This window comes from Atractosteus spatula, chromosome 3 (genome assembly GCF_055471065.1).
Source record: "Atractosteus spatula isolate fAtrSpa1 chromosome 3, fAtrSpa1.hap1, whole genome shotgun sequence".
NCBI classification, from domain to species: domain Eukaryota; kingdom Metazoa; phylum Chordata; class Actinopteri; order Semionotiformes; family Lepisosteidae; genus Atractosteus; species Atractosteus spatula.
In genome coordinates, this window is record NC_142708.1 from 34,057,917 (window position 1) to 34,346,274 (window position 288,358).

Sequence of the window (288,358 nt, forward strand, 5' to 3'; positions counted from 1 at the left end):
AAGACATATGTGATGTTTTTTTTAATACTAAGCACCTCAAGGATCTGACATTGGACCTTTAAATTATAAAATTGTTCTATTCTCAATTTCCTGCTCTATTGATTTTGATTTATTGATTTGCTCCAGTAGCTCACCATACCATGATATAAAAGCAAAAAAAAACCCCAAAAGGTCCATAACACAGTACAGTGGTTCATTGGGCTAGAGCTCATCCTAGTTTCGATAGCATTAAGCAGACTTAGATCATGTGATCTAATATCTATGATCTCTCCTTGTGGATGGGACACTTGTTTATCACAGGGTTGTCACTAGCAATAGTGGTGACCCCACTTAAATAGTTGGGTGGCCTAAAGCAACTGTGGTAAAGTAACTCTCTCTAGGTATGACAGCAGTGTCTGTATCAGGGACTTCAAAACATATTTTTTTAGTTATGAGTCCAGAAACTCTATGCTATCCCTTATAAAGAATTAAAAAATAAACCAATTCAAAACTGTAACGGGAGCCGGTCCAGTGAAGTGTAGTTTAGGACCCTATGCAGATGGTATAATAAATACATTGGGAACACCATAAGATCTGCTGAGTTTAAAGCCATCAAATTCTGTTGAGTATTTGTCACAGTCAGACAAACCTACTCGAATCCAGAAGTCATAGTGGTTGAATTAAGCACAAGAGTGTTACAATTAAAATAATATACAATTAAAAATTTACAAAAAAAATTACAAAAAGGGACAGATTTATAAAATGGCAATGTGTTATACCATGGTAAAAGTATAGTAGAACATACTGAAGCATTGGTAAAAGCATGGCAAAACATAACACCATAACTGTACAGAAAGAAGCGGCTGTATTTGGTAGTCATTATAATACCACAGGAAAAGCTAAATCAAACTGGTGCTATCTGCGTGTAGAATGTATTTTCTCCCCATGTTCACATGGATTTCCTCAAGGTGCTGCAGTTTCCTCTCACAGTTCAAAAATATACTGGTAGATTAACTGGCTTCTGGGAAAATTCCCCTTGATGTGAGTCTGTGTGGGCCTGTGTTTGTCTCTTTGTGTCTGCACTTCGATGGACAGGGTGTATCCTGCAGTGCGCCCGTTGCTTGCTGGGATAGGCTCTGGCTCCCCAACAACCCTGAATTGGAAGAAGTTAGTGAGGCTGAAAATGGTGTGGATTGTACAATTTAAAGGTACAGACAAAGAAGGGTAGGCCCCAGTGATAAAGCAAGGTCCTATTGGACTGATTTGACTTGCACATTTCAGCTAAGGTCAGTGATGTGGCATTTCTCTAGTGTTTCATTCAGAGTTGCTCTGCTTAAACCTGACTGTTTATCTCAGGAACCACCACAAACACTATCACAAGGCTGGAATGTATGAGCACACCTTCAGCCTGAGATCTTTTGGTGTTTTGATAAGCTAAATTTGTCATGTTACAGGTCTATGATAGATGAAACTTGGTTGTGCCAGTGTTTCAATCTGTGACCCAGGTGCCTGCCCTGGGTCCAGCACTGGGCACTTATACCCATTAATTAATAAGCCAGGAGCAAGCCGGCCTGTCCGTGCTCAAGTCAGGCCTTGGAGCACACACACACACCTGAGACCTCTCACTTTATTAACCTTGCCAGGGTCTTATTGGCAGTGGTGGACAGAGGTGAGACCCCAATTACAGCGGAAATCAATCTCCTGCTACTTTTCTCATAAACCAGGGAGTGTGAGCTGTACAGTGGACAGTGCAGCTTGTTAGCCTGCTTAGTTCAAGTTCCCTTGGGATTTTTTTTCAATATCTGTCTCCTGGTTCATCACTAATCCTTCTTTCCTGGAATGGAAAACAGCGCTCTTCGTATGTGTCAGGGACGTCAGGCTAAAAAAAAAATCATTCAATTAATTAGATTTATATTGACAATAAAATCGACATGTTAACTAATTAGACATAAGAACACCAAATAAACTTAATCTATCCATCTCATATACAGTATGTGTACATTATTTAATAATTATATTTGGTACTTTTATTGGTTTCATCAACACAAAAATCTGCATTTAGGACTTAAAAACCTTGAAACATCTAAACAAAACATGTACTACTTGAAAATTAGCTTTTTTGCTACTTCTGTTTAATCCAGTTTTTAAAGTTTCAAAAGAGTCAATAGTTTGCAAAATTATGGTGGTCCGTGAGCAATGGTTTATTTTTTCAACTTAGGTAACAGAAAAGCCTTTTTTCAAAACATTTCACCCAGTCCTTCACTGGACAGGTAAAATGTGAAACAAAATTAAGGTTCTAAGTAAAGAGTCTTTTGTCAGACACACATATATGAAGATTGTTGCAAAGAAGAAAAAAAAAGTCCCTAAGGAGAAAACGGAGCCCATTTGATACATGGCACAAGGGCAGTAATAAGGTAAATAGTTTACATTCATATTTTAATGCTTTATATTAGCACTTCAGATCAGCTGTTTCTTACTGTAAACACAATGTGAAGCTAACCTTGCTGTAATGTCTGCTGTAAGTACAGTTTGAATGATGTATAGGACTCAACAGCAAATCCAACTCCATCAACATTGAAAACTTTGAAATCATTGGTTTAATAACACATTTGCACTGCTTATTCCTTTTAATACTGCTATAATGACAATTAAAGGTTATAACTGGATTCATCTATACATCAATTAATACATACAGTACATTACATTGCTTCCATTCAAGCTATTTATTAATGTTGCTGCTTGAGGTGGTGTAATGACATTAAACATTATCATACAGACAGGCCTTTCTGAGAGAGGTAGCTAAATTACACATCTCTGAATGAGCCAGTGTGACTGCACATATAATGTAATGCATGTACTGCACAAGCCTGTCATGCCTGAAGGATTTGTGTCGTCAGAGCTCTGCAAAGTCACAGGGATGAGAGGTCAAAGCTTTAGCAAGATTGTATTGATCTCTGTCTGGGCAGTTTGCCTTCGACTTTTTGTAATGTTTAGGTTGAGAACATTGGCTTGGTAAAAATAATTATGCCCCATTATTAAAAGTGCCAAACATACAAGCACTTATACAGAAGTACTGTAGATAAAGATGTTAAAATGAACAAAAATGCCATTCCCTGGCCTACTCTAGCTGTCAAATCATGAATAAGCAAATAGGCACATTATTATAAATAATAATTAAAACATTTCTAAGTTCAGACTTTTGTAGTCCAATAATACCACTTTTCTCCAGATGAGCACTTCTTAAAATAAAGACTTGACGAGACAAAGTAATCTCTTACCAGTACAAACCATTTCAGGACAATTTGGTTTATATAGTAAGTTGTATAATGCAATGCGGTTGGGCATGTAAACAGCCAATACTTCACAGTGTTTACTTTTTATCACTGCAGGAAGTAAAAACATCAGTTTTGGTAAGCTTCATAATTATGAGAAATAGCATTAAGAGGGTGAAGTTAATGCTACACTGAAATTAAATAAAGAAGAAATTACTCATTGTTTTTTCAAAGCTTAAAATGCTTTCTTTAAGCTCCACAGCAAAAAATGTTGTTTTGTCTTCTTTATGTTTAATTTACATTGTGGAATTAACCCTTTACTTGTTCCTCTGTAGCTCTTGTGCTGATTCCTCAGATTTCCCCTAGAGTATTAACAGGGTGCATAGCTCCTGTATGTCCAATGTTTCCTAACATGGATATCCTGCTTAAGTAGCCCCTGTGCATTCTGGGTAGACCTATCTGACTTGTTGTTGGCCTTCGTCTTAAGCACTACCTTAATGAACAGCTTTGTAATGGCTCATCTACTAAAACCCTCCAACGCAAGTACAGATTTGGTCCTACGAGCCCTATTTACTGTGCTCACAGATAGTAAGTAGAAATAATGCAAAATTATTGAATAAGAACTGTGGACTGTGGTGTTAGATTATGTGCTCATAATCATATAATGATCTTTATTACAAACTAGACACCTTTAAGATCTGGTTATGTTATGCAGTAATTTGAAGCTGTGGTGAATTTGTTAGACCCTAATAGCACCAGAAAAAGTTGCAGAATCTGTTGACTTCCAATACTGTTCATGAGTTTGATTAATCATTTCCAGTTCAGTGTTTCATTGATTTGACTTGTACTGTATGTTCCAGTCAGCAGAAACAGCTCAGCCTTACAACCCATTGTACACTGTTGTCATAAAATTAACCCAGCATCTGCTCTTTGTAAGACAGTCATTGATGAGGAAGGGCTGGCATGATGGTACAGTGGTTATCATTGGTGTCTCGCAACACTGGGCTCTGAATGTGATTCCTGGGGTGCTTTCTATGTGGAGTTTTTATGTTCTCTCCATGTTCACGTGGGTTTCCTCTGAGTGCTTTTGTCACGATTGTAGTTCCTCCCCCTTAAGGGCTTGTTCACTTTTTAGTTGATTTTGTGCACCTGCTCCCTGTTCCTGCCTCCCTACAAAAGCCAGACGCTCACTCTGTTCTGGGCTCTGCATTGGTTTCCTGAACCAGCCGAGTCCGGGACCTGGAGTTCCCCTTTTTCCCCCCGACCCTGCTCCAGTTTTTAATTTTGTCTCATCTGTCTGCGACCCCTCGCAGGATCCTGCTCCGGCTTTTAACTTTGTCTTGTTCGTCTTGGATTGATCACCTGGCTCTGGACATTTGCCTCACCACGGATTTCCCTTTGGACTCCCTTTTGAACTGTTTGCCCTGGACTACGCCCCCCCGTTTGTACCAGCCCTGTTCCTCGTCTCTTCCCTGTGTGTGTTCACTCCCTTCCGGATTGTGTCGTCTGCATAGGGTCCTGAAAGACGCTTCGTAACAGCTTTAGTTTCCTCCCACTGCCCAGAGGCATGCTGGTACATTAATTGACTTCTGAGACAACTGGCCCTGGTTTGAGTGTGTGTGTCTACATCTGTGTGTGCCCTGTGATGGACTGGTGTCCCATACAGGATGTATCCAGCCTTGTGCCTGGGATAGCCTCCAGCACCCCCACCACCGTAAATTAGATGAGGAAGTTAGAAAACGGATAGATCGACAGAATGAAGAGAAGGCTGACGTCCAGATGAAACACATCTTGGAGGGCTATGTTTCTTGCTCTCACTTATGTCAGACTGGTACAGGGAATTTCTGCTGTTAGACTGTTAGACTGAATAATTAATTTTATTTATTTATTTTAAATGAGTTAATACTGCATTAAAATACAATGAGGAACACAAACAGATTTTTCCATTTAAAATTATATGTATTTCATTTGTGCCACATAAAAATTCTTCTAAAACAGGTGAAATTATGCACGTCAGTAATTTATTTCTATTTTTTTTATGAGGTCGTTTAGCACAAGGCCATTTTCAATAGCTAAGTGTGCAATGTCACATCAAAGGGACAAAGTATGCACATTTAGGCTGAAGTTCTATTTAATAGCTAAGATGAGTCACTTAATTAACTGCATTACCTACATATCCCTAGAATGATGGAATGTGTATTGTCTATAAGAAAGGGGTGGGTAGACCTCAGCTATATTAGCAAGTGCACATCAGCCAGCTTCTTGTGGTCTGCGAATAGTTTTAAGTATTGATTCAAAGACATCATGATCTCCTTTTGTCTACTGTGTAGCAAAAAGAAAATAAGACATGTTGTCAATTTATGTGACGGCAAACGAAGCATATTAGGGCACAGGCATAAAACTAGCATAAATGATAAAAGACTTGTTTATCTGCTGGGGTGCAGAAGGTTTGAAAGACCTGTTTATATTTAAATTTAAAATTACATTTTAAAACTAAATGTTTCCATAAGTTTTTTCAGCTGGCCTGAACAATTTTCAAATGAAGCTTTTTCACAGAATAAATTGAATTTATATGTACAGAATTTGGAATAAGATAATGTTTCAGGTGTAATGTTTTGTATTACTGTATAGATAACATAGCCTGCCTGTCTTTATCTCCCTCCAGGTGTGAGGAACAGCTTAAATTTCACCTTATTCCTCTTGAACTTCACGTATCTGACCTCTTCTGAGCACAGCAGGTGTTCAGAAATGTTACTTTCAGGAAAAGATTTCAGAAAAGATTAAGTTGGGGTTTGATTCAGTTATTCAAAACTCTAAAAGCTTTTGACTAAGTCAATTCAGGGATTGTCTTCAAGACCAACAGGAGACATGTTTTGGGGGGTTATTGACTTGTTGATCAAACTCTTCATCCATAATGTTCACTTTTATTTTGGCATCTCTTAAGGAGGGTTGAATGACCTCCTCTCATTTATAAATGACATATGTTCTATAAGATTTCAGTACAAACTTTCACTGCTGGAGATGCAGCAGTGCCTGAAATTGGACATGAACACATAAGCATTGCTAAATATTTTTCAAATCTTCAAATAAAACCTCAAATCTAAGACAGAGGTTCATAATTAATGTTGCCCCTGGTACTCAGACTAGGAGACTTATCACATAATTTAAGAAATTCTGTATTATTCTGTATTTAAATGCATTGATCTTCACTTAAATATTAAGTCAGAAACAGTATATAGAGATCCAGTGTCCTGTGAAATATTTCCCTTTTGACACTAAGACATCTTCCTGTTTTCCCCTAGTATAAACTTTCTCACATTCATTTCAAGGACTTTGGAGAATAAAACTATTAAACAAATCCTTATCGGCTGACAGCTGTGCTTGGTAGCCCTTAAGGTCATTCATGAAATTTGGAGAACAGCTACAAAGTAAAACAGTAAATCTTTTCTCTCTAACCATACAGGGAAAATATAACATGTATGAAAGATAGGAAAACCACTAATGCACTACATGACATTCCTGGATAAGATGGAAAAAGTATTTCAGGCATGAAGTATTTAAATAAAAAAGAATCACCGCCTTCAGTATAGGCTTGAAAGAATAGGCTTGATTATAAACAACACACTTAAACATGCAGTATACTTTAACATTTGTAAAAAAATTACATTTAGGATGTAAAATAATCTTTGAAAAAAATCAAGCTAAACTAGTATTCACTGTTAAATATAAAAAAGAAACAATTTGAAAAAAATGCTCTTCTTAAAGATGGAAAATATCCAACACATATTAAATATAGATAGTTTTAATATCTGAAACTTATCTTCTCTAGAAAGAGACATGGAAAGAGAACATCCATTGCACTGAAAACGTAATTTTCTTCACATGAAAAGTTTATATTTTCTTAAACCCTGAGGCAGGAATCTTAATGGTTTCTGCCTCAGAGTACCCTAGAAACACAAATAGATCACTGTTAATCTTTGCTTGCAAACCCTCAATGTCCTGATAAGGAGATCCACCTTGATGCAACAGCACCCTGCCACTCCTCTTCATTTCTAAACCCTATTTTCCTTGCAGTAGTAAAGACTATGTCTTTCAGTCTCATAGACCCATTCACTTTTAGACAATATCGGACCCTTGCACGTACTTTAAATCAGTGGGTCACATATTAACCACTAAAACAAAAAGGCTGCATCACTAATCTAAATAAATTAGTGTAAACAAATTAGTAAACTAATGTATAACATCATAAGGTGTGTGGGACAATCTTTCTTTTTTCAGATGGGTGTACTGTATGTGTATGTATACAGTACATTTAAACTCCTGATTTGTTATGCAAAGTAATTGGGAAGCAACAGAATAAAGTTCACATGGTTGTATTTGGTAGGATGGTATCATTCACCCATCCATATTCTAACTATTTCTTCCAATATGGGGTTGTCAGAGCTTATCCTGGCAGGCAACTGGTACAAGTCAGGGTACAGACATACATCCATTACAAGTTAGACACGCACGCACTTGTAACGGGAGTTGGTCCAGGCTCCCATGAAGCGTAGCTCTGGACCCTATGCAGACAGTATAATCCGGAAGTAAGTGGAGAAGGACATCAGGAAAAGGTACAGCAGGATTAGGATAAGGTTGACAGACAGGGGGCAATGATGGCGGTGATCCAGTACTCGGGGGGCGTGGTGAAGGCAAGCAATCGAGACAGTCCAAAGGGGGAAACCGGGGCACAGTCCAGAGTCCAGGAACCGGGGGATCCGTCTGAGACAGACAAAGTTAAAATCTGGAATGGAATCCGGAACAGGAACAAGGAGTTAAAACGGAGTAACAAGGCCAGGTGCTCCAAGCCTCAGACTCAGACGGTCAGGACGCCGGGGAATAAGGCTTGCCCTCGGGCCACCTGCGAGCCTGGGGAATAGGCAAGCCTTATGGCGTCCATTTTCCAATGCTGAGCCAGGAATAGCGAGAGCACCAGGCTTAAATAATGAGAAACAAAACAGGGGGCAGGTGCACATAATCAAATAAAATACGAAAAGGTCGACGATCGTGACAGCACTTACATTAGGGCCAATTTTCCCAGGAGCCAATTAACCCACCAGTCTTTGGACTATTGGAGGAAACCAGAACAACTGGTGAAAAACCCATGTGAACACAGGGAGAATATAGAAACTCCACACAGATAGTACCCCAGGTCTGGAATTGAAAACAGGACTGCAGTGCTGAGAGGTAGCAGGATGTTAATGTGTCAGTTATATTTCATTTAACAAAAGAGGTCTTTCATTTTGTGAGCTTGTAACTTTACATGATATCTGATGTGGGTCATATTGTATAACGACAGATGCATTAGAACGTTTAGAAACAGAACCTTTTTGAGCTCTATGAACTCAATTGGAACCCACAGCCTCTTTGACTCATGAACAGCACAACATTTCTGTGGGGGCATGCCTGCAAGTAGGACAGCAAATAGATTTTTTTAACTTTCAGTGAGATTCAATTTTGACCGACAAAAACAATGATCATCTTTGTTTATCATAATTTAATAACCCTGCAATGTTGGCTGTATGAAGGACCGTATTTAATTGCACTTAGCCTTTGGGAGTGGTCGGAGAATGCCGATTGGGGTAATTTAAAAAGCAAGCAAACATGTGCTTGAATTACTACTGATTGCATCAGGTAACTTCTGTCAGTAGCTCAGGGAAATATGTAATTATCTTATTCAAAAGCAATGTTTCAGAATTAAATTAATCCTTAACGTCTTCTGGCAAACAATGATCAATATGGTTTCAAATAGGTGTTCTTTAGTTGGAATGATGAATCACCCCAGATCAACATAATTTAACCACTTCCACAAATCTCAATCCACATAAATGATTAATCAGCTAAAGCAGCTCAAAGAGCAGGAAAACATGACTACCAACAGACTAAAAATTGATTTGAAAAATTCTGGTAATCTCAGGCACCAATAATGAACCATTCCTGTACATGTAACTTCAATTCCTGGCAGTCAAATGCATATTTTTAACATTTTAATCATTAAAATAGTCTGGACTTTCTAAATTCCTACCTTGTTTAATTAGGAATTACTGAAACTTGCTTAGAAAGGTGACAACAGACATCCTGTTGTTTCTGATGCTTAATCACAAACATTTCTCCCTCAATTACAATACATTAGATTACATTGATTAAGAAAAAAGAATATGTTTAGTTTGGAACATTGAAGGTGTAGAGAGGCAGATGTAAAGCCTTAACACCTTGACTTTTATAAACTAATATGTGTGTTGTTTTTTGGAATTATCTTGATTGTCTGTTATTTTGGTTTGGGCATAACAGTCTTGAATAAGCAAAATCAGTTTTCAAAAAGTGGTAGACAACATTGAAGACAAAATTATTTGGAATAAAGTTTTGCCTGATACAAGATTTTTTTTAGTTTAGTAACACATGGAGGTTTTGTCTTTGACAATTTGAAAAAATCTTCACATGAAAAAGTAGATGTTCATCTAAAAAATCATGGTCAGTTACAGCAGTCTAAAGCATAATAAACAAATAATCTGCTGAAACGAAAATATTGAGTACAGTAGTTTGCATTACTAATGTAGATTTTGTGTTTTTGCCTGTAAATTGTACAGTTTAAACATAAACCATATCTTTTCAATGTTATCTCTAACAGGGCAATCATGAATAATAAAGATAATCAAAACACAAGGTAAAGAATGTGTTAGCAGACTCCATGGAAACCTATTTCTCCATACAAAAATATAAAAATAAAGGCTAAAGGAATGCCAGACTATGATGTATGACAACATGAAGTACTCTATCTATTAATTCCCATTGTAACATTGTTGTATGTTGTTGACCCACACTCTCTTCTTTTATCATAATACATAGAAGGCTCTTGCTGATCCTTGGACTACCTAGTAACCTTTATAATGTAAGAGTAATAACCACTGTTCAATGTTTTATTAGAAAACTTGAATCAGTGTTCACAATAACAAAAAGCCACCTTAGTAGCATGTCATCCTGCTGTTAAGGGCAAAGGATGCTTTACACCACCTATTTTCAAGTCTTTGTTCCTGAAGGCTTAAATTAAAGCTAAACGATCTAAGGTCAAGTGCAATTTTGGAAAATTGTCCTTTATGTTTTCATGTTAATTTTCTCATCCGTGTGCAACGATGTATGAGTTATACAGGAGCACAGTGCTGAAAAACAGCTGGTATTAAATACATTCTTGTGGCAATAGAAGGTCACATACAATTGAATGCTCAGAGATGCCATACGTGTTCTTCAATATGAGCAAAAACATAGCTAACAATAGGCAGGGACACATCCTTCATGACATTCAAAATAATAGATCTCTCAAGGGATGGTAATTTTCTTGTAGTGTTCATTTTTTAATTCTTATTGCTTACAAATTTCAAATGAAAACGTTTTTTTGTAAATTAAGCTTTTTCAAGAAATATGTATTTTGATGTACAGAGATGAGCTATTACGTGTTACTGCATAATATAACAGAGATATGCCACTGTTATCCTTGAATTCCACATAACTACTGTATGTTATATATTATTTGTTTGGAAATTGTTTGTTTATTTGTTATATATTGTTTGGAAATTTGAGATACACTTTACATCAGACACACTCAATTTGCAACACTATCTATCCAATTGTGCAAATATGTTATAACCAACACCTTAATTACTTAATGTGCAATTTGGAGAACCCACTTGTGTCTTACAACAATATATTATATATTCCATGTCTTTAACTTTAATTGAATTTTGCTTTCAGACAAAACCTGAATTGAAACTAATTTCTTCACAACTAATCTTGTTCCTTGAGACCAACACCACCCTGAGGATCTCCTTTGGTACTTTATGTAAAAATTTAAAAGCTTATTTAAGGGCTAGATAATTTTTAACAGGTACAATCCACAAAACCCTACTTGAACAGACAGTCTGACGTCACATTTAATATTTTTTAAATTAAAATGTATATAATAAATAGACAAAGAGACAATGTTTCTTACTTTTAATACAACGAGAGGCTGACCCTTCAGATAGACTTGTATTTATTATTTGCTTAGCAAAATCAGCAGCTTCTTCTTAAATGGTATCATACTGTTTATAAACATGGAAAGAATGCTCTCAGGAGTTTAGCTCACCATTTTTTTGTTTTAGGGATGATTCCAGCTTGAATGCTGAAATAAATACCTCATGGAGTAGGTATAACAAAAAATGACAAATCTAAATTAAATATATATAAACACTCTAATTAAAGCAAATGAGATCTCCCAGGGAAGTTGGTGGAGGATGATGAATTTCTTACTGTATGTTCAGTTTTGTTTCATAAATTAAAATGAGTAAATACATTGTATGCAGAGTGGGTAATCTCTGTGCCCCAATGGGCACAAAAAAGTATCACAATGTTGTCTGTTGCTTTTTGTCAGGATTCAGAAAAGGTTAAGGGTTCCTCTTGACTGTGGATGTTATAGACCTATGTTTCTTCTCAATGTGGAGGTGAAGGTGCTTGAAAATCCTTTACTCACGACCTTGAAAACATCCTATCCTCAATGATTTTACTAGATTAGACAGGTTTTGCAAAGCACCTCCTTTAAGCATTCAACTATTCAATATATTCTATATTTGGCTGCCTAAACTTCAGAAATTCTTCAGTTTCCTCAGCTTGTTTATTCATGAGGGGAAAAAAAGCATTCTGCTAAGTTGAGTGGGACTACCTGCTTAGCACACTTCACAAATGTAAATTCTAAATTCTTAATTCTAATCTTGGATTAAATTGCTAAATTCATATCCAAAAGATTTAATCTGCACAAATGACTTTCCAGACCAATGTATTATAGGTACTTCCAGTGTGCATCCTGACACTAGCTCTTATACATTGTTCCCCTAATGGATAAGACTACATGGTTGTCTTCCATCTAGGATGTGCTTGCTTCTAATCACCAGGCCTATAATGTTCAACAGAATTAACTGTGCAACAGTCCTTTACTAGCAACCACTAACATTTCCAAGCACTAACGTTCCTGGCTCATTCTGTTTGAACAAGGACACATCTCTACAAGCAACACTTGTATCCCAGGCACAGGAGCAGATGTTTTGTTGCCATCTGTCTGCTTTCACAGCTGTGGAGACAAGGTACAATTTAAAGCCTGGCAAATTAACTACAACACAGCCTACCTGTCCCGCAACTATGATGCCCCTCAGGGCAGCCTAAGGTGTATTATCTCTTTCCTCCTTTTCTCACCAAGTCCCACAGTCCTGTAAATTACCCAAACCATCACTAACAAGAGCTCTCAGTCTTTTTCCTTTCAGGCTGGAGTCTAAACACTGACTGAAACCCTTTCCCTCCCAACTGGTATTACAAACCTCTTAATTTGCTAGTTCTAAGCAGAGTCTATCCCAACAGCGTCTTTCCCACACATGGAATTTCACTCTGTGAGTGCTAACTACTCATTCAGACCAGATTTGCCCCATTGGGCAGGTTCTCCTAATTAACAAGTGGTCATCTTGAAGGCAATCCACTTAACCTACCAGTATGTCTTTGGACTATGGGAGGAAACTGGAGTTGTTGGAGGAAACCCAGGTGAACACGGGGGAGAACATACAAACTCCATGGCAAAAGCATCACATCCAGAATTGAACTTAGAGCCCCAGTGCTGCAAGGCAGCAGTACTAACCACTGTGCTACCATGCCGCCCAGACATTGCTTTATATAATACAAAACTTTAGGTTGCATTCATTTTTTAAATTGAGATTATCGCAATTATATCCTGAAGTGTACAGCATATCACGTGTGACACGTGCAAACAATCTGCAATCTTAAGTTCAGCTGATCTTTTTCCAGACCTCTCTGAAACTTTTTATATTTACTTTACCCATGTCCATTCACTCCTTTGTTTGGTGAGATTCCTAGTGATATTCAGTCAATGATGTATGAAGTGAGTCATGTATACAGTGATACATGAAATGTATATTGTATTGGTTTTACAGATATATTTAACAAGGTTTGGCAATCCCTTTAAATCTATATTTATGATGTTTCCTATGACATATTGATTAGTGTACATATACAGTAGATATGGCTTTCTCACTCATATTGTTTTTCTTCTTCACTTTTGTGTCTTCTTAACTTTTTTCTTTTAATATTTTGCGTTCCACTTTACATCAGAATTGTTTGCATTCATGTAACATGTTGTACAAAAACTTAATAAGAAAGTTGGGAATAAAAGAGATAGCCGACAAAGATCTATTGCAATAAATTAGCTAGACATGAGCAATAAAATCTTTTATGCTTTTAGTGTGACTTGACTAGCAATGTGTGTGGTTAAGGAGTTAATAAATATTAAGGAGTTATAAATGACGGCAAGTACAGATATCATTTATGTACAGTTAGAATAAGACAAAGCATTCAGAATATTGTGTTACATTTACAGTAGGTCACCATGTTACAAAAAATATTCTGCTACTTGGGAATTATTCAAAGGAAGACCAGGCAGATACACTCCTAGGCTTAATAAATGTTCTACACTGACGAGTTAATGGAACTCAGCCCATTTTAGACTTTAGCAGAGAAGGCTATGAGGGGACATGATAGCTGTATTAAAAAAAAACTTAAAAGGAATGTACAGTATACTCTAGTATACTGCTTTAGCAAACAGCTTAGCAGTAGAGGACTAGAGCACTTAGAGGACACACATAAAAACAACATGGAATTTGATTTAAAACTGAGAACTGAGGTTACTTTAGATTAAAACGTTTTGGGAGCCTGGAACAATTTATTGAACTATGCTGAATCTGCTATCCTAGTTTCTTTGAAGAAATGGCTGGATGAGATTCTTGGATCAACTATCTACAGTATGAGCAATTAAATGTGTTTATAATCTTTCTTATGTTCTTATCAGCTGAAGTGTACTCAATATTTGTATTCTTAATTCTTATTATTAAGGTAATACATTAGTATCCTATCAATGCATATATTACATATTTTAAAATTTCCTGTAGTATGAGTTATAATTTGTTCTGAGCTAAAATTATTCCAGGGAGAATCTTACAGGATTTAAGTGACTCAAAGGTGGACAGTAGTAGTTAGACCTTATAAATGAAGATAATAGAACTCCCAGACACAGAATTCCTGTCATACCCTTGAACAATGTGATTTATTCATATTGCTTCATTAAAATGTTAATTCAAATGTTAATCTGTACATATATACGTCACTTTAAATAAAAGTCATTCAAATATAATAACAACAACTTCATTATAGCTATTCTAAATCTTTTTAATTTATTTAATTACTTATATAAAATTAGATTGCATCAGCATGCAACCAATTTAATTAATTGGATTGCAGACATTATACAGGAAACCTACTTAAATGACATAATCATAATTTGTAATGAAATTAGAAACAGACTTGCTACACTTTTTTTTAAATATTCCAGGCAATTGATCTTACTTGAAACTATTCATCCTGCAGGAAACACAACACATCTACTGTAAATTCAAATATTTATGACACAGCATTTGAATTATACAAAGCACTGCTTTTCAGAATTTAGGCCTGTCAGCATTCCACTGCCCCTGGCTGCCTATTATTACCTGCCTATTATTTACGTTTTATTAAACTTTAAAAGGAGTAAAAGGAGCTATTAGACTGTAGATGAGGGAATGTTATAGTTTAGGAGAGAGCATATATAGTGTGACCTCAGTAACAGAGTACACTAAAAAATCCCATCAGTATGCATTAAATCCTGTCTAATCCCTTGTTAATAAATGTAATGTATCTCCTATCTAAAAAGAAATTCTCACCTCTATCAACATTATTAACAGAATGGAACCCAGTTGGAGAAATTAGCTCTTTAGTGTTGGTATGATAGGTTGCTTACTCCCCCCTTTTACATTTTGTGGTTAAAAATGAAGAAAAAGAGACAACTGAAGAAATTGAAGTAGTATTTTATTACCATCTATTAAGTCTGTTTAGACAACACCTGTGGTCTCTCAGCTCTCAGTTGTGGTCTTTGTGTGTGTTTGACTGTCAGGTTGGCGGTGTGGTTTGCTTCTTACTCATGTTCACCGTGGATGTGGAATGAATGAACCTGGCTGTTTTCATTGCTGCGTGGTGTCCACACTGTGTGTATAATGGTTTGTATCTTATTATATATGTATCTTAATATATATATTGTTTTGCCGGGTGTAGCAATTAAAATTGCTCTTCCAGTTTGTGCTGTCCTTATTTGAATTTTATTAGCTTGTTTTATAAATAGGATGGTTGCTGTACATTTCTGTTACACAGTATATGTTTGATACAAAAACATGTGAGTGGCACAGTGGTGCAGTGGTTAGCATTGCTGGCTCACAGCGCTGGGGTCCTGGGTTCCATTTCTGGTGTGCTATCTGTGTACAGCTTGCATGTTCACTGTTCGCTGTTCACATGGGTCTCCTCTGGGTGCTCCAGTTTTTTCCCACAGTCCAAAGACATATTGGTTAGCTAATTGCCTTCTGGAAAAAACTGGCATCCTGTCCAGGGTGTGCCCTGCCTTACGCTCATTGCTTGCCTGGATAGGCTCTGGCTCCCCTGTGACCATAAACTGGAACAATTGGTTAGAAAATGGATGGAAAGACAAAAACAAGTACATTTCATTTATATATATTAGGTTGCCCCCAGTAAAGGTGTCTGTTAAGAAAAAATAATAGTCTGCACGGTTTTAAAGGTGGAAGGATACAAATTACAAATATAAAATGGAATTCTAAAAATACATATTCCAGTCCTTTACCTTTACCCGGTACTTCAGTGTAATTTAAGGAATCTAATACGTTGTTTTCTTTATGAGAAAAAGAAACAGATTTTTCAAACCTTAAAGTGTCATTGTTTTTTCCCCCCCTAAATGTACAGTATGTATGCCTGTACATACTTTGGTTTTCTTTTTGATGTTGCAGCCTTATAAAAAAAGTTTTTACCAGTTTAACTGGATGACAAACAAAATAAACAATAAATAAAATAAATGTGCCCAATGGTCTCATTTCACCTCAGTAACCCTTCTCATGTTGCTACGGTGTTATGATATGGCAATAATATTGAAATAAGTAATTAATGTTCATATAGGGGATTGATTTTCAATTAATTTAATTTTCAGTTTCCTTCTTGTTGAAGATGTAGGAAATCATCAAAAGTTACTCTTTAGTTTCAGCTTAACTGGACACCAGATCCATAACAAAAGATAAGGGGAATATGAGGGGTACATGTATGTATATCTTGTTTCCAAGTCATGTGGAAGCAGTTTCTCTGGGATCCTCCAAGTGAATGAATTTTCAGGTCAAATTCTGGTGTCAAATATCTATAAAGAACCAACTGTTTGTGGTCTGAAACCATTGAAAAAAGCTATTTTCTCCAATTTTGCTTGATCCTGCATTTTTGTATTCATCTGTGAAGTAAGAAGCATGGTAATTTGGAATTTTAATTTGAGTTTAATCCAAATTAACATTTGCTATGAGTAAAAACAGATTTTTAGAACTTGTAAATAAAGGTGTATTTTTACCAATGTTTAACATGACTGTGGGACAGTTAATACTGTATACTGTTTAGGGCTTCTGTCATAAAATGTAAATTTCTTTTTAATGAAAAAAACATTATCTCTGTCACATTATAGTCTCTTGGTTTTAATAAAGTCAGGGCTATTTAAAAAAACATGTACATGTTAAAGCTTCCAATAGATGAAAGTTAGGAATTTGACACATTGAAACATGACGGATGGCCCTTTCGGATTCCCTTTGAAGTGTCCTTTTCCAAGCCTTTGGGCAGGGCTAGTAAATTTCACTGCTGTGCTTTGGCAATCAGATACTCACACATCAATGAGTTAAAAGTATGTGAACAACTAGGTTACAGAAAAAGTCCTTTAATCTTGCTTTATCATTACAAATAATTAAAACAAGCAGTACCAGCACAACATCCAATTGACTGTCCTTAGTTCTCAGTAATTCTTAGTTTATCACAATCTGACCGACCATCTGGCTCCTGTGTTCACCGACATTTATAATACTTTACTTTTTCTTCAGAAACTCTCACAGTTCCAAAGTATTCACAATAACTCCTATTCCTAAATCTTCAAAGATAACTTGCCTTAATGACTACAGACAAAATGCTCTAACCTTGGTGGCTATGAAAGACTTTGAGCATCTCAGTGATGCTTAAGCACCTTAAACTGCACATCTTCCTTGTTGGATCCTCATCAGTTTGTGTAGAGGTCTGTTGAGCATGCTTTAACCTGGTTCTCCACTGTACACTCCAGCATTTGGAGAAGCCCAATTCCTATGCTCATATTCTTTTTTTTTTTATTTTAGTTCGCCCTTCAAAAAACAAGTATTTAAGAAATTTCTTTTTCAGGCAACTTAAAAACAGAGTGGACCAGCAACTTCTTGGTTAATTTTACACTGCCAATAATTTAAAGTATTTTGACAGCCTCCATCACAGTTTGGTTTAGGTATTTGGACAGCTATACAAAAGGAGAACTGGAGAGGGTTGTGTCCAAAGGCTCAAAAATAAAAGGAATTGAACCGTGAACTGCCTTCCATTTCATCTTGTTACACAAGACATACGCCAGTTGTACCTACAACATTATGTCAGACTCCTCTCATCCAGCTCATAATATTTTTCAGCTCCTTCCTATGGGAAAGCGCTTTAAATCAATCCTTTCAAGAACTGCCCACTTTAACCTTAGCTTCTTTCCCACTGCCATTTGAACTTTGAACTCTTCCCCCTTCAGATATTTACAGTACCTCCTCTCTTTACAATTCTGTTTTGCCAAATATAAGGTTAATGTTTACATACGCATGTGATTGTGTTCTGCTTGTCTTTTCATCTCAATTTATATTCTTTAAAAAAAAATTCCCATGTGTTGTAGGTCTGCTCCATCAGTGTTCTCTAGCTGTACTGAAAGCACCACCAGCTGTTATCGTGTGGCAATAAAGAAGTCTAAGAATAGAAAAAGACACACTTTTCGAGTAAAAATAAATGATGAATACCATGATGGAATTTACAATATACTGTACATTGCTTTGCAATGTGTGTACAATTTGTTGCCCTCTGAGACTGCAGTTATAACACTTTCAAATAAGACTTTATAGTTTGAATCTTCTCAATCTATCTCCAAATTTCTAGTTTCTAGTGTACATACTGTCCCATTTTTGGACTGGAAGAACAACGTTTTTTCTGTTTTGTAGAGAATAGTGCATGCATTTTTCAAAACTACATTAACATGCAGACATCTCGTTTTATGAAGATCAGGCAAAATAATATGTATAGCATAATAATTTATGAAAACAAAAACATTAGGCTGTGAATAAAAAAGATAAATTATATATTTCTTAAAAGACTAATATGAGCAAAGAAATTGTAGCTTTTCAGATTAAGTTCTCCCTATCTGTAGATATGAAGTTTGCCTAAACTGTATAAAGCTGTTTAGATGTTTTAATTTAAGTTGCATAGCCATATAGTAGTTAGATCTTACAACCTCTACATACTACATAAATAGGTGTACATAAAAAACACTGCTCATTAATCTTCTTTTAATCCTCCATACCTGCAGTTCTAGTACTGGAAGTAAATCCTTCAAAGTTATCATGAAAGGTAGACTCATATTTTCAAGAATGTATTGTCAGATGAAAGAGTTTAAAACATTGAACTTGTTATAAGTTAAAATTATATGTTGAAAGCTATGGATGTCTTGAAACTTAAAGTAAAAAAAAACAGATCTCTTATATTGTCAATATTGTTTACAGAGCTATATATACAATAATGTCATTTTGAATATCTGTGTACTGCATTAAAAGTTTGTGTTCAACACTTCTCTTAACATGTAGGTAGCTGTGTCAGCACGCGTAAGCTGAAAAAGAACCGGCAAAGGTTTATTCCATGCTGAAAGAAAAAGAAAACAGACACAACATTTCACTTGTGGAGCCTTTTTCAGGTGTGGTTCAGGTTCCTCACACCAGAAGAAGGCTCCACAACCGAAACGTAGTGTTTCTTTTCTTTCCCTTTCAGCATGGAATAAACCTTTGCCTGTTCCTTGTCTTACCCATACCAACAACTTATCTTAGAAATACAGAAATTTATTAATGCTTCTGTGTTTCAGATATTTGGTAAGACCAAAGTACCTATGGGTTAGCCAATAATTCTACATTATCTGTTCTCTTGCATGGTTTTCTGATGTCACAGAATGTTTGGGGGCACTTATCCTGCATTAAAGCATATTAAAAACCACCTGCTTACTGGACTGAGCTCAACAGGAAAGAATCAAGAGGTCAAAGGCCAAGGAACCCTGAACAAAAGGAGTTTGACCTCTTAATACTGAACATATTTTAAGCCGTAGCATGTTAGGATCCCTTTATACTATAGGCCAAAATCAATGCTGTCTAATATGTTAAAGAACATAAAATAATCACACATATTTCAAAATTTGGTGATGTGCAGTATACACTTTTCAAACTACATTTTTTTAACAACAATAACAGCAGAGTATTTTTGTCTTGAGCCATAATTTCTCTCTCAAACTATATACAGACTCTGTTTAGATATTTGTAATGAACATGTTTTGTTCATGTTTTCTCTGATATTACAAGCATTTCTACAAGTATTTTGGGTGTCTAGTTATGAATGATATTCAATTAATCTTTTGTCTAGCCAGCCATGTGGAGACATTGTTAGGACTTTGGACCAGATGGTCCCTGCAATTGTATCCTTCAATGAGGGATTTCATACATGTTTTCCAGTACAAGTCTTGCTGTATAAATACTCTGCAGTTTTCTGCAGGTACACATTGTAAATGAGAATATGTCTCATTTGATTTAAAGGAATGTGCATTTTATGAAAAATAATTTTAACTTGCTTTTTCAAAGGTATGGCAGTATTAGAACAATTACAAAGGCTTGCATTATGCTAGATAAATATACAGTAAGTCTTTCAAAATCAAATTTTATTTTTCTTGTGTTAAGTTTCATTTAAATATTTTCCAGCCACTTTATCCAATTTAGGGTCATGGGGAAGCCGGAATCTTTCCCAGCCAGCAATGGGAGCAGGATAAATGGGCAATGATTTGTCCCTAAATCCCAAAGATTGAGGGTGTAAACTAGGCAGGATACTGTACATGACACACATACTTACACCAGGGCCAATTACCCCAGATGCCACTTACCCTACCAGTATGTTTTTGAACTGTGGGAGGAAACCAGAGCACCTTGAAGAAACACATGTGAACATGGGAAAACATACAAATTCTACAAAGATCTTTACGCAAGAATTGAACCCACAGCCCCACCCCTATGAGGCTGTAATGTTAACCTCCTTGCCACTGTGATGCCCTATTTAAATATGTGAATCACAAAATGTATTCTAAGTGATACCCTGTTTTTTTCCCCTACATAAATTGTAGTGTCACCTTCAAACAACACCTTGCAATCTATTCGAAGAATCCTTTAAAAATGTTTTTTTTTCTTGTTAGTACTAGAAAATGGAAAATGTAATACGAGCAAAAGCTACAATTCATTACTAGCCATTTTTACTTCTCTTCTTGCACAAAACGATAAATAAAATATTGGAAAATGGATATTTAAACTACTCCATTAATAAGAAGCATGATTGTTTTTATTCAAAACCTTGCCACAGTCTTACTGAATACATGACTGAGAAAAAGTGACACATACTACATCATTGAAAGATTCTTAAGACACTGATTCTGAAAACAAATAAGTGAATAAACACCCCCACATACCTTCTATTCTGTTTTTACTCTTTTGTTTAAGATGTACTGCTATATACACAGTAATTGTCTGATATTGTGTTCATAAATGGTCTCCTTAGTAGGTTTTATTGAATTTCCCCTCTCCTGCAGTTATCCATCAGCATATTAGTTCAATAGTATAGCATGCATGAAAAACTTGGAAAGGCTTTATTTGTTGTCTTATATTTTATTATGTGGTTAAAAAAACAACCGTATACCCTTGGTATAATAAAAAGAGATCCCAAGATTATATTTACATGGCTTTGTCAAGACCAATTAAAACTCCAATTAAACATGTCAGAGACATCCACACAGAAGAAATTTAATCATCTGGAGTAATGCATTAAAATGCAGATATCATTTCCCAATTTAGCAGTAAGCCACAAATAAACAAATCAGATTTTCACTGGTGATACAAGGTTTATCTCGTTTGTTTTTTTCTCCACATGACTGGTTTTGTTCATGAATACAAGAATAAATATTGTGACATATTCCATACACTGAGGGGTCCACTCAGAAGAGCAAAATGATGAGGTAAATTAATACTGCTGGAAGTTTGCTGTTAAGCACTGAAGCTGTTAATGAGTATTGACAGAACAGAAGCCAGTCTTTCAGATCAGGCACACAAATCCCCCTTGACAACTATGAGGTGATTGGGGTGTGGAATTCTGGGATGCGGGTGAAAGGTCAACATGAAATCAATGGCCACTAAATAAGCAGACTGGAAAGAGAGCAGCACTGTTTGTATTACTCTCATTAATGGTTCGTTAATCAAAAATAAAAAGGTATCAAAAAACAGATAATAGCTAGCTACTCTAAAAAAAAAAACATTTGTTACTCTCAAAAATATCCAAAGCTCACTAAAGATGATTAAATTAATATGTGAGAGCATCTCTGGCCAGCTATAACAACAGCTGTTTAATTGTTTATTTAATGCAAGTAAAAGGAAATTAAATTATGCTTAATTGTATTTAATTGCATTTATTTATGTTAGAAACTCTCTATATGGTGAATAAACATGATTTCTACCAAATACAATGATATTTCATTGTATCCAGGGATATTTAAAAAAAAATCTGTACATAATCTCAACAAGCTGGTAGAGTTTAATTGAATATCCTTCACTTTGAATTAAAATTTCTCAGAAGACAAGAGGCAGATCAGCACCATTTCTTCTTATGTGTCCAAGGTACTGGAGCATCTTGTAGGTGCAATGATGGTGCGTATTTATCTGTTTATTAAAGTAAGAGCTGTGTAATTTGCTTAATGGAAGTAAGCACTGTTTTGACTAGTCTCATCAGGCTAAGTAAAAATTTAGACAAGTGGAAAAAGCAACTTGTTTGGAAATTGAAATTGGCAACTGGCATTTTTTGGCAAGATTCACAATTTTGCTTATTTTTCTTTCAACGCAACACTCAATTACTAGGGGTTTCTCATGATTGTATAGGGAGCGAAAGAGTGAACTATACATTTATGTGCAGTTTTCTTGTTTTCTATTTTTTGTGAAGAGAAACTGGTACAGTATATAGTAATGTTATATAGTAACTGGAACACATTTAATAAATATGGTATAAATAAAAGTATAAACATGATTACTAAATCAGATCCCAGTTCTACACATTGTGGAGAAGTTACATGTGGACAGTTGTTGGAATGTTTGTTCTGATAGTGTACAGTAGATCCTGATTTTCCTTGAATGCTCCCAAAATGCTATTTATACTGTATATAGTACAAAACGTGTTTTAGATACAACTGAGCTCTCTGTGCAATGTGCAGTAAGTGTAATACTCTTCCTTTATTTGTGTTATCTGTAATTTTTTTCGTGACTTTTTATAGTCAAGAAAATAAAGTATACTGTATATAGTATATATATAGTACGTACAGTAGGTATTGTACAGTAAGTGTCTATGTGGCTTAAATAGTTTCTAGCTTGTGTAGCTCTTCCATGTCTTTGACCATGTCTCAAAGGAACTACTGTAGGCAGTATCCACACTAAGCAAGAAACAAAATATTTGATATATTTGTACATTAAAAGTATGATTTAACTTTCACAAAACCAATGTCCAATGGGCTTTTCTCCAAAATGTATTGATTAAATGTTGATGACACACATTTTGGAAAATTATTAAGTAATACAATGTTACCACAACAATGCCAATAGACGATGAAATGACAATATTTTCAGTTGTAATTCCCTGATTTCTGTGTAAGAGTAAGTAGAAAATACATAGAATAAACTTCTACAATGATTTCTTGGCACAAACGTTCCTATATAGTTCCTGGCCTTTTTAGTTGTAGTGCATTTTTTCTGATAATATAATTGATTTAATTCACATGGGATAACTAGAATCAATATAAATTGGCATAGATTAGAAAGAAGGTAATAAACAAAGAATGCTGTTTACTTTGAATTTAAGAAGTTTTATTTTAAGACGTGTCAGTTTTATGTCAATAAAACCCTTCATACATGAAGTATATGTTCAGAACTTAAAAGAAATACTTTTTTGAAATACAAATCCACACAGAAAAGATTGCAGATATTTATTTATATACACAAGTACGGTGTATGGAGGTCTGTATTACAAGGGAGTTGCGATTAGAGTTTTGAACTCCTCACCAGTAGTTTGTGGGTTCAAATCCTACAGTAGGTGGATTTTAGCCCTGAGCAAGAAACCTCACTCAAATTACTCCAGTAAATGCCCTGCTGTGTAAATGGGTACTCTCCAGCTCATCACTGGGAATGAGATTTTGTTGTTAATTCACTTATCTGGAATTAAAAGAAGTACAAGTACAAGATACAATTAATGAATTTGGTAAAATTATTTATGCTTCTCACATTATTTTCCTGTTCCCCCTTATACGAAAAAAGTTAAGTTTAACTGCTTAGAAATTTAAAAACGCACATTTTTGTTTAGGTTGATCATTATTGATTTAATTTCCAACATTATTTTAACAAATTACAATACATTTTGTAGTTATCTAGTCATTTTATACACTGCTGAAAATATAATAACACATTTAAATAATCTAATTGTGAAGGCCAACTTTAGTTAAACTGGTGTTAATAAGGTGCAGAGGTTAGCATTCCTGCCTTGCAGAGCATGGGCCTGGGTTCAATCAGTGTGGAGCTTGTATGTTCTTGTATGTGGGTTTCCTCCAGGTGCTCCGGTTTCCTCCCACAATCCAGAAACAGACTGGTAGGCTTATTAACATCTGGAAAAACTGGCCTTAGTGTGAGTGTGTGTCTGTGTCTGTGTCTGGCTCCCCTGCAACCCTATTTTGGATAGAGCAGGAAGCAAAAGGATGGATGGATTTTTTTAGCATAATTTGTAAGATACTGTGGAAGACCGAGGGAGATGAACTCTTGAGAAGGGTCAAGACAGTGACTATGCGTGGTAGAGATTTTCTGTTTGCACCTAAGACATCTGTCTTTCTGCAACACCTGTGTGTTTAATCAAAGCAGGATTGCGGGATGCCAAATGGCATGTTCCTGTCCTGTTTTGTTTGTTTTTGAAAGTCTTCTGAAAGTGTCCTGTGCCTTGTGTGTTCCTTTGATATGTTAAAATCTTGCATACGTTGAATGTATAAAAGGGAAAGTGTAACTTCAGTCAAGCAAGCATATGTACTGAGTGCAAGGCGAAACCCGTGCTATGCTCCCCTTCAGCTGAATGAATAAAAGATCTCTGTTTGACAATCTCCTAACCTGTATGAAGATGGAGTTTTCTTCCACAATACCATGTGTTTTTTCACAGGCCCAGCATTTATTGAGAATGTTCTACAAATTAGACAAAAAAATGTGCAAAACCCTAGAAGTAGTAATGCAGACACTGATCACAAAAAAAACCCAGCACTTGTTTGGTTAAGATAAAATTTGGAAATATTTCAGTCCAGGTGGTGCAAATTCATATATAATTCAGATACTACCTGTAAGGTATCAAGCAAACTTTAATAGAATGTCAATGTCAATGTTTAATAGAATGTCAACAGTGTCAATAACTTGGTAACTCTTACTCATTATTTATTCTGTTGTTACTAAAGGGTCAGATATCGGTCATTTAGAAATGCTTTATTTACAACGACTTCAATTTCAACCTCTACAGTAAGGTTCTACCCAAAAAACTCTATTTCAGGATAATGCAAGTTAAAAATGAGAAAGTGCACATCACCTGGGGTGACAAGCTGTGCAGTTTCTTTTGAGCAAATTAAACTGTGGAAAGAAATACACAAAAAATATGTTGCAAAACCCCTGATATTACACATAGCTTTGGGTGTGCAGCAGGAGCAAAAGAATTTAAAGGTTTTTGTTGTTATATTTCAGGATTTTCTTCAGGCAATGTCAGGATTTTCAAAAACCCGATATTACTCATAGACCCCTTTTTAAAGTATAATATGGCTTTTCTTTTTCAAATTTCTTAGCAAGGTAATTATTAGCATAAGTCGATAATTGTCCTATTAACAGTAATAGAAACAGTGATAAACTATCTCAAACTTTATTTTTGTGGGATGACATTACAGTATGTGAAACACATTACTTTTATATAACTACAGCACTAAACAGTATCATACTAGGATTTCCCTTTCTTTTTTGTGTATAATTTTAAAATATAGGCCTTATACCCAGAAAACTGCTCACATACAAGCTAAAGATTCAGTGCCAACAATCAAATAGGCCTTTGGGTTTTTATTCAAGTTGTAAAAGTTTTGAACTGATGTATTTCTGTGCATAAATACCTCTGAACCAAATGACATATCACCCATAAAAGTACAGCAAAGCATTTTTGCTGGGACCTGCTGTGGTTAATGTCAGACAGCTTTCCAAATGGCAAGCTGTTACATCAGCGTCACAGGACACAGAGCAGCACAGACTTGTCCTTGAGTTCATTAATTGCTTTTGGGCCTTTGTCCTATGTAAATAGTTAGGGCATTAAAAAAGTTGTTCTCGCATGTTGGAGTCGTTTTTCATAAATTTTGTATTATTTACGGGCAGTATTGAACACAGACCTGTTTTATTTTGAATATCACTGAAGGTTTAAACCACATGGTTCCAAAGTGTTGCAGTGGTTAGCATTGCTGCCTCACAGCACTGGGGCCCTGGATTCATTTCTGGACCTGAGGGGCTATCTGTGTGGATTTTGCATGTTATCTCTGTATTTGCATGGGTTACCTCTGGGTGCTCCTATTTCCTTCCACACTCCAAAGACACCCTGGTAGGTTAATTGGCCCTGGTGTGAGTGTGAGTGTCTGTGGGACAGTCTATATGCCCTGTGATGGACTTGAGTCCTGTCTGGACCTTGACTTGCGTACCGTTCTTTTCAGGATAGGCTCTGGCTTCTTCATGACCCTGTATTGGATAAAGCGGTTACAAAATGGATGGATGGATATTTAATCCACCAAATCTAAGAAAAACGTAACATTGCTCATGAAGCAAATTTGGTCAGGTGGAAAACTTTTGGTACTCATATAGGTTACTAAGCAACTGATAACGGAATTTAAAATGTCCCAAGGATACACTTGAGATATTGATAATTTGATGATTACTGTACATATGAAATCTGTTATACTGGGTCTCTGCGGGTCTAGGGATTTGTTAGATGCTGTGTTTCTTACTTCCAGGCCTGAAGATCTCTGGTTGTGTTGTTTATTACCCGCTTGGAGTAATTCATTTGATTCACTTTCACCCTCTATAACTGACAGAAACAAAATAGTACTCACTGAACTGGCACCCTCCAGGATGGGAATAGAACACTACTTACCTAGGAAATATAGGCAAACACGTTACTAGAGCAGTGGACCTGGAGGACCACTGCATCTGCTAGTTTTCTTTCCACCTGAGGTTAATCAGTGGTGCTGATTGATGCCTTTGATTGATCCACTTGCATGTTTATACATTTGTTCACTTGTTTCCATTTCTTGTTTCATTCCTTTGTTTCATACATACCTATTTCAATTTTTTTGTACTGTTTCAACAACTTCAGCAGAAAGATTCCAAGCTCTCATCAACTTGCTTACTAAGAGTTTACTTCATTGTTTCCAACTCAACAGCCCTTGAAAGCACTTCATTATTGGTGAACAGACACAGGTGGAATGACAATGTACAGAAAAGGCACACAATCAGTGCTGGTTTTATTTCTTTGGATGAGGTCTAATTGGTTAATTTCAGATTACACAGTTGAACCAGGGATTTTCTGAAATGTGAAAATTGGCACAGGGCTGATACCAATTGTAGCTTTTTAAGAGTCAAAAGCTAATATACCTCAAATAGAAAACTGAAATCAATTTTCAACAATATATAGAAAATTAGAGAAAATATGTCAAAAAACAGTATAGGTGCTGTAACTGAGGGTTTGGTAGGAATCAAAATCAAAAGACTGAAGGAGTCTCACAGGACTAGGGATGGAACCACTTTACTAGAGTGACTCTTAAAAGCACTGCAGTCACTTTTGACACTATAACTGAGTTAAGGAAGGAAAACTAGGCACTCCATCTCCCTCAGCAAGAGAACAGGAACTGAAAATGACTTCTGTTCTATTTTTAAAACATTTTTTAAAAGTCCTTTAAGTATCTAAAAAGTATACAAAACAAATGTCTGATCCAAAGGTGCTGCTGTTTTATCTGTGGAAATTCCAGAGCATATTATTGTTTTAGAATTATCAGTTCCAGTAAAACAAGCTGTTAGTGAAAACAGGCTCAGGCTGTAAGTGAGCAAGGCGGCCTCCCAAAGGCCAAATTGTTTGTTAGGTTAAAACGATTAAAAAATGCAGAAACTGTAGATTTTCCCCCCTACTAAACCAAAAACCTAATTGATGGTTTTCCTCACTTTATAGTACTGTTATTGATTTGAACTGTGGGTGTCAGTGATGCATAAAATTAACACTGTGTTATAGACCATGGATTTCTGTCAGTTGCTGACAAGATAACCCATTATTGGACGACTTCTTCTAATTTGTTTTTGTTTATTCAGAAGTGTAATGTAACACTCCTTGAGCCCAATAATAACTCTATTACCTGCAAATCCCCACTAGAACATCGACGTAGGCTAATCTCAGCTGGTCCTAATTACAGGAAGCTCTCAGCCTTTAATTAAGCAATCTTTTCTCCATTTTAGCCACTTAATGCAGCACACTCTGGCATCATTAGTTTAATTGCCTGCTTTGCCGAATGGGACTTTGACCTTTGTCCTGCAAAGTCGTCAACTTTTTGCAAACACTAATTGGCTGTTTTCCTTAATTCTGTGCACCTGTATGGTTAATGGTTTAATGTTTAATGGGGTAAATTTTAATGTGTAAGTCAAGTCTAATTTTAATGCCAAAACTATGTAAAAATTTTTTTTCAAGAGATTTTTTTTTACAAATGAACACAGATGAACCTGTTAAAAGTAACATTATAATACGCCATGATGATTCATGGTATAAATGATTCAAATCCGCAAGACAGCTTAGAAACTGTTATTTAAGTGTTTATGTAGAAAACAGTGTTAAGACTAAAACCTTACATACAGGATCTTAAACATCTCAGCTCTACAGGGAACCACTTCCAAAATGACAGTACAACTGATCTGCAGATTTGTCTGTCTGCTTGGAATGGGATGTTTCGAGGTGTTTTATCCATCCCTCCTGCTTTATCCAATACATGGCTGTGGGGGAGCCGGAGCCTATCCTCTCAACGAATGGGATACAACCTGGATGGAATGCCATTTCGTCACAGGGCATAAACACAGACACACATACTGTACTCACACCAAGGCCCTTGTCCCAGAAACCGATTAACCTTCCTTTATATCTTTGAACTGTGGAAATCAAATAGGAGCACCCGGAGGAAACCCACACGAACAAGGCGAACAATACGTACAAACAGTACACATACAGTACCCAAAGGTCCAGAACTGAACCCAGAGCCCCAGCGCTGTGAGGCAGTAATGCTAACAACTGCCCCACCATGCCACCCGGGTACCATTATATTGTATGGGAAAACATGCCTTCCTTATTTTCTAGGCTTTTCAGTGAGGTGTCAAATGAAGCTGTAATGTTTTATGTTTAAATTATTTTTCAGTGAGTGACAGTTAAAGTCTTGATAAGGGCTTGTAAATCAGGGTTTGTTTAATTAGCTTAATTCAGTTATTGTTGATTGTTGTTGATACACCCTACTAAACAACAATCCAGATTGTGGAACGTGTAATGTTTTGTAATGACTTGTAATCCTAAGTACACATATTTTTTTGTTTACATTTGCTGAAATGGGATTCGCATTTCATGTACAACATCATGCCCCTTGCTTTTCCTCTAATAAAAGCTATAATACAGCAGACAGTGTGTGGAACATATTTATTTTATATGAAAAGTTCTTGTTTCTTGCATTTCCTCATTTCTAATCACATTTTGGATATAGTATTCGGCAATGCTTACTGTATAAACATCTTGTAATTTTGGGACATAGTAATATGTATTGTAGCAGTTCTATGTAACAAAAATGATGGAGCATTTTCTCATCAATACACCCTAAATTACTGTGACAATGAGGTTGTCACAAAGGTGTAGGCTGAGAAAAAAAACAGTATCACTTTGCAGTAGGAAGTCAGCTATTTCTTATGTCTTTATACATATTAGTTCACGACATATTACATTTTAACAAATGATGGGCCAATCACTGAATGAAGCCGAAATAGATACTTATTATTTTTTTGTCACTAATAAATAATATGTCCCGTTTAGGTTCTGAAATTTATTGAGAATTCTAGATCTGTGCCTAGTTAGAAGATATTGCCACTTCACAGTCTAGTAAATACATTTGTCAGGCTAATGAGTTATTTTTTTGTTGGGACATCACAAAGGGTTTTACGTTTTGAATTTAAACACCAGATTTTAATTTTCAGGCAACTCCTTGAGAACTTAAGACAACGTTCATAATTTCACGAGGAATGACAGCAGCCGAAAGCTTGGGAGAAATTAGAATCGTTTATTGGGATGTGGAGATTTGGCGGAACCCGCTTGGCTGAGGGTCAACCTGAGGGTGACCCCCAGTCACCAGTGCAGAAAAACAAAAACAAAAGATTATTGGACCAATTCGGCCAAGGAGAGAAAGTGCCTGCTTGAGGATACCGGGGTTAGTTTTAATGTATGCATGGTAAGCCTCGGAGGATCAATGGCCGAGTTGCTTGATGAGATACCTGGGTATGCCTTGGCGAGCGGCAGAGGATGCGGCCCCTGATCTAGAGGAGTGCCCGGAGAATTGTTCAGGAGGGTGTCACGATATGGCCCTTCTCGTTTACGAACAGAGGGGCAGTAGGCAAAGCTCCGGCAGAGGTGCGAAGATGTGAGTAATGGGATAGAGGCTCGTAAGGGCTTATGTAGGAACAGAGTTTGAAATAATAGATGAGAGTGGCGGATCTGAGTTGGTCGGTTTTGCTTTTCTTGAGATAGAAGGTCAGTGTCTCGGAAGATAAGATGGAGATGTCAGATAAGCAGGGTTGGGAAGAAGGATCGAAGGATGTGGAAGCAGCGGTAATTTCGGAGCACCTTAGGAAGATGAAGAAGGCTAACAAGAATAAAGATTCAAGAGTTCGGTCGACCCAGGGTGAGTGGTAACCCGACCTGAGAACGTAGATGCAGGTTTCAAGGATGTCTGAGGTAAGTGGTGCGCGTAGGTTCTGAAGTGGTTTTTCAAGCAGCTGAAAGCCTTTAAGAAGGAGAGTAATTTGAGGGTTGATAAGGGATGGACAGATCGTGCCGAAAAGGAGTTTATGGAAAACGTGTATGCCGCACAGGTATACTTTGGTGGTGGATGCTCGTACCTTGAGTGAGTTTCTATGATAGCAAACGAAGGATGATACGGTGAGAATGTCGAAAGAAGGGAATTTTATGTTCGCAGAGAGGTGGAAGGATTGGGAGCCCTTCCAGGCAGTGCAGTAAGAATTCAGAGTTCGAGGGGCGATCCCTAAGAGGATAGTTTGCTGGGCCAGCTGGAGATAGCGATGGAAAGGATGATTCAGAGGAACGTGAGTTCCGAATAGGGAGGTACTGTGAAAGGGTTCCGTCTTGCATCTGGTGCCAAGTTCCTGAATTTCTGACATTGAAAGCGAGAGAGAGAGTCAGCTACCTCATTAAGGTGGCTTGGAATGTGAGCAGCTACAAGGAGGAATTGATGTGTGAGAGAAATCCATTTAAGGCGGAAGAGGAATTTCATGATAGATTGGGATGAAGACCTTCCTTTGTTGATTATATGAACTACTGCATAGATGGCCGAATGGATGAGGACGGATTTTTGTTTCCAATTGTGGCCCCAAAGAGAAGCGGCAACGACAATTGGAAATATTTCTAACAAGGCCGATGACTGGTTGGCGAGAGGGATTGGAGAGAATTCAGGAAGCCAAGGGGCCGCAAACCATCGGCCTTTGTAATAGCCTCCGAAACCGACTGAGGGGGCTGCGTCTGTGAAAAGCTGGATATCCTCGGTGTCAGAGAGGAGGTCATCGTAGAAGAGAGATATGCCATTCCAGTTGGCCAAGAGAAGCTGCCAAAGCCTGAGCTCGGATTTGCAGTTGGCTGAAAGGCTTATGTGGTGGTAAAGGGAGGGCACAGAAGAGGCGAGGTCGAGAAGGTAGACCGTCCTTGAGGAATGATACACATGGCGTTATTTAGGTGGCCGAGCGGAGAGGGAAGTTCCCTCTTTGTGCAAAATTCGGCGGAAGAATAGATAGAGATATACATCTGGATCCTGTCGATTTTGTCACGAGGCAGGGAGGCGGAGAAATTGATGGAATTGATGGTGATCCCAAGGAATTGGATTATATGAGAGGGGCCAGTTGTTTTGTCCGTGGCAAGAGGTACCCCTAGTTTCCTAAAAACGGAAATAAGTGTGGAGGAGGCTTTTGCAGGTGGGGTGTGAGGAAAGTCTATGGTAAGGAAATCATCGAGAAGGTGGACAAGAAAAGGAAGCTTATAGTTATTCAAGGGGATCCGGCAGAGAGCTTCGGCTAAGGTACCGAAAATTTTTGGGCTACTCCTACGTCCGAAGGTAAGGCGGACTGCGAAGAACTTGTTTCGCCAATGAACTCCGAAGAGGTGCCAGAAGTCTGGGTCAGGAGGCATAACTTTAACGGCACTGGAGATGTCGGCCTTAGTGAGCCAGGCACCCGGACGGACCGCTATACCAATGGGATTGATGTGGTATGTAGGGAATGGGGGAGAGTCAAGTGGGCCGATCATGAAACCATTCTCGACTTCGGATGCTAGCAAGGAATCAACGGACTGGGGATCAGCGGTGGCAGATTGCAAATTTTTGCAAAAGATAGAGGAAGAAGGAAGTGTGCACGGGCCTGGTGAGAATCCGAAGGAAAGGCCGTCGAGTAAGATGTGGGTGGAAGAGGTGTCGGGGTGACGGAGCAGGTCGGAAGCAAGAGCGGGGATGTCGATTGGGATAGACGGAAAAGCCAGTAGTCTTTTGGGAACGCTGAAGGTGGAGCGAGCATGGAAGGGCCGGCGGGGACAGGCAGAGCGAGCATGAGCTTCGCCGCAGAAGCTGCAAATATGAAGGAAGCGACGAAGGGGAGAGGTACGTGTTGAGGAATTGAAGATGTTGGAAATTTGTTGGCCTCTGATCATCACGATGGGGAGACCACGAACGTCTTTGGCCGAGAAGGTTTGAAGAAAACCTGGTGGGAGAATAGATGCTGTGGGGGAGATGCTCGAGGGCTCCCCAGTAGGTGGGCTGGTTCCGTTGGAGTAGGCGGGCAGCGGCCTCGGCCAAGAACTGCTTATGGTAATCGTAGAACAGGGAGCCCTCGAAAAGGGCAGATAGATCGGGGATGCTGTGCATGTAATCGTCGAGTTCCTGACGACGTTCGGGAAATGTGGAGCACGTGATGTCGCGGAAAATGCTGAAAGCCAAGCAGAAGTCGGAAATTCGAAGGACTGAAGCAGAGTGAGGGTCAGAAGATTTGAGAGTAACGGAAATCGAGCCGCAGTCGACTGTTCTAGAATCGGAGTTGTAAGTGGAGGAAGAGAGAAGGTGAGCTAGATTGATGTCCGCACCTCATAGAATTTGCTGCCAGAGTGAAAAGGGAATGGGAGGAGGACTAAACTTTAGTGTGTTAGGAGGAGCTGGGAGAGGAACGGCTGTTCGGAGAGGAAAGTCCTTAGTAAAGGGGAGATTGGAATCAGGGCCAAAGGCATGGGATGACGGATGCCGTGTTGGACACAGGGGAAGGGAGAAGATCAGGAGGGAAGAAGAGCGGAAAGCAGATTGTGGTAGGAGGGGTTAGACGGATCTGGGGCCTGAAGCTTGGTGGCTTGGGATATGGAAGCCGAAGACTGTTGAGGAGGAATTGAAGCAGGGGCGAAGGCTGCGTGAAGGACTGAGGAGGCTGCCGGGGGTGGGGGAGGGTAAGGGCTGCCTGCTGACTGAGCTGGGGGTCGTTTACTAGCTGGCCTTTGGGCTGTGGAGACAGCAGCAGGGGCTGAAAAAAAAAGAAACCGGGGCCGAAGGCACCAAGCTGGCGGAGCTTGAGCCGTGTTGGACGCCGGAGGTAGAGACAGAAGAGAGTGCAGAAATTAGATTAAGCAGAGAAGGGGGTGGGGGAGGGGTGTGAGCCTGGGGCCTTAGACTCGGCAGCAAGGAGTTTAGGGAAGGAAGCTGGGTGGAAGAGGCTAGGTGCAGTTGTTCAGCAGAGGTATGGATTGCTTGGGGAAGGGACACAGACACGGATATATCAGGACAAGACAAGACAGAAGATGCGACAGGCAGAGGCGCGGGCGGCCTCGGGGTCCTCACGTTGGGATGAGTGGCGGCGGCGCGGGTGATGTCATCAGAGGGTGCCGGGGGAAGCTGTGGAGCTGATGTTTCCCTGTGTAGACTGCGGTTAAGTACGGTTAAGTCGGGAAAACTGAGCTTTTTTGGAAGCGTTTCTTTTAAAATGGACGCCATGTTTTCGAAGTATCCTCTGGAGGCTTGCTACGGTCCAGTTGGAAATCGCGAGAGATGATCCAGGAGAAGGGGGAGCCGATGTGCGTGAAGCGCGGCGGCAGGGACATCCTCGAGAGAAGCGGGGGTTATTTGGAGACTTTGCCGTGGAGGAACGGGAAGGCTGGGTTTGTAATGAGAGAGGGACGACGACGGCGGAACGCAGTCTTCGGCGAGGAGTTGGATCTTGTGAGGACTGGCTGGGAGATGAGCGGCACTGATGTGGCATGACGGATGAAGGAGGCGATGAGACGGAGGTGAGGGGAGCAGTGGGGGGAGGACTGGACGAGAGGAGTAAGAGAGTAAGGAGTAAGGACGAGAGGAGTAAGCTATTCTGTGAGGATGCATTCGTAAATTTGTGCTAGTAATTTGAAAGTGTGACTGACAAGGAACTGAAATAAAACAAATATTTTCATGCAGCAAACCAACTTTTTTTAAAAACTGCGGTGGAACCCTCCTGTTAAAAATACAAATAGTATTTGAAATTCTTCAACTTATTTTTGTATTGACACTTCTTATGTCATAGAGATAATGGAGAACCACCACAGGGAAAAGTTATTTATTTAGATTGATTGTTGATTTCAATGTAGAACTTGTTTAACATCACAAGACAGCTTACGGATAGATAATACTTTATTAATCCCGTAGGGAAATTGATGAATGATTGAATGATCAATTGATGAATTGATGGTCACATAGGTGGAATACCACCTTACCATGCCCCATATTCTGAGCATTTGAATATACAAAACAACACCAATTTGAACCAATTTAAATATTTAATTTAAATAACCAGTATTTGTCTCATGCAACTGAATGTACAAATTAAAGTGGCCTTGAGTCTGCCCCTATGTTAATCTTTGAGGACACACTCCTCATGCTGGTGAAGGAGGCTCCCAGTAGAGAACCACCCCTGGTCCTACTGTCCCCTGTTTTTCCACTTATTATGCCATTAGGAGCAGTTGTGGTAGAAAAGAAGAGAAAAGCCTAAGTTGTCAAGGTTCTTGGAGATTGAGAATTTGACTGGCAACCTGTCCCATTAGTGAACAAATGAATGGATCTGAAATCATGTTTGGAAAATAAGAATGAAAAAAAGTACAGTTTCAAAAGTTTCACTTTTGATAATTTTTAATTACACCATTAATTTAGGTTTAATACAGGTTTAATCACCTTAAATATACTAACATGAAGCCGCATGGCACATTAATCCATATTATTTCCTGCAGCATATACTGTACATTTTAAAAAAAGTTTTTCTTCAAGGAAGAGTATCACTTGGAACTATCAAATAGTGATCCTATGTATAATAAAACAGACACAAGTCTCTTTGAGTTTAAAGCAGCATTTTATTTCTAAATGTGCTACAAGTCAAATGGCAAAAACAAAAAAAAATCTCTTTCACCTGTTTTTTGTATGTTTTTAAACCCCTGAGCACCACAATCCAGCTTTCATATAATGCACTGGATTAATCCAAAATGAACAAGAAAAAGAACTATTTAAAGCCTCATACACAGCGAGTAAAGCTATTATAGGATCTACAATCTACCAGCATAGCATTGCAAAAAATTTTTAAACAAAGTAAACAACATACTTTATAGACAGAAGTTAATCTTTTTTTTTAAACAATGTGCTATTTTTTCTTTTTCTTTTTGTGATTCATATATATATTTTTACAAAGTAAAGAGAAATGGGTTGCTTTTGATCTTTGGTACAAGAATTATGTTTCATGTTCTTGTTTCACAGTCAGCAACAAAGTTTTCCAGTTATTGGAAATATATTCCCTTCCTATCATTCCTTGGAATCTAATGATGTGGCAGGGAACTGACAATTATATGTATATGTATAGGCTGTGCCAATGCGCTCCAAAAAAAAATACATTTCTCAAATGGAAATCCCCCCCACACAAAAGTGAGTATGAAATAAGCTGTGTGCTACTCTGTGTGTAATTAAAACATATGAAAGCATTGTTTCCCAAAGCTGGCCTATTTTTACACTCTTCTTAGAGATGGTCCCAGAATATACATTTAATTTTAACAAATAAAAAAAATCCTTGAATTCTGTTGAACTGAATTTTGTGTTACACAATTCATTGCAAACAATACATTTTAATTGTTTTTTTTTCTTTCTCAGAATGAACAATTCCTTGTAGAGCTTATCATGTCACTAAGAACTTCGAGGAAGTCTTGGCTAACAAGATTCACCAGCTTTCATAAAGTATTAATACTTGTAAGTTGTTCAACACATTCATCCAAATTAACAATGCTCGATATCCACATTTTAACAATCTGATCCTTGGAAACAAATGGTTATAAAGTAAACACCTTGTAAATTAAAGAAGATTATTTGAACGCAACAACCTAGATATTTTAATCCAACAGAATATTCAGTTTCCTAAAGTGGAAGATATTGTTTTTTTTGTGGTAATAATATGAAATACCTTAATGTGTTCATTTTACTGATGTAAGATACTGTATTTGTAACATGTATGAATGGCATTGAGCCTGTTACAAATTACAATAATTTACTGTGTCTCACATAATTCCTAGTAATAGGGACCACATGCATAAAAAGCCTTCCGGTATTTTCCATCCCAGTAATACATGTTACAAAATAGAAATGTGAACAGTTGAAGTTGGATATGTTGGATATGTAAAAGGTCCTTAAATATATATATGCTTTTGTTTAAATAAATCTTGTGATTAAACAATAGAATATCTGGACCTACAGACTATAGTTCAAAACTGACAGCTAAGTTTGTATCTGTTGGCACAGTCTATAAAACATGAGGTAGATGCGCTAGCATAGAATATTCCCTTCTTTGGCATAACAATACAAAATAAGAAAAAAAATCCAGTGAGCCGTGGAAACAAAAACATTGTTTTTCAAGTGGCTTTACAATAATAATAATAATAATAATAATAATAATAATAATAAGAGAAATGAAATCTATGAGGTATATTTTGTATTTATAATCTATGTATATACAGGTATATTTGTGAGGTATCTGGCTGCATCTGCAAAGACATAGAAAAGGTTTAAAACAAAGCAGTGGTGTTGATTTCTGACTCAATGTGTATAGCCTCTCAAAGAGCATATGAACAGAAATAAACTATAGACTTAATGAACTTAATAAAAAAGCAAATACAAACACACCTTCAAACCTCCACCTATCTTCCCTAAGAAAAAAATTCAACCTTCCTGGTCTTAGAGACAAGTGCATGAGTTAATATGAAAAAATGATTTGATTCACAATAAAGCCACTAAATATGGTTGACACTTCCACTCCTTGGTTTGTAATTCACCCTGGGTATTTGGTTTGATTTTAACAGTTCGACTGCTTGGTAAATCACCCAGGAATCAAATGCCCCACTGGCACTTGTGTCCATCAGTGTACAGAGCTCTGGTGACACTGATATGTAATGTCTGTCCAGGGCCAATGGAGCATAGACACACTGTGGATATCACTGAGGTGGTCTGTCAGAGTGGCAGCCCCCTGTTGATCCCTGGCTAGACTCCTGTCTCAGACATATTGGTTCTTGTTTGTGACTTAAATTCATCTAAATTGCTATATTTTAAACTCTTATGTACAAATCGAAATCCCATCTTTTAATCCTACGCCTTTTGTCACTGATCACATGGGTTCACAGCAGAGAACCGTAAGTCTTCTAAAAGATGACTGCTGCTCTTTTTATTCTACACTTAGCATGCGATGTTCTAACACCAGCGATGCACTGAAAGCTCATGTCCACACCCAACAGTGGAGCATTGTGGTTACTTCAGACATGTCGCTCGGTCAAGGGGCAGGCTTTGTATTTAAGCTTTCGGTATCAGGCATAATGTGTTATCAGACAAGTTTTGTGAAAGGATTTTTACCACTGCCATTGCTTTTTATTATTATAAATTCACTCGGCTGACGATTTTATCCAAAGCAACTTACCCATTTATACAGCGTTTTATTGAAGCAATATGAGAAAAGTACCTCACTCAAGGGCACGGCAGCAGTGTTCCACATGGGATTTGAACCAACCACTGTCCTTTTATGCAGTGAGAGCTCCAACCACTACTCCACACTGCTGCCTATAAGGCAGTGCCTTGCATGCTGCCATAATGATTTGTTCCATACAAAAACACGGAGAGAAGACCCCGTATAGCTTTTAGCATCCTATGCTATTATATTCAGTGAAATCTGATTTATCAGGAAACAACACAGTGTGGTTCTCATCTTTATGTTTATTACTGGCACTACAGTACTGCATAAACGTTTATGATGAAGAATCTGTTGTTATAGTGCCATTGTGCCCTTAATATTTGATAAAATCTGTTTTCCTCTACTGAGCAATGTGAATGACTTTGAATCAATGCTTTGATATTCTTTGGTATAAGCTGAGAAGAGCACCCTCCCTCTGCCTGCAGCAACACAGTGTAATTAAAGAAGTCCAAGTTGCTGAACTGCGTATCGTCTGACAAATTTACTCTAATGCTGACAATGTAAATGCAGCTTTTGAATTATGCCTTGTCAGCCACGGCTTTATCAGGACTGAACAAAACAAACCTCACCTCCTTTTCAAGAAGGGCATGGGGTCAGATTAGTTGCCCCTGCCTATCCATCTGTTCTTTCCCACAATACCTTCTGGTTGTCTCCTTCAAAACAACGCCTGTTTTCAGGTAGTTCCATCCATTACTGTTCAATTTAATACAAACTAGAAAATGATGTTCACAATATGAAAATTTCTATGTATGCATTTTTTGTTTTTACTGACAAAGCTGCAGTTCATACACTTTTAAGAGCAAGTATATTGGTTTTTTTTGTTTGTTTCTGCTGAAGCAAGGTCCTTACAAGTAACCATTTTATATTCCGTTTTGCATTTGGAAACTCTTTAACGAATGAAAACAAAAACGAACAAAACGCCACATCCAAAAACACAGAAGTCTTTTCTTTTTTCATTTTTTGGACTGCTTGACTTGTTAAGGATGTCCGTGAGTGTCTGTGGGATGAGCAGAGTGTTCACGGCGAGGAACTCCTGCTGGAGGTTTGCCCATGGGCTGAGGAGGAGGAGGATGGCTGGTTTTGTGCAGGCTGTCCTGGACTGGACTTTCCCTGAGAGCTGTTCATGCTGTTTCCGTTGCTTCCGGGTATCACTGGAATGACCGGCTTTCGAGCGAACAGGACACCTAGGTTTAAGAGGACAAAAGATCTTTGAAGGCACTGTAAATCAATCTTCTGGAGAAATCCAGACTAGGCCTGACCAAAAATACCATTATCTTACAAATAACATGTCATTGTTGTGCAAACAGAATCAAGGACCTTTTCACAGCAGGGCCCAATGAGATTCATGGACCAATACATTCCTGTCATGTGGTATCCCTTTGAGGGAGACTCCCTGTCCTTTTAACCCCCCCTGTGTACTTTCTGACGTTCTAAGAAACACACCACTCTGTTGAAACAGAGATTTGAATTTAACACAAAGTGCACTTTTCAAAGACCCATACATATGCAAAGCTTTCTGCTTCCAAATTCAAACATGGGTAGCCAAGGGTAGAGCACTCATTTTCAAATGTGTCACGTCCAGTCTCACAATTACAACCGGACCATAAAGGCAGTGGGGAAGTATGGTGGAGAGATGTACTGTTCTATGCACCCTCTGATTTGTGAGTCATATTCCAGGTATATCTGTTGAGGAAATCCTTTATATTTATCCCTTTATAAATATATAGACATAAAAATATAAAAATAAAGATATACAGTAGATAGATCCTCTATCTACCTTCAAGTGCTTTACTCATTTTTTGTTTTGAGGGTGAGCCAGAGCATATCCCAGCAAGCAATGGGCGGAGGGCAAGATACACCCTGGATTGGATGCCAGTGAATCCCAGGTCACACACAGACACAAACACACACTCGCACCAGGGCCAATTTTCCCTGACGCCAATTAACCTGCCAGTCTTTGGACTGTAGGAGGAAACCGGAGCACATAGAGGAAAGTTTCTTCCCATGAACATGGGGAGAAAACACAAACTCAATGCAGATAGTACCCCAGAAATTGAACTTAGGGCCCTGGCACTGCGAGGCAGTAATGCTAACAGTAAATGATTGTATAGCACCTTTCAAAACACTAAAATGGATACTTTACTTATCCTATACATATACTTTGTAGAAAACGGAGTTCTACTGTAAGTAATGATTTTTCTTTTTCAGTGGACTTTCTAGGATATGGTTATACTGTAGGATTTGCTCTAGGATATCTAGGATATACAGTACAAACACCTACAGTACCACTAAACACGCCTTTTTTGCTTATTACTTACTGAACTTCACTGCTTGGTGCTCAGATTCTACTTTTGTGCTGATGGGACTGCTAAGCAAAATGGCATTTATTTTCTCTTGTGCACCTGCAGCAGCACCAGTGTTTTTTTTTTACGTAATATGAATTACGTGTAGGCTGTTAATACTTAGATAAGACCATTAAAAATCTAAAACACAGTTCTTTATATTGGACTGGAATATAGTTGCGAGTGGAGCATGTGCTGTTTCTGCACTGCTAATCTGATAACGAACATGAGCCTGGGATAATGAGAAAACCATTATACGTTTGATAGTAAAAACACAGGCACTACATGGACTTTGGTAGACGTTGTATAACTGGGAAAAATGGAGTCATACTTACATTATTCTTTTAAACAACTGATATGGAATTGGAAAAGGCATGGGGAATGAAATCAAACAACACTCCCAGCAGATAAGTAGAAGTGCTGTTACTTGAAAAAGGTGGCAGCAATCCGACAGGACGTTTAATTGATTTGTTGGCGTGTGGTTGGTTATGAATCAAGAAGCCAATCCAATTAGAATTCACCATGACAACTGAAGAAGCAGCATTCTTTTGACCGTTGAGAGTCTTCTAGTTTTAAAGGGTCACTTATTGCAACTCATGCCTGATTTCAAGCAGCAACAAATAAAGAGCCATTTTCCATCATGCGTGGCATTTTATTGTTCCACCCTATATCCTGTCGTTTAAAATGTGTTAAGTCATATAATGCAAAGCCCCATTAAGTCTCTGCCTTTCTGAAAATAAAGATGAAAAGACTTTGCCCCTTGCACCTCATGTGACTGTCCACTGTTTAATAATGAATGAAAGTATGAGATCCACATTCTGACCAAAACATACATGGTTCAATAGGGTTCATGCTCCTGCACATTTACTGACAACTTAAACCATAAACCAAATTAACCACAGAAATGCCACATTTGAATATACTACAGTAGAGATTAAATGAGCCTCCTGGCAGGGAAATGGGACTCAAAATAACAGGAGAAGACTTATGTGGGGACAAAGGCCCATCACAAGGAAAACACTGGATCTGCTAAGACAAATCAAGTGGCGTGATCTGTTTACTTTCAGAAGAAAGTGTGCATTTAAATGTGCATATGTTGATTTCCTCTTTGATTCAAAAACAGTCAAACAGTTGATGTCAGCACAACACCAAGTCTTGTGTCTATTATGAATAAAAGAGACTTAAAAAAGAATAAGGCCTATATAAACAGCAGTAATAGCAATGACCCCTTACTTGCATTAGTCTCAAAACCTGCCTGACAACACTGTTTTCTTTTGTCTTAATGTAAAAAATAAAACTGCTTTAAATATATATAAATAAAATGAAAAATAATCTGATGTTAAACTAATATAGTAGAAGATCAGCTTTCTTATAATATAGGACAAAGTGCTTAAAGCAGAAAGCCACCATCACACGAAAACTCGATGGGTCTCATAATAAGATATAGAGCTGTTAAAGGCAAAATACTCAAAATATGTGCACTGTAAGTTTAAGATAGGGCTTTGAGGCAACATGAACTACTTATCTAAATGTAATTATAGCCCAAAGCTCAGACACATGCACTTTCTGTAGCTAAATCAAGTGGTCTTTTTCTTAGCACATAAGACAATAAGCCCAATCGACCCCAAATCAACAGGCCCAATTCTGAGATATTTAACTTTTTTAACACTATTGGACTGCCACTTCATTACGATGGATTTTATAGTGAAGACATCAAATTGCGCTGAGGACTAAGCGCAGGGGTGCTGCTATAACTTATTGAATTTCCTGCCTGCAATTACATCAGCAAACGGCCCTCTATTTACCTGTGTAGACAACTCCATTTATTTCTATTGACATGTTGATGCTGCTAATGCCGTTGGTAGACAGGTTCAATGCAGTCTCTTGTCTATCATCTGTCAGAAAGAAACCAGAGAGAGAGAGAGAGAGAGAGCAAAAAACTCAATATGAGCATTTTTTTGTAAAATGAACACAAGAAGCAAGAAGAGAACACTACAGACTAAGGCAGATAACTCATGAATGACAAGACTTGAGTTCAGTGTATTATGGCCTTCAGAACAGATATAACAGTTTTGAAGGAAGACATATACGTCTGCATCTGCATGTTCATCCAACCAGCAATTATTTGAAGAAAAATGCTTAAATACATAGAATTAGCTATATACATTTCCACTTGAATAAAAATATTTATTTCCAGAGAAAAATATGTTATTCTCTTTAGGAACACTGTCATGGAAACTTTATGATACCAATCTAGAATATAGAAGAGTACACAGGTATGATAAAAATAGTTTTTACTTCAAAAGAGTTTTGGAAAAAATCCTGGCAACAATCTCTGTTTAGAAAAAGGCTGAGCCAATTTTGCATTGGAGCAAATGTTTTTGAATGCGAGTCAGATGACATTTTTTATTTTCAGCACCATTAAGTTTTCTACTAAAGAATGTAAATCAGATGAAAAATACAATATATACAGTATATTGCATTTTGAGTATTATATTTAAAGTTACCCATTTTTTTACATGAAGGATTGTAAAAATATACTTTTTGCATCAAAGTATTAATTAATGTAGATGTCATTTTTAATATGGGGTACATACATCTAAACTAAGCCAAGACAGGCACAGCACACTCAAAATCTAAAAAACATATACTTCATTTTCTCATCAAATATAAACCATAGAGCTAGAGATTAAGAGTAATCTGAGAGGAGCAGTCTTGCAGAAAAATGATATCACACATGAACAGATAAGCCCTTCATTCTTCATCAAGAAACTATTATTAAATAATGTATGACTTATTGCTTGTCTTAAACCAGGAAAGCTGGGACCATTAACAGCATTTTAGCCAACATTATATTAACTTATATACCAGAGAACAGTATTGTATTGTTCTGTCTTGGTACAGAATTTCTACATGCCAGTTTTGAAACAAACTAAATTCATAAATTTATATTTCTTATAAATGAATAATTTAATTCCTGAAAAGACAAGGATCACACCACTGAGTGCTCCCTCAAATAAAATTCTACCACAAACAAATCAACATAGGTTTCTTTCCTCCCTGGGATATAAAAGGATGTAACACATATAAGACATAGAAGACTTTCAGTAGTAGCACCTTGGACAAGGTCACAGAGATCTTAAAGTTTGGTGATGGCGTTAAAAGTATCCTTAGAAAACTGAAGATACTTTTCACTGTAGTGTTCATTATTAAGAAATTCAAGGCTACTAGTATACTAGCCATCTGGCCAGGAAGTAGACACAAATGTATCCTGCCACCACTATTTGTGAGAGAAGTTGTCCTGCAGGCAAAGTGTTCAATATCTGCACGAGTGTTGAAGAAATGCCTAAGTTGCAACAGGAAGCCTATTCTTAGGGCAAACCACAAAAAGAGGCAGCTCGTATTTGCCATACTACTATATGTCAGAATGACAACTGGAACCATGACATTGGATATTTCTCAAGAAGACAGATCACAAAAAGACATCAAGGGGTCTGAAGGACCTAGAGCAAGTCTGCTTGGAGGAAGGGTCAAACATCCCCCACTGTAGTGCCAGAACTTTCATAGCACACTACCGGAAGCATCTCGTTAGCGTAATCCCTGCCAGAGCCGGATTTACCAAATACCAACTCATAAGTGATGTGAAAAAAATGTTACGTCACGTTTTCTGGATTTTGATTATTAAGGACAAATGTGGCTTTCCTTTGTGCAGTTCTGATATTACATTTTGTCACTTTTTTTCAATTAGGACATATCCAAACCATATATATTTCTGCTATATGTTGTTTTTTCCCCTATTTCATTGGTGGTTTGAATGTGTAGGAAACTGTAAACTGTTATTTGTAAGGGATTACTTTTAAAAAACATTGCTTTGCCCAACACAGTTTACTGCACACTCTGTTCCTTACCTCTGTTGTTAATTTTGATGTTCACTGGGAGCTGTGTTGCCATGGCAAAGAGGTTCTGCTGGAGCGCGTGCTGCATTATCCGCTGCTGTTCCTCGGCCATCAGCATCATCTTCTTCTCGGGAGGCTCCCCCGACTCCAGCTTCTCCCGCAACTGTTCCAGGGCCGCCGCCTGAGCTGCCGCCGCCGCCTGGGCCGCCACTGCCTGGGCGGCGGCCACGTGGTGTCCCGCGAGCGACACGGGAATGGCGATCCTGCTGGGCACACTGCTCGACATCATCGTCTCTTCTGCGGGAGACAGAGACAGAACCCGATGGGAACGCGAATGTCTCCTCCCCTCTGATGTGTGTCCAAGGAAACGCAGGAAGAACACGCTTCACTTGTCAAGAAGTTCATAAAACGTCTTATTTTTTAAAAGAAGAGGAATCTTGAATCAAGAAGAATCTTGAAAAGCTTATGCTCTGTCTTTCAAGCTTCTATAGTAACATATATAACTTATATATAGAAGCCACACCTTTTGATTTGCTCGTATGTCAGTCATGTTTGCCTGTGTTTGTATAAAAACTGTACGTTTAAAAAATACCAGGATAAAAAACTCATTTTGGAAATCCCAGCTTTTGTGAACGTAGCAGTATCTTAAATTATTGCCCCATTAACATGTTCTCTGGAAGATCAGATGCAAATAATACTATCGATATCTAGAGTTTTCATCAATGGGAAGTACTTTATGAACAGCAGCTCCTTTGCTCATTTTCTACTAACTTACAAGATCCTTAATATCAAGCTATCAACCTGGGACAAATACAGCTACACTTCAGTTTTCTTTTGGTAAAACATAAATGAAATGTTACTGTAGATTTTTCACAATGGTGCCATCACCAGAATTAATTCAAATATTAAGTCAATGACCTAATATTATTTATAATTATTTAAATCTTAATGATAAGAACAGGAGATAGAATTGGTTATTGATAAACTTCAAACAAGGATCACAGGTTAACGTGCTTTGAATTCAGCATGCCAATAAGGGTTACTTTGATATTGAAAATACTCTGAGGAATGTCACTTTGAAGTAGCTTTAGAAATATATACCAAAGAACATATTAAACTGATGGCCCCAAATATCTGTATATAGCAAACTAATTGCTATACATGATGATGATATTTCATTGACCCTATTTTATCTTAAATTATGATCCTACCATTCCTTTGGATCTCTTGAACTAGCAGAAAGGGCAGTAAGGAACAATTTAGAATATTTACGATGCTCATACTAGCTGTTCTTCCATACAGGGGTCAGAATTTTTTGAACAACCCTGTGCAGCGAATACAGCATTTTGTGAGGTCATCTTTCATTTTGGCAATGTTTTTCTGGCACTCTCTGTCCATTGGAGGACAGGTACAGTTCTTCATGATAAGCTTAGTTCTCTTTGTGCTATCTATCGATAGAAGTTAGTGAAGTGAGTGTGGTAAATTGAGCACATTCCGACTCAATCCCAGTCAACTGTAATAAAGTGCAATTTATCAGGTACTCCTATTCCACAGTGGATAAACTCTGATTCCAACCAGGGACTGTTTGTCATGCTACACCCTGGCAGGAGGGTGATACTAAACCCTACTAAACAGGTGAGAATTGTTACAAATGAGAGGAGGCCATTCAGCACAGTTTTGTGTATATTTAAAATATACCAAATGCTTTCATTTTACAGACTTATAGTATTTATGAAAATAACTGTAAAATAATAATACAGTTATCTGTACATAATACAGAGTAAATACAGTGAAATACAGTTTGAAGTCTAACCATGAGGCCTGTGAGGTAACCACCCTTGCTGAAATCAGACCATTCATTCATTTTCAGTACAACCTGCTTTTTTAAAGGAATCTAGAGGTATTCCTGGCTATTTCTGCTTCGTTCCTCCCAGTGTGACACGGAAGTACCCAATGAGTGTATGAGGAAGTCCTGCAAGATGTTTCCTTTCAGAGGTGATGACCATAATGTAGTATACACTCTACTATAGGACTCAGTCTTTAATCTCCCATTGTAACACAAGATGTAAAGATGTTGAAACAATAAAAAATGAGCTCAGTGACCTTAGAGGAACTTCTACATTTTGAGACTATTTTTTAAAATTTGTCAACAGATATTTACAGACAAATCACTAGAATAAAACTCTAGCAAGCATCAGTTATTACCAGAACAAAAATGTAAAATAAAATGTTTTTACACAAATGTAACTTTCAGAGGTAAATTTTTATCAACAGTTTAAACTTCTTACAAAACATATTTTGATTTTGATCACCTCTAGGTGTTTTTTGGTATTTTACATTTACATTTCTTTGGTACTGTAGTATTCATAGTAAGCATATTACACACAATGGGAAATTTATCATAAACAACAATAGTATCTTAACAATAAAAAATAAATCTGACATGATAGGGTTCACAAAAATATTTTTGTGAAACTTAGGGATAAGTGATTAGTTTAAAAAGAAATTCAGGAGACAACGGACATATATTGATGCTTTGCCTGGGTTGAAATGTGGATTCCTGTTCAGGTTCAAAATACATGTATCAGGACTAAAGAGACCTGTGAGCTCTTACATCCAAGTGGCAGCACACACCTCAGAAATGAGAGAAATGACTAATAGGATAATGATTTGTTGAATACCCCCCAAAATTATTTTTGACTCAATTGTCTGGAGAAGCCAAACATCACCAATACAAAACACCCTTGGTGGCGTTTTGACATTGTCTTTCTATGAGTGAAGAGAAAAAAGCATTAACCACTAGTTTATGTACTACTGTACATCATCAAACTCTAGATACAAAAAAATATACACAAAACTGAACCAAATGGCGTACTCTTGTTTGTAACCTTTTATTGGTTTAGTAGAGGTTCTAGTGTTTTTAGGCAGATGCAGAACTGGAGGCAGTCCATACCTTTCTTTATGGCAGTAGTGATGTGGCCACCGTTGGGAGTAGGCATTGCGATTGGAGGCATCTGGATCTTTGGTGAGGAGAGGACATTAGGCGTCCCCACAGGAGAGTAGCTGAACAAAGCTGACCCGTAGCTCTGTCGGCGACCTTCTCTTCGGTTACTGTCAATAGCTGCCTGAAGCTCACCTGGGGAGCTGAGACCCCGCTTTTCACATTCATAGGGATAAAGGTACTTCATATACCTGTAAATAATAACAACTAAGTTTAGATGCACTTCTCTTGTATATAGTGCCCTACCACATTATCCTGATTTAGTAATCGGCAAATGTTTTTCAACCAGGTGAATATGGTTAAAACAGAAACATGTTTATGCATTTCTGAGTGGTGTATAAAGGCATCAGCCTCTTTCAGGATGAAGTAATATCTTTAAATAACAGACCTTGGTGAAACTTGTGCAAACAAGTCTGTTTCTTCTTTTTTACTGCGGTTACAACTTTGCACGCCAACTTCTGCCACCATAATTACATAATTTATACAGTACGTGATATTGGGAAGCTAAGTCATTTAGTCCAGATCACCATGAATGGTGCTTTACCAGAATGGTAGCAAGAGTGAAAATTAATATTTTATTTACAGTAGTTTCCAAGATATTTGGCTTTTGTTAATTTCATTTTCAATATTTATATCATTTCAGGACTCAAGAAAATGTAAGAAAAAAAGACAATTTTAATTTCTCACTTTTGTTACATAAAGCAAAAATGTATCATTTTGGATCCACTTTAAGGTGAAAATGAAACTAAATATACCATTATAAATGTTGGAATGATTTCTTAGTGTATTGCTTATGGTGTAATACTGAATTTATTTAGGAAATGATGAGATTGAAGGACAGAACATATACCATATACTAACTTATACTGTATATACGAATATACTAAAATATATAAAAAAAGTATATATACTATACTTTATTTGAAATGCTTATTCTAGCAGCCAATTTCTCAGAAAATGTATACACATCAAAGAAACTAGGAATTTAATTTAACTGGAAAGAACCAAAATACATTTCTGTATGGTTTTGCTTCATATATATATACAAATATATATCATATATATATATATTAGAATATAGTGGAAAACACTATAAAGTCCTCCAATAGGTATATTCAGCAAAAACACCCATGGCCTCAAACTGTGCAATAATTTGGAATTCATGATACTCCTTGTTCACTCTTTGTTCAAAGTTTCTGATTGCATTGCATACTTACTGTGTTCTGAGAGTAAAAGCTGCACTAGTGATAGAGGTAGGAAGGTTTAGACCTTTGGTGATCTCACGCCATATCTTCTTATTGATGACCTCCACTAAGCCTCCTTTTTCTGTGACAAGCTTGTAGAGAGTGTAGAGATCTAACACCTGCTTGGCCATGATAGGAATCCGATTCACTGGAGTCCCTGCAGAAACAAACACAATATCCACAATCAATTCCATTAACTTCAGCACATCGACAGGCCTCTCGGCTGGTTATAAGGCCAATTAATCTGGACTAAGTAAAATGTCTAATAGCGCTGCTCTTTCGTTAACAGAAAATGTCACTTTTAAACCTATCTAATTTCTCTATTAACCATTATTTGACAGCCAAGGAGTAGAGGCATGCCTTTTTATTCCACTGACTGGATTGCAGTGCTTCATCAGAATACACTTTGGAGTACAAAAAAATCAGAGTGTAATTTTTAGAATTTTTTCCTATGAATATTCTACATACAAATTTGGAGATGTTTACAAAATTAAATATGTTCACATTATTCAAATGATATAATTCTAAGACCTACTGTATATAACACATATTATATTTGTATAAATTTGTATAATTCTAATATGTTCTAATTCTTATTTATAACTAAAAGTATGTGTGAGTCTTTCAGTTTAGCATGCTTCAAACAATATCATTGACCTGAAGGTTTAAGTTTTAGCTGCTATGGAAAAATACTTCATTGAAAAAAATTCAGAAAATATTTCTGTAAGGGAAAGCTGGTGTCAGAACGTTGTGTAAAATTATCAGTTTTAATTTACCCCATATTTTTTTTCCCATGTATACTACCTATAAATTATCCCTTATGGCAGAAAAAACAATTAACTATTTTAATATTAATTAATATCCACACTGAAACTGGATTTTGTGAAAGACTTTTCTCTCATGTTTTCTCTCAATATGAAAAAGTTCTAAGTACCCTAAAGACAATTTAGATTATTTTTAAATGTCAAATTCAATATTTTAATTTTCTCTAGTAATTCCTATTATCTAAAAAACAATCTTAAAAATTCACATTAAAATGTATTCTTTTTGCCAAAAATAATTTAGAGATGAGTTCATCACAACAAACATCTATTTTTAAAGCACCAAAGCACATATTTGGAAATTGCAAATAATACTTTAGATGATGGACTTTAAGGTGATTTCAAAAAGTTATATCACATCTAAGTCTCACATCTCAGTTTACGTGGTAATATGTGGCATGTATTTTCTTTTGTTAAAACAGATAAGAACACACCCCAAAACAAAAAAAAAACTGGGAAGTCCTTTATTTCCTGGTGATACTGTATCGAGTTTGTTTTTTCTCTTGAAAATGTGCTACATTACTGTTAGATCTTGATTCATTCACAATGAGGCTGTTAAAAATCATACCTGGGTGGATATCACCCTGCAACTCACAACTGGCAACCCACTGAAGCTATGCAGGTGTGAGTGTGGTCAGTACCTGGATGGGAGACCTCCTGGGAAAAACTAAGGTTGCTGCTGGAAGAGGTGTTAGTGGGGCCAGCAGGGGGCATTCACCCTGTGGTCCATGTGGGTCCAAATGCCCCACGACAGGGACATTATACAGTAAGCAGGCGCCATCCTTCAGATGAGATGTAAAACTGGGGTCCTGACTCTCTGTGGTCATTAAAAATCCCAGGGTGTTTCTCGAAAAGAGTAATAACCCTGGTGTCCTGGCCAAATTTCCCATTGGCCCTTACCCATCATGGCCTCCTAATAATCCCCATCTATGAATTGGCTTCATTACTCTGCTCTCCTCCCCACTTATAGTTGATCTGTGGTGAGCGTTCTGGTGCACTATGGCTGCCGTCGCATCATCCAGGTGGATGCTGCACATTGGTGGTGGTGGAGGGGAGTCCCCATTACCTGTAAAGCGCTTTGAGTGGAGTGTCCAGAAAAGTGCTATATAATTGTAAGAAATTATTATTATTATATTATTTACTGAAAGGAATGGTGCTACAGGAGTTGAGCTTTGAGACCCTTGGTATACAAGTCAGTTTTTGTATTGTGAAGACCTCCATGAACACTCACAAGCAGTCAGTCATAACAGAAAGACACTACATCCAAGGACACCCTTAAAACCCCTTTACCCTAAGCAACAACCAGACGGCTTACTTTAAGAAGCCCCAAATGTGTATCTCTGGACAGTGATACAATATGTGCTTCTAACGGAGTTCTAGAAAAGCTGTCTGCTTAAGTGATGTACATTGACCAAAAAGGTTCTCCTGGGTACGTCCCATTGGAAATCATTGCTATGGCCAATAACAAATTTAGGCTGAGGGTAATATTTCTGTGCAATATTTCTGTTTTTCTCAAGTAGAAAATTAAACATGAAGGATCTCACGGTTCACAGGCTAAGGAAAATAGTAGGAAAATCTCTGCAATAATAGAAACAACCTTGTGGAAATACAGCATTTGAGAACTGTCAATCCTAAGAGTGGTTTTGATTATTGTTGAACTTTAAATTTGCATAAAAACTGTTACCATTGGTTTAGTAGTTTTAAAGTTTCCACATGAGAATACTAGAAAGTAAATTGAAAAACCTGTATTTCTTATTGCTTCTACTGTCTGCTTCACTTGATATCTTAAGGCAGCTTAGCTTACTGTAAATTCAACACTTTTTTTATTTATACAGAAGAACCCTCATTTCCAATATTAGTTAAATAATAGACAAGACAATTCATATCAGATAAATAACAGGTTTAATTTCTCAGACATGTTAATAGTGTTTACTTTGGGCATTTAGTAAAATTGCATGATATAGCCATATACACGTAGTTAAGCCTGTTATTTGACTTTTCTCAAGACTGAAGCAATAGCTTTAATTTTTTAAAACCCTGTAATTTCCACACAAAGTACTTGAAATAACATGTGCTAAAGTATACTAGCAATGACTAATAATCAATATTCAAAACCCACAACATTGAAGAAATGCTTCAATTTTCTATTAGAAAAAACAAACGTGCAAGGTTATTTAAAGCTTTACAGGTTTTGTAATTAGCTTGAAAGTGTCCAGTAACAGAGTATTGACTTTTCTCTAAAAGTATGTCATAGACTTCTTTTTTCCATTCAATTTGTTTGTTTTTTTGCAAATCTCCTAAACCTGAGATAGGCAGTGATAAAGGTGGCATTATTTGCATGTTTTATTTAAGAAGAAGAGAAGATATGTTTGAATGCCAACACATATATCTTTTAAAGAAGATGATGAGATTTTGGTCAGGACAGTCAAGACATTAGAGTGTTCTCAAAGTCTATTTAAAGTCTTCTCAGTGTCCATTTCTATTTAAGTTCATACAGTAGGTATTATACCCTATAAGAGGGGCTCCTTATCCTGGTCCTGGAGACCAACACACCTGCTGGTTCTCATTCCATCTGAGCTTAATTATCTAATTTAAGTCTCAATGAACTAACTGATTGAATGGAATACGTGCACATGTGTATTTTTTGCTTCTCAGAAAATAGGGATTTTATCTTCTTCTGAATTATGAACCTCCATTCCCATTCCCAACCTACAAAACCTAATGAGAAGCCCCAGTTTTACTTTAAAACACAGAAATAAGAGATTTATTGTGAACTGAACCTGTACTGGGCAGTTTGGTGGCACAGTGCTTAGCGTTGCTGCCTCACAGCGCTGGGGTGCTGGGTCCAGTTCTGGACATGGGGTGCCATCTGTATGGAGTTTATAAATTCTCTTTGTGTTTGTGTGGGTTTCTCTGGGTGCTCCAGTTCCTTTTCACAGTCCAAAGACACAGTGGTACAGTAGGTTAACTGAAAATTGGCCCTGGAGTGCGTGTTTGTGTGTGCCCTGCGATGGACTGGTGTCCTGCCCAGGGTGTATCTTGCCTAGTGCTCATTGCTTGCTGGGACAGGCTCCAGCTCCTTTACAACTCTGTACTGGACAAAGCAGTTAGAAAGAAAATGGATGGATGAACTTGAACTTTGCATTGTTTTAAAGCACATTCATTTGAAGCAATACATGAAAAAATTCAAATCCCTTTCAACAACAGAATGCACTTAAACAGGACACACAGAACAGATCAATGAAATACAATCATTTTGAAAACAACAAAAACAATATTTTTTTAAAAAAGAATTTTACCACAAAACATTTTAGATGTTTTTGAAGACATTAATTAGCACAAAATAATACAGAAATGATTTCTTTTCCTGATTTAAGGTTAGCTATTAAGTCCTATATAATGCATGAGGGTTGAGATCTTTGGTTTGGATACAAGAATGACTGACCCTGAGATAATTAACCTGCATTTTGCTGATAGAGTTCTATTGTGCCCATTGAATTAACAATAATAGCAATCAATAGCCCTGGAAATATACTGCAAACAACAGCCATGTGTACTATCCAGTGAAAAAATAGGAACAGACGTATAGTCTGGACTGTAAAAACACAGCAATTAAGCCTTGTAATTACCAGTTCATTTTGCCACTTTGGCATCTAAAAAAAATATTCTATTAAAAACGGAGACTGATATGCACTGGCTTTGAGAACAAAACTGGCTTTATTTAACATGATCAGACAGCTAAAACATCGCAATGCCTTTTCATTTAAAGTTCTTCTTATAAACTGTCTATGTACCTGTGGCACTGATGTAAAGAAGCTTCTCTTTTGAATGCTGAACGGACCTGCAAGGTTAGATTTATTGAAATAGTTGGAAAAAATTACAATTACCAATGTGATTCCTTAATTGGCTGCGATGAATAGAACAGTGTGAGAAATAATTTATTGATTTTTGTAAGCTAAAATAATTGGTTAGCTTAACAGAAAAAGTTGATTTCTATATTGCAATGTACTTATTTTAAACTACTTGAATCATGTTATTTAAAGAAAAAAACAGAAAAAAAGAAAAAGAAAAACATGATGGAATCATGACATCAAAATGATGTCTCTATATAGTGTAAATTATGAATAGATAACAAGAGTTAATAAGATACCATATGCAGTTAAACTAATATTTCATTTCAATTGTTATTTTTTAACTAGGACCTACAGTATGTGTTGCCATGTGAGGACTTGTTTAACTGTAAAGGTTTCAATAAGCTTCTTGTTGACTGTGGCACTGAACCATCCCTAAGAGCAACGTATCATTGTACAGTTTACTCCAAAGCGTGGCTTTCTCTGACATCTTTGTATACACTTCATACCTATTCCTGAATTCTTCTATATACTGTAAATTTCTGGTGCTATATTCTTCAGCATGGCTGTAAAGTTCAAATCCTAAAACATGTTACATTTTCCATCCATAGGAATGTGTTTGTGATATTGTCAACTTATAGAGCAGTATCTCGAAACGCTCAAATATTTTAATATTCAACTGATATATCTGTCAATCTAATCTATTGCAGTGCTATATCTATATCTATAGACAAAGAAAATAGTTTAAGATTTTAAAAGGACACTATATCCTTAAAATCCTCTCAAACCAATCTTTATCAATAAATCATGCATTTATAAAAGACTAAACATGCTCTGTTGCAATGGATCATGCTCCAGGACACTACATGTAACACAAGCTGTCCTCAATTTATTAAACACAATCTGATCTGACTACGGAAGTGTTTGTTTTAAATGTCTTCTTCTCCTTAGCTAGTGGTATTGTATCTCCCTACACTTGAATACACTGGCCTGAGAGGCATCACTAAACAAGCAAAGGTACTATTAAAACAGAGAAGCCAGAGATAAGTGTCTGGAGAAGGTCCATGTTTTATTCTGTCACAATGTAAGGCAAATAATGGTGAATAAAGGGAAACTCAATTTAAAGTATCACGAAGACAATTTCAAGACAATATCAAGAAGTAATTTGGAAGACACTGTACTTTGTATTAGAAGTATTAAAAAATATATGCAATACCAGTTTTTATAAACACACTTTATCTGAATTAATAGGATGTGATGGCTTTTAAGATATGTTTATAACAGGTAAAAAAGCTGTGATCAACAATACTCTGCACCAACAAAATCACACCTTACTGATATAAAAACACTGAGCCATCAGTTGGACAGACATGCTGTATTAAGCCAGTAAAGGTCTCTAATGTAAATGTACAAACATCAACAGATAAGAATGAAGTAAAAACAAGGTATTCAAATGGGTTCTGTTCACACAATACTTTTAAAAGGAGATTTTTTCAAGGGTTAGTAATCTTGCTAATACTTTTGTTTTTGTTTTTTGGAAAACGAAACAAAATTTTCTAATTTTATCGACGAAGGCTCTATTGATGACTCAATAACATACAGATTTTAGTATCCATTATGGAAGCAAATAATTACTGAGGTTGGTCATTTATCTTCATACATTATTTAGTCCATAGTAACAACATATGCTAGGCTTTTTTTCTAGAAAGTTCATTCTGACTTTCTACCTAAAAATTAGATTTACATCATTTTTCTTCCTTGGATGGCAGCTCTTATTTTGGTTATAAGAAGCTAACAGCATTCTGATTGTTTAACAATTTAAGATAAATGAGTGCTGAGCTGACTTTAATTATATTAACAAGATGGATAGAGGCCTTATAGAACAAAGACATCTGTAACAGTAAGAACTGAATGAAAATATTTTTCCTAAATGGATTTAAATTGTCTAGAACAGAGGTCAAGATTTAGGGTGGACACCTAGAAATTTCTCCATAGTCAATACTGGGGGCAGTAAAATAAGGGTGTACTGCATGTATGGAATTGAAAATGTTTTTTGTTTTTAAAATAATAGCCAAAAGGACAGGACCTTTTTACTTTCCTTGAAATATAAAAAGCAATGCAAGCTAGATATATACAGGATATGGAAAGTAAACAGCAGATGAAAATAATAAGATAAAAGAGAGTGATGGCAGAAATCACTTTTTATGCGAAACCATTAGAACACACCATTGTCACATACATTAGTTGAATATTTATAAAAAACACCATGAAACTGAAAGATTGTGCTCATCTTAAGCAGAAAGAAAAGAAAATTCATGGATGCACAGTATAATGGTTCATCATCCTTTATATTTTGTTTCTTCTTCCCAACAAACTAAGAGCATTATGTGTATCTTACTGTTGTTCAAGAAACTTTAACACTTGCACTAGCATGCAAAAAACTTACTCTGAGGAACTTAACGTAATCAGTATGTCATGTAATTAATATAATGTACTGTTTCAGTTTTCTTCCTTTACCACTTCTATTGTAAGTGGTACCAGCTTCATGAACCTCCCTCAGGATCTTAAAGCAATGGCTGAAACGTAAGGATGCCTTGCAGCTGTCAATAGGACTAGTGTTCATTAAGGAAAACTAATCTCTGCACTCATGTGAGACTTTCTTCCCTACATTTTTACAACCTTTACAATAGTATCTCTACCTGTGCTTATACAGACCGTGAAGTAGGGCAGTGCTTTCAGATGTCTTGCATGACAAGCAATGACTGTTTAGCATATTAATATAATAATGGAACAAGTAAAGGTTTATTCCATGCTGGCAAGAGAAGAAAGGAGACACAACATTTTGGCTGTGGAGCCTTCTTTGGGTTCTTCACACCTGAAGAAGGCTCCACAGCCAAAACATTGTGTCTCTTTTCTTCTCTTTTCAGCATGGGATAAACCTTTACTTGTTCCTTTGCAACCTACACATGCTGACGTAGCTACCTACTTGAACTAATATAATAATGTACTAGCAATGTGTGGCAATGTGGATCAGTGGTTAGCATTGCTGCCTTGCAGTACTGGGGCCCTGGTTCAACAGGGAGCTACCTGCATAGCGTTAGTATGTTCTACCCATGTTTGTGTGGGTTTCCTCTGGGTTCTACAATTTCTTTACACAATTCTAAGATATACGAGTAGGTTAAGTAGTGTCTGGGAAAACTGGCCCTTGTGTGAGTGTGTCTGTGTGTGCCCTGTGATGGACTGGTGTCCTGTCTAGGGTGTATCTTGTCTTGTGCCCATTGCTTATAGTGATAGGCAGCGAATAAAATGTCTTTGTAGTCTAAGCTGTAGTTACTGGACTTATCTAGAAGTTTGCTTGAGATATGCTTAGGATACTTACTGTATTATGATCAGTGAAGTGGACCACACATACTGTTTTAAGACTATGGTTTAATTGCAGAAGACATTCAGAAAAGACATTAATTCTTTCAATTGCGTAAAGCTACCAAATATTGTAGTCTGTATACATTGTAACAAGAACGCAGAAGTGCATGCTATGCATTCTGTTGCTGTCTGATATTGTTGGTAATGTCCATAAAACACAATATGCTAATCTTCAGTGTCTTAAGTGTTTTTTTTACAAAGTAAAAGAACAGCAAAAATAATAATACCTCAAAATGAATTTAAAACTACCTTGTATACTGAAAAAGGATTGTGGAAATAGTGTAAAACTTTGCATCTTAATGCATTAAAGTATTTTAATTTAGTTTAAAAAATCTTTAACAATAAACATTTTATGAGACTGCTATGCAATTACATTTTTCCAGCAATTTTTTTCAGCAACACTGCTAGAGGTTAGAATTTCACAAAGGATGAAAATTTTAATTAACACAGGCTGGGCTGTCAAGATGTAAATAAATGTGAAGACACACATTATGTTGTCAGAAGGCGTAAACTATACTGTAGTTTGGGAATTTATTGTAGCAATTTGCAAAGCAAACAGTTTAATTGGATTCTTTGTAATTTTATGTGCGTTCAGTGAAGATAAAGATGCTTGGAAAAAAATAGCAGAAACAGCTTCAGTAATGATTCTCATAATGATGAAAACTCTGTGTGGATAATCTTTAAAACAGTTATTTATCAGCCTGCACAAAAGGCTAACCAAACAGGTATCGGGCACATAAATAAAAGACAGACCCTGAAAGCCTTTGTTTGGTTGAATCTAAACCAGGCTGAGTCCCTTAAAAAAGAGATTTATGTGTTTTCAATAGCCTGTGTGATGCATTTGTCTCTCAGATCCCCTGAAAGAGATATACAGAATAAAAGACGGTACAACTTTTTGTCAGCAGAAACATTCTAATGGGCCATGTATCATTATGACAATGAGCAATTGCCGATGCAAAACTCTAGTAAAATTCCAACAGTTGTCTAAATCATGTATCTTCTGTCTTGGAAATGGTTTAATTCTGGGTAAAACCCACAATTGTAAAATCCAATATGAAACCATCTTTTCCATGATATGTATTCCTACTGATGTGTTAATGTTACCTTCTTTCTGCTTTTCGCAGACAAATCAACAATTCATGAACATACTAAAAAGCAACACTAATGCTCATCTCAAAAAATCATTTTCAAACCAAATTTATACCAGAATGTATATTCCATAATATATAGTAAAGTAAATTCTATAGTATAAATCTGTATTTGTAATGTGTTGCTGAAGAATTATTCCTAATGAGTGGATGCCTTTCATTAGGATTTTAGTATCTTATTGTTTTATGGATCTCACCCAGCCTTTTCTAGAAATAATGCCTAAGTATCACTTTCAGAATTGCAGCTTACATTTTCCTCAATTTTTATGAATTTTACTCCCAATTTTACTTGGGGCACCGATCAAAGACACACCCTACACACAAGACTTGAAGCCAAACTGCTGTTTATTTAAAAGGAACTACGTACAATACCACTTGAATCTGACTTGACTTGAATCTTCAGCCATAACTTAAAGTTGTATCAGCCTACATATATGCGTTAGCTGAGTCTGATATGATGATCTTGTGTCACTACACATACAGTGTAACATACAGTTAAAACAACAGTTGTGACATACAGTTAAGTGCCAAAATAAAGGAAAACACCAACTACAAGTCTCTGAAACTCTACTGGAGGGATGCAACACCTTTCTTCCATGAGAAATTCTATCATTCAGTGTTAATGGTGGTGGAAAATACTGTCTTAGGCACCACTCCAGAATCTGCCATATTTGTTCTATTGGGTTGAGATCAGGTGACTAGGTCGGCCATGGCATATAATTTACATCGTTTTCATTAAGCCATTCGGTGACCATGCATGCTCTAGATGGGGGTATTGTCATCCTTTAAGATTCTACTCCTATCAGGATAGAAATGCTTTACCATAGGATGAATCTGATCACTCAGAATGGCTTTGTATTTATAGACGTATACAGTACCTTGCCCTCTAAGGGGTTGAGTTGACCTTAACCATGCCAAGAAAATGCACGCCACCCCACAACAGAGCCACTAGAACGCTTCACCGTGGGAAACAGACACTCAAGCCTTAAGGTTTCTTTTGGTGTGCGCCACTTATATACTTGTCTTCTTATTTAGAACAAGGTGAAAAATGAATCATCTGACCATATGCACTGTAGACCATCGCTTGTGTTCTCTGCACCATGTTACTCACAGAAGAACATTTTTAGGTGTAATAAGAGGTTGATGTACTGCTCCCCGAATATAGTACCCCTCTCTGTGAAGTTCTCGACAGAACTGGTGAAGGCCTGCTTATGCCATAGATTGGCATTTGCAATAAATTGATGTAGAGATGCCTGCCTGCTTTGCCTTGCATTTCGAACCAATGCACAGGCATCACAGTCGAGGATTATGCATTTTTGTCCCCAGGAGATTATGTCTTCCAACTTCACCATAACCACTATCCTTTGTGAAACTTGAGCAGTCGTCATCACTGAAACTCCTGCCAAATCCGCCTCAACAATCACCCTTCTCTTAAAGGCACTGAAATCTCCTCCTCTAGCCAAAATAATGGGCAACTGGCCTGCCCAGCATATTTTTACATGACCCTAATCATGATGAGATGTTAACTGGTTAATTAACTCAGGAACTACACCTGCTTTAAGGAAAGCACCTGCTTTCAATATAATTTGTATCCCTCACTTAACTCATGTGTTTCCTTTATTTTGGCAGTTACCTGTATATAAATCATAATCCCTGTCGAATGTTGCTAATTACCGGGAAGACTGTTAGGACTGTCAACGGACATTTTGAACAAATAACATTCACTTCTCCCACCAAGGATGAGAAAGATGCTTTGGAAGCTAAATCACATTAAAAAGATGATATAAGCATTCAAGGCCACATATTGGCCAGTTCAGAGCACTTATACTGTATGTGGATGTATTTAGCATTTTTAAAGAACATAATAAAATAGACATGACAATCTCTAACAGCTATTCAGGTAAATAATGAAAGATGCTTCACAGTAATTGAAAGAAAATAGATTAAGCAATTCATTGCTATTCAACCTGAAACTGCCACTGCAGTTGCCTATAGACCAACACACCAAGCTACAAGTTGGTTAGATAAGTCAGCAGACAGGATTCCTTGAGATGATGTACTATACCATAAAAGGCGCTTTATAAAATAAAGTTTATTAATATTAATCAGATAATGGGCATGCCCAACTGAAGAACCATTTGTCACTTTACACATTGAAGGCTTCACAGTGCCTGACAGGACAATCAGTGCCAACTGGAATAGCAGCTTATCTCTCATTAACATCCTGCAGGAGCCTGGCAAGTCAAGGGAATTGCTATCTGTTGAAAACCTTGGCTGACTAATCTGTACCCCACCCTGGTGGAGCTCAACCAATTTTGTACCTCCTCTTTGGATATTTGAAATATAATGAAATAAAAAAAATAGGTTCCCACAACATCTTAATGATTGTCAGAAATGACAGTTAGAGGATTACACATCATTTGCATTTCCCTATATACCCTATATCAGAGATTCAAAAGTTAAAACAGTGTAACAGGCACGTACTTTAGGTCCCAAAATCTCCTCATGAATTTATCCCACACTGTCCTGGTAGCACTTGACCACAAATGATCCAGTGTGGGCTTAAACTGGTGATCTTGAGCTGAAGAACTCTCCTACTACCATTCATACGTGGTTCATACAGTACTTGGCAAACCTTAGACTAGACTTGTACTAATGTTCTGCATAAACTATGTGTTTAATAGTTAAGATGACAGCATTATTTAGTTTCCAGAAAGAATAAAAATATAAAATGTCACAGACACAAACAAGATATGCTCATTAAATATTATTGGAGGCCAATACTCATAATTTTTAATGTAACAATGACTACTTTGTTCCTGATAATATCACACATCAGGAGCATCTGTTTGCTTTACCCCTGACACTCATCAAGAGTAGATTCTACAGACTAAAACATTTTAGTTTGATGTTACAACATAATTTCTTTCCTTCTCTAAAGTTTTACTTTTGGTATTACAAATTCTACCAAAAGTAATGGGATTTTCTTACTTAATAAGATGTAGCCAGGTTATGTCATTGGAAAACGTGATCCTGAACACAACAGTAAAGTTATTAGATTATTATTCTGTGTTACATTATACAGAAATGTCTTCAAAAATGTAATTGGAAAACCTGTCTAAACCCAGCGAGATTAAATGTATTAAGTATTTAGAAAGAATTTATTTTAAAAAAATGCAAAAAATAAGCAAATCTATTCACAGTAAAATAAAAAATGCAATTAAATAACCAACAAACTGAAGCTTGAAGAACTTTGTAGAAAAGTAAATCTTTCTATAAAGACATCCTTGCAGACATATTTCTGTGAATTTAGTGTTTTGCCCGTTAAGTCAGTTTAAAACTTTAAAGCTGTTCTCAAATAGCCTTTTTGTGTGCAAGTAACCCAGGTAATTATAAAGAAACAAAAGTTGACTTATTCAGAGGAAAGTGCTGATGCAGACTGGGGCTGTAATCAATTTATACTAACAGCCCCAAGGAAACAATTAATCAAATGGGATATTTAAGAATACACAATGGACACTAGCAGTTTTATTGTCCTATTTGATATATAAGATCAGAAAACTAAGGGTGGCTATTATTCCCTTAACAAATCCCATACACTATCTCTGCCTTACATTTAATTCAGTTAACTTTCTGTCTAATCCATCATTTCTTTACAGGAAACAGACAGAACTCACTAATTGATTTTTGTTTCTTTGACGTTACTGATATGTCACAGGCATTGCCTTCCATAAAAGTAATTTTTTAAATGAAATACATGCAGGGAACAACTTAGAGGGCAAACAAATAAGTGTAAGATAAACAATGTTACGTGAGTATTATGTACTGTATTACTGTATCTCTTTTAAATATTCCACCTTTTAAGAACTGAAAAAAATCACCATAATTGCAAAAAGATATTTCAAATCACTTTGCTATAGCAGCAAGACACCTAAGTAATGAAAAAAGACTTATATTTTTTCCCAGTGCTATAATTAGTTTCAATGTGTTTGTGATCATCTATTCTTACTCTTTATAGTGCAAATTCTTTGTTAACAAGACCAGTGACATTTCTACAAACACTTACCCCATTTAACATGTCAGACTAGCAAATGAAAGGATCCTGCTATGCTTTAATAAGGTGCAGAATATAAGTAAAGGTTTTTTTCTATTAAAAATATTCATTCAGCAGCAGTGTTTGAACTATAAGCAGAGCTCCTACTGCTTTTTGCTCTCTGCCACTCAAATAATAAATACACTACTAATACTATACTACTAATATACACTACTCAAATAATAAAAACTGACATTACAGAGTAGGTCAGACATTTAAAGCTGACTTACACATATAATTTATAATCAAAAACATATAAACATAAAACAGAATTATTATATGTAAATAGCTGTTTTGCAGATATCATTTTGTTTTTTGTATTTTTACATGGTATTGACTTGCAAATATTCCAACAGAACTACATAAGAAAGTAGCTATTGGATAAAATCATGTGTATTGCTCGGCATAAATATTTCTGTTCTTAGTAATGTGGTTTTAAGAAATAAGGCTCTTTCTTAATTTGCTACTTTAAAATTATATTTACTGTGTAACAAACAAGACAAGTGATCTGATGATAAAGTAAAACATGTACCACAATATTACTTATATCTCAGTTTTTTTTTTGAATTTATACATCAAGTCCACTTTTATCTCATGTGGGCTCAATATGCTATACAACAGCATAAAAGATAGAGAAACATATACTCTCCACTGCTTTAGAAGATGGCCTGGAAAATGTCTGAACAGACTCAGTAGAATATTTTAAACAAGTACTGAGAAAGGAAGGTGTAATTCACTTTATTTAAAACGTACATGGTGATAAGTTTTGGAAAAAGTCTATGAAGTATAATAATATATTATTATAATATATAATCTTATAATATATAAGATTTATAATAGACAATGAAAATTAATTTATTATAATGCTAGAGTTAATGCAGTGATACATAAAATCTTATCATAATGACTTCATTAAATGTACAGGATGATTGAAACTGAAATTGGATTGGAAGACATCTGTTGATATTTTGTCCATCAGTTCCCTCGGCAAAGTCTTACTGGTTCTTTAAAAAGACATTCTTAACAAAACCTATATTCTACATGAAAATTAATTGTCAACTGAAAACAAAAATGTTATCTAATGCACACACCTAAAAAGTCAGATGTATTTAAAGCCAAAAAATCATGAAAAAGGTGATGAGTCAATTTTGCCATTTCATTTCATTTCTATGTTCAGCAAGGAAAAGGTTAAGCCTACATTCAGGGCCTCCTCTTTCAGCCACCCAGCAATAAAACCAATGTAAATACATGAGGCCTTTCTAGTTTTAGCTGTTGAAGCTTGTGAAACTGACAGGCTCTTTTATTTGAAAAGAGATACTACCAACTCAATACTCAAAGGTCCCTGTGACAAATGATTGCCATTTGGCAGCTTATGATTAATGATCTAGGGGGCCAAAGGACACAGTAAAGGTCACTGACCTCTTGACAGGGGCTCAGCCTGCTGGGACTTCAGAGTTGGAAGGCACAAATTCACTTTCAAGCTGCCCTCAGCTGGAGACCTCCACAAGGAATTGATTTTGATATATGCTTGACACAAGATAAATTTTGAGAAATTTTAATAAACCCAACTTTCATATTCATGGGAAACACACGTGTAAAACAATCCGTCCTCTGGGGGGAAGAGTAGAAAAAATGGCACTGAGCTATTTAAAACCAACTAAGGGTGGTCAAGCAGCCATTTGACTGTCAGTTTTGGTTGAAAGTTTTAGCTTTACCTTAAGTGAAGGTATTAAAAATCAATATGCAAGCCCTGAAACTTTCTTTTTTCCTTTTACTGCTGAAAGAAAGTGGATGAGATCACAATTAGCTGTAACCCAATTCTTAACTGTAACCTAATTCATAAAAGGCTCTTGTTTAAATACAGTCTTCAATAAAAGCAAAAGTAAAAGTGACATTCTAATTAAAAGCCATCACAGAAGTCTTCACTTTACATTATACTTGACTGAAATATTTAGAAATCTATGTAGATGGTTATTTCAACAAGACTGAAGAACTGATCTAAAGGTCACTCCATATACCGTATGTGGTACAGGTAACATTTTCTGTGACCTACAGGAAAACCACATGAGATTTTTTCCAGAGTGAGAGGATGTTTTAATTAAAACACTTACTCTGAATGGGTTCCCTGCAGTGATATCGGTTAATATATTGCTTCTTGGTGCAGATATTGTTCAAGAATAGCAAACTGTTTGTTAGGTACAGTGGTAGCTGCTGTGAAAAGGCCATTTGTTTACTAATTCATTTCCTCAGCCATTTAGAGAAGCAAAATGTATATGATTTATCTCACCAAAGAATATCTTGGATGTCACGTTTTATGAATGTGATATGTGGGCAAAACTAAACTAAAAACTAAAAAGGAAAAAAAGAATTCAGCAGTGAATATACATTTATGTTATATAATCAGTTATGTTTTACACTTGAAATCATAAACTGTTGTAAATTTCATTAATATTTTTAAATTTTAATGTTCTTCATAGACACATTTTCAAACAGCAGAATGTGAAGGGGATTTGAAGAGAACGTACTGTGCATATGATATTCCAAATAATGAGAACCTGCTTCACACAGTGGAAATATCTTGTTCACACAAGGTATGATTTGCAAACACACACAAATATAAAACAACAGTTTTAAGCCTTTTCACCACCAAGACCATCCTTCGTTCTGATTACTGCTTTACTTTGAAGTACCCATAATCAGGCTTCTGTGCAGCTTGTTATGTATAACACAAACCACAAGGGACTGAGGTTTACCATTGACACCATCTGAAACTTGCACTACAATGGTCTGTCACCTCCAGTTGGCTTTACAGATTTTTATCTGATTAATGTTTAGTGGACACTGGGCCTGTCTTGTGATCATTGGACATATTATCTTTAACCATTTCATATGCTTTTAAAAATTGTAATGAACAGAGAAGTGTGAACTGCAGGCCTACAGTATGGACAGCATTTTGTTGATTAATTTAATTTCTTTTGAAATACTCAGTCAGGACTACATTTTACGTTTAGCTACAGTTTAGCTAAATTTGTGTAGGACCTACAATCTCAGACAACACTGCCTTAAAAAAATCACCCCCCCCCCCCCCAATTTTCAATATTGGTGCCGTAATAGCCCTACAACAACTTTGGAACTTTTAAATTTAATCTTGGCAAATGGCAATATACCTATAATTCTATGGATATTTCTCATGAAGTCCTCTTTTAGTGATGCATTAACATACCAGATATCAATTAAAACACAAATCATTAATATTGTGTTAACAGCACAGCTATCTGCCTTTTCCTTCACTTTCTATGTTGTTTCCAGTTCCAGTCGGTAATATTGTGAAAACACCCTTCATACAATCTGAACTACAGAGTTTGATAGTGCATTTGCACAAATGAATGAGCTGATTATTTACATGAGATTATACAGTATCTACTATGAATGAACTATTATACAGCATTCAGTTAATTCATGCTGAAATACTACACATGTGCTGTTATTGTCTATTTTGAATAAGCAATGTCGGCCTTCGGTGACATTCATACTGTAGTGAATCAGACTATAGTGAATCAGTCAGAAAATGCAAGCAGGTAGGTCATCAAAATGAGACGGGGAATCTTCTAGAAGTCTTCTGTGGGTCCTTCTCTGTTCTCAGTAATACTGAACAGGTTAAAACATGTTTAAGAGGAAGGGGGTGGTATGAAAAATGCTTTAAAGTAGCCTATGCCTTTCCTAGCAAGCCACCTCTTATCTGGACTGAAATGCGAAGTATGTCTGTAGTCACGCATATCCAAAGTTCCTAGCGGTCTAAACTGCTGAGACGGCGAAGCATTGTGCACCAGTAAAGGGTGCCACAAGAGACACTGTCGAACAGCTCTTTCAGAAAGGTGTCATTCCATCCTGTGGGAACATCAGCTGTTTCTTCTGGAGACAATAAAACAAGCAGTGCATTCCTCTCGAAGGCTCTTGAAAGCTGGGGTTTTGCTAGGAGCTCCTAGTCTTTCGTTATCTTTTGCCTTCTGGATTACATTATCAGGTTAATGATTCAGGTCACACAGGCTAGCTTTGGCTACTGTCATTAACTTGGATTTAGAAGCATTGGTTGTCACTAACAAGAAAGTTCTTTTCTACTTTCTGATTTGGAATCTTGATTAAAATTTCACTCAGGAATTATCAGCTAAACAACGCTTGGGAAATAGTCCCCTAATAAACCAAAAAAAGACTAATCCCCTTTATCTCCCCTGTTAGTTTACCTACAGTATGTCAATTTTTCTGTGATCTTGGAGGAACAAATTTCAATCAGCTTTAAAGGAAACAACATACTGTAGATACTTTAGCAAAAGAAAGATAAAAAATAAGACAAAACCCAAATGCACAATTTGCATTAAATTTGTTAGTTTTAAAAAGACCATTTTCTAGAAGAAGGCTCCACAGCCAAAACACTGTGTTTCTTTTCTTATCTTTTCAGCATATTATTAACCTTTAGTTGTTCATTTTCTAGTATGTCTGGCCTTTCACAGTCTATACTATGCAAGTGTTTAGGCAAATCAAAATTATTGAATAGTGAGCAATTATTTTTTACAATTTAATTTTTGTTTTTTCCCAATTCAAGATCATTAGGTGGAGACACTTATCAAACACCTATTAACTCTTATTTTTATTTTGGTTTTATTAAGAATAGTAAAATATAAAATATGTGAACAAGAACCATGCCTGACAATTTCTTTCACTTGATACACAAATATGATACTGGATATGATATATGTATAAATAAATTATACATATGAGAAATAAATTCAAAATTGTTCTTAAAAGAACCCAGAATTCTTACAGTTTTAAAATTAGATAAGAAAGTGAAAATTGTATATTCTAAAGAATGTATTACATATTACATATGATATATATACACAAAATTCTATCAGGTCAGTAAAAAAGGGGAATAGGATCTGCAATAAAGCTAAGAAGGTGTGCTAAGTCAGATAGTAGTAAGAGTTACAGGCCCAGTTTGGTATCTTTACTATTAGGAAGATGGATTGCATTTAAAGATTGGCATGCTTAAATTTCAAATGCAGGGCATACAGGGATGAACTATGGAATGAAAAAATGCAGATAGTACTTTTTTGCCTTCAATTGAAAATCACAATTATTTTCAATTTAACACCCCCCCCCCCACACACACACACACAATTTGGAATGTACAATGACTTTACAGCTACAACCCCTGAACACTACACTGCTTTCGAGAGAATAAGACATGCTCTTTGAACATGAGCAACTATCTAATACTGCACAAATGGTAGGGTCCACAGTGCATGACACAAAATTGGAGGAGTGGTGCATTTCTCACTGTTGTCTCTGCAGATCTGCAGGTCCTTGGCTACAGGAGAGACAAGTAACATGAGTTGTTGTTTGCTGCAGAATGGAGAAAGCCCTGGCTGAATAATTTCAGCCCTACTCCAGCAAGGTCAGCCAATTGTGCGCCACCGATCGGAGGACTACTGGTCATGCTCAGCCAGAAATGACGCACACCATTTATGTTTGGACATATGGCATAAGTTAGTGACAAATATTATTTGTTGATATTATTTATCATCATGTCACAATGGTAAACTGCAGCAGTAATGTTCAGTGGGAAAATGCTGCGTGGAACAAAAATGCTCTGAAGAGTCCAGTGTAAAAACCTGACAACAATAAGATCAGAGACAAACGGGGCAGTTTAATTCAAAGCAATTTGTATTGTGTTTTAATCACAGTAGGCAAGGAAAATCTGCTATCCATAGCTGCTGACATCTTTCCCCTCAGGCTTTATTTTGTCGATGTTATTAAAAATAGACAAACACTGAAAGTCTAGCTTTCAGCTCAATGTTAGGAGGACTGATCACTCAAAAATGTGGTGTTGAATCAGTACAATTTAAGTGATATGTGTGTCTGCGTTTTAAAAATATAATTTCCTTCACGGCAGCTATATGCACAAAGTCTTCAGATTTCTGCCTTCAATCAATTATCACTTCTTTCTCCATTATGGCAATGCACTCTATTTGAACAAACTGTTTCTTAGAGCTGTTAACTCACAATTAAACTGGACACGAAAGAACAGAAGTGTTAACATTTTGCACTTCCACGTTAAATAGGACAAGGTTAGAGTTTTTCAGTTAATTAGCAAAATATTAACCTCTGGCCAAGGTTTATGTTGTATTGAATAGTGTGTTCATAAATCCAGACACCAGAAAAGGCCTCTAATTAATGTGCTTCACATAATGGTCTCTCTGCAGTAGATAAGTATTTGTGGAATGTTTTAATGGCTTCGAACTGAATTGGGACGTGAGGCACAACTGAAAAAAGAAACTCTTGGATGTACCAAAATTGGCAGTATCTTGGAATTTATTCTCTTAAACAGCTGAATGAGGTCCATGGATCAATTAGATAATAAAAACCAAATCCGCTGGATGAACTGAATGGCCTTCTCTTGCTTGCTTATGTTCACCTTGTGATATAAGCCCTTGAACCTTCAAAATGCATTTCTTATACAGTATATATATATTTAATAGTTCAATGATACCAACACTTTTGCACATTTGTATTAAAGTCTCACATTTTTAAACCTGGACATCTGTGTACTTGAAGAGTTTTCTATAAAGAATAAAATTAAAAACCCACTTGATTAGTCAATTTAAGTGAATTAGACCTAATTAAACATCAGATTTCAACGATAACATGCCATCTGGAAGCCAAGAAAATACGGATTTATAATACAGCAATTATTCACGTTGTACCAACTGATAGCCTTATTAAAACCTCTCACACTTTTAACTTAAATATCTTTAAGAAGACTTTTCCTTTTCTTATAATTTAATTTCTGAAAGAGCTGATTCCAGTCAACAGTTACCAGTTACCAGTCAACATGAAGGAAAAAGACAAAGAAAAACTGTTTCAACAATCTACAAATAACTAGTATTTGTAGAAGGAAAGTGTGGAATGCTACACTTTTGAGACATATAAACCTTTCTGAAAATCTAAAATAGAAATATAAAATAAGTGTGTAGTTACAGACAAATTTTGGTAGTGAATTTGACTGTACCTTGTATCGTTCTTAGATATAAATAAAATCTTGGGTGGTATTCTTGATAAATGAACTTGTCTTTAGAGAACTGACCTTTCATCTGTCAGCTTATAGCAGAATTTAGCCTACCTAAATGTGACCCACTGTGAAAAGGTCAGGCACTCTTACAGCAGTAACTAAATGGCATATGGACATTTCACAGTCTTTCTGCAATCTTTACAATTTCCATGGGAATGTAAAACAAATGAAAAAAATAACTTCTATTCTGCAAATATATTTTACACTTTTTATTTATACTTGCTTGTTTCTATTTACTGCATATAGTGCATAAGATTTAGTGGTTTATTAGCTAATTGGAAATGTCTGAATCATACTGACATACAGTACCATAGAGAAAATATACTGTAATTTAAGAGTCCAAACAAAACTGAAAATAAATAAGTATTGTTATTTTTCTTTCAAATGACTCACGGTTATGCATTAGTGTGACCATATCTAATATAGGGTTACCAGTTCTGGAACTTTCATTAAGAAAGCAGATTTCTTAAGGAATTCATTTTGGGGTTTTACTAAAATTAAATTATGCAATTTTATTTGCTAAAATTGAGCTTTCATTTATATACATCAAAGACTACAGTAGGCACACAAGAAGTGAACAAATATGTAATAAATCTATTAATAGTTTTACTAACAGGCACTTTTAAATGACTGCACATAGTAAATTTATCCCTAGTTCTTTAAGGAATGTAATTGGAATTCTAACAGAATAGAGGCTTGTGCACTTTTGTGACACTGCAGATAGCAGGGGTACCACTACCCACCCATTTCTTTTGTTCAAAACATGCTGAATTGCAAATAATTAAAGAAAACAATATCTGGAGTAAAGCTCAACAGTTATATCTGCAATAGAAATACACAATCACACCCACACTTCATAGAGGTTTTGATGAGAAAGCAACACTTTCGCAATGAATCATTAATCTTTCCAGAAACCATTTTGTTTTTTTTAAAAAAATGTTCAGAGCTAGCAACAATCATGGCACAAAGAGGACCTTATCTTTGCCAGGAGCAAAAAAAGAGCAAAAAGTGCTAACTTGTTTTCACACCAACTTGTCACTCTTTCACACCCACATGTCCTCAAACAAGCGGAAAAACAGAACCGTGATGCTACTAAAACAGTTGGATGACTTCATTGGCCACTTCTCAATACATGGCAGCCTCAATGCGGTATGGAACAGCTCCATAAATGATGACTAAAGTAAGTATTAAACGAATACACTGATACTTTCTGAATAATTTAATATATTATTGTTTCTTCGAATAAAACTGGATTGTTTTAGGGGACTGTACAGCTGAGAGTTTTAGGTTAAAACTATCATGTTTTCTTTACCTGAAAATATCTGAACTCATTCCGTATGTTAAATTTAATATACCGCTAAGGTATACAGTATTATTATACCACAGGCTGTGTCTTTATGTCATTTTTTAAGTCTCTTTTTATACTTCATATCCTAATTACTTAGCTGGAATCTAATTTGTTTGTGAGCCTTTGCATCTAATGCATCAAACACTACATTCGAACTCTCTGTACTGTTCTAATGTCACACTGGTCAGTTCTGGGATGGAGATGGGGATGGGCTTCTATCTCTGGTCTAATGCAATGACCATGTATATGAACCAGGAACACTACTGCAGGAGATGCCAACTTTTTGATGTGATGTTAAACTAAGGTCCTGGCTGCTTACTCATTGAAGATCCTGTAGCACTTTTTAAAAGAGTAGGGGAGTTAACCCCGGTGTCCTTGTTATGAAATTGTACTTTGGACTGGCTGCTACATATCACCCAATATGACTGAATGTCCTATTCTGTTTTTATCCTTCTGTTATTTTTCTCATCTGTCTTGTAGTTTCCTACTATATTATTATTTTCCTCTATTTTCATTATCAGCAAGATGAACTTTTCTCTCGCTGGTTGGGGATTGTTGAAGGGCAGCAAAGTCTTGCAACAGATTTTCTATTGGGTTTCAAGGCCACTCAAGGACATTCAACAGCTTGTTAAGCCAAGTGCTCTGAGACACCGTCCTGCTCAAATCTGAATTTCCAGCCCAGTTTTAGGCCTTTAGCAGACTGAAGCAGATTTGTCTGTTCTATGCTCCATACCCTTTCCCCCCAGTCTTGACAAGCTTTCCAATCGCTGCTGATCGGAAGAAGCCTCATTACAAAATGCTGCCACAATCATGTTTAATAATAGGGATGGTGTTGACTGTGTGATGTGCTGTGTTGGGTTGGTACCAGACACGATGTTTTGCTTGAAGCTTTACTCTTATAGAGACAGGAATATTTCTGAATTTCACAATTATGGCACACAGAGTCCATTCAACTAATTGTATTACTTATAAAAGCAGTTTTATGCATCTAACCTAATTTAGGTGTGTCATAGAAAGGGAATAAACACTTAAGCAATCAATAAATTTTAGTTTTTATTTTTTCTTTATGGTGTTTGCTGTCCTTCAGCCTATAAAAGAGTTCAGGTATTCTAGATAATTAATTTCTATTCTCACAAATATTCAATAAAGTGTATACTGTAGATCACTTGCAATTAAACAAAATGGGACATCATTGAAAGGGGGGATCGCTGAGAGAAACTGATATTATGAAGAGTGACATAATTTAATTTGAGGTCATTTTTGATATTTTTAAAATGAGTATTGCTTTGTGTTTGTTTAGAAGCAGGCCTGTGGTGGTATCACAGACAGGGATCACAGTGGAGGGAACAAACTTCGTCTTAGTGATCAAATATTTAAAAATAAAACTTTGCAATTGCCTTCAGTGACTGTGGGAGTACTTAACATAAAACTATTGCTTTAAATGAAATGCTTGCATATATCGTTGTGATGACACACCCAACAGTTTCAATGTTAGTTCCAGTTTCCTCATTGAACTGCATGAACATTGTGACTTTTTGCTTAGGAAAATGCTATCAGCTACCAGATTTCAAAAGCAATAGCAAACATTTGCTTCCATGCCAGAAATGTTAATTTCTAGCCTTGATTAATACCTGAATACATCCATAATCAGGTTAACTTAAGACAAAAAGTCAGTTCTTTATGTACAGGAGGATAAATACAGCTGTTAAAAGGTTAAATTCTTCCATTTAGTTGCATTATGATTGTATGACCTGGACTCCAATTGATAAAAGGCATAGCAAACCTCAGACACTTTAAGAAATGAGTTTTCAATTGATAACAATCCACAAATAAGTATCACTGTGGGTGGTCAAGTGGGAAGCCATAGTTCTGTTTATATACCCTTAAAGACCTGCTCTACAATGTCAGAAATGCATCCAGGATTAGGAGTGGTTATAGGCCAAAGTTGCGTGTGTGTACAAGTTTGGGCCAAAAGGTTTTCAAATGACATGCTATACTTTGTATAGTTTCAATAATCTTGTTTTTGCTCACTTGTGCAGCTTTGACATTCTTACATGGCAAGTATCACATAAGCTTTTCTAAAAAAAATAATTGAAACAAAGATAATGTCCGATCAAAGGCATGCAATAACAACATGTTCAAATTTATACAGCTCAGAAATAATCAAATATCATCAAACAGTACAACAAACAATACCCTGTTGCTTTTCAAAAATCATATTACAAATCTAGTAACTTATTTTGACACGGTCTTTGCCTTTCTTTAGTGTCTTTCAGTACACAAATTTCAGGACACAAATTCAATTCTTCAATTGAATGCTATAATTACCCTAAAGTTATAAGAGACTTTGCTTTAAATTTGAAAAATGTAATGTTGTTCAGCATATCAATCATACAACCAATAGGATAGACGGATAGTGTTATGGAAAGTGTATGCAAATTGTTACATATTTTTTATTGTAACACATCCAAACAGCACATAGCAGTGACTCACCACACATTAACAGTTTTAGGCACAACATCATTGTAGACCATAAAACACTGCCAAATTCCTGTCATCAATAATTTTACAAGATGTACTTGCCAGATAACTTTTGAGTGAGAGGACCAAATGTTTCTCTTTATACAGTCCTGACTTTAGCTGTCTATAAATCAGAATTATTAAAGCCTTATGATAGCAGGAATTCAAAAGAATTTAAGTGACTATTTCAACCACGAACCATGATGACTAAAATACCTGGATAGGCATTTTTATTGGCACAATCAGGAATAGCATTTCAGGAAGGAACACATTTTTGTGTTCAGACTTAATTTCACCTTCTTCATATCAGCACAGCATATATTTTTGATACAGCTGTGCTTACCATTGAAGACTACAACAGCATCAACCAAGGCTGGTAAAAATGCCATGTGATTAAAATCTATCTACCACATACAGTAGCTCTCCATTTAAAAAAAAATATTGCATATATGTACTTAGTAACTAATTGTCATAGTAATATAGAAAAAGCAATCTATATTTTTTATTAAAGTTTTTTTAAATTATTTTAAAAGTTCATAGACTTGATGTTTGTTATTTGAAAACTATTTCAAAAACAACATTGTGAATTTAAGTAAAACAAAAAACTTAATTTATGTATGTACTTTAAAGGCAAAAGCACTTGGGGAATTTCAAAAACACAAGGCAGTGTTTTAGTGACATTATACTGTATATACAAAAGATAATTTGTTACGGTAACAAGAAAATGCATATTGTTTAAACTGCCAAACATCAACTATCACCAAGTCAGAGATAATAAGGTATATTATTCTCTCACAGACACAATTATTTGAGCTTTTACAATTTTTGAGGTAAAACAATCTGTGCACATTGAAATATGTGGTTTTCTAATAAAGCAATCACTTGGGCTTATCAACACATGTACATTTGAAATTATGCCCTCCCACTATTTTCAAAAACTACACAAATGCTATGGAGATAAAATGGTCAAAGACCTTGAGCAATGTAAACAATTACAAGCGCAATTACTGCACTACAAAAAGCAAACTTGGATAAGATTTTGTGCACAGAGAGATGTGGATGGATATGAGCAATGTCAGATGACCAAAATCCCTCAGCATTAACAGGTTCCAATACTTTGAAAGTATCCATTGGGCAACAAACATAAAACATGTTCAGAATTAGATAGACCAAGGAATAGAATGACAGGAGATGGTAGAGAAATGTTAAGGAAGTAAGTACCCTTGATTGACAACAATTCCTTGTTTCCACTAGCTGCTTAGATCTACTACCACTAGCTGCACACATCTCCTACACAGGCTATGCTAAGGAACACATAAGGACTGCCTATGTTGCCAATACATAGTCTCCCTAAATCTAAGGTCAGACAGGGTACTGAAACTGTAATAATGATAATCATGATAATGATGATGATGATGATAATAATAATAATAATAATAATAATAATAATAATCTCATTAAGACAAATACAGTTGTACATTCTGATTGTAATCAGACAACTTCAGGATTAAAACTTTTTGCTGGCTTTCATTTGTCACTTATTATAATGCTGCATTCTAGTTTACATACAGTTACTAAACATTTTATGGCTTCAAAAAGCAAGAAAAAGCTGTATAATTCTTTATTTTATGAATGTATGTACATTCAAATTTTAAAAAAGCACATCATATGCTGTATAAGCTCTGAATGGACATTCATATATCAAGCAATGCTCATTATTTTTACTCTGTGAGAGTAAGCTCTCCATATCTCCATTGCAATAATGGTTGTAATAGAAGTTTATTTCTATTTTTATTTCTTTATTAATTATCCGTCCATCCATTTTCTAACCTTTCATCCAATTCAAGGTTGTGGAGGAGCAGGAGCCTATCCCGGCAAGCAATGGGTGGGACACTGGTCTATTGCAGGGCAGAGACAGACACAAACACGCACATGCTCACACCTGCACCAGGGCCAATTTTCTAGGAAGCAAATTAACCTGCTAGTATGTCTTTGGACTGTGGGTGGAAACTGGAGTGCCCAGAAGAAACCCATGCAAAATGTGTTTTATATATTGCAGTACCCTTCTTGACCATCTATTAAGACATGGCAAGCTGAGGGAGAAAGCCACGTGTTGCTGACATACTGAAGAATCCAAGAGCGGTAACCCAGTGTTGGCTCTCACCTTTTAGATTTTCTTTAACATACTGTATAATGCTACTTTTCCCACCGTCAGTCTTGTTTTTCCTGAACTGTTTATATTTAAACATGTCAAATTCATCTCTTTCTTATCATCCTTGTTTAGCCACATTTTTGAAATGCCAGCAAAATCATAACTATCATTTTTCATACAAATCTATCTTGTCTACCTCCAACTGCTCCTATCATTCAAACACAATCACATCTGGGCTTTTAGTAGCTTTGCAGTGAAATTTAAAAAGAAGAAATAAATACCACAACATGTCTGGAGTCTTCTTTTTAGAAGTGTGACAGCTGCAATGTGTCAGTTTTAAAATGATATTAAATGTAATAAGTTATAATGGTATGACTTTAGCAGTACAGCACTGCTCAAGTGACAAACCTTCTTTGATTGATGAATGAAATATAGTTTGTATCAAAGTGTCATATTGCGAGGTAGGTGTCCACACACGTTACCGAGGCTCTAAGACTGTATACAGGCGAATCGCATGTGGTGCAAGTGATATTTTTTAAGTTTAACAACCATAAAAAAGAGACATAATGGCACAGTGGCTAGCATTGCCACCATGCATCTCTGGGGCCCTAGGTTCAATCCCGAAAATTCTCCCCATGTTTGTGTGGGTTTCCTCCCAGTGCTCTGGATTCCTCCCACAGTACAAAGACACACCAGTAAAGTCACTGGCTTCTGGGAACACTGGACCTTTTGTGAGTGTGTGTGTCTGTGTGTGCCCTGTGACGGACTGGTGTCCCATCCAGGGCGTATCCTGCCTTGCCCATGTTGCTTGGAAAGATAGGCTCCAGCTCCCCTGAGATCCTGAACTGGATTAAGCAGTTAGAAAATGGATGGATGGGCATAAAAAATTAAAAATGGAAAACAGATGAAAAACACTTGTTCACTATCAACAATGCCTGCCTGGGTAGGCTGACTATACACTTTGAGACAAACTCAATTGGGTTTATAGTATCAATAATAATATGCTGAGGCCTGTGATGTGTATGTTTGGGGGAAGGGGTAGTGTATGGTAAAAGTTTTATATTTATGTACTGTAAGTGCGCCAACGGATGAAAAAATGTTGAGAAGCACTGTCTTGATAGTTAAGTTTATTGCTGCATTTCAGCGGGGCATTCTTGTTTTCTTAGAATTATAGTATTCTTTCATAAATATCAGGAAAAAAATCCCAAAGTCAAAATGTCAACAGAAGATCATCTTAAGCTTGTTGAATGTATCCAGTTCAATGGCCTAGATCAAGGGACCCATTGCTGCTCTGGCTGAGACTCAACTCAATGTTTTACATTTACTGCAGTGCGTAGAGCTTACTTTAAACATACTTAATTTGGTTCAATGGCAAAGTGAGGAAGTGTGATGGATCTCTGTTAATAAATATGTACTATGTGTACATCACAATATAACTTAAAAGATCTACCTTTTTTGTCACACATAAAATACATGTATACTGTATACAGCCACAACTGAAAACGTCTGCCACTGATAGAGAAAGCTAATGAGTTATGAGCTTTTGTGGTTATTGTAATTTATGGTTATTTTAATTTATGGTTACTCTCAGGACTCAGTGGTTATACTTGCATTGGGAAGGTAACGGCCTTTGAATCAACACTTGACATGTGGACTAAGTGAATGTGAAGATACAATTCGCTGCCATGCAGCTGTGAGTTTTTACTCTCATATTATGCCAATTGAGAAAACAGGACTAAAAACCATGACAAGAACTTTGTTGGGTTTAATCCACGTAAGTCCTGTTCTCTCAAAATAGCCTCATCATTGTGTCTTGTGTTTTACTGGCATGCAACACATTTCCTTATTATGCAAGGAGTCCAATCCACTCCATTTCCCTAATAAAGTAACCATACCTCACACAAAAGGCATCTTTCTGTGGGAAATGTATAGATTATCCTGCCCAATGCTCAATAAAGCTGGAAATTGATTACATTTTGCCAGGGAAACATAATTCCAGGATGTTGCTTTCCTCTCTAATCTGAGGACTGCCTTCCAGAGCTGTTTTCACAGAACTTTCAAGCAATTATAAAACAAACACCAGATCTGCTTTCAGATAATATCAGGAGAAGCTTTGCCACCATGGTACAAGACCCCCTCTCCTTAAACAACAAGCAAACGCTTTCTGCAGGAAACAGAACAAGAGATATCACAGCAGCCATCCAGGGGCTTGAACCTTTCAAAAACATAAAGCCTCACTCACCCATTGTTAAGCGCCTGAAATGTATCTATTAAAAGTTGCAGCTATGCTTGCAATACCAATGTGTTTCAAAGGCTCTATGTCTGTCTATCTGATGTTCCAGCTGTACTAACCAAATTTAGGGCTGAAACACTTTGCTCAAAACACACCACTGTTTTCTCAAACACTACACTCTTTTAAATAAATATTTTAACTTATTTAAAAATTAAATACATATATACAGAAAACATTGGAAAGAACCAACAAGTGTTATAAATGAGCATGTGCAATTGTTTTGTATTAAAACCTAAATAAAAGAACAATCTGAATGATGGAATGTCAGACAAAAGACATGGATATTAAAGTACTGTGAACACACTGCAAGGTTGAATCTTACATCTCAAGATGACTTGCTTAACATGCTTCTAGAGGGATGTGTGGACAGACTGTTATTTTCCAGGGATTTTAAAATCATCTGGCCTGTTCAAGCAACTGCATCATAGATCATATGCACTGTGCTATACAATGTAACTGCAGGAAATACATTTTCATGGAGACTGACACTGGACCCTGAATATGTTAAATTGCATATTCTTCCATGCATGTGAGTTACTACACACAAATGACAGTCGCACTGAGACAATGTAGCAGCCTCTTGGGTGTTCAGCCAAAAGGGACATGCTCTCCTATTTTCACAATGTGGGTGTTTGAACATGTCAGCTAACTTTATAAAGCACTTTGTTCTCACGTGACAAGAGCCAAAGAGAAGCCTCTGCCAGAGAAACACTCACCTCTCTTCTGCATAAAACTGAAGAGATCATCCAAAAACTCTTTCCTCTTTTCATCATCATCCAGCTCATACAACTGAAAGAAAAAAAGAGAAATCTGAGTTAGTTGCGGTCTTATCCTATCCCATTATAAGAGTTTTAAAAAAGGAGAATTCCTCTCTTGACCTAGGGACAAAAAATGACTTAACAGAACATGTACTGTATGCACAGCACCTGAAAAGCATGTGGTTTAACAATCAAAAAGTTTTTTTTGGTTTTTATTGTTCTTATTTCTGTAATTGTATTGTGAATGTATGGTGAATCCCATTCCTTTATTATTGGGACTTTTAAGCCTGGAACAAGTACTGTGCTTTTAAAGGAAATCTAAGGTAGTTTGATCGATATTGTAAATATCTGTGTTTTTTGTAATTAATTAAATGTGTTTGTGTTTCTAAATCTAAATTACTTTAGGTCACTGTTAAATTATCAAAAGATATAACATTTCAAAATAAGAACTACCACTTTTTCTTTTATAGCATTTGTGAAATTAATAAATCCTTTATTATTTAAAAAAAACATCATACTAAAAGCACTTAAATAATTTAAGGTATTCATTTGATGCTCTATAAATGATTTAACAATAACATTAAGGTTGATTACCAGTGTCATACAATAATCTATTGTAGAAAAACAAATACTGAAGAAAGATTCTCAGTTGAAAATATAAGTATCAGGTATAGCTAACCGAACATTTGCACATTTGAATTTTTGGTTTTGATAAGAATGACCCAGAATGCCATCAACTGGCATATTTTGATTCCCTTTCCAAACTGTATTGTGAAACCTAAATTAAATGAAAACCATTTTTTAAAACGTTTTCACACTAAGAAGCTATTTAAAGATAAAAGAAAGAACCATTACAATAAAAGGGTAAATAAAAGTTAAAATCTTCATATTTGCGTGGCTCTTAAAAAGATGTCCATTGTGCTAGTCTTGATAAACGATTGCAGTTAATTTAAATTTCATAACTTTGCAGTGCGATTGGACCCATGTAAATTTAATGCTGAAACACTGCAATTATTCATTGTGCTATAGTATTTATAAATAATTTTAAATTCTTTTGACTAAATTAACCAATTTAGGGTCTTTTGGGATTTATGTTTAAAAACATATAACACATACTTTTTCATCTTTTCATGAATTGCCTCATAGGATGTACTGTTTAAAAGGATACAGAGTATAGTATGTGCCTTAAAAAGATTTTTATTGTTCAATTCATTCCTATTTTTTATGTACTACACAAAGAACTTTTCCTTATTCACTTTTGTTAACCCACAATTTGTTTTCTTATTAAATCAATAAAGTAATTTCCACTCAGTCCTGACTTCACAATGAAATAAAAAAGAAAGGCTTTATGGTATTACTTGTAATGACGACTGCAAGTAAATGTTGTTTAGATAGTACAATCTCTACAATAGTACTTGGTAGAGAACTCTATCACACTTAAATAATGTCTTATTAAATAACTTCAATTCTCTGCACACGTGATGGACGTAATATTTTTATTGCAGCAAACATACCACAAAGATTGATGTAAAAGTCATGTCACAACTATAATACAAGGCTGTATTGCCCTCTCTTATGTTGGTGGGGTTTGTGTGTTTTTTCTGGTAGATTTGTTCAAAGTGTGTTTAACAATTTACTCCCTGGAAGAGAAGGCTAACCTGCCCTCTGTCTTTGTACAAGAAAATAATTGTAGTAAAATATGACACTTGAGCATGAAATATTCCCATTTCCTGCAATTTCATTATTAGCTCTTTAATTAAGAATCCACCACAGTTGCTAAATGTAACAAAGTTTTTTTTTTTAAGTTGAATGAGGACCTGTGTCAGTATGTATTGGCTGCACAGGAAAAAGTAGAGGTTAATCCCTCACTGAAAAGCAGAAAAAAGAAACAATATGAAGGCTACTGAAATGTGCAAAAAGCTCAACAGCTGAAAAGCTGTGTTTCTTCTTTCTACTTTTTAGTAGAAAGAAGTTTAGTTGTTTTTTATGTATTTAGTTCCAAATTCAAATAATTTGAAATATAAGTGTAACATTAAAACTACATGTCCTGAACATTTTAAAAATTTTCCCCAGATCATTTTAATTTGATGCATGTTATATGTACAGGTACTGTATCTACACATTTCTGAAAATGTAAAAAATGTGAAAGAAATCCCTGACACCTAAGACACATTTATTCACATATTTAAACCCATTCATTACCTAAAGTCAGAAAAGAAATTGATACAGTCACATTTATTTAGGTGATGGAACCATCTCATTCACACACAATTCTTTTAATAGAACTGAAAATGTCAATACTAAAGGCCATCTAATCATATGAGTAAATATAACTGCATCATTACTCATCACTACTTTGTTGTTTTGGAAGGAGAACAAGAAGAAAAAACATGCTTTCTTCTGCAAGTGTTCTACTGCTTTGAACCGATGCATTTTTCAGAGCTAAAGTAGAAAAACTAGTCAAATTGGTTTAAATTACAAAACATTCAGCACAAGTGGTAACTTCAGATGCTTTTGTAACCTACTGTAAGCCACCATAACCTTCCAATAAATGGAGCTTAAAAGAACATCCTCTACCAAGCGTACTGTAGTGAAACCACATTTCTTAAAAACATCAGGATATATTTATATATTATTAGCACAATGCACTGCTTGCATTTCTGCTTTGTAGAAAGAAGATTTTTTTTTATAATTTTTGTTTAGATTTGTCTTTAGATTTCAATTTTGATTAAAAAAAAATAGATTATTTCATAGCACAGCACCATTCTAGCACACTTACTAACCAGGAGAGTGAAGTTGCTCTGTTTTTCTAAAAGGTTAAGCTAATAGATAAACAATTCAGTAGATGAGCTCTTTTCAAGTGCAATAGGTACAGTACCCAGCAGCAATGGATAGAAATCAGGGCTGTCTTATCCGAACACCACAGTGCTCTCTCAAGACAGTACAGAGTGATGCCAGAACTGCAGGAAAAGAAAATACCAGCTGGATTAGCAAATACCAGCTGGATTAGCAAATGTGTCACTAATGAAACACATGACAGGAAAATTAGAAAGGCCTGATGATTCAGGTTTCAGGCATAGAGACAGGTACTGTATGAACGAAAATTTGAATAAAATAATTTAGGAAACATTTTATTGTTTTCTTTCTTACAAATATAAGAATCACAGCTGAAGACCCACTTTCACGATAATATGTGCATGTTGTTTAATTCCTGGGGGGGAGGAACTTGTTTCATTTCATGCTAAAGTAGATTTTTTTAAATTTTAGAGATTACTCTGATTTCCATCATCTTTCGTGCAAGATGAATCAGTTTCATGAGAACAATACAGGAAACATTTATGGCACAACCTTATGCAGAAGCCACAGTTTCCTACTTTAGAAATAGGTTTTGTCATGCAAACATCCCACTCTGACATTTACATTACAAACATCAGTTATTTTGGGTAGTTATACAGCTAAATGTTGACACATGAAAAAAAAAAATTGAAATTTGGATTAGATGTTACAGAACTAAACATCCAACAAGTGAACTAAACTTATTGTTTCTGATCCTCCAATACAAAACGTTTTTTAAAGCACCAAATACAGCTACTGTGCCATTAGAAACTCTTTTTAATTGAAGTGTTTTAGTTCAGTTTTCTTTGCTGAAATTGTCTCTTGTTAGATGTGCAAAAAGAATAAAAAGCTTTAATCCAATTGAAAAAAGGATGGTATGTGCTCTACCAAACATATTGTTTAAATATTAAAATTCAGTCCTGGTATGTACAGTAAATCATTGTTCTCTGAAAATACAGTTGTTTTAAATGTGTAACAATCTTCTAATGATAATAAAGCGTTGACATGACAACAGATAAAGAAAATTTTGTGGTAATAAGCAGTTTTGAGCAATCATTTGTTATTTTACAAATAAGTAAAATATTACATTTAACTATGTTAATATATCCATTCATATGAAACAAACTAAACTAATTAGAAATATTACAATAAATACTGTTTAAATGTCACTGGAAACATTCAGAATAAGAATAAAATAACATATTATCATTGGTACAACTATGAAATTAATAAAATTTAATTATTATTACTGTACTGAATGCCGTCTAAACAATTTTTGAATATAGGGATTTGTCTTCCCTGAAATTGGTGTTTAAGACCTTAATGTATTTTTAGAAAATTAAATATGAATGTATTTTTAGACATTTAAATTTGAGAAAATTAAAATACACCAGTTTTTCCTAATATGTGACACAATTCTTATTGGAATAACCATTATGGGTTTTTCCACCTTTCCACATGGCAGGTTCTCAAACAGACAAAAATGCACTCTGACATGGAGTCGCTGTGCCTTTTACGATGAGCTGCTGTCTGAGAACTTCACTCTTTGACGGAAATATGTTACTCTCAGCTCAGTTCCAATAAGTCACCAGCCATGTAAACAGGCCTTCTGATCAATACAGGAAAAAAGGGGATGACCTTTGGAAACTGCAGGGCACGAGAAATGAGGCCCCAGAGATAATAACTGAACATTTAGGAGTATATTAGCTGCCATCAATCTCTAAGAACCGAAGCAGTTCGATACCAAAGTAGCTTTAGAACGAGAAGACGTGGAAAAGTTGGTAGGCGAATGCATTTACTATAGTTGTAACCAGCAGGACTCTCAAAAATCATGACCTGGAAATAAACTGCTCTAGAACAGCACAAACAGGTCACTCACTGGAAGCAAAAATAATATTTTATAACACCTGAGTTGTATTTCATAATTTTACATTTAATAAGAAACCGTAATTTTAAGAGGAACACTTAAAGAAAGCAGCTCAGTTTGTGTAGCACTTTACTTGGCAGATGACAGTTCTACTGAAAACTCTAATAGATTACTGAAGGTCTCCACAGAATATATCACTAAAATAACACTTGATTCAGTATATTTTCACAATGTAAATGTAAGCACAATTCATATAAAAGGGGAACAAAATCACTTCTGTACTGTTTCAGCTTAAAAGCAGAAATTATGCTATGATGACACCCATATACCATATGTGATTATAATCATAATGAAATCATGAATAAAAACCAATTGCTACACTGTTTAACCATTTAATACAAGCTTGTGACTCTTGGAAACCTTCCATGTTGAACTGCTGAAATCCAATTTTCAGTTTGTGAAAATAATACTAAAATAATTAGTATTAAATAATACTAAAGGTTAGAAAATTGGTTATGTGGAAGTTAAAACAAAATGTACATACTGCAATAAAATATCAATCCCCAAATACGTTCACTCCTACTAAACTATCACAGTTATGCTGCACTTAATATTTTCACCATGCAATATTGTACCACATTTCTAAAAACGACAAATATTCACACTCCAGCCTACATACTGCTGGTTTGCTCTGCTCAAAGAATCATAAATACTCTGTATCAGGAGGACAATACTGTTTCAAATCAAAGTATTGTTGTTATGTTTGCAATTGCCCCTCATTACAGCAATGTGCATTTTGATTAATTGAATCCTCAACCCTCACTCTTAGAGATGCAGGTCATGGCAGAGTACTGGTCAGAGGTCTCATTTAACCCAAACTTTAGCTGCTTCTAGGCCTTTATGGTTTGAGCTAATTCCCTGTAGTTTACTGTTTTACATGTCAGACATGCATCACAGCAATGTAAAGCGCATAAATCATTTTTACAAAATAATAAATTGTATATTTTTATTTCTGACTTGTCTACACCAAAAGAGGAAATGTACAAGTTATCACTGAGATCTTTGAAGGCAAGCCTATTTTGTCCAAAGCTCGCAATTCATCTTGACAATAAGTATTGTGAACAACCCCTCTGTTCCCTTGTGTTTTGTAGGCTTTAACCTGATTTTCAAGCAGAGCCTGATTTTCAGCAAAGGGGAAAAAGACATTCTGAGAAAAACTAATTGAAGGCAACATATTTCATACTCCTTCTCTGTGATGTACTGTAAATGTAGATTTCGTGAATGCATGATAAATTATTTTTTGAATACTTGTAATGCACAACATTGGCATGTTCTAAAAAGGACGCATGACACCTTTGCAACATACTTTCTATCATGACCTCTCAGGTGGCCTGAATTGTGAAGAAAATGTAATTAGGAGTCTCAGTCCACGTCAGTCATAATATCTTACGCCCCATCAACCACTAATGTCATTAAATATTTACAGAGATACTGTATTCATCACGTGTTTGTTTTATGCTTCAGCACTGGCAAAAAACACAATACAAGAGAAATATGAAAGCTGCAGAAAATGAAACTGATGTATTGAATTAACTATTGATTAATTCATTAGCAATATGAATTAACTGTTTAATTAACAATATGAGTTAATTGATTGGCTGTTAACTACAGGTAAATGTCCACTAAAACAACAATAGAAATTTATGTCCCGCAACTAATGAAGAAAAAAATGATCAGTTATAGTTAGAATATCATATTGTTGATCTGAAAGTGTGTATGGTATCACTTTTCTGTTAATGAGAAAATATAGCCTAATGCTACGCCAGCGGAGATAAAATCAAGTAAGAAGAAAAGCAAAAACTTATTTAAGGTCGATTCCTGGCTCATATTAAGAGAATTGAGCTTAACAGCAGTTTTTAACTTTGTGTTTTAGGACATGAAGCAGGTAGTGAAATGGGCTAAGGGAGGTGGTGAAGCTTGGGACAGGTGTTTACTACAGGACTTCAGTGGTGTTAAATGTGCAGAGGCACTGACTTCATGAGACAGTAACTCTTGGCAGTCTGGGGTCAGTGCACTCAAGCAACTTCAACCATTTCCTTTTCTTCCTGCTATGGTATCTCTCTCTCTGCCACTCAGACTATTTTCATGTTTACTCGACCTGACGTCACACCACAACATAACTCTGGAAGGTAAAATAACTAGTAATTACAGTAAGTACATGCATATGTTACATGTCTGGGTCCTAAACAATGAAATCAGCAAAAAAAATAAATAATCACAGAGGAAGGACTCTCTTTCATTAATATACCTGAATACAACTAATGTTTGGAGGCAAAATTCCAGGAATCCAGAAAACTAAACATTTGGTAACTAGTAAAACTCTTGAGTCAGCCTCTGCCTCACCCGTAGTGACCACTGTTTTTTTTTACTGTTTCAATAGCCAACTTTACTTTATTTTGATGAAAATAGCCTGTGAAAGGGCAACATATAAAAGGCTGCATGAAATTAAAGTAAACTGAATGAATGAAATTGTCACAGCCAATACTCAGTAGAGGGAGCTCTTCACAGTCTCAGCATTTTTCATATAAGTGGGTAAGGGATACTAATCGCTACCTGTGGCCATGGTGACCTTCTGCTATTAACCAATTTTATTCTAGAAAGAGTCGTGCACTATGAAGAAACACAAGTGCCAGTGAGAAATAACTTACTATTCACTTTTGTCTGATGGGAGAATAGAAGAGAATTGTTGTGTATTACATAAACAACACAACCACACCAGCTACATTATGAATGATCATGACTATACTGTAAAACACTTACGTTTTCACAAGTCTTTTCCCTTTTGTAGCAACATTTGTTATCCCTGCAATCACATTTTATGAAAAAAGAAAAGAGATTTGATTGGGAAAACTGGTCAAAATACCCATATCTTCATAACATTATGCTAATATTATTCTATCCATATAAAACATAGGCTGAAGCCATTTGTATTAAAATGTTGCTTACACCGACTGTTGCTGGCATAAAACAATAAACTAGGTAGTCCAGAACATTTTTGTTAGTAAATATGCTTTGTGTACTGTATGTTCTGTGTACATAACCACATTAAGCTCACAATTATTTAGGGGCTAGGTTCTAAAATGAATCCTGGTCCCATATTAAGTAATTGCAAATCTGACACAGACCAACCATGACTTGAAATACAAAGTTACATAACTGAAACTCAAGAAGAAACCTGTACAGAAACATATAATTGCACCTTCTGTCAGAATAATTGGGTGTCACGAAAATTCTTAAAACATTATTCATCTCTTTGTTAAAAACTATGTGGAGGGAAAAGAGCGGAGTAGTTGTTGCTATGTTTCCTTTTTACAAAATACCAGAATACATTCCTTTTAAAAGACAAAAGGTAAAACAAACAAAATATGAAGGTTATCGCCAACATTCATATTTCACGAAGAAGTTTGAGAAGGGTCAGAACGTCAGTTTGTCTGTGATATTACTCTGAACTGTGTTTTTACCTTAGGGAGTGCCTGGGTCACTGCACATTTTGGGCAGAGTGGCCACAATGTGAAGAACTGTAGACATTGAACTTAGAAATTCTGTCTTTTCAATCAATCTCTGACTGTGTGACCTTAGTTTTTGTATTTTTTTCCTGTCCTTTTTACATTACAACAGTGTATTTTTCTGTACTTTTAGATTTCCCTTCAAACACATTACAGTCCCAAAAAGTTTCTTTTGAATAGAAACATACCATTACGCACTATTACGTAATCTCTCACCTTCCTGATTTTCTTGTGGCTGAAAAAATAGCTAATGTTGTCATTAAATCCTTGAAATTATTTTATAGACCAACAATGCCATACAAGAAAAACAAGATTTTATTCACTAAATGTCCGAGATGGAACAATTTATAATACAACATACTAACTGCAGGTACTATGTTGTAGCATGTATTTTTACACATTTCCAGTATGTCCTGTTGTGTTTTTAGGAGCCCCAAAAATATCCTAGATCTGATTCCATATGCCTTTATCAGTTTTTTTCTCTGTCTTCTGTGGCCTGATGCAAACATCCATATGTCTGTAGTCCTAATTATTTTTTGCATACCTATATAACTGACCATTTATTCTGACACCTGCTTTCAGCAGGAGTGGTTCCTTTGGTAGTACTTTGCAAGTTCTAGTATGTTAATAAAGTGAAACAGCAGTTTTAAATTCCACTTTAAAACTGTCCTTGCCTTCCACTGTTCTTGCCTCTTGAAGTTATTTCTTTTGTTGCTGTTTTTTAATTAACATACTCCACAATGTACAACGGTCACATATTGTTCCACTCACATTTTTCCATTCAGGTTCTTCTGTCAGAGAGCAGACTGAAAGTGTGTTTTTTTTCCTTGTTGTTCAGAAGAACTTTTAATTCAGAGCCCCTTCATGAAATATAATAAAAGGGTTACATTTTTGTTTGCTTTAAACCGAAAAACACCTCAGTGTCAGAATTATCCCAAGGGCAGAATGCCTTACTTGCGACCACCAGTGGTCCAAAAAAATTGACAGGAGGATTAATCAAGCCCAATTTCAGTGGCTGATGGCTCAACGTGTGTGGTATTATCAGAACAAGCTCACTGCAAGGTCCAGGGAGGCTGTCATAGCAGATGTGAGTGCACTTGTGCAGCAGAGTGAGAGAGAGAGGGAGGAGGAGTTAATTAGAGAACACCCACGCCTGCTTTAGCTGGCACGAATCCAAGTGGCAGAGTGCCAACACTCAATTCCCCTGCACGCAGCTTCTACAAGGGAGCTGACATAATGAGATGTGTAAGTTAATACGAAGCAGCGATCTTTGTCTCTCCTGATGAAGCGCTTGTAGTAATGGGATTTGCTGGGTACTTGAGCTGATAGACTGGATTAAGTGGCAGTGAGCTGACCGCATATTGGCAGAGCTAAGTGTTATTTTAGTGCTACGGCCCTAGAGGAGCACCAGTTCAGTTGTTAAGTCAAGCATCACCGATTTCCTTGGCGAATGTTGTGAGCTGCTGGTATACAGGCACGCAAGCTGTTACTTTGTTTCCTCTGCTGTTTCGAGTTTATAAATTGCATAACACCAAAAGAAAAGAAAAAATGTATTTCTCTGTCGAGAGCCTACCCAAAAAGAATTTCTCTGAAAGCATCAGTCACACCTTTTTATGTTATAGACTTAACAGAATACATGGAGTCCAAAGCACAATGAAACTTCAATACTTTACTAAAGCAAATAGGCAGAAACAAATTTATGTACATAAATTTGTATAAGCCTTATATACAGAAAGGCTTGGTACACTTTATTGTTTATTGTTTATGGCATGCATTACTACATATGGTACAAAATGTTGTAACAAAACCCACTTTAACATTAACTGACTAAAGATAAGTGATCTCCTCCATTTAAAGTGATCATTGCCAATTTTTCTTTTGACATGTCAAAAAATGTCAAGCTGTGTATTACTTTGTGTCTTTTTAATAGTCAAATTTAAGCTGCCTCAAATCACATAATTTAATTACTTTTTTAGCTGGGCTTGGTAAATTAATTAATATACATCTCCCAAGAATGAAAGCCAGAAATGGATGCATTATAAACATTTTTTTATTCAGTCAAGTGATAATGATTCAAGGAGAGAACTTGCTTCTAAACTGAAACTAAATTTTCAACATTCAGAAATAAACTGAATGAATGTGAACACAGAGAGAAACAAACTCCACACAGATAGCACCCCAGATCTGGACCCCAGCACTGTGAGACAGCAATGCTGAGCACTGTATACTAATACTGCAATACCAGTTCTTACTGGTACCAGTAAGATAGACTCAATACCAGTAGACTCACGGGTTCCTCATCCTTTTCACAAAGCACAGACCTTACTGACATCAAACTCGAATTATATAGCTAGAACTGTCTAGAATTAGACTTTCTTTAACCATAAAGAAACTGTACTATAACAGGTGTTCTAAATTTTACATTTAGCCTATAATTGTTTTTGTAGACTTTTTTCCACAACTGCACAACTAAAGGTACTATCAAAGGGAAGCGAGGGTGGCAGGTGCTTTCCCTGATATACAGGACAGGACAGGGCCTTACACAAGTATTCAGACCCTTGCGTAGTTTTCACATTTTGCTGCGTATAAGCTTGCATTCATTACACATTGATGTATCAATTCATATTTGCTATCTAATTAAAATGATAGTCACAGATCTGGTGAAGGGTGTAAAAACACTCCAAACACCCTTAATATCCCATTGATCATGGGTGAAGTCGGTCATTAAAAAATGAAAGACACACAGACACTGCCTCCTGTAGATCGGGCTGCTCCACCAAACTGATGGTTGGGCAAGGAGAAAACTGGTCACGGATACCAATGTGAGGCCAATTGCAATTTTAAAATATCTGCAGAGTTCAGTGGCTGAGATGGGAGAAAATGCCCTTGGGTCACACAATAACCTCGTCACTCCACAAAGGGGGCTTATATGGAACGCACAAAAAAGTCACGCAACAAAGCACCTAAGTGATACTGCAAACATGTTGACAAGCGGTCAGACAAGACTAAATTGGAACTTTTTGGTCTAACTGTTATATCTGACACAAATCCAGCACAGTTGAGGGGTGGATAACGACAAGTCAGTGCAACTGAAAGGTTAAAAACTCACCGTGCTGTGTATCTGCCAACTCTCACTCACAAATGGAAGAGCACCGACAATTCCTGCACCTTCACCAACAATTCCACAAACAATTCTCTTGTTTAATGAGATATTCTTTTATTTACTGTGAAATAAAAAAATGTTACCCACCATATCTGATACACGGATGAACAATACAATTTTCATTCTTTACTACACAGCCTTTTTCCAAAAGTTATTTTGAAATGACTTTTGTCCTTGAGAGTGAATATTTTGCATTAGATATAAATTGAAATAACTCTAAGAAACATGGTACTTTTGACTTAACAAATGATTCTAAGCATATACATATACACTTAGTGTGTTTCTCTTAAGATGTGTAGTGTGCTTTTAGTCGCCTCTTCCATGTCTGTACAAGTTTGTGTCAAACTGAATTAGAGACAATTAGGTGCTGCGGCTGAAATGTTATGACAAATGAGAAAAACATGGACTGATTTGTTGTAGAAAAAAATCTTACATTTGTGAAAGCTTTAGCATATAATTCTGGGTATCAGTTGCATTGCTTCAGAAATGTAACATGGGATTGAAAACGGTTACCTTTTCTTTCATCTCTCAAAACACTGGATTCATTTGGGAGAAAAATACCAACATTCACACTGTATTTATTAGTTCATGAGTTTTGGCTGCCAGTAATAGTATTATTCATAGTTTTTTCATAGTTTGTTGGGATGCTGTGCCCCTGAAATTATAAGATATAATCTAGAGCAGTGGTTCTCAAACTGTGGTACGCGTACCAGGAGTGGTACGCGGAGCACCGCCAGCTGATACGCCATGTGACCCTGGAACTTTGTTGTGTGCGCTGAAAAATCGGGACGGGTTTTTATATTTACTATTTTAAGACGTGCCGAATACGCAGCCTACGTTCTATGATACAGCGCGCGTTAATACTTGAATGGACACAGAGCTACAATGTAATTCTATTCCACTCTATAGGAATGCGTGCTATGAACGTAAGTGACCAATTGTATTTAAAAAAACTTATCTCCGGCAAATAGAGAGGTAGGAGAATGTGCATGATTTTGGAACAATGCCAATGTTGTAAACACAGGAATGCATAGAAATGCGTGCTGGAACGCTGGTAATCTTGTGAGCACAGGAAAGCGTGATAGATAACAGAAAAATATTTAAGTTAACTGTTCTAGGTTAATTTGAGAAAAATACACCGAGCGTCTCTGTGTTTCGCTCCCATGCGCATGAAATAAAAACTTCTTTTAACTTCTGAGACAGACTCCTGAAAGGGGGAAAAATGCAAGCTTGCGGATTGCTAAAGCAGGTAAGCCCCACACTATTTTTGAAGAACCTTATTTACCGTTGGCAAAAGAGCTGACACGTATTGTGTGTGGATAAAAAGCTGCTAAACAGCTCGACCTACTGTCCCCTCTGAAAGATACAGTCACTCATAGAATTATTGAAATGGCGGATGATATCAAAAGTACGCTTGTAGAGCGCATTAAGATGAGCAGATGTTTTTCACTGCAATTAGATGAGTCTGTAGTTGTTTTGGCCAATTCGCTCGTTTACGTTAGATATGAGTTTGAGGGTACGTCCCATGAGGACTTTCTGTTCTGTAAACCGCTACCAACAGGAACTACAGGAGAGCACATATTTCAGCTTCTGAATGAATTTATCGAAGAGAATGGCATCGACCGGATAAAATGCGTCGGAGTTTGTACAGACGGTGCTAGAGTGATGACAAAGCCAACACAGTGGTGTAACTGCACGAATTAGAGAGGTTGCTGCAGAAATGAATGGACACATTGCAACATTCACCGTGAGACCTTTGCCGTCAAGAAAATGCCTGATGATTTAAAATCTGTTAGACTCTGTTGTGAATTGTATCAAGGCTCAAAAAATGAATTCACATCTGCTTTGCTCGACTAAACAGGCTCACCCCTCTCACTGAAATGGTGCTTTTTTATTGTTGATTTTTAATTGTTGTTGTTGCTGTTTTTTTCTGTAAAGGGCTTTGAGAAGCCACCTTTAAAGGCGCTATATCAAATAAAGTTTATTATTATAATATGTATTATATGTGTGTATGAGTGTGTGCGCACAAGATGACTTGTAGGTGGTACTTGGATGTTTTGGTTTGATCAGGGGTGGTACTTGGTCCAAAAAGTTTGAGAACCACTGTTCTAGAGAATAATGTATCAAAGTTTGTGTTTTATGTAAATAGAAGGAACTACAATATTTAGAACTATCATATCACTTTCAGAAAAAAAACACTTTGCTTAAAAAGGAAGTGGCTTTATTTTTATTAATTCCTCAGTGATTAAAAAATGTAATGCTTGCATTTTAGCAGGTTACTGCATTAGGACTGATTTATTCAGAATTTAAACAGTTCTGCTAAGAAGTGCAAAACTGCTAAACTGTAACATAAGCAGTAAAAGAAGTATAAAGTACTTGAAGGCTAATACCAAATAACATAACATGAATAATTTTCATCTGTAAATTAAATGAAGTTTAAATAAATGGTATTCACTACTTACAGATATTGCATGTAGTTACAGTCCTGTACTTAAGAGTGTGTGGACTGTGTATTCATGTGGCATGACTGTGAAAGAAACTCATTTGCCAATGGAATGGGCACCATCCATCTTACATCAACATGCAAATAGTGAAATGTGGTGCACCATATTCTGAAGGTTAACAATAGTCCTGTAGACTGTCTCCAAACAAGAAACACATGGCAGGTGAAATTCAAAGTGAAATTCAAATAAAATCACAAACTGAATTCAAATGTAATGTCACCCCTGACAAACAGAGGCTTTGTTCTGGAAAAGGTTTCTAATTTATCTAAATAGACACATATAGTGTATCTAAAGGAATAGATACTTATAAGATTGACCTAATCTAGTCTTTCATTTACAGAAAAGATATACGCTATATGTATATTCCATTTCCATTTATTTATAATTCTGCAAAGTTACATGACATTTTCCACTCATAAAATGCATGCATTATAAAAAATTAAAAGAGCCTAAACATTTACACAAAAATGTACCCTGAAGGCCACTGGATACGTTAAACTACTAAAATCATGGGAGGTGATTCTAACACAAGAGGTTAAGGGTAGGTTTCAAGCTTAATTAAGTTCCAGATTAAATGTCCCTGTGTAATACAGTATGAAGTCTAGAAAGTGAAAAATGCAATACTAGCTCCTTGTGGGATACCCATTTGAAAGTTACCAAATAAGGAGTAAGCACTGAACGCTATAAACACTATTCTTATCACTCCTTTTGTTTGTGTGGCATATGAAAAACCATCACTGATCCCAGACTTGTAAATGTTGTGGACTTACAGTACATCTTCTCCACAATGTGCCTATAGTGGGCCTTGTATACTTTACATGAGCTACTGGTTAACCCCGTTTAGAGGCTGAGATCTACCAATTTTACTTCACCTGTGACCCCAAATGGATTTAAGCTTTGCCCTCATGATTATTAAACTGTCAGCTGACATCGTTCATCCACACATCGTTTTCAGTCTTAAGGCAGGTATTCGAATCCTTGTTCAACCACCCTTGACTGCCTTTTTTAAAGCTTTTTTAAAGCTTTGAGATATTCTCACTTCTGCTTTTTAGATTCACTTCTTGCTTATCAGTTAATATCCTATTAACATAGTAACCTAATAATGTTTTTGCACAACAGAACCACCTAATAATGTTTTTGAAAGCTTTTCTAGTGTGATAATACTGACTGCGTATAAAGTGGTGCTTATTTGATTGAGAATGAAAATGCATAATACTCACTTGCTTCAATTTTAGGTAAATTAAAGTTTAATGAATTACATCCTTTGCTGGATTTTTCATTACTAAAAACAAGATTTTTTAATTGTTTCTCAAAACTTGAGATATTGCCTTTTGAAGAAAGTTAAATTTATTTTTTCCTGTTTTTTCTCTCAATATTAATTTCTAGTACGTGTACTGCGTAAGACATAAAAAATCTGAAGGTTCAGTCAGGATGTCCAAGCTGTTCTCTTTAAGATATGTGATGTTAATTACTTACATGTAAGTTTTGTTGATCATGTTTTTGTCATGTCAAGTGTAAAAGAGACAGAAAAGGTGACAAATATTTTGATATATTACAAAATTTAATTTAGTCATTTAAATATGAATTTCTTCTCGTAGATTATGGAGTAATGTTTTCAACCTCATGCAGTGCTGATTATTTACTAAAACTTCAGATTTCTGATCTATTTCTGACAGATTTTTTTAAAACATAAATATGCATCTTGCTGCTCCCAGAGAAAGGAGTTCTTTCTTCATTCTTTCAAAAACAAAATAAACTCAGATTAATAATGGGATCTATCCTTTTGCTTAAATATGCAGCAGTGGCGAAAATAAACCCACAAGAGGGGTCAATTACTGATGTCCATCAGAAGAATCTTATTTTATACTTATTGACAAACCACTTCCACTGAGGATTTCTGCACCATATGGCCGATGATGAAAAGGCTCTATTTTGTTGCCAGAGGCTTATTTCTGGATTTCTTTGTTCAGGTGGTGTTTGTCATTAATGGGTCAGCAGTCCCACACAGACAGAAATACATCAAATGACATGTAAAGGCGTCCAAATCGTTCTAATGTTTTGGGAATTTCATATTTTTTCCTGTGCACTAAGTGCTTACCAAAAAGACTCCTGTTGTAAATCTGGAAGATCTTTAATGTCATACTAGTATGCCCATAAATTAACCTCCTTGGGGGTTTTGTGTAAATGTAGCTTTACTGTTCACAGAGGTACATTTTGTATGTTATTCTAATTTGTGTATTACACTGTTGTTAACAAAAAAAACTTGCGTTTACCACTGACACAGACTGAACATTTACAGCACGATGTGTACTCAGATTACCATTTTTTTCACCCCGCTGGTATGCTCTTCTGAGTTTTCTACCAAAAGGGCCCCTACAATGAAGTCAAACAGTTATGACAGAAGTATATGGGGCTTTCACCACATCAGCTGCCACATTCCAAGCAGTAGAGATCTCCGTGTAAGTGTTGTTAAGGAAGAGCAGGAGTTCTCTTTTTGAATTAAAAAAAATCAACTGTAGAAGCATATTTTTTTCTAATTAAGGATATGTAATCTGGTAAAAAGTATTCATTTGTTCAAGTGCCTACCTGTTTAAACATGCTAATAAAGTTGCTGTGATTGCCTGTAATGAAACGTAAATCTAAATACCAAGGTAAATGAAACATTTCATCAGAGGTACAATCAGTGGTAGTCCAGTATTTGCAATTTCCAAATGTAACGGTCAAAATGCACACCTATTTATTTCATACGCTGATACAGCACTCCAATCATCAAAAACAGACTGATTGATAGGCAATGTTAAGTATCATTAATAGGAACAGGAAACAGTATTATCTGAAGAGAAAATCAGATAATTTCACCTGGTATAATCTATGAAGGTTAGAATCTGCAAACAGCCTTCAACTTTAAGAACTTTTGTCAGTTAATACAAATCTGAGCATTCACCTTTCTGTTTTAGAAAGGAAATTCTGTCCACGGACCTGAAAAGGTAAACAGTCATACCTGTATGACGCTTGATTTGTGTCTTGGTAGCAGTTTTTTCATTATCCTTAGTTATTACAACATTGCCACATTTCCACATGCTGTTTAATCTGTCCACTCTTTAAGTGTATGTGCGTGCCTACACTGTTCTGAGACTGATCTAAACCAATGACTGACATTATCAATGCAGGTTCAGTGTTACACTAAGCTGTGTGGCTGAAGGTGAAGATTTAGTCAAGCCCTTGGAACTGCCAATAAGATGGAATAAACAAGACATCTGTGCTCTGTTCCTTGTTTAAAGGATTATTTTCACTTGTCAGCTACTGACGTCCAAATGTCACAGGCAATGTATCCACCAGCTAATGCATAACCAAAATCCTGAATAGAAGATGAATGGTTCTTTTTATACATACATGATCTTTCTAAGCAGACACATCTGCTACTCATAAACTGAATTGCTTTGATTTTTTTAGATACACGCTGGCTATTATGATTCAGATACCCTTAACAGCATGACGCGGTCATCTTATTTCTGCTTTGCTATGATTATATTAAACCTCCAGCATCCAAATTTACAATAACTTTTGGCTTCCCAAAACTGGTATCCTTGCATTCTGAAAAAAGCCGAAAAAAATAGACATTTTTCAGTAAACGCTTAAGAAAATCTCATGAATTATATATCATGATCAGATGCAGTTTCTTTATGTCCGAGTTCCATCAATAATTCAGAATTACAGCTTGTTTCCTGTTTTTATTGATGTCTCAAATAGCTGTCTGTCTTTTGTAAGACGATGGGTGCTACCACTCCCTCAGACATTATAAATGATTATTTAAAGGAAGGTGGGGGAGAGAAAAAACTGAGGACAATTCTGGTAGTTTTTTCATCCTTATATTGTATTTACAGTATATATATTTTGCTGATATATGCTAAATCAAAATGTGCAATAATAATTACTATTATTACTTAAGGACATTGAACACAGAAGATTAAATTAGAGGTTTGCTAACAGCAGTAATTCAGGGAGGAAACATAAAAGGCAGTTGTGAAAAATGTTTAAAAAATCAAGGTACGAGTAATCCAATAATATGATCACACTCTTTAAAATAGCTAGCTTCAGTTTCTGCAGTTATCTGTATGTATAAGTCTACTTCTAGTCACCAGCTACCATATTTATAAGGGTAAATGTTCCAGTTCATGAGCCATTTATAGAAGTCTTATTTTGTTGTGGCAAATAACATACAGTATGTGATGTATGGTTGTCAAGAAATGACAAAAACATTTTACAAAAAATGCTTAAGGCATTTTTTACACATGCTTGCCAGGCAAACATCCAACAACATAACATTAACCAAAACAACTCTACGTGTCTGTATCATTATTGTAAGGAGTAATTGAAAATCCATCAAAGCTTCTCGACTGACTGGGCAGTTCACTCAAAATAGAACCCATAATTATACTTCCTGATTTAAAAGACAGGTGCTTGTGTTTTATTTTTAAAAATAATGAAGATGTAAGGACCTACACAGAAAAAGAATCCAAGAAAATAAGCGGAAAGAGTATTTAAGTAAATCAAAAGAAGAAACATTCACCTAAGAAGTCTAGAAAATCCTGTTTGCAGCTGGCTAAATCTCAATGCATATCCAACAGCAATCATTGCTTTTGGATGGCTATTTTTATGAGCTAAAGAGGAAATTAATGTCCACATCCTTATTCCAATGGCACAGAAAAAAGCATAAAGGTATGATAAAGAAACAGTGTGTTAGACTACATAATAAATATTTTGCAACATTGTTTGGGAATATTGTTCTATTAAAAAAACTCATCTGATTAATTAATCTAATTAATCACTAAATGGAGATACAGTGTAGCACCAGTCATTTTACAATGGGGTTCTTTCCTATAGCATTTCAACTAGTTTCAACAGGAAAGACATTTTACTGTCCTGTGTAACATTCTCACTTTTTTTGTACAGAAAACATGTTTCGTTCATAAGCTTTAAAATAAAAAATATTCAAGAATAAAAAATAATGCAATGCAGCGTAACTACCATGTAGCAGTAAGAATATTGTATGCAAGGAATCAGAGATAAAGGAAATAAGGAATGACACCGAGCAGAGTGTAGGATCAGTGGTGGTTTAATGCTGGCTTTAGGGATTATTTGCTCCCCCGTGGAAGTTGCCTTTGAAGACATATTTACAAACAAGGTGGAAAAGCTGAGAATGGACTATGTTGCTTTCTAGGATACTGGGAGTTTCTTACTACTTTCAGTGGGAGGGTTAAAGGTTAAAATGCCATACACACTAAAGGAACAAGTACAAGACCCTAAGAAGGGTCCATGTTTGTCAAAATATTGTGTTTGTTTCTGTTCAGTGTGGAATTAACTTCTACAGTAGTTGTTTCTTTACAGCCTGCATGTTAACACACATCCTGCTCTGTCCTCTTTTTGTTTTCACAGAACGTTTCACTAAGTAAATCCATGGAAATCATTAAAAAAAACGTTTTATGCACTTCCATGTTTGCTATATCATGATTTTTCTATGTATAAACATTTAATACATGAAACATAAATAACTTATTATTTTGTTTACGTGTGGATGTTGGATTTTGAGTAATGTTTTGGTCCCATTTTTACTTAATAGATCATTCATCCCTGATCCAGACTCTACATACCGTAGAGTGACTTTGACTGTGGCATAAGCACTAAATTAATTCAGAAGTCAAAGACTTCATGTTGCAGGTGAGCAGGTGACTTATTCTGCTGAATATAACAAAGCACAGAAAGGAACCAATATGCTGTGCCTACCCAGATAACAATGTATTGCCCCGGTATGTTGGAACACAGACTAAGTCAAAGCAATGTTGTTCACTGTCTGGTGTGTTCAAGGCAATCACTTTACAACCCTGCAAGAAGTTATAGTCAAACACAATATACCAATGACATGACACAATCTGGAAGACCGCAAGTCTCACCGAGATCAACACATCATCATGCTGTTTCGTACTGTTTGTTTTTACACTGCCAGTTCCACTACTTCAGAAATGACAGGCCGCAAAATCCCCCACATCAGCAATTCACCAAAGAGGAGACAGCTAAACAGTCATCGTTCACAGGCCAAACAGCCACACGGGTGCCCTGTGCTCGCCACTGTTCACCAACACAAGATAATTATACCAGAATATACCAGAGTACTCACCTGTAGTGGAGACAAGTTCCCTTTAGTGATGAATCAATGTTTAGTGGAAACAAACCTGATAGATACCAGTGAGTCCAACAGTCCATTTAAAAAGAAGAACAAAGTGTGTTGGTCTGGACAGGAATTTCACGACACTACATAGATCCAGGTGTTATGGGTTTTGTCACGATCGCAAACCCCTCCTCTTAAGGGCGCTCCAGCCCTTCCTCATTAGCCTCATTCCCCGCACCTGTTCCTTGTTTCTACCCTGTTTCAGTTCGCCTTTAAAAGCCAGGCGCTCACTTCACTCGAGGCTCTGCATCTGATCTCCACATCGTGCGAGCCTGGGATCTGGTTGTGCCTGGCTCCGTTATGGTTTTAGCTTCCTGCGCCTGCGCCTGTTCCTGTTCCCTCCGCCGGTCCCGACCCGGCACCTGTTTTTAATCCGTGGTTTTTGGATGGATTACACGGCCATGGACCTTTGCTCTTGTTTTGGATTCTCCCTTTGGATTTCTTCTGGATTGTTTGCCTCGGCCACACCTCCCCCGTGCACCAGCGCACTTTGGACACGCCCCCCTGTTTTCATTCCCATATTCCTGAATGACTTTTTCCCTAGTGTTAATTCACAATTCTGGATTGTGTCGTCCGCATATGGTCCGGAAAGAACTGTTCGTTACAGGTTTCTCCTGATGTATAAACATTCCTGCAGGACAATACAAGTCCTAGCTTCTGTGTATGAGAGCATGTGGGCTGTGCCCCATATGGTGATGCACAACAGTGTGAAATACTGTACTTCTCTGAGCTAGGCAACCTCTAAACAATTACGGTACATCTATTATTATTATTAAAAAGCCACTATGTATAATATATTTTTAGAATTAAAATCTAAAATAAAATTATGTTTTCTAATTACTATTTATAGGCAATTAGTAATAATACTGCATATCGTATGTAATTAAAAAAGCTATACTGTCTTAGTATATCTCATTCAGAGTTGTGGGAGGAATATGGTAGCAACATCCTGTTTCAACAATGTAATCATTGTTTTTTATTATATTGTTTGTTGCTAGTATGCATACAGTATGATTAGTGCAGGAAACACTGCACAGATAAAGATTTAATACTACCAATCTTTCTGAAAACCACATGCAACTGTAGTACTTTAAGGATTCAATGAGCAACCTGGGAGTTTAACAAAGTAGTGCAGTTCTGCATCAGAAAGTTTCAGAAAGCTTACCAAACTAAAGGGCATTTATGTCAAGTTTACTTTGCACTATTACAGATTTAATGGTTTGCTTTTATTATCAATAAGCAATATTAAAAAAGAATAACATGGCCATTAGATATATCATGTTCCTCACCTCACAAAATTTCAAACAAGCAGTAGAAAAATCCTTAGTCAGTGTACTGTATATTACAGAAGGCAGACAGCTAAATAGAAAGCTGTTGATTAATATCCTTAATTTTCTGCATACAATCAAAACTAATAAAAATCACCTTCATTTTTTGTGAAAGTACTGCACATGTAATTGACAAAGACCAGCCATACAATCCAAGAAGAATACTTATTTTCTATTGATTAGATTGATGATAGAGCATAATTACTTTGTGAAGTCATGTTTCCCTAATTAGATATATCTTCGAGAAAAGGAAAACTATAGCAAATGGAAATACAGAAAACGCAGCTTCGTGTGTGGAACATGTGGTTGTGACATTATTAAAACTATGATGTAAAAAGTTAGGGTAGTACTGCTGTAAATAACAATTGGGAAATTTTAATCCAGCATTTACTCTAATCAAATGTTGCTATTTAAATAGCACTTGCTTCACATCTTTCAATCTTACACAATACCACCCTGCACTTGTGGTATCTATATATATATTATTTATTGTTAGACATTAGATTACAAACATGTTTCTTCTTGCTATTTGTTTTTTCTCTAAGGTCACATTTATGTTCTTAACCCTCAATTAACTTTATAAAATCGAATTATCTCCTCCCTACTCAATATAACACAAGCATATGTAAAAAAAAACGTTCTTACTACTTTACAGCAAAAGTACACAAGATAGTATTTTTGAAATAATAAGGAAATTGAACTTTAATAGAGACAAGCCAACAAATAAAATCAAACAGAAATGAATAGAAGTATGAATAGAAGCCTTGAAAGTTTTAAATTTTTAAACATGACACACAACATTCTTTTTATTAAAGCCCCAAAGGCTAAGTGTTAACTGGTCCTGTGAAATCTGACAGTTGGAAAGATAAGATTTCACAAAGGATGCACTGTATGGGTGGCAAGTCACAGAGGAAATACTGAATGTGGTTTTTCTAAGATTAAAACCCAGTTTGATGAATACGTCTTTTTAAAGTATTTGTTCTTATGTCTTTCCACATTATTTATAAGATCTGGGGTAAACACAGTAGTGCAGTGGTTAGCATTTTCCTCACTGCACTGGGGCTCTGGGCTCAACTGTGGACGTGGTACTACCTGAGTTAATATGTTCTCCCCTAGGTAACCTAAGTTAGTATGTTTGCATGGGTTTCCTCAGGGTGCTCCAGTTTCCTCCCACAGTCCAAAAACATACTGGTAGGTTAACTGGCTTTTGGGAAAAATTGGCAGTAGTGTGAGTGTGCATGTTTGTTTCTTCGTGTGGCGTGTACCCCGCCCTGGGCCTGTTGCTTGCAGAGATAGGCTATAGCTCCCCCGCAACTAGAACTGGATGGCAGTTAGAAAATGGATGGATATGAAATTACAGAAAGCAGAGGTACCTAGAGTTCTGGGGTCAGGTGTCACAGCCAACTCAATGCAGATAATTATCTCCAGGATGATCTGGATTTAAATCTGGGGTTACATTCAGCAACAAACTTTGAAAATAAACTCACAACCCTCACCCTCTTACACAGACCTTGACATCTCAGGTGTTTTATCTGATTACAATCAGTGATTCAGCTACTGGACAGCTGAAAGTGCAGAGTGGTGTTTATAATGGCAGACACTGTGAACAAAGCAAAAGTAGGAAAGAACAGGTACTATATTCAGCCAGGCCAAAAAACCCACTAGTATTTAAGACTTAATAAATAACTAAAAAGACAAAATACGTGCTTTCTACAGTATGTTACTTCATTAGCAGGGCTTTACAATACTGTTGTCATGCCCTTGTTTTTTGTCCTTATACTGTATGAATATATTTTGCAGATGTGACCCATTCCAAAGCCTTACTCTCAGTGACTACTAACATTGCCAGTCACCACTGGAAAAGACACAAAAATCTTTGCCAAATTGGAAAATGAACCACATACAATCATATATCCTTTCTTATTCATTTTGTACAAAAACAGTCAGAATGATTTAATTGAAAGAAGTAACATTAGATTCTGTTGTCACAGGTACATTCAAGACATTTTGTACTAAAAAGTATGTTGTGTGGGGGTATAAAAAAAACAAGCGGTCACTTCTAACAGTAGTATATAACATATCGGTATTCATGTAACTAATAAGCAGGGCTTTGTGTATGTTCACAAAGGTCATGAGATACTGAGCACTCAAAGCTGAAATCCAATGACCACCACCTTTATTACGAATCTTCAAATGTCTGAAAGTAATGACTACCCCTTCATCTTGGCCACTTCAAAGAAAAATAGCCTCAAGCTTATAAGATAGGTATTGAGTATAATAAATCATAATGGAGGCCGAATCACCTTTTGCATTCACTGTAAAAAAAAAAATATCGCTGGAGATATCCTGTCTTAATGTTTCAAAGTAATTAAAACAAAATAAGGCAGTTCCTGTATCTTCTTTCATCACACCCCAAAATTAATTATGACTCACCATTGAATACCACATAGACTTGAGTAACCAGGTTTAGAATTTATAACACATTCCATTGTCCATTCAAATTTATAATAAGGATATCTAATTTTGATAGATAAATAGTACAAATGTTTAATCCAGCTTTGAGAACAATGGCCTTGGCCTTTATTTGATATAGAGAAATCTGCTGAGTCAAGATTTATAATTTAATAATTTAAAGAACCAGGTAGATGTAGACAACACACAAATTGTCTACCTCAAACAATTAAACTGACATCTCTTTGGGGGCTTGCATTGATAGATTATATTAACTCCAAAAGATTTATTTCAAAATACTTAAAAAGTATTTGCACTTCATGATTCAATGACCAATAGCCGGTCCATAATCTCCCATGTAAAAAAAACAGCTTTGAACAGTCAGCCAAAAGGACAACTGGTGCATGGGAAATGCTATCAATCTCAATCTAATGGGCCTTCCCTAAACAAAAAAAAACTATACAGTCTCACACATCTCCAACAGTATATTGTAATACTTTTTTACAGGCTAATGTTTCTATGTGGCAATGGGATTTGGGATTTTCCATTAAGGGAACAGAAGCCAGATCTCTGTGGTCATTAAAAATCCCAGGGTGTTTCTCGAAAAGAGAAGTAGGAGTTTTACCCCAGTGTCCTGGCAAAATTTCATATTGGCCCTTACCAGTTATGGCCTCCTACTAATCCTAATAATGATAATAATGAATTGGCTTCATCACTCTGTTCTCCTCCCCACTGATAGCTGATGTGTGGTGAGCGTACTGGAGCACTATGGTTGCTGTTTCATCATCCACGCAGGAGCTGCACATTGGTGGTGGTGGAGGGGAGTCCCCACTACCTGTGAAGCGCTTTGAGTGGAGTGTCCAGAAAACTGCTATATACAGTAAGGAATTATTCATGAATTATTATAGATCTGGTCCAGACAAAATATACCAAATTAGCTTATTTAAGCATTTTTTCTGTATTTCTAGCCATCATCTTTATTTTTGTATTTTCAGAGCATTTCTGACAGTTCATGGAGTTTTGATAAACTTGACATCCTAGAGTTGCCATTTTGTTCATTTAACCTTGATTCTGAGTGTCCAGTAAAAATTATGGGGTTATAGAGCTGAGAAAGTTAACACTTTAAGTTTTAAGACTAAAACAATATTGTTTTGTTATGAAATTAAAATAATAACCAAGAATTTAAAATATGAAGCAAGTGACCTTAATTTGTATAATTTTCTATGATATTTGGTAATATTTTAGACCAAAGTATGAAATGACTGTAAAGAAACAAATAATGGTAAATTATATTAACTTTCTTGAATAAAAAATATTCAAGCATTCAATATTCATTCAAATAATAATTGATACGATAGTGAAACAGGATGAAGACAAGAGGTCCTTTCCTGGGGACATGTCACAGCAGTGAAGATCAAAGGTCCAAGGTCCAGCCATGATTATACACACCTGTCTGCTTCCTTGCTAGAGATTCAAAGTCTCCAGTGTCAGAAGACAAAAAATGTCCTTAAAATGGGTTCACACCTTCATCAAATCCTAAAAGATCGACTAATTTATTTCTAAAACTGTCTATCCACTTAAGAGATTTGTGCCTTCTATGTTTCTCCTAGAATTTATTTCAATTTTTCTCCAGCGAAATGCCCTCATTTCACCTCTCACTACCTACTCTTATGTTCTCTTACTAATTTACTAATTCTTTCCTTCATTCTCCCACAATCCTCAAAATGTCTTTTTCATAGTCTGTCAACAGAATTGATTGCTAATATTCAATATTCATGGGTATCGGTTTTTGCCTCTGCTTCTGCAAGCCACATCAGCAACCAGACATGCTGATAGAACCATCACATACAGTACACACACAAAAAAAACCCATTTATCTCATTTAGTAAAATCAGGACATGAAAAAAATGCTATGAAAAACATACAAACTGCATATCTTTGGTGAGTTTGGGGATTCTATTGTACTTCATATTTTTACCATGTGAAATATATTAAAATAACATTTTTTTTACTAGAAAAAGATGTTTACCTACCAATATTTGTACAGCTGTATGGGATTCTATGAAACTAATAACATGAATTGCTTTTGATTTTTCTCACTCCATTGACACACCATTGCTACTAACATAATTTTGTAACCTTGTGAAATAAAAAAACCTAAAATAATCTAACAATATTTATTGCACTAACATATTTTTGACATTACTGTGAATGCATTTTAAACAAAATGGTGACTGCTTTATACACCGCAAAGTGTTGTGTGTATTACACTTATCAATTTCGAATACATGTTACGTAAACAAACCCGAGCAACTCTGAACTGCTCTAACATCATGATAACTGAACTGATTTATTGAAGCTGATTTATTATATCAGGTTAATTATGCCTTCTGGTTGTTCTTGCTATTTTTTAGGATCATTTTAAAAATACAGTGGCTCCCTAGCTCATTCCTTGCAAAAGTGGGGGGAGGTTTGGTCAGTCTCATCCTTATGGTAAGGCAGCCTTCTCCTCAGCTACATGTAGTTATGGCAAACAAAAATGTAATACATTACGTTCTCCATGTGTGTGTGGTTTTAGGATCTTACCAAACTACTAAAATTGCATTTTTCTAGGGGATCACAGAGCACACAGGATACAGCAGATCAGGTGGAGAGGTGAGAAATTTCTTTACCTGAACTGAAATAAAGAGAAGCTAGACTAAATAAGCTCAAAGCAGAACAACAGCGACAACACCTACAGTATACTCTTATACACAGTGGGGTCTTAAATGAATAAATAGTTAGCACCTGTCACAAGATAATGGGAATTCATCCGAAATGATTTTGACATGAACAGTTAAGACATACAAGTGAAGTCACACCCCTGTTATCATTTAAACATATTCCTTTATAAAACAGTTCTTCAATGGTTTTCACAACATCATCACACTCACTTCAAAATATATCTTTTATGGTCAAACTGTTCCCAGTTTCATTTCTAATTAAATGTGTGATGTCCCGCAAAACCTAATCTGAAGCTTCAAAGGGAACAACAACTGGGCAAAAGAAATGCTCAATGCAAAGGGTACAGGAGGTGAGACAGTCAGTAGTTTTGATAATAATAAACTTTATTTTATATAGCGCCTTTAAAGGTGGCTTTTCAAAGCACTTTACAGATAACATAAGATAAAACACTTCAGGGCAAAATCTTTTAATGCTTTTAATTGCAGAAATAACCATTTAATACTTTTAATGTGTCTGATTTTCTTACAACTAGCAGTAAGTGCTGTTACTGGCGTAGTTTTTAATCTTGTTTCTCTAACTCAGAAGGATTACAATATGAATTAAAAATACACTTCCAACAACTCAAAAAAGAAAAGCAGAGGTCAGTTTATCTCTTACTATTAGATTAATAAAATACACACAGAAGTACATATAAAGATTGTTTTAAATACCTTCAATTAAATATACTACTGTATATTTAATATGTTAAAATGTTATCTTTTGATAACAGTATCTTTTTTTTTCTTTAATTGATTTATTATTAAAACAAGTGGTGACTGGAAATAACCTCACGCTCTTGCATTGTCTCCTCTAAAGAGCATTTGAAAGAAATGCTTGTCCCAGCTGTCCTCTCAGGCAATAAAAAGATTCTTTCCATACTTTTCACATTCTTGGAAATAAAAACATTACAATTCTTCTGTAAATACAGTTGCAGATACAATCATCTTGCTGCTTAAGAAATAACTCTCCACAACATTTCAGATTGGTTTTCAAATTGCTCTCTTTGTTGCCATTGTGATATAGCAGGCTGACATAACTTAATGAATGTGCTGATATTTCACAGCTGACCACCATTTTGAGTGACACTGCTGCTTGGATGATGCAGAATAGAAGAGGGAAAATTGATAGTCAGCCCTGACTGGCGCACAATGGTCTGAGCTATGTGGACGGTGCGAAAAGTAACCAGTTTGGAGCCAGCCCCAAGCTTTGGGTGAGATATGTGCTGTTGAACATTTCGGAATAACCTCAAAACTTCTTTTGCATGGGCATTCTATATTCCTGCAAAATGATAAAAGCATGATGTGGAACATCATACATATATGACATCTGACATAAGTGCCACGTTTCTGATTTGAATAAAGTGTCTTGATTTAGGCCGATACAACATTGTTTCTAAGGAACAAGTAAAGGTTTATTCCATGCTAAAAAGAGAAGAAAAGAAACACAATGTTTTGGCTGTGGATCCTACTTCAGGTGTGACTTCTTCATTGTTTTTATTCATGACATTTTTGCAACATTTTAGTTGATTATGTTTTACAAGGCAATCAAGTAAAATACTACCTTGAAGGCCACAATATTATCATATATAAAACAGTATTAAAATACATTTGTGCTAGTACTGTACACATAGGCAGACAGTAGCTATTTAGAGATGTTTCATCACAATTAGCTTATGATACTCACCTGAGCTTAAGCCACAAGACAACATCATTGCTTATGCCTACCTAATGTACACATACAGTATGACACATTCATTTCAAGTCAGGGCATACTTTTATGTTCAGATTTCTTAGAGAATTTTGAAGAGGAATAAAAAAGTATAAATATATCTCTGCAAACTCAGCCTTTTTCATACCACTAACAGCAACAGTATTTTTGCTTTGATAAAAATATGTAATCAGGGTCTTGCCTTAATGCTCAGCTCACGCAATTCTTTGAAGCAAGATACTATATTTATATAATTAATAGTTAGGATGAGGTGATCGTTTAATAATCACTTAGGGGTAAATTATATACTTTATTGTCCATATATATTCATCCAGGTATCAACAGAAAGCAAATTATTTCTGGTTAAGGACATGGAGTCCATGCCATAAACATGGGGCAATTAACCTTAATTACTTTATTTAATCAGTTGCTGTCAATAAACCTTGACAATATACCTGTGGATGATAGGAGGAAACTCAGGGGAAACCTATGTGAACACAGGGAGGACATGTAAACTCCACACAGAAGGAGCCAACTGTCTTGAATCTAGGATTCAAGAGATTTCAAGAGCTGTAAGGCAGCAGTGATGTAAACAGTGATATGTGCTGTATATACACACACACTAAGCCTCACCTGATGACTATTCTTTAAATAACTGTAATTGCATGTTTATATGGAAAAAAGAAAAAATAATTTGTTTTAAATTTGCTTTTTAAAATTGTATTCGGGGAGAAAATAAAGATCTTCCCCTGAAATATTGCAACATAAAGCTTTATCAGAAGGTTTTAAAGTGCATTTACATTCCGTAAATCTAATCAATAAATTGTAATCAGGGATATTACTCCCTTTGTTAATTAAATATATTTCTGGATTGCACTTTCAAGATAAATGCAACTTTATTTGATTTCTTGAAGAATGCCTCAGGTTTGTTTCTTGAAGAATTCAGGTGTCATTCTTATCATCTTTCACGTTTGTGTCCTTTCTATGACACACTTATTCAAGCCCAACAAGCAATTACAACAGTTTAAAGACACCAGGAAAGACATTACTGCACTGGATGGAATTTGATGGATAATGGAATACCACAAATGGGCACATAATGAGCGCTACATTGATGTAAAAATCCCAGTCTTAGGTGGTCAAGTCCTATTATCCTCAAAGTGTCCTTGACATTTTAAATTTAAACAAACAAAAGCTATTAATAAAAGCTTAGTCATTTGCTCGCAAAAAGGAATTCTGTCAATTCATGCTTCTAAGAAACTAATTATGCTTTGATTGGAAATGTTGCAATCATTATGAGAAAAAGGGAAAAAATCATTCTGTGCTGGTAGTCATTGGTGCTGTTATTTTTTTTGTACTACCAGTGTTGTAAGCCTAAAAGCACTGGGTCTCCAAAAATATTTATACACACAAGAAACTACCATAACAACACATTGCAAAAATAAAGAAAAGTGAATTGGCAACATGTGCCATTGAAAAAATGCAGTTTACAAAACAGTACTTCAAATTGTCAGAATAACTGACGAAATATACGATCAATGGCATAAAACCAAAGCCTTATGTGAAAAGGCACTCAAATTGTGATTTATTAAGGGTATGGTATCATCACTGATCTTAAATGCCCATCAAGTAAGCATTAAAATAACTGAATTCACCCAACAATTCACCGTCCTCGATAGATACAGTACAGATATTCGGAATACAGCTAAACAAAGAAAAACAACATTTTATCATATACCATGATTTTTTTTATTCCTATTTACTATCATAAATTTATTTAAAAAGTAAAATACCCTTAAAAATATATTGCCTTATAGCTCAGAGAAGGGTACAGTGCACAGTGCTCCAATAGATTCTCACATTTCATCCCTGAACTAGTAAAGAGAGGCTGCATGATGTTAATACCTCAACTGACATGGCAATCCAGGCAAGGGCTGCTTTTAAAAGCAGGGATGGATTCTTGTAACAAATGGGGTGTTGATTACCAATGTAGGTCCTTTGAAAAGAAACATGACCAGCAACCTTCACCTTCAGCTCTGAGGAAATGCAAGGTTATTGTACTTTATATGCCGCATTTTAAAAGTGATCTCTTAGATATTACTAATCAAGTACTATAAAACCATTTTCATTGGCCAAGCCTGGATTATTTAAATCTGCTCTGGAAGTTGCTTTAGGCATTTTTTAAAATGTTTTATGAGCCATTTACTTAATAAAAACAAATAAAACAAGCTCCTATAGAAGATATTGTTCTAAATAATAAACCAGAATATATAAATTATAATTATATACTAATATGTCATAATATATAAATGATTTAAGTCTCAGGCAGTACAGAGTAAAATGAACAAAATGGTCAAAACACAATCTTCTGATGTGATCTATTCATCTGATACTTATAATATGGAAAATTTCATGTTTCAAGTAAATCATCTACAGCAGCGCAGTGTACATAAGCAAAACTAAAAAAATCTTTCAATTTGTCAATAATATGTAGCTGTTATTCATAATAGAACACAAATAACAAATACTGTATAGGGATACAAAAACTCTGAATGGCAGGTAATGTACAGATAAAATATGCAACCCTGCTTTAAGGTTTCTGAAAATCTACACATTTATAAAACCATACAGTATTAACAAGAAAACTTTCAAAATATTTTGTTAAAGTCGAAAATTCACTCCTTTAGTTTTGATTTTTCAATATCGCATTTGAGTGCCTTTAGGGTAGAGTTTGCATATTCTCCCCATGTTTATGTGGGTTACTCCAGTGCCGCTCTTTGACGGCCACATTCAAAAGACAAAGTCTCCTAAAAGGTTTCTCATTTCAAGCACTGTACATAGTCAGGCTGTACAAAAGACTGGTTGTAAAAAAGGCTGGTAATATATGTAACAAATAAAGCATTTTATGAATACTTGTTTCAACTTCTTGTCTTATTATTTGGTATTCAAAGTCTCTGGCTGAGACTAACTGAATTTTATTAAGCAAAATCCAATAAATTTGAATGCTCTCATGTTCTGAAACACATTACTCAACTAATTCCTCTGGGTGGTATTGTCATGGTGTTAAAACATATTTCCTTATTTAAAGTTGTGGACTATAGATTAGACCAGTGGTTCTCAAACTGTGGTACGCGTAGCTGCAGTGGTACGCGGAGTGCCGCCAGGTGGTACGACAAATGACCCTGGAACTGTGTTGTGTGCGCTGAAAAATCGGGATGGGTTTTCATATTTTGTATTTTAATACCTGTCGAATACGCAGCCTACGTACTACGATACAGTGCACGCTAATACTTCAGTGGACACAAGAGATACTCTGTAATTCTATACCACTCTACAGGAATGCGTGCTACGGACGCAAGTGACCAATTGTATTTAAAAAAAGCTACTGTATCTCCAGCAAATAGGGAGGTAGGAGAATGTGCGTGATTTTGGAACAGTGCCAATGTTGTAAACACAGGAATCCATAGAAATACGTGCTACGAACGCTGGTAATCTTGTGAACACAGGAAAGCGTGATAGATAGCAGAAAAAATATTTAAGAACTGTTCTAAGTTAATTTTAGAAAAATACACAGAGTGTCTCTGTGTTTCGCTCCCATGTGCATGAAATAAAAACTTAAAATAAATACGGAAATAAAAACGGAAACACGGAAAAATGCAAGCTTGCGGATTGCTAAAGCAGGTAAGTCCCACACTATTGTGTGGAGAAAAAGCTGCTGAACAGCTCGACCTGCTTCCCCCCCTGAAAGACACAGTCATTCATAGAATTATTGAAATGAAGGATTATATCAAAAGTACGCTGATAGAGCGCGTTAAGATGAGCAGATGTTTTTCATTGCAATTAGATGAGTCTGTAGTCGATTTGGCCAATTTGCACGTTAGATACGAGTTTGAGGGTACTTCCCATGAGGACTTTCTGTTCTATAAGCCGCTACCAACAGGAACTACAGGAGAGCACATATTTCAGCTTCTGAATGAATTTATCGAAGAGAATGGCACCGACTGGATAAAATGTGTCGGAGTTTGTACAGACGGTGCTAGAGCAATGACAAGCCGACACAACGGTGTAGTTGCACGAATTAGAGAGGTTGCTCCAGAAATTAATGGATGCATTGCAACATCCACCGCGAGACCTTTGCCGTCAAGAAGATGCCTGATGATTTAAAATCTGTTAGACTCTGTTGTGAATTGTATCAAGGCTCGAAAAATTAATTCACATCGACTAAACAGGCTCACCCCTCTCACTGAAATGGTGCTTTTTAAATTATTTTTATTTGTTGTTGTTACTGTTTTTTTTCTGTAAAACACTGAGAAGCCACCTTTAAAGGCGCTATATCAAATAAAGTTTATTATTATAATATTTATTATATGTATGTGTGAGTGTGTGTGCACGCGCGCTCATGTATGTCATTGAGAATTACTGGAGTTCCTATGAGATGATGACTTGTACTGTAGGTGGTACTTGGATGCTTTGGTTGGATTAGGGGTGGTACTTGGTCCAAAAAGTTTGAGAACCACTGGATTAGACTAATGTTAGTAGTTTGTTGGCTATGTTTGTAAGAAAACTAAAACAGCTGACCACAAATGAGAAGCCACCAATTCCCTTGTGTTGCAATGACAACCACATATGGAATGAAATGGGACTGAGCTTTCTCCTCTGTTAACAGTTAACAGTTGGATAAAGTAATAAAACACTCCGAACAACCACAAATCATCCACCCAATAATGACAATGACTAAGAACAGAACTACAAATACCTAACCACAGTGTGATGATAATCCCACTGCCCACATGGATTATGGATTATGTTTCACTCAAAAGGAAAAAAAACATCCACCTCACTCTGGAGAAAAGCTTCAGAAAGCATTTGAAAATTAAAGAACATGCACAGTGCTACGGAAGATAGATAGTATATCGAATAAATCTGCCCTGTCTGTTCTAATATGTAAACTGAATAATGATAAGTCAGATGACAAATGATAATTTGACAGTATCACATTCAATATGTTTGAATGACTGTTTATAATGCATTGCATGTGGACTGCAGATATCTGTATGAATAATGAAGCGGACCCTCTTCCACTTGCTCATATCTACTTTACTGGAGTGCTCTGTATTTCATAAGCCGCTACAAGATGCAGAATAATTTGCAGCCAGGTAGGTATCTAAGAGTTAGACCTCAGTCTGCCATTTATGAGCTACCTCACAGCTCTTTGGTATGATTCCAATTTGGGACACATTCTACAGTATGTAGAGTTTGCATGTTCTTCATGTTTTTGCATGGGTTTTCTTTGAGAGCTCAGTTTTCTTTCCATTTGTCTAGAATAATTGTTGTCTCTAAATGATCCCTGTGTGTGTTGTATCATTCAAATATGTTTTCAACAGTGTCATCAGAACTGGTGAGATGTTAAGAATCATAATGAGGCATCTAGTCTCTACATGTTTTGCAGTATTTTCGTGAAATGTTGTCTCATCTATGATTGACAAGAGCCCCTCCCAGAGTGTATCCAGCCTTGTGCCCATTGCTTAATGGGCTCCCCCACATCCCTGAATTCGAAGAAGTGGTTAGAAAACGGATGGATGGGTTTTGGTTATAAGGTAACCTGTGTGTCTCTTTTGACTTGACAGCAGGATTTCCTGAACTGAAACCACACAGATATCAGCATTTCAGCAGCACTTCAAAGACCATATTAAAGGCATATTATGCAGTTATCAAAAATAAAACTCAGACATTGTGACAGCAGGCAGTTGGGTGCCGCTTGTCCATTTTGTGTCTGTGAGAAGCAGAGTTATACTTCAGCAAGGGACAAAACAAGGTGAGAATGACTTACAGACAAGTTGCACACGACAGGGATATGTATAAAACAAAAAAAGCTGTTTACTTTGTGTGGTTGCCAAAGCTTTATTTACAGTTCCAAAATGTTTACTGATATGGTACCTTCCTAATTATAAAAGTGGTAGCATCATCAAAAGTAACCCTTTTTTTCTTACTTGCAAAAACTTTACCTGACTTGTAAACAATATGAAGACAGTAAATGACTTGCATTTTTTCACAAAATGGCTTTCACAGCATTAGAAATATCACATAATCATTTGCTGAGGTATTACTCATATTTGTATTAATGCAGGCTTCTCACAGAATACAAAAAAATGCTTTTCTGTGTTTTCATTGGTGTGATTTACTTAATTTGTGGTATCATAATGTCTGTGATGTTGCATAGCAGGAAATGAGTAAGTGGTTCAAGACCAGATAGGTCTGGTCAGAGTTGAGCTCTACGAAGGGAAAGTTATAAAAACTAATATGCAGTTTACCCAACTCAAAAAATCACTTTATAGACCAAATTCATTTGACATATTTTCACAAAGAATGCTTTTTACAAAGTATCAAATCTACCCATATGTATTCTAATTATTTCAGGCTCACAGGAGAGCAACAACAGGATATACCCTTGATGAGACACCAGTCCATCACAGGGCACACACACACACACACCAGGGCCACCTTTCCTAGGGGTCAATTAAACTCTCTTTGAACTGTGGGAGGAAAGGAGAGCACCCAGGAGAAACCCACACAAACATGGGGAGAACATACAAACGCCATGCAGATAGTACCCCAGCTCTGGAATCAAACCCAGGGCCCCCGAGCTGCGAGCCAGCAATGTTAACCACTAAACCACCATGCCACTGACAAAGTGCCAAATTCTCAATCAATTTATAAATCCTAATATTATTACAGTTTGTTGTTATTGCCCAATACAATAAAGATTATCCAGATGCATTTCAAACAAAAATAGAAATATTTGTATTTCAAGTTCAATTTTTGTCTTTAGCCTATGTAAGTTTTAATTACCACATACATTTTTTTTTCCAGAATGGCAGGCACTGTTGCTATTAAACCAGGAAGAAGAAGACTTAACAGAAGAAATAATACTTTGGGTGTTTCTGTATGTGAGACAAAAAAAAACATGCAGTGATTTTAAGGAAACAGCCATTCTAGAGGTCTCCTTGGATGTGTCATAATGTCACAAGGTTTGGCAGATATGTCATGTCCTCAATATCCAATAACTGTCTCAAGCGGAAATGGATGATATACAGCCTCCTCTGTTGGCTTTAAAACACTTCCACTGCCAAGAGCTTGTCTGAAGAGATATGTAGCTTTGTAAACCTCCCATTTTTTTTCCTGCTGGCTAGCAATCGTTTGCAAATGAAACAGTAATGATGAGGGCTTTTATGTCTACATATCTCCATGTTATATTAAACTGAATAACCATTTTAACCATTTTCTAACCTGCTCATCCAATTCAGGGTAGCAGTGGAGCCAGAGCCTATCCTGACAAGAAATGGGCACAAGGCAGGATACAACCTGGACGGGACACCAGTCCATCACAGGGCACATAAACACATACACACTCACCCTCACACAGGGCACATTTTCTCAGAAGCCAATTATCCTACCAGTATGTCTATGGACTGTGGGAGGAAACCAGAGCACCTGGAGAATATCCACATATTAGAAAATACAAACTCCACACAGATACAGTAGCACCCCAGGTCCAGAATTGAACCCAGGGCCCCAGCACCACCAGACATTCCAACCATTTTGTTCTAATTAAAATTTAATTTGTTTCTACAAACAAACAAAAATCATTTCCAAACAAAAATCATTAGTAGGTAGAACATGATTTTGATTGTGTTCCTGTCAGAACTGTTTGACATCCATTGAAGATAAGGGTTTACAATCAGGTTGATATTAAGGTATTCCTAGGGGAATAAGAATGAGCCAAGTAAATTTTCTCAGAGCCCATCCACAATCAAAAACATGTCAGTAGAACAGCATTTCTGCTTCTTTTCTTGTAAAATGTATAAATCAGAGAAAGAAAAAAAGGTCATAGGATATAAACGGGACATTCTGGGAATACCACCAATCACCACCTTGTGCGTAATCAACCTGCACCTTTAAAAAAACCAAGAGCGTAAAACTATGCTCCTTCTGAATACCTCTGTATTTTCAGATAAGCCACTTTCTAACAACATACTCTGATGTCAGTGTAGTAGGGAATGACAAATTCAATAAGAGGCTTCCCCAAGCAGGAAAAAATAAACCTAAAGAATGTAGTCCACACCCAGAAAAATCTTTAGGTATGACAGCATAACACTGTTACAGTATGTGAACAATTTTATTTTTTATCTTATTTTCTACCATGTTATTCATATTCTCACTTTAAGCACACCGGAAAAGTAGACACACAGCAGAAATCCCCTCTCTACCTACTGTACAGTAGATAAATAAAATCTAGGATCATTATTCATTTACTTATTATTTTTTACTGTTGTATTTACATACTACAAATAAATGCATAACAATGTAAAAATTCTTGTTATTCTGAACGACCTCGGTTGTTAACTCCATTTGTCCAGTAACTGAAACAACCAAATAACAGATGTTGGTCTGTGTTTGCTACAGAATTAATAAGGTGTATATGCCACACAAGCTTTTTCATGAGTGATGTGTTAATCCAGTATAAATAAAAGATGCAGTGTAATTGGATGAAATTACACATAGTTCCAAATGACTTCATCTGAGCTCTTATTGGAATTATTCACTTTGCGATTCTTCTAATGCTTATCAGTAATTTTTCTTATCAATAATTTAATAGGCTCTTTTTTCCCATCTGATTTTAATTGTAGGTTCACAAAGCACAACACATTTCATTTGGAGATTGTGTGTAGATCATTATATGGCCAATTTAAAAATCTCCAGGGTGGGTGGGTTAATACCACACTTCTGTTGCTTGTTCAGCTGTCCATCAAAATAAATTTACCCTAAACAGGATTTAAGTGGACATTATTCTGGTAAGTACTATTATGAGATACTGCTTCCCAATAGTGTCCCATTTTTACTTTTTTTCTTCTCTAACTCCTGCCCCTCCCCCAGTCAGCTGTAATTGTGTGATGTTTATCCTTCAACCCCAAGGCTGTGCCTCTAATTATCCCCACATGAAAACGGGAATGTCCAGCACTGTCATTAAAAATTTAGTTAATGCTTGCGGCCTAGAAAGCTAAAAACAGGTGTGACCATTAAAGCCTTAGTGTCCATTTTCCATCTCTTAGCAGCTTACAATAAAGCCTAAAGTGAAAAAGAATGTTGCCTTCATTTCTCTGGTTTCTTCTCAATTAGAAAAAAAGTTCATATCTCCACCTCATTCACAATTAAAAAAAAAACATATACTCAGAGAAAGTATCACTTTCAGGCCACCATTTCCTTAATTTAAGTCTCTTTACATAAAAAAAGTAAATTCTGTAAAATGAGACAACTATCATAACATGGACAAGTACCAGCAGTACATATTTCTGTGGAATGTGTTTTTGCAGTATCAGCTTTCTTACGTAAATAATTTAAATAAGAAGTGGCTGAAAGTAAAGTAATCATAAGCCCAGCAATAATAAGCTAAGCAATAATAAGCTAAACAATTACTTTAAATATAAACTGTTCTGAAGGCTATACGGCCACAAAATCACAAAGGTTCTTCTTTCTTTTCTGAATAAAACAGAACTACTGTATATTCTACCTTGTTTAATCACTTCAATATGAAACCATTCTAAAGCCCAAACTGTACAGACAAGCCCAATTAAATTTGAACAGTTTTGTGCAGGTAGCCCCCATACTGTCTCTTTTAAAAACGAGAGAAGAAACAAAACTTTAAACCTGGACTTCAGTAAGACTAAACTAAACTGGTAGTCCCAGTCTCTTCAGTATGGAGTCACAGAGTGCAATGCAGTTGCAGGATCTGCTTTGAATGTTACACGCAATGCAGCAATTAGCAAGGTTTAGCAAATTATGGCTTATGCACAGAAACTACAACACATTTCTGCCTCACTGACATACTGAGGTCACATTTAATTCATAGTTACTCCAACCTCAAACACTGGATCTTTCATTCACGGTGTGCTGCTTGCGCCACCCCCCAGTGAGTACTCTGACCAGCTGAACGATTCCCCAGTGCTACATGAGATTCCCCAAACTGATCTCTTTCGCAGATGTTTACTGCTCTCTGGATCACTTCATAGACACTTACTTTCAAGTGTCATACCATTACATTAAATCTACTGTACAACAAATGACAACTTCACTGCAAGGTCTGGAAGAAATAAAAGAAAACTGTCGCAGTTTAGCTAATTGCTTGTTTTTTTTAATTTTTGGACTGATCTACATTACAGCTTAAAGCGTTCTTTAGAAACTGACGCTGTTTCTAAATAAATCTACAGTATTTGTCATGACATATTCACAGATGTCTGATGCCACTACAAGTGTAGTGTGTGAACAGTAATTTATCCAGTCCTGCGATACTGGTGTGATCCAACAGATTATTTTAAGTCATAAGAACATCTATTTTTGCACCACTTCTGTTTCCCTTGTCTGGTGCAAAAATTAGCTTTCTATGAAGAACAGTAAATGTGGTTATCAAGCAAAATAAAACACTAGGCTCTGTTTTCCCAGGTTTCAGAGGGTGGATTTCCCACCCATTGTGTTGGTTTTGGAGTTAATATCCTTCTCTACCCAAGGATATCAGAGAGTCACATTCTTTAAACTCCTTCAAATCCAGACTCAAAACCTTCTTCTTTAAAAGAGCCTTTACTTAACTGGTTCCATTCTTCATCCCTCTGCTTTTCCTAGTACCACCATCCACAGTCTCCTCTCTATATTGTACTTGTGTTTTATCTTGTGTTTTTCTTTTTACTGTTGTTCTCATTCTGTAAAGCGCTTTGAGAAGCCACCTTTAAAGGCACTATATAAAATAAAGTTCATTATTTATTATTATTATTAAACAAAAGAAAGGATTATTGCATTGAGTTTACATGTATACACAGCTGTATTCGTCTAAATTGTACTAACACATTGCAGAAGGGATTTCTTTCATTCTTTGAATTCTCATGTTTGCATCAGCAGTCTAAAAATAACATTTAAAGTTGTTTGTAATGTCCTATAAGAAAACCCTCTCCTCAACATGTTACTTGTACAGTAACAGTAACATGTTATGTAGCTAAACAATGAATTAAAATATTAACTGCAAAACTAGTCATGCAAATTTCTTCAATAAATTAAAAAAAACTCTTATTAGTGGTCTACAAAATAATGAGCCTCTAAAATCTGTCTTATTTCAGTTATTATAAATAGTTGTACTTAAAAAAAACATCAACACAGGGGAAGAGAAACTGCATGTTTTACATTTTAATAACGTCAAAGTAATAAAATAAAGATGAAACCTGAGACAAGTTGAAATTATAAATAGAAATCATCTCCTTAATACATCACCTGTCCTTGAATTAAAAACACCAATAACATGTACTCCTTAATCTGGAAACTACTTACCTATTACAGTAAACATCGATCATCGGGTTGTGTACAATATTGTTATTAAACTTACATTACGTAAAAGTTACGTCACAGTCTTAACATAATAACATAACTTTAACCCAGCCTTAATAATAACATAATATTTATTTTAGTGAGACTGCATATACATATTCAAAAGTATCTCCCAGCTATGTAAAAAAAAAGTAGCACACTTTTTTTGGCCACTGGATTCACACTGTAACTTCCAATAATAAAAATCACACAAATCCACACTATTTTCGCAACCTTGTGACCACACACAGGGGAGCATGATGAAGTGTGATCAGAAACCCCTCCAACCCATCTTTTAACATGTCACAAGCAACACAGCCCTGTACTGGAGGTTCAACGCTGACTGGAGAACAGCTGCTGCCCTCACTAGCAGAGAGCACACAGAAAGACAGAGGTCGCTCTGTTACTGAGAGAACAGACAGCCCTGGCAGACTAGTCCTACCCCACCCCCAGAAGGAGTACCCCCAGTGGTGCTCAGCCAATTGTGTGCCGCCGATTGGGGAATCCCATTTGCCCAGTGACATGACCCAGGCTGGAACCCGTGATCATAGTGCCTTTACCAGTTGATCCACTCAGAAGGCCCCAGGGTATTTTTTTTCTTTGAAAAAAACAAACAATGGCACTTAGGAATCCCTGTGAAAAGGGGTTTGGAATTTTAGTCCCCTACTTGAGTTTAGATTGTGTTCTTAAACAAAAAAGACTTTTTCACCACCAAATGGTGAGGGCCCTCCAAAACTGTACCAGTTATCCACACCTGGCACCTTTGTACTTCCCTAATGAGAAAGCGTCAGGGTTGCTTGCATGATAGAGCTTGTATCTTATTACGTTATCTCAGTCAGCCATATTTATAACAAAAGACTGAAATTTGACACTTCTGGCTTTACTCATCATCCAGAGCACTCTACGATCAGCTCAGGCAATCTGTGAGAGTCAAATTCCTTTTGGCTATCAGGCAACCACAGGAAGAGCAAAAAAACATGAACAAAGAAAATAAATAAAAAATGACTATTGTCAGGGAATCAAACAAGACTCCCTTTTTTCCTTCAATTCAAACAGTGGACGCAGAAAATCAGCCAACCCTTACATAAGAAACCAGTACTTCCTCTCTTCGGGAAATTGTTAATCAGTTTCAAGGAATTAGCCATTAAGCTTGCAATATTAAACCAGTAAACATCACTGCACAGCCCTTACGTCCTTTAAAGATCTCAATGATTCTTTAGTGTTCTCCACTTGCTTTGCTTTCATCTGAAATAGCATTCTATTTGGAGTAATTTATTCCCCCAAATGTTCCGGTCTTAAAAAAAGTTCATTTTAAATACAAAGCATGTGATGACCAGTGAGGCAGGGAATAATGTTAATAAAACTTAATGGTTTTCCATAAACAAGAAACTCGCAAAAAGCTGGGCCCTGCAGACGACAAGATGCACTTGTACTGTATCTCCATAGCAACCACATTTTTAATTCACCGACCAGGAGTTGTACTGTAACTAGGCTCTCGCCTGAGGGCAGAAAGTCAATACAAACATTGTTCTTGGATATTTGCAAGGTCATAGCTCAGAAATCAAGCCATGCACATCAAAAGATATTGTGTAAGAAGAAGACACATTGCAACAAAGTGTTTCAATTTTATAAGAATCAAAAACTTCCCCTTTTAACACAATGAAAGAGGTCACATGAACAAGTGGATCAAACAATAGCATGCGAAGGGTTCCAGGGAACTCACTGGGTTCAATAACATAAGAAATTCTGCATATTACAGGAAGCCCTTTGGCTCGTCAAGTTTTGTTTGGTTTTTAGCAGCTAATTGATCTAAGGACCACATGTAACCATTTCATGAAACAAATGATGGTATCAGCTTCAACAACATGACTAGGTAGTCTGTTCCAGACCCCGCAACCCTGTTGATGCCGCTGAGGATTTTGGATAATCGGATCAAGTCCCCTCATACTCTTTTGAAGACAAAAAAGATTAAGTGCTTATAATCTGTCAAAATAGGAAGTTGAGCCCAGGAATGTACCTGGTCGATTATTTCAGAACAGCAGTATTGTTTTTAATGATCATGGTGACGACAATTGCATACAGTCCTCTGAAGGACATTTTAACTACAGCATTGTGCAATTTTAGATTGAAATTCTACACTTTCAACTACAGTACTTAACATACTGTTGTCCATGTTTCATGCTTTCCCTTCACTGTCTGGAGGATATAAATCATGTGTCAACAATAAACATGTTTTTTTGGTAAATATTTATTCATACTGCATTTTATGTGTTTGCTACTTGCATGTAACTCTCTGCTATTGTCTATGGTAAATGTCATCTGCCAGGTGTTTGTCCAATCCTGAATTTTATGAAAATCTTTTTGAATTTCCTTTACAGCTTCTATAGTGTTTGTTAACCCCCCAGTGTCTTGTTTAACATATTTCTTATCTTTCTCAGACAGACATGCTGCTATATTTATTTTAGTGAGACTGTTACTTACCAGTTTTAATTTGGAAATAACAGTTACACAAAATGAAGAAGTGGATTTCAATGTGATATCACAGCATTTTTTTTTTCCAACACACTATAGCAATTGATAAGGTGTTGTCTCTAATAAATTCAATTCACATCCTCCTTCCGTGCAGCTCATGTTTTTACTTGAAGGCTGACATTTTATTATGTTGTACTAAGCTGGTCTCCATGCACAGTCACAAATCTTGTAAAACTCCAGCTAGTATCAACAGGAAAAGTTTAATGGCTTGAGCACAAGTTCCTGTAACAGAGATTATTAACCTCTGAACTCAGATGGAAAACAAAAAAAGCAATCCAGTCACAAGCGCTACAGACTTAATCAAAATGTTCTTTTTCTCCTGCCATTTTCAAGTAGCACTTACATAATATTTATAAAAAGAACTTTACCAAAAAGTGGGTAATTAAGACAGTATATTTGTATTTAAGTTTAAGTTAAATATTGAGCATACATGTGTTAAGTACTTGGATTTTTAATACATTTTAAAAGTATAAATGTATTTAAAAAAGTATTTTTTTGTATAAGGCTTTAGATAAAGTATATGCCAGTAAAGAACAAATTTAAGGCAACTTTGCCATTTTATTTAGCATAAAACAGTCTTCTCCCCTCACTAGCAACTAAAAAACACAGTAGCTGCTGTTACCATTACAAAATTTGGTAGAAATAATTAAGACAAATCATAAATTGCAGAAGGGACTTAGTGATTTCTTTAATTCCTTTAATTCTCACGTTTTCAAATGTAATGTTGTTTTCAGAAAACAACATTATTATTTGAAATAGAATATATACAAAAAACAAGTTCAAATAGCTATTTCTGAGCAAATAAACTTAAGCATTGAAAGAAAGATAACATGCTGTCTATATTATTTTATTGTGAGAGTACATACTGTATATACTCACTGTATGTGCACAAGTAAATGTACCTTTTTTTCAAAAATAATGAAAATAATATAAAATAATAAAAAAGTAAGTGAATCTCTTTCGTGTTAAATGTATTAAAGCATAGCATTCTGTAAATATTTAGAAGATAAGGTATTAGTCATCAAAACAGCCTACTGTTTCAAGGTACTATAACCCTCTGGCCTTAAGCACAAGGAGTAAATGACTAATCACCCCATCCCATGTTATTACAATAACAGTTGTAACTGTCAAGACTACTGTACCTTTGAGGATTAACAAAATTACATTATTTTCAAAATTACACTGTTACCCACTGGACACGAAGAACATTTCAAAACTGTGCTGTACAAGCCTTCTCATTAAAAAAAAATCCTGTTTAAAGCTTATGATGTGTCCCACACAGCTTCAGGCATACGAAATCAAAAAAGCCTTATATCACCAAGCTGGGCCTTTAATGCTCCCACTAATTACCCAGGGGATTTAATTACAAATCCTTCACTCTGCAATACTGCTGTTCCACATTGTGTTGAAACACAATCTTGTTTATTTAATGTTTAGTAGCAACATGAAACTTGATTTGCAGTTAATAAGTTAATGTTTACACTGCTGACTCTTCAGAATTAGATCAAATTAATCAGAGGCAGTCACGCAACAATACATGGCGTAGAGGGACTACACAAACAGCACCCGTTTGGATACAGGCATATTAGCCAGTAATATACACAATGCTGACATTAACCTATTCATTGAGCTCTGCTCCACTCAGATACTACAAGAAAACGGCTGTGAATACCCAATATAATTAGATGACTCACAAGTCATTATCACTACACCCTTGTTTAACTGGAACCAGTCCTTTCTTAACCAAAAGTGCTTATATTTACCAATCCAGTTATTTTTTTAGAGAAATGGTGTATGAAACAGAAATAAATGAATAATTACCAAACAGTATCCATCTTCTAACAGCTTTGCCCAATACAGGGTTACGGTGGAGCCAGATCCTGGCCCAGCACGCAAGAGGCACAAGGCAAAATACACCCTAGATGGATTTGAACCTAGGGCCCCAGCATTGAAAGGCAGCAAGGCTAACTACTGTATCACCATGCTACCCAACAATTATTACATATGATGTAATAAGTAAACACCTACTTTACTTAGCACAATAAAAGTGTCAAAATCAAGCGGTTAAATAATTGGGTAACAAATAAACTGAGACTGAGTTCTTTAAAATGGTCAGAAACTTTGAGATTTTGGTCTTCACCTTAAAGCTTAGAAATCAGGACCTCAGAAAAAGAGCAGCTGACGCTCTTTAGTCTGAGAGTGTTACAAAAAATGTCTAAAAATACATCCACTGTCAGTACAAAAACTGTTAGTACACTACAAATGGAAAATATTCCAAGATTGTGGTGACTCTACCCAGTACTGGTCATCTTGCCAAGATTTCCCCCAAAGCAACCAAGAAAATCATCCAGGAAGTGACAAAGACCCCCTGAGTAACACCTAACGATCAGAATTCCTCCTTCGTACTGTGACTAATCTCAAGGTTCATGCTTCAGAAAAAGACTCAAAAGGAATGGTTTTCCTGGAAGGACTGCCAGGAAGAAACCATTGCTCTATAAAAAGAACATCCCACCTGTCTCAAGTTTACCAAAGAGCACCTGGACAAACCATAAGAGTAAAATCAAAGTTTTTGAACCGAGGAACCTCATCCTAACCATCAAACAGGAAATACAGTATCATGGTTTGGGATTGCTTTGCTGGTTCAGGACCTGAAAGGCTTGCAATTACTGGCAAAACCATGAATTTGGCGTTGTATCAAACTCTAGAGGAGAATGCCAGGCCATCCATCCACCGAAGATTAAGCTGAACTGAAACTGGGTCATGCAGCAAGATCCTAAACATACAAGTAGATGTACAACACACTGGCTGGAGAAGAAGAAATTTTCTATTTTGGACTTGTAGTGAGCTGTTCATACTGTACAAAGAAACCCTTATACAGTATATCACCAACTTGAAGCAGTTCTGTAAGGAGGAACGAGCCAAAGTTCATGAAAGCTGATGCAAAAGACTGATAAACAGTTACGGGAAACCTCTAGTTGAAGTCACTGCTGCTAAAGGAGGTGCCACCAGTTACTGAATCTAAGGGTTTGCATACTTATTCACACTAGGATATTTACTGCTGAATCATCATTTTATTAATCAAATAATCCTAATATTGCTTATGTATCCATATTATGAATTCATTCAGGTTACCTTAATCTTTTATGAAGACTTTCATGAAGATCAAATTATAGTTTAGAAATAGAGACCATTTTAGAGGGTTCATAAACTGTTTGCAAAAAAATGTGCCGTAATCTCTTATGTTATTAGTTTTATTTCCAAAATCTATTAGGAATTTTGAAGGCACAACTGGAACATTTTTTATTACAATCAGAATTATTTACAGCTTACACATACTTTTAAGTGGAAAAATAGTCTGATTCGTTTTAGAAATATTAAACATCTACAGGACGTGATAACGCAGGGTACAAGTATTTTCAGTTACACTGTTTCCATGACATTTTTGATTTCATAAGTGACTTATTGTTCTGAAAATATATACATACTGTAGGCACCACGGGCTGCAAATGATGATTTTCTCTAATTATCTGAATTGCTTTGAAAACAATGTTCCATTTATTTATTCCTGTATTAATGGGAAAAGGTTTGCAACTACTTTACACCCTAAAAACATTTATACATATCATTACGTATATTCAAGATATATGTACTATATGGCTCAAATATTATATGATTTATGAGTATGCATTTTTGTAGGCACGGTATTAAAACAGTGTTTTTTCTGTGGAGATCTGACTTGATGTGAATAAACAGTAACGGCTATTCTCATGCCAAATCATAATCTTGAGCATGTAGTAATACCACACCTGTCACAGAGATCTTGGTTTGGTCTACCTTTAACAATTAAGAAGGATGATTTTCTAAAACATCTTTTTGTATTTTTACGTGTTCTACTATTTATTGTAACTTTATATCACAAAACATAAAGATGCAAGGCTACTTGTCCATTCTTAAATAACATGAACCTTACAAAATTTGTCAGTCGTTACAGCCTAAACCCAGTGACACCATACAGGTTATCAAAACATCAAAGCTTTCTTTATTTGTGTTTCAGGTCACCATCATAGGGAAGCTTATTTCAACAAAATGAAAGTCAAAAATTGAGATTTTTTTTTTGCTGGTGGAACTAGACCATATAATCAAAGTTATTGACACCACAAACTACTTTAAACTAAGACTTTGCCTTTTGTTTTGTCACCAAACATCAGCAGCTGATTCATTTTGAAGAAACCATATTCAATCCTGGCTTTTTGTCTACCACAGAAGACATAAAAGCTTTTGCTATAAAAAATTATATTAGCCATTTGCTTGTGAGTATGTGTCTGTGCAAGAACACACCCAACCATAACACGTTTAATATTTAACTGTCCCTTACACAAAGGCAGTTTAATGTACACTGATAAAGTATTCATTTATATGCTTAATAGACATAGACCATTAAACACAGAATCCTCCACTTGTTTATTTGAAGTACAGAGTGACCTCTGCGAATTACTCAATGTCACTTTGACTTCAATTCAAATATTAACCTAACCCCTGCATGATAAAAAGGCTTTTATGATAAAAAATGCAGGGCTAGCAGGGTGGATTAGCATGCTGGTGACCTGGTCTGCTGTGATCTGGACCAAAAGGTCAGGAGGACAACCCTCAGCGGCCGTTGCCAAGCCAGACTCTGAGCTCAGGCCTGTATTTCTCTCTTGCTTCCCTTCTTCTCTCTAACAATACACACAGTGATACAGGAAACTCAGTGCTCAATGCCGACAAATGTTCTCACTTTTTCACCAAAATTCAAACCAGACAGGTGTTTCAAAGAATAAATGTACCATGATAATGTGGCTTTATTGACAACAAATGCCTCTAAGTGAAAGTATAAGAATGTGGAGGCAATGATGACTTTTGTGAAAAGTCCCTGTCCTCATCAGTTCATTGGTATTTCTTTAATCCACTGGTCACAAGTCACTGGCAATCATGAAGACACTAAAATATTTTGCAGAGGAAGTTTGCAGCAAATCAGAAAATCTTCTTATTAATTTCTTAGTGCAGATTTCCCAGAAATGGTATGAATTGTTTTTTTTAAACCTGCTTCATTGCAAATGCAAGACAAGATCTCATACTTTAAAAAATAGACATGCCTTGAATCTGCTTGAATCAACAGGAGCAGGATCATATGTGTTGTGTAAAAATATCACACAAAGAAAATGTTGGAACGTCTATGAACATCCTGTTGAGCTAATCCCGTTTCTTTTAAAGAAAGAGGTCAAAACTGCTGTTGGTGCATTTTAAAAGCAGAACAGAACAGAACAGGATAAAATTGACCCGAGATGTCAAAGAACTATTTTATGAGATTCACTTGTACTGTGTGATAACATAGTGCAAACTCTCTTCTCTGAAGTATGAATCCTGATAAATAATTTCACACTTACCTTTAAGTATACATGTATATTAAGGCTTGCACTTTTCAAAGAATATGTTTCAAATGCTGCTTAGAATAAAAAATAAATCCAACGTTTAAAGTTCATTGGTGAAAATGATCATACAGAAGATCTAAAGATTTCAATATAAACAGTTTCTCATTTTAGTTTTTCATTTAAAAGTCTTAACTATCCAATACATCTAAGCACTCTAAAATGTATTTTCAACCAGCTAAAGCTAGCAAACATTTAAGCATGCTGCAAATTAAACAGGCTTGACTTCAACATTAGAATTTATAGCCAACCACCAAAAACAGTAAAAAAAACTATAAAACATGAGTTTAAGTATTCAAGATATACAGTACAAACACATATACAGGTGCACCTCAATACTTTTTTTCACTTATTCATGCATATGTTGCCACTATACTTAGACCAAAATTTGGTTTCTTTTTCCCAGATCTTCGCAAAGAGGTTGTTCTGACAGTTCATCAGGTCATAAGGCCCCATGAACTTTTGAAGTTACTTTATATTCAATTGTAAACAGTGTCTTCTCTTCATCTTCATCACCCTAATGCGACATGCATGTATAATACTACACTATATTATCTTTTTATTTTTATACTAAAAGAGTATAACAAAAAAACTCACATGCCATGGATGTTTAGCTACTGTATTTAGGTGATTTGGAAAGACTACAGAATGTCATTTTTTCTACATACTGTATAATTTATAGACCTGTAGTATAATATACATACATTACTGCATTAATTCCATAATGCAGTACTTGTTGTTTAAATCAAGTCTATTAAACTTCCTGTTTCTTAGAAAATGGACCGTCTTGTATCATCTCCACCATTAGTCCTCTAATCAAACCAGTCTAGCTACGTTATTAAAACACATAATGACAGATCTGCAGATAAACACCAGGTGGACCTGTTCTGGAAGCATTTTTTTAACAAGAACATTTTAATTACACATCAGTGTAAAAGGACTGCTGTTCAGGATGAGTCATAGAAAACCAACTAGCAAAACAGTTCTCTTAATCATGAAGCAAATATTTTGTAACTGTAAGAAAGATGATCTTTTCTGTTCAAAATATCTTCAATATTTGTATGTCTTCATGTACTTCTATAAACCTAATATTAGATGCAAATAAATCCAATACTTTTTTCCCTCTGAGATTTAGTGATAAGGAAATGTGTTAAGATTCATTCATCAATCTTCTAATTGTATTAGTAGCATTTATGTAGCATTCATGTAAAAAGTAGTTTTTACCAACATTTTTACCAAAAAACATTTCTCATTTTCTCATAGATCTAACCCAAGCCACATGCACAGAAGTTCTTCAGGCAATATCCAAAAAATACAGTTGAAACTGCATATTCCATTTCATTTCTTTTTTCAAGTGGAAATATTTACCAACACACTCATGGCAAAATAAGCTGGATCTGACTGAAAGTGAACAGTGAACTATGAAAAAAATACAAATACAAAAATATTAAAATATATAAAGATGATAAAGCTTTGTGCTTTATGAAGGAGAGCAATTATAATTTTTTTTTAAATACATTTTTAAAAAATTAAACCATTGATGTTGTATATACAGTATTTACTCCACATTTCTTACACTGGCTGTTTGATAATATGTAAACACCCAGAAATCAGGTGAATAAATTATAAACTTCATAATCTTATCACTGCATATTTCATTATAATTGAATGCTCTAGTTGGCAAATTCCCAGACTATCACACGAGAGAACATAACTGAGTCAGCATTTTGCAATACAGAAGGATTTCAGAGACAGTTTATAAAGTCGTGCACTGATATTAAAGAAGACATACAGTGCCTCTGGTTGTATGGATCTTTAAATATACAGCAAACACAGCAAAAGCTTGTATGCAAAAAGTATTAGCGGGATTTTTGTCAAATGTTACTTTATATTAAATGGACTTCACAGAAGAAATTTTTTTTTTTAATGTGACTTCTTTCATGTTGTAAAGATATACAGAGATTTACTGGGCAGTTGTAATTTTTCAGACTCTTAATTACATTTTTTGTCAAGTGTCATATTGACGTAATATCTCATTATTAATCCACTGCTCTATCAATTTTTCATTTATACTGTATGTATATTTTAAAATTTGTCAGACCTTTATATGTATATTGTAAAATCTGTATTGTGTTAAAAAATATGTTTTTAAACACAAGACAACAATTAATGGATGCTGAATGGTTTTCTCTGCTTTTTAGCTGAATATACTGTACTATACAACCATATTTAAAAGTGAAATGCATCACATTTCAGTTTTTTACAATCCAAAGACATAAAACTTTGTTCTAACTACATGTTAAAATAGCAACATTTTCATATGAAATAAAAATGGTGTATAGGAACTCTTGTTCTAAATCTGTTTGCCATTTGTGTTTAGTTAGGAATAGCTGGACACAGAAATCACTTATCAGAGACTAGATAATGTCTTCTGCTCCTGTGCAAAAGATGGAAGCCAGTCATTATCCATCTGTCAGTGCGGTATGTGAGAAACAATAATTTATTCTCCACATGGGATGGGCATATTTGCTTGCCTTTTGAGGCAACAGCTACTAGAAATAGCTTTGGACATCTGTGGCATTCCAGAACCTGCGTTTCGGACATGACCAGATTTATGAAAATGCAGTGTGTGTCTTAGGATTTTAGTGACTTCCATGGAAAAATCCTCTCTCTGTCATCTGCACCCTAGATCTTCACTGCTTTTATAATCCCCATTCACTGCCGTTTAACAAGGAAAGCCAAATCAATTATCAAGTGATGTCTTTTGCTACGTTTTTGTTTATAAACATAAGAAGAAAATGCATGTTTTATTCATATACAGCCAGTCATATATACAATAGGTTTCTTAAGGATATTGTAAGTAATAAAAAACTAAATGGACGTAAAGTTCCTAAAGTTAGGAATGAGGATGTTCAAAGAATGCAGAATGTGCTGTTTAATCCCTGCTACACTTGAGAGTTACAGGTAAGGGATAACATTTTTTTATTTACCAGAATGTACATATCACGTAACACAAACATTAAAATCCATCATGGCTTCAAATTCTTTTCTTGAGTTCTTAATGAGGACCTTTGAAATTTTACACCAGTCAAAAGGTTTAGAATTGCACAAACCTTATCATTTTCTGCTGTCTTTCCATTGACTACAGAAAAGTTTACTTTTAACTGAAATCTAGCAGATGCCAAATGTATGGTGACTAACTTTAAGTCGTTAAAGTTAACTAAACACTTTCTGGGGCACTCTTTATTCAATAACGTGATAATAAAACAGATAATTTCCCACATAATTAATATTTTACCACAGATGAAAGTAGCCAGTTTTAAAATTCTTAATTGTTAGGTACATAATTCATGAACAATGGACATGTTTCATTATGGTAAGTCAATTCTACAAAACAGCCTCCAGTTCTTATAGATCCTGTTTATGAACGTCTACAAGAATTGCCCGTATATTCTTGTTTTCATGAATTGCTGATGGGAAAAAAAAACCTGTCTTATTTCTGAATACATAACAACAGTAAAAAGAATTATCTCTTCCATTATTGTTACTCACTGAAAAAAAAAGACACATTAATACAACCTGTTTAATACACAGATCTTCTTATCTCACGCTTAAATGATTTGCAGTTGTGAAGACCAAAACTCACAAGCTCAACTTGTAATTATACAGTATATTAAAGCTATACTTGGTCCTCATGGCATTCAATAATGCACAATCAAAACAGAAACAGCTTTTTCAAATTTAAGCTCCGAATTAATGTTTTAAACCTGACTAAATCAACTTTTCTAAGGTGGGAGCTGGTGCATCACACTTCAAGCACCCAATACAGGGAGTCATTTAGCCACAGTGGAAGATGAATTAAGGTGGATAATTTGCAAAGCTGTTTTTCACAGGATGCACTTTGATGTATATATTGAATCCGGTTCCTGACTAAAGACACTGAATGACTGTTGCTAAAAGGTCTTCGTGACTGATTGCAAACAATGAAAAGACAGAGAACTGATACTGCTAGAATGCAAAACTGTAGCTGTCAGCTTCAAAAAGTCTTTCCCCTTCTGCCCTGTTCAAAACAGGAATCAACTTTCACTCCAGTGTCTTAAAAAGAGAAGATCCAATTTCTGGTATACCTACCCTAGTGATTCAGTTTACATTAAGAGCATGTAGAAAGGTGTCTTTCATTTAATCAGCCAAATAGCATGTACAGTACCTGTAGTTAGCAAATGGAAGCTCTTATTTCCACATTAAAATGTCGAACAAAAAATACCAGTTACTTTGTTTGTAATTTATCCCATAATAATACTAGTGTGACATGACATTGGTTGTAGCTTCACTCTCTTGCCACACCCAAGCATGTTATTTGAATGGATAACTCATGCTGAAAGCCTCTCAAACAATGCACAGTCTGAAGGAAGTTCTGCCCAGTCTGTCACGGCTGACTGATTTTCTAGTCAGCACTTGCTGCGAAAATGACTGATAGCAAGTGTGGCTTGGAAAAGCCTCCCGTTTTCTGTATATCTAGTCTTTTGAGTTCCTTATGGTACATATTCATTTAATTCTTCTGAAGGACAATGTTCCGGCTATTATAGATTAGGGAATCTTACATGTAGTCAGCCACTGGCTGTCTGATAGAATGGTGTGGCTGTTTCAACAGCCAGGTTCTGTCATGCCTCAGTAAATCAGGGCCTTCTCTAGTACATTATTTTAGCTATGACTGGTTTTAACAAGCAAAGCCAATATAGCACTGATCATTCAAAAATGATTGGTGAGGATTTTATCCTTGGAAAATACCGAATTATATGTCTAAGAGTCTGGGCGGCAACCAATTACACTAAAGTCTCCTGAATACAATCAATATAAGATTTAAGAGACAGTAATTGTTAATTTTTTATTTAGAAAACAATAAGCATGGAAAAAGTCCTAATATATGTAGCTCTTGTATAACATTATTTCTAAATGAAATAAAAAAGAAAATGGATACGTTATAATTGTGACATGGAAGATTAGCTACTACGTTTGGACTATTTGAATGCGTTCAACTGGTGTAAACAATTACTATGAGGTATACAGTACTTATACGTCTTCATTTGTTGATTGCTTTAGAAAAAGTGATGATATTTAAAGCAATTAAAAGAGGTAATTTTCCTTAATAGTATAAATAATCTAAACCATTTGTTGATAGAGATGATAAATATGTCATTTTAAAGAATTAAATAACAATATTACGTATTTTTCTAGTTACTAAAAAAGTAATTTACAATAGAACAAACTGCTTTTCTGAAAGCACAGTAGACAACAATTAAGGATTTCTGTGTTTGTGAATATTTTATAAGGAAGAGTGAATTTAACTAACAAAGGTAAGTTTAATATAATTTACATACATATTCTGTATACATCCTACTACTTGTTATTTAAGGAAAATATTTTACGAAGAATCATCATTGGAAAACACCCATTAGTTGCTTATTAGTGGCTATTATATAGGGTGGTATCTATAAAATTGTGCAATGGCATTCTGGTATGACCTTCTGTTTTTTGCACAATTCCAAAATTTGTTTTTGTAACTGTAATTTGTGAGACTTCCTTGAGATTTCGTGCGGGTTTGTGTTTTGACATGTTTTCAGTGGCCTGTATTATTCCATTAAAAAACGCCTTTAATGGAATGGCAGGCCTAGACGCCTCACATTAGATTCCAAGATGGAAAATGTGATAATGTACACTTGTACTGTGACGGAGGAAAAAAAAATCCATGGCGATCTGAATCTCATTGGCTGAAGTTCAATAAAGGTTCCAAGTGACTGAATGACGATAAGTTTGTCATGTAACCTGCCAGAAAAGTAACCTCTGTGAAACTTCTGCAATAGGACATATGCAGGCCTAAATAGGATATGACATTAGTACTGTGTCACTTCAGGGCTTGAGAACTTGGCGAGGAAAATATTGTAGGTAGTGTAAGGTGTTATGTACTCACCACCCCCCTCCCCTGACATGGGAATCACAGAATGGTGAACAGTTGGAAATAACTGAAAAAAGTTAAACATAACTTACAAAAGCAAAAAAACTTCCAGAAGCAGAGCTATTCATATGATGCATACTGGATTAACCTAATTGTCCAACCAGTTTCTCTGTGGCACTAGGGTTAGAAGCTTCTTTATGGAAAGGGAACAAAAGCCATCTTTTATTATTATACAATATCAGTACTGCTAGAGAACAAAGAAAAATGTCAAATTTTAATCATACAGGATAAATGACATAGGGGGTGAAAAAGAGAATAGCATGTAAAAAGCTCAGCTAGCAAAATACAGACAATTCTGAGCAAACACTATAAAACAATAGGCTTAACTTCAATGGCATTAAATAATGCCCCATGCGTATATTTTGTAGTGAGGCTGGCCGGTTCAGCCTGCAATCACTTTGCTTAGTCATGCATAACTGGTCTGTCACTGACATATTCACGGGGCTGCTAAATAAGACACAAATATCATTACATATACTGTACATGTTAAAAGAACCATCTGTATTACTAAAATATTTAGTATTTTAATACCGAATTAACCTTTAAAAGACAATGTTTTTGTCCAAGGACATTAGGCATACCTGCAGCAGAAAAATAGTTTGAGCTCCCATAAGCTCACCAAATATTACATTTGTGGAGTTGTGAATAGTAAGTGACAGGTGGGTTATTCATCCTAAAGTATCTTTGGAACCAAACCTGACAAATAACATTTTAATGCCTTTGTATAAATAATATGCAGAACCCTCTAGATTGTGTCTACTACCAAAGAAACAGGCTGAAAAAATGTCTTCAAAAGAAAGATTTATAGATTGCTTTTAAAAAAATAAAAAAAATGTTGTACTGTAATCATAAAGGCATAGTGCAGAGCAAAGCCATATTTCTCATACACAAAGAGCAAAAACACAAGGGTCACATTTATTCAAAGCCCTGTAGTTAGTATTTTGAAAATCCTCCTCTAGTGTGGATTAAACTGACAAGACACCTTCTGTAGTGTGCAATAAGGTTCAAAAGAGAGATTTCCAATTTCCAATTTCCAATTTCTTCAGGTACAATTATTTTTGTAATATTTTAAAATATTATCATACTTTTTTATTTCCTTCAGACAATTTGTTTTCAATTTAGAGAGGCCTTGAGTTTGAAACATAAATGTTTGATTGGTATGAGGTCTGGAGATTGAGATGGTCAGTCTCAATTTTGTTAACAATTTAGATGAATGCTTAGAGCATTGTCATGCCAGAAAGTCCAGTTTTGGTCAAGGTTGAGCTTCATGACAGAGGAAGCCAGGCAGTTTTTTTGGAAACTTGAAAAGTTTGAAGTTTTCATATGACTCATATGTCTCTATGCACATTACTGTCCGAGACACATTGTAACACAACAAAAAATCATTTGCACCACTGTACAGTATATATTCTGAATACAGTACACTTTGTCCACTCCCAAAATCTACCATAAAACACCCATTTAAAATGTGTACAGCATGTTTAAATATACATGGCACTATGCAGTTGTGATAGCTATTCCATTCCCAGGAGTCTACAGAGGATTATGATATAAGATGGTTGTGAAGAATCTTCACATCTCCTCTAGTGTACTGAAAGAAGTATTTTACACTAAAAGGAATGCAGGGACGTTTTTAATGCTGTTAGCAGAGCACCCAATTCAGAATCACGGTGGGAATTATTAACGTAATGCATCCTGTTTCCCCTGTGCAACAGGGATTGAGTTTATTAATTTATTATTCATTCTTTACTGTCATACTATTAAGAAATGTGCATTATTGCCTTGGAGCAACGGAAGGGAAACGGTCTGGTTTTTTTTATAAATTAACTGCCAAATCAATAAAAGGTGATAAGAGATTTTTTAAGACTCATTCAGCTGGGTTACAAGCATAGAAAGTAGACCCAATGTGGAAAGGAGGCTTCAAGGGAACATGCCACAAATCATTTCAGTAATCAAAAAACAACTTGAAAAGTGTTTCCTAGTGTTAGTCCAGTCCTTGCCAAGGTATTTACAACAGTGGGAGCTGGCAGTGTAAGAGTGCAGTAAGTGAGCCAAGCTAACTCAAAAGGACATGCTTGAACATCCACTAAACAGAAATCACTTTGTGTAAATAAGGCATTTTGGAAGGTTGTTTTTTTTATATACATCTAAAATAATAAACATTATTTTAATAAAACATATTATAATAACACCATTATTTTCTATTTTATCTTTTTTGTGCAAATTAAAATGCAAGATTTTTGCTCCAGAGTTTTTCTGTAATTCATCACCATTTCAGTACAGTATACATACAGTACAGTATGCTTCCTTAACCCCAATATGTTCAACATATTTGTCAAGGTAGTAAGACAAATGTCCTTAATATATGCCAAGATTTTAAAGACATGTCACTGTAAAAATCTGATACAATTACAGTATATGACCTATAATATCAAACACTTCCTCCAGTTATCAGTTATCAGCAGATGCTGCAGGAGGATTTTACCCTGGTTTGTCATGACTGGTTGACCACAGACCTTTCTCTTCCTGTTTCTACAGGTGATTACAGTGTACAAAAACATTCTTATAATGCTAATAAAACTTTAAGACATATAAAGTAAAAATAAAGAAGTATAAAAAATAAATATTTGGCTTACAGTATCTTGAATTTCAGATTTTTGTGTCACTTCAGGAATGACATACTACAAAACTTGGCTATGGCTATTATTACACATACTGTAAGTCTTTAAAATTCCTGACATTTTATTTTTAAACTTTACCAATTAAATAATATGTAGATTTAAAACATTAATATTTAAAAATCCAGAATTTTCCAGAATGGAAAAAGAATTGATTCCTAAAATAATTATGTTTCAATACTGCTAATACTACTACTAAGGGTGGAGCGGTGGCTCTGTGGCTAAGGATCTGTGCCTGTGGCTGGAAGGTTGCTGGTTCAAATCCTGTGGCTGGCAGAGGAATCCTAGTCTGTTGGGCTCCTGAGCAAGGCCCTTAACCCCAACTGCTCCAGGGGTGCTGTGCAATGGCTGACCCTGTGCTCTGACTTCAGGCTTCTCTCTCCCTGTCTGTGCCTCTCATGGAGAGCAAGCTGGGGTAAGTGAAAAGACAAATTCCTAATGCAAGAAATTGTACATGGCCAATAAAGTGATCTTATCTTATAATTTCTTGCATTATACAGCTTTTCATTCAAAAGAATCACAAAGGGCTTTCCATACAGTATAAGAGGGCACCCACTCCTTTTACCACTGAAGTGCAGCTCCCCCGTCGTGTGTGCCAGCAGCCTCACTACAATGCAAATCTGACAGAGAATCAAGAAACTGTTTAATGAATTAAGAGGTGGCTTTACAAAGGCCACAGTGTACTACCCCAAAGTCACATTTACAAAGGACACAAAGGTTAACTCTATACACATTTATTCTTTTGAAAAGTAATACAGGATCTTTAGTTAAACAAGTAGTCAGGACCTCCATCTAATGTCTTGTCTGAAGAACAACACCTCCTGCAGGAGTGCCCCCAGGTGATATAATTGCACATTGGTCTTGGAAATTCTAGTTCTGTGGGCAAAGTTCTGTGTTGCAACAGCAACCTGGTTCTCCTTTGAAACCTCCTATTCCTGTACTGGACAGGCTCAGGCTTGCTTATCTCTTGAGATCTGAAGAGATCAGTGATAGGACTACTGCCAACACATATACTATTTATATATATGTAAGATATAATGATATATATGTAAGATAATCATCACTGTTAAACTTTTAATAGAATACAATTGTGGCTCAAACTACAGTTGCAATCAAACTTTGCAACATCACGCCTGAAACCTAGGCATAGGAATAGCTCTCTAGCAATGAACTCCTCGCACCACCGGGAAGAAGTTTATATTATTATTAGTTTTTGTTTGTTTTTGTACACTACAGTAGTTCTTCCTGAAGAACTGTCTTTCATGGACAATTTGTCCTCAAGAGACCTGCTACAAACCCTTGAATTCGGATATTGTTTAAAAAGCAGTTCTTTTCTGGAGGCTTATTGCAGTACAACTGCCAAGCAAAATAAATTATTAGGACACCAAACTCTAGTTTCTACTGGTAAAGCAAACAGTAGAGGAATAATCAATACGACTTCAACCCTTACCACCTTTCAACCTGTCCCACTTGCATCTCAAAACTGACAGCAGTGTAGAGCAAGGTGTTTGAAAATAAGCAACTAACAATCTTTTCCAGTTAGCTCTCGGTATCCTCAAAGCTCCCTGCACCACTCTTAAATGATTTTAGCTTAAAGACCTTCATAAATTATATTATACAGTGTGAATTGTAAAAAACATACTTATACAAGACAGAAATAATAAAGACATGCGATCAACCCATTATAATCTAATTTCCACACTACACTTATCATCCCGAATCCTTCATAACATTACAATTTCAGGGCTCCTCCCTTCCAACTTGAGCTTGAGCTTGAAGCAAGGAAATTATCATAGAATGTGTAAATATGCATGTAATGCAGGTCTATGAGTAATAAAGGACCAGCACATATCCTTCAATATCCTTCTTACTAAGGTACATACAGTATATAGTAAAGGAACAAGCAAAGGTTTATTCTGTTTTTTCAAATTGTTGTGTTTCTTTTCTTCGCTTTCTCAAATCAGCATGGATTAAACCTTTACTTGTTCCTTTGCAGCCTACGTACGCTGACGCAGCTACCTACTTGGACTGCATATACAGTATTTTAATTCAAGTAAAAAACTCAAGTCTAATTCTGGAACCTAATTGCTTGATACCAATTGATTGTGTGGGTAATACTCTGTTTCATGTCAGGTCAACAATAAAGAATATTTGCATGTATTTTTTATTGAAATCTTTCTTTATTGAGAAGTATTTTAAGAGGCGTTGGATTGTTGCCCATCATGCAAATTGATTCAATTATTAATTAAGCCTATCAATATGACAATCCACCTCCTTCCATACATACAGCTTCATATTAGAATTAAACTATAAGAAAGTTTCAGGAATAAAATGTTCACATATAAATTTATTTGCACACTTACATGGTCGCATAAATGAATCTCAGGGGTGTTTTCAATGGGCCTGGAGTTTGGGCTCTAAAATGTTATGAGATATCCCATAAACGTCAGGTTTGTAATTAAAAAAAGAGCACGAGGTTTTGCCCAGAGCATTCCCTACTCTTCAACTAAAATACTCTTTTACGAAATCAACCTAGACTACTGCACAAGCAAAATCATTAATTTTAAAATACTGCATTTCTCCCTAGTATCTGCAATTTAAATAAAACTGGCATGGGATTTGGTATTTGAAAGAAAACTTGAAGTATCTAAAAATGAATTTAATGAGAATTTGTTATTTTCCTAAATCAAAACATGTGCAATGAAAATATAAGAAATAAAAGACGCATAATAAATAATCTTGGAGGTTTTTCCATTCACTACAAAACTTCAAATAAAAACAAAACATCATTGCATTCTGTACTTATCATTCATATGAATTGATCACTGATCATTCCAACAGGCCATGTGCTGATTTTAGCCTATACTCTGCTTATGGTGCCTTCTTTTTCTGTTAAGAGTCAGAATTTACTTTTAGAACCAAATTAAACAGCGCTAACACATTACCTTCTGTCATTAGGTAGCACAGCACTGACTTCACAAGCAGGCAGTGCAAGCTTAAATATTAAAAAGTATAAACTGAAATTGAAATTCAACAAAACAGAAACAAAAACGCTTATCTGAACTGCATAAAGCACATTTCTTCTTTTTCTTTTTCTCCTATCAAATGGTTTGGTTTCAATTATTATTTTTACTGTTTTGGGCATTGTTCCAATTTGTATTCATTCAGAGGAAATCTGCCAATATTATTTGGAATTAAATTTCAACAGGCCTCTATAAATTCCCTTTAACAATAGGGCAAGGGCTTGGCGGGGGATCTTTCCCTAAAGTGTACTCAGCCACACAAACGTTGCCTGGCCCCCGCTGTGGAAGAATAATGATATTAATGGAAGGTGTAGAAGACAGAAAGTCAATGAACAGATTTGTCCAGTTTAACCTCTCTGACCCAGCGGTTCCTTCAATCTGTCAGCTGCACACTCCCCTTATACTAAATAGTGAAGGAGCCAGCTCTCCGGACGAGGAGGGGTAGAGAAAGAAACAGCTCTGACGCGTTTGCTTTGCAAGCAGGACATGTGCTATAACAGAGGCTATCGGCTGTAAAGGTCTGTTTCCGTGGATTCTGGACTCTCATTGCTCGGTGATCCACCTGTATAGCCTTGCTTCACATGAGGGAAAACAAAGGCGCGATGCCAGCCCTGTGCATTATCAGCTGTGCGCTTGGCACACAGGAGCGATCTTATACTTTGTTTTGAATCAGTGGCGTAAATCTTCTCCCAGCACTCAGGCATCAGCTGCAGATCCACCTTGCACAAGCCAGCTGGATCCCAGCCAGGAAACGCTGCCAGAGAAGTCAGCAGGCAGTGCAAGTGAGTGCTTAGTGAAGGGTCATACAATATGTTACATGACGCGTTGACTGGTGAAAACACAGGGGGTTTTAATCCAAAGGCAGGCTGAGCAGCTCACAGAGCGCCTTCCTCTTATTTATACTTTATTTTTTCTTGTGAAACACATGCCAAGTATTAGGGCTGCATAAATAACACAATATACTGTATGAAGTTGAATATGAATATCTAAGACCTATCTTAGAATGGATTGTATCAGAGAACCACCTTCCAGTCTTCAAAACACCTTGTTTCTCCGTTATAAATGAACAACATAAAAATAAGATATTCAGGTACTTTACAGACTGTACTGTATATAGTGTAGCTTAACGAAAATGAAAAGGAGACTATGTCTATTGAGAACTAGCTGTGTAGCAATCATTACATTTTTTTGTAAAAGAACTGCCACCAACCAAAAAAACTGAAGTACCCTATTTCTTAATACAGTACCAATAAGGTGTTCATATATATGAATTTCTTCTATAGCGCCTATTACGTTTGCAAAAAGGTTTTAAATGATTAATGACATGATGCGAGCTAAGCACACTCTGTGATGCTTTTTCAGTGATGAATAAAGTTCCCTTAGAAGAGGAATGATTCTTGTTTTTCAATCTGATGATACTCAAGAGGGGTGGTACAATGACAGAGCCATCAGCGTTGGTGCGCTTGAGCTAGTTACATGGATATGGTTTCCAATTTGTCTCAGTAAAGGTCTGTAGTGGGTTTGGTGATCAGAGCATAACCAATGAAAAACAAAATCAGCAATACAGTACCATAAAAAATGGCATGGAACTGTCTCACCCAATGAGATAGTGCCTAATTGTCAGTGGGTGAAGGACTGAAAGCACACTTGAAAAGTCACAAACCATTTAAATGAATCCATTCTCTATGAAAGGAAACATATAATACTGATGCATAAAAATGGACAAAATTTCCAGTCCATTCAGCATCGATGAAGACGAAGTTTTCAGACTTACAATTAACTAAGAACAGAAACAAAAATCAGAAAACAAAGACCAGAAAACCTCTCTCCTCCCAATATAAAGGCAGCAGTGTGGAGTAGAGGTGAGGGCTCGGCCCTGTGAACTCTATCCTAGAAGGTGTGGGGTAACCAAAGAAAAATGTATGTCACTCAAAATCGATCCAGTAAAAACAACATTGGATAAACAGGTACTCTCCAGGTCTTCACTGTTTATTGGAATTGGCTCTCAATGGACTAATCCAGTTAATCAACTCATTTGAAAAAATCAAATTTGTTGTAACATGTCCATTTGCTTACGGTCCATGAGGCACAGACACCAAGTGTTCTCATGCCTGCACTCTTAAAAAATCAAGGCTGCTCCTGAGAAAAGGTAGCCAAAAGCGAGATATTTAATTCAGAGGCCTGCTCCTAACCTTGAGATGGCACTGATTGGAGACAAGTCCAGAGATGCGAGGGGCCTTGTTAACTTGCCTCGCTGAGTTCTTGTTTCTGATATCAACAATTCAGGGCTCAGCGTTCACTCCTTTTATGGAGCTTGACAGCCTGGCGCTAAATGGCTAGCATTCCCATGATTCCTTTATTTTTATAAGGCAGGGAACAAAGATCATTGTAGCCAGGATAGCATGTCAACTCAACAGGACATTAACAGCACAGCACTAAAAAAGAATAAATCCAGCTTTACTGGACAGGCACTGAGAGGGAGCCAGCCTGTTGAGCGACTGAAAAAGCACATTTCCTTTTTCATTTCTTGCATTGTTAATACATTTCTTTCCCCATGCTATTGCATTTTAGCTTTATCTGCTCCAAACATTATATTCATACAAAACACTATGTACTGTATATACTAAGTATGAACATAAATGAACACCAAAATAAACAATGACATATTTTTTTCAAATATTACAATAAAAAAAGAATATTAAAGGGATGAAGTAAAGTACAGTATATAAGCAATAACAATGGGAGACTTTAAACACTGAAAGGGAAATGGCTGATCTAACAGATAAATATTTCACCCAGGAAGAAATTAATATGTTGATGACCTAGCTGTGGAAAGAATGTTTACCTTATTTTTCCTCAGACAAATATTTTATAATGCAAACAATTTCTATATTACATAGTGTTAGCTTAGAAGCATAGAGGAATTATAAGCGTTAGGATATATAGTTAAAATGTAGAATGTAAATCAAATGTTATGTTAATATTGTACAATGTACTAGTAAGACAACTTTCTGTGTACTGTGTGTACAATTTTGATCACCATGGTAGAAATAATATACTGTATACTGTACTACACTGAACCATTTTTAGCATTGAACAGAGAAGACAAGTATTCAAAATCATCAAGGGCATTAACAAATTTACACCATTTAACTTCTTCAGAAGCAAGAGTGAAACATGAACCCTGAGTTATGGAAAACTCTCATTATAATAACCATTGATTCAATAGTAATTCAGGGGTTACAGAGAAGATGTCTAGAAAATACCACCAAGATGGAAAAAAATTATATACATTTTTTAAACTACTGCATAAAATTTAATGTTCACATTGAATTCCACACAGGGAATTGCACAAAACAGGAGTTACATGCTGAAGGGGTGAAGTTTACTCAGCACACAAGCTGCAGAATTCCAGACATAATGTTTCATACCTTAGTAGGGACCACTAGATAGACACTGTAAGGCATTACAGTAGTCTAAACTTGATTAAATAAATGTATGCATCATTTTTTAAGCATCAAACAGATGCAGCAAAAACCTTAACCTGGCAATGTTACATGGATGGAAAAAAGATTTTGACATTTCTAAAATGGTCTTAGGATGACAACATACAGTAGGTTCAAAAATAGCAACAATATTTCTAACTTTGGTCAAGGGTTCAATTTCAACACCATCAACAATGTCACTGAAATGACACAGCAGTTCTTAGGAGGCAATAAACAAATCTCATGTTTCCTTAAAAGATTTTGGTTCCTTACAATATCAAATTATATCTGATTTTGCATGTGAATCTGCATTGCATCAGCATAATAATGAAGTCCAAGTTCATGAATAAAGTAAGAGAAAACATAAATATGCTGAACAGTAAAGGTCCCAGCAAAGGATTCTGTGGAACATCCTGAGCAATTTAGACATTTTCATTTTTAGAACAGCCAAGATTTATTTAATTGTTTAGTACTGGTGAAATATGAGTCAAATCTTTGAAAGGAAGTAGTATCCATCCTTTTCCTAACTGCTTTATCCAATAAAGACTCAGAGGGCAACGAGAAACTGCCCTGGCAGGAAATAGGCGCATGGCAGGATACACCCTGGACAGGACTCCAGTCCGTCACAGGGCACACACAGACACTGTCACATACAGGGCTGTTAACTGAAACCAATTAACCTACCAGTATGTCTTTGGACTGTGGGAGGAAGCTGAAGCAGCTGGGGGAAACTCATATGAATACAGGGAGAACATACAAACTCCACACAGATAGAGCCCCAGAAATTGAACCCAGGGCTCCAGTGCTGCGAGCCTCCAGAAAGGAAGGAGCAATATTCCCTTAATAATCTTCTATACAATCAAGTCAAATACCAAATAAAAAGCTACACTTAACACCAAAATGATTACACTACTAAGTGAATCAGTATCCGAAATCAGCAGCAAGTCATTACTTTAACAAGAATGTTTCCTTATGATCCGTTGTCTAATGTTTATCTCCAACTGTACAGGTTCACACAGCTCATTAAATGCAACTGAGTCGCAGCCACCCGTTCCTGACTTTGTGAGAAAGGGTACATTGGAAATAGGATGGTGGTGATTAAGCACTTTAAGGTCTAGACCAGGTTTCTGTAAAACAGGTATGATAACAGGAAAACCTAGCCCTACCAGAATAAGACCAGATTTAAAGAACTCATTTATGGGGCTGATAATAATGAACACAGAACAGACAAAGCAGATTTGAGTAGAGACATACTGTAGAAACATACAAAGCAGACAAAAGGTCTTATTATAGCTACTAGATAATTACATAGACAGCATTCACAACAGCAAAATGAAGAACTCAGATCCAGAAGGAATCAGGGTAGCTGGCATGGTTCCAGAGGGTGACGTCAGCAGTTCATTATTAATATTGTGTATTTTATTGAGACAAAATGCATGAATGTGTTAAGCAGTTCAGTAGAGGGGGGAAGCAGACTTATTAACAGGTTCAGGAATTTTGTTCATGGTGGAATCAAGGACTGTAGGTTTACTGTCAACCTTCTCAATAAGATTAGAAAATATAAAGAGAACCTAGAAGCCTTAAAATTATTCTCACAGGACAGCTCATCAATCTGTAAATGTACAGTCAGACACATCTTTCTACATAAACAAATATACACCAACCACTATTTTATGTATTAAAAGAGTCTCTTAAAAATGACTCATGCTTTATTATTACAGACATTCTGTTGCTTAAGATAACTGACAGGATTGATGCTTTTGTTGCATGCTATTAAGCTACTGTATGTTGGAACCAAATACGCATACAAAATTCAATCTTTTCAAAAAACATTTTGTTTTGCTCATAGGATAGTTCTGTATTATTTTTTACTTTACGTTTTGTGCTGTTATTATTTTCTTTCTTCTACACTTAATCCTTAAATTATTGTTCATTTAAAAAACGAACACTTTGTTTTTCAAATTGAGATAAACTGTTTACAGTCATTTCTGTCAGAAGCGTTGCTCTAAAACCCCGAGTAATGGAAAACTCGCATTATAATAAGCATTGATTCAATGGAAATTAAGAGGTTAGAAGGAATGATAGAAAAATGTCTATATATTTTTTTAAATTACTATATAAAGTTATTAGCAAGGTGGCACAGTGGCTAGCATTGTTGCCTTGCAGTGCTGTGGCCCTGGGTTCATTTCCTGGGGTGTTATTTGTGTGGTTTGTATGTTCTCTCTTTACTTGTGTGAGTTTCTAGATTTCTAGACTGTCCATTGGTTAAAGCAGTTAGAAAATAAATGGATGGTTGGACATTTTTGTATATTATTTGAATAGTCATTAGGTGTTATTTTACCAAAAAGAGTGTTTTATTGTTATAATATCATTAATTAATTGAATGCAACCATGAAAACATTGAAAAGTGTGTGCCAACCTTTGTTGCTAAGTGATAGGAAATGTTGCAGAGAAGAAGAGGGAAAGAGAGAAAGCAATGAACTGGTGGAGGGTTTTACAAATTGAACAACTTTCAAAGTGAAAACCTTTTTAATTAAAACGTTTTTAACCTAATGGAACATTTATGAAATGCAATTTTACACTGACTTACTGCAAGTTACTCAGGAGTCATTAGTTTCTGTATAACCAGTCTCGTTATGACTAAATTGTACTCACATTTTAAAAATAGTGGAAGTAATAAATAAAACTCTATACTTCAAAACAGAGGAGAAACAGATCAGATAAAAACCCACAGGTGTAATAAAAGATACTGGAATTTATGTATTGAACATACTTAAAATTAAGCAAGATGGTGGATGAACTTATCTTCACCTTAGGGTTCCTGTATGAAATGTACTACATACAACATTATAATAAACATTAAGAAACAGCAGTCAGGTTGCGACTACAAATGATATTGAAGGACCAGTAGGTGGCAGTTCTACCTCTGGACTAGAATTTCAAATGCCCCAAGTGGCTGTTGTGTGGCACTTTGGATTCAACAGGTTTCCAGACTACTTGGCAATCAAATATCACATGGCACTGTTTGCAAGAGTAGGGTGTTAACCCTGGTGTCCTGGCTAAATTCCCTTAAGGATTTCTTAATCTGGCCAACCTAAAGTTCCCCCTTAATTCAATTAGTTAAGCAGTTTCTTACTTCTCTCTACATGATCTCTACATGTGTAGTGGAGATGTTGGCACATACTGTACATGTCACTTAAGTGAATGCTGCACTTTAACAGTGGCTGAAGTTATTCCTCTCCTATATGTGAAGCAAGTTAACATCTTTTGGGATGAAAAGCACTATACAACAGTTATTATTATTCATTATTTACAGAATAATGAATAGTGAATCAGTTCATTACTCTATTTTCCATTTATACTATTATTTTTTTTCTAGTCCAGGAGTTAAATTGTACTCCCTGTGTCATTGTACCAGAGGTACAGACCCATGACAATGTATTTGCCATCACCTCCTTTATTTTTAATAAATAATGGATATGAATAACCTTGAGTAATTAATCAAAAACTTTAACCAGCTGAATACAAAAACTGCTGGAATTACATAAAGTACTATTTAACATGGGCTATCTTCCTCTCACAGAGAAGTAATCATGCAAAACAAGCAAAACAAATGAAAATACATCAAAATCAAGATCATCACCTCCTGTAGATCAAGCAGGTGATGAGACTCAACGTAAACCAAAGGACAAGTACATAAAAAATAAATGAAAAATTTGAAAAAATAATACATTCCTGCAAGTTTTCCAGTAACAAACTGCACAAATGCAGAACTTCAAAGCAGCATTTAGACAACAAAATGAACACCAGCCTTCAAATTTTAATTTTATTTGTTTAACCTGCAGTAATTGGATAAACACATATGAATGTGCACATCCACATTATAGGCACAACCCTTTCAAGATGTTGATGTCTTTCATTAATATTATTCAGTAAACAAGTACATGCAGGTTTTCAACAGCACAGTTTCATTTTGTTTTGTAACCTCACATTATAGAATGTACTGATGAGTGGATAGTTATAAATGACAATGCTATATGATGTATATGACAGAAGACCAACATCTAAAGAGAAAATCTGGGGGGGGTATACTGTATGTGAGCACAAAGCTATGAAATGCATGTTATTTTTCTTTTGGGTGCTGTTACAAATAACACACATGCAAAATTGAATTTTCGGGCAAGCTTGGTTTATCTGCCTTTAATGGCTTTTGTTATTTATCCATTCCACAATTACGCTAGGAACTGAGAAGGAATAATCAGAGGGACACAAGGCAATCAAAGACAGGATCAGGGATTTCTAGATTCAGATAAAGAGGTGGACGGAGTTGGGAGGAGGTAAGCTGCTAGAATTTATGGCTTTTAAACAGCCACATCATCAAAGAGAGATGGCACTTCCTGCCACCAGCACAGCAGACAGGTCAGACCACCATTGTTAAAACAGATGGTGAGGATACCACTATAAATAATATAACCATAACCCCTGTAGCTGCTACAAAACCTTAAAATTAACTAGGAGTTGCCATTTTGCTAAAAAATTCAAAGTATTAGACAGTAATTAATCAATCTGACACCACAGGGAGATGTATAAGTTTGCTACAAAGTGAAATTACATTGTTAAGTTTGTAATTAATATGCAACATTTTTATTATCTAGTATTCACATTGAAAACAAAGTCAAAAAGTAAAAGCAAAGTCCCTGTTGCTTTTAGCTATTAATAACTGAGAATGAAAACCTAATGTAAAAAAACTAAGCACAGATTATTATGATGGATTTCATGTTGAATAACTTAGAAAGATGACAACATTGAGTCATAAATGTTATCTTACAAGTGCTGACAAGGAAGGGTAAAATTAAAACACGTCATATCAAATTAAAAAGCTCATCACAGTTATTAAAATAAAGTGTATCTCACAAAATAAGAATGCACTGCATTTTAACATTTGTATGATTTCATATATGTTTGTAACATCAGTCTGCTCTTCAGATCATTTTCTCAAACTTTACATAAGGGAAACTGGTATTCTGTTGGTTAAACAGCCCAAAGTGACTACTTGTTCTGCAGAAAGCAATTTTGATTGCACGAGCTCACATGATTTGTCATTTAGATTTTCACTCCTAACCTAAAAGGAGCATAAATATTATACAACATAACTTTGCTAATTATTATGGACAATACCCCTTTGAATAAAATAAGCAATGTGTATTAAAACAATAAGAATACAATTTTATAATACATATAAATATGTAAATAAGAAATTCTCCTCTTAATAAAAAATATACACATTTAAATGAATTGAAAAAATAACTTCTGTAGTTTGCTGAAATTGCTCTTTTGCCCTTGGTAAAGTAATTAAATCATAAACGAGCACAAACCGTTCATAGTACATTCTACTGTATGTGTATGTATAATTAGCTGAGAAATAACCTTGAAGACACGAGTGGTATAAAGCTGGTTTTCTGCTTGTGCTGAGGAATACAACATATGACTGTCCACTCTTCCTCAACATTACTTTGTGGTAGGAAAATCGCAAACAATATATACTAAGGGTGGTAGTATGGGGTGGTTCCTCCACAGTTATGCATTCATTGGTTCATTCATTTCTTCCTTAATGAAGAACACCTGTCATAAGAAACCTATTGTCTTTTCTGTATTGAAAATGATCAGATTTTTATTGTGGTTTGCATAGGTCAAAGAGGAACAACATATTGCCCAGCCGTATAATGGGCACAAATGCAAATCACCTTTGATCAAAACATCAACCAAATATTTACTAATAATACAGAGACTGTACAGCGAAAGGCTGATTTAGACATTCAATTAAAAACAACAGTCTCATTCAATAATTCTAGTAACAATGGCATATTTTCACTGCTAACATTCCCAAACATCTGTACCAAACAATTACTACATTGCTAGGATAATGTGGAAAATGAGTGGCTTACACTGAAATGCTGACTAATCTGTACATTACACAGGATCTTTGTCATGGAACACTGATGTGGTAAAATGAGAACTTCCTATTATTTAACATGTTCACAAAGGCTTGAAAATTTTGATGGGTATGCCCAACCATATTAAAACCATACTAAGACTAGAAAAATGGGTTTTTGTTTTTAGTGAATACTTTCATGCTGCAATAACATGCCACTGTATATCAATCTATATGTCAAGGGATTTTATCTTTTTCATTCAGAAGCCTGAATGTTTCTAAAAATGTACAAATAAACTATCTTAAATTGACTGTTAAAGTGACCGGTATGGATCAGTCAAAAGAAATGGCATGAATACATTTTCTACACAATGCAAAACAGTTGAGCCCGTTTAGAAATGCTTTTGAAAAAGAACGGGCAATAAAAGCTGTTTTCATGCATTAATATAGTACTGTACTTGCTAAACTAACTAATTTTAAAACATGGTTTTTAGCAACCAGCTCAATTCGTTTTTTTATATGGCTTTCTAATGTGAATTAGATCTAATGTCTCCTATTCACCAGATGAAATTGGGAAGAGATTCATAGAAATCAGGTGTATCCTGAGGTCTACAGACTTACAGTTGTAATATTTAAAAGCAATCATCTCATTTGACCAAACTGGTGTAAACAATAGTCTGACCTAAAGAATATCACAAGCAATTAATAATATTTAACAGCAGCACCAGTATAAAAATGCATTTAAATACATAAAAACAGGAATGGTTTGCACACATTTTACTGGTAAAATTTCTCACCAAACCCATTCATTTAAAAAAAATTCATAGCTGCACTTACTCTCAGTATTGTGTTTCATCTTGATACAGAAAAGTCTTCCATACAGAGCACTCAACCTTGTGAAAACACAAGATCACATACTGTATTTTAGGCAATTCTTTGGAGCAATGGAAACTCTACTGCCTTAAACTCTATGACCTATATCCTTTTTCCAGCTCCTCTGAAACAATGAGGAATCAATTGTTTGCTTGTTCCTATTGTCAGCTGGCTTCTTCACAAATTTCACATGGTACTCTTGTCTCCATTAGATAAGGTTCTGGAAGGTTCATCTACACGAAGGGAAGTGTATGTAACTGAGAAGGGACAGTGGGTTCTCAGGTTACTGGATACTTGAAAAATAAGTCCACATTTCTTTTTAAATGGATATTTTTGCACAAGCCAACAGTTTAATTATAGTCATCATTGCTTAGGAACATTTCAGTACCATAATTTGGGTTTACTGTATTATCGTTGTAGTATTCTTTTAAAGGCTTTGCTCAGAGTTCAAATAAGAATAAAGGAATGGAAACAAATCAGATGAGGTCACTGAGTCCATCTAGCTGGTTTGCTGGTCAATTTGCTAGTTAGCTAGTTAATTAGCTAATTGATCCTAGGATCTCATCTAACCGTTTGTGAAAGAAGTGGTAGTATTAGCTTCAATAACATGGCTGGGAAGCTTGTTCCATACTCTCACAGAGCCCTAGGTAAAGAAGGGCCTCCTGTTCTTAGTTTTAATGACATTTCCACATGGTTTCCAGTTGTGTCCTCTAATTCGAGCTTCACAATTAATTTTGATTTTACATCTTCTGGGTTGACTTTGTCAATGCCACTACATTATATTAAATGCGCATACATACCTTAGTTTTCAACAATGTCCTACAGTACATGTACACAAAACCCAATAGTGGATGTATCCAAATAGTGGATGTGTCCAAAGCACAAATAAAAGGAAAAACATATCTGAAACATGATGTTGTTTAATTCATACAGAAGCACTTATACAGTAGATCTACTCCAATCCAATGTTTATTTTAGAATGGAAAATTCATTGGTGTCTTAATCATCCTAAAACTCGTACAGCTGTCAAACTGCTTTACTATTAAGGTACTCTATGCTGATCACAAATGTGCTCTACCGAAATTTTGATACATTACACACTTTGAAGCAATATTATTCTTAATTGTTCTAAAGTCCATAGAAAACACTTTGGAAACTAATGTTTTCGACTCAAAAAATGACAACAGATGTAAATGCATATTAAATTCCATATCGAAATCATTTTAAAGATCAATTTTCACAGAGCCATAATTACGATTGTCTCTTTCATTAGCTCTTTTTTTAACTCTTTATTCCCAGTGGAGATTTGTGACCAATTAAAGAATTCATGTGCTGTAAGCACTATTTTTATGACCAGGTTATATGTAGGTGAAAGGTCATCAGATTCAGCTCCAGCTAAACAGAAACAAAGTGTCAGCAAGCTGATGTTAGATTTCACAGCAGTGGATACTGATTAAAGAGGATCATGTTACTAGTGCCACATACTTAAAGTGACAGTACAATTATTCAAGTTAAGAATCTGAGATGTTTTTTTCTAGATATACCTCTGGATCCAGGAATTAATCTGTACAGAGGTTTTGCGAATGCAGTTAAATGGTAAATTAAGATTGTTTTGACATCAGTCCTTCAGATGAATGGTTGTAATTTGTATCTTTTATTTTTACATAGTAAACTAGAGCTGTCCAATTTTGATTCTGGAGGGCTAGTGTATTTACAGGTTTTCATTCCAATTCAGCTCTTAACAAGCTAAACCAGCTGGTTACCAGCTTAGGTGATCAAATTTAACAGCTTCTTCCAATTCCTCAGTAGCTGCTGTGTTTAACATATCTTGAAAACCTGCAGACACACTGACTCTCCAGGACCAGAAATGGACACCCCTACATAAACTGACATAGCTAGAAAGACTGTAGAGTGGAGTACATTACTCGAATAAGAATTTAGACAATGTTTACTAAAAACTATGTAGAGGTTAAGTTGATATTATATTTGTACTGGAGAGAGGAATAATGACACCTGCATTCCAGTAACGTTTTATCAAAGGAAATTCTTATAAGCCACTATTTTAGCAGGGGGAACAAAAGGCTTTTAAATAAAAAAAATTTGTTTTGTTCCTCTATGAGGTTATGAATGGAACTTAATCCAAATACATTCTTATATTTTCCTCCAAATCTTTTGCCCAAGTTAACCTACCAGTTACAAAGTTGTATTGGTAATAAAGAACCCTCTTGCAGAGTTAAAGCTCAAGTCTTTACATAGTCTTCTAACAGCTCATTTTGTCTAGCTGACTCCAAAACAAAACCAGTTTATTCAGTGCTGACTTGGTCCCAAATTATACAGGTCTCAGTTGGCTTTTTCCGAGAGGGGTCAATATTGATTTTTCGGCCTTGTGTGAACAAGCTTGAATAATCCTTTCCCAGCAAGTTCCTTATGTACAAAGACATTTGTCAAGAATGCTGATGGGAAGAGAATGAAAATGTGAAGGAAAATAAATCCATTACCTAGACAAAATTCTATTTGACATCATTAAGCCAGATTCAAGGAAAATAGGATAATGCATTCTGCTGGTATAAATTCCTCTTCTTTAACAGTATTGTCAGTCCTCTTTAATTAATTCTTCTGTGCTGTCAGTCATTTCCTTATTTCCTTCCAAAAATCATGCAGAAATTCACACCAGTTTCATTGTTCTCACATTATGACCTTTTTTTTACATGTTTCTTTTAGTTTTTAAATTAAAAAAAGCTTCCATTTGGGAAAAGTGGACAGTTTAATTGAAATGAAATAAAAGGCACCTATTAGTGGAAAATGTTCTAAGCACTAAGCACTAAGCACTAAGCACTGAGAACAGCAGCTGAAATGTTTGCACCTTCGCACACAGTACTTAAACTTAACTCCTTTGCCAAAGTGACCTTTTGTAAAGAAATGTATTTCCAAGTGTGTTTTTCTGTTTGATTTTGGTCTTTTTTGCGCCTCGTAAGGACATTTTGATTTAAGAGACTTTATTTTTATTTCTCGACCAATAAATGTAGAAAAACAATGGAAAAATGGCTGGCTGTTGTCCCTTCGATGTGGAGGGATCTAGACGTTATAACACATTAGAAAATTTACCTTGTTTGTATTGATTTCAACCGGACTTCAATCTCACATCACTGATTACTTCTCTGACCTAAACTGGGAGGTGAATGACACATCAAAGTGGATTCTATTTATTACAGTTAAGGTGACCACGGATTTGGGTTAATGGGTTTAATCCAATTTTTCTTCTCTGTTGCTTTTTTTTAATTTCCACTTCCTATAACCTTACAGAGGGATGGGAGTAGAACGGCGCGGTCAGTGAACTTAACTGCCCAAGACAAGCAATTTCCGCTGCCCAATTATCCATACAATTTCAGAATCAGAGTCGAAATGAAGGGGAGACTAAGTAAACTTCAGCAAAGGCCTATACACAGACAAAAGAATATCTCCAGGTACAGTAGTTCAGCATAGCGTAGTTAAGGTCTATGTTTCTGCATTGCTTTGCTGTACTAGAGTCCCTTTCTTAGCAAAAATTAATCTCATAAAAACAGGAAATAAATCTCAGGCATAAGGCTTTATTTGTCAAGCAATTATTCAGTTCTGTACACTCCTGACATTTAAGGCAATGGCAAAGAATGCAATACCTCGAGTTTTTACTGAGACGTTGAACCCATAATCTGAACATATTTTGTCTTATTGGACAGGATTATCAGTAGATAATTATTAGTAGCTGATGCTAATAAATGCTAATAACAAATGCTAATAAATGATGGCTTGCCCATAAAAATATATATGATAGTTATTTATCGTTATTACAAATGGAAAAAAGCCCTTTAGATGCTATACAGGTTCTTAAATACAGCTCTGCAACACAACAATGTCCATATTTAATTTACAGTAGATTCAGCATTTAGGGCCTAGCAACCCTTTTAATTCAAACTAACAGGAATGAGAAAATATCTAAACACTGTCTTAGAAATGTTGGTTTTAATATCTTATGAAAACATTAATACCAGACACCGAAGGAGTGCATCTATTATTTATCCAACCTTGTAATTTATTGTAAAAGCACTCCAAGCTTCTCAGGCTCAAACAAAGCTACACACTTTGAATTTAATGAGGAAGACACTGTTTCTTCTGTTCTGTACTGTGATATCTCAGACAGACAAATATTGGTTGAATGGAAGTCCACTGTCGAAGCAATACCAGCCAATAATAAAATATGTCCAATGTACTTTTATATTTTACAGTTTTCAGGAAAGTCTTAAGAGTCCGTGGATCTTTTAATCTTTTACAATGTTTCACATTCTTTTATATCTATGACACATATGACACAGAGGGAATGTGATTTCCAGAATATCCAGTTTTGAAGACATTACATAACATCACAGATGGGAGTTGATTCAAATGACCTTGTTCTGGGAGATGTAAAAGTTTGGTATTATTATTACTTATACTACTATTGCTATTAATAATGTACCATGGGTTTGACAAAAGGAACACTGTAATAGTTGTAAACATTGACTCTGTGCAAGCTCATGTTACATTGCTGTAAAACATACAGCAGAACTGGAATCAAGATTGATGCCATTTTCTATAACCCTGAATTTTTGTATTACTTGCTTACCTGATTAAATATACAGAGATGGAGTTTTTCTGAAGCATTGCAACTGATATAAACCACAATTATGGTTCATCATGACTGTTACACAGTATATTTTCATCATTTGGAAAAAGAATGTTGACTAAGACTATATATCCACAAGCATGCTAAATATTATAATTGTGTGTGAGAAGAACAAAATATGGTCTAATGAGAAAAAATATTGTCTTTGATAACTGTTCTGCAAAAGTTCTGCAGTCAAAGAAATTTGTGTCTCTTCCCGAGCTTAAGCCAAGGAAGGCATATAAATCGCTATTTTCCGTACCACCTCTTATAGGGTCTCTCTGGACCCGTAGCAATGAAAATACACTCCTCCACTACATTAAACTAAATGAAGAATGTGTGGGTGGATAGGCTGTGAGTTGGTATTTGTTTAGAAGTTTACCTTTTGAAGGTCAGTTCATTTCTTGTACTGCACTGCACATAACTACTGCACTTCGAGAACTAAACAACCTCTTCTCTGTGTTCCATAGAGCACAAGGTCCCCCTTTATCACCAGCAGATGCTTCCATGTACACAGCAGCACATTTAATATTTGACTAATTAGGATGTGAGGAATTGTTCTAAATACAGTAATCCGCACTGTACAAGCAACCGCTATATAACCTTTCGTTTAAACGAGATGTAGTTATTTCTACCTATTTTTTAATTTACCAAGACAATTTTCACTCCTGAATAGCACTGTTGGGGTCTCGTATATCATTGCTGAAGTTATATTTGAACTTTTTTATAATAAAGGCTAAGTGTGTAGAACCTGACCTGACCAAGTCTAAGTGCATTATAACAGACACCCGTTATATCTGACATTTCAGGAATAACTGAAAGGTAGGGATAACCTTATCAGAAACAGCTTATTGTGCCATGTGTGGATTGTGTATAGTTCTACTGAACATGCAATGGTCACTTCTAAACAGCCTTTCGTGGTAATAACAGGGGATGTCCGGAACTATATTCAGACTTTAAAACCTTCTCCGAAACTGCTTGGATACAGCGCACCATGGAGACTCACCTTGGTGTTCTCTGGAAAACGACCTTTTTTGTAACAATTTAAAACCCATTTCAAGCCTTTGCTGAACTGCATTGGGACTTTTTGCATATAGTCACAAGGGACAGTCCCTAATGTGAGTCAAGCTGGTAACATACAACATTTGTAACAAATGGGTGTTATATAAATAAAGTTTTGTTATATTATATGAATTACATATTATACAATATTTAGAATGTATTAAAAATAATATAAAATATATGTATTATTAAGAAAATAATAATACTGGGCTGGTACCCATTTCCTTAAGATGCTATTTCTCTAATCAAACACAAACAAACTATAATCACTTGGAGGAAATGGACACCATCCCTGCAGGAGACCATAAATTCATGTCAGCCACATTAAGCAACATTATATCATTGTCAAGGGAAAGACCCTCCCTTCCCCAGAAAGAATAGAAGGCTCCTAAATTCTATTTGAAAAGCCAATTAAAGTACTGTAAACATACATATTTTACATCAAGTTTTACTGAGGGTAATAATAACAAACAGAAGAAGAGATGTGGCTTCCTCTGAAACAAGCCGAGAGAAAAATGCTATTTCTTATCATTTCTCTGATTCGGTTTTCTTTTGTTAATCAAAATTATTCAGAAAACATGCTCACAGGACAACCACTGAATCTTTAAGTCCTTATTGAATGAACCAATATATTTTAAGGGCTTTAAACAATGTGACTTGATATTCTTGACAAACAGTATTGTCATGTTAAGAAATTGGTAATACAAGACTTCTTCCAGTGATTCAACCTTAATCAGAAAACAGACCTGTACAGAGATTCCATTGCTACCACCATTACGAGATTTAGAAGAAGCAAGAATCATAACCTTTGCATGAAATTTTATTTATTATGTAACCATGGCTCCAAACCTAATTAAATCCTCATATCAGATTTCTATATGGAGAAATTTCGGATATTCCTGTTTTTCTACTACTGCAATGTTTCCAACAATAATTTTTCAGTTTGTGTCTGAGTACATTTTTTAAAACAGCAAAACAATGACAGATACTTTCATTCTAATATTCTTTATGGCCTATTCCTCATAGACTTCTTATTGCATGTGCTGTATCTTATTGCCCTGACATTACACTGAGTTCTGGCCTGATGGCGATGCTAACCTTCTGTGCATTTCTATGTATATCTTTATCAGGGTAGTATGCCAAATGCTGCATAATATGCTTACTAAACAAATACACAAATGACTATGTATGAACAGTCTGGGTGAACTGTATTCATTATGTGAATGCTGTGACATTGACTTTCAAAGAAATGTGTTCCGCACTCTCAAATAAATGACATCAGATACAGGAAATTAACCATAAGACTTTAAAATTGTTTAAAATTATTCTATAATTTTGTTGTACAGAGGTTGTGCAGGCGTATGTAGCAAAATACTAAACAGCTTTCCTCACTACTGCACATCTGCAAAATTATCTCAGGATTCAGTCTACAATATTTTGTTAATGATTTCTTTTCATCATACAAAGATGTCTTATAACATCAAATGTTAATTTATACTAAATGAAAATTTTCCTGTGGGATTTGAAGCCAAAGAGGCATATAACATAACAACATAACATACTGGGTGTTATAAAAAAAGTACTTGGATCATTTTAGCTATGCACCTTAGCATTTTAGTACAGGGGCTGTAGGAGCCTGTTCCTGGTCATACTAAAGGAAACACAGGATGTTATGGATAGCCTCCTAACTAGCATTACACTGCACTAACATTTCAGTTCCCATCTTACGACTGGATCTGTACTCACAGATGGTAAAATTGTAAATCTCACACCAATCCCCTAAAAAGGGGGACAAAACTGAGACAGGAAATTATAAACCAGTCACTTCTACATGTGTTACGGGTAAAGTTATAGAAATGATAAGAGCTAGATAAGAAGAATACTTACAACACAATGGTAGTTTAAGAGACAGCCAACCTGGGTGTAGAAAGGTCTTAACTGACTATTGTTTTCACAACACGGACAGTTGATTATGCCAAAGAATACCACATGATATATTTATATTTCCAGAAAGCTTTTTATAAAGCCCCTCATAAAAGGTTAATTCTCAAATTGAAAACCTTAGGAATCCAAGGTCACACTAATAGACACATGGGTCAAAAATGGGTCAGCGAACAGGAAGCAGCACATTATCGTAAGGGACTCAACCTCTTACTGAACAGATATAAGCAGTGGTGTCTGTTTAAGGCCTGATGCTCATCCTAATCTACTTGAACAATCTATATTGTGAAAATCTATACTGAAAACAGGAAATGCTACATTACACAAAGAGTCTTGGATCTTGAATAAGCTTCCTAGGCAGGTGGACGAGTTCTGAACTATAGGCTCCTTCCGGAAATGGCTCAACAAGATTTTATCACTTAATACTAAACTACCAAGGAGGTACAATACGGAGACCACCTCTTTTTTGCATTACCTTTTGTATTTTTTGCAATTATTTATATCAAATATTTTACATCAATTCAATTACATGACATATTGTTAGCTACAATATAAAATGTTGTGCAAGGTATGTTGAATGACAAAAGAGTTGAATGATAATGGTTTCTAAAGGGGCTGGGGGATTATTATTTTAAAAAAGAAATGTCCTTAATACTCTTCCTCATATTTATACAGAGCTCTATCTCTGTATTCCAGAAATACTCATGTTTTATAGAATGTAATGCAATAATGTTTGTTTTTCTTACTTAGGCAACTATATGTACAGTATACTGTAAGTCTACCAGTTTATCACCAAGAGCAAATTAAATGTTCTGGCTCCCCTGGAACTTGTCTGGGCAGTGTTTTTGAAATAAATTAACATAGCTCCCTCTTACCATTAATCAACCAGGCTTTGCCATATGTGTGCAGGTGTACATTATTGCATGACAGTTGCAATGCTATACACCTATTTCTAAATGGAGGAACAGCGTTGTGTTCTGAATGCCATTTATGAGCCCTCTACATCCTGATGATCATGAAATTCCAGGTACTCATCACTTATTTAAGGAAACCCAACTAACATCATGTGATCCACACTACACTTGTTTTCAGAATAAAGACTATGAATGATTAAGTGATGCCACAGCCAAAACTGGCATATAATGGACCCTGCATTTGCATGTACTCGTTTACTTTACCACAAGATCCACAGTTATTCTATGGATTTTATCCTCACTTATTTATAGAAACAGAATATCTTCACAATATTTTCATTTACACTTTTCAGCAGTGCCATTATGTTTTTGCATTCTCTGGCATGCCAAAGAACACTGTAGCTATGCAGCAGACTGCCTAAAATAATCAATGCATTAAACATATAATTATTCATTATTCTTTTTGTAGTGATATTTGGAATTACTGCACTATTCTGCATACTTTAAATACTTTCAGCAACTCAAAAGATCAAAATGTAAACTTTACAGCCACATTATGCAGTTTCATTTAAAGGGCTTGCATTTTCCCAGCAGAAATCTTTACTGCTGTTAACAGTACGTTTTTGGGTTCAGAGACTGGTTGCTAAACAAACATCTCCAGGAGATGTTCTAAGGACTGAATGACCAGTTGATCCTAATTACTGATGGTTTTACCAGTGCTGTGGTAACAGCAAACAATGGTGAGCCCACATAGGACTTTTTCATTGCATTTACTATAATGCCCATGTTTTCGTACATCCTTGTCAGTTTATTCCTATTCCAAGCACAATGAGTATCAATTAACGAGCTAGTAAGAAAATTATCATTTCCACAGCAAACAGTGTGGGGCTGGCCAATAGGAGACTTCGAGGCACACAAGGACACCAGGGAAACAAGTATTTTATGTTTTTCTAGTATCCATGGATAAAACCAAATTAATTATCTTCTCATGGTGTTGCTTCTGTTGCAGAGGTGAGAAATAGTATTTCACTTGGTTGAGGAATTCTAGGATGGGTTAACATTCCTCTTCAATTATATTGCATTAAAGAGACAGATAGCTGTATTTGCTCCCTGTTTGAAATATGAAGTTTCACCATTACATCAAAGCAGTAGAATAATCCAAACTACAAAAGAAAACATGTTTGCACAATGACTGTTAATTCATAGAACAGTTAAATCAATCATACTAGGGCATCTTAATGCTTCCAAAGATCAATTTGTTTAATTGACAAGACCAATACACTGCAAAAATATAAAAAATATCTATACTGCTTGTTAATATACTGAATAATGGGGTAGATTCCTAGAAGCTAGAAGAGTCTAGTCTTCATATATGTCTTGCTTGAGAATTTCTAATTATGTAAAGGTAACATTAAGATAAAGATAGAACCTGCTGCAAAATAATTTGTTGTATCCAACATTCTTTTAACAACTCCTCCAAAACTGGATAGGGACATACAGTAGAAATCATTAGTTGGCCAATACTGTAACCCACAAAGTCCGCATTTATTCTAATATGATCATTTCCATTTATGGAAGTTCAATGCAGTTTAAATAAGTCCTTAAGAACATTTCAACAACAAAATGCAAAGACTTATCTCAATATTTTGCAAATATTTAAAAAAAGAAATCTATATAGGGTCTTGCTTTAGGAAAACTCCACCTTGTCTTGTGGCTCCTGTGATAACTCTGCTATCTAATCCATCTGGAATTTTCCAATGTAAACCTTATGATAAAACCATCAATTTAAAATGAATGCTTGGACTTCACTATAATAACAACCCATGTTTTTCTCTCTGTCAATGACTATAATGACTATTGTGTTTCTTTGGCACACCTGACTAAAAATGGCAGTAAAAAAAACAGTTTGCTACTGCAAAATTTGCATTCAACAAAACCAAAGATGTCAGAGTATCAGAAAGTCACCCAGTTTTGTGATTGATCACTAGGAGTGTCCAACACTGCTGTTATCACAAGCCTTCATAAGCTGAGAAAGACACTGCTATTAATACATAAACCTATTTCTTCATTGCTTCTGAAGGTCACTGAATTTATCTTTCTAGTACAGTATGTGCACATTTTATCATCTTTGAAAGCCATGTACAGTAATACTCCTGATTGTGAAATACATAGGTGCAGACAAATCCAAATTTTTAGACACATAAACCATCTATGAGCTGAATTTAACCCAAAAATTTAAGATACGTGATATGACTGCATATCATACCACACATTTTGCATTTTGGAAGAGGCAGGCATTTGTTTAGCCCTGGTCTATAAGATTAATGACTGAACATAGAAAAGCAGCTAAAATATAAACGACTGATTTATATTTCACAAGACATAAGTTACAATATTTGATACAATGATCTTGTCGCACCTTATTCTCACAAAATTAAACATAGAAGAGCAAATTCATCTCATTTGAACTATTTCAAATTTGGCAAAGCCTGTGGAGCAATTTCAGTAACAGAATTTGCCAAATTACTGAGAGGAAGAATATCTACCTAAAAACATACATAAAATATAAAATGCACCTCATACTAGTTTGTCATTCAAATACAATGTAGGAAACAAAGCATATTCACTCTTCGCCTGGCTACCTAATGCAAAAAATAATGCAAAAGACCATCATAATACTTAATGCAAAACAATGCAAAATCAATTTATAAATTAAGGTTTCTTTCCAAAATTAGCAGTCAAATGAAAAGAGGTGAAGAAACTAAAATGCTGCAAAACATTGACAAGTTCAAAATGAGAGTATTGTGGAAAACAGCAATATGAAAAGAAGAAAATCTACTTTTAATAGTAATGTCAATTATTAAATGATTTATTAGTTTCAACAATGTCTCACTGACCAGATATCCATACTTTGTATAATCACATCGAATGCAAAATAAACTTAATACCAATCAAAACTTACTTTAAATATATAAAAATAAATATTTGCTCCCCTGTAACACACTATAACACATATTATGTGTTGTAGTACTTTGATTTGATAAAGATAGTTCTTCTAAGTGAACTGGACACTCTTGTATCCTAAAATGTAGAAGCTAAGAGTTTCACAAAATGAACTAATTGTAAACACAGCATGAGGATACTTGTTTCTTAAATCACAATGATTTGTTCAGTGTAACCAAAGAGCTGAAATCTTAAAGGACAACAGCACTTGTTAAGGGTGGCACACAGCCATTAACAAAGACAAAGCCAGGGACTGGAACTGAAAACTTCCAGGTAATTAGGTTTTCCTATAACTGTATGACCACCTAGCCTCCTACACTAATACAATTAATCGTCCTTTGATCTAAAAAGGAAACAATTGTTTAACTGTTTAGGCAATGCTTACACTAACAAGACAAGCTGAACAAATTTTGTTGTATGTCCCTCTGGCCACGTGCTTCTGCTCCCAGATTCAGAAACAGAAATACTGTAGTAATGAAAGCAAATTAGGATAGCCCTTTGCCCTCTCAAAAGGAATTTGCATCAAGATGCAAAAATGTGACGTTCCTTTAAAAAAGGTACATGTTTCCAGTTTCTGTAAGGTCTTACTTTACTAGAGCACTGTGACACAGTAAATGTTCAACCACATAATGGACAGGAACAGTATACTGAAAAACAATTAAAATACACATTACCATCTATTGTATCAGCAGGGCTTAAACTGTCTGTTTTATTTATTATTCATAGGATTTCCACAGGATGTCACAGTTTGCTTAAATTCAGACCATGAATAACATTTGTGGTAGACTTACACACCCCTTTTGCCCCTCTTTGCACCTGTCATATGAAACACTGATTTCTGTCTTCACTACAGAGAACAGATGGATTTGTTCCACATTACAGAATGCAGGTTAGGAAGTCTGATGCCTCAAAATCTGATCTTTGCAGCAGTGGAACTTTGGATCAATCTGTGAATCAGATGAAATGTGACAACCCTAGATTACCCTCAATCTTATGCTTAACAAGACAGAAACAACTGGCTCAAAGGGGGAGAAGGGTCACATACCTAACACAGGGATCAGGAGTAATGAGGTGTGATTAGCAGAATGTGACTGCAGACTCCCATGTACCCACATGCTTCTGGAAATTGGACAATGAACATATGCAGGTGATGTTCACCTTAAAAATATAATCTCAAGAACAGATGCTATCCATATTATAGTCTTTATAGGGATTTTAAATGCAATTAACACTATTTAAATTTCTACTTTTGTTATCCTCTGTTAGACTTGAGCCATTGTGGAACTCTATACTAAATAGTATTATGGTTCAGACTGAAGATTTCATTTACAGTTTTTCTTCTTCTGTGATACATAATTTGTAACATTTCTGTTACAATTCAGAATTAAAATTCTGCTGTAGTAACTTTTATGATTACAAGCTAAGTATGATCTTAAATTTCTTTATTACTTTTCATGGCTAAAATATATTACTCTGCCTTAATTACAGCTTTTTTTCCATAGATCAAGTTAAGTCTTGGCCTCCACAGTTCTTGTTACAAAAATAGTAACAAACAGCACATACTGTAACTAGTCCCAATGAAAAAAAAAATCAACAAATTGGTCTTTTAAACTCAACACTTTTTAGTGGTTGTCATCTTATTTAATATCTTATTAATAAGTCATCTTATTTAATATTTCATCTTCCACTTCACGGAATATTGCTTACCTAACTATCACTGAAGTAAAAGCGTGAGAATAAGTAACTAAATTAACCTAGTGTATAAACAATTAATAATTATCTTATGGTTTTAGTTATGCCAAGAGTGCAAATAAATTACTAAAAGTAACCTAAACATTCTTATTTATTACATTTTTTCTGCAGTATCGCCTATATTGAATTGCATTTCATAAACTATAAGAGTATAGTACAGGTCTCACAGTCGGAGGGTATGAACACCAATGGGAACAAAGTAATTAGGATTGAGGCAGACAGAGAGATACGTATAGGTACTATTCCTGGAAACAGAATATTTAAAGCTGACATGAAAACTACAACACTCAATGCTTGAGTCCACTACACCTTACTTCAGTACTGCTCACTCTAATGAATAGTGACATGAGGTGGCATACGGAGTAAATCCTTTAGAGTAGTTGCAATTACTAAGCACTATAAGTATAGCATGTACGCATTGGAAGCCTTGACATTCTAAATATACTGTACTGTTACTTGAAGAACTAGCACTTATATTCAGGCTTTCTATTTGTGTTTACTTAAGCACCAAGTTAAACGCATCATCTATTTGTGAAAAGTGGCGCCTGCTTATTGTAACTCCTACTAGAAATATTTAACCACAAAAAAGATATATCTAAGATCACCTACAATATTACGGTTTATTACAACATTAAAACAGTCACGCTGACATTCAAGGGAGACCTTGACCTACAGTCTTTAAGACAGCCACCTAATCTGCATGCACAGCACACATTTTCAATGATTATATAATCCAACTTCAGTTCTTCTTGGTTGCAGAGATAGCAACCATACAGTATAAAGCAAAACATCAAACACTCTTATTTTGCTGAAAGCCTTTTGATTAATTCAGACAACCCATTAGAGCTCTTTTGCTCTAATTTTATCAAATTTGTAAAAAAAAAAAGTAAAGTAAATAAGTTCCTTGCTTCTGTATGTTTTATATATGTCCTTGCAAATTAAGCAATGTATGCTTGGTGTCTCTTCCGTCTTCGCTACCGTCTAAAAACACTGGCCTATTAAACATAGTCAGTAAGCTGTCTTGAGTGTGGAGTGGTGCTCTGTTGTGAGCAATAATATAGCAACAGATGCTGGGCCCATTCTCCCTGGGATATTGTTACAAACAGCACTGGAGGCTTGTAAACTGTCTTCAGTTTGGAATTTCATTGGGAATTAATTTCCTCCTCCTTGAGGCATCTGTGCAACACCAGAGTTCAAGGAAAAATGTGGGGGGCTGATTGGGTTGTGAGGACAAATGCAGTTTAAATCAGGTTTGTTGCAACCTTAAAAAAAACAAAATATAATCAATACAGCTTTGTAGTTTATCAGAACGCATTGCTCACACTACACAGTTACATTGCAGGTCTAAAGCCCCTTGAGGTAACAATAATTTATTTAATCAGATAAGTTAATTGAGAACAAATTCTTATTTACAATGACAACCTGATGAGCACCCATTTATAGATTTGACTAAAGCAACCTGAGAGTATCTTACTCAAGGGCACAACTGCAATACTTCAGCTGAGATCTGAATCAACAACCTTATAGGTACGAAATCCTAACCACTAATCCAAACTGCTACCCCATCCATAGTGCGACTGTGATAAGCTGTATAAAACACTGCTTTTTGACACCAGCCAGACGTCCCTTGAAATAAAACAAAGCCAAACTGCTGCTCTGTTTTCTTTTACAGGTTGTGTTAGTCTAATGTTAGACTGTTGAATGAGTGAATTCAGGCCTAAAACGCAATGCTTTTCAGCTCTTTCTAGTTGACTAAACACGTGATGTGCACACACTGTATTAGCTTCAACAGCGTCCCTTGTGGGAAAACTGCTCCAGTCCAATATTTTAATAAGAATACAGATTTACCACTCAATATTAAGCACAGGTAGATTACTTGTACCAGGAACTGAAATCCCTGGCTTTAAAACAGCTTAACAAGTCATGCACTGTATGAGCTGTGTCAAATAACTTTTCATTCTTCTACCTGACTGCTCCAAGTGGTATCCCCCTGGGGACCCCCAGAAAATGATTTGAGAAGTCTCAGCTGTGCTGGTCAAAGTAAATTGTATCTGCAAATGACCCATGGTGGTAAAACCAATCTGTTGTAATTCCAGTGAGAAGCAATAAGGTGGGAGGGACAAAATAAAGTATTATTTTAATGTTCTTCAGGAATAATGCATAACAGCAGATCCTGCAAACGACAGAGAAAAACATAGCCTGTAATGTTGTAATCTGCCAACTGGTCATACGTTGCGAATAAAGCCACTTTTGCAGGCAGCTGCAAAAATTCCTGGTCAACGTAATTAAAATTTAACACCCACATCAAGGACAGTGTTTAAACAAGTTAGCCTACCACTGCCTTAATGAAAAAGAGTCATTTGTAGAGAAAACATGCCCCTTGAATAGTGAATAGTGTATTGTGCTGTTCCACATAGCCAGTTTATTACCAGTTCTTGCTTGAGTTATGGAGTACGTTCTTGGCATACTTTCTCCAGCACAGCTCAACTGAAGAGTGAAGCTTCAGCAAACACAGCATTAAAATTTAATACCCTGACACTCTCCAACCCCCACCTCCACGTTCCCCACTTTGCCCATCTTTCATAGCTACCATTTGAGCTGGCACTGTAGCACCACTAATATAAAAGTAGTAGCAAGGTGATAGAATTCAGCATGCTATTAAATTCTTCTAATACCAAAGCAGAGCTAAAACTGAAGTGCAGCTGTCAAACGCCTATATAGACTCCACTAAGCCCCCTGATGCTGACTGAAATCAAGCTCCCTGCCATATGGAGAATTTACTTCATGCATATGTTTTAGCTTCATGGGACTCCATGCTGTGTGACTTAATGGATCTCAAGCGAAACATACACCCAAACTGCATGAGCGGGGAGTGAAAGGAAAAAAAAAACCCTGCAAAACTCTCACATTGAGAAAAAAAAAATTCTAGAATTAGAAAAGGAAGTCCACAGGAACAAGTGTCCATTTCAAAGTGCTGGGAGGACTTTTAATTCATTGACAGGTTCGGGAACATAAATTGAGGAGGTGGGGGTCATTTGAGCCCTCTCTAAATAGACCTTTAAAAATATCTCTGCATATCAGTCCCTTAATCATTTTTTAAAGCTTCTGTTTGTGAAACTGCGTCCTATGTACATAAAATATTTTCCAAAGTAGCACACTTTAACCTTTAGTTCATGAACCAGATCAGACCCTAAGGAAAGGAGTGGTCTTGCAATGAAACAAGATATTTGGATCCAGTCTGAATGCAAAACGTGTTTGACCACAACATTTTTTACTTTCCTGGTGTTGGCCGTGGTAACTCTTTTCCAAGGTTTTACAGTTGCTTCATTTCCTCCTTCTTTAGCAACGCCTATTTTATTGTGAGCATTTTAAACACAGATTACCACACTGCAACTTATTTTGAAACATCATTGATAATAAGCAAGGCCACACCACTCCCACAGCATTCACACAAAACATCAGGCACCTTTATTACTTCTTGTTTGTACAATGCAGCTCTGTTATGACATTAACAAAAGATGATGTATAGCCCTTTCCTAATAATCTTAGACTTTGTTTGAAATGGAAAGATTATTTTAGCTAGGGAAGAAGAAAAAAAGTGGAATTGCTTAATTGAGGTTTCTTGAGTGAAACCATGCATTGGAACACTGTACCCATCCCCCACGTCAGTTCCTAAGTAAATGACTTGTTATGGGAAAAAGTCATTCTGTGCGTTTTCATGTTTGCAAAACACTGCTGCAAGAGCAGAAGAGCAGCAGAGTGCTCAAATGCAATCCCCAGACAAATGTTCAGGAAGAACTGATAGCAATGAAAAGGGGATTACTTTCCATGGGGAGAAAACATAAATACAATTTTATTGGAACAGTTGATATGTTATCCAAAGGGGTGATTAAAATGGGATTTATCTCAGGCCACTGTGGAACTGTCAGTATTATTTTGTGTTTATTATGAAGACAGGTGCTGTGTAGGGGACAAATGAATTGCCCTAGTTTGCATTATGTGCTGCCTGATCAGTACTTAAATTAAAAGCCACTGACACCAACTGTCTTTCTGCTAAAACAAAGCAATGTCAGAGCCTAGCAAACTGTTCTCTCCAGCATTACTATGCAGATAAGAGATTGAAAACACGTTTATGTCACAGTGCACATTTCAGTGTAAGCTTAGACAATGCTCTTACAATAACAAGGGCATCAAAGAGAGCAAACAATCAAGTGCAATTTGAAAACTATGTTCACTCGAAATGGTCAGGATTACATTTAGCAATGTTTAATATGTTTCAACCTAAACTGTGAACTGACCTGCAGATCTGATTGACAAAAACGTCTGCTTCGAGGTTTTGAGATGTATACACATACGTGAGTATTTCCGAAGCAAAACAGTTGTGTTGCATAGGCTCTTGTCCCATCAACCTAATTTATCTTGTGCTGTATAATTACAGAACGCTTTCAAGAGTTCGTATTGTTTAAAGTAATTTGTGCGCCAGGAAATAAAAGGATAACAGCTATTAAATCGCTGCCCATTGGGCTTTTGTTTCCTACTGTACAGCTGTAGCATCTGCCTGTGCTGCTGTGTGATTTGTTTCTGCTTTGTAACAGTTTGGCTGCCTGCCTACTCACTCAGTCAGAGAGGGAGATCCCTGTATTTTTGGGTGGCAGCCAGACTGGAATGTCACCAGGCCCAATCCCCTGCACCTTTGCCAACTCCCCACGTCTTCCTTTTCTGTGACAGCCCAATTACAACCAAAACAGAGCCCATCTGTAATAAAATCCTCCAGACCACACAAGAAAACCCAAAACTCAAAACGCTTCGGCTCCTTTTATTCTCAATAAATGGGAGTATTGCCTTCCAATATTAAAAATGGGAGGTTTTCAATCCCAGTCCTTTAAAATACTGTATGTAGTATTTGTCTGGAAAGTGTGCTTGGGAGCTACTTTTTTTCATTGGATTAATGTTTTTTATTTCTCGAAATACAACAAAACATTTATCCAGAAGTCTTAAAAAGAAAACAAGTAATGGTGCCAAAATGTTAATTTTGCCGTATATGTATATAACTTTGCAGTATATGCTGAAGATTCAGAGTTTAACTTTAGACATTTATTGCATCTTGAGTTTTTTTAAGTGTATCTTAAAGGTTGCACTGTATTGAGAATTGAGACCCTAAAGCTTCAAACAGACTATAGTGCACATTATAAGTGATAACTTAATATGGTAATATAATTTGGAGATTGGTTATTTTGATTTCATACATTTAAACCATGAATCCATTAATTTTAATTTTTTTGTTCCAGGAAATGGATGATTAATACTAAACATGGTTTAAGAATACATGTGTTTACAGATAGCTTTATGTTCTGTACAAATTCACTACAGAACACACAAGTTCATTTGTGACCATTAATTTCAATAAAGTTATTGACAGTTCAAGGATGGTTTAATATTTTCATATAAAGCCACATCTTGTTTCTATTTACAGTGTTTAATTTATTGCCTTTAAATGTGGTTTAGTTCTGCAACTTTAAAACATACTTAGGCAACTGGCGCCATTCCGTCTGCCAAACCAATATTTATCCTAAACTCTCTTTTTATGTCTTTGAGCATTTCAACCGTACAATTGTAAAAAAACAAAGTTAATATGATTGTCATGCTTTTGTAAACAGTTGGTTCCTAATCTTAAATAATTGGCTTCAATATTTCAGTATTTTATACTCCAATGTACTGTAAATAAAGATAATACAGTATTCGCTTAGATATCAAAATGTACAGTATTGTATAGATATTTATACAGTTTTATAGTAATATTAAAAAGATCCTAGCTGAAAGTAATTTAAAATTATTTTGAATTTGAATAATAAAAAGATACTATCAATCAAAAACGTACTGTACGTTAAGTAAACCATCCGGAAATATATTCCAAATAGCTCAAAATAACCAAACCTGGCCAAAATTTACGCTGTAAAGTTTCCATGACAGAATGATCACTTAATATTTCCGTTAAACACGATGAGTTGCATTATCCTGTATTATCCACAGAGCATGTTTATTAACAAATAGTTGTGAATGTTTTAGGGTTAAGTTTTCATAATTTTCATCGGGTCAAAACTTTTAAATGCAGACTTGCAATCAAGTAAAGTGTGATGCTTTGTACGCCGATGTCCAACGTTTTATAAAGATCCCCCACCTTTCTAACAGTTCGATACGTTATTAAGAAGAAAAAAATGTGTTTCATAAAAAAATCTTGATTTATATATTTAAAATATAAACTGCTGAGGTCAGCAGTCCGATGGAGTTGCGCTAAAATTACACAGAAGAGATTATTATTCTGCCATTTATGCCCTCTTTCATCAATACATTAAAATCAAATATTAGATCAATATTTACAAAAATATGCACTAGACCAGGAAGGATTTTGTGTTGTTGAAAAACGCGAAGGCATTGATGTAGCAGCCTCATGTCTAGTTTATTGTTAGTTGGTTTTTTTCTCATTTGAACTGCATTTCCATGGCCTTAAATCACATTAAGCACTACTAGCTACTAGATTCTAATTATTGCGTGTAATAATGCATCTAAACTATATCTAATAAATAATCGAGTCTTTGCATATTTGCTACTTATGTAAGAACAAGTGTATCTCTAAATGAAATCATCAGGATGTTTATCCGAGGAAAGACGAGCATACACAGCAGAGAACACAAAAACATACGTATTAGATTATACAATCTTGAAAGAACACATTTTAAAAGGATAAAAAATTGTAATAATGTAAATAGATTTCTATTACATATGGTGTAATGTTAAGAGTGTATAATAACATATACCTCAAATCTGAAAATGAAAATATCAGTCTGCCATACATTGAACGGACATTTCAGAAAGTGTTGGCTGCATTTTATCGCCTCCTGAAATAAGACATTTCATTAATAGCCCAATTCAGTTTAATCCGGGATATACAGTACAACCAGTTAATCTGCACAATTACTTGTCCTGGAGGCTTTGTGAAACACAAGGCTAAAACCTATGTTGATTGCAACTAACATATGCAAACAATTTACAACAGACAAAAACTATTCAACGCTGAATTTAAAACTACGCCTTCGCGTAGGTGTACAAATAAATGTGAAATGTTCCGTGTCAAAGCATTAACCTATTCAGATGTACATGACAATATGTTCTGGTTCATAACAAATGTCAAACGCTTTGTATTACGTTGTTGTGTGTCTTTTTAAAACAAATATGAATATAAATTGCACACCACCTACAAAACAAATTATGTCAAGAAATACACGTACACGTTTAACACATCACTGCTTGTTCCACATTTCATGAGGCCACTGAGGGGCAGACGTCATCATTTCTGGTGTATCCAAGGATACAATTAATAAAAAAGCATGGTTAAAGGTAAATTAATTGTATTTTATTATAGTGTGACTAGCTATATTTGATAGGAAATTAAAACAAATAATTAACTATAGCTAGCTCATATTTTACCATTGTAATGTTATCGTGCGCGCTTTCTCATTGGACAATAATTAAATAACAATTTGCATAACAGTATGCATTTTGAAACAGCAACTCTAAAGTTTTCCTTTGTGCACCAACTTTATTGGCAAATAGGCTTAGTGCTATCTTGTGACCTTGGCTAAACTAGATTATACTGTATTAAAGTTTTATTATTTTATAACCCGAGTATTGGAAATAATGCAAATAGAAAGATACAACCTCCTTAACTTATTTAAAGTCCTAAGACCAAAATGTGAAGAAAACAGCAAAGTACAGCACACGCATGCCTCTCTCTCTCTCTCCTGGTAACCCTCGCAAGTCGAAGGTGATCGTTCTTCCTGTGAATCCGGAGATCTACAGTAAGTAATTCAGTGTACTGTAACCATAAAGCGCTACCCACAGTCACACAAGTTCACAAATTCTTCCACAGCTCCAGTGAGAGCAGCTGGACTGCTTATTGTAATAATGTATGAAGCGTGTACGAATCTACTCAATACAGCTACACATGCTACAAAATAATATGTATTACATACATCTACAGTATATACTGTATGTTTGGAAAATTACAGACGCTCGACACCGAAAGAAAGCTGTTTTAAACTTCCCCTAGTCAGTGTTGATGAATGAGGTTAGCCTTACCTGTTTGAACTGTTCCTCGTAAGTCCATTCGTGGTGCTGTGATTGTCCCTGCTGTGACAGTCCACCGGGAGATTCAGACTGTCCCGGAGTGGGATACTGAGACTGTCCGACTCTGGACAGCGTATGCGCTGCGGCTGCCTTCGGTGACTGTCCCGGTGCTGCTTGTATCGGGTGGAGAGGCTGAAAGTGAGTCAAGTCCCCTTCCATGTCTTCATCCACGACACCTTCATCTTCCAGTTCATCTTCTTCTAGGTCCCGATCTTCATCTTCCATCCTGCGATCACCCTCTAGTTCATCGTCCATATCCGAGTCTTCAGCCGGGTCTGCCTGCCTCTGCACTGCATGGTGGGGCTGCGGTCGCTCTGCTGTGCTTGAAGCCGAGCAAGAATCAGGTAGTCCTGCGGCGAATGAGCCACGGACTGCTGCCTGGTAGTGACGGAAAGCTATGGCTTGCTGTTGTTGGATCTGTGTCTCCACCATGGATCTTATCTCTTTTTCCTTCTCTGCTTGCCGGAGCTTCTCTTCTAGCGCTAGCCGTGCTGCTTGCTGTCGCTGGAGATTTTCCATGACCGCCTCCAGCTTCATGCCGCCGCTGGGCTGATGAGACTGCGAGCCGGAGAAGTGGCTGTGAGCAGAGGCAGTAGATACCAACAGGGGAAGGGTGTTCGCTGAAGAGAAAGCAGCTTGCTAGACAGGGCGAAACGACAAGAGATCAGATCTGAATCGAGGATCGTTGAAGACTACCTTTAAGTGGCTTGTGGAAAAAAAAAGAAAAAAAAACTAAAGAGTGGAAAAGCCCTTAAAGAAGAGCTCTGGAAGCAATGAATAGAGCGCCGGAAAAAGACATGCTCTAAACGGAAATATTTTACTATGGTCATTGTTGTCATTGTCTAGTTTTAGTCTTTTGTTTTTTTCCTAAAACAACTGATAATCACATGATGAAATTATATCTGATTATGTCCGTGGTATTTTCCCAACAGGTAGTGATTTTAGTAACTACATACTGTAGAGCCGCGTGACCTGAACTATTACGCTGATACCCTAATAGCTTCTTTAAAACTTTTTTAGAAGTTTTGAATTGATATTACACTCAGAAAACAGCATTAATAATGTTGTTTGTAGTGTGGCAATATGATTAATAAACAAGTAACATTTGGCATTTTTGCATTACAAGAAAAATTGGCGTTTTTGTCAACGTACAGTGAATGTTGTTCAACGCCATGTGGTTCGTTTAATAAATAAAGATAAATTTAATACATTCCAAACTTTAAAATATTAGGAGATATATTTGCGGATTTTACTTGAAACGATTTAAGCCGGTGTTTATGAAACTTTATCACGAGCATGCAAAAATACATAATATTGTAACACTCGATAGTCTACATTTTTATTTAATTCGTAATGAAGATATAAAAGCATAAAATCTAAACAAAATGCTTACCAAAGCAGATTTTGTTGCAATGCTGGTGTTATCAACCATGCTTCTTCTGCCGGTGTCTGAAACGCAATATTAAATAGTATGATAGTATTCCTTTCGGGGGGGGGGGAGTTAGATGCGAGTGTATTCCCTTTTGTACATTGAAACCAGTCGAATAAATTGTTTGCAATCTGAATATGTGGTGATTCTTGAAGCCCCGAAGGTTTTGGCAACAAGTGGTAGTCAAAGCCAGAATGACCTCTTCAGCGAGAGATCAGCCCTTCTGCTCACATTTGCTAACAACACGTCAATAGAGTGATAAATAGAGAGGGCAGGGTCTACTGACAGCCAGGGAAATACAGTTTAACAACCAGAAAGAGGGAGCTCGGATAGCAGAATACAGTACCCGATGGCTTAGTAATGACAGGGGAGGGTCTTGTTACTTTGAAATGTTCTATACGAAATTATTTTATGGAACCCCTGATCGAATTAATTTTAGATTAAGCAAGCACGCACAAATAAATTACAAAATTACAAACGAAAACGTAGATGAGATTTTGATGAAAGTGTATTAGAAGTAAGGTAAATGCTTGCCAACATGTACAGTATACCGGCATATATTTATGTCAAGCAATCAATTTTCCTAAATACAGGAGAATAATCGTATCACACTTATCACCTTCACAAGAGAAAATTATTTTAAACAGATTAATCAGACGTGACTGACTACTCGCAGGGGTATCAACTCACATTGGACTGGTCATAATAATTAACGTAAGAGTTCACAAAGTTTTTTTCAGCTAGTTTAGCAACCTTACAGACAATCACCAAAGCACTAACTTATAGAAACAAATAAATACACTATATCAATACTCATCAGCCTCTTAAAGTACATGTCCAAACTAACTAAAACTAAAACTTTTAGTACATGGAAGGACTTTCTTATAATTTTGTTTTTACACTGAACTGAATCCCGACGGTCTTGATCAAGTTAATAATAATCAATTCTCTTTCCTCTCTTTTTGTATGTACAGTAGTTCCAAGGAATAATTATTTGAGGATAAGAACATTTGTTCCTTTACAAATAAATTGTGCCCTTTTATATGTCTCAGTGTAATGAAAACAACAATATAACAGTTCAGAATTTGTATGATGAAGATTCCAAAGACCTGCTGTGCAAGTAGTGATTTTACTATAGACACTAAACTGTTCATAGTACAGTATAAACTGCTTTATATTGTTCTTGTGAAGAGAAAAATCCAACACCTGACCATGAAGCTATTTTGTGAAGTATGCATTAATACATGAGGAAAGTTAACCTCTTCCCTCTAGAGTAGGGGTTTCGGAGAGCTACCATCCTCTACAGGAGGAGCTACCATACAGATGATATAGCTCATACTTAAATTAGCAATTTGTAAATTTGTAAAGACTTAGAGTGAGGTTTCTTCCATTTAGTAAGCTAACTGGCTACAGGAATGGCCAACAGTCGTCCTTGAGCCATATACTGTACTGTACTACAAAGTTGGCATTTTCATTTAAAATGATCCTTAAAATACTTACTGGGACACGTCAGCTGTTTAAGTGGTCAAAACTAAAAAGTTCGAAGCATTTATAAATTGATGTTTTAACAGTGATCTATAATTGCTGAATTTAATCTCTTCAGGATCAGTTTTTGTCTGATTAGTGCAATGCTTCAAGTCAAAATTAATGTACATTAGAAAACTGTAAGAGTTTTCACTTGTGCAACTCGCAGTGAAAGAAATAGAGTATCAATTGTGTTTTTGGTAAAATTCCAGTTCCTCTCTTATCATGCATTTTGTGTGCAAAGTACTGTATAATTAAAAGTATTACTATAGAAAACCCACAAAAGTCTAAATGATAAATTATAATATATAACCCACTGATTAAGTCTATGCCGTCTTTCATCACTGTCGGACTCTCAGATCATACTTGCAATAAATTCCCATTTGAAACAGTTATCATAAAGTGGGTGACAAATACCAGGGGAATCTAACACTCACACAGGCAACCTGATTATTGCTGGCTGTATGATTGGTGATTTCTCACAAAGGAAGCAATTTCATTTGGACATTGCGGGAGTGTGCTACTGCAGGTAAGGGAATATTTTACCTGCTGTTGTTCACCGCAGCCTAAACAAACCTGGTGTGTGAATAAAGCATCAATGCAGTTGTGTCTCAATAAGTAAAGCACAACAAACATGGGCGACTGCTACAGAAATGATTTCTTCAATGTTGACACATCATCAATACTAATAGTATTTTTTTCAGGTCCACAGAAATTTAGTGGTGCTGCGTGCTATTTATTATTCCACCCGTTTGAAACTAGACATAAACAAAACTGCAACACAGACACCAGGGCCCTGCCAGATGGAAACTAAATAATTAACAGAGTTTTAAATCATCACTGAATGCCTCATATGCTTTATACATTTAGTGTAATTTGTTTTGGTCTTATTTCTTTGTATGATAGTGTAGTATAACAGTTTCCCTTACATCCCTTTTTAGTGGCTACATACCTCTTGCTGAGAAAGAAATAAAGAGAACTATATAGAGAGAAATAAAACACCAGCATTTATCATAAAAGCCGATTTCTGTTCTCAATGTGAGATCACTATTTTTTATATGATGAACAATATTTTAAAAAAGGTTGTGCTAGTATTTCCAGTTGCTTCAGAGGTTTTTTGATGCCCTGTAAATCAACTGTTACTTCGAAAAGTTTTCAAAATGCACAAACCTTATACCTGTACTGTATATTTAAGAAGCAGAAGGAATGCAAGGCGAGAGACATCAGGTAGAACATCCATTATGTCAGTCACAAGATATTACTAGATTAAATTTACTACTAGATGGTTTCATTGTAAATACCTCCAAACATGCTGGTGACCTCATACGGAACTCCTGCATACAAAACCATAATCTCCAAAAGTAAATCCTGCAGCGCATTAAACAAAATTAAAGATTTTCGATGAGGTAATAAATTCATATTCTATTTATTAGCCATGTAACAAGGTTAAAAGTTACATAATGAAAGCAATCTTAACACATCTAAGGATGTGAATTACCACGGCCATAAAATGAATGGAAGTAAGGGTAATAAAAAGTGATTTGATATGATAAGTAAAAAGCTGATATCTCTTAGCATCACACAAGAAGGAAAATCATGGGGCCGTAATTTCAGTTCTAGAATTGGTGAAATTCAAAGTAAAAATAAGACTGAAAGAAAACGAAAAATGTTTGGCTTTAAATAAATGAAAGACCTTGACTTTGGAACAGTCTACCAAATTTTCAGTATGATTGATGAAAAAAGGGAAGAACTCCTTGTGAAATGAAAAGTCAGAAATTAATCAAGACAGACATGCATTCTCAATTAGCTATACTAGAACACTGTGAAAAACAAAAATGTTATGGTCTTGCAATAAAGAAACCATAAGGTTTTATATCAATTTTATATGAAATAAAAGTCAGTGATCATCAAGCACATATGCAAGGATGCATTGTGAAAGATATGATTGACATGGATCAAAGAAGACTGCTTTTTGAGACTCAAAAGAAGGATGTGAATTCTCAAAAAACAGTTTGTGCACCCACTTAAGGACTTGACCAGTACTTGCTTGGTTCTTCCAGACACTGAAATGATTCCTTTGAGGAGCCTTGAGGAAAAAAGGAAACCAGGCTTTCTGATGTTTGGGATTATAGATACAGTGCTCCCCAACTTGTATAAATCTTACTTTATCTAAAAACATCCTTCACAGTTTTGTACAACTTAATATCATGTGCATGAGTAATATCTTCTTTTATATGTCATGTCATGAATATTTCCTTTTATGAAAAGTGTTCTGTGATGCTAAAGGCTTACGTTTTGCTCTTATTATCAAAGTATGGTATAGTACTGTATATTGTAACAACAACAACAACAAAAACAACAACACTGTAATAGTGTAATAGAGTCATTTGTATTGATAACACTTGTAAATAATGTTGTATTGCTACAGTATAGTAACTGTTACAGCAAGCAACAAGAATGAGATGATAGACCAATGCAAAGGCAAAGCACATTACAACCACTATCCCTTTTCAAATTTCTAATTGTGATTAAACAGATTTTCTATGGAAGTTTATGAAATCCTAACACAGCACTTGCAACAGTTAATGAGAGATTTTATCTCCTCGTGAGGACCATCAATCGGTCATCTGCAACCATGAGTCATGGTTGAAGACCATCATGGCTGTTACACATGTGACCATCTGAAGTTACAGGTCCCAAATTATAGTCTATGATTTTGTTGTTATGATAAGCCTAAATGTCAAATCCTATTCTCACTTTCATCCAGGAATTCATAAGGATTTTCAATTCCTTAATATCCTTTTTGCAGAGAACTTTCAGTTTTCAGAGAAAGTTCAGTTGTGCTAGCATCCCCAATTTGAAGCTGAAAACTGACATTTTAAAGCTGCAATTCTGAACTGAAAAAATAAATTATTATTGCTGCAGTCAACTTTTGAAGAAACTGTCATTTTTAAATTCAGATGGAGAGCCATCAGATATCAAATTATTGAAAAGCATGGGCTGATTTTGCAATACTCCAGCAAAGACGGCATTTTTTATTATTACAGGAATCAAAACTTTTACCCTAATCTTCCATGTTAGTAAATACGAGTAAATATTTTAATCTGTTTTATTTCTGAAGGATCTTATATTCTTCAGTAAATAATAGATGACTCTTTTTTTTCCTTGATGACACTAGTCATTCATGTCTCAGGAAAACAACATGGCTGTACCAATAACAGGGAATTGTAACTTCTGCTTTCAGAACAATTGCATAAAATGTTAATTTTAATGCACAGTGTATTCATTCTTATAACCTTTCTTGTGTTCATGTGTATAATACTTTTAATTTTAAGATGATGGTTTTCTAAAGGACAATCTTTTATACTTACAGTATTCAACAACAGCAAAGTCACATTGTTTCCTTGACATAACCACTGTTATCCATTTTGGTACATACTGTATCAAATACAGTAATTGATTCTGGTTTTAATAATTTGCCTATATAGTAATGTATTTTTATAGATATTATTTTATTCCACTTGAAGCATGTAAGTAATACAAGAAAGCAAACAAACCTATGTCCTCTAAATTCAAGCCAGGAAATTCATCTAGTTACTGTATTTCTCCTCTGTCCCTTATCCAATTTTGTAAATGGGTTGTTCCTCTGGGGGCAGGCAATTTTGTCTCTCCTTGCTTTGGAGGTTTTCCCTTCAAGGAACCTTATCTGTGTGAGGATCCACCCAGGACACAGGAACCTATAGGCAAAACCTCCTAATCTAATGTGAGCACATGTTTCTGCAACATCGCAAATCAATCATTATATCCTGCTAATTTTCTGTGATAATTCTGTCTTTTTGAAGCAACAAATTATTTTTGTGTATGTAAGGAGGATGAAGGGCTTATGAACCTATTGTTGTTGAACTATTTTCCATATCATTGCTCAGCTGTACCAGGTCACCATACAGTGCACAAATATAATGGCTCTGAACCTGCAACTTTAATCTAGAATTGTCGCCTTAACTATAAGCCACCAGAAAATCTCACTGCCATGTAAAGACAAAGATCATTATTGTTGACTAGTCATAAAAAATGTCTTAGGCAGTTACACGGTGCTAATTCACTGCGTGCTATAATCCTCACTTTACTGTAACATTTCTGAACTTCCCATCTTTAAAAGCAGTGTAGTCACAAAGAAATGACCTATTAAATGCTGACCCCAATAACTCACATTTAAAGATCTGGTGTTTTTTATATCAGAACAATGCAATGGGAGCATTAATCAATCCCTACTTATAATCCTCTTGAATTATATGTACAAGTGGCACAAATTCAGATTTTAAAGAATTACTTAAGTGAGACTGGAGTTTAATTGTTTTGTTGAATAATTCTTTAAGGAACTTGAGAAAGCTTTTCACAAGTCCACAAAAGAAAACACTATTTAAGTTTCATGGATTTAGACATCCACCAGTGCCACCAGGTGGTCATGGTTAAAAGACAAGAAGACATTTCTGCTTCACTGTATCTGAAATGCTTATTAAAAAAGATTCAATTGTAAAAATATTTTCTTTCTGTTGCAAATATATTTATTTTCGCTTCAGCGATTGAACTGAAGGCACCAGCACTGCAATGTAGCAATATTAACTACTGCGCCATCATGCCAACCCAGACATTTTCGTTATCTGTTATAATAGATATATCCTTTAAATCACTACAACATATTAGTATAATTAGTTTCTTATTTTGGAATGCACTGCCCTCATCAATGTCCTCTGATAGTTGCTCAGCATGTCCTACTTTTAACTGGAAGGCTATACAATGGGGGGCATATACAATATATACAATCAATCATTTAACATATCAACTTATGTTGATGTTTATCCAAATGAACAATAGGTTTATTCCATGCTGAAAAGAGAAGAAAGAAAACACAATGTTTTGGCCGTGGAGCCTTCTTTAGTTTATCCAAATGTACTTGTACAGTATATAAATATGCTGGGCCCTCTTACCACAATGTTAGTTTGTTCTAAATACTATACAGGCATTAAACTGAAAACTTTCCTAAAATGCTAAGCAGCAGTACACACACTATGCAGCCTTTGTAGTATTCATTAGGACACCATTGCAATTAGACTGATACCATAATTTCTTGTAGTGTATTCTAAAAAATAAGACAATTATCTGTTCCTGGAAACAAAATATAAACAAATGTAGGGTTAACAATAAAGAAGGAAGACTAACAGTAAAGAAGGAAGAGAATAAATAACAATAAAGAAAGAAGAGTATTGTACTCTCCCCTATATACTTTATATATGTGCTATTTTTATATTACTAAATAACATTTAAATCTAGAGAATGTGAGATGATATCCATGTCAGACATATTTTATCTCCATTGAGTTATGCTGAATATTTGATTAAACAAACTCAATTTACAGAATGGGTAATAATATAAATTAATCATCTGCTTTTTAATGCTCACAGAATAAATATGACTCAATTTAAATACAAAATGGTGACCAATCAAGCATCAAAATTCAATTTTTATTTTTTTTATTTTGGAGTCATTCTAAGCCTTTTGCCTCTAGTGTTAATTTCAAATTATTTTCTTTATGAAAAGCTTTGACATGTATCCTTTAAAATAAACATTTTCCATTGTCTTCTGGATATGTTTCCCATTAAAGGAAAGGAAATTCCCCAGTGCTATAGATTGTGCATTTGTTATAATTGTGTTTCACTTTAAAAAATCAAAATACACATAAATGAAAAGAACTGGAAAACTTTTCAAAATGTCCGTGAATGCACCAAACTCGGTCCAAACGCAGCCCGATACTGGGAATTTTTTCTCCTTCACACAGGTGGCCTCTGTGTCCCACCTCAATCACCTTATCTCAAATGTTCAGGGACTGACAATATAGGAACTGCCTTCAGTCTCCACACCTATCAATCTTTGCCACCTTGTCATGAGGCTGCCTTGAGAGACCCTGTGCTGAGATGTTATTGTTTTTCCAGATTATGAGGGTTAGCGTTAGAGGGGAAAGGGGTAGGGTGTGGGGTGGATTTTGTTGAGACCACTCATTTCATTTCACCAGTGACTCGCTTTGCTAAAGTTATATTAGCCAGGCAGGTACCAAGTTTCAATCTCTTTCCTAACTAATTATCCAGTCTTCTCTAAATAGGGTCAGCTCCTTGAAAGAGCATCTATCCTGTCTGCATCTTAAGAGTTCACTCATATTTCTTCAGTCCTTGTGTTTGATAAGTAGGATTCAGCAGGGAGGATTGTAAAGAAGAATTCCTAAAATTTAGTCAGACCTGTTCTGAAACTTTGACACATACCACAAGTAGATTTTATTATGCTGGGATCTTTCTTCTTCTAATTCTTCAGGTATAATATCTCTCCAGTGACTACCTTTGACCCATAAAAACGTTTCCAACTTTAAATGTTCTCATCCTATATGAAGTTAAGCAAGTTCTTATTTCTCTGTAACACTCCGATCTTCTATGATTCCAACAGGGTCTTGCAAAGAGAAGGTCAAAAGGTTGCAGTGGAACTGGGTGAAGTCCCTCTTTTAAAAGCTACAATATTTCCCTAAGGGTGTAGCTGGGTTTTACAGCATGGGTGGGCCTTGAGTAACACTACACAGGCAAGTTTAACCTTGCAGTCTTACATCATAGTCTTTGTTACTGTACAGAACTCCAAACCACAAATTTATAGTTAGGTTAAAAAATGTTTATTTCTGATGTTGTCTCCATATTGTCTAATTATACATTTGACTGATGACTGATAGATAGCACTTCTTTATGCGTTAGGTAGGAAGAAGGTAAATTCTTCGATGAATGGCAAGAGCTTTCCTGGTGTGGTACTGTATTCCAGAGATAACTCAGAATAATTTTAGGTTACTTTTTATATTTTACATGTTAATTTATATATTTTTTTTATTATTTTACATATCTTTTACTTTGACTGTGTAGAGAGAACATGCTCTCCTTTCTTTTTCTTCCCTATACAGTAGGACCCAAACTAAAACTTGTATTCAAACCTTATGACCCATTTGTGAAATGAACAATGATGTACTGAGACAGTACGTCATTTAATAAACTAATAACAGCCTGAGGCATTCACTTTAAAGAAAGGTCTCGTGACTATAATTTAGGTGTGATATGCCATTTTCTATTCTGAAGAACCTGATGCTGACAGGAGCGGTTAGCTCTGGACTCAAAACTAGATGGTTGTGAGTTAACAAACCAGATGGGTCACTGCTGTTCATACCCTTTCGCTACTTACAGTACTGTACCTCCCTCTCCTTTCTCTAGTAAATGAGCTGTCTAAATGAGCACAAATATACAGTTTCTTCCAATACATACAGTATATCCCCCAGAAATTAATTACTATAAACCATTGTGTATGGTGACACTGTATTAAACTGGCAAAAGGGTAATACATGCAGATAAAAACTGGGGAGCATTTTTACTCATTCTGCATTACATAAAAATTTAGGTGCTTTTATGTATACATTAAGTAGTGAATAGTAGTAACTATTTAATACTTAACTATCTTGTCTCTGCACTTTAAAAAAACAAAAGAACTGCTGATGGTTGAAGTTATTTTTTGAAAAGCGAAAAGTTTAGTGCACGTCTCCTACAGTAGGTAGTAGGTAGGTAAATATTTAAGGTAGACGCTACTGCAAATGCAGACGTTCTAGCGATACCCAAACGTTAAATGCAACATGCTTAATGCAATGTGGAATCAGGATTGGAGAATTTTACACGCATCGATTGGAACCATAAAATGTAGGAACAACTTGCAAAACAGGAACAATCTCAAACGCGATACCATTGTTGCAGCATACAGTACTGGGTGTGTATTCAAATTCTATCATGGATGGTATGTATACCTAATTGTAGAGCTCCACAGTACCTGATAATGTTTTTTTTAATTAGCAAACGGTGCAAGCACACTACAAGTTAAACAATAAACGTAACAGAATTAGGAAAATAGAATGTAATGGTGCCATCTAGTGGCAAAGTTAATTTTATCACTCACCCCATTGGCTCTATTGTCAAGGGCTTCTATTTTATTCTTCTCGAGAGGTGCTGTGACTGCCTTTCATTTCAACTCAGGTCCTACTGGACAGTTCCATATATATATATTTTTAAAAATAGCGTTTAACTACATAAATGGAGCTTTTCCTCAGCTTTTGAAGCTGCTCATTTTGCCGTAAAAAATACAGCCTGCAGGAGTGCAGGAACAAGAGTGAACAGCTCAGTTCTAGGTTATCATGTGCCAGTAGTAATTGTGAGAGTACCAAAGCGAACAACTGCTATAGACTATCTCCCAGAAGCTTCTTGTTGAAGTAGGTTTGTGTTTGTGTCTCTTTTCAGGATGAGTAAATTATCAGTAGCCACTTCATTAAAATAATAATAGGGAAAACTCTTCCCTGTGAAATCATGATTTCTGAGTACTCATTTTCAAACTTGATCTTTAGACTTACTTGTATAAAATGGCATTTCTATAGATTTTATTATATACAGTATATTATTTTATTCTTCATGTTTTTATTATTTTTTATATAATTTTCAAATAAATACAACCCAGTTTTGCTTTGCTGTTGTCACCGATCCCCTTTCATATTCATCTGGGTGTCAGAACTAGATTAATGCTCCTAGTATGACAGTTGGTCAGTTTAAACCGAATCCCATGGTCAAGTTTATTGCTTTCCCAAGCCTGATGCTTTAAAATGAATATCTCCCTCAAAGATATCTTCTTTATCTTTATGAGATAAAGAGATACTTACAGTACTACATTTGTTCTTTATTTTCACATATAGAATAATTCCTTCTTTTGTCTGGAACAATATGCACCTACATATTTGAAAATTACTCCAGGAAAGATCTAGATTGATAAGGGACCTTAAGTTACTTGATTTTCAGTTTTACTGTACTTTTGGTCCATCTAGCATTTGTGAAATTATCCACTGGCATACATCTGTCTTGCTAATATGTAATCTGATGTGACTGGCAAATATTCCATGATACCTACTGTCATTTGCCAGTACAGAGTATTGATAAAGATTCATTAATGAGCCACTCTTTTTAATAAACGGACATGATTTCTGGAAATGGAAAAGCAATGAAATACGAAGAGCTGTTTATTATGAATGTCACTTGCTTAAGATACTGGAGGTCTCAGCAAAGGGGATTGGACCCTATGTGGTGCTTAGTAAAAGATGTTATAGAGAGAGATTAAGTGGAGAGCGGAAGACGAGTCTGCTTAGCATAGCCAAGATTCGTGGTCAAAAGGAAGTGTGGGTCTAGCAGCCGGGATTTCTCAAGACGAAGCGAGGACGGTGAGGGTGAAGAAGGTTAGCAAAGGGAGCGCTGTGAGGATTAACTCCATACTGAGCGAGGAGGTGTAGGTGATTAGTGGAGGCCATGACAATACCCCCCCTCCATGGGTGGCTCCTGACGCCCTAACTGGGTGATCTGGGAAAGCGCGATGAAAGTCCTGAATGAGACTGGGGTCCAAAATATATTTTTTGGAAATCCAAGATCGTTCCTCGGGGCCGTATGCTTCCCAGTCCACTAGATATTGTAGGGAGCCTCTGTGCCAACAAGTGTCCACAATTTTATTGATGGTGAATGCTGGGAGGCCGTCATTATGCCGGGGAGGAGGTGGACGTGGTTGTGGTCTGGAGAGTGAGGATCTGTTGAAGGGCTTGAGGAGGGAGACATGGAAAAGGAGTTAATCTTCAGGGTCAGAGGGAGAGCAAAACAATAGGAGATGGGCGGAACCTGGGTGAGTACTCGAAATGGGCCTATATAGCGAGGTCCCAACTTACTTGAGGGTTGCTGCAGGGGTAAGTTCCTAGTGGACAGCCAGACAAATTGTCCCTGTCTGCGCCTGGGAAATGGCAAATCGGCTGCTGTCTTCTGTCGTTGTGTCATTTTCTGAAGTGCTAGTCTGGCGGTTTTCCAAACTTTCTGGAGGGAGGTGATGTATTCTTGAACAGATGGCACCTCGGTACCTGGGAGGGTGTCCGGGATTAGTGGTGGCTGGTATCCTAGGGAACAATAGAAGGGTGACATACCAGTAGAGGAAGTGTTCAGGGAGTGTTCAGCCCAGGGAAGTAAAGAAACCCAATCATCCTGGGTTGCGGATATGTTAACCCTCAGGAACTTCAGGAGCTCTTGATTTATTCTCTCCATCTGGCCATTAGCCTCTGGGTGGTAGCCTGAGGTGAGTGAAACTGAGGATCCCAGGGACCTGCAAAACTTGGATATACACTGAGGGCCCCTGTCCAAGACCACGTCTTTTGGGATGCCATGGAGTCTGAATACATGGAGAACAAACAGGTTAGCAATCTCTCGGGCAGAGGGTAGAGCAGGAAGAGCGGGAAGGGGAACAAAATGAGCAGATTTGGAAAATTGGTCTACAATGACCATTATAACAGTTTTACCTTGGCTTCTGGGCAGGCCTGTGAGGAAATTGACAGAAATACGCGACCAGGGGCGTTTGGGCACGGGAAGTGGTTGCAGGAGTCCTACCTTCTTGGTGCAAGGGGATTTAATCCTGGCACATATGGCACAAGCCCGCGCGTGTTCGGTGACATCGGTTTTTATGGACGGCCACCAAAAGTCCCTAAAAATTAGTTCCAACGTGCGTTTAGAGCCAGGGTGACTGGCGAAGCGGGAGTCATCACTCAACTGAAGGACTGCTGAGCGGATGGGGTTGGAGACAAAAAGTTTGTCCAGAGGGCATTGGGGTGGAACTGTTTGACCAACCAGGGCGCGTCTGACTTGGTCTTCAATGTCCCACCTGACGGCCACGAGGATCTTGCTAGGAGGGATAATGGGGTCAGACTTGTTCTCTGATTCAGGGGGGTCGTGGAGGCGGGAGAGAGCGTAGGTCTTAAAGTTCTTGGATATGTGATGAAAAAGCGGAACCTAGAAAAGAATAGAGACCACCAGGCCAGGCAAGGGTTTAGCCATTTCTCAGACTAGATCTAAGCTAAATTCTTATGGTCCGTGAGGATGGTGAAGGGATGTTGGGCTCCCTCAAGCCAATGTCTCCATTCCTCAAAAGCAAGCTTGATGGCGAGTAGCTCTCGGTTCCCCACGTCATAATTCATCTTGGCTGGGGACAATCTTCTGGGAAAAAAGTACATGGATGGAGAGTCGACTTGTCCCCATGACGTTGTGACAGGACGGCGCCCACACCATGGCTGGAAGCTTCTACTTCAACTACGAAAGGTAGAGAGGGGTCAGGGTGTCCAAGGAGCGGGGCTGTGGTGAAAAGATGCTTAGGGGTAAAGGAAAGCTTTGTTCGCGTGGGGGGTCCTTTTGCCCTGATTAGGGCCCTATTGAGTCAGAGTAGTAATGGGGGCGACAACAGAAGTGAAATTGTGGATAAAACTGCGGTAGAAGTTTGCAAAACCTAAGAAGCGTTGGATCTGCTTAATATTCTTGGGGGTTGGCCAATCCCTGATGCCAGTAACCTTAGCAGAATCCATTTCAATGCCAAGGGATGAAAGGATGTATCCCAGAAATTGTACTTTAGCTTGTCCAAGCTTGACGTATAGTTTATTTTGGATAAGGACCTAGAACCTCGGACGTGGGTGACATGGTCCTGCGGGTTATGAGAAAAACCAACGTCTATCTTTTTTTACACTGGTAAGTCGAGAGTGTGGGACAGTGGTGTGTTTTTCTAAAAAGGGAGATGAAGGGGGCCTAGGAGGTTGCTGAGTTAGTTAGCATTCCACTTTGCGCTCCTGTACGCGATGGTCCAGTTCTTGCACTTGGGAGATAAATTCATCTAATGTTTGGCAGTCAAGAGGTAGCAGCATCAGGTGGTCCTTCAATTCTTCAGATAGTCCTCTGCAAAATTGGAAAATAAGGGCTTCATCGTTCCAAGAGGACTCTTCAGCCAAGGTTCAGAATTCAATCATATATTCCTAGAGAGGTCTATTTCCTCGGTGCCGGGAGGATAAGTGGGATGCTACTTGGCGGTTGTAGTAGGTATAACTAAATGCTGATTTCAGTTTTCCTTGAATAGATGGTAGTCGGCTGTTTCAGTGCAGCCACGCAGTCCAGTGCCCACCCAGTTAAAAGCAAAACTACAAAAGCTATTTTTTCTCTTGAGGAGGAGAAATGCTCAGGGTGAAGTTGGAAGGCAATCCAGAAAGTCTCAGCACTTTGCGGGATCTACATCAAACTTGTCCGGGGTGGGCAAAGGCGGTGATATGGGGGGCGCAGGAGTTGCCACTGCTGCCGGGGTGGGAGGTGAAGGGCAGAACGGAGGTGGAGACACTGAAGGTTTGGTCACAAGGTCAGTGAGTTGCTGGAGCATGGCGTGGAGCTGAACCAGGGCGTTTGAGTGTTGTGCCAGAACGGGGAGAACAGAATTGTAGCCTGCGGGGTCCATGTGTGTGGCTCAGTATTTTGTAAGATACTGGAGGTCTCAGCAAAGGGGACTGGGCCCTATGCAGTGCTTAGTAAAAGATGTTAGAGACAGAGATTAAGCGGAGAGTGGAAGCTGGGTCTACTTAGCCGAGTCGTGTAGGCAATATTCATGGTCAAGAGGAAGTGTAGGTCTAGTAGCTGGGATTTCTCAAGATGAAGAGCTAGTCAGGTGAAGAAGGCTAGCAAAGGGAGCTCTGTGAGGATGAACTCAATACTGAGCAAGGAGGAGCATGTGAGGAGCCCTTAAATAGTGGGTTGCTTGGAGGTGTGGTGCAGGACGAGGGACGTGGCTGGGTCATTAGGATGTGCGTTGGTGTTTGTGGGAAGTAGCAGGGGCTTGTGTCTGTTTAGTGCATTTGCGTAAAGGAGCAGGGGCTTGTATCTGATTAGTGGAGGCTGTGACAACATGTCCAACTCTGTAGTAGTGCTTTTCTTAAATTATCCGCTTTTAAATGTCATCTGAAGTTGAATAGTCACTCCTTATTGTTGGAATCATGATTTCTTGTTCTACTGTTTCTGTTGTATTACTTATTTTTATGTTTCAATTAATTGTTCTATAATATATTATATTTAATAGATTATATTTCTGGTATTGATGAGTCTAAAAGTGAAACAGATATAATGATATCTGTAATTCCTAATTTTTTATAATATAAAATAAAGACTCATAATAAAATAATAATTATATAACATATATTAAATGAAATAGAACAAACAGAACACAACAACTAATATGCTTTAGATCTAGAAAAAATGTTCAAATATCAATGCTGTTTAATGAAAATGGTATTATCAAATTAAAGTCTGTTTTACCAATGATATTCACTAAACCCAGATACCTCTACTGTATCTTGCAAAATTATTCAGATGCCTGCACATTTTGCATTTTGGTTCTTTAGCAGTCATGATTCCTTAAATTAGCAATCAATATTTGGAATATTAATTACAATATTATAATATTGTGTAACTTTGTAATATACTCAACATACTCCCCACATTAAACGCAAAAAACAAATAGAAATATGTAAATAGATTATATGGAAAGTCACAGTTGCATAAGTATTCAAATCTTTTACTGTTGCAAAGCAAAAGTTAAGTATACAAATTAGTGAGTGGCCTCAGCAATAGGGAGTCAGCAATAATAGGGATTCTTTTTCAGAATAAAAACACCTGTATCCATGAGGTTCCTTTGTTAGTGAATTTTAATCAAAATGTTAATCACAAAAACAAAGGAGCTTTCAAAGCAAGTTACAGATATATGAACTGAAAAGCAAAGATCAGGGTACAAAAATGGAGAACAAAAAGGGTATCAAATATTGAAGTCTCTAAATATCTCTGTTAACACAGTCTACTCAATCATCAAGCAATGGGAGGTACTGTACGTACATCATATCACCCAGACATTGCCTAGATCAGGCTGTCTCTCCAAACTGAGCAGCCAAACAATAAGGAAACTGTTGAAGAATGACAGTGTGAGACCACTGACATCTTTGATAGAACTAAAATATCACACACTCCTCAAAGCTGGAATGTGTAGCAGAGTGAAAAGCCCATCTCATATCCTGCAGTAAGTTTGCAATGAAGCACCTGAGTGATCCAACAATAAATTTGGCAAATTAGAACTTTTTAGGCTATATGAAAAGCATTATGTTTGCCACAAACCCCACACATCTTCAAGTCATCACCATCCTTACCCATCCTACAGTCAAGGATGGTGGTGGCAGTGTCATGTTATTGGAATGCTTCGTCTCCACAGGGACTGGAAAGCTTGCTAGGAATGAAGCAAAAGTTGACAGAGCACAGGCAAATACTAGAGGTAAACTTGCTTCAGTCTGCTAAAATGTGGGTGAAAATTCTTCTTTAAATAGGATATTATTCAAGCACAAGGGTAAAGCTATGTTGCAGTGACTTTCTGTTAATGTCCTTGTGTGGCCTTTCCAGAGTCCTGATTTGAATCCTATTATGAATCCATTGAATGACTTGAAAACCTTTGTCTATCGGTGATCTACAAGTAACGTGAGAGCTTGTGTGGGAAGTCAGTAGAGACTTAACCAAAAACACTTGTGGCTGTAATTGCTGCCAAAGGTGCATTCTCCAAATATTGAGTTCATGAGGTGAATACGTCTGCAATCAACATATTTCCATTTTTTCTCTAGCATTGTTTATACTTAAAGCATCCTATCTTATCCTTGGAAGTCTTCAGTTTGAGATTAAATCTGTTTACCGTAAAATGTTGTAATTCCACAAAATAAGACACCAGAGGAAGTGGCACTATGAAATAGCCTTACAGCTATTGCTGCAAGCTTATGCTGCCTTACAGCACTAAGGCCATGGGTTCAATTCTGGACCTGGGATGCTATCTGTGTGGACTGGAGTTTGTATGTTCTTTCCATGTTCCTCTATGGGTTTCACCTTCCACCTTCACGTGAGTTTCCTCTCACAGTCCAAAGACATACTGCTACGTTAATTAACTTGACCTTGATGTGTGTGTGTGTCTGTGTTTGTGTGTGCCCTGCGATGGACTGGTGTCCCATCCAAGGTGTGCCCTGCCTTGCCCCTGTTGCTGGCTAGAATAGACTCCAACCTCCCCATGACCCTGAACTGGGTAAAGTAGTAGTAAAATCCATGGGTGGATGGGCAGATGGGACAACATTGAAATTTACAAAAGGCACTATATCTGCGGTTTAGATTAATCAAAGCCACATCTCTAAAATGAGAAAAAAAATAGAAATGAGATGAGATAGTTATTACATAAGCTGGCATTTTCTGCAGAATAGAAACACAATCTTCTTGTGCATTAAGCTGATTCCAAGTTTGAATAAGCAGTGGAGAAACATCATGTGGCCCTGGTGTAACTTAAGTGGCCTTTCGGTAGGATTTAGATACTTGTATTTCACCATGTATAAAGAAAGTGCTCATGCCTCTTACACTCTGTATTAAGGCCTTTTCAAAATAAGTTTGCTATAACACAAGAATACTTACAGGAGAGGTCTCAAGTACCAATTTCTTTATTTTGCTCACTATAACTTCCTAATTTTATCCTTGTGAATTGTTTGTTAACAAATCTCAGTGCTACTCCTAGCTCATGACAGATGTGGACAGATGCAATGTCATCTTCTTTTTCAAGATGCACACACCACAGTGCAAACAGCAAAATCGACAATAAGCTTCCGGGAAGCTATAGGGGTCACTGTTGCACAGAAAACACAGGAAACCCTGTCCGACTGAAGTGAAAGTGAAGCACAGAATTGTGCCATGGTGTCTGGTGGAACCCTAGTCCTAGGCAGTTCATGACAACAAAGGTTCAAACCAGCATACTTTGGGACTGGCGCCTGCTCTATCCATAGCCCCCTTACCAATTTAACCGAATGTCTACAAATGATGATTTAAATATAAAATAAAATGTCCAAAATTTAAATTCAGATTAACAAAAATATTTTAACCTCATTTATAATATTGAAAAGTTCACTGTTGACTATGTTGACTTTAGTTGCACAAACTAAAATCTCTCAGTTCTATCAGGACAAGGATAATTCCCCAAGGGAATCAATCTTCTGTTGATTGCACATTCTATTAGATACTGCAGATTTTACAAAGATTCCCAGGGGTTAAACTTTTCTTTGAAGCCACAATTTAGCAATGCTATTAGATTAAAGGAAAATAGCTGACGTCTATAGAAACCAAGTTACTTCAAAAACTCCCTTCAACTTAATATGCTTAATATGCTTAAGCATATTAATATGCTTAATATGGCTTATGGAGACAAGGGTTGCTGTAGGACACACTTTACTCAGAATGTTACATCAAGATCATCTGTAAATTCATTATTTTAGATAAGAGGTGGTAGAAGCTGATATACATTTCCCGATTACTCATGCATGTTGGCTAGCATCTTGATGAAACAGTCCTGCAGATGAAGGCTTTTGTAAAGGCTGCAGTCCACATCAGTTATATATCAGAAGGAATTTAATTAGGCTAATATGCAGAAGTAGCACATCAGACCAGGAGAAATCAGTTCTGATAAATAGGCTTCATTGCACAACTAAGAATACCAAGGTCACTGACTCACGGCACGCCAATCCCTCTGATTAAGCCAACATATCCTGGGGATATGAAAAGGAAGCATTTGGGATATTGCAAAAGGTGACTCACGATTTCAGGATTTACAGAGCACACTCTAAGTGAAGTCACAGATGCAATGGAGAAACTCTTTCAAAAGTTTATTGTAACATTTGTTTTTAAAATCCTTTCTAAATGACAGTGATTCACATAATCTCAAGAAATATAAAACATATTTAGGTATCAAAACAGTTTGATGAGTTACAATAAAAATTTAGTTTGTTACAGTGGGAATGGATTATGGTAATTGGATAGGACCCACGAGACTGTTATTATTAACAATATAAGTTATGTCCAGGCACAAAAGTAATGGCTAGTTTGTTTTACATTTCTAATGCCCTCAACATGGGTTATGTACAGTACACAAAGTGAGAAATGCTTGTCGGGACATACTGTACTTTGCATTTTTGTATTCTGAATTGCCTTCAGTTCTTCAGTCAAATGTTATACATAGTAAAGAGATGTTGTGTACACACCAAGTGTAGAATTTTGTATGCCAAAATGTCTACTATTTTCAAATTCAAAATATGTCTGACCTCATTAGCTAATAATTTAAGCTGAATCACAGTTTCCTCATTAAGTTTTGTTTGTATATGAGCACACATTATTTTCCAAAAGTTTTACATTCCGTAATTGTATGTGAAGGATGTCCTCACTTCATTCCCCAGCTATGAGTTTATCTTAGCCTCAACGTATGAGATGAATTCTTACCATTCTTAATTCCATAATAATTTAAATATCAATAAAGACTGACTATAACTTGATATTAAAAGTATATAATTTCCAGGGAGCTTCATTATTTGAAAAATGAGTGGAAAGAATACACTTTAACCTGTGACCCTTGATTTTTCAAAATGAATTGATTGATTAGAGTAAGAGATCAGAACATACAGATTCCTGGGTGTCAGTCAATAGCTGCCCAGGAAAAAAAGTGCTGTGGATGTAAAAATCAATAATAATCAAGGGTATTGATCACCTTGTAGGAAATGGAAATGTGAAATAGGTCACTCAATTAATATTTACAGCTCTTGTTACTATTTGCCACCCAAAGTGAAAAGCAGAGCAATGTTAAAATGATTTACTTCATAATATTGTTTCCCCTGCTCTTTCTGGGATTTTACTTATGATTTCCATGTTAACATTAAAACTTCTAATGTGTTTTATAAATAAAATTGTATTCAGATTGACAGTGGAAAGTAAGCCTATTATAAATTGCTCAATATTCTGCACAAATTGAGTATATTATTTAAGAAGTTATAAGTTATTTTTATCCTTACAACGCACACAATATTTAACACACTGGAGAAAGGAAATGTGTATTTTTTTAACCTTAGTGGTACAACATAGTGTCATAAGCAAAAATGAATTGTTATGGCACAAATGTTCATTTTTTTGGTAAAATATGAATGTGAATGATTTTAAGAGATGGTGATATGTTCCAAGGGGGTGGAGCTAACCTTGTTTAAGCAGCTCTTTAAGCTAGGAGGGGAGAGAGTTAAGAGAGAGGATCCAAGTGAGGTAGGATTCCTGTTGATTATAACTCTCTAAGCATAGTTTTGATGTGTTATCTGTTTTTTGTTTTGTCTTGGTATTTCACACTGTATATTAGGTTTTGGGATCACTGTCAAATAAACTTTCACTCTTGCACATGAGTGCTATTACGGCCGTACCATCATAATTTGTGCATTGAGGAACTAATTTAAAAACCCCATCAGGCCTTCCCCTGACACACACAAATGAAATCAATTGACTTGAAACCTGTTGACATTAAATCTGTCTGCTGAAAAAGAAAATACCTTGATCCTCATTCTTTGACAAACCACATACTGCTACTGCCAAACTGAAACATTATCTATTAATAGAAATAGACATTTGTAAAAGGAAAGACCATTATTTTGGCCACTGAGATATCTTGTAGATTTACAGCTTGGTAACAACCAGTGCTTAATTTGTAAATCATAACCTACTAGATCTCAGTGTGATTGGGAAAGAACAAGGGGCAATGGAGGTACTGGGGCACTTAACTGTGATGCGCAATGCCATCAAAGTACTGCACTTTTAAGTCACCAGTGTCGATAACATGCTTACAAAGCAACTTGAAAAACACATTTAATTAGTAATTTCAAATACCTTAATGATACTGTATGCTTTTAGGACTATTCTACTCTGATCAATTTGTTGTCAAGTTCATAGAGTTTCAAAATCTGACTATACTTGTGTATACAGATCCAGCCATTCATAATGCATGATGAATAATGAATAATGGAGCCATTCATGCAGTGTGCATGGTGTGTTCCAACTCATGTGGATGTATTTGCATGTGGATGTATCTGGCCTCTCACATTTTTTCAATGATAGAATTTAAAGTTTTGACTTTTATTAATTTTATACTGTATATTACAGTATGTTAAATATTAAATTAATATTAAAAAAGGAAGTAGGGCTATTTTACAAAGCTAAATTACTCAGCCAGACATACTGTATAAGATAGTTCAGGTGGGTAGCTGCGTCAGCATGCGTAGGCTGCAAAGGAACAAGTAATAGGTTTATTCCATGCTGAAAAAAAGAAGAAAGAGAACTGACGGCCTCTGACGGCCACGACCGCTCTAATCTCTCCGTCTGTGTTCTCAAAGACGGTTTTCCAAACTCATACATCAGAAAGACCACCGAAACTAAAATTATTCTGCAGCTAGGATCACACCTTCTCCCTTCCCTTAACGACAGACTACTGTTCTTTTAAATTTTCTCCATTCATTGGAAGTTTCATTTCACACCTCTCTGCACCCATTCTGACTTCACATCTCTTGATTGGCCTCTCTTTCTGTCCCCTGCTCCCGCCTCTCACTCCTCCTCCCTCCCAACCTTTGTTCTCCCGCTACTTTACCTTTGCCTACTGCCCTGTCTCTCTCACACCTGAAGAAGGCTCCACGGCCGAAACGTTGCGTTCTCTTTCTTCTTTTTTTCAGCATGGAATAAACCTATTACTTGTTCCTTTGCATACTGTATAAGATAAGATCACTTAATTAGCTCTATACAATTTCTTGTATTAGGAATTTATCTTTTTTGCATACCCCACCTTGTTCTCTATGAGACACACAGACAGGGAGAGGAAGCCTGGGGTCAGAGTGCAGGGTCAGCCATTGTACAGCACCCCTGGAGCAGTTGGGCACTATCCTTAGGCACAGAGCCACCGCTCCACCCTATACTGTATAAAAATTTATATTATATTATAGCTTGTTGTGAACGCATAAGAATGCTCTTTTTAAGTTTACATACAATAATCAATATTTTGACAAAGTGACTAAAAATCTTCGTATTTAAAAGGTCAGATTAAAACAAAATATTTGAGTAGTCTTTTGAATGAATTTGTCACTTACTGTAACTTGCCTTACTGTAAGGTACATTATGTAACCAGGAGATGTAAATGCTGGTTGGTGGGGTTCATGGGAATTGGAGTTCCTAAGCTAAAGCTGCATCAGTGACAACTGGGAATGTGTATAGAAGAAGGAAAGTGAAAATAAAAGCCCACACCCAGTTTCCCTCCCCCTTTATGTGACTACAGAATGCACCGCTACTCACCACAAGTGTTTATTAGTAATTTTAAAAACTACTAATATAATACAATTAGTAGGGCAGCAAAAACGTATAAAAACTCAAATTTAGATGTTTAATTTTATCATTTAAAAACTTACAACGTGTTACTAAAATTTGCATTTAACACTAAAATCTGTATAAATGTCAAAAACTCAATTGTGATTTCTGCTTAAAGGCATGATTAAATTCCTTTGCTCTTCCCGAGCATCTTGGAGATTGCTGGTCTGGAGGTTCATTCATATTATTACTTTATTGTTGACATACTGTGATATATAAAATTCTCAGAAATGTGAATATACTGTAGTTTATACATTAGGCTGAGTAAAAAAAAAGTAAAATGTTTGGTTTGACCAGGAGTTTGACTTGGACCTTCTGTGTAGCAGGACAGCCTGTAACCACTATACCACTTGGGTTGAAACTTTAAAGGTTCTTTGAATTGCTTAGTTATAATTTCAAATTTTACTGAAGTCCATGTGTATGACATAGTAGTGTTTCCAAAGTTGTTTTACAGATTTGTTATTAACTATTTAAGTAAAGATAGTACATAGTACCTTTTTATATGTGTGGCTTGACAGATATTTAATAGTTCTTTGAGAATGAGAAACTTCTTTTTAAACCATCTTCGGTTAAAAAAGGTCAACACAGCTATAAAGACTTTTTTAAGGAAATGTAAATCAGCCTGCATTATTACTTCATCATCTCTCAATAGCATTTAACCTCAGGACTGCAGGATCACAGCACATCTGTGGCATATGTACAGTTTCCAATTGTAACATACTGTATGTACTGTACCAGTGTGCCACACATGCAAATCACATGAAGCAATATCCACAGATATGCCAAAACTAGTGTAGGGTTTTAAAGCCGCTACAGTGCAGAATGTGTAAAATATATTTTTTCTAATCAAAATCTAAATCAAATCTGTATGTTTCTAGATACAAGCAGCACAAACATGACTTTTTACAGCACATTGTTTGTGGTCCAAATGTATTATCCTTATGAAATGGAATGGGCACGTGGTCACTTTAGCTATACGATTCCATATTAATAATCCCTATCATGTTGATTTAGAAAAGTACTAGAACTTTTTTTTACAACAATAATGTTATAAAAAGTATAAATTGAAATGTTTAAAACATTATAGCACTCTGTAAAGTATACAGTACAAACTTTAGTTAGAACGAGCACATCAAAATAATCACAGTAAGTGATCGATTTAAAGACTTTGATGCAGAAAATGTTTTTGAAGAAGGTGGACTACTGTTGTGTACTTCTTTTATTTTTAGCTATACCGAGCAGCTATATATAGTATGTATAATATATTTATATTTATAAATTAATATTGTTTATGACATTCAAAGACGTTACACTTCATTTTTATTGTCAGCTACCAAAATTTTCCTTTATTTACAAAATTCAGTATTAATATTAAATATTAAGTGGATTTAAAGATGATAAACAGAAGGGAAGCAGATTAAATGAAGCAACCATTTCACTAACATCTAGGGCACCACAAGCACCACAAGTGCCACCAATCAATTGTCTTTGACCAGTGAATCACACAATGTACCGCACTGCAGTACAGCCAACACGGCACTAAGAATTGACGTGCATTCCTAGTGACTGCATCTGTTTGATGTACTGTATATATGACAGGACCCAGTGTGCTGAGCACGTTACATAAGTAACGTCACCTCATTGAAACCTAGACAGTACAGAATTCTGCTGCATGAAAACACCTAGTCTTTCACTGCAGTGGAGATTACCACTATCTAGGGAATGGTGTTGTTTGTGGCCATATTCACAAAACGCATCATTTTATTTTAAAGATAAAATTACTTTCATTTTCATAATTTTCAGAAAACCAGGACTCAAACTCATTTTTGGTTTAATAAAAGGTAACAGGTATGTATCATGGTCAAGGCTATTTTTTTGTTCAAACTAGTTGCCTCATCTAACATTAAACAGATTTTAGGAGAACACTGTACCATCTTTTTGAACTATTTTCTCCTCTTCTCTGAGGAAATAGGTTGCTGAATGTTTGAAAATGCAATGTTGGAATAAAAAATCTGTCCCATTTCAACTTTGTAAAAATGAATTTTGTGTTCAAAACCACAAATGGGATTATGAATGTTAAAAGGCTGGAAAAATGACAGCACCAATGTTGAATTCCAGATAAACAGATGCTTCAAAGGGCTTTTCATTTTCCATTAGAAAAAAATCTAAAAAATATTTTTCTCTGTGGCTTATTTGCCCTTGGCCAGTGAGTGTCAGGCAATCACTCTTTCTCTCTTTAAGCCCTTCTCTCTGGTGTGCAGTCTTACTGCTGTCTCCCCAGATATGTCACACACCTGCTGAAAAGACGCAAGCCATTAAATAGGGAGGCGCTCAACTGTCAGGAATCAGGAGTGTAACAAGCGACAGTGTCAGTGTCTTACTACCTGTCTGACTGCCTGTCACTATGATGTTTAACCTCTTTGTAAGCTGAAAACAATGGCTGTGATGGATAGTTGATTGCACCGGTCATTGATGATAAACTGCACTAAAGTGTCCCCATGAATGTTCACTAGAATACTTGAAGAGGCTAAATCTGCCTTGGTTCAAGCATGTTCTAAAACCTTTTTCCTGAGCACTCTTCAGTGTTTTTTTTGGTTTGCACCTGAAGAAGAGAAAATCACTGTACATGTGCAGGTTGAAATTCAGATTGTGCAGACAGTCTGAAAATGAGGGGTGGCTCAGCTGAGCTCTGGTCAGTTCTGGCATAAATAAAGCACTGGTCATAATTGTGCCTCAGTGCTCAGCACAAACAGTTTATATTAGTTTCAGGATAAAGATGAATAAGCTGTGTTTTATGGAGGGTGACTAGGTAATCCTTTCATGAACTTTGCCTCCTTCAAAGCAGAGAGTGGTAGTTAAGATGACAGAGAAGTGCTGATTAAGTCACAGATGAAGTGGTATTGATTCACTCTACATGGAAACTTCAGCCTCTGGGCATCACTGACCCCTCCAACCCCTGCAATTACTCTCCTGAGATCTCCTGCCACGTTGCCTCGCTTAATCGATAGACGTGACAGAATTAACGCTGCTTAGTTTCTGCAACAACAATGAATCACACCTTTCGCTATAAAGTCTAAGAACCAGCTAAAATAATTTGCAAATGATGTACACAAGTATATTACAAGCACGCTTGTAAACAATATGTTTATCATTTCCCCTTCAGGACATACTAAAATATGAAATCAACAGAATGTAACAGATGAAGGTCTAGTGTTAAACACTATACACCTAAATGGTCTATCAGGCAAGACCAGCAAGATATAGACCTACTTGGAGGTTAACAAAAGAAAATATAGTACAATGTAATGAGCCTAGAAAAATGAAACATGACATTCAAAGGCATGCATTAAAATACTGTTATTGGTGTACATACTACCTTTAATACTTTTTTTCCAATATCTGAGTTGGAAAATAAAAGATAAGGCATAAGCATTAAACTTGTATCAGTTAAATAGTTTCTAAGAAAAAAAGAAACTCTAAATGTTCTCAATAACAAAGCTGAATGGCCTCCTCTCGTTTCCTCTCTTTTCTTAACTACTGTACTTCACCAGTGTCTTTCTTAATGAAGATGTCACAAGTGTATACATTTTATACAAATAAGCACTAAAACCTTTGAAATTGCAGAAACAGGGGTATTAACTATAATCCAAAAGACATTAAAAATAGTAGGTAATGTTTCATATCCAAGTGTTCTTAAAGAAATCAGTGAAGTCATTTCTAAACTCTGAACAGAACTGATTTGCTCATTAAGAAATTCCTGGAGCCTGGAAGACTGCTGTTATAATTCTGTCATAAAACACAAATGTTTTGACAGGTTCTAGAATGACTGAAGACCCAAATGTGATCTTAAGCACAAACTGTGTGCTTTGTTGTAATAGTTGAAGTATAGTATAGAGAACAACTCCAACTTTTCCAGCACAAAGAATCTGTAACTCCCCAAAATTCACCAAATTCAGGAGGCCAGCACCTATTTAAACTCCCCTAGAACAGTGACACTAGGACAGTGGGTGAGAGAGATCTTGCTACTCTAGGAAAGACCTCTATTCGCTCCAGCTCAGTCGGCTCATTACAGTTGCCACAACAACTTCGTGTGAAAGCTGCTCGTTTGCCAGGGTCTGTCCACACTATGTTCCACTACTGCCACACCAAGACACACTCACATCCAGAGGCACAACAGGACAAGGGGGATATAACAGAGAACCAATATAACAATATACATGTACTAAACTGAACCAGGTAACTGTAGGTCAGTCAGCCTAACATGTCATGTAAAATACCAGAGACCACCAAACTAGACATTTTACAGTAATGCTGTTACTGGAGAAGGTTAAAAGTGTTCCACAGAGATGTTTGTAAACTAAAAATTTTCTAGAATTTTTTTAAGAAGCCACAAAAGGAATGGACATTTGGAGTGCTTATGAGATTGTGTATCTATATTTCTAGGAAGGCTTTGAAGAAAGCTTCCCCATGAGTCAGTCATTCTTAAACTTAAAGTAAACCATGTACTGTTGATGGATTCATAAATGACTCCAGTATTGGTGACAGAGTATAATAGTAAGAAGGGAAGCATCTATGTTCTGCAATGTGTGAAATCGTGTAACACAGAACTCAGTGCTGGGACCACTGATCTTCTTCAAGCATATATACTGTACAAGCTATTGATACGAATTTGTTATTTTACTAATGATAGAGAGCTTGGGGGAGTGGACAACAACCAGGATAGAGTCAATATAAGAAGATTTGAATCGGATTCAGACATGGACTAATACAAGGCAAATAAAATTCAATATTTGTGACAGAAACTTTTGCATGCATTTAAGAAAAACAGGCCACAAATATATATCATGAAAAGTTCAGAATTCTAGTCGTTGTAGTATATCCAGCTCTCACAATATCTAGACAATACAAAGAAGCAATAAAATGGCAAGCAGAATAACAAAGTGTGTGAAATACTAGTCACTAGTGGTTATGCTGAAACTGAAATATATTAGACGACGTCTGGAGTACTGCACACAGTTCTGGTTCCGGGCTTAAATAGATGATTAATCAGGAAAGGATGAAGGAGTTTTTTTTTAAATTAAGACATCTGAAAAGGATCTGATTGAGGTCTTTAAAATTTAACATTTCCTAACAGTTATTTCAATTACATTCAGTGAGTAGAATGCAGGAATAACTGGAAGCTGATTAAAAGACAAGTTCACAATAGTATTAGAAAATAGTTTTCTTACACAGAGAATTATTAATGCATTGAATGCATTAGCAGGACACAGTAAAGACAGAGATCCTGGGAACTTATAAGTCTAGGCTAAACACAGTAAAAAATTCAGTGCTTAGGATAATAAAAATAAACGTTTTAATACTAACGTTAGCATGGTTCAATAACTGAAACAATGTAAGGTAACAAATATATTGCAGTATGGGAATTAGTTATTACTTTTTTAAATCAGACTCATGTTGTTATCCAGTTGTACAGAATTTAAATATTTTTCCTCTTTAACATCCTAGCAAGTCTCAGTGATAATATAGGAAAGATGATACATTGTAATTCAATGCAGACTCCCCTCCCCCTGCCTCTATCCTCCAAGAAAGTAAGCGTGTAGAAACAGATGAAAACAAGCAGGCATCTGGTAACAGCAGTGTTAGTTATTTAGTAGAGAAACCTTGCGTGTCAGATAGCAGTAAACCTTCCATGTCTGAGAATAATTAAGCATTATCCTGGACATCATCATCTTTAACTGGTGTTCCAGTGAAACTGCAAAGCACAATGCAAAATAACAGACTACATGTTCTTTGTCCATTGCGAGAAAAAAGGTGTTGCTTACAGGCGCCCTGTTCACTGATCATCACAGCTTGTTTCTTGAGCTAGATTTACCCTATCAAGGATAGAGGAAATGTAGAAGACATTCTTGATTAGCACAACTGCTTTTTAATTTCCTAAAAGTTAAAACCTAAAATTTGCACTATACTATTTACAGTTTACTAGAATTGATAGGATGCTTAACTATGCCAGAGCAATAAAAAGATACTGTACCTAAGAGAGCACTGCTGTTCCAATATGTGGCTTAGTGTGGGAATAGATGTTAAATGACAGTTGAATAGAACTTAAATTTAAGTTTTAAATTACTGATTAACCTGAAGTGGAGAAGCAGGTTTCAGATAAGATGAATTCAGTGAACCCTTCCACATTCTTTGAGTGATTCAATAAAAGCAAGTTATAGCATGTTCCTAAGGAACAAAGAGCTTGGTGCAGTTGTAATTCGAGCTTGCTGGGGTCTTGAGGAACTGGTTCAGGTGTTTGATTAGCAACCAGAGTAGCAGCTTTATTACTGTTGATGCATGGATGAACTGAACCCACCTGCTTCAAGTGAGCTACTTGGGATGTATGCCATGTATCTACTTTGTGTGTTATGTTAACTTGTAACAGAGGAGATTGCAGTAAGGTCTATTGTGCCCCTCAAGGATGAGCTAGATTAATCAGGGAAAGAACAGAATGGATCCCAAGTAGAAAATCAGAGTAGTGGTCTCATCTAAATTATTTGAATGACACCATTTTTGCAAAGTTACATCCCATACACAATGCATAACTAGAACTGGGTTGTCCCGTTGGTAATGGCCAATATGTAAATGTTATGGGAGGGGGGATAAGCGCTCACATGCAAATGTGGGTATCTGGGAGCATTCTCCCACTAAGAGCTTACCCTCTGTGCAAGCAGGGTTGGATTTTGGTATTCGTAAGCCCTAGGCACTTTCACTCTGAAATGTACAAAAAGAGGGGTAAATGCCAATTGAATTACGTCGAGTGAGATGATGCCCTATTCTAATACTAAACCATGTGATTGATGGAGTGACCATCACTTCGATACTTCTAATTTCTAGAACAGCCACTAGATAGCATATGATTATTGATTTGGAGCACCTAGAATCGATCGCAAGCATGTTGTTTCGGCTCGTTTTTCGTTAGTCACTAGTGTTTCCCTCCTTTGTAGGCCCTAAGAATTTCGTAGGCCCTAGGCACTACAGTCCCTACAGTGCCTAATGGGAAATCCGGCACTGTGTGCAAGGAAGGGTTGCATGGAGGTATAGTCTTAATTTATTACTGTTTTTTTGGGGAGGCACAAAGATGCATTGCGGGGGGCCAATGATGTTGCACCACCTGGAGAGTAAAGTTGAGTGGGAGGGAGGGAGGTTTGGTGGTGCAGGGCTTTAGCTGACCCCCTCCTGACTCCAGCACTACCCTTTATTTAGAGAAACGTATTCAGATTTTGTAATGTGTCACTGCTGAAGACAGTAAAAGAGTAACACAATTTTGTAAAATGGACCCAAGAGCAAGCAGAGAAACACCTGCAAACAGGTAACCAGCAGCATGTGTAAGCATGTGTAAGCAGCACGGTGTTTTCAGCCAGCGGTGGAGACAGACAGCTGCAGCACAGGTGCAGCACAGGTAAGTGTGGTAAAGGCAAACACAGTCTAGAGCTGTAAACAGATCAAAACACAGTGCCAGTGCCAGAGGAGTATCCAGAGAATGAAGTCTGGGAGAAGCACTGTCGGGAATTCAGGAAGCAAACAAAGCAGAAACTTGGGGTGAGGTTAAAAACATAGCAAAATCTAGCCCCAAACAACCTAGGTGGGCAAGGTGAATAATTGTCTCCAGGTGGTACAAGACTTCTGTAACTATTTACCATGGTAACCGGCACAGAATGACAGTTTAGTGTGGGTGTGGCCAGCTACTGTGTGAATACTAACTCACCCTGTCTCTTATTTGCAGCGACAAGCATGACAGTACCCCCTCCTTAAAAGGTGAACTGTGAGGGCTAAACAGAAAATCAACTGTGCTCCCAACTTAGAAATCATGCAGCAGAAGAGGGGCATTGAGAGAACAGGAGACAATCACAAGAAGACCTGGAGTACCCAAGAGCAAGAAATGCTGACACAGCCAGAGCACCACAATCCTGGCTGAGGGAGGGAACAGCAAGTTGTCAGGCGAGGTGTCAAGGGAGATGGAATAAGATGCTGGCAATTCCCACACAGCCTCCTTCAGCACTATGAGAGCAGCTCCAACAGCACAATAGGCAGGACGATGGGTAGTGGTTTCCCTGTAGGTGCATCAAGGACATCCATCTTGGTGAGGTCTCCCACTGGGTGGGAAGTCAGCTGAGTGATCACTAGGGGGCAGGGGCGAAGCTTAAAACATACTGAATCCTATGACAGAGTTCCTGAGCACTGTCAGATCACAGTTTATGTAGTCTTGAACCACCTGAGGCAGGTGTGGTGAACTACTGTCTCCAGATGGTACAAGACTATGCCACAGCACCCAGCGCAGAATGATAGGTGACTCATCCACAGCAATGAGCATGACAGATTTATTTTACACAATACAACTAATCCTAATTTAGCAGCATCAGAAGCAGCAATAATAGCATTAGTATTATTTGCTGGAAAAATGGTCTTATTATCTATATACTTGTCTAATGTTTTTATCCAAAAAGTCTTATAGTACATTTGCATCTGTTTAGGCTGCTAGGTGTTTTACTGAAACAACACTGAACTAATCAGTGACTCAGACCATGCTCAGAGGTACAGCACAACCTTTCTGTTATTAACCCAGAGCCCTATCCACTGCTCACGGTGAAGAATGGTAGCAAATAAGTTTACAAAGACTCTTCTAAACGGTCTTTGTTAAATATTATTGTTATGTTTTTCTTGCTGATTTATTTACAACTTTCTCCTTGATTTTGAAATCATAATTATATATGACAAATTCAATAATACTACTGTTGAATTTCCTCATGAAAATGTTACCCCAGGAAGTGTAAAATCTCTTGATTCTTAATCCAGCAGGTGTCAGTATTTGTCCTTAAATTCATAAAAGTTAGGCAGCAAAACATTGCAAGTTGTTTTATGTTTATTATTTTAAAACCCCAAGGAGACGGTTTAGGATCATTCTATTTTTTTCTGCAATTTCCTTAAGTGGTAGACGAGTAAAAAAGGCAATGTTATGAATACCTTAAGCAATTCTATTGAACATTTTTTTTTACATGTACAGAAAATAATCCTGAAGGATAAGAAGATAGTGTATGAAAAATAGAGGCGGGTAAAAATCTACCAAATGCACGAGTAAATTGCCAAAAAAATAATTCCTTTAATGTGTATGGAATTCTTTCCCTTTGTTTGTTTGTAGTGTGAGTAGCAAACATCTTATGCAATTCATTGTTTTGCTGATGGAGTTCAAAGCCCTGACGTGTGATTCCCATATTTCTACACCACAATAAATGAGAAAGAATGCATTTCTGTTTTTCACGTTGCTTTGTTCTAGGAAGAATTATTCACACTATAATCACACATAGTCAGAAATAGCAATAGGAATTTTAATCAGTTCATCTTTTTTTCCCTTGACCTTTCTACACTCATTGCCACATGACTCACACTTCTTTCTTCTATTAAATCATGTTTTTGGTGAAACATGGAAGCTGATTTTCCTCAAGCAGAGTTTCCTCCTATGTAATACTCTGCATTACAGCTGTTTTCAATTTGTTTCAAGCTTTGTGCTTAATAACTGACTTATTAATGTATATTTAATAACAAAACTGCAGATTGTGATTTTTTTATTCATTCGCCTGTCAAATGCATTGACTCAGACCTCTTGTTAATGTTTAATATGTTCTGAAATATGAACTCCCATGAACACATGGCTGTAAGTCCATTTTCCATTCATTTTCTAACCGCTTCATCCCATTCAGAATTACAGGGGAGCTGCAGCCTATACTGGCAAGCACCAGGCACAAGATGGGATACAGTATATCCCAGACAGGACACCAGTGCATCGCAAGGCACACACAGACATGTACACACACCAGGGCCAATCTTCCCAGAAGTCCATTAATCTACCGATATGTCTTTGCACTGTAGGACAAAACTGGAACACCTAGAGGAAACCCATGTGATCACAGAAGGCAAACTCGATAAACATAGCAGCCTAGGTTGAGAATTGAACACAGGTATCCAGTGCTGTGTGGGGCACTACTAACCGCTCTGCCATCATAGCAGTTGTAAGTCTATAGCGTGATCTCACCTTGCACCCTGTGAATGCTGAGGAGGGTGGATGAGATTTGTAATTATTAGAGTACACAGATGTAGCTCTTTCATAACTCACATAATTAACACAACTCCCTGCTTTTGATTCTTAGTGTACCATTCCTCCCCTTTTATCACGTTTGTCTTGTAATCTCCTTTATCCCTTCTTTGTAGGCAAAGGCTTTAAAGGCATAGATTGTAAGCAAATTTCTTCTGCCAGACATCTCTTTTCAACCCTGTGGTCAGCATGGTAGAAAGCCCGCTTGCTGACCCCTTGTGTAGTGGCAGGATTTCTTGGACCAAGCTATAGTGATCACTACAGTGACCGGCAGCCTAGGACTTGGACTTTGGCCGACTTATGCAAATAGTTGGAAAGGATGTGGTTGAAGATTGTTTATTGTTTACTTAAGAAATAGTTTGTGTTGTATTTCTCCCCTAGTATGTGTGTTTCCCCTGTGATTGTCTATGAGCCCCTAGGACTGCTTGTATTTCTTAGCCTTTAAAGAATCGCAGGATATTGTAATTTATTTTACAATAAACTGCCCAGTATAGTTTACTTAATCTCTTAAGTGTATTGCCGTGACGTTTTCCTACCATTTTGTGTAACTGATTAGATATTTTTAATATAATTTCTATATAGTTTGTTACTGTGCTTTAATTTGTTGAATTAATATTCATTATTGTACAATAAAATTCTGTCATCTTTCTTATCACGTCTTACAATTACAAATAAAAATACCAGAGAAAGTCCAAGTTTTTTCTCACGATGTTTTAGTTTGGTTTGTAAAACAAGGAGAAACATTTTATTTAACAAAGCCTGTTTTGTTTAAATTAAAAAGTAGACCCCTGTTTTCACATTATCTTCACTCACAGCTAAAAACAATAATGCATAATAGTAATAATAACAACATGATAACAGCAATACACTAACTTCAAGTTCACCACTAACATTAAAAAAGAGATTTTGATACTCATTAAAAAGATAACAAATATTAAATTCACACAAAAAAAGGAACCCCATCTCATTTTTCTACCAGAATTAGGGGTAGGTCCCTTTTCAGGACATAAAGGCCCATAGGGAATGGGGGGCAAGAGCCACCATTTTTCCTGATCAAGGGCTTGATATAGTATGTTTTGGGTGGCATGTTGGTCTAGAGGTTAGCATTGTTATTGCAGGTTCAATTTCTGGGGTGCTATCTGTGTGAAGTTTGTATGTTCTACTCTTGTTCATCTGGGTTTCCTCTGGATTCTCCAGTTTTCCTCCCACAGTCCAAAGAATGACTGTTAGGTTAAGTGGCTTCTAGGAAAACTGACCCTGGTTTGAATATGTTTCTGTCTGTCTATGTGTGTACCCTGCAATAGACTGGCATACCATTATACCTGTATCCAGTTTAGTGCCTGTTGCTTGCTGGAATAGGTTGCAGGTCTCCAACAATGCTGTATTGGATAAAGTGGTTAGAAAATGGATGGATGGAAGTAGTAAAACACCTCATTGTAGAAGTACTTTGGCAATCCCTACACCTTGCTCCATTTTCACTGATGTGTGCTGGGTCACCAAGAAACCTCTGGTTTCTTTATTTTACTCAATCTCATTAGGTATAATTTAAACTGGTAATAAAATACTTATATGGTACAATCATACAGGGTGGCTTAGTGCAATGGGTAAGCTTCTGGACTAAAAAAGGACAGGTTATGGGTTCAACCATTTGACAGTTGCTCTATTTTACCCAGCTGTACAAGTGGGGATCACAGCTTGGGGAATTGCATGTGATGGATTAGTGTCCCATCCAGGTGGGCTCTTGTATGCTCTCACTAGCTAAATACTATGATAATCATGGCTCTAGAATGATCAGACACTGTACCCTAGTATGGACGTTATCTTTATTGACAGCGCAGTGCTAAGACGTAGACCTTTTCATTGGTGGGTCCTGGTAAATCATGTAAAATCACAGCTGTAAAGCTAAAAAATGTGTGCTTTATTTATACAGTAATAGAAACAAACAAAAAAACCTATTTCTCACCTCTCAGTGTAGCTCAAGCTACACTCCTTAAGTGTCCTCTCTTTGAATACCACTGGACAACTAATCTGCTTACAGGATACAGAAATCCCAAATCAGTCTTCCAAAAAACCAAATGCTTTCGTGTACTGTTCTCCCTCTAGTGCAATATATAACAGAGGCTCCGCTCTTCCCCTAGAGAGCCTAGGTTGAGGGTCCACTGGAATCCTCTGCTTCCTAGTTTTAAAATGTCACCCAACCACCAATTTGTCAGTTGACTGAGGATGGCAGGTCATTCCCCAGAAATCGAGGGCAAACCACAGCTCATTTCCATCTACCACCCTCTTACTCTCTCCTCCAAACCAAATGAAGTTCAGACACTCCACATCCATATCTACCCCCACGTGATGGCAGAAAACAGAAGAAAGATCAATTGCACAGCTTCCCCCTCCAAGGTCGTGCATCCATTGTATTTCCTTGTCTTGGAACCTTGGTGGCAGCCATATCTTCTCTGTGGCCATGGTAATACCAGAGGCAGAAAGTTTCTCTCCCTCTGTGGCTCTGAAAGTGCTCCCACTTCTGGGCTTTTGAGATGCCTCAGCAGCCCCTCTTTTTCCTTCTTCTCAGCTTCTTCCTCTTTTACTGATTTTGGAATCACTAGCAGGTCTGCCTCCTCAATTGGCTGCCCAACTACAGACTTCTATCAAGGCATCAGTTGTCTTCTGTAGGAACACATCTTTATGCTGTCAGTTTATCAACTCTGATCTCTGGTGGCGGGGCTTTTGGGAGACTGACTTTCTTCTTGATCCATCATTTCTTCAAACAGGGCCTTCCTTTTGTCTCATTTTTGTATCCATTCTGCAAAACTGCACCAGCAGTGGACTGGTCATTTCTGTCTCTAGGAGTGCTTCTCCTGTGCCAGCTGCATCCTGGTAAACTTCAGATCTGCTAGGGATTGATTCAGCTAAGAATATGACTGACATAGCTGGATGTCTCTCCGATTCCTATCTGCATCTGCTTCTTCATCTCTCTCAGATGCTGGTGGACCAAAACCAGTTCCTCACTCTGCTGCTGGGCATTTAGCTTGACCATTCCCAGGTGGTTCACAAACTCTGAAAACAAGCCCTTTAGCTGTGCCAATATTTCAGCCTAAGCTATTTTAAGTCTCTATTCCAGGTCCAATTTTCTCTGAAGGTTCTTCAGCATGCCTTCATTTTCTCCTAGAACAACCACATACTCCTCACAATCTGCATTTATTCTGATGCTCATCTTCTGAATTTAGTTTCACCCTCAGGAGCAGTAATCCTGTGGCAGTCTAGCTGAGATTTAATGGGATTTCTGTTTGAAAGCCTGCAACCAGTGCTTCTTCTATAAATATCTGAGGGAAAAATATCTCAAAAGGTTTTGGTTCTCTTTGTTTCTTTACTGGATGCCAATCATTCGCTTGTCATGCTAAGATCATAGGTTTTGATCTTTTGTTGTTCAACTTTCTCTTATGTGTTGGAGAATCTAATTCTCAATATTAAAAACTTGGTTCTTGTTTTCTATTTCTATCTTCTGGCTGGCCTCAAGCTTGGCCCCTAAAGAAAGAATTGAGAGAATTTCTTCTCAGAAATGGCCTGGATGAGCTGTGATTGAAGACTCTCCACCTGTGCCCACCCATCCTTCATTTCCACCTCTGCAATGAACATCCTGAACTGTTTCTTGGTGAAGAACTAATCAACTCTTTCTTGACCTTTTTGAGTTTTACTTGGATGCAGCTCCTGTTCAGACTTCCTCAGCTCTTCTTTCATTTCTTTTGGATGATTCTACTGTGTGTGATCTCTATGAGACGGGCTGACCTTAGTCTTACGTGTTGCCATCTTGGTCTCCAGGCTCTTCCTCTGCAGCTCATCAGCCTGCAGGGCTTTGCTTTTCTGACAAGGCACATCTGTTCATTAAATATACTCTTGAAATAGTTTCTTCAATAGTTTCTTGAAATAGTTTCAGCATCTTCACATTTCTTTGGCTTACCCCCCTATAGCAGTACTGGTATACTGTAGACCATAGCAGCTCATTTTCTTTCTTTCATTTCTCCTATTCTGTTAGCTGTGGGGAGGTTTGTTCACATCCTCACTCCAATTTCTTGGGGAAAGGACTTTTTTGCTTCCACCCTCTCCTTATATCTTAAACTGGAGGGTAAATTCTTTTCCTCTTTTAAACCCAGGTATGATCTGTTCTTTTTCTTTCTCATGAGCTTTTGTAGTGAATTGCTATCTGTCAAGGTCCAGCTCTTTGTAGCTTTCCAGGATTTTGAATATATCTATCTGACTATTTTCTGTTTTCTTTTTCTCAGGCTTTCAGCTGTAGATCATTTTGTACAGTAGTAAACTCCTGTCTTCCCCCACCCTGGACTTCCAGATCATGTACCTCACGTACCACATCCTTCACTTTTCTATTTCTGTCTCTATGAGGGCTTTTGGGTGCATAGTGCAAATTTCATTTGTTCTTGCTTCCAGGCTATCATTTTCCAGACCACCTCTATCATGGCATCGAGGGAGTCCATCATTTTAAGGTCTCCTTCAGAAAATGTTCCATTGTCTTCAGAAAGTCCAGCAAGTTCCGAAAGTGTCTTTTTCCCATTTAGCAGGCTGGAAAAATTCTTTCCTGCCCTCTATCTTTAGCCAGAATGGTGTGCTCGAAACACTCAAGTACACATTTCACCCCAACAAATCCAGCATTTTCTTGTTAACTTTGATCATTTTTAAAAGAAAATTCCCTTGCACTATTGCTGAATGGCCATTGGGGTGTGCTACTCCCAAAGACTGCAACCCACACCCACATTCTACTCCATATGTGGCATATAACTTTTATAATTTAATAAGCAGATCTTGGTTAACAGACAATCAAACACATACAGAAATAAAAAAAACAGTGCTCTTTACCTGAATTTCAATTGACTTACATCTTTCAGTCAGGTGACTAGTGATTACACGTCATTCCCTCCAGCTTTCTGGGAATGAGGTTTTAACAAGGACCCTGATCTTGTCTCCATCTACCACCCTCTCCCACTAATTCTAGTATGGGATGACCTTATTCTACCCCACTGAACCTGTGTTTATATAATTATCCTTCCTTTTCACCCATTATATCATCGTTAAATATTTAGAATGTGGAACAAAGATAAATAAATGCATATCCATGCCATTTTCTCTTATGATGTTTTTTGTTTTTTGTTCATTGGAAAGATGTCTGTGTTTGGGGAAGAAATCCCCAAGTGGATCAATTTTATACCATCTCAAATTATATTACTTATAACACAATATCTGTGTTTACACATATTACTGTGCTTTTCAAATGTGTTTTGGAAAACTGTCTTAATGGTTTTGCTTTGTATCCTGAGAGTATACACAGCTGCACCAAAACAGCAGAAAATACATGATTGGAATAGCAGGTGGCACTTCTTCAGTTAAGTTCATTTATAAAAATGGGAAAGATGGATATGCATTTTTTTAAAGTAGAAAAAGAATAGTCAGTCTTGTGTTAATTAAAGAAAACCACAAGCAGAGAGGCAAGAGCAGGTCAATGCTGTCATTCACATGCACATTTCCTGAACAGGACAGAATGGTACTGTTGATTAATATTCACCGGCTACTGGAAACCATGACTTTGCAGACCAAGAGTGAAGGATAATAAATTTGTATTAAAAGCATTAACGTAAAACACACCCCTTTCGCTCACACAGACAGATGGCTTCAATTACGTTAGCACTTTAAAAGATGTAAAAGAGCAGGGCTCATAAACTGGTCCATTTTATTAGATTAACAAACCAAAGAACAACCTGCTGTCTGTTTCCAGGTTTATAAAAAAATACAAACACACAACTTCGCAAGGCCTAAAGGGTATAATAGTAGTTCTGAAGAGTGATATTAAGAACTATACAAGCAGATTGTTTCAAGGTTGTATTAGAAAAAAAGTGCATAAAGAAATCTATTCTCTCTACCATTCTGGTCAACAAAATGAGAAATATTTATCTTTCTTTTAAGTGATTACGTTAACGGCAATAGAGTCCACCCATGGCTGTATGCCACCTGAAATTAAAGAAACAAAGTACCTAATATCTTATTTTATTTTGGAATAAATCAGTAATTGCGTAATATTCCAAATTGCCTCATTCATGTAATTAGAAGGGGATAAATGACTACTAAAGACGCATTGAGTGAAGATCTGTGTAACAGATTTAACCAAAAATGAATTATTGCTCCCTTAATCCTTTAATGGTTTTAAATGTACTCAAAATTGCAAAACTGCAGGGGTACTTTATAAGCAGGTAAATTACACTAGCCACTGACAGCATTTTATAAAACCAGTCTGAAAATAATGTTTGCTATTTTTACTGAGTTCAGTGTGACATTTTTCATTCCCTCAGCCTCCTATACTGCTTTAAATATAGCCAAGCACTTTTCTCTGTTACCTTGCAGTATAGCCTTTAAAATATTAGAGGTCAATGCCGACTGGCTTATTTGCACATAAGCAGGTTCTCCAAGTACAAAATGAAGAAAATCCCTTTTCAAATGCTGTATAAAGTGTAAACAACAAAATGTTAAAACCAAAATAGAATCTTTATTATGACAGCATGATACTATGATGAATACTGATTGGGAATTTGTTAAGGTTGAACACTTAGGCCAGAGTGTGTTGCAAGTCATCAGAACTTTAAAATCCATGTGAAGTATTAAGAATCATATTAAGTATATTAAATGTAGTACTTATATCACTAAAAGTGATATGATTCTAATTAGAAGTATAAAAGTTAAACCAAAAATGTTTCTCCCCTTTAAGCTATGCAAATGTATTTAATATGAAGTCAATAGTAATATTAAATTGTGTTAAATATAGGCAAAAGGACATCATTACTGCTTTAAAATATAACTGACTAAAGTAATTTGCATTACGATAGTGATGATCTCCTTTGTAATTTTCATTGATTCTTAACACACAATGGAAATGACAACTTCAAATCAAATGCCTCATTCCCAAGGTCGTTCATACCTGTTGTGTTTCCTAATGCACCAAGCCTGATTCACTGTTACACCTGCCAGCAGTTATTAGAAACAACCATGAAACAGCCACCACTCATGTAATTTCAAAGACAATTAATACTGACAAGCACAACATTCATTTGGTATATTTGTTAAGCTGAATAAAACACTAATTGAGGCTTGAAATTGCTGGTATTTGGGTTATTTTGTGCTCTTCACGCATATGGGTCATTTATTTTGCTGAACAGGTGGGAAATACTAGGTTTAGATTTCTCTGAAATCAAATTTGAATTATTTTTACAGGGACGCTGCCAACTAATACTGTCTGTAAATCATCTACTGCATTAGTCTTTTTATATAGTTTATTTCCTATTAAATATATTGTACAGAGATAATAGAGAAAGAAAAATTAACTATTTTGATTTCTATTTGAATGCAAAATAAAATGGAAGGTAATAAAACAAAATGTGATCACACTTTCACTTAATGCCGTTTGGATTATGCGTCTAAATTTCTTACATTCTTACAGTATATTTACATTTAAAATCGGTATAAACATTGACTGTTGCTAATGTTTTTTTCCTAACCTAATGAGAATAGATAATCGCGTGGTTCTTTTTTATCCGTAATATGATAACCTAAGCAGGTATAATAACATATTTTGTTATTGATACGCGCTAGTCAAAAAAGCACACACCGTGCCAAAATGAATTATACAACTTTTTTTATCATTGTGAACGCATCTGGGCAAGATCTAACAGATTGTATGTTCTCTAATTGCAACTCTTGAACAGACATTTGTTTCATCATTCTCTCAGACGAAACAATTCTAGAGACGTATGTTGCATTTCAGGTTAATTATTCATGCAGACGATTCACCAACAGAGGGCAGTCTGCAAAAGCGTTTCAATACAATTTCTCCTTTTTTCCGAATTTAACGTCGCAAAGAACGGTCAAGAGAACGCGCTGATTGATTATGGTATTGTTGTTAATAACGTTAAGTAATTTAAACATAAAAGAGTAAAACTTAAATACCCCCTAATGTATTAATGTACAAATAAAAGAAAAATACATTTCAAAATACATTCCAATATTGTATTTTTTTGCAATGCAATTTCTTCCTAAATGAAAACCATTCGTTTTTTTAAAAACATCTCAATCCCATTAGGGTCATGAACAGTCGTCTTTAGTAAATCGAAAAATATAATACAAATACATTAAATACATAAATAGAAAGCAAGGAATACTGTATAATTGCCACAATAGTTTAAAAATACCTCTAAATACCTGTTGAAATTATTATTAATTCATTTTAAAATTAATACTTTAGCCAAATTCCCGAGAATGTAATTTTATTAACTTTCTGCCTTCGTCTCGTTTTTAAGATGTATGTCCATCTGTAGAAAATACTTGAAAGAAGTGATCACACATTCACACGTTGCTCAGTACACCCAACTTTAACCTAACCATAGTATGTTAGCTAAATTAATATGTAAGGTGCTTGTGCGTTTTCTTTCAAACTAAAGTTATGATGACGAGCTAATATTTAAAAAGTTACCTGATTTTTAAATTCAAATTCTAAGGATTTACTGTAACTATTCAGTGATCAGTATTGTTGAATGCTTTTTGGTGATGAAGAGGGCATGTCTTTACATGTTATATTGTAGCCGGGGGTTTCAGCAGTATTTTGAAAAACAAAATCCTAATTAGTGTTTTATGCAGTTACTTGAAAATCAAAGATATTTAAATAGTACAACTGAACCCAGTCCTGACAATATTACTATTGTCATACTGTAACTATGTGTTACAAGTACCAATTAAATTTGTGTTTTTACTTACATTTCATTTTCAGACTTGTCAAACAACGTCGCACGGTGTAGCTGTTATAGTGTATACTGTTACCAGCATCAATACATTTTGTTCGAAAACATTTTTTTAAAACTTTTCTTTGAACGTGCGTGGTTTGAAAGCGGTAGCTGCGGCTTTAAGAAGGAGGTGGAGTATTCAAGAATGACGCAGGAGTAAGACTGAAAAGATGCTTCAAAATTCCTCCCCGAAGCCACTCTCTGTGTGGTAACAGGCTGGGCAGTTACCATATTTAAACAACAGGAATTATTAGGGAAACAGAACTATTAGTAAGGGAAACAGAAGGGGATTTTTAAAACCAAGTTGAGACGGTTTTCAGAAGTGCAGGATCCCTCATATCACAGATTCGCTACCTTTTGAAAAAAAAAAGAAACTTCTTAAAAGTTTTAAGACGAAAATCTTAATTTCTCTGTGAGTTTGTCAATTTAAAGAAATAATATCGGAAAGCCGAAAAGTAAAAAAAAAAAATGGTAGTGTTTTTAAATTATATCAATATAGGAAACGTTATACCTGTCAAAGGTGCCAATATGCCATGCTTGCTGTCATGCTGCCTATACTTATGGCTAATCTTAATACCTGTCAAGACAAGTGCACAGAATGAAGACAGTGTAATAGAAGTCTTAGTTACTTTGCCAAAAGACAGCGCATACATGTTCGCCATCCCAAGAGTAAAACCAGCAATAGAATATGCATTGCAGCGGATCAGCACTGATGAACGGCTTCTTCCGGGACTCATTTTTAAAGTCCACTATGAGGACTCAAACTGTGGCAATGAAGCCCTCTTCAGCCTTGTGGATAGGTCTTTGAAGAAGAAGCCAGATTTGATTCTTGGTCCCGTTTGCGAGTACGCTGCAGCACAGGTGATAAGGATGGCATCCCACTGGAACATCCCAGTGATTTCGGCAGGTGCTTTAGCAACAGGCTTCAGCGATAAACTAAAGGAATACACGCACCTGACCAGAGTTTCCCCTTCTTATTTAAAAATGGCGAAGACATTCTCTGCAATGTTTAACTATTTCAGCTGGAAGAACGCAGTTCTTATCTATGATGATGACAAAGAAGAGCGGAACTGTTACTTCACAATGGAGGGGGTCCACGAAGTTCTTAATTCGGAATCGGAGGTACATCATCTATTGCCTGTATCCTTTAACTCCAAAGGGGGAGTGGATGTTGACGAGATAATCAGGTCCATCTACGCCAACGAAGGTAGTACGCCCCTTTATTGTTTTAGATACATTAAATATTAGCAAAAGAAAATGTTCTTCAGGATAACTGAATAGTCGTCTAGTTAGTCCTGGGTGTACTTTTACTGTTTTAAGGCCAATAAAATATACAGAATATCAGATAAGTAACTAAGAACTGTGCGGCCAAAATTGCCGGAGCCATTGAATCTCCATGGTAATGAATTAATGTACAGTACATGGTATATTAATACACAATGTGAGAGTGTTTTAGCATCTACAGTACCTTTTAAAAATCTATACAGTATTTATATCGAGAAAGTAATCCTGGTGTTATGTAGAGGACCAGAGTGATGTTAAAGGGAATCCCTTTGATAAGCAACCGAACAGATTTTCATTTAATCTTCTGGAGGTGATTTATTGCATTTTTTTTATTATTGCATTGCTGTGGTTCCCGCGACTGAGCTTTTCGCCGCTGTTAATTTTCTAAAAATGTGTAAGATTTCTAAATTGGTCATTTAAAGATATTTCACTCTTTTGCTTTCATTGAGACATACAAATCCTTTTTTTTAACAAATTAAAAAGAATAAGGGTTCTGCAGATTGCTGTTGAATAACCTTGTGTAATACTTTACACTTGAGAGGTAAAATAGGAGACGAATGATGGAGACGAGAGTGGTGGATTGGTGACAAAGAATTTTACCCTCTAAAGAAAAGAAGACACTTCTGAATACAACTGGTTTTGTTATGAAAATGTACTGATGAAGTCCTGCCATCTGTGCGCTTTTATGTACTCCGTTGCAAACGGAACGTTTCTCAATACTGGTAATATAGACTAAAGAGTAGGTTACTATCCATTATATCCCACTACGCACTTGACATTCCAGAGCATACTGTACCAAATCTGTCTACAGGATATTTTTTAGCTTCCTTTAATTTTCCTTGAGGTATTTATGTTATCTCTTTTTTTACACTAATGAGTTTGGTTCTGTGAACTTAACATATTGGCAGTAACTCGTCAATGGGCATTTTAAAAGCGAATTGTCTCTGGCCATTAATTAAAAATGATTTAATTTGATCCTAATTGTTTAAGACAACTGATCTGTTATCTACAAGTTGCATTCAAAGGTTTAATCATCACTGTATTAAAAAAGATGAGTCCCGCTGGTAAATCTGTTAGTTAATAGTATCTAGAGCAACATGGCAGATACTGTTAATCTCGGTAGCCACACATAGGCAATTTCATTTAGCCCCTGAACTGAACGCAGGCATCTTTTGAAAAGCAAGGAAGACTGATGCTAGGTTAACAGAAATCATAAATTTTTCATGAATAGTCTGTAGGTGTACTAAGAAGTCCAGAATGCAATATGCCATCCGATAGAGAAATATGCAGTTATTGTCATCATTACTTTTTCCAGACATCACCGAATATTTTTAGGATTTACTATTTGTGTCTTGAACATACCAGCCTATTTTTATTATAGCTTCCTTTTGAAAATCCATGTCGCTCATGTTTACATTGCAAAGAGTTTTGGAATAGGTATCACCATTTAGCTTAATAGCAATGATGCAGTGTGAAACACCTAAGATATAGAAAGTTTTACTTTAATGTGAGGGATTTCTCATTTCTCTAGGTTGATGAGATCATTTCTGGTTCACGTGTTGTTTCCATTTCTAATGTGCATTGAATGTGTTCTGTAACATATTTTCACCTAAGGCCTATAGTGAATGCTACATACACAGTATTGTAACACATACGGCCGACATTACATGTTGTGTGAGCCGGCTTGCCAGCGCGGTGACGTCACCGCCCTTTCTTGTGAATAGCAGGGACCTCAGCCAGCGGGCTGACGGGAGATTTCCCTTTAGCTCAGCTGTCTGGTTCCCTGTTGAGTGATGCTGGAGGCCTGGGTTCAAGTCCCCAGCGGTGGGGGGCTGACCTGAGGCGGCAGCGGAGAGGGCGCATACCCACATGAACCCGAAAGCACTACATTGGTGTCAGAACGGGATGGGATAGCCCTTTGACGAGGACGGCGAATTAAGCGGGGCAGAGTGTAATGCATATGGCCGACATTACAGGTTGTGTGAGCCGGCTTATCAGCACAGTGACATCACTGCCCTTCCCTGTGAATAGCAGGGATCTCAGCTGACGGGAGATCTCCCTTTAGCTCAGCCGGCTGGTTCCCTGTTGAGTGACGCCAGAGGCCCGGGTTCAAGTCCCCAGCGGTGGGGGGGCCGACCTGAGGCAGCAGCAGTGAGGGCGCATACCCACGTGAACCCAAAAGTGCTACAGTATTATAAGAGTGGAAAAAAATGGTTATACAGTATATACTGAACTTAAAATCATGACAAGAACCTTTACCAGACATGATATATTTGTTCAAAGTTATCACAAGCCAGAAGATATAGGTTACTATCAGTAGGGATTGTTTTTTACACGATAAAATGGTGACTCCTACTAAAGATTGCTGAGGATGAACTTATGGATAGTTTTTAACCCTTGAAGTGAAAATTAATGTTTTGATTGATATTTATAGTACACTAACAAACCAAAGAACAAGTAAAGGATAATTCCGCGCTGAAGAGTAGACAGAAGAAACAAAATGTTTTGGCTGTTGAGCCTTCTTCTCATGTCACCTGCCAATGAAGCCCGTACACACTGACTCGGCTCCTCACAAGTCCACTTTCTGTCATTTCAGTGCCCAGAACTTCAAAATAATGAACACAGAAGCTGTGAATAGAATATAGACATTTCCAGTTACAGAGTAACAGAGTAACAGTGATAACGCTGTCAAAATAAGTTTAGGGGTTGTTGATCAATTATGGCAACCTGATCACATTGCTGTAGTGAGAGGGACTCACTTCTTAAAAGTTTCACACACTTCATTTAATGCTTCTGAAATTGTCATGAAACAGATTTTGCAGGAGTTTTGTCAGACAACACCATATGTTCTTATTTCAGTTATGTTATTATTAAAAAAAAGGATCTGGAAATAACAGACAGTCATTTTAGTTCAAATGTCAAAATGGAGGCTAAAGTCCGTTAAGATTCTTCTGAAACTAAGATAATATGTTGGAGTACTAGAATGGTAAATAAACAGTGCATTTGTGCTTATCATGACCTAATGTAGTATGCTTATGCTTATAATAATAATAATAATAATAATAATAATAATAATAATTGCTTACTCATATATAGCGCTTTTCTGGACACTCCACTCAAAGCGCTTTACAGGTAATGGGGACTCCCCTCCACCACCACCAATGTGCAGCATCCACCTGGATGATACTACTGTCACTGCTATTACTTGACTAGAACACAATTGGATATATTTGCTATATTGTTACAAAGGAAAGGAAAGATTACAGGAATCATAGAATGGTCTGAACAAAGATGTAATACCAGATTCCATCTGATGATTTCAATTGCATACACAACGTACATGCAGATCATTACTAAATTTAACTGTATACTATACTGAAGAAATATATCATTTTGCAGATTTTTTATATCACATTATTTGCTTTTTTGACATAATTCATTTAGATCACAGCTAAAAATATTTGCTACCATAATTACAATATATTTTGTTTGGTTTTGAATTGTTTGTTATAATGAGGGACAAATATATTAAATTGTAAGGTTATAAGCCTTAAATGTTCAGTGTTTGTGATAGGTCATTACAACAGAATGCTAAGTAGCTGCCTGCAGCATTGGGTTTATAATAGTTGCCATTAATCAATTTTCCAACTATTTTATCCAATTAGGGTGGCTTGGGAGCCAGTGCCTTTCCCAGCAATCAAGGGTCACAAGGCAGGATACACCCTTGACAGGATATCATTCCATTGTAGGGCACACACAGACAGACACAAACACAAACTCACACCAGGGCCAATTTTGGCAGAAGCAGTTAACCTACCAGTATGTCTTTGGACTGTGAGAGGAAACCAGATCACCTGGATGAAACTGGGGAGAACATACAAACTCCACACAGATAGTATGCCGGGAATTAAACCCAGGGACCTATTGCTGTGAGGCAGCAATGTTAACTACTCTGCCACTGTGCCACCCTAACAGTTACTATTTACATGAAAATATATAATAAAAATAGCTACTCTGTACATTAGCAAAAATTATCTATGCTGAAAGGTACAGTGTGTGCTGAAAATGGAAAATTCCAGTCGGCAACGGAATCGTTATTCCAGTCTCTTATATTTTTTGTTGTCTTGTTAATAACCACAGGAATAACCACACATGACAAATGTTATGGCTGCAGGGAACTGATAGGCCAGGACTTGGAGACCAAGAACTATTACACAGCATTTACACTGTGTTCATACTTAACACTGATTAAAATGACATTTACTATTAATATACATTTAATCACAAAATGTATAAACCTATGTATTTGATGATGAAGTACAACTTTTTCTCCTCCATGTTAGAAATGCATCTTTTTGTATTCCTGAAAAACATTAAACAGTATACATTGTTAAAAATAAGTACCCCAAAGTTGCTTTTAAGATTATTAAATGAGTTGTGTGAGGTTCTTGTGTCACAAAAATGTCCTGTATCAACAACATTGATACCCTTTTTGATTCATTAATTTATTCAGCATTGCATGATAATGATGTGTTGGAAGGATGTTTTTCCTATATACATTATGTATGAATTAATATAGCCCTTGAATTTATTACAGTTCTTGAGTATCTGCATAAATGTCCAGAGACTTGATTTTTCTTAATAATCTGATCAGGATATGAAAATTAATTTATCAAAACAATTATAATTATGTTGTATATTATATTTTGGGAATATGTATGTCTTGGTGGATAGCGATAGTAAGTGAGTTTAGACTCACCACAGTATCCAGCTTGGAAATGTAATGGAAAAAGTCAAAATTCCTTATAATATGTAGTAGGATATGCACAGTAATATACCGTTATTTTAACAGTAATAGGGCTCATGGTAAAATGTACTCTTTGAGAGTAGTATTAATTAAATTATTGGATTATACATATTATAAAGTGTGCTTTAAAACCCTATCATCTTCAAGGTTAGAGCAAAAAAAAAATCAACACAGTTCGTGTATTTCTGATTTTGCTAGCGGTCATGTTCCTTATTTATCATATAATTTATTTCTGTTGAAAGTGTGACTGAAGTGTTTCATAGCTGCTCCTGGCTTTAATTTAGTTCAAAACCTGAGCACACCAAACATGTGTATACTACTGTATATAAATGTATATCATTTTTCACATAATAATGTTAATAATTTCTACAAAAATGTACACTTTTGTGTCTCATGCTGGTGCAGTGGTTAGTATTGTTGCATCACAGTGTTAATATAAGATAAGGTCACTTTATTGGCCATATACAATTTCTTGTATTAGGAATTTGTCTTTTTTCACATACCCCAACTTGTTCTCCATGAGACACAGAGACAGGGAGAGAAGCTTGGGGTCAAAGCGCAGGGTCAGCCATTTATATGGTGCCCCTGGAGCAGTTGGGGTAAAGGGCCTTGCTAAGGGGCCCAACGGAGTAGGATTCCTCTGCTGGCCGTGGGCAGCCTTAGCCACAGAGCCACCGCACTGCCATTGTTTGGGCCCTGGGTTCAATTTCTGGGGTGCTATCTGTGTGGAGTGTGTATGTTCTCCCTGTTTTCCCATCTGTTTCATCTCGCAGTCCAAAGGCATACTTGTAGGTTAATTTGGTTCGGGAAGATTGGCTCTGGTGTGAGTGTATGTGTGTCTGTGTCTGTGTGTGCCTTTGATGGACTGGGATAGGTTTTGGCTCCCCCATGATCCAGTACTGGATAAAGCAGTTAGAAAATAGATGGATGTTTATAATTTTGCACCTGTGACTATCCAAAGCCTAGCAAGTGTCGTCATTGAAAATATTCCTTGTGCTACCTCTTCCTTGGAGGAGATTGTTGCAATGCTAAGTCATCGTTACATACTTTTGGAAAGGACTAATTAAAGATTAGATTAAATTTGTCTGATACCTTTGAGAAATCTATCATGTTATTTTTAATCACAAACCACAAAAACTTGAAATGTTGGTAAAGAAGTTAGAAATAAATGAGAGTTGCAGATTATTTAACAGTCTGTGTTCCATGTCTGCATGCTGTTGGCTATAGCCCATTTGTCATATCTTTTAATGTGAACATCTTTTGGAATCTGTTGGATGACTGTAAAGTATATCAGCCATATTATTTTGAAACCTGAACCTACTTGGTTATAAATAAAATTGCTTTTTGGGATAATGTTTATCAGTACTGTTTTGAAATGCATTCAGTATATTTTTTACTTGGTCAAGGGCAGAAAAGGAAATGCAGAGATAAAGGGCTGCTGTAGGTGTTGCAGTGTGTTATGAAGTGTTCTGCAGATATCTTGTGGAAACAAAAACCCTTTTTGTTACATAAGACCTACTGTAATAGAAATAATCACAGTCTGACCATAGATTTCATAGGCTTTAATGTGAAAATTACATATATTGATGTGAGGGAAAAAATAAGCTTTCTCTGCTCCTAGTACCTAGTCTGTGATACAGTGAAAGAAGATGCATAGCAACTGATTGCTATGTTTTCTCTGCCAACTAGAAAATGTTCAGATCACCTCTTGGTCTAATCATTTTTCACCTTGAGTACAGTGCAGAGAATAATGTGTTCTTCTAAAACACCGTTTTGCAAAGCTGGAAAAAAAGTGTGAAAAAATGTTGACAATTAAAACTATAAAACTCATAATATAAATATGAATTTGTAAAAATCTGTTTTAAAAAGTGTGGATCAAATACCAACGTTCTCCCTAAAGTGGGTTTTTCTGTGAATATCCACTCCAAAAGTATTTGTAAGCACAACATACAATATCTCTTACAGTTAATAATTTATGAGTACTAAGTGAAATATTTACTATAAACTTTCCCCTTGTATGTGCTCCTTTCCTTCAACTGAATTGGGGCAATTTTCCACAGCTAAAAAGATTAAAAACATTTTTAAATTATACTGTAGGTAAGTGCAATCCATATTACTCTCTTGAATGGTATTCTGAAATACTGGCATGAGACTCATTTTTTAATGAACAAACCATTCAAAAAGTTTTATAGATATTTAAAAAATGCAAATGAAGCTCCCAAATGTGTCACGTACAAATCACATTTTGTTGGGAACATCGTTTTACAGTATAGATGAAAACCCCTGCATCTATGCTGTAAACTAGTGACTCTGCAGACTGGCAAGGTTGAATAAAAATGTAATTTTATTAACCTATAGAGCTATGCACACTTTGCATAAAAAGGATATTTGAAAGGATGGAATTTGTTTTTATAATCAGCTTCAGGAGAAGGCAAAGAATTTCTTGCAATCTGTTCTATGGGTTTATTGTATGCAAGGTGCTCTCTTGAATGAAAAGACCAACTGACAAGCTGTTGAGTATTAAAGGACCTACCATACAGTATTCCAAGGGTCTTTGTGAACTGTATGCAGTAAATGGTATAGCTCTGCTTTCCTGCTTTGAACTTGATGTTGATCAAGCTTGCTGGCAGGCTCACAACTGGTGGGTGAGTTCAGCATTGTCTGAAGGGACTGATGTCACATTCAATAATATACATTAGGAACTCAGTGCCACTTTCATAATATCTTTACAGTATGTGCACAGCGAAACAATCTAAGCTGAATTATACAATAGACATCAGCATTATAGAATAAATTAATTTTCTTTAAGGAAATTTCCATCTAAATTTCAGTATTATGTTTGGGAAGATTATGGTTACAAATTGTTTTTACTTTATTACTGTGTTTAGCACCTAGGATAACACATGTCATTCCTTGCTGGGCCACTGTGGTGGTCTGTCAACTTCATCCACTTCAGGATAGATGGAGACACAGAGTGCACAGTGGGAATACACACTTAGATAGCCACCAGTCCATCACAGGGCACACATACATGAGCATTCAATCACACGTGCATATTAGTGGTGAAATAAAGATGTCAGTTGACCTGGAGAGTGTGTTTTTGGACTGTAATAGAAGCACCACAATGACCAGTGGGTAACATGAAGGCTCCACACAGAGGGTTCCTCAAACCAAAATCAAACTCATAATGACTTACAAAACAGCTTCAAACTAGTAAACAAATAAGAGTTGTTTTCATGTAGAGACACTTTTCATCTTTTTAATATTGTCTTATAAGCTTGGCTGTACCAAGCTTAAAAGGACATTTAAAAGATGTGAGTTATTCTGCAGTTTATGCCACCTTTTTAATCTCTTTCTTTACAAATAATTGTAACGACCTGTAAGTTCAGTTTTAACTATCAAGGTTTGAATTTTATTTGTGGTTCTGTTTGTTTTGAAGCAGACTTTTTCAGACCTTTATTAAATTTGACAAAAAACATGGTTTCACTACAGATTAACTATGTTAGCGTACTGGCGTTATTAGCACATACACGTACAGTATATTTTTATATTTATCTAAAAGCACATAAAATACATTTTAACCAGTAATAAGTAGACAGTGTGTTCCTTGCATTCCTGAGTTCATTTGTAACTAACATCAGTACTCTACAGAGAGGGAAAATCCAGATTTTTTAAATACTGTTGGCTGGAGTTTTACCCCATGGAATCACTCAGAAATCAAAACAGGGCTTGTAGTGTTATGCTTTCTCTAATTAAAGGGTGCCATAGTTGGGAAAACTGAAGTGAAGTTTGTCCCAGTCAAGGTGAAGATATTTCAAGAAGCTGCTAGGATAGCTAGCAGGATTGTAGAGAATATTCCAGTGTATATATTTTCAAACTGCTTGAAAAGTGTGCGCTTTCTGAATCTCTTGCTACTTTCCTTAAACAATTTTAAGAAAATAATCATTTATTCACAAGGGAAGAACCAGATGAAATCTCTGATACTTTGCTTTGGTTTATCTTCTACTCACAGTTACAAGAGTTGGTAACTTACCATTTTATGGTATGTCATTTTGTATAAAGCAAGAGAATCATATTTTATTGTGCTATTTTAGTAAATTATTTTTTCCCATTGTGGCAAACTGCCTATTTTATCATACTGAATGAATTAGATGGGCAGCTTGCCAATAGTTCAAAATCTTTTAATTTTTCTGTCATAAACAATTATGTTATTAACACTTCTTTTGCAGTGTCATTCACTTAATTTTTGCAAAGAGGCTATTACGAATAAAAGTATTTCTACCAATAAGTTCGATGATCACTGCTAATGTACATGGTAAAGTACTAAACTGTAGTTTACTCAAAGTTTAAATCTTTTTAAAATGTAGGTGCTACTTAGTGTCTCAAAGCATCCTTGGAGTTAAGTTTGAGCCCTGTAGTTCAGAGATCATTGATAGGGCTGGGCTGTGTCATCTCTTGTCTGAGATTGGAATTCTCCAGTCCATGGTTCGTAATTGGTCCAGTGTTGCTGCAGCTCAGTGGACCACAGTCAGACAGGGTGTCCTCAGTTTGCTGTGTAATGGTGACTCTTGGAACTTGTTTTTGGCCCATGAGCTTGCAGAGTTGGAAGTGAGAGATGCATAATCACTGTAGTTGGTGCTAATTCATTCATAAGGCACTGCCGAGCCCCTGATCTAATACATTGCAGGCATGTGTACTTCTGTCTAGTGCAGCACATTACTTATGCTCATTAATTACTCAATATAGGATGCAGGCCAACATTTGTAGAGCAGTATAACCTAAATTAATGGTTTAGTGACATATTCATTGCCATGCCATGGTGTGTTATTCAAGAGCAAGTTGCCAATATGTTTTTTTTTCTGTGCCATATCCTGTTGTGTTACAAAGTCTTGAGGGAGTTAGGGCTAAGCACTAAAATTTGATGAAAGGTTAGATCTCATGTGCCAATAGCAGTGCAGAGTTGAAGCAGAGGGATATTATAAACTGTGAACTGGCTAATCACAACTGGTTGAGATGGAGCTTATCTGATGTCATGAGAACACTGTATTGACAGCACTACCATAGGCACCCCCAGAAATTATCAAATGAGAAAGTTTGTTGTTAAAAAAAGGTGAACAGGCTATATAAGCTCATGATTATGGCAGTGTAGGATTCAAACTTACAAATACTTTAGGCAATTGTATTCTGTAGCTTCACCAGTACATAAGCATTATTACTACTAATTGTGCTTATTGGCCAATTGGACTGGTACCCTTGCCTCCAGTCTTGAACTATTGCAAATTACACACTTCTGTGCATGTTTATTTCTAGAAATTATATAAATTTTATTTAACATTACAACTGATTCATTTTAAAAGGTGTTTTTGCCAGGATAGAATCTTTTTCTGTTTATTTTACATTACTGTTATTTATAATGGGTTTATTACTGCAGGAAAATATATTTGTTCTTATTCCTGGATTAAAACCAGGGGTGTATTTAGAGGTGTATAAATGCTAAAAGTTCAACAAAGAACAAAGTACACATGTCAACCTTAATATACAGTACAGTGTATATAATTAAGGTGGTTCAACATTTTGTGCAATATGTTAATAATTTTATCTCCTTTAGAACTATTGACTGAAAAAAGTATGCCCTTGTAGTAATCATTGCCTGGTTTGAAAGTGGTTTTGTAATGTCATTACAATACAAATTTTAGGGAAATTGTATATTCTTAGGGTGGTAGGGTGGAACAGTGCTAAGAATTTCAGCCTTGAAGCACTTGGGCTTTGGGTTCTGTTCTTTACCTGGGGTGCTGTCTGTGTGGAGTTTGTATGTTCTCCCCGTGTTTGTGTGAGCTTCCTTCTTCCTTCCAGAGTCCGAAAACATACTGAAAGGTTAATTGGCTTCTGGTAATAATGGCCCTGGTGTGAGTGGGTGTGTCTTTCCCATGATGTATAGGTGTCCTGTCCAGAGTGTATCATTGAAAAAAAGAGTAAAAACAAAACAAAAAACAATGCTCCATAATCATAGTAATACCTGTACATCATAATGAGTGTGATCCTTTATCTTCCTGGACTATCCAAAAATGTACCTTTCACATGAATATCAAGATAAAAATTACACCCTTATCATGTTCCTGCTGTTTTCATCTTTTTGATCTCATTCAACACGGTACGGTGCGTGAATGAGGTTATATTATACTGTATATTACTCCATATTAATATTTTCTGTCTAATATATTTTTCCTAAGATTAAGGGTTTTGAAGGCTCCATATTTTGCAAATTAAGAGTTTTATAAATATGGGCCTTAATTACAGTTTAATGAATTGTTTCCCAGTCCATATTTGCTTTTTTTGCTGCTTGAGTGTTTCACTTTTTCATGAAACAAAGGGGGGAAACTTAGACATGGGAAAGAATGTATGATTTTAGTGGCCTTCGAAATCATGACCAGTCAACTACATTACTTCCCTTGTCTCGACAGGGTCTTAATTTTTTTTTCAAACTTTTTTTGCAGTTGTTATAATGTGTGCTGGCAGTGACGTAATCCGGGAGATCATGCTTGCAGCCCATCGGAGGAAAATGACCAACGGCAATTACATTTTTTTCAACATTGATCTCTTCAACTCTTCATTTTATGGTATTTTCCTTTTTTGATTGACAATATGCAAATATTTTTAGGCTATATATATATTGTTTGCCAATTGAAAAGCGTTGCCCCTTAAAAGTAGGAGTGCATATCTGGTCAGTGTCACACACAGTAGTTTATGGTTCTACAGTTTACTCTTATAGAGAATCTTTAAAGGAATGTGAGAAGTAGCATTAACATGCTGTATATTATGAACTTCAATTTGATACAGAACTCTTAAGACTAAAATACATTTTATTTTGCTGTATGTTTTGGGTCATCCTCATGCTTCGTGATGAAACATTTTCATCTAAGTGAGTGGACAAAATGCTTTAGTAAACTTCAGAATTCAATTTGCTACTCACACCACTTGTTACATCGTCAATAGAAATAGAATAGAGTGAGCCAGTTACCAGAGACAGCCATACAGTATGTACCTTTTATGAAGGGTATAGAAGACACCAAGGCAGAACCAGTTATTAATTCTTCATGTGATTTGTTTAGATCATTTCGATATGTTATCAAACCCAGTCTTGATATTTATGGTATTCAGGGACATAAAGCATATGGGCCACATTGGTCAATTAATTCTTTCTTGATCTCTTTTAATATAATTTTGTATAGTCCTGTTACTTACAATACAGTTATTGTAAGTATTAGTTATTTCTGTGGTTATTGATCTTGAAAACAAAGTGTCCCCTAGGGTATACTGATTTTCAAGAAAATATATATCACCACTATATCAATCCTGTACAGGAAATGGATCCTGGCAGAGAGGAGACAAATATGATGCAGAAGCCAAGCAAGCATATGCTGCCCTCAAGACTGTGACATTATTGAGGAGTATCAAGCCAGAGTTTGAAAACTTCTCAGTAGAGGTGAAAAAGTCACTCCAGAAAGTTGGACTGGATGAAGAAGGTGAAAATGTGCGTAAGTTGTACAACAGGTTTCTTTGGCTGCTTTAATTTGGGGTCATTTTCACAACTCTTACCATTCTATTTTAGACTAGATCTCCGTTGCATAACATTTCTATTTGTTTATTTCACTGTTAGACCAGGAAATGCAAATGGGTGTTGTTTTTGAAAGAAAATGATTGAAACTAATGATGTGCTAGCGCACTGTTTATACAGCATTGTGTAATATATTTTCACAAGACAAACATCTGCATTAGAGTCTTAAGTTAAGGCATGTTCAGGATTTCATTTGAAATGAGCAGCTATTCATGAAAATTAGCTGTATTTTCTTGTGGGAAGATGAAATGCAAATAATGGCGGGCTGCATTTTCCACGTTTGTGCTTGTTTCAGACAAGCCCTTTAGTGAATGATGTTTAATTTCCTGAGGGTAATTGATTGGTTGCAGACACAGCTTAATGTAGCCTGAAGTCAGAGACCAGCAGCCCTCTTGTTTGTGTTCCTGAATGGCACAACCAGGGGTTCCATACAGTTTTGAAGTTACCAGTCAGGGAGACTGTTAAAGCTTCGCCTTGGTTATTGTTCCTTTACGTCAGCCCTTATTGAAAAGCCATCTAGGTTTTGTGACAGGGAATAGCAGGAGCTGTCATGTTGAAACAAACGATGGCTGATGAATGGACTGCTGAAGGTTAATAGCCATAGTAAAGGCCTGGATGTTTGGCTGTCTGAAACCTGGGAGGAAATTCATTAAAACAAGAAAAGAACTAGCCTCTAGAAGATTTGACACAAATGAAAAGCAGACTAGCTGTAGGATTTTAAATCATTTGTGAATATACTGTAAATGTTGAGCTTTAAATGTATTTGCTACAATATCTCTGTTTTAAAGGTTTCAGTACACACATAGAATACTTAATTTACAATAAATCAATACAATTCTGTTTAATATTTATAATTCATCATGATCATGACACATAATGAATAAATGAGAGGGATAATTATCATCATTATATTATTCAAATGAACAAGTAAACGTTGTGTTTTCTCTCTTCTCTTTTCAGCATGGAATAAACCTATTACTTGTTCCTTTGCAGACTATGCATGCTAACACAGCTACCCACCTGAATCATTATATTATATATTGTATATTGAAATATTGTTTTATCTGCTATTTTCTCTTAAGATTAGGACAAGTCTTGAAACACACTGTCATACAATTATTGTGAATGTCAAATTCATGTTACCTAATGAAAAGTTCTGATGTTATTATATTGTATAACAGACTTGTGCCAGGGTTTTTTGGACACAAAAGATGATATCTTATTTGTAATTAGTGGTGATGAAAAGCAGTGTAAGGTGATGGTGGTTCTAGTTTGCTCTACAAACCACATTTAGGATAACTGCAATATTTGGTCAATACTATTCCTCAGTGTCTTAATGGAACCAGAAAACAAAAGCTCCATAAATGAATTGGAAAACAATTAAGATCAGCTGTTTGAGAAGATGGAGTTCTGTATCTTCTCTGTAGGTACTGTAAATTAAATGGGCTGGATGCTCACAAAGAGAGCCAGGCTTGAAGTATAAACACAGGAACTAAAAGTATAACATTAAAAGAAATGGAGATGAAAATGGGATTTACACAAAGGTATAAGGAAATAAATCTACAGTACCCTGCAAAAGTATCCAAACCCTTGCACAATTTTTACAAACTTTCAGTCATGGCACTTGACTGAAATTGTTACACAATTGAAAAAATTGTTACACAGCCTACTCCACACAAAAAGAAAGAATAGACAATATGAAATAAAAAAATTTAAAAGTCGTGATTTCATAAATTTTTACATTTTTTGCTATGGCAAAAATTAAATTAAATTAGGTACACAAATGAACTTAACGAGGTACTATCCAGACACTGCCTTGATCAGGTTGTCACTCTAAACTAAGCAGCTGAGCAAGGAGGAAATAGTTAGGGATGCCACTGTGAGGCTAACAGCGACTTTGAATGAGTTACAGTGTTTAGTGGCTGATAGGGGAGACAATGTACAAGTCAACAATATCCTGGTCTCTCCACAAAACGATCTCATATGGAGATTGCAACACATCAACTAAGTTATGCTGCAAATATATGGCAAAAGGGTTTTAGGTCATATAAGACAAAATTGAATGTTTTGGTCTAAATGCAAAAAGATATATCTGATACAAATGGAACATACAGTATTGCATCACTCAGTCAACATCATCCCTACTGTTAAGAATGGTGGTGGTGGCTTGATGTTATGAGGCTGCTTCTCATCAATACTGATGGCAAAGGTCTGGCAAATCACAGAAGAAAACCTAGACAAAAAATCACCTTTCAGTAGGAAAGTGATCCAAAGCACACTGCAGTGTTTTAATAATAAGCAAGTCAATGTCCTAGAGCTACCTTGTTGAAGTCCTAAGTTGAATCCTATTGGGAATCTGCTGTCCATAAGTGATCCCCAAACAACCTGAGAGAGCTTGAGAAAATCTGCCAAGATGAATGGGCAAAAATTGAAACTGCCAATGAAATTGAAATTGCCAGTATGCACATTTGGTAGAAACATACCCAAAAGACTAGCTGTAGCTGTTGTCAAAGGTGCTTGCACCAAATATTGATTTCACAGTTCTGAATACTTATGCAGTCAGCATATTTTACTTTTTTATCTTTAGCTTTTGCAGACATTTACTGTGACTAATCTTACACTTAAAAGTCTTTGAGCATTCAGGTTTTGAATAAAATATAGTTTAAAATGTTGTGCAATTTCACAAAATGCAACATCATTGGAAGGGTGTGAATAAGGCAAATCATATGATTGCATATTCTGTAAAACAGCAAACCCAAAGTTCTTTCAAATATTAAATTTCGTACATGGTGCTAACATGATTTCACTTCAAAATGCCCTACATTGGACATTTCCAAGACCAAGATTTTGAGAAGTATCATAAGATTTAGTTAGGAATTAATCAAGTGCAAGGTATAATGTACATTAATAAGGAACAGCTTGGTTGAAAAGGAAAACACATAATTGAATCAAAGCAGAGCATTAACATACAATTCTTGAGTTGGTTAGTGTCACATGCTACAAAACAGGTCTAAAGTCACTAAGAAATATAAAGTCACTTGATATCATCTTCATCATATTATTGCTGTTCTTTTCTAATATCACCCTATCTCACTTTCCCCTTTAACTGTTCTTTATAGCAACGCAATTGAGATTTTTTTGAAAATGTATTTTATTTATTCAATATACAGTATATTAGAATTCAGTGTATAACATCTTGTAAATTCAGATCTGCTTTTGCTCATACTGCAGATGCATTTCAGTACTGATAAATTAAACACAGGCAATAAAAATGCATAACCTATTTCTGTTGAGATCTATATGCTTATCTTATTAATTCAGAGCAAACAAGTGCACATTTTTCAGCTGTGGATTCAAACTATGTATTAGAGCAAAAATATGTCTGATGTTTGTATCACAGATAAGTGGATAGGAAAAGATTGCGATGAAGTTTCAAAGTGCAATCCCTCGTAATAGGCACACATCTTATAATAAATAATAACACCTTAATAATAAATTAATAGGTTAATCTAACATGATGTGCAAGCAATAAGTCACAGTTACTGAAATTACATATGTGTTTAGTGAAGACGTGGTCCAGGAAATGGTACTCTTCTTCCCACTCAAACAAAATACACCTACACATTAGTTGGTGTAAAATATCTGCTGACTTCATTTATTTAATTATTATTTTCTGCAAGTCTTTCCCCGGCAAAAAGCATTTTCAGTGTGAAAAAGAACATAGAAACTTAAAAAATTATTACCTATGAGGATTGTACTTAAGATCTTTCTGTAAGAAATACTAACAGTTCAGCACTGAATAAGTTCTTCCCAAAATATTTATATGCAATGACAACCAGTAGGTGGGTGTGTTGGATTATTGCACTGTTAAAATCATTCAGGAATGCTGGAGATGTAGGAGCAGAGGAAGAATTATTTTTCATCTCCTTGAAATATTTCTCTAAAATTGTTCTCCTTTCCAGAATTTTTAAAGAACTCATTAAATCTGTGTGTGGATCTGCAGATACCAATCCTGTGAGATAATGGAAATAATTAAATTTATTAATGAATGTAGCACCTCATCATCAGGGCAAAAGTGCACAGGGGAAAATAACACATCTTTTCATTCATCTGGTTAAAGGGATGACTAAGTAGACCAGAAAAGATGAACAATTGGTTGCTTTTCCTTGAAGTGTTTTTGAGACTAATGAAAATAGTCTTGAACCATAAATACTGAAGCAAGAGACCAAAAGGTTACTTTTAATTGCAAGAAAGCAGCCAGTTATTAAGGCACCCTCTAATTTTCTTATTTTTCTTTAATTTGTTTGAATATATCTTAGAATATCTTTTTTTAGGTTGATGATGTACTGTTGGTGAAGATGATGTTTGCAGGAGATAATGCACTGCACAGTTGAGAAGACAGAAGTAGTGCTGAACAATTTCTATTAGCAGTGATATAATCCTTTCACAATGATGCTACAATGGGTGGTGTTCTTACTTGTGTGCCCTAGAGGCAAAACCTACAGTAAATTCCAGTAATTGGGCTTAAATTGTTAACTTAAATCCTTTCTACCTGACAGGCAGATCATCTCATCCATTTAAATGCTGCAGAATGTTGGCCATTTTAAGCATTTTGTTGGCTTAAGATGGTGTACTTCTGTGTACGTTCTTTACCTCAACTTACACTTATGCTACGTTTAAAGATTTGGTTGCACTGTTTGTTCATTCTTTCATTTTTATTGTTTAAACACATTTGAATTTAATGCAGCAGTTACAGAACCTTAGTGATAAAGTCCCTATGATATTCAGTTCTTTTTCTTTCCCAATGTACAGCAAGATAAAAGACAAATGTGATACCACTGAGACTGATCTTCTTTATTGGGATAATCGTGTCTGGGTGCAGTGAAGTGAAACGGCCAAATTTCCAATGTTACCATACCAATGTCCAAGTCCATTTCACTAGATTAGAGATGAATGTGGGGTCACCCTTGAATTCCTTTTGTCTTTGTTTTGAAGACCTTCATCTCAAGTGATTCCACAGGAACACTGAAGCAAGAATGCAAACCTTATAGAATTTAAACTCGGCTGAAAGTCAGGTGCCAGCTTGCCTAGCCAGTGACAGATGTATGAGAAAGAATAACAAAGAGATCTGCACACCCAGCATTATCAAGGATTGTTAAATCTGTTTCATTTACTTCAATGGTGTAAGCAAAGGATTTGGCTGCTTTGACAGGACTTTCATATTATTCATTCTTACACAACATTGAAGCTCAATGCTCCAGTCAAGGGAAAGCTCTTTTGAAGCTAAAGCAAATTTTTATTCGCCACACAAATCCCGTTTTCTCAAAAGGGGGGAGCATTGTGTAAACAAAAAGCCCGTAGGCAGTTCTGTTGCAATATTTTTGTGTGGGGATAACTATCCCTACCCTAAGTCATTAGGGCTATTAAAAGAGAATGCATTTCTGCCCCAAAATAAATGTAAAAGTAAACATGGCAACAGAAAATATCTTTACAAGGATTAGAACAGGAAGGTCTCCAGTTAGCCACCTAGGCACTAATAATGCAATAATCTTTGGTTAAGTTTTATGGTAATTTCTGGGACCATCCCTTAAGTCCTTCAATGTGCTCCCAATTCAGCTTCAGGCACTTTTTACTCCTATTTTAAATCTTGAAGCAAAGAATCCTTTCACAAGTGTAGACTGGATCATTTTCAGCAGGAAACAAAACATAATAACAGTCCTGGAAGCTATTTTATAGTTTTAATGTAGAACCTATAAACAGTGTTTCAACATGCATCCAGAAATTTCTTTTGCTTGGAAACTTAATGGATTCAATAGTTGAGCCTTACATAACAATCCTCTAGTAAAAATCAAAAGTATATTTGCAGCCCCCTAGTGCCCCCAATTCATTCACTTTGCCTAAGTATATGCTTCAGTAATTTTAGTTTAATAATGTGAGTAAATAACACTCCTGACATATTTGTGTTAATACCAGTTGACCTTAGGAGAGTAAACACACTAACAACTTCAGTAACTAGAGAAGTTCTGCAAACCACGCATAAATATGGATTGCACTTCACATGTAAAAACCTAAAAGTGTAATTGTCCACAAGGGACAGTAAGGGACAGACCCAGTTGACCTTGCAGGACAATGGATGGCAAACAACACATCTAATTAATGTATTGGAGTGGGCAACTTGTCCTAGGTGGTTCACAATCAAAACAAGCACCAGTATCACTCTTGACATAGAATCTTATACTAAAAATACAGAATAAAATGCCATTAAATTTAACATGTAAATAAAAATGGAAAAGCAGAGAATTTGTTTTTAAAAATCTCTCCAACAATGTGCTTTGTGATTTGCAAGTAAGATTCTGATTGTCATGTACACCAGTGTAATTAATTTATTGTGATTCATTCAAAAATAAAAACAATCCTAGGAATTTTCATTAATAGTATATATGAAAATGGCAAAGCGGGTAGGTGATGGTTTTAGGTTTTCACTGTTTTCTTTGAATGTACCATGTCAAGTACAGATGTCTTATAAAAGATAAGTTGGTTCATAACCCAAAATTTCAAGGACATCAAGGACACACATTGCTCAAATATTTTTCTGATAATTCACAACTTTAGTACGCAAACTGTAAATATAACTTACATTTTATATTAAAAGTAATATTTAATTATATACAGTAAGTGGAACTGATTTGTATCAGAATTCTACTGAAATGCAAATTCAGTTTGGTTCAACAAGTGGTTCAACTTCAAATGAGTTTTATAGGAATGTCAGTTAAAAATAAACCATTTTTAAAAATGTTTATAGGGGCTTAATATTAAATCATCACATAACCTATAATTGGTTATGTGGAAGAGTGCAACATTAACCAAGATTTGATTACATTTTATTTGTTGAGGTAAATGGTGTTTCTTTTTGGCTTCTGATATTTTTGCTTTTCTGAACACTGCCTTCATTGCTTCTGTTGCAACCCTTGTAAAATCCCAGAAATGCAGTGCAGGGTTAACAAACATCCCCTTTGTCCCTGGAATTCACTTGAGCATATCTTATAGACATATAAAATGCCATTTTGATTGTCACATGAATGAAGGAAAAAAGATGAGTCAACATGTTTATACACAAAGGGGTGCTTTTAGCCAGCCTTGGAAAACGCTTCTATGTGGGGTAACTTTCATTATAAATTGTCTACGCTCATCCCAATTACTGTGCCAGGAATTACTTCACTCTTTAATTTCACATCTACCACTGCTGACATGGGAAAGCAAAGTTCTGGGTGGTCACATACTGTAGACTGGTATCTCTCTTAAATAACTTTTTAGAATTGTATTGATTTTTGTGTGCATCTGATTATGTCTGTGTTATTAATTTAAAATGAGGAAATCTTGTATGTTAATTCAGCTGAGAATTTTACTACTGATACTGTAGGCAACCTTTTGTGTCTATCCCACTCGCTTTGCAATGGAGGAAGCATATTTCAATCAGCCAGGGAGCAATTTGCCACAATGAATGGCTCCATTCTTCTGCCAGAGCCCTTTAAAATCAGGGCAACAAGTGACAAACTGCATTCTTTAAAAAAAAAAGAATAGAGTGATCTAAAATCACATTCCAAAGTATCTGAACTGACCCACGGCCAAGAACAATACAGTGTGCTGTATGACAGTGTGCTGTGAGGACAACAGATTGGACATGGATTACATTTGTGTTTTAATGATTATTACAGTAAGACACCTGTGCTCTGGGCAGATTTGGGGATTGGTTTTAAAACAGATGTATTTTAACTTGCTCCTTAATCCCAATTAGAACAGACCAAAAGACCTAAAACTGCTAAAGGCATAAAATGATCTTAAATGCAAACTGTCAGTTAATTAATAAGAAAATTAAAAATTATTATGGTAAAAGGTATAGTATGAGTGATTATCAGGGGTATCCTCTGATCTTTAAGTAGCAACATTTCACATATAGTAATATTATTAACTAACCTCTTTCAGCAGTTTAATGTGCATGACTCTTTACTGTAACATGATAGTTTCGTCATATTATTCTAATTTGCATCTTATGCTGTGATTAACAAGATTGTAACAAAAAAACTTTGACATACTGTTGAGCAAGAATGTGCTAAGATTGACCACTTCTTGGTTAGGATTACTATCTAATTTGGATTTAGGGTTATAGCTAATAAGATTAAGGGTAATTGTCTCTCCCAGTTACTGTACAAAGTTGATTTATGATAAGAGTATTGAGGAAGTGGTGGTGTCCAAGATAATTGTATTGCAAACTCTATTTACAGTTACAGTTATCACTTTATTTAAATCAGATCTAGGCTATCCTGGCCTGAAGGCCTGCAAAAACACTGACTCTCCTGAAACAGTGCTGCCTGATCCCCAATATGATGGAAGTAAAATGTGTAGTAGTCTCATGCTTATGTGGAATATGCAGTTGGAACCCAATAACTGCTGTTGCAAGCACATTGAACACCCAAGCTGCAGAGCCTAAACAATAGTCAAATGAATTATACAGTATACCCAGTATCTGGTCCACTAACGAAAAACATTTAAATGTCTCTTAAGAGACCAGAGGAGTTCTGCCATTGAAACAGACTTGGTTTGCATTTTGAACTTTATTATACTTTAAAGCCAGTGGCAACCTCACTGATTAGTAGGCTTCGAACTTAGTTATCTGAATCTTAACACAGCTGTGGCATAATTGTATGTGGTTAGCTACTATTACAGCAAACAAAGTATGGTATTGTTCAATAGTTACAGTAGTTTAATGCTGTTTTTCTTTTTTCCTACTGCTTATACTGTAAGAACCCTAGAAGAAAATTAATTTTGGAGGATGCCTTGTTCATAACTTTTTCTTTTTGCAATGCTTTCTTGAAGTAAATGGTGCAGATCTGTATCTTTTCACATGCAAATTTTTCTTGAAGTTGACATTAACCATAAAATTAGTTTATACTATTAAGAAAATGATTACACCATTATGTATATAAATGCAGGTTCACAAGATGAATTAAAATGTAAATCCTACAATGGAATATTGTAGAAAACCATGGGGAATGGGTTTTAAATTCCTTTATGTCTCATGCTTTCCTCTAGAAGACAAATAGTGTTTAAGTGTTTGTCTAGGAACAGACTTGTAGTCTAATTATTTTTTGGGTATTCAGGCAGTAAACCGTCTGTAAATGCTCACTTGGGTGTTCTGTGTGGCATTCTTTTGATGGCAAGCAGGGAAAGGCAATAGCTTTGGATAAAGAATGTCTGAATTACTGAGTTATTGATGTTGGGAATGCCTGTTCCAGGCACAAACATAAGAAATTCCCAACTGAAGATAATATTACTCCTGTGTACCACCACAGAACCTCAGTACATCCCACAGATTGTTTTATATTTGCTCTAGAATTAGAGCCATGAGGCAGACTGCACAAAGAGATGACTGTACTGAACTTATTGTGGAACTTTTCTCCGTGCTCTTAAAATGGTTCGCAGCAATTACTCTTGTGGACAATGAACAGGTGAAACCAGTTGAAGCTGAAACATGTGTTGTGGAAATTCAGTACCTTTACTGTATTTCTTAGTATATCAGAAGTCCAAAATGCATGACTGCAAAGATGACCCAGTTGCTAGGCATATCAGTTTAGTATATTCATGGTGCTAGATACCTCTCTAGGATGTGTTATTATTGTATTTTCAGAGACTGTTCTTGTTACATATGGATTTATTTTAATTTTATCATTGGTGTCACTGGTATAAAAGTCCTTCCCAGTTCTTGTTCTTCAATAAATATATCCATAGCAAATAGCAGAAAACTACAGTACGTTATAATACTGCTTTTCCATATTGATTTTATTTTTATGATTATTTTTCATGGACGTTCGGGGGTTTTATTGACCTTGGGATCCAGTGACAAAGTTAAACCTATGGACTTGTTCAGAATCAACAGTGAAACTTGAACCAGAGAATATGAATGGAAAATACAAGGAAGTATATTTTAAAACTGAGAACAGGGGGTACTTTGTGTGAGTCTGGAACAAGCCATGTTGTTGAAGCCAATACCAAACGGTTCTTTCAAGAAAAAGATGGATGAGAACTTCAGGTCACTTAGCTAGAAAAAACCATACGAGTTAGTAGGCCAAATGGCCTCCTGTCCTTTGCAAACTGTATGTTCTTGTGTATTCTTCTTGCATGCTTCTAAAATGTGAAGACAAAGAAATACAAAGCTTTGGTAACAATTCTAACTTCTTCTTATTATGCTGTAATTCCACTATCTCCAGTTATATTATTTAGCCACTGCTTGCATGTTTATGACTTTCAAATACAACCTTATTTTGTGTTATTTTCTAAACTTGTTTTGAGGACATCAGCTGTTCAGGGATATAGAGGCTTACACATCGTGATAAGGTTCTGAAATGATAAAGGTTAAAACAGGGTGATCAATCTCATGTGATATGGAAAGACATAGCATTATTTGTGTGTGGTGTTTTGCGTTTTTGATGTTAACATTTCAATTTGATATCAAAATAGAAATGGGATATAAAACTTGCTTTATCAAACACATTTTACATCTGTTGCTGTTGAAACGTGTCGTTTTTTAAAAGACCCATTCCTCTTGAATAGATCATATCTAAACATTTTGCAAAAAGAAATTGCGTGCAGAGCAGTGACAGTTAAGATCACCAGGACAATGCACATTATTCTTAATGCAACTTATTTCTTTTCCATGCAGATCAATATGTTTGTGGAGGGTTTCCATGATGCTCTGTTGCTTTATGCCTTAGCCCTTCACGAAGTGATGAAAAGTGGTTACACTAAGAAAGATGGAGCAAAAATTGTACAGCAAATGTGGAACAGAACTTTTGAAGGTAAGTTGTTATGGGAAAATCCTCTCATCAATACTCCCGAAATATGAAATATGGCCTTGATGATGTGTGGGCTATTCACCCTTCAAATAAACCCCATTTCAGCTTCACCAAAGAAAAGTGATCGGTTTGAACATTCAAGTTGAAATATTCACTTTAAAAGATGTGTGTACATACTGTAATTTGTAATTCATCAAAATGGGACATCTTTGGAAGGTGGTAAATACTTTTGCAAGGCACTGTGCACCTCCATCACGTTAAAAAAATGAGTGCTGTAATAATTCTGGATTCTCACAAACTTTGGGGTTTTCAGTTATGTCATTTTGTGTTGTGTTATGATGTAAGAGAATACAAAATAAAAAGCTTAATGTGCCACTTCATTTCCCTGGATTTGCTTAATCCTAAATGCAAACAATATTTATCAATCAACTAAAAAGGCATCATTTTAAGGTGAGCTGCTTTGTTTGCACACACTGATCTATAGCTTAAGAAACCAATGGCATTTGGATCATACAGTATTTCTACAGAAAAAAGGTGAATGATCCAGTTTAATCACATATATTTTTGTGCTTTATTGTTGAATTATTAATAGCAAATCTTACTCAATGAGAAAAATTATTTGGAATAAACTTTTAAGTTTAAAAATAAAATCCAAACACATCAGAAAGGAGGGTGTTGAGCATTAAATCAGAAGCACATCCAATGAGAATACTGTAGGTTTCAAGGTAAGATTAAAAGCACAATAATGTGGAAAGAGGAACACTTTAAAATATCCCATCAAAACTAGCCTGCATGTGTTAGAGATGGAGGAAAGTCACCCACAGACAGATATGCAGAGAACATGCAAACATCTTACAGAAGAAGGATCCCAGAATTGAGCCCAGGTTTGCACAACACCACCGTGCTATCCATAAATAAAAGTATTAAGATCAATTTTGTAACTGAATGCTACAGTTGAAATAAAGAAGACTGCTTCCTGTGCGTCATGCAAGACACAACCAGCCGTTTTAGTTTAGCATTTTTAAGCTACTCTTTGCCATTACTGGAGAGCTAGTGCTCCTCTACCTTACTACTCCAGAGATTTAGTATTGCATACTTCTAAATACAAATTCAATAGTTGAATTCAAGATTCCCGTTAAAGAAAGTATTAGCCAGGAGTTAAATACACTTGCCTGAAGATTTAGTTAAAATTGAAAGTGCTGATTTGTACATTCCAGAATTCACCATCCTTTTTGAGGATTTCTAAAAAATGCAGTAAAGATAAGGCATCACCAAATAGCTAGTCACTAAGGTACAGTTACAAAAGAATATGCACCATTTAAGCCATTTATATGCTTAAGTGACTAAAGAGCCACATCCAACATGAAATAACAATGTTTTGTTCTGCAGGATCCCTAGAAAAACAAGGTCATATTTTCTCGTTTAAAAAAAAATAATACTTAAAAAATGTCAAGAATTTCGGAATGCAGACACAGGGATGAAATTACAATTTCTTGAGGGAAAGCCAACAAAAATGCTGGGAGACTGATGAGATTTCCTGTTGTATTGGCTGTCCGGACTGTGTTGACTCTTGCTCTTGTTTTCCTTGGAATGTACAGGTCTTGTAGCTAATTAATTTTCACATTCCCTGCATTCCATTCCTTAGGCATTGCAGGCCAGGTGTCTATGGATGCCAATGGTGATAGAAATGGGGATTTCTCTGTGATGTCCATAACAGATACTAAGGCAGGCACCCATGAGGTAAGCACACCTCATGTTTTTTTTTCATGAATCATTCTACAGGAACCACAGTGCCCATGTGTGGAAATTTTTAACTTTTTGACAGTTGTAGATACATCGTTTTCATCCTTACAGAAACCTTTTGTCTAAGCTCTTCATGCTGTCTGTGTATGAAGAGGCAGATCTACGTTTGCTATTTAAATCTATCAAACTCTTGTATTTGATGTCCTAAACAATGTAGCACAGTATTTAAGCATGGCAACAAAAACCTGCGATACGCATACCATTCTGTGTTAGAAAATATCCTTTACAAAAACAACGGCATGTATTTGTTGTCAGTTGAATCTACAATGCTTTATATTGCTGTGGAAATTGAGTTCAGTTACAAGACTTAACTGTGGCTATATGTAAGGATTTTATGTACTAACAACTACATACTGTATCATGAATGTAAAAGCTTGCAATAATGAGATCCAAATGAGATCCACCCATGAGAATAAGATCCTTAAATAGTATTCAGTAAAAGCACAATGTTTTTAATTAATAGAATCCTTAGATATTCAGAAAGTCACCATATGAATTAACAGTGAAAGGAAACAGTTAAGGAACCAATTCAGGAAGAGAAGACATGGGCAATTACTGCTATGGAGTCATTGATAAGGGCACTGACTGCTGGGAGTTATGACCTTTGTGCTCTTTTGTCTTTCTCCTTTAGGTTATTGCTAACTACTATGGCATAAATGGAAGCTTTGAAATCCTGCCAAACATGAAGTTTGAACTATTCCCTGCAGCAGGCAGACCACGAAATCCTGAACCCCCAGAACATCCTGACAAATCATGTAAATTATTTCTGCTGTTTTTCTTTGTATTGTTGACCTTTGTCTAGTATTAAGCCTCAAAAGGCTAAGAAAGCTTTGTTGGGATGTGCTTTTCTATCTAATTTTCAGTGATCCGATAAACCTAGTTTCTTGCAAAGGAAACTGAAATGAATGACAAACTCAGGATTTACTGTGTAGTATGATGAGGAAATTGGTATTTTTAATGTCAGTGAGTGGAATTTAAGATACTGTACATGGTATTTGAAAATCAAGAGACACTTTTTTAATTAAATAGGTATGTTTACTAAATAGCACTGATCATTTTTGTGTTGGAAAATCCACCTTTAAAGTACATGTAGAGGAGCAGTAAATAATTATTCCTTCTAACCTACTGTAGGACCACATTTGGAAATCTTTATCTACTGAGTAGTGGCCATTAGAGTACATGGCACAAAGTGCACTGGTGTGTGATTGGTAAAAACTTGTGACCTGCTGTGGTATTATAGTAGCTGAAGGCATCTTCATCTGAAGTAATGATGATTACTAATAGCTTTCTTTTGTTTCCTAAGCAGGTGGACTAGGAGTATCTGCAGTTACTGGTATTATAGTTGGAGCTCTTTTGGGAACTGCATTGCTAATGGCTTTCTACTTTTTCAGGTTAGTGATCCAGAAACAAAGCACTTGCTTAAAAACACACCTTCTGTTGTGTTTTTAAGAAACAGAGGCATATAAAAAAATCAGACTTGGTTGAAATACTTGTTTAAACAAGGTTGAACCTTGTTTAGTTAATCTGTTTAGGCCTTACGGAAGCTGGTGGCATTTGTTTTTAAATGGATTAAATTAGCCATTAAAATAACATCTGAAATTTAGTCATTTGAAGTGTATGTGCTGCAGTCACATATACATAAATACATCAAAGTTTTTATATTAATACATACTTATACTTAATATATACTTTATTCTGTAAAGTATAAAATTCTAAATTCTTGATATGTTTCCAAATAAATCCATGTTAAGCTGCCTCTCCGCTTATAATAATTAAGACTGTAGTAATAATGTGATTGTTTATTGATTTAAGCATTATGTGTTCTAGTCAAAAACAATGCATGAAATAAATGAATGCCAGACACGTAAAACAACTTTTTAATTATAAATTTTAGAAAACTTAACTAAAATTATTTTTTTTCACTGATTACGAAGAAAATTGCTGTATTTCAATTCAAACATTTGGTTGTAGTTTCTTACCATTACAAGATGTAACTAATTTTTTTACAGATTTGAGAAAAAATGCCCAATTAGAAGGAAATGGCGCTGATATAGACATAAACCTACAGAATTCTAACAGTACAAGTACAACTATACTTATGTACTTTAGGGGTCTGGACTTATGGCGTTGGAAAGTATTTTTATGTGAAATACATCTACCCTTTCCTTTTGTAAATTGGCTGGTGTAGTCAGCTTATATACCCATAGGCATTTGAAGGTAAAAAAGCAAAGGTTAACACACCAATTCCATTGATCAGCCTGAAAGGAAAAGATAGAGAGCAATTTCAAGTAAGTTCAAATATTGGAAGTGGTGTATTTTGTGGCAATAGTCTGGGAATTGTTAGACTACAAAGCAGAAGAGGAATGTGGGGTTAAGGCATCCCATTCCAAGGGTGAAATGCTTTAATCTTTCACATCTGAAAAGGCTTGCATTGAATTCATCTTTTTTTGCTGGTCGCCCAAGGCATTTTCTCTAATTAAATTTGTCCTCGTTATAGTGTAGCCCCTTTGAAAAAAGCAGTGTACATAATTTCCCTTTTCCTCTCTTCATATCTTACTGATTGCATTTTCCTCTTGGGTGCTCTGAAGGAGTCTCTGTTGTTGATTCTGATTAAAATATAACTTAGTTTGTCGAGCTACTGTAAGCTTTTATTCCAAAAGAGACAGTCCCTGACTCTTAGAGCCTGATTAGCAGGCAGCGTACTGAGCACTTAATCATTGCTACACAAAGCTGAACTGAGGACTGCATGGGCTATTCTTATGACCTCTGTTGTTTTCAGAAAAAACTACAGGATAACCATTGAGAGGAGAACCCGGAGAGAGGAGTGTGACATAGGGAAGCATCGCCAGTTGCGAGAAGACTCCCTCAGATCCAACTTTTCAGCAGCATAGAGCAATGGAAAAAGTGCACCCAGTTGGGGGAAAGTTTTCGGTGGATGAGACCAAAGACTCTGCAGGCTGTTGAAGGACTCATTTTATTTAAGAAGTAGAGTTATTTTTGAATCTCAATTTCTTTGACTTTCGGAAACTCAGGAAAGTTGTATTGATCACATGGTGCCACTTCAAGGCATTTCATCTCTGTAGAAACAAGGATGTATTTTTAAGCTATAGGGCTTTTTTTTAGAGGCCAGTATTGAGTCTGGGGGTAGTGATGGCACTCTGTATATAACCTCAGATTGGCTGAGAAAGGCTTTGTACTTCCAGCAGCCAATGTCAAAAATAAGGTTCATAATACAAGTCTAATATCTCTAGTGGCAATAGAGGAAAGTGTGGTCCTTCGTTTACAACAAGGCTTCTTTTATCCAGATATTTCACACACCTTGTCATAAATGCCAGGAAATGAGACTAGTGGAGTTTTTCGACAAAGGAATGTAACTTTTTTTGTTAGATCAGCATCAAGGAATATGAATTGTGGCAAAGGGCACAATTTTGTTCTTCTTCTTATGAGGTGTGATATATATGTGGAGTCATGTCTGCATGATGAATTATCTACAGTATGTGATAGAAAATTTAGGAGGTACTGTTACACCACTGCATGTACAGCTTTTGAAACATTTGTATTCAAAAGACAAATTTTAAATTTTAAAAACTTCATTATAATTCAGACTTCTTTGGCTTAATGAAACATACAGGGAAACAGATAACTGTATATTTTAAATTGCTCTAGCACAATGCAAAACTCTACAACATATTTTACTTCAAGTATGTGCTTGAAAGTGGATTTAAACTACAAAACAAAAAAATCAAATAAAATGGAAACAATTTAAAGTAGAAAATCTGGATAAATGAAGCTTCTATAATCTGCTTCAATGTGCATGAATGAAATAATTTGAGGCGATACCTTCTGATTTCCATTTTTCTTTAGAATAATCTAGACTAAATAATAAAATTGTGTACTTTTAGAATTCTGACAAAATGTCACAGAATATTTACAGAAATTATTCAGCCAGCGTAGCATAATTTTTTACATTTATATTCAATGTGAATATTGCAGAGAAAAATGTATGTATTAGATTTTAATGTATTCAGGCAAAGAATATGAAACGAAAATCAAAACATTTTTAAAAACAAAATCAATCTAGCAAAAAGAAAATGTATATTTGGACCCTACGTTTTTTGGAATTGAAACTTTTTTGCGTTTAAATATCAAGATCTTTCCCTGAGCTTTGTTCCCAGATTTCTATCTAGCTGCCATCTGTTGTTATATGCACATCACAACTGTAATGTTGTTTTTTTGCATGTTAGGCAGAAGACAGTCCTCACAAATCTGAGTCACAATAATTAAAAAGAAAGTGTAGGGATTACAGTATCTCACCAAATTATGTTGATGAAAATTCTTTGACTTCCCTTTTCTATTAAATGTTATACACAAATTCCTCATGTTCCTACATGTTAAACTGTAGATTTTGATTTATCGACTTAATTCTTTAAAGGCTAGGTAACCATACCTGTGGTTATTTTTCTCCACATAAGGAACACTCAGTAGTGAGTTCTGTGAAGCTCGAAGTGAAGGTTACAGGCTGAGTGCAAACTATATAATGAATGAGAACTAAAACCAATGTGGAGAAAAAAAATGAATTTATGATTGACGTGCTGGTGAATCAACACAGAATAAGTGGAAAGGATGATGAAAAAGGATTCATTATATTCATTTGGCATTAGAAAAGACATCACTAAAGAAAATCCATCTTTTTGTTCACTGTGCTGGTAAAAAGCTTCTACCAATCTTGCAGTAAATGCATAATGTTTTATTCTTAACATTTGTGCAGATGCTTTTACACCACATTATTCATGGACTGTAAGTGAAGTACTGTTTTCTCTTTTTCAGTCTGAATATGTTCAGCCCCTACCTGGCATACAAAACATTGTAAAACCCATAATAAGCAAAAAAGAGATTTATTTTTTTCAGGTTGCAGAAACCTACAGTACAAAGTAAAAGCCAATTTCTTTAATAATGTGTATAGTAAATAATATACAGTAGTGAACACCTGTTGCAGACAGTCTGCTTGTTTCCTGGTATTGAAATTATACTTTTTCAGAGTATTCTTCAATGTACAGAAGTCTTTTTTAATTTGCTTTTTATTGGATCAATCATGTAGCAATGTTAGAAATTGCACAGACACAAAACACTGGGAATTAATTAAATATGAATTTAGCCATTATTTAAAGTGCTATTAAAGTGCCAAATGTACTATTTGTGTATGCTTCAGTTATTGTGTGATTTGAGCTGTATTTTTGCATAACTACACTTCTGTGCTTTTGAATGATAAATTTAAATCATCCATATTATCAACATCTATTTTTAAAAGTGAAACCTTTTGTAAAAAATCAGAAATATTGCTGTATACATTATAGGATATCACCTCCTTATGTCAATATAATTTGAAATCATTTTAGATGTTTAATATCTAATAATATTTAATATCAGACAATTTAATTCTATATTGTAGCTTTTGAGTGACAGAGGACTACTTTGCAGTCTATATTCAGGCCAGGACTACAGTGTTATTGGTGAGATGTGAAAGCTGTAACTTCTGTTTTGCTGGCAGACCCTCTCACTTTTTATTAGTCCTAGATTAACTAATCAACAATATGTAATTCTGAATGTGTTGTAAAATCTCCCATCATAATTCAATCAATATAACATGGTTAATATGAAAAAAATTCTTCCCCTTGTAGGGTCTTAACATTGTCTTTTAGGTATTATATAATTTATCTTGAATATTGTGTTCTCTCTCACAGCTGCAAAACCATATACCATGAAACTCTGTCTTACCTCGTATCTTAGCAACAGTCTTGAACTGAGAAATTAGGTATGGTGTGGGTTTCAGATTTTTGCATAATCCAGCTAAATTAATCGTGAAACCCAAAACAAATGAGAACAATATTAACACAACTACTTTAACTAAATTACTTTAACAAAACATTCCCACTTAGAAAATTCATGTCAGTTTGTTATCTAAACATAGGAGGTATATGTAGGTTTCCAGATGTAATAGTTGTAATACTAGAGTAGGGAATTAAATGAACTCCACAAAAATCTTTCTTATGATTTTGCTGGAAAGGTTAAATTAAACTTGGTTTTTGACTTCCTTGTGTCATGAGGATCAGTATTGGTCCTTTATTTCACAATTGTGCGTCAGAAATCCACTTATGATGTCCAGGTAGCACCTGAAATATGGATATGATGAAGAAGACATTAGTCATCACTCTTATCTGGACAACCATACCTGTATGTTGAGGGTTAGAATTGTAGGGATACTTGTTGTCTTGACCAGTAAAGATGTCTGTTCTGAACTCATTCTGAGCCCTGTAGTTCACACATGTCTTATCTGAGCTCACTATGGCTGGGTCTCTGCAAGTAGTGGTACGCAACTAGCCCTACTCTGCCAGGCCTGGATGGGCTTGAAGTCAGTTGTGTGGTGTGGATTATTAGCCGACTGTATAAATTACACATTTTTGCTTCAGGCCTGGACTACTGTATGTCATCAGCCAACAGTGAAAAGGATTTTCAAAGAAGCAGCCGACTACTGGGGTCAGGAGGGAATGATTCAGCCAGAGGTTCAGGCTTCTATAGAACAGCCGTCCCTATGACTTGCCATCTGTAAGCGTGCACAGATGAGAGGAAGTGAAAAAAGATCCTAAAGAGTTCCTAGCCTGCCAAATCACTCTTGTCAGTGGAACAAAATACTGACATCCAGTCATCCTATGCCTTACATACTGTAAATAATTTTTCTGACTGTTAGTCATGTCTCTTAACAGAAAGTGTACTTGATGGCTGGCATTTTAGAGCTGAAGATGGACTCGATTTTTAATTGGTTTTGTGCTGATGGAAATAGCAATAATAATCAGATCTTACAGTTAAGATACACCATTAAAGAATATTACATTGAAGAATGGAGGGGAAAAACATCTACTGTAGGCTTATTTCCACAAAGAACTGAAATCACAGAATTCAACATGGCTAAGGTAGACATAAGCCTTTTAGCACATACTTAATCCACTTCAATCTCACAAAGTACTTGGAACACTGTCACAACTGAGATTCATCTGTTCTCTAGCCAAGGAACACAGTTTTACTTTCAAGTGAAAATTGGCATCCAAAAGTAGGTTTTTAACTTTTAATTCTCTTATTTCACTTATGTATTTCACCTGTTTGGTTATATTTAATTTTGAAAAAGTGTTGCATATCTTTTCTGAAGAGTCTTAACTGCCATATGCAAGCCAGTCCTTATAATATTGAGAACAGACTAGGGCGATGTATCAGTCCTACACTAATACCTTCCAATTGAATACAGAAACCTGGCAAATGACAATTTCTTACAAATAACTCGCATATTTAGAGAAAGAATAATTTAGTGAAAACCAAAATGAATAATCTAATCCATCTATACTTGTAAAATGTACAAAGTGCATTTTTTACACAGATGTCTGTTTTAAGCACAGCTTTACTTTCATTTAAACCTGGGCCTGTTTCCAATGTATAACATACTGCCAGTACATGTCTCGATTTCTTTTTAGAGCAATGTAATTATATTATTGATTTTTACTTAACGGAGCTGTCTGCCAGTACAGAGAGGTTGAGTACTGAATGCTTCTTCCCATGACTTATTTTTAATGCAATGTAATGTTAGTTGGGCAATGTGCTTATTTCAAATACTTTAGATATGAGTTATATAAGTATATAAAATGAGACATACATGGAAATAGGTAAGAACGTTGTAATAAATTAATATTTTTTATCTTATGAGCTTATTACGTTAATCTACCCTTTTTGTTGTACTGCTAGTTAACTGTGTTATCTATGAATTACCTATATGAGATGAGACCTTGTCAATTTACTTCCACTACTAGTTGTCTTCACTACTACTAATTTGGCTGTTGCTTTTATCCAAACCAATTTACATTTGTATCCAATCATACAGGTGGATATTTTACTAGAACGATTTTGGTGTAACACCTTCCTGAAGAGTACAACAGGTGCATTGAAATCTACAATCCAGTTATGTGTCTCCTCTCTGCTCCTCACTGCTGTCCTGATGAGTGCTTTAATCAGTCAGGGCAGTTCTGTCCTGCACTATAATATAGTAATCCTTGTAGAACCATAGGTTCTTGGCATTAAGGTAAAATCTGAGTGTCCACTTAAAAGAGTTATAGAGTAGTTTTAGCTTAATGCATTTTCTGCTGTTAATATGTTTCTCTGAAACGAAATCACAGCCTCATCAGCAATGTGGTACTGTGTACAAAAGATCAAAATGAACACAAAAGAAATTCAAATATTTAAATTCCATACTGTACACTGTACAATATATAAATTCCGATGTGGAATATTTGCTAAAAGATGCAAACAGTTCAAATACATAATAAGCTATTGATTTTATTAGGTAATGGGAAATTTATTGTCTGTACATGGTGTCTTGAAAGTAAGCAAAATTGTTAGGAATTTACATGAAGGGCTTGTGTACATACATGATAACTGTTAAATACTAACTTGTACAAGGCATAGTATATAGTCTGATAAAGGCCTTGTTGCAAACGTATTTCAATCACATACATATTTGCAAATCTATGGGCATGAATAAGGACATATATCTGTTTATTTGGGGATTTATATGTCCCAAATCATCATTCAGGGCTTTTGTAAATGCTATGCTAGTCTTAGTTGGAAATGTTTGTATTTCCAGAGAGAAACTTTTTCACAGTCAAGAGGGGACATTAATACTGCACAAGCTATAAAAATGTTCTGATGTAAGTAGAAGTATCTGCATATAATGTGATGTTATTTATTGATACATTCTTTGTAGAAATGTAATATTTCTGATTGTAGATATAACCTCTTGTGTAATATATTCGAGAAGAGGTTGGCCATTTCAAAATGTCACCTGCCTTTTCCAAATGCCTATTAAATAATGGTTATGTGTACATGGCTTTGTAAACATTTCCTGCAAAACAGAAATGTGAGTTACTCAGACTGCTATGGTATATGGACAAATAAAAATGTAAAAAATACTGTATGCTTATCATTGTCTATTTTTTATCCAGTATTATTGCAGGTCATTTACAAAGTAGATTAAAATAATTGATGATTTATGGGCACCTATGACATCTGATAGTGCAAACCAAAATATTTCTCATCCATCCTAGTGATTTAGAGAGACTAGACAGAGATGTCCCCTCTCACCTGCCTTGGCCATTAAACTACTGGCTACAAGCCCTCAACCAGTATCCTGACATAGTCTGCAGAAGGCCAGAAATCATACAGAAATTAGACGTTTACAAGATTTGAAAAACTCTTGACTATCTCTCTGGTTACCACGCTAATGCAATTAACATGGTCTCATTGTCAGATACTTCTGAACTTTTAGTGAATTCCTGCTTCTTTTACCCTAAGGCTTTTTAAAAAGTTCACTGATTCACAGATAATGCAATTTTTATGGGAATATAAATCCCCCTGATGTTCCAAAAACATCTCTGAAAAACCTTGGGCTTCAGATTTTTAATACTAATGTATTAAATTGGTGGACCCTCTATCCAAATAACAGAGAGGTTCGCTCCTGGTTAGTGGTTGAATCAGTGCCCTGCAGTGGGACCATTTTCCTGCACTGCTGTATGCCCTAGCCATCCATCCAGTTTCTAACCACTTTATCCAATACAGAAACATGGGGGAACTGATGTCTATCCCATCAAGCAATGGTCATGAGGCAGGATACACCCTGGACGGGACTCTAGCCATCACAGTATGCCCTAGCCAAGATACACAAATAATTATATGGAAATAATGCTATAAATAACAATAATTTTTAAATGTAGAAATATATCAAAACAACTATGCGGCCAGGTATATTACCCTCGAAAACACAAGTGACAACCCAGTGAAGCTAAGCAGGTGTGAGCCTGGTCAGTACCTGGATGAGAGACCTCCTGGGAAAAGCTAAGGTTGCAGCTGGAAGAGGTGTCCCAAAAATTCCAGGCTGTGTTTCTCAAAAAATATTGTGGTGGTATTTCCCCCCCAGGTCTTTACCATTCATGGCCTCCTAATAATCTCCGTCTATGAATTAGCTTAATCACTCTGTTCTCCTCCCCACTGATAGCTGATGAGCTGGCGCACTATGGCTGCCTTTGCATCATCCAGGTGGGTGCTACAGATTGGTAGTGGTGGAGAGAAGTCCTCATTATTTGTAAAGCACTTTGCGTGGAATGTCCAGAAAAGTACCTTATAAGTGTAAGGATATTATTATTATAAATGTAAGCATTCCTGAGATGCTGACTTACCATATAACCCAATCAATCAAACCTGTACACGTTTTTAACCAGGTTGTTAATATGGCTTGCTGAATTCACATCTTTCAGCTTCCTGCATGGAAAATCGATCATATCAGTCGGATGTTGATGAGATAACGAGAATCAATTCAAATAATCATGCTAAGAGCCAATATCTAATTTTGATAACATTCTACAGGTACTTAAGCAAAGATATTTGAGTGTGTTGCTTGTGCTAGAATCTGTATAACTACTCCATGCTATTGTAATGACCACGGGCTTTGGTTACAGAATGGAGCAGGCATAGGACTCAGGGAATGGGGTTGAACAACACATTTAATAACTCGAACCGGGGAAAGGTACACACACAGGGACAGGGGTTACAGTACTGCTCCTACACTAACACACACACACACGAAGGGAAGAGAACGTCTCCCAGCCTCTGCCCCACTTTATACAGGCCCGTAGTCCCGTCCGCAGGCACTGTTCTCAGCCTGCCTTGCCTGCGCATGGAAAAGCGCCCTGCGTGGCGCTACACTACACAATAAATTTACATTAAAATTCCATACCTTCATTGAGGACAGTAATATAATCAATTCTAAGTGGATTATTTTTCTTTTTCTTTTAGGTGCTCCCCGGTTTCCTTCAACAGTCCAAAGACATACTGTACTAATAGGATAGTTGGATTGTGGGAAAACTGGCCCTGTTGTGTGTGCCTGTGTGTGTGACCCTACGCCCGATGATTGCCCAGATAGGCTCTGGCTCCCCTGCCACCTTCTATTGGACAAAGTGGTTAGAAAACAAATAGATGGATTATTATTATTATTACAATTTTACTTCATTTTATTTTTTAAAAAGATTCAAAAAGCAGTTCTGACATAATATGCTGGATCTTAACAGGACATGGTATGCATTTCCTTTTATTTTTGTTGTAAATTATGTCATTCTGTTTTACCATGTCGTGTCCTTGTGCTGGTTTAGTTAAACTATTCACTGGGTCACTAAGTATCAGGAAAGAGTAAAGCAAGCATAACATACAGTACTACAGTATGTCATCTGGTGAGCGTAAATAAATTATTTAAATAAAGTTGACGTTTTCTTTGCCATTTTATTTGCTGATGATTTCTGCAAAGACAGAAGATTTAAAATCTTCAAAAGAGTCTTCAAAAGCTCCGAGACAGCTATAACTAATGGTAGAGCTATGATGATCACAACAAGTCCACTGTGAGGTTTAACCCAAGCCTACTTTCATTTATAAAACATCCAAAATGTTTTAAAACTGTATGTATTTAAAATACTACCATTCCCACACATCATTCAAAAAGAGTTTTTTTGCTTAATGTTATTGCTAAAGTCTCTTGATTTCCCCTTTCTTAATAACATGAGGGCTTTCCCAAGAAACTGCATTGGAAACTATAGAAAAAAGCTGCTTGGCTGAATTCATTTTTTTCATCAACCACAGTGTTTCCTATAGCTTGAGGTAGTTCCAGTTTGCAAAGAAGGGTTTGAGGTGATCCAAAAATAATGTAGTTTATCCAGTCCTTTCAGTATTGTGGAACCAGTATCATTTCAAACAGACCATCAACTTTTAAGCCCACAAAATGCAAATTTTCATCTTCACTCATTTAATTCCCACAGGTTAAAAATGTAATTCAAAACTGTAGTGATAGATATTCAGACTTGTGTCTGGTATGTAATGATGCTGTTTTAACCACTTGAAAAAGCCATGATTTAGTTGTCACAATTTGCCTACTTAAATGCCATTTTGCGAAATGTGCTTCTCTGGCCAAATGCTAAACTTTGAATTGAAAGATGTGATTTAAAAATTGGAAAGGTTAGATTTTAAGTCTGATGAATAGACTTGGGTTTCAGCAGAACTGGCAATTTTACGTTAATGACACAGGGTAATGAAATAATATTAACAAAATGATCCCAAAGTAAATATCCTTGTGTAAATAAGTAAGATTAAATAAGACTATTTCATATCATTGACAGAACCGTGAATTCAGAATTTTAACAGCAATTTCTGAAGGAGAATGTTATTAAATTGCTAAAAGTGTGTTATGCTTAAAGTGTGTTATGCAGGAAGACAATGGTCCTAAAAAATCCAAGCAGATCAACCAAAAAAATGTCTAAAGAAGAAGAAATTTCACATCAGTGATTGGTGATTGATTGGGCAAGTCAAAGTCTGGACCTAACATCTATAGAAATGTTATAGCAGGAAATGCAAGGAAATTCTCAAATGTCACCAACCTGTTGCTTCTGTAACAAAGCAAAATAATAAATGCTGAAGCAAAAACTGATAAACAGTTACAGGAAGGATCTCCTGTCCTTGCTGCTTAGGGAGGCTGTACCGTTTGCCGAATCCAAGGGTTCACATACTCATTCTCACAAGCATATCTACTGTTGGATCATTCTGTCAATTAAAATATCCAAATTTATCCTATGACTTTGTGTTATGTGTTTAATTCGATTTTCTTCAGCTTTTATTAAGCCTTTCATGAAGATCAAATTACTTTTTAGTATTCAGATACAAGAATGTAGACCAGCCTAGGAGTATACAACCTTTTTTCAGCACTGTACATGTACTGGGTAAGCAAACCTCCTGCATAAATTGTAATTCTCTGTTAGAAATGGATTACATTGTTGTAAAAAAACGACTTCCAACCCTGCTGATATAGAAGCTTCAACAGACAAATCACTGATTCTGAATGTATGGGAGATTTAACTTTGAACTATGCTTCCTTCTGAAGCTAATTTAAACAACAACAATAATCTTTTATTTATATAGCACCTTTTAAATTGGCATCTCAAAGCACTTTACAATAAGAAAAAAAGCATACAATGAGAGTAGAGTAGCAGAGTTAAACAATTACAGTAAGGTAGTGGTTCTCAAACTTTTTGGACCAAGTACTACCTCTGATCATACCAAAGCATCCAAGTACCACCTACAAGTCATCTTCTCATAGGAACCACAGAAAAACTCAATGACCAACATGAGCGCGCGCACACTCACATACACATATAAGAAAAATAGTTCTGAGCACTTAGATAATTTGGATCGTACCGCCTTGTAGCTGTTTTCCAGTGTTTGCTAACACTAGCAGTGCTGTCTGTGTCAGGTTCAGCAGAAGAGCTAGTGTCAGTGGCTGATGTATAATCCTCCTCATTCTCAACAGATTTGTGTGAATTATCAGAGCTGGCATCAGTACTGTTGGTGTTTATTCCTTTTAGCCATGACATTGTAGCAGCAAGGCTTATTAAAAATACAGGAATTAAGTTTGCTGCTCCCTAGCCAGTCTCTCTGTCTCTCATCTCAGTGGTGCTGGATACAGAGAGGCCATATTTGGTTCACATTTAAGGTGTTTTTCTAGCTGATAGATAGAGTGTCCGGATAAGAAACAACTCCCAGTGCTGAGATTCTCCAGCCACCCTAATAAATGGTCATCTCTGGCGCCTTACTGTCTGGGAGATTCCTTGGGAGAGTCTCATCTCAAGGTTTACAACCCTAAGGTCAGAGTGCATGGTTACTCATCATCCACTTTGATCAGCCAATCAGGAACTGGTAGGACAGGGTAACCCCACGTGGGTCTCCAATGCCCGCGGAACTTTAAACTTTAAACTTTAAATGAACGACCGTAGTTCCTCCAGATAAAACAGGCTCCTCCAAGGCTCCTCCAGGACATTCCCAGACTCATCTTGGACAATCATGTAACGGCCAGTGTGTCCGAGTGCCAGGACTTTACTTTGTTCTAAGAGTCGAGAACAGAGGTCGCCGCGCGTAACCAAAGGATCCACCCAAGGTTAGCCCAGCAGCAAGCCTCGTGAACCCACCGCGAACGCTCACCTGATCAACGAATGAACTATGGTCGGAACTGTGGACAGCTGAATCTCAGGATTCAGGACTAGCGCTACATTGGGAACGAATCGGTCTTCTTCCCGTCTAAAGAGTGTGACTTGCTTGGACCCGCAGTCACTTTCCAAAATGTCTGTGCAAAATCTCTGCTAGTTTCAGCCAGAACTAACTAGCCGGTCTTCAGAGAGTCACTGCTAGCGCGCCGCAGCAGAAATATCTCCCTCCTTCTCTCCTTCTCTCCAGCCGAACCAGCACTGCCTGGCACCAGGCCAGAGAATGCCGATTGGACACAGCAACAGCCTGCCACTGTTCCTTTGTGTCCGTGGGAGATCTGAATCCCCACAGATTGGATGAGTATTCAACCTTCTGCATTACAGCTCGAGAATTCAATTGTTACCTCAACGTCAGTTGATATCAATTTAATTCCTATGAGTGATGTGCTTGCTTTTGAGTATCTAGTGTAGAAGTTGTAATCCAAGTTCATTTATTAAACAGTCTAAATGAATGGTATACTGAATGTATGTCCCTCTTGGTTTGTAACTTTGTAATATATTCGTGATTGAATATATACCTTTTGTATTCTGCTAACCCTCACTCTTAAGATCTGTTATATTTATATGCACATTTTATGTATTATTAACTGTATTGTTGGGTATTAGTATCTGTGTGTGTGTTGCTGAGTTATCCTGCAAGATCGGTTTTCTAATAGCCATCAAAGAATCATTTTGTGACTTGCTGCTACAATTAATAATTGTTCCAGTAAATGCACAGAACCCCTACATTTATTGGTGCCTCGCGAGAGGATGCCTACAACATAATACTTGATTTTTGCGAGGTATTTGTTTTCAATCAATTGTTCTGTTGGCTAATGTGGTGCTGTTGGAGAAATTTTCCCCCGTTTCCCCTTAAAAGAAAGTCAGGAGTCTGTCTCAGAAGTTAAAAGAAGTTTTTATTTTATGTGCACGGGATCGAAACACAGAGAGATGCTTGGTGTATTTTTCTCAAAGTAATTAACCTAGAACAGTTCCTAAATATTTTTTATTTTTAAAGATTGACAATGTAGCTACAATGTAGTGTTCAATGTAACTACTGTAAGTACGTAGGCTGCGTATTTGACACATAAACTAATTTTATTAAAATAGAAAATATGAAAACCCGTCTCAAGCTTTCTGAAACCGATTAAATAAATTACAGTTTAAAAAAAATTACATAATTTTTAATTATTCAATTTTTAATTCCCATTTTGTCAGTGCACACAACAAATTTCCAGGGTTATTGACGTACCATCTGGGAGTGGTCCACATACCACCAGTAGTACGCGTACCACAGTTTGAGAACCACTGCAGTAAGGGTTTGGAATACAGTGGGAAAGAACAGGTACAGACACAGAACCAGTTAAATAAAAGCTCTTCTAAAGAGGAAGGTTTTGACTTTTGATTTGAATGTGCTCAGGGAAGATGACACTCTGATATCCTTAAGGATAGAATTCCAGAGCTTTGAAGGATAGCAAATGAAGACCCTGTCACCCATGGTATGTAGAGTTGTGAGGAGGGTAGTAGGACGATAGTAGGTCACACAGATATTGAGGTGCCAGGGAGTGTAGCCCCTTATTGGTGAACATCGAAGTCAACAAGAATCCTGATAAGAAGCCCGTGCATGGACTCCAGGATAGGAGTAATGTGATCACTTGCACAAAACCTGGTCAGGACTCTGGCTGCTGAATTCTGGATGTACTGAAGTTTGTTAAATGTGGATTTAGATACTCCAGCTAGAAGGGTGTTATGTTAATTAATTCATGAGGAAACAAAATTGTTTTTTTCAATATTTTGCACGTTCATTACAATGTCCACATCACAGTACGTTTTCTGGCTTCAGGTTTTGTAGTTGACATCTACTGTATATTAAAAGAAACAAACAAAGCCTTTGTTTTTATATAGATTTGCCATTTAATCAATTATTACATAACACAAAAATGTTGTTAAATAATTATTACATGAAATTGTATAACTTAATATTATTAAATCTTGATTAAGATATCAATATTTATATATTTTTACTGGTGCATTTTGTTCTATCTAAGCTTGTGGAATAACATGGAAGTTGAAGATTCTCCTACATTTAGATTTTAAAAAGCAACAGCACACTAATAAATAGTTTTAAAAAAGTAAGAAGTAAAGTAAGTACAAAAGTAGAAGATTCAAAATGACCTTATTTTATGATGCATTGTTCTTATTGTGTAACACTTTCCTTCTTATTGTACAACAGACAATGGAGTTATTCTTTTACATTTGACATAGGAATGTTTGGATCTGTGTATTTAAAGTGAACGGTGCTTTTGAGTGGTTTAGGAGTGGTTTAATCTCTGTGTAACAACCTGAAAAATGGAAAATTATCTCTGTGTATCTTGATTGAGTGACTGTGGTTCTTTCACCTTTTTCTAATTTGGTGCCATGACTAACGTCTCTCTCAATCCATTACATTTAACAGCTGTCTCTCTGCTTGTTTCAAACTTGGATCTCTAATGTCCTTGCCTTTCTGTTCTGACCAAGTTCCTGTCCGTCTTCCAAGTAGGTTTAAGTTAAGAAATTTCAGCATTTTCTTTGTATACTATATTGTTTTGTACCGTACCATACCAACTGCTTGCTAGGAAACAGAAAGTAGGTTTATTTCTTCTTTTGATTTTGAAACTGCACGCTAGATTTGCATTTTCAAGGTATCTGGTATTCAGTGAAGTTCCATAGTTTAAAGTTTAAAATTTTCTCTACAGTAAAAGCTTTCTTTATATACAGTAGTTCCATTACATCAAACAGTATTGGTTGATATAGCATGAATTTATGTTTGACGTCATTTCACACGTGGAGTGTCAATGATATATTGTATTTCAAATGTTTTATTGTGCATTTAGCCAAAATATTTCTAAAAAGGAATATTTAGATGAATTGAACATGGAAGTTAACATATTTTAATGGAAATTATTGTAACTTCATGCCTGGAATAGCAATGAATTGCAAGACATGCTTTAAAGGTAAGAGGTTTGATGCATTTGACTTGGCATAGAGTATTATTTTCTGTTTCTAAATTTTTTTCCATGGTAAGCCTTGGATTTTTAAATGACCTTGGAATACTATATACCACGTTAAAGTCAATAAAACTCAGCATATTTACAGCATTAATCTAGAGAGTGATTGGAAATATCAAATGGATTCAACGTAATGTGCAGAAATGCTTCAAGTAAAGGAAAATATTCAAGACCTCGGCTTTTCCACTTTGCTTGACAGAATGAGCTGCAGAACATTAATCTCAAACTGAAGTTAACTTAATGTGAACTGATAGATTGATAAAAGGTTACAAATAAAATTGAAAGCAGTTCTGAAGTAAATGTTGCATCTTCTTATTTATTTTTTCCAAGGTCGGTGATACATCAGTGCAGTGTATTTTATTTTTATTTATTATCTATCTGAAAAAAAAGAAATATGTTAATTACTGTTTCCAAATATGCTAGTACACATTCTGGGAAACTGACAGCAATTTAATATACTTTTATTTTAAAATCTCCATATATAAAACGTTAATAATAACTGAAATATTTGCAAATAGGTGGAAATCACAGGAATTCTTTAGTTCTGCTTTCATCTTTACTGGGGAAGTTACTAAATCTCATAATTATCTTTTTCATTTCAGTCTTAATATTTCACACATTTAACCTACAATACACTATCCACACTGAAAAAAAATATCTACTGCAGGTGTTTTACCAATTCAGGAAAATTGAATGGTGAAAAATATGATATGTAACTTGAGTTCACATATTTTGAAATATGTATTTTTTCTTGTTCCTCAAGAAAAGACTAATTCTAAATATTCTTTACCCAGAAACATCTAAAAAAGTTTCTTGTACAAAACACAAAATGTGTTTTTGCTGATTCTATTGGGAATACATTTTCTGTAGATGTAATGCCTCCTTAGACATGTTGAGGTATCAGTAAAGCCCATTTTCTTACGTGTAATTAGAAGAGAGCCAGGTTAAGTGCACAATCCAGAGCTGTGAAGAGTGTCCATCTGATGCTTCTCTGATGCTTCTCGATCATGAGTTGTGTGGTGTAGCACATAATTGATAGTGGTGTTAAGAAGTAGAGCTGAACCTACCTAACTGTTCTTCCATGAAGTCCATCAGGACAATGTATAGTGTACTTTCAAGATCCTCAGTCATGGGTTTTTCAAGATTGAAGATTCAGATATGGAATATAGTGCCAAAGAACATCTATGACCAAAGTGGCCCATATAACAAATTGAAAACAATTATTTACAGTATTGTCTTCACAACCCCAGACTTTCTAAAATATGCCAAAATAAATAAGACGATCATTGCTTTGTTGGAGATCCTGTATTTTCACACTCAATCAAAATTAATGAAATGTACCTTATTTACAGGTATGTTATAATATGTAAAAAAATATTTTATAAATGATTAACATGTTTAACTGAAATACATCTTTAAGGTTATATATTTAAAGGGTAATATAACAATTAATAAAACTGTTTTAATAGTTATTATACTGAATTGTTTAAATGTGTTCTGTTAGATATACTGTAGTGGCTCTTTTTTGGCTTTTTACACATATATGATAAAAAACCCAATAGATTCAGAAGCTTTGCATCATGGATCTGCAATCCTTTGTTTACATGAAGCATGTACAGCACTGTTGACTGAAAGTCTTTGTTTCAACTCATATCAAATAGAAACAAAATCCTAAAAATAATAGGTGAGCCAGACAGCCTGGAGCCTGTTTTCGAATGATAATAAACGTTTAAAAAGTGATTGTTTATGTGAATATTAATTCCCCTCTGCAGCGACAAAAGGTAAGACAGCAGAGCTATTGGCTACCATTTCTACTGCAGTGACATTTATATGCATTGGCTAGAAGCACAATGATTATATAACAAAAGATTGTATGTTGTTAAAATAATATAACAGCATACCCTTCCCGCAATGCACTGAAGGTCTTTCATAAGGTAGGAAACTGCTGAAACAATTAAAGGCATATTCCTGTACAATAAGAAAACACAATGGGAATGCCTCAGTTGCCACTAAAAATAAAATTTGAACATTTTAATGCAAATAATTTTTTTTTTGGTCTTAATATGCATTTTCACTAGAAAATAAAAGAGGCAACTAGCAATATTGCTATATTTGCTGTACGGAAAAGGCTTCTAAATGGATTGTTTCTTTTAAAGAAAAGTAGTAGTTATTCCTATATGTCTAGTTGTGCTTTGTTATCATATGCCTTCTCATTGTGCAATACCTAAAATACCATCAAGTGCTGCAATCCTTTACCATTTAACTCCCTAGCACTGCCCAAAGATAATTTCTGATCTGACCATATTTTCTGTGATTATGTAATGCTTAAGGGACATAATCTTTGAAATAATATAACAGCACTAGGATAACTCTGAAGTCTTTTTAGTTCAGTGAAAAACTGCATCCTTTTATCTCCAGTTTTAGCAAAAGCTTTGAAATTCAGGCTTTAGGATAAAGTTTAAGGATAAAGCCAACATGCGTGTTCTTAATTAAATCAAGTTCTCTAAACCTGAGGTTGATACAAATAAACAAAAACAAATATCAGTACCAAATATTGTATTATTAATCAATTTCTTAAGAATAACATTCTTTATAGTATGATACTGGTGAGAATGTTGTTAACTGAGCTGTTATCGTCCTAGAAAGTTGTACGATTTATAAATTAATTTAAAAACGTGTTTTTTTAATGTTTATTTCTACAACTCCACAATCCATTTTTTATAGAATGTCATTAATAATGGTTGATTCTATTTTCTTATTAGATTCATTACTCAGAAGACATTCAGAACAAAACAATGTATGTAACAAGGATATGAAAGCCAGCCAAGTCATTTCAGTGTTTATTCATTCCCTTTGAAAAAATACCTGAACCTGTGAAATACCTGAAGATTATAGTACGCTGATTTATTTAAGTGGTAAGCATACCCACATACTATACATACAATAATGTCAATGCAGATTTACTTAAATACAACATTTTAAATATAATATGAACAAAGATACAGGTAGTAGAATGAATGAAGAATGAAGAAAAAAGGAAATGAAAAGTTCTGTGAAAGCTTCAGTGACATTTCTGATCCAACCAGACAGCGGAGAGTTTGGGATGTGATCCTCCAACGAGGATGAACAAGGAGGAGACACTGTCAGTGATGCATCACTTTCAGAGCTTGACTGAAACGCAATATGGTACTGATCGCTTAAAGGGGAACTGCAGTCCCAATTTCTTAGCCTGGTTATTAAATCTCGGTAACAAAATACATTAATTTACGGCATAGAAAGATTTAACAAATTTCAAATTAAGCACAAAACAGTGAATTTTGTGAAAGTATTGTAAGTCACCATCTTGTCATAAACTCCTGGTCTTGCCACAGATGAGAGCGAGAGTTCACAGGAATTGCAACGTGATGTGGCCCTTCCAGCTTACTAGTCACTGTAATGATGAATGTAATGCGATGTACTGTAAGAGTGAATTACGTACAGGTGTGCAGCAGATATTTCAGTGCGGAAAGTTTCCAACGTGATCTACATGCAGAGGTAACAAGTAAGTAGTATTTGTCAGTAAAACTGTCTCAAAGTCGAGAGCAAAATTTCTACCGAATTAAAAGAGATGTATTCAAAAGACTGCTTGTTTTAGTACATAATAGGACCGCATCATATTTCTGGGAGTTTTGTTGCCTCGTTCTGAATTGTTCAGATTGGCGCTGTGCGTACCTGGAAATTTCCACTGTTTTGTAATGTAAATTGGAGGTTGTATATGTTACTGTGTACATTTTACCATTATTGTGGTTTGAAATGCACTCACCAATGCTGATTCTTTCTAACCCTGAAATATAAAAATTATGTTGCAGTTCCCCTTTAATGCTGAAGAGGAGCTTAAAAATGTGTGACGTCAAGGGGTCAGAAACCTTTTCTTCTCTTGGATCGTATCCAGGGAGCAGGGTAGGCTTTGTGGTCTTGAGTGGAAAAGTTTGGGGGAACAAATGTGGAGGATGACACCACACCATGTAGAACACCTCACCTCCGTTAACGTCAGAGCCATAATCAGGTCAGCTGTCAGGCATGGCTTTGGCATTGATGCTGGTGACTCACTGCTCGTGAACACTTGTGAAAAAGTCAGTTGGGTTTAGGAGATGGAGGGTTGCAGGATGAGGCATGGAGACAACTTCTGATGGGACTGTACAAAGCATAAAGATTTCAGAGATGGAGGAGTGGAGGAGACGAACCTAAGGCAGAGTAGGGGAAATAGCAGATTGGAGTTGAGTTTCTGGTGAATGTTCTGGTAAATTCTGGGAGCAAATTTTTCTCTGAATCTGGCTGGAATTTCAGTCTGCTGAGTTGCCGGAAATGCGAGAATTTGGATTTCAAACCAAAGAAGAAAAGGTCAATGGAGAGTTTGCAGGGTAAATTCTGTCACCTGGAACATTTTGCTGCCTTCAGTGAATAGCTATATACATTTTTGTCTGGCATGTTATAACACTAAAATATAAATATGTATCCATATCTTAAAGTAAAACAATTAGGACTACTCTTTGTATAATTAGGATGAGATCATGAAATGTTTGTTTTGTAAATTTGGGTATTTATAAATCTTCTTCATGATGAGACAGCTAAAATAGATATTGCCGGAAAAAGGAAGGTGAAGGCAAGGATGTGGTGTGTGACATGATTTCAGAAGAAATAGCGATGTCCAGTGTCTAAAGGCATGTAAAAGAAGGTGCAAAGCCTCTCTCCTCCACCTGTTGCTCTTCAGCATCAAACGTGGTTTGCAGATAGTGAGAATCAAGTGACTTTGCTGGTACTACTTTAATTAATCAAATGGTTAACATTTGATTGAAATCCTGATTATTAACAATGTCGTCAAAAATAAAAAATGAAAATGGCATTCCTTTAAAAAATCTTGTCTGACAATTTCTTCTCTGTTGAATTTTATGGCTGACTGAGATGTACAGTATGGTCAAATTATATTCTAGTTTTTGTTTATATTAAAGTTTCATATAGTTCATGCAGGGTTGAACACATTTATGTGTATATATGTTTATGTGTGGACATAATAGTTCTTTCGTGATAGACCAGTTTATTGCTAAGTCAAACTGCAAACTGCAAATCCTGGATAATTCTTTAAAATAAACACGATGAATCTGTTTAACCTTCAGTGGAATATTGAAGCAATAACACCTGAACAGCACATAAATGCCATGATGTGAGAAGTTTTTTATCCTCTAATACTGGAAACTATAATAAACTTATTGGGAACTCCAATGGAACATCACAGAAATAACAGTTCTTATTTAGATAGGTTTGCAGAAAATGTAACAAATCATGTTTAGAATAACTTGAACATAATCCAAGAGCAACTATTTTGGCATGGCACCGACTACCTTGAAACAAGACATAAAACAGAGTTTAGATTAGCCTGGGATGTCCAGAAGCCTTAACTCATTCGAATCTTGATCTGAGTTATCACAATTTCTCCTTTAACACATGCTCGCATAGTAGATATATTAAATACTGTATATATATTTATTTATTTAATATTTGGGAGTCCAATTCAACGTGGATGACTTGTGTACACAGCAGGGAAAAATGTTAGGTTTTATTTACAGATATTTCAGATCACAAGATGATTTAGCATTGTCAAAACATACTGAAGAGGTATCTGGCTCAGTAATTTTCTGATATGTGCTTTTGGGCTTTCCTTCTATAAGAATGGATAAATGTTATCCAAAATGTAACCATCTGCACGTGTTTTCATATACAGGTATATGAAAAGCTGAGACTGATATTGTAAAGTACAACTAACTCAAAAAACAAAACATAACCCTAAGATTATTTGCTCAAATGAACATTTCTCTTTCACCCTCTTTTAAGTTAAAAATAACAAAACATGTATATATTCATTGAAACGATGTGAGATTATGAAAACCTAGTAAAGAAAACTAGATGGCTCACAGTAGCTGGAAAATGTTCCTTTACAAATGAATGGTATACTAATGGTGAAGGGTTTTGTAACTGCAAAAAGACATCTTCTAAAGATAAATAAAACATGCTGTATCAAGTACCAGTGTTCCATCAAGAACATGAAGCTTTACTCAAGAATTCCTCATGGACTTCTAAGTTGCTGTGGGGATATGATTCAGGACTGTAAACTTGCGCTGTGTACACAGGTCACCCTGCCAAAGCTAATAAAGGCAATCAAGCAAGCTGTCCACAACAAAAAGGACCCTCACTCAAAAAACCAGAACTATCCGGATTCTGACTTGCTCTGTTAATTGACATCCAAACACAGCATGTCTTGAGAGAATCTTACTGCAGGCTGTGAGGCAGGACAAGGCTCTGTGAGTTCAGACTCCCACTCAGTGCGATTTCTAATGGCCAGAGACATTAAATTCCACAGCAGATTTTTTGAATGCTATGAACAGAAATATGCCATACACTGTAGGTGAATTTGAAGGTACCTCATATTTACAATATATCCCAGATATTTAAAAAAATAAACCTGGGTGGCTGGTCGCTCAAATGCTTTTGTCATTGATATTATAAAAATTAATTATAAAATAAAATATTATAAAAAATATACTAAGTAATAAAATGTTCAGTGTTTGTACACGCATATTAAATGTATGTCATGTCTAGGAAATTAGAATTGTTAGATTTATGCAATTTGTAATAAAATGACAAGATATAAAATTAAAATACTGGAATGGTATAACTGCATGATTTTACAATGTAAAAATATATTATTTAAAAATATATTTTATTTTGTTATAAATTGGCTGTATCACTTTGCTCCTCTTGACTGATGCATGGTGGAGGAGAGTCCCCATTACCTGAAAAGCACTTTGAGTGAAGTTTCTAGAATAGCACTATATACTGTACATGTAAGGAATTACTATGCAATTCTCACATTGCAACTTTTTAGAGACTACATGCTATATTCTGATTTCTCCTCTAAAAAAACAGTTTTCTTTTGTAAATTCAGATTTGACTTCTATCTCTCTCTCATCCTAGCGTTAATCCCACATCAGCAGGGTCCGCTTGTCGGCACGTCCATCTCCATTTAATGGTTTGAACCAAATCTTTGAGCTGACATTGCCATTAATTGCGACCAAGAATACTCCAACCAGAGCGTCGCTTGTGCCGTCGGAGTGGGGAGGGGTGAAGGGGGAGGAGAACAAAGTAATGTAGCCAATTCATAGAGGGGGATTATTAGGAGGCATGGGAAATTTGGCCAGTTACACCCCTACTCTTTTTGAGAAACACCCTGGGATTTTTAATGACCACAGAGAGTCAGGACCTCGGTTTTACGTCTCATCCAAAAGACGGCACTTGTTTATGGTATAGTGTCCCCGTCACTATACTGGGGCATTAGGACCCACATGGACCGCAGGGTGAGCGCCCCCTGCTGGCCTCACTAACACCTCTTCCAGCAGCAACCTTAGTTTTTCCCAGGAGGTACTGGGCCAGGTTTTGACCAGGCTCACACCTGCTTAGCTTCAGTGGGCTGCCAATTGTAAGTTGCAGGGTGACATGGCTGCTGGCTTCAGATTTGACTTCTATGTCAATTCCTATACCATTGATCTTTATTAATAATGTTTCCACATTCAGATTTATAATGTGCTGAAATACCAAATATTTTAAAAATACCAACATTCATTCATTTGGTTTAAGGACTTATATGCAAAATGGGGGAATCACCACAGACAATTGACTTCACCTTTAGTAAGTAAAAAAGCCAGACCACAAACATGTCTGAAATCTCTGGTGATCCCCAGTATGTAATTTAACTATTGTGATTATATGCCAGTTAAAACACTGAGAACATTCCTCCATAAAAATATGTTTTGTTTTTTTTTTCACTTCAAATTATGAAGTGTTTAATTTCCATTGTAAATGTGATACAAAACTCTGAATATTACATGATTGAAGGTACAGTAGTTGTGTGGTTGCTAGCCAATACATCAGGTCTGAATACTCCCATAATTTGTTTATTAATGAAATATAGGTTTTTGAATTTGACAGTCAGAAACAAATATAACAAATATCTTAAACTCAAGAAAAAGATTGAAGGTAGATGCCATTCAGCACCTGTTGTTTTGGAAATATATTAAGACATGATTGAAAGAAAATATAATCCATTTTCTAACCACTTCAGGGTTGCAGGGGAGCCAGAGGCTATCCCAGAAAGCTACCAATGCAATGCAGGGTACACCCTGGACAGATATTAGTCTTTATCACAGAGCAAACAGATACATAAACTCTTGCACTAGAGCCAGTTTTCCCAGAAGCCATTTAATCTAACAGTGTGTTTTTAGACTGTGGGAGGAAACTGGAACACCCAGAGGAAACTCATGCAAACACAGGGAGAACACACAAACTCCATGCAGCTACTGTACCATCACAGGTCTGGATTGGAACCCAGTGCAGCAAGGCAGCAATGCAAACTACTGTGCTACCATACTGCCCTGCAAGAAAACTAACTAACAAAATGAAATAAAACTTTTTTATTCCTATTTAAAGCATCCATATATTGTGTTTAAGTTGTCTTTCAAAACTTAAAGTCAGACATAAAATCTCCACAAGTTCAAATGTAACTATTGTAAAGTACTATTATTTAAAAAAAAATAGAAATTTGTGTTTCCTAATTTTCTTAATTTAGGTTTGTTCGTCTTCTTAAGGGACATTGACTGCTTTTAATATCAGCTCAAAACTGACAGAATATTACACAGATGGCTTCCTGCTTGCATGAAGCTCAACTAAAAGCTTCAATGAGACATCAGGTTTTCAGACACCTTAACTGAGTTCTGTGTTCCATATTTCTATTTTCTAGGACTACTGTATCATCATTGTAATGTGATCAGTACTGTATATATCTTGGGATAGTTATTCATCCCTATTTTAAAATAAGTTAATATAATGGTAATAGTCTGAAACATGTATTCACTTGTAAATGGTGAGGAAACTGACTTTTTTGGACATGCCGTCTAATGTATTAGACAAATATAGATACTGTAATTTAGACAAAATTAATTAAACTGCTAGGCCCAGTCTCAACATTCAACAGAATGGGAATAACATAAAAAAAATGATTTCGATGTTTTAAAAATCAGTTTTGTTGTTTACAGTTCTAGATTGTTAATGCCTGGACCCCCTGGAGGTAGTGGCTGAAAGGAGAATGGTGTCCAAACTAGAGGCCATCATGGACAATGTCTCCCATCCCCTCTATGACATGCTTGTAGAAATGAAGAGCACGTTCAGCAATAGACTGATCCATCCACGGTGCGACAGGGAGAGCTACAGGAGGTCATTCTTGCCTTCTGCCATAAGACTATACAACGCATCCATCCTGCATCTGGGCAAAGGCAACATTGACAGTGACCTGTTTCTGGACTGAACAGTAAACTGATACATCTGTTCTTTTTCTTTTTCCTGTTTACAACCGTTTTTGTGCAATATATGCCAGGGACTTGTGCAATACATTTATATTTATATTTATATTTTGCAGTACAACTCTTCTTAGTGGCCTTCTCACTGTACTGATTGTATTGTATGTATTGTATTATTATTATTGTATCATTCATTACACTGTTGCTGTGTTAAGCTGCTGTCGCACTGCAATTTCCCTAACGGGAGCAATAAAGTATCTATCTTTCCCAACTGTGGTGTCTTACACAAATTCTTATACTATTCACAAGGTTTGCAAATGATATTTTTTAAAATAGCCTTTTATGTGATTTGAGCAACACTTTAATTGCATCCTGTGTTTGCAGAGACCTTCATACAAAGAGCACATCATGCTGATTTGAAGTGATGATGTAGAAATATTTTAGCACTTTCAATCAATGTGTTCTCAGCCTTTCCTGCCTTTTCTGGAGAGAATCGTAGATCCTACCCATCTCAAATGAAAGGAAACACCTACTGTATATCACACTATAATGTTGCTTTTGAAGTTCTTGTCACTTTTTGATCCTGGGGTCACGATGAGTTCTAGTATTACCAAAGCCCCCATGGAACTACATCTGTTCCCAATTCTTTCACATATCAGCAGGGGTCTGTATTTGTACACAAACCTAACATAGCTAATTTTATTTTACTCTTGCCCAGAGAAAAATGTCCTTTTTATTTTATAGTTCTAGAACAGAGAGTATACCAAGACTAGAAACATAGCTTATAAACTGAAGGTCTTGTAAAAAATTCTCATCTTAGTCAATTAGATTTTATTTTATACATCAAGTTCTGCCAAAACAAATGCCATGTTTCTTTTGTGGGATATTTACATAGCACTTCCATTTATACAAATCCAAATGTGTTGTAGACCATTCTCTGTTTAATCTTTCAAAATCGTGGTGGTGTATATTGTTGTTACAGACAGAATTATTGTGACACAGTGAACAATGAAAACATGTCAAAAAGTTTATTACCATAAATAAAATTCAAATCAAATATATAATCTAAGAAACTTTAGTTTATCTTTGCAAAATATTTTCATTTTCCAAATAATTAAGACATGTTGCAAACTTTTGACATTTTAGCCTGTGTTTCAGATTAACTGTGGAATACCTTCTGAAGGTCATCAAAGAAATACTTTTACAAAGAGTGCTGAATGACCCTTGTGATTTGGTTCAGTTTTGGTGAAATTCAAATTCTCTTCCTGTAGTTGAATCTAGTTGACAGCATCCAGGAGTGGTTTGGATAAAATCAATAATGGGGATGCATTTCAAGTTTTGGAAGAAGAAATGCACCTAAGAAGAAACTGGTGGATTTCCCAGAGCTACTAGAGATGAAGGAGCTGGCAAATCTAGAATTGCGGACTGCTAATTACCACAACGCCAGCATGAAGTTAAACCAATGAAAGGGTTACACCAATGGGTTCAAGCTGTCAGAGTCTCAACCAACAGATGACACATATTCTGAAACATTTGTTTAACTCTTGACCATGGAAAAATCAAATGTATACATTAAAAAGTGTGTGACAGTCCAAACCCAACCCTCAGCACCAGCTCTGAATGCCTTGCCCCTGTTGAAAGACAGAGAAATAGAAATGAATACTTCAAAGATAAAAAAGACTCCAAACTTGAGGCATCTGTGTCTCAAAAACTATTTAAAAGAGGGAAGAGAAGGTGTGGTACATTCAGTAGGGTCTCTGTGAGGAACAGCAAATATGATGTGCGACCAAGGCTCTGTCTAAGACTTTGCTGTTTTAAGAAGCTAAGGTAGATGACATAACTCCAAAAGAGTCCAGCCTACAGCAGGTGAAGATTTCAATACAGTTGATAAGATTGAATGAAACAACACTGGAAAAAGCTGTACATTACCTATAGAGAGAATACAAAACAGTTGAGGATGGGATGAGATATATTGGGGGCTTCTGGCTGCACACAAGAAAGAATCACATCTGCAGAGATTAACCCATAGCTAGAAAACAGATTCAGGAAGGTTTCGGTTTCTTTGGCCTTATTATGGCCTTAATATTGGCAAGTATGGAATTCTTTCTACAGCAAGGCTAGGGAAGACAGAAAGGGAATATTAACAACCAAAAAGTAACAGCTCAAATAAACCAGCTATCACTTGCTTATACCTCAGTACTAATTTTGGGAGAGTTGGGGAGTATGAATTTTGGGGAAAAAATGATAGAATTACAAGCAATCACATTACCATGTTATGTTTTATATAAAAACTGGCTGAGGGAGAATGATTTGGATGAAAAGAGGAGGTGGTGCAGCATTATACTGTACACACTGATTAAAATGGGCTAGCTGTATAGAGGTCCACAAGAATGTTGATTTTTTATTAGTATGTGTGAGTTAAATGTTTAGAAAATAAATTCACTCATCACTGTCACACCCTCTACACCTAGAGGGTGCTGCTCTTCTGTCCTGTTCCTATTTCCCTGTGATTATTCATGTTTTTCCAGTGTGTCTTGTTGTGTAGCCTATTTACTTCCTGTGTCTGCTCTGCTCCTGGCTCAGCATTGAGGGTTCGAATGTCTGGAGACCCGTCTAGTACCAGGTTGCCTCTTCCGTGGCCTGAGGACATAGGTTTCTTTACCGACATCGTCTGACACCCTGAGCTTGGACTAACCTCCCTGTTGCCCCTTTTATGGCTATGCATAGAGTCCCTACTGCTCTCCTTGTCATTCCACTGCATGCCCTTCTGACATCCGTGATAATCACTGTCCCATCTGGCAAAGAGGACAAAAGAACAGCAAAATGGAGGCAGTGTAGAATGCCACAACCAAAGTAATCAATATGGAATACGGATCATAAACTTCGGTCTTACAGGCTAGTTCAAAAACTTCAATTTTACTGCTCCATTGCATTGGTAATCCAAGGCTGAAAACGTGATCCCCAGGACCCTCAGAAGCCTCAGAAACAAGTAAAGGTTAATTCCATGCTGAAAAGAGAAGAATGAAACATTGAGAGAAGAAACAATGTTTTTGACCTGGAGCCTTCCACTTTCTTTGGGTGTGAGAAAGACGGGGAAATCAGCAGAGATTATATAGCATAGGAGAACAGAAGCTGGGGGTGTGGAGGAAGCGGGAGAATGGAGGAGGCAGAGTGGACACTCAAGTCAAAACCTGCAAATAAATAGAGAGGATTTGAAGTAAACAAGTCTGTCATTGAGAGAAGGGGGAAGGTGTGAACCAAGTTTCAGGAAAATTTTGTTTTTCTGATGTGTTTCAGCAATAGGAGTTAAGAGAACCTTATTTGAGAATGCAGATGGAGAGATCAGTGTGATCATGGCCGTTAGAGGTGAATGAGAAATTATGGGCTTGGAGAAATCTTTGATCCTCACAGCCCTAACATGTTCTCTAAAGCGGTCTCTGAGTGTCAATTCAATTTAATTAAACTTTATTTGTCATTATACTTACATGGGTGCATAGTATAGTGAAAAGTGTTTCTCATTAGTCACTCAGGTGCAGTTTATACTGTAAATAGAGCATCAGACAAGACAATAGACAGAAATACAATAACAGTGTAAGCAACTGTCACACCTGAAGAAGGCTCCGCGGCTGAAATGTTGTGTTTTCTTTCTTCTTTTTAAATAAAGAATAAACCTATTATTTGTTCCTTTGCTGTATTTAAAGTACACCTTTTTAAGTTTATATTTTGCTACATTGCTAAATGCACATTGTCTTGTGAAGAACAGTAAGGACATACAGTATATAGTCTGCAGAATTGATATTTTCTTCTATGATCACTTTAGAAAACAGCTTGTAGTTCTACAAAGCCTTTCAGTCTGAATCTCATAGAACTAAACTTTTTTTTTCTTTCCCTAAGTGCTCCACTCAGCACTTTGTTGTCAGTTCCATTGGAACAGCTCTGTGCTTGTTTCCACTCTGCTGAGTTGTCTCTAGGGATAAAAGTCCTACTGTTGAATTTGACCACAAACACAACTTCAGGACCCTAAGGGTGAAAGGCCAAGGCAGAATTAAAAAATAAAAAGTACTTCTGACTTAATAATATAAGGGGAGGCTTTGTTTTAAATACAAACAATATGCTGCAAGCCTTCAGGACTTTCATGAATGCTGGTGTCCAGTGGTGCGAAGCAATGTTCTTTCTTTCAAACACAGGAAGGCAGATATTGACCCTGTCACTGAACTCTGCCTACAATGTTCTTTTTAGCTTTATTTGACCCATGGAGAACATGGTTCTTTAGAGAACGGTTCTTGAGATCAGATCCTGCAGTGAAAGAATCAGTAAAGCACTCACTTAGATAAAACCTCAGCTTTATTAGTGTACATTAAAATGATTGTGTTAAACCCATATTTTTTTTCGGGTCAAATATTTAGCATTCACCACAGCCATGTTGGGGTTCATATTCCATAATCATCAAAAGAAAGTTGTCACTCACAACTGTATGGGTTGTAAAAAGCATGACAAAGACCTCAAGGAAAAGGAATGGGTTTTCTGTAGCAGGTGCACTGATATTTTATTGAAAAGGCATGATATAGAAAAATTTGTTCAGAGCTGATCAACAGGAGGTTTACTGTAAAAGTCACACCCCAAAGTGTGTGACCACTGCTATAAAAAATTCAAGCTGTACATTTCTGATTTCAGCAAGTCACAGATGCTGCCTTGTGGGACTTAATCCTATTTCTTTCTTACACTCTGGACAGTCATATACTTATCCAGTGGTCAGCGAGTCCTAGATTCTTCTGTCCCATCTTATCCCACAAATATATAAGGATTTCTAGAGAAATCCTTAAAATCCTTGAAAGGCATAACATAATCATTTAGTAAATTAATATAGTAATGTACATTGACATTTAAGATTTAAGATTTAATGTTTTATTTTTGAGTTACAGAAATTAAAGTTGAGATAAAACTGTATCATGCTCTCACAATTTTTTCCTAATTTTCCTACTGGAAACATGGGCCACAAATACTCCTGTCCTTGATCCTGTCTTGTTTGGCATGCATTTAGTGGTACTATTAAATGACTCGAAGAAATTGAATTTGAGTTTCGTATTCAAAAAATTATTGTCCTCACCCTAGAATTCCACATACTGTATGTCCTAACGAGTGAGATTCTTTCTATGTACAGCTTTCCCAATTTGACACTTCATAAAGAACCTTGAGTAAACATTATCTTCATATACAGTCCTAAGTTTTCCAGGTCTTTTCGAGTTCTTTGCAATCTTATTCATCTGGAATGTGCAGATTTTATCCAATGGAAAGATGTTATTGGAGGCAAACTGACAAGGCACACTGGGTGTTAGGAACTTTCCAAATTAGTAAAGACTCCATCATCCGTAGAAGAATTTTATGGGTTTTGTTGTCATCAAAGTATATATTTTTAAAAATATACCAGAATTCAAAATTAAGCAAAATTAAGCAAACATGAAAAAATGCAACACAATATCAAATTCTGAGAGATTGCAGCTCTTGCACCAGAATCTGGAGGAATATCTGAGAAGCAGCAAAGAACTTTAAACCAAAAGGTCTAAAAAGAGAAAGCAAGGTAAGAGCATCAAAGATAGCTCACGGTTGTGCAGTAATGTACAGTGTATGATCAAATACAGGTACCCTAGATAACACCTCCATTTGTCAAAGAGTGTGTGGATTCTGTATTGTTCTGATCTGTCACTTCTGTGTTAATGCAAGAGAATCTTCCCCTTTTATGAGGGATAGCCAGTGAATGATTATTTACTGTATCTTGTTTTTCTTGTTACTTTCTTGTTACTACTTACTTAATTTCTAATAAAGGAAAGGAAGATTCATTCTGAATGTTAATTTAAAAGAATATAAATGCCGCTGTGATGTCTTGAGGCAGGTTGTCCCTGAAGGATGGTACTTTCCATGAATTGTCATTCAGTTTGTTGACACTTTTGCCTGTACTAAAATAATATCCTTACACATATAGTGCACTTTTCTGGACACTCTACTCAAAGCGCTGATTTCCCTCCACCTCTACCAAAGTATAGCACTCACCTGGATGATGAGATGGCAGCCAAGAGCGCCAGAACACTCACCACTCATCAGCTATCGAGGGAGAGATGAACAGAGTGATGAAGCTCATTTTTAGATGGGGATTATTAGGAGATCCAAAACTGGAAAGAGAGATATAATTACTGGATGACCAAATATGGGAGATAGAAACTTCATACAATAGAAACCTAGCAGAATATGAACCTGGCTAAGGTTACACAGCGTGCGAGTCAAAAAAAGTATTTTTTCTATTTTTCTTTAAACTGTTTTTCAATCAGATAAACTTAGCAGTGGGAGGTTAAGAGCACTACTGCCAGTACCAGTCCCTGGCACTTAGTGAAGATGTCACAAAGGACCCTATGCAGACGATAGAACCTGGAAGAGACTGCAACAAACACGGGAAAAGAAGACTAGGAACGGGGCTGGTAGGCGAACACGGGGGCACTGGTGCTTGGGGGGGCATGGTCCAGGCAAACAGTCCAAGGGAAGTCCGAAGGAAAATCCATGGGTGATCAAAACTCCAGAGCCGGGTAACCCATCCATGACAGACAACATAGGAGTTAAAAGTCGGAGCGGGATCCGGCAAAAGGTCGGGGGGATAAAAAGGGATAACAGGGCCATGCGCTCCATGCCCCATACCCAGATGGTCAGGACGCCGTTGTAAAGCCTATGCCATCGAGTCTCTCCTGGACTCTCTGGTAGGCGGGCTTCCAGGCATCCATCTTCTAAAGCTGAGCCTGGAATGGTGGGAGCGTCTGGTTTTTGTAGGGGGGGGGCTGGAACAGGAGGCAAGTGCAAAAAATCGAGACAAACAAGACAGAGCTGGAGCGCCCTTAAGAGTTTATGATCATGACAGAAGAAAGCTAGTTACTAAGTAAGTTAGTAAGGAGCTCAAATACAAGCTAGGTTTCTTTCAGCTTGTTGTTTTATTTTTTCCTCTATTTTTGTGTGTTCGATAAACTCCTTTAAAAAGCCAGACTCTGGGTGTCTGTGTGCCAGGTCTGGCCTAAATGTATACCCACAAAATAAGCCCCTCATTGCATCACAACACCACTAAAGAAAGTGTGGCTTTGTGTTTCACGGCATAATCTCACACCTAGTATATTATTTCTTTTAATGCTCTCCCAAGAGTATATATACTGTACATTTCAGTTGCCACTGTAGCAATTTCTATTGCTAAAAGAGACAAATAAAAACACATACCATTGTAAACTTCACTAATCTTAAAAGGTGACCATATACAAATGCAAAACAGTGGCAACACATGCACATTTTCTGAATACAGTATGTGCTCAAGTGGTCTGCCTTTACAAGCTCATGCCATGTCATTTAATAATCCCCATTTTTTGTCTGGTATTTTAAAAAGACATTTTTTATGTGGTTACATTAATGGAAAGCCAAATCGATTTCATGGCTGACTTGTCTGAAGAGATCTAAGCCAAGGAATGTTTCTTCCATGTGATGACATAGCACAGCAGCCAAACATTTTAAAAGGGTGAACATCAGAAATTACACAGAGTATATGCCCTTATACCGACCCACAAGGCATTTTCTCTTGGCTAGTAAAAATAGATCTGCAAAGCTTTTGAGGATTTTAATTGGAAGTAGGAGAATTACAAAAACAAATTACAAATCCTAACAATAACCATTAGAACATAAAATGGATTTACAACTGCACACACCACAAATTTTTATTTCTCATCAAAGCCAGTGCTCTTTTAATTCCTAATATCTTCCTAAGACAGCTTTTAAATAGCAAAGAGAAAATAAAATATGAATAGCTTCATAATAACTCAGGTGGCATGGTTGCTCAGTGGTTATCATTGCACCCTTGCAGTGTGGATCCCTGAGTTCAGTTCAAGACCTGAGGTGGTGTGGAGTTTGTACTATATGTTCTCCCTGTGTTTGTGTGGGTTTCTTCCACGCACTCCGGATTCCTCTCACATTCCAAAGATACACTAGTAGGTTAATTGGCTTCTGGAAAAACTGGCCCTGTTGTGATTGTGTGTGTGTCTGTATGTGCCCTGTGATGGACTGTCGTCTCAGGGTGTATCCTGCCTTGCACCTGTTGCTTGCCAGGATAGGCTCCAGCTCCCCCAAGGCCATGTATTGGATGCAGTGGTTAGAATATGGATAGTAGATACTGTAGATGGATCATAATGACTTTAATTAAAGTTATAAATCAAACGGACAATTGTTTTTGCTTCCAAGGTTGAATCACTTTTCTTTTATCATCCACATTTTTGCCCAAATTACTTCAGAAATAATATCCAGTCATATCCATTCCAAGTTTCCTTAGATCATCCCGTAGGATGTGGTACCTCTTTTCAGACCAATGAGATTTGACCAAGGTGATAAGTGGCACCATTGTCCACCACCTCCCTCAAGCTCAAAAGGTACAATACTGTATGACACTGTGCAAGTCATAAAAAGTAAATACAGTAGGAATTTAAATGTAAACCTCCTTCATGTTACTTTGTGTCTAACTAAATAGGTAATCAATAATAATTGCCCAGTTTTAAGGTTGTTCAGTTCTTGAGATGTGCTTATACTATGACTGTATAATCCCAGTGAGAGAGTTCATAGTGAGAGATCCTTGAAAACCAGTCGACATCATTGGCTAAGGTGAAAAGGAGTAAACCAAATTATATTTTTTTCTTTGAAAAACACAGTAATTGCGTACAGTAGCTGATGGTCTCTATATTGCATATAGAATGTGATAGTCTCTGTTTATAGAATACAATATACAATTTTGCTCCAATTGATTCTTTGCTGAACATTAACTTGAAAACAAGCCTTTTTCAAGTACGGTCCATGACTCTGAGTTTGCACTGAGCTGTATTTCCTCGGAAGAAACATGTTAATGTGGAACTCAATGTACCGTATGGCTGTAGGTTTTCTTGGGTGGTCTGCAGGCAGGATCCATAGAAACTTCACTAGGGATCAATGTTTCCCCATCCCCTGAGACTCCAGTTGAAACCTTTGTAAAATCCACAGTTCTGGTGGAGTCTCCAAATCAAATGAAAAAATAGAAGGGTAAATGTTATGATGGAACAGTGAATCTGGCTGCCTCCTGTGTATTTATTTAATATGTTGTATCCTTTTCACATAGGAATGTCAGAAATGAACTTTCGTTCTGTGCTTTACTTTAACATTATTTTATTCTGTGTTTTTTATACTCGGGGGAGTATTCTGAAAAAGTTTACATGAATCTATAGTTGATGAACTCCAATGCAGGCTACCCTGAAATTTATAATGTCACATTTATTTTGATCAATTTTGTTGGCTGTGAATTTGTATTATATAATACTGTGTAATTGCTTTGACAGTATGATTGGAAAAGAGACATTCCTTTTTGTCCTTATAATTTACTAGCATTGCTTTATATGAAGATCCTTTTTCAGTTTTCTCAAATATTTCTGACCTTTATAAGACCCACAGCAATGAGAAAACAAAATACAGACATTGTCTCTAATATAGACAATTAGCTACTACATGTTCTGGAAAATAAATGTAAAAAATAATAACAATAAATTAACCTAGATAATAATCTATATTAATGTATAGAAAGCTAACTGAGTTGACAACACATATGTAATAATCTTTTGATATTCTGCACAACAGATTCAATGTTTTAATAGGAAATGAACAACATTATGAGCTTTCTTTAATTAATACATTTTGAAGAAGATCCTGTGCCTGGTTTGGTCTCATGAACAAACATTTAATAATTAGCATGACATGATGTAAAACAGGTGTCTTGGGGAGATAAAAGCATTGGGAGGAAACCGTGTCACCTGCAGAGACTGGCTCCCTCTGGGGGTCAAAAGTCAAGGCACAGCCTTGGAAATTGAGAAGCCTGATTATCTGGAGTAGGTGAAGAGCACACAATACTAAACTTTTTGATCATAGTGTCTTGTTTAGACTTGCCAATGAACCAATTCAACTTCTAGACAGCTTTATGAGAGGAGTGGGTCAACAGATTCTAAAATTAATTTGTTTCTTGCATTCTGGGTGCTTGTTTTGTTTATTATACTTGACATTAACAGTACGTTTTAGTGACTGTTTTATGGATAGCTTTGACAAGGAATTTATCTTCTTAAAAGAAACCACAGCAGCAGACTCTCTTTTAGTATTTTGCTTTCACCTTTTCACCTATGCATTATGTAAAACAACCTTAGTTATTTACAGTAATTCACTGAGTGGCTGGTTGATTCCTTGCACTTGAAAAGTGTTTTTCATTCCAAAGGTGTGAATCTAAAAGCGTTCTACATATGGTAGTGCAGCCCCCACCTTTCAGTGTATATCATTATTTGTTTTTGGTCATTCATACTTGATTATCAAAACAAAAAATATTCTCTTGTTAATCACATCTCATTTCAGGGTGTTTAAGGTGGGATGGTGTGCAATAGCTGTAAATACATTTCAAGAGATGGTGTTCCTTCTCTTTTATATACAATATCTATGCTGATTGATAATGGCCAAAAAATTCATATTGTCCCAACAAAAGCATAAACCATAGATTAAATATATTAGCCACTGGCTCTCAATATCTGTGTATCAAGCTTTCATTTATTGTCTGGAATTTGTAATTGGACAAATGTAAGACACAGCAGATGCTATCAGAAGAAAGTTGGAATCAGATACCAAAAAATGTTTGTGTCCCAAAATACTGTATATTTCTAGGACTAAGTGTCACGAACTGCACGCGAGCCCCTGAACGTCACCGCATACCCACGAGCACCTCTCACCATAAACATCCACACACTAATTAATCAATTGTCATTCTTCATTCTTTTCCCTATTTATAGTTCCCGATCACTATTGAGGTTCCCTCTTTCGAGCTTAATCCACGCTTTACCTTTTTGGGATAGAACACTTTAAACATAATTGTTTTTTTGGCTCTCAAAACCCTTGCTCAATCCCTTGACTATGGCATCGCTTTCCATTTTTTGGATTTGGTTACTTTTGGAACTTTACAGAATCTTTCCGGGATTAATCTACCACAGCCTCGCATAGGGTCCTAACGAGCCGCTTCGCTGCAACTCCTGACACTATGTTTTAGTAACGTCCATGCTTATCTTTACTTTCCACCTTGCTGACAGGTTTTTGAAAGTCTCATTCATCATTTATTAATTACAGTAAACACATAAGGCAACGAAAAGTGTTCTGTTTGTTTATGTCTGTTAGGTTTTGAGTTTTCTGTCACTCTACACGCAACCATGCACTCACTGCTACATTCCAACATGCTCTGTTCACAGCAATTAACCTATTATCCAACCACTTTTCCCCTTTATTCTCTATTTAAACATTTCTAGCGCACCTCTCCAGGCTCACTATTGAGTTCTACTCACGTGAGCTGAAGCTTGATTGTCTCGTCAATTTGGATTATGGATTTTACCTTCCAACCGACTACGGACCTGCGTTACAGATCGGATTTGGTTATTGGACTCGACTCTTTGGTTTCCGGATCTCTGTCCTCCTTCTGGCCACGGAACTGCATAACGATATGGACTTCGGTTACTGGACACTCTCTCAACCCTTTTCTCCAACCCCACACAGGGTCTGAATTTGACACCTACTGGTCCCTGACAGAATAGTGAGCTGGAAACATGGACCCATTGGTCCAGAATGACCCCTTCTCCATCCTCCAGCAACATTCTCGGACACTGGGCGAGCTGACCAGGGCCGTTCAATGTTTGGTAGACCACGCCGCTTGATCACCACCCCCTCAGCCAGTAGCACCCATACCAGTCCCACAAAGTACAACACCCACCTCTCCTCTTCCCCTCCCAGCTCTAGAGAAAATGGAGATCCTATGAAGTGTCAGGGCTTTTTGACACAATGCTGGATGACCTACCACCTATGTCCGGACTGTTTTCCCATTGACAGGGAGAAGGTAGCTTACATGGTCTCTTACCTTACTGGACGAGCCCTGAATTGGGCAACTAACCTTCTCGCCTGGAGTCTCCCTGTGAACGGCAATATCAACTCATTTTTGGCTTTTCTGCAATCCGCCTTCGGTCAGATTATGGATTTTGCCTTCCCATTGATTACGGACCTGCCTTACAGATCGGATTTGGTTATCGGACTTGACTCTTTGGTTTATGTATCTCTGCCCTCCTTCTGACCACAGAATTGCCTAACGATTTAGACTTCGGTTACAGGATACACTCTCTCTCGACCCTTTTCTCCAACCCCGCACAGGGTCTGAATTTGCCACTGTGACAGTGGAGCACAACTCCCACTGCACTTCCTACTCCACGGCACGTATGGAATGCGCATCTACTGCACCTGAGGCTCATCAGGTTTGCTATTTAAGATCCCCACGAGATCGTGGACATTGTTCAAGCTTAGAACCAGAAGAGTAGAGAAACAGCTATGGAAGGATTATTCTTTCCCTTTAATGAAAAAAACGTATTGTATATAATGAAGAAGGATCGTCTTACGACATGACTACACACTCCCTGGTTAAGGATAAGAAGTGCTCTGCTGGTGTTCACGCAGTACTTGATAACCTGACACTGTCACACTACCTACTGGTCCCTGACATTTTCCAGATGTGATGAGCACATATACGCCCCCACTAAGATTCAATCAAAGTCACTCACGGGTACTCCAGCTTCAACACTACACAGCACCATTACCCAGACAATGGTGAATTCTACACGTCTACTGATGAATTCATTGCTTTTCAGGCTTTCCAGATTCCAGGGGGTGATGACGTTCAGTAACAGGCATAGTACCAGCAAAACCTTTTACACTCAGATTTTTTTGACCAGTCAAAAAGAATAACCAAGGTAGGGAATGGCAAAGTGTTAACAAATGATCTGTGACCCAGTCTTTAATTTGGCTTTGTTTTGAAAAAAACACCCTTCACAGCCTTTTGCCTGTCTCTAAACGTTTACTGCCAAAGATCAAACTCTTATTAACTTTGCTGGTTCTGCTGTAATTTCTCATGTTTAAAATATTGACTATATCAGCAAGTGCCTGTTATACAGTATATTCAATTGGGTTGAATTTCGTCTTTATGGCCACAAATCTAAAATTCTGTTGTGCCCATTGTGGTATAGTTACCTTCAGGTCAGACTAATTTACATGGCTTACATTATCTAGAGTAGATACAGTAGGTTTTCATGAAGTATCCATGGTAACAGTATGTTTGTAACCATAAAGAAATGCTATTCTTCTCTCAATTACAGTTCCTGCATTCTGAGATGATTTTCTGTCATCCCACTGGGCTTTAACATGTTTTTATCAGAGAAAAGCATCTTGTTTCCATATCTTCTTACTATCAAATTGCTTCCCGGAACTCTCCCAGGACACTCATTAAATCAAGATCTTACTTCCCAAGAGATCCCAAGGTATTCTATGGTAAACAAACAGAAAGTTCTAAACTGGAAAGAACTGTTAAGTTAAACAGTTTTACTGTTATTGTTTTTTGTTGGTTTTTGTTACTGTTTTAATAGAATTTTAACATCCTGTAAAAATTCACCAATAAAATCCAATTTTACTCCATAACATTGTACAGTACTGTATGTGTGCAAAATGAGATTTGATGAGAAAAGATTAGATCTTCCATGAAATCCTTAAATATTAATCCTTAATCCTTAATTATTTAATGAAAAAAGATTAAGAAATAGTTTAATGGGTCATTTGTCACATAAAAACCAAAAAATAAAATTCAAATGGATCACTTTTGAGGAAATAAAGTAGGATACATTTAGAGGTTACATTGATGCTGAAGAAATTGATTTTTGTACAAAGTTTTATATTTCAAATTTTAAATACATTTTAAATACATTTAAATACATTTAGCCAACAAAAGAGCATACAACCACTGTATTTTTAAATATACAGTAGCTCTCTCTCTGGTAACCAAGAAGAATCTCATTAATTTGCACAAATGAAAAGTAAACTGATAGTAATGTTTATTTTCTGTGAAATGTTACAAGAATGAATAGTTAAGCTACAACTGTGAGGATATTTAAGAATGTGAAATACTCTCTTAGTCCAGATAAGTGCAAAAATTTCCTGTAGAAAAAGTCCTGCTATACCATGATATTTTGGTCATGAGACTTGTAATTTCAAGCACAGAAAAACAGTAAAGAATTTTAACCATGGCATATTAAGCCTTCAAAGCTTTCTGCAGCAAATGAACTGTGCATCTGAAACACAGCTCAAAGGGATTTCAAAAGCCCATAAAATCGCACTTGTTACAACTTCACCCTTTTATTTCACATCTGGCAATGGAAACCCAAAGTGGAAAAATTCTTTGAATGTTTTTTAATCAGGAGTTCATACTATGAGGTTGAACCTGTTGGCTATGCACAGGCTCTTAGCAGCTATGTTAAGGGAAAAAAAATCTGGTCAAGCTGGCCGAGGACTGACCTCTTCCAGTATAAAACCTCCTTAGCCGCAAAGTCCCTAAAGTATATTTAACTGTATGCTTTCTGAAAGTTGTTTTAAAGTAAACTCCCCAAATTACTCATCGTCTTTCTTCTTCTATTGCATTGATTTGTATTTTAAACAACTCATTCAATTATTTTATTCTTTATTGAATTATATTGATCATATTCATGGTGGAGGCACACTGATAACAAGCATAATAAGGTCAGTTTTTCCATTAGTTTAATAAAGGGGCTGTGTTGCTCATGGTCATTCAGATTTATTGAAAACCCTGGACGTTTCAACAGTCTAAATGACCTACACATACCAAGTTCCCTTCAACGACTTGCAGCTTCCTGCTGAGCATATTACATTTTTTAAATCCATTTGGGAAGAGGAAACAATACAGTCTATTGTTGTTTTTATGTTTTAGTTTAGGTCAATTTCTCCCCAGCCACAAGAATTACGAATTCCAGAAGTTCTCAAAAGTTTCAGTTTGGTTATAACACAGAAAAGCACAGCATTGTAGTGCAAAAAGAAAACACAATTTAACATATTTAACAGCAGGGTCTGACAATTCAAGAGGTTTATAAGTGACTGACCATTATGTGGACTTTTGATAAGCAATAGCGGCAATACATAAATGCACATCACTGGCTTTTGTTTCATTCTGAAAGAAAAAGACTGTAATGATGGCAATTTAGATTTGTTTTTTTCTTTCTTGGCCTTAACAGATACAATTAAAATAGGTTTTCCCATTTTTCATTTTTGTCTGCCATATCCATTGTGATGGCTTTTGATTTTTGCAAAATGATTATGACACAATAACCATAAGGAAAGGTTTCCTCTTCCTAACATAATATCCCATATTATGTTGACCACATCAGATCCCTTTTCTATGTCTGTTTATTACCAATTGTACATAAACTACTGTATGTCAGGTTCATTTTCTGGTGCCCTGTTTATTCAGAACTTATTTTTCTAGGATTTCATGTATTATAACTTGACCATTACCACTTGAAATATTTTCCATTGCACTTTTATTAACCGTTGAAAACACACAACAATGCTGAAGAAAACCTTCCACACAATGAAAAATAACAAAACCAGCTAGTGTTTTTACCAAAACATTAACCTTTTAAACCAAAAAATACAAATACCGTTTAAAATAACAAAACATAAATAAAACAAGACGAATTCATCGGTTTTCCTCCCACAGTCCAAGGACATTACTGGTAGGTTAAATGGCTTCTGAGAAAGCTGTGAGTGTGTGCACAGCTGTCTTTGTGTGTGCTCTGCAATGCACTGGCATCCTGTCCAGGGTGTATACTGCCTTGTGCCTGTTCTTTGCTGGGACAGGCTCTGGCAGCCCCTTGACCTAGTAATGGGTAAAACAGTTAAAGAAAAGAATGAATGGATGGATAAATTCAGCATGATTTGTAAGTTGTGATCAGCATTTGTCTTACTTCTATACTTTGTCTTTATTGCAGAAAGGAAATAGACCTTCTCACATACAGTAGTAAATACTGTACATAGTTGCAAATGCAATGAGAAGTCGTGGCACCTGAAGTGAATACTCCTGAAACTTACCTTGTCTTTGTGTCCAAAAGTCCAATGCCTTTTCAATTCAATATTTTATTACAAGATAGGTACAGTAGTGATTCTTTCTCAGTCATGTTGAAGCTGTCAGGAAGCTAACTGACATCAGTCCTGAATGCCTTTCTGATCTAGTTGTTTGTTTTGGTCTGTGGTGGAAAATAAAGCAAAGAACTGACCTTGTGAATGCTTAATGATGTTGTTTTTAATATTACCATCAAGAACAAGTTCATTTTCAGGCACAAATTCCAAAAAGGGATGAGCAGAAATGTGGCCTATCTTCATTTTCATTTCAAACCATTATGTTTTTATCTATGGCATTAATCTTTTAACAAATGTCAAAAATGTAAAACAGAGTATCTATAGTCCTAAATTCAAGTCAATGAGATGCAATCCAATAGATATGCCATTGAGACTGGGCCATCAAAGCATTCTGACAATGAGAATTAATGCTCTTGCCAAAATATCTGAACCTCTGAATGAAATTCAAAAAGCATCATAGCTGTCTGAGCTATGAGTCTGAGCACTTTGCCTTTTGATAACCATCTTCTTTTTTTTGAAGATGCTGCATGTGTCTGCTACCCAGCAAACTAAAAATTAGGGAACTCATAAGTCTTGCTTTAATTAAATTCACAACTTCCATAGTAGAGCCTAAAATAGCCATCATGTCTTCTAGCATGCTACAGTGATTCAGTTTTTATTTGGGAGCAACCCTGTGTGTGTGTGAGGTACTATACTACACCTTCATGTGGCTCTGACATGTCATACAGACTCAAATGCAATGTTGCCGGTTGATACTCAATTAACCCATTCAGTAAATGTAATATGTGTTCTGTGATTATTCAATTATTATGTAGTGGCCAAAAGAACAAAATGTCTTCAGGTGCTATCCCTCGTTTTTATATCTATTGTATACAAGCAGATTGACTGAGTCAGAGATATCTGTGGCTTCACCTACAGTACTTGCAGTGCAAAAGACCTACTCAGTTCCACAAGTTCTGCAAGAGTGCTCATGCTATTTTCTGCCATATCATTAATTCTGTGAGTAACTTTATTGTTATATGAAGGCACTCTACCTATCATAACTATGTTGCGACCTTCTTGACACACATTATTAACAAAAGATCTTTACCTATCGGAAGAATGCAAATTCACCAAGAGTGTGAGGCTGACCCACTTTTGTAAAAGGCTTGCATGTTAAAATGCTCCACAGGCATTAGCAATGGGTATTGTACTGGCCACAAAGGTAGACTTAAAGTACATTTCCTTTCCTTCAATTTGGATAATTATTCAGTGGAACTTACTTTGCATACTGTACTCATGTACTTATGTTGTAATCTTGTTTCTAGATGTCCCTGAAACTTGCAGAGTTCACACTCTTATTAGTAATATACCATACACTGGGGTCTGAGATTTTCCTCCTTATCTATCCGTGTAAACACCAAATTAATATATGCAGGATAATATCATATGGTAGTGGATGTTTGATTACTAATGCTAATGGTGGTTGTGGACGATGTAATGTTACAGGCATGTTCAGAGTTCTGATTCTATTTGCAGGCACCTTCTAAATGATTATAATTTTGACTGTGACTTGATCTCTTTTAAATGGTCTCTGTTTTAAGCCACAAATCCATTTAAATAACCACAAGCTGAAACTTTATGTTTCGGAATGGATGGTTCTGAATCAAAAGGAAAATCACAGAGGAAGTACTTTCGGCTGGACTTGGCTTCTGCCAACATTATCAGAAAAATTACAATTCATGTGCTCACAAAAGAGTTTTATAAATTAATGTATATACATTATTTTAGTCAATAAAAATGATTAAATAAATTTATATATACTCAACATACAAAATACAATAATAATATTCGTAAAAATGTACAGCAATAAAACAGCTTTTAATTAAAAATTGACCACCAGGAACCACATTTTGGGAACCTACTGTATGCAGTACAAATTTCAAATTGAATTATTATACGCCATGCTGAAATGAAACCGTGTACTGGAGCCCCCCCCTTAAATTTGGACATACCTCCTTAGTACTAATTTGTTCACACCCAAACCAGCCAAGGGTCTTTCTTCCTCTGGTTTGAATTGGAACACAACTTGCAAAACTAGAGACTACAACCTGCGTATTCTACAAATGCTTAAATCAAACCCCAACCACACTCCAGCCTGCCAAGAAAAAAACAAGCCTCTTCCTTCAGGCGGACCCAGGAATGGGCAAAATTACGGGTCGAACAGAGCACTATCCCAAATGTTAAATGATTTTATTTAATAGTTCAATAATAAAGAATTTTATCCTTATGAAACCTAGTGGGACAAAGGGTCTGATTCAGGAGTGTTTATAGGTCTTCAGGTTTCAGTGGAAAACTTGAGAGTGTTGGAAGGATTGCAGCATACCGGGATTCCCAAAAGCTGGTTTGTGGCATATCTGTTGCCTTGATTTACAGCCAAAACCAAAATTGTAGGCATTCCTATAACCACGGTGAACTGTGACTGCTGCAATGCGGAACTTAACAGCTGGCATTGTGTGGTGTCATATTTTATATACTCTAAAGTTTATAAAGAAATTTTATGAATATAAGATAATTATATATAGAACCATTTGGTTTCAGGATATATTAAAAATTGTAGGCCTGCTTTAAATGCATATTTTTTCGGTTATTAGGCAATCTTCCAAAATACATTTTGCCTGTTTTTTCCCAACTAAGAACTGCTATATTTGCGATAAAAACAAGCACAAAGTCACAAAAACTTAGCTGAATCCTCTTCCACTATAATGTCCACTTCATGGTGTCATAGTGAATCAATATAACCTCCAGTAATGTATCTGAATTAAAGCTATACATCAAAGTTGGTACCAAAATGAAAGTATGAAAACAAAAAAGAGAAAACACTGTTTATTTTTACATCACATATGAAGAGAGAAAAAATACAATACATCCAGTTAAATTAGAATAGACTGGTCCTATGATACTTCAGACATGTAATAATGCTCAAAAGCAGTTTATATGTGACCCGGCCAAGACAAAGGCTGATTAAACTGTAGGTATTTAACAGCTTTTTCAGGAGTAGCCATGGTTTTAATATTTATAATAAATCTGATTCAAAATGTTCAAAATAAAGAGTGTTCAAAAGCAATTCCATGGTCTTTGGTTAAACCATGTATTTTGACAAAAGAAGAATTCTTACATGGTAACATTGGCTCAGTTCAAAGTAGTTCAAATGGGTAGCTGCGTCAGCATGCGTAGGCTGCTAAGGAACAAGTAAAGGTGTATTCCATGCTGAAAAGAGAAGAAAGGAAACACAACGTTTCGGCTGTGGAGTCTTCTTTAGGAGTGAGAGCAGGGGAAGGAGTATTGACACTCAGGTAGAACTGGAGGAGAGGTGTGAAGTCAAAACCTGCAAACCAATAGAAGGAGACGAGTCTGTCGCTGAGAGAAGGGGGAAGGTATAATCCTATTTTCAGGATAATTTAATATTAATTTTGGTTTTGAAGGTCTTTTTTGCAATAGGAAACCCCTCTGTGAGAAACCAGATGGAGAGTCAGTATGATCATGGCCGTTAGAGGTGAAATGGGGAAGTAGAGCTGGGATTGGGTTAGCCTGACCTTAACATATAACAGTGACCTCAAGGTTACAGCAAGATTGATGTGTTATCCAGTTGATAGTACCTCTCCTGTAAGACACTGTGGAGTTTGCATTTTTTTAAAACTGTTACTAACCTGTAACTCAAAAGTAACCAATTTGTCTGCATTTACAAAAGAGGGTCCTAATGTAATAATGTTTTATAGTACAGATGATAAAGAGGCTGTTTGGCAGATAGTGTTGTGAAATGTTATGTAAAATATTCAATTATATATTGCAGGAGTACTACTCTTAATAAATGTCTGAAACTGAAAAAAAGAAATGATATAATCTTAAGCTTTATGTTATGTTATTTAATATTAGAAAATATAAATAACTAAAGAGATGTTAATGATGATGACTGTAGATTACTCATCCTTTCCTGTAGTTTGTAAGGTTGCCTTTTAAAGTAAATATTTGTTTAATCTTGAAATGGCAGGTCTCTGGATTTTCACGGAATAATAGGAAACCTGAAATGTTACATTACAATGTATGTGTATCTGTATTTTTAGTATATTTACTATACATGGGGAGCTGTAGGACAAACGCAGAGCTTTAGTCCTAGAATGTAAGGGCACAATGCTCAAACAAAACAAAATAAAAGCAATAAGGCACAGCAGGACACCCAAACATCTAGAGAAAGTGCCAAAGAATCAATAACACAGCAGTGTATCTGAATCTCTAGCCTCTCCTTTTTAACTGCTCTGACCTGTGCCCTACTATGGACAGGCTGGTGATTAGTGATTTACTTCCCCAGCTTTCACCAGTGTCCCAGGTCCTTGCTGACCCCTAACCCTAGCAGGGAGCTGCCACCTGATGCTACTACACAGTTGCTTACACATACTTTAAGCTAACAACAGTCACTAACTCACTTTCCAGTCTTACTCCCCTTGGTACAGCATCAGTGATAAATAACATGAACCCTCTCCCAAACCCATAGAACTATAGTTACCATGACCCAGCAGATTGTAAATATAGATGTATAAACTTAAACCTAAATTAAAGCTAAACCAATTAATCAAAGCAGAGGGTTCTGTATTTTACATACTGTAATGTGTTCTCATTGTTCAAAAAAGACCTATCTGAAGCACTTTTAAATGCAGTAGAAAAACAAGTTGTTGACCTCTAATGCTCACTCATAAACCATTTGTGTATATCTCTATAAAGGAATTGGTGGTTTTGCTTTTGATTATGCTTGTATAGATTAACTATAAAATTTAACCATTGCTTTGCACAACTTGTAACACACTTCAGTTGTATATATGTTTCCCATTTTCCCATTTAAGAGCTAATTTCAGACATACATAAATGACAATATAAACAAGGATGATTTTATGCACTAAAGGAACATAAACTCCCAGGAGAGATTATCAAATAGCATTGCAAAAACTTCCTGAGATGATGAAATCATTGAAAACACCAGGCTGGTCAAAGGAAAGGAACCACAGTTATCTGAATCTACGCACTTCCTCCTGATGCGTATTGTTTAATCTGCTTAGGGGACTGCCTGGTGTCATATAAATACTCAGGTCTTTGAGGGGGTTGCATGTTAAAATTGTAATTCCTTTATGTCTGTTTTAATTTACGAAGGGATCCTGTATTTGTTTTCTTCATAAATAAGTGCTATGCATTGTTGTGAACCGCGAGACAATGTTTCTCCTGATTTTCATTAAAGTATCAATTGAACCCAAAAAGCATTGCATGGCAGCAGAACTATAAATTGTTTCCCCCAACAACCTCTGTAACAGATTAAAGTCTTATGAAATTAGGCTATAAAAGAGTTTGTGTAATTGTTCATTACACATTCATTTGAGAAGGGGAGAGTGAATGACAGCTGCTCAGCCTGGATTATTATACATATTAAAGGACTTATATAAAATAGCCAAGTCGCATTGTGACTGTGTTGCAATTATAAAAGCATTTTTTAGAATTTATCATTTATAAAGTGTTAGAAATTTATCAAATGTAAAAAAAACTGGATAATACTGAATATCCCAATCAACAAAGTGGCTACCAGGAGATGTCAGGATACAGTAACTCAGATCTTTAATCTCCTTCTTCTGAAAAACTTCTTTGTATTATCTGTCTATTACCCCAGAGCTTCGTACCACTTGGCATAATTTTCTACTCTTTGTGTCTCCAGTTATAGTAAAAGAATACCAGCAGTCATCACTTTATTTACCACGATTTACCACTTTTTATCAATGCAGAATTACATTTTACTGTAGTTCAGATTTGTGTATTCTTCTAATAAAAACTCATCATCTTCCCAAGGGAAAAAAACACATTTAGATATTTTTAAATTGTAATTGTCTAAAATTATAATCCTCTTGCATGTATCTGCTCAGAACCTTTTTTACTTCTCCTAAATGTATTGCACTTGACAACTTTCCCCAATTTCATTTGATTAATATTTAGATGCATCAGCTCTTTCCTCATTTGTTAGCTATCACTCCAATGTTTTCTAATTAAATGTACTGGACTTTTTATTCACTAGAGCAGTGGCTCTGCCTCAAAACTATTTAACTATGCTTTTTCTCATAGTTACAGTACAAAATGCCATGTACAGAGTTCCTGACATAAGTGTATTATTGTGATAGTTTTGGCCTAATGTTTATGCATTTTGTTAGGCATTCTGAAAAATTATTATGTTGACTTCTTGAACTTTGCTGTTTATGCATAATTACTTATTGAACTCCAATTCCATGCTACGCTGAGAGACATTAAAAAAAAACATGTGACTATTGGAAACAATACTCTGCTTTTGAAATCATCCAAGACTTTTTCCCAACCAGGCAAGACTGGTTAGACTAGACTATTAGTCTAAAATTAGAATCTATAATGTAATACATTCTGTAATGTAGTTTGTACATTAAATCTTCTAGTTCTAATCTAAAACTAGTATCCTATCCTAGATAGTACTGGGGTTGACAAAATCTATCATTTAGAATTTTACAATGAACATTATCTGTCATTAAGCAAACGGATAATCAATTATTACCTCTTAAAGTTGGAAAAAACAAAACAAAAAATTGAAAATAGACGAAACCTTTATGCATGTCGCACTGTGACACTTATTTTTCCCAACAGTTAATACATTTAATTAGGATTGTATGACAAAAACAAATATTTTTGATATTCTGTTGTAATCTCTTAATAATATATTCACAAACTGTGTTTTTAATGTATTACATGAACAACCTAAAAATTCAATACAATAGCAAACTTATATGGATAGCCATTATACAGTATATTTGGAACAAAATCACAATTGCTTTGTACAGCCAGTCAAAGACATATACAGTATATATACTGTAAATAAGCTCCCCTAACAGCCTAATAAAGTCTTGTAGGTCTGCACTTTCTGGAATAAAGGTGCAAACCTTGTAAACTGTATGAGATGTGGAAGCAGAAGAAGTTGTTTTTAGTTTAGAAATACAGAAAGAGTTGAAAGATTTTGTAAATGCTTGACATTGCTAAAGCATATTCATTGCTTTCTTTAGAAATCTGAAAATTACTTCCATAGTGTCTGTTTCACTTAAATTATTAGGCAGTCCCAAAGTAATGGTCAATGAAGCATGTCATAGCTGATACTGTCAAATGCAGAAGGCATTTCAAGTATTTCCATACAGCTGTTTCTCCTTTTATAAACAGCTGGCAGCATCATTGTTTTTGACACATTATTATTTTCTGGATTGAGGCTGTATCAGTGAATACATTTTTAAAGCTGTTTGGCAATGGCAGCATGTTTATGGCCAATAATCCAAATTGCTAAGCTTCTTATAAAACCATTAATACAAGATAGAATGCCTTCAATGATTCTAAATCTGTGAAGGCCTGGAGAAAGAAAATAAATTACAAGATTTGAGCAATAGCCTTCCAAAACGTTAAAGACAAGCTGTTTTTGTGCATCACATGAGAAAGGCATTTAAAATATGTGCTGCTAAACTGAACTGAATTAAAGTTGGAAAATATACTGTAGCTGCGCTGTTATTTTCAAATGCATATACAGTAAAACCTAAGATTCAAAACAGGCTTACATCCAAGTACTTAACATTTTTGTATTTATGAAACAGGTAGAGAAGACTGACTTTTTTAACGTCAGAGCAGTGAGGACAAAAGATCCCTCCAAGTGCTAACAAGACTCCCATACTAGAAGTACATCAGAAACCAAATAATCCTTAAACTGCACCCATTAGGTCTGCTGAAGCATAGACCCACAGAGAGAAGAAGCCTACTGTGGCAGACCCAGAGAAGATGACAGAAAGACCCAGATGTGGAGAACTACTGTAAAGAGCTGA

At 36.1% G+C, this 288,358-nt stretch overlaps 2 protein-coding genes across 3 annotated transcripts; one reads left to right on the forward strand and one right to left on the reverse strand.

The window, feature by feature from the left end:
* Positions 1–36,953: 36,953 nt before the first annotated feature.
* On the reverse strand, positions 36,954–170,903 carry arid3c (AT rich interactive domain 3C (BRIGHT-like)). Its single transcript, XM_088911497.1, has 8 exons — positions 170,739–170,903; positions 169,298–169,984; positions 77,953–78,025; positions 48,435–48,618; positions 47,170–47,408; positions 44,229–44,513; positions 42,126–42,215; positions 36,954–39,162 (listed from the first exon to the last, which is right to left on the reverse strand). Exons 1-8 carry the CDS (start codon positions 170,775–170,777, stop codon positions 38,996–38,998), a joined length of 1,764 nt encoding a protein of 587 aa, XP_088767623.1. The 5' UTR covers positions 170,778–170,903; the 3' UTR covers positions 36,954–38,995.
* Positions 170,904–211,649: 40,746 nt separating this feature from the next.
* npr3 (natriuretic peptide receptor 3) lies at positions 211,650–243,008 on the forward strand. 2 transcript variants are annotated; one of them, XM_088910206.1, is made up of 8 exons: positions 211,650–212,666; positions 224,045–224,167; positions 224,912–225,081; positions 235,883–236,018; positions 237,661–237,755; positions 238,450–238,573; positions 239,122–239,209; positions 240,598–243,008. In XM_088910206.1, exons 1-8 carry the CDS (start codon positions 211,928–211,930, stop codon positions 240,707–240,709), a joined length of 1,587 nt encoding a protein of 528 aa, XP_088766332.1. In that variant the 5' UTR covers positions 211,650–211,927; the 3' UTR covers positions 240,710–243,008. The 2 variants fall into 2 exon arrangements, with proteins under 2 accessions (XP_088766332.1, XP_088766330.1); XM_088910204.1 differs by having other exon boundaries at positions 211,652–212,666; positions 239,125–239,209.
* The last annotated feature ends 45,350 nt before the right edge of the window (positions 243,009–288,358 follow it).

Coding starts and splice junctions, on each gene's coding strand:
- arid3c (XM_088911497.1), bottom strand. CDS start 170,777: ATGGTTGATAACACCAGCATTGCAACAAAATCTGCTTTG. Junction 47,409..48,434: donor GCTTTTACTCTCAGAACACA/GTAAGTATGCAA, acceptor TATTATTTACAG/GTATATGAAGTACCTTTATC. Junction 39,163..42,125: donor AAATGGAGTTGTCTACACAG/GTAAATAGAGGG, acceptor TCTTAAACCTAG/GTGTCCTGTTCGCTCGAAAG.
- npr3 (XM_088910206.1), top strand. CDS start 211,928: ATGGTAGTGTTTTTAAATTATATCAATATAGGAAACGTTATACCTGTC. Junction 224,168..224,911: donor CTTCAACTCTTCATTTTATG/GTATTTTCCTTT, acceptor AATCCTGTACAG/GAAATGGATCCTGGCAGAGA. Junction 239,210..240,597: donor ATGGCTTTCTACTTTTTCAG/GTTAGTGATCCA, acceptor TGTTGTTTTCAG/AAAAAACTACAGGATAACCA.